The sequence below is a fragment of the Oncorhynchus kisutch genome, linkage group LG17 (genome assembly GCF_002021735.2).
Source record: "Oncorhynchus kisutch isolate 150728-3 linkage group LG17, Okis_V2, whole genome shotgun sequence".
NCBI classification, from domain to species: domain Eukaryota; kingdom Metazoa; phylum Chordata; class Actinopteri; order Salmoniformes; family Salmonidae; genus Oncorhynchus; species Oncorhynchus kisutch.
In genome coordinates this window covers 61,010,362-61,217,759 of record NC_034190.2, presented here as the reverse complement: position 1 = coordinate 61,217,759, position 207,398 = coordinate 61,010,362, and the positions used below count along the sequence as shown (strand labels likewise).

At 41.9% G+C, this 207,398-nt stretch overlaps 5 protein-coding genes across 26 annotated transcripts; 4 read left to right on the top strand and 1 right to left on the bottom strand.

The window, feature by feature from the left end:
* The first annotated feature begins 7,923 nt into the window (after positions 1-7,923).
* ube4b (ubiquitination factor E4B, UFD2 homolog (S. cerevisiae)) lies at positions 7,924-54,735 on the top strand. 4 transcript variants are annotated; one of them, XM_031794231.1, is made up of 29 exons: positions 7,935-8,239; positions 11,034-11,253; positions 13,318-13,453; positions 15,021-15,111; positions 19,615-19,762; positions 20,063-20,288; positions 21,892-22,356; positions 24,501-24,611; positions 26,097-26,238; positions 27,897-27,997; positions 30,122-30,236; positions 30,491-30,574; positions 31,250-31,306; positions 32,106-32,222; positions 35,990-36,088; positions 36,188-36,301; positions 36,574-36,772; positions 39,885-40,023; positions 41,723-41,822; positions 42,153-42,280; positions 42,756-42,854; positions 45,709-45,944; positions 46,216-46,342; positions 48,166-48,310; positions 48,413-48,547; positions 49,244-49,435; positions 50,476-50,650; positions 51,998-52,144; positions 53,119-54,735. In XM_031794231.1, the coding sequence occupies exons 1-29, from the start codon at positions 8,216-8,218 to the stop codon at positions 53,184-53,186; spliced, it is 4,140 nt and encodes a 1,379-aa protein (XP_031650091.1). In that variant the 5' UTR covers positions 7,935-8,215; the 3' UTR covers positions 53,187-54,735. The 4 variants fall into 4 exon arrangements, with proteins under 4 accessions (XP_031650094.1, XP_031650091.1, XP_031650092.1 ...); XM_031794232.1 differs by having other exon boundaries at positions 15,024-15,111; positions 53,119-53,329; XM_031794234.1 differs by lacking the exons at positions 21,892-22,356; positions 24,501-24,611 and having other exon boundaries at positions 7,924-8,239; positions 15,024-15,111; positions 53,119-53,329.
* Positions 54,736-55,987: 1,252 nt separating this feature from the next.
* Positions 55,988-160,478, top strand: kif1b (kinesin family member 1B). 13 transcript variants are annotated; one of them, XM_031794218.1, is made up of 50 exons: positions 56,007-56,309; positions 57,501-57,664; positions 92,699-92,775; positions 93,081-93,260; positions 96,108-96,173; positions 96,752-96,930; positions 99,077-99,188; positions 99,607-99,684; positions 99,946-100,011; positions 100,152-100,169; positions 101,454-101,529; positions 102,023-102,101; positions 102,481-102,623; positions 103,585-103,626; positions 106,552-106,763; positions 109,289-109,368; positions 110,508-110,583; positions 113,280-113,359; positions 113,927-114,033; positions 114,407-114,490; positions 114,737-114,929; positions 115,250-115,322; positions 126,793-126,895; positions 127,177-127,209; positions 127,417-127,565; positions 130,126-130,304; positions 132,702-132,839; positions 133,880-134,134; positions 137,750-137,868; positions 138,419-138,504; positions 138,830-138,959; positions 140,375-140,534; positions 143,405-143,495; positions 143,612-143,730; positions 144,209-144,264; positions 146,431-146,539; positions 146,668-146,734; positions 146,943-147,027; positions 147,362-147,467; positions 150,539-150,653; positions 151,087-151,220; positions 151,615-151,676; positions 152,033-152,178; positions 152,430-152,696; positions 154,449-154,520; positions 154,666-154,787; positions 155,226-155,378; positions 155,713-155,905; positions 156,141-156,259; positions 156,721-160,478. In XM_031794218.1, exons 2-50 carry the CDS (start codon positions 57,559-57,561, stop codon positions 156,761-156,763), a joined length of 5,538 nt encoding a protein of 1,845 aa, XP_031650078.1. In that variant the 5' UTR covers positions 56,007-56,309; positions 57,501-57,558; the 3' UTR covers positions 156,764-160,478. The 13 variants fall into 13 exon arrangements, with proteins under 13 accessions (XP_031650085.1, XP_031650090.1, XP_031650078.1 ...); XM_031794219.1 differs by lacking the exon at positions 100,152-100,169; XM_031794223.1 differs by lacking the exon at positions 103,585-103,626 and having other exon boundaries at positions 56,008-56,309; positions 106,630-106,763.
* A 6,610-nt stretch (positions 160,479-167,088) lies between these two features.
* Positions 167,089-178,169, top strand: pgd (phosphogluconate dehydrogenase). The gene is made up of 13 exons (XM_020506411.2): positions 167,089-167,228; positions 167,867-167,942; positions 168,163-168,342; positions 168,711-168,776; positions 168,871-168,989; positions 169,232-169,301; positions 169,406-169,540; positions 169,824-170,013; positions 173,338-173,468; positions 175,303-175,436; positions 176,301-176,400; positions 177,011-177,133; positions 177,611-178,169. Exons 1-13 carry the CDS (start codon positions 167,221-167,223, stop codon positions 177,728-177,730), a joined length of 1,452 nt encoding a protein of 483 aa, XP_020362000.1. The 5' UTR covers positions 167,089-167,220; the 3' UTR covers positions 177,731-178,169.
* Positions 178,170-182,700: 4,531 nt separating this feature from the next.
* Positions 182,701-184,560, top strand: sst6.2 (somatostatin 6.2). The gene is made up of 2 exons (XM_020507343.2): positions 182,701-183,588; positions 184,263-184,560. Exons 1-2 carry the CDS (start codon positions 183,478-183,480, stop codon positions 184,449-184,451), a joined length of 300 nt encoding a protein of 99 aa, XP_020362932.1. The 5' UTR covers positions 182,701-183,477; the 3' UTR covers positions 184,452-184,560.
* An 8,659-nt stretch (positions 184,561-193,219) lies between these two features.
* Positions 193,220-197,711, bottom strand: tardbpa (TAR DNA binding protein a). Of its 7 annotated transcripts, none has more exons than XR_002257614.2 (7): positions 196,937-197,701; positions 196,453-196,616; positions 196,212-196,352; positions 195,923-196,093; positions 195,719-195,803; positions 194,765-194,911; positions 193,220-194,045 (listed from the first exon to the last, which is right to left on the bottom strand). XR_002257614.2 is itself a non-coding variant. In XM_031794217.1 (6 exons), exons 1-6 carry the CDS (start codon positions 197,175-197,177, stop codon positions 194,817-194,819), a joined length of 912 nt encoding a protein of 303 aa, XP_031650077.1. In that variant the 5' UTR covers positions 197,178-197,694; the 3' UTR covers positions 194,109-194,816. The 7 variants fall into 7 exon arrangements, 3 of the variants coding, with proteins under 3 accessions (XP_020361997.1, XP_031650076.1, XP_031650077.1); XR_004203671.1 differs by having other exon boundaries at positions 196,197-196,352; positions 196,937-197,695; XR_004203670.1 differs by having other exon boundaries at positions 194,765-195,803.
* Positions 197,712-207,398: the final 9,687 nt, after the last annotated feature.

The window sequence follows — 207,398 nt, the reverse complement described above, 5'->3', positions numbered from 1 at the left end:
ATCCTCAAAAGGTTCTACAGCTGCACCATCGAGAGCATGGGCAACTGGTTGGGCAACTGCTCGGCCTCCGACTGCAAGGCACTATAAAAGGTAGTGCGAACGGCCCAGTACATCACTGGGGTCAAGCTTCCTGCCATCCAGGACCTCTATGCCAGGCGGTGTCAGAGGAAGGCCCTAAAAATGGTCAAAAACTCCAGCCACCGTAGTCATAGACTGTTCTCTCTGCTACCAGTTCCACTGCATGTTTTAATTGTTCCCCTCTAATCGGGGACTGATTTAGACCTGGGGACAACAGGTGTGTGCAATTAATTATCAGGTAGAAAAAAAACAGCAGGCTCTGGGCCTCGTAGGGTAAGAGTTGAGTACTCCTGGTCTATAATATGGATGTTAAGAAAATTATATTCCACATTCCACATATCAGTCAGTAACTGGATAACACTTCTGCCATATTACCAGCACACAAAATTAAATTGTGTTCTTTGTGGTCCTCTGTTCTGTTTTGCCATGAATCAAGGTAGGGAGCTGAGAATAATCTAAACACAACTGGATTTGATTTTCCCAAAGTCATTAGCAATGCTGCAAAAGTCTGTTTTAAGAGAAATTCTAAAGACTTCAAATCAGATTTTATCGGTCACATACACATATTTAGCAATGTTATTGTGGGTGTCGGGACATGCTTGTGTTCCTAGCTCCAACCGACTTGCCACAAACTTGTGAATAAAATATCAAGCATAGACTGTATAATATGGAACATGCATTTTACATTATGAAAAATAGAAATGTGAAAATGTATCACTGGCAATTAGTTGACTCCATAAATCATACAGCCTTTATGATACTCTTATAATACTCTCTTTTCACTGCATTTTGAGCATGAGCTCATGTGTAGCCTATCATCAAAAGGGTTGAAAAGCAGCAGCCTAAGGTTTCAGTGTCTATGTTTTAGTGTAGATTTACACATTCTCTGAAGATGTTCTTCTGAAGAAGAAGCAGCAGTCTTCATCGACCTGGCCAAGGCTTTAGACTCTGTCAATCACCACATTCTTATCGGCAGATTCAACAGCCTTGGTTTCTCAAATGACTGCCTCGCCTGGTTCACCAACTACTTCTTAGACCGAGTTCAGTGTGTCAAATCGGAGGGCCTGTTGTCCGGACCTCTGGCAGTCTCTATGGGGGTACCACAGGGTTCAATTCTCGGGCCGACTCTTTTCTCTGTATATGTCGGTCTTGCTTGCGGGTGATTCCCTGATCCAACTACGCAGACGACACCATTCTGTATACATCTGGCCCTTCTTTGGACACTGTGTTAACTAACCTCCAAATGAGCTTCAATGCCATACAACACTCTTTCCGTGGCCTCTAACTGCTCTTAAATGCTACTAAAACCAAATGCATGCTTTTCAACCGTTTGCTACCCACCCTACCGACTAGCATCACTACTCTGGACGGTTCTGACTGAGAATATGTGGACAACTACAAATACCTAGGTGTCTGGCTAGACTGTAAACTCTCCTTCCAGACTCATATTAAACATCTCCAATCCAAAATGAAATCCAGAATCGGCTTCCTATTTCGCAACAAAGCCTTCTTCACTCACGCCGCCAAACATATCCTCGTAAAACTGACTACCTTACCGATCTTCGACTTCGGCGATGTCACTTACAAAATAGCTTCCAATACTCTACTCAGCAAACTGGATGCTTTCTATCACATTGCCATCCGTTTTGTCACCAAAGCCCCTTACACGGAACCCAAACCGGCTGCGCTCGTGCGACATTGTGCATAAATGTATTTTGTCCCCCTACACCAAACGCGATCATGGCACGCAGGTTAAAATATCAAAAACTCTGAACCAATGACAATTTGGGGATAGGTCAAAAGCATGAAACATTTATGGCAATTAAGCTAGTTAGCTTGCACTTGCTAGCTAATTTGTCCTATTTAGCTAGCTTGCTGTTGCTAGCTAATTTGTCCTGGGATATAAACATTAGGTTGTTATTTTACCTGAAATGCACAAGGTACTCTACTCTGACAATTAATCCACACATAAAACGGTCAACAGAATAGTTTCTAGTCATCTCTCCTCCTTCCAGACTTTTTCATCGTTGAACTTATATGGTGATTGGCATGTAAATGTTCATAGTATTACCACGACAACCGGCAACACAGTTCACCTTTCAATCACCCACGTGGGTATAACCAATGAGGAGATGGCATGTGGGTACCTGCTTCTATAAACCAATGAGGAGATGGGAGAGGCAGGACTTGCAGCGCGATCTGCGTCAGAAATAGAAAGGACTTCTATTTTAGCCCTTGGCAACGCGGACGCTCGTGAGCAGTGTGGGTGCAATATTTTCACTGCTTTAGCACACTCTGCCAACCCGGATGTTCTAGCTGTGTCTGAATCCTGGCTTAGGAAGACCACCAAAAATTCAGAAATTTTAATTCCAAACTACAACATTTTCAGACAAGATAGAACTGCCAAAGGGGGCGGTGTTGCAATCTACTGCAAATATAGCCTGCAGAGTTCTGTCCTATCCAGGTCTGTACCCAAACAATTTGAACTTCTACTTTTAAAAATCCACCTCTCTAAAAACAAGTCTCTCACCGTTGCCGCCTGCTATAGACCACCCTCTGCTCCCAGCTGTGCTCTGGACACCATATGTGAACTGATTGCCCCCCATCTATCTTCAGAGTTCGTGCTGCTAGGCGACCTAAACTGGAACATGCTTAACACCCCAGCCATCCTACAATCTAAACTTGATGCCCTCAATCTCACACAAATTATCAATGAACCTACCAGGTACCTCCCCAAAGCCTTAAACACGGGCACCCTCATAGATATCATCCTAACCAACTTCCCCTCTAAATACACCTCTGCTGTCTTCAACCAAGATCTCAGCGATCACTGCCTCATTGCCTGCATCCGTAATGGGTCAGCGGCCAAACGACCTCCACTCATCACTGTAAAACGCTCCCTGAAACACTTCTGCGAGCAGGCCTTTCTAATCGACCTGGCCGGGGTATCCTGGAAGGATATTGATCTCATCCCGTCAGTAGAGGATGCCTGGTTATTTTAAAAAAATGCCTTCCTAACCATCTTAAATAAACATGCCCCATTCAAGAAATTTAGAACCAGGAACAGATATAGCCCTTGGTTCTCCCCAGACCTGACTGCCCTTAACCAACACAAAAACATCCTATGGCGTTCTGCATTAGCATCGAACAGCCCCCGTGATATGCAGCTGTTCAGGGAAGCTAGAAACCATTATACACAGGCAGTTAGAAAAGCCAAGTCTAGCTTTTTCAAGCAGAAATTTGCTTCCTGCAACACTAACTCAAAAAAGTTCTGGGACACTGTAAAGTCCATGGAGAATAAGAACACCTCCTCCCAGCTGCCCACTGCACTGAAGATAGGAAACACTGTCACCACTGATAAATCCACCATTATTGAGAATTTCAATAAGCATTTTTCTACGGCTGGCCAAGCTTTCCACCTGGCTACTCCTACCCCGGACAACAGCACTGCACCCCCAACAGCAACTCGCCCAAGCCTTCCCCATTTCTCCTTCTCCCAAATCCATTCAGCTGATGTTCTGAAAGAGCTGCAAAATCTGGACCCCTACAAATCAGCCGGGCTAGACAATCTGGACCCTTTCTTTCTAAAATTATCTGCCGAAATTGTTGCCACCCCTATTACTAGCCGGTTCAACCTCTCTTTCGTGTCGTCTGAGATTCCCAAAGATTGGAAAGCAGCTGCGGTCATCCCCCTCTTCAAAGGGGGGACACTCTTGACCCAAACTGCTACAGACCTATATCTATCCTACCGTGCCTTTCTAAGGTCTTCGAAAGCCAAGTCAACAAACAGATTACCGACCATTTCGAATCTCACCATACCTTCTCTGCTATGCAATCTGGTTTCAGAGCTGGTCATGGGTGCACCTCAGCCACGCTCAAGGTCCTAAACGATATCTTAACCGCCATCGATAAGAAACATTACTGTGCAGCCGTATTCATTGATCTGGCCAAGGCTTTCGACTCTGTCAATCACCACATCCTCATCGGCAGACTCGAGAGCCTTGGTTTCTCAAATGATTGCCTCGCCTGGTTCACCAACTACTTCTCTGATAGAGTTCAGTGTGTCAAATCGGAGGGTCTGCTGTCCGGACCTCTGGCAGTCTCTATGGGGGTGCCACAGGGTTCAATTCTTGGACCGACTCTCTTCTCTGTATACATCAATGAGGTCGCTCTTGCTGCTGGTGAGTCCATGATCCACCTCTACGCAGACGACACCATTCTGTATACTTCCGGCCCTTCTTTGGACACTGTGTTAACAACCCTCCAGGCAAGCTTCAATGCCATACAACTCTCCTTCCGTGGCCTCCAATTGCTCTTAAATACAAGTAAAACTAAATGCATGCTCTTCAACCGATCGCTACCTGCACCTACCCGCCTGTCCAACATCACTACTCTGGGCGGCTCTGACTTAGAATACGTGGACAACTACAAATACTTAGGTGTCTGGTTAGACTGTAAACTCTCCTTCCAGACCCATATCAAACATCTCCAATCCAAAGTTAAATCTAGAATTGGCTTCCTATTTCGCAACAAAGCATCCTTCACTCATGCTGCCAAACATACCCTTGTAAAACTGACCATCCTACCAATCCTCGACTTTGGCGATGTCATTTACAAAATAGCCTCCAATACCCTACTCAACAAATTGGATGCAGTCTATCACAGTGCAATCCGTTTTATCACCAAAGCCCCATATACTACCCACCATTGCGACCTGTACGCTCTCGTTGGCTGGCCCTCGCTTCATACTCGTCGCCAAACCCACTGGCTCCATGTCATCTACAAGACCCTGCTAGGTAAAGTCCCCCCTTATCTCAGCTCGCTGATCACCATAGCATCTCCCACCTGTAGCACACGCTCCAGCAGGTATATCTCTCTAGTCACCCCCAAAACCAATTCTTTCTTTGGCCGCCTCTCCTTCCAGTTCTCTGCTGCCAATGACTGGAACGAACTACAAAAATCTCTGAAACTGGAAACACTTGTCTCCCTCACTAGCTTTAAGCACCAACTGTCAGAGCAGCTCACAGATTACTGCACCTGTACATAGCCCACCTATAATTTAGCCCAAACAACTACCTCTTTCCCAACTGTATTTAATTTTTATTTATTTATTTATTTTGCTCCTTTGCACCCCATTATTTTTATTTCTACTTTGCACATTCTTCCATTGCAAAACTACCATTCCAGTGTTTTACTTGCTATATTGTATTTACTCCATTTACTCCAAGGCCATCATGGCCTTTTTTGCCTTTACCTCCCTTCTCACCACATTTGCTCACATTGTATATAGACTTGTTTATACTGTATTATTGACTATGTTTGTTTTACTCCATGTGTAACTCTGTGTCGTTGTATCTGTCGAACTGCTTTGCTTTATCTTGGCCAGGTCGCAATTGTAAATGAGAACTTGTTCTCAACTTGCCTACCTGGTTAAATAAAGGTAAATAATTTGAATAACATAGATTTCTAAACTAATTTTTGCAATGCTTGCGGTGTAGTCAGGATATTATACCACTCACCACTGCGACCTGTATGCTCTAGTCGGCTGGCCCTCGCTACATATTCGTCGCCAGACCCACTGGCTTCAGGTCATCTATAAATCTATGCTAGGTAAAGCTCCACCTTATCTCAGCTCAATGGTCACGATAACAACACCCACCCATAGCACACGCTCCAGCAGGTATATCTCACTGGTCATCCCCAAAGCCAACACCCCCTTTGGCCGCCTTTCCTTCAGGTTCTCTGCTGCCAATGACTGGAACGAATTGCAAAAATCACTGAAGCTGGAGACTTATATTTCCCTCACTAACTTTAAACATCAGCTATCTGAGCAGCTAACCGATCGCTGCAGCTGCAAATAGCCCACCTAATCTACCTACCTCATCCCCATACTGTTTTTATGTACTTTTCTGCTCTTTTGCACACCAGCATTTCTACTTGCACATCACCATCTGCTCATCTATCACTCCAGTGTTAATTTGCTAAATTGTAATTACTTTGCTACTATGGCCTATTTATTGCCTTATCTCCTCATGTCATTTGCACACACTGTATATAGACTTACTTTTTTCTGTTGTGTGCTTGTTTATTCCATGTGTAACTCTGTTGTTGTTTGTGTCGCACTGCTTTGCTTTATCTTGGCCAGGTCGCAGTTGAAATGAGAACTTGTTCTCAACTAGCTTAGATGGTTAAATAAAAGTGAAATAAAAACATAAATAAAAAGATGATCAGTGCTTCCTAAAGCAGACATATCTCGGCCAGGACTCTCCAACCGTGTTCCTGGAGAGTTACCGTCCTATAGGTTTTTGCTTCAACCCTAATCTAGTTGATCAAATTCTAATAATTAGCTGGTTGATGAGTTGAATCAGGTCAGATAAAATTGACGTTGGAGCGTAAACCTACAGTAGGGTAGCTCTCTAGGAACAGGGTTGGAGAGCTCTGGTCTAGGTTATGATTTTTTTCTCCAAAACCCCTGTCCCAGTGAACATGTCGAGGATAGGACGAGAATATGATAGTAAAATAGGACTGCGAAGACTGGTTGTTGTATTAGCAGTAGTCAAAGATTTGGCAATAAGAGCCTGTGTTACCAGTAATTATATAATCTAGTTTGTAGATCATGTGGGGATAGGATTCCCACCGGTTGCAAGACCAGATTTGGGATTTGAACTGATGACCGAGGTTGCTGGCCTGCACCTCTGACCGTAGGCTAGCTGCCCCAAAAATATGTAATTAGCTAAATGTAATTTAACCACGATAATAGTATAAAGAAGTTATCACAGTTTGTGTAAACAAGTATTATTTTTACACAAACTACATGACCAAAAGTATGTGTACTTTCTGCTCATCGAACATCTCATTTCAAAATCATGGGCATTAATATGGAGTTGGTCCCTCCTTTGCTGCTAAAATTGCAGAGACTCTTCTGGGAAGGCTTTCCACTAGATGTTGGAACATTTCTGCGGGGAATTGCTTCCATTCAGCCACAAGAGCATTAGTGAGGACAGGCACTAACATTGGCCAATTAGGCCTGGCTCGCAGTTGGTGTTCCAATTCATCCCAAAGGTGTTGGATGGTGTTGAGGTCCGGGCTCTTTGCAGGCCAGTCAACAATCAATTTCTGTATGGACATTACTTTGTGCACAAGGGCATCGTCATGTTGAAACCGGAAACGGCCTTCCCCAAACTGTTGCCACAAAGTTGGAAGGACATAATCGTCTAGAATGTTGTTGTATGCTGTAGCGTTAAGATTTCCCTCAACTGGAACTAAGCTAAGGGGCCTAGCCGGAACCATGAAAAACAGCCCCTGACCATTATTCCTCATCCACCAAACTTTACAGTTGGCTCTATGCAGTCGGGCAGGTAGTGTTCTCCTGGCATCCGCCAAACCCAGATTCTTCCATCGGACTGCCAGATGGTGAAGAGTGATTCATCACTCCATTTAACACATTTCCACTGTTCCAGAGTCCAATGGCGGTGAGCTTTACACCATTCCAGCCGACGCTTTGCATTGCCGATGGTAATCTTAGGTTTGTGTGTGGCTGCTCGGTCATGGAAACCCATTTCATGAAGCTCCCGACGAACAGTTCTTGTGCTGGTGTTGCTTCCAGAGGCAGATGGGAACTCGGTAGTGAGTGTTGCAACCGAGGACAGACGATTGAGCGATCCCGTTCTGTGAGCTTGCATGGCCTACCACTTTGCGGTTGAGGCATTCAGATTGCATGGCTGTTTGCTTGATTTTATACACCTGACAGAAATGGGTGTTGCTGAAGTAGCCGAGTCCACTCATTTGAAGGGTGTCCACATACTTTTGTATATAGTGTAAGACCTCCCGGTATTGGGACCTCCCTTTGTGAAGTGTCAGTCCCCAGTCACGTGACACATGATCCAAAATGGCAACCTTCGTGTTTTGATCATACCTCAGTGGTTTTGATGAATAATACTTTTGTGTTTGTTTCATAATTCGAATAGATACCACTCAATTGAGGAAACGCACGCATCCTCTTTTTTTTAAACTTCGAGGCAATCAAGACAAATTGCTATTTGTTTCACGAGTTAGACTATGCACATTTGGTTCTATTAAACAGATAGCTAGCTGGCTGGCAAAATTAGTAAAGCTAGCTGAAAATAAAGGGAAAACGATGGAGGAGTTGAGTGCCGACGAGGTAAGATAACGACGTAATGTTGCTAAAAACTACTATTCGTTTTTTCCAATTTGTCTCGACAAAAGTCTATGTCGTCGTTGTTAACGTTACCATTTCAAAGGCTAACGTAGCTAGCTAGTCAGTGACACTACAGTAACGCGTTAAGCATAAAGCCGGAGATATAACAGAACGGTAGCTAGCCAACACACCATTTTAACGCTGGCCTTTTCGAGAAGGGTTTGGATACCTTGACGTCAATTTAATGGGTATGTTTTGATACGTTAGTAACGTTACTGACTATTTAGCCCACACTCTGTAACTAGCTAGTTTATTAACTAAAGGCAGGTAGCTACGTTAGCTAGCTAGCTAGGCGACTCAGCATAACACAGCAGGCCACCATGGCATTGTGCAACCAATCAGGGCCCGTTTTCCAAAAAGCCTCTTAACGCTAAATTCATCATTCTAGCCTTCGTAGGAGCATCGTTAAATCTGTTTTCCAAAACTAGCGTTATTAAAACGCTCGTAATCAAACACCTGTCTCACACCACTCGGAGAAAAGCGAAGTGCGTCGTTAGATGCTTTTTTTTTGCCCTCCCGCGTCGCTTTATACACAGAAGAAATCCGCTAAACATATAATCACTTGGTTTATCCTTCTTTCTGTGACTGCCGACAACTAATGAACAAACTTGACTACAAATACAAAGTTGCCAATGTCTTTGCAATTGATACAGACAAGCGACGTATACAGACAGATATGCTTCCAATGAAAGCCGAGATGACTGCATAAAAATATCATTAGTACATTAACGTTATATGCCAACTTCAATCATATGCATTACATTTTCATAGAGTTCTATTTTGCTACTTGTTGGCTACGGTCTAATTTTTCAATATATTTCTTGATGTGTAGCGTAACATGTGCGCAGTTATGTACCAAATAGGTAATTTAGTGCGTTCTGTTATTGGGTAAGCATTAGCAGTGTTGTAGTTTTTCTTGTGTGCATTGTGTATACTCACTACTTAATAATCACCAGGATGCGTATCAAAGTAGTGTAGTGGATGTATACACTATCAATTAATAAGGCTGATGGAACAGATCATAATGTTTTGCTTAAAATGATGATCAACAATTATTTCTTCGCATTTTAAGTGCAGCAATGTGCACACGGTGGTAGGCCTACTCACATATGTTCAATTTGCGCACCACAGATGCAAGCGGTCTCATGGACAGAGATGGAAATATCAATTTTGAAAGAGTGGAGATCTGAAGATACAATAACTATCATGGGTTGCTAATATGACTAGGAGTATGCCTTTGGCTGCTATACAATGAAATAAATATGATTGGGAAACCAATAAAACAGGAGAGCACATAAGAGGAGTCTTTTGTAAAATATTTGCCTCCATGTTTCCATGGTGGGATTTTGCCAATAGGCTAATTTGAAGCAAGATATGCATCATGAAGTAAAACGTCCAGGTTTCAAACGATTAAGGAACAGGAAAAAGATAGATTGAAAGGTTAACGAAGGCCTTTTTCAAAAAACCTTCTCCATTAGATGTTAACTAGCTACAAAGTAGCCTATGCCGACCTGGCAGAACGATATGATTATTTGCATCAATCCATTTGTTTTGTAAACGCCAGCTCATGTGCATTACAGAAACAAGACAACCAAACAGTCTAGGTGTCTGAATTAAAGGGTAACTACACACAAAAAAAATACATCTTAGAATTTTCCCTATCCTCAAAAGTGGTCTCCTGATGTGCTAAAAGCACTGTTTGTGGACTTAGAAAACCACCAAATTGGGTGTCCTATTCAAAAACGGACTGAGCGAAAACCTGAACATTTGAAATATCTGAAACCTGAGAATTTATGACAAAGCCTCATCTATTTCAATAGTAGGCCTATTATTAGCCTACTTGCACAGTACAGCTTGGATTGGCCTGACCTGGAAAAAGAAATACGATTTTGTAATTTTAGGTCATTCAGAGTGTTACTGTTTGTCATAGACTTTTTCACACAGCACGCCATTCCTTCTCCAGGCACCACAACACCGCTGAACATTAAAGTAAGCTGCCTCAATATTTGCAGCCGTAGGTGGTAATATCTGTCTCGGAGCTGATCCGTCTTCAGTACTGTGCAATATTTCTAATGCTACCGAAAGATTTGAATGGAGAAAGCTGATATCACTATTGGCATGCTCCAATGGCGCACTTAGCGACCGTCGTCTCTGCGTGGTGTTTTTGGAAATGCATATTACATCTTTGGCAGCTTTCAGAAAGATGTATTGTTAAAACATTCATTAACCTAAGTTCCATCGCTATTGCGAAACCGGGCCCAAGTCAGTTTAAGATACCGTTAGCTAGCTAGCTTCTAGCTGTCATTTTATTATTCCCAAAGATGTCGGCAATCAACACCTAAATAAATGTTATTGTCTCTGTTTTTTTTATTTTTATGTCTCTGGATGCAGTTTGAAGAAGTTGCAAACTAGTGTTTGCACAATGATTAAGTATATGGTAACTGCTAGCATGCTAGTAGATACCATAGTGCAATGACTGGATGTCTAATGCAAGTTAGTATTGGCTCACAAAACTACCTCCAACTTCCTTCATACTGGATGCAGAGACATAAATATGGTATACATAAGTTCATCTGACTCTGGGGAAGTAGATAAAGGGCTTTAATGCCAAAATCACGATGTATCCCTTTGACCATGATTAATGATCAAATCAGTGTCTCTCATGTTGGTCTGTTATACTGTTAAGTCGACTGAATCATCATTGGTTAACTAGCTAGCTTGCTTCTGTTCATTACAGATCCGCAGAAGGAGACTGGCCAGACTTGCAGGAGGGCAAACATCCCAGCCCAGCACCCCCCTCAGCACTCCCCTGACGTCCCCACAGAGAGAGACCCCCCCTTGGCCCCTTCCTGGGACCTCAGGGGCCACACCCCAGCCCCTACCACCAGCCGCCTCACATTCACTTGGTCTCCATGTCCAGAGTGTCACCCCCGCCACCTCTCCTATTGGCGCATCTGGTATGAGCACATCTTAGACAGCATGTTTAAAGATGACCAAAACATTCAGCAAAGCCTCAATCATTTGTTTGCATTTTTATAGGTTGTTCTGTAGCTAGCTTTCACAAAATCTCCTACATTGGGAGCTAAACAAGTTTTGTCAGATTGCTTGCTGTAAAGGCATTGCTGTAGGCTAATTAGCTACATAGTGAATGAAATAGCACTCAAAAGGCTCAACTCAATACAATTCATTTATCTGCCCTGCATGGATGCATTTCAGCCTCACCATTCAACAACAAAAACACAGGTGGCCATAATTAGGCTATAGGGCAAGTTCAGACATTACTGGCTAGTACACATTTTCATTTATTTGAATGTCACCTTTATTTAACTAGTAAGAAGCATTAGTAGGCTGAAATACTCTGCCTCTTATCCGTGTTGTATTGAGTGAACATGTTTACGTACAAATGAGTATTTTCCACTTAGTCGGTCTTAAAAGAACCAAAGTTCAGAAACTTTGGTAGGCAGTCTGGTTTTAAATAGTTCTAGGACTCTAAGCAGATGCAAAATAGGCACGGTTGGAGTAGACTTATTTGTTAAGTTGATCTTGAGCGGTTTGGAAAACCTGGTAGCCTCGAACAAATAGCGACCAGCTATGGAATCACCATGATCAAACCTGGTCTTGAGCAAAACAAAGTCTCCCAAACCTGCCATCGTGCCCTTTACCAGGAAAGTGCACAGTCACTGTGCCGTTCGTGCACCAGCCTTGGCCTGAGTTCAGCTAAGGGCACAGATGAGAGTGCTAACATTCTCAGCCAGCGGAAGTCAGAGTGGAAAGCAGTGTGGCATTCTATAGGCTATTCCCAGATTGTGGGCTTATTCTTGAACATTACATTCCTACTACCTCTGCAGTTAATGGCCTATTTTAGGATTTTGTTCTGAAGTCCATGGGAGATATAAAGTGTGTCCTCATTTGGCATCGGTGTGAGAAATGCTGCTTTCACAAACGCATACAGTACTCTAGAACGTATACTATTGAGTCATAGATATGGATGAATACAATCTCTCCCCTATTGTTTGTACTGGTTAGCCTACTCTGTCAAAGGAAGCTACCTTAATTACTGACTGATTGCTTTAAAATGAGATTCACAATGTGTAATGATGTTGTTTTCAATTTCAAGTGTTTTTAAAACATTTTTTAAACATGACAGACCCAAATCCTTTAAGTTGCCAAAATGTAAAATTATTTGATATAGGCTTTCAATAAACTAATTTCCAATAATTGTTAAACAGAATACAACATTTGTGGAAATCTATCTCAACATGAATTTAGCTAGCAAATAAAAATGCAATATTGCTTAGCCTACCTTTGCGTAAAATGCTGTTAGTTTACAGCTGTTCATCCCAATTGAACACAACCAAGGTCGTGTTCAGGAGGGTGCAACGAACAGCACTGGCATCAGGCTTCAACAATAACACCCTGTGTCCATGAACTGCTTTGATATCTTTTCCAGCCAGGTAGAAGACATTCATTTTCAACGGAGGCAGTCTGCACCATTGCGCTCCATCTGCCATACTTTGTTTTACATGTCACAGGGGCATGTCTGTTCCACACAATGTATTTCTATCCATCTAAATGATGCCCTGCTGAACAAGGCCCAGGTTTTCCACATTATGTTGAGGGTTCTGTAGTCAGGTGGTAATTCCTGGTCTTTCTTTAGCCATTGGATATGGGCCTTAATCAGCTTTGTCCTTAGCTGTTGAGTAGACAGGCTTTCCAATTCACACACTCACACAGCTGTGTTCAAGTTCATTTCTGGTAGCCTAACTTGGTGAGCTGACAAAAAGTGCGTGTTGCCAATGAACCTACTGTACATATGCAGAGAAAAGCCATGGTGGTCGAGTCAAATATACTGTATTCCTCACACACTGAGCTCTTCAGTTGTGTCCCAAATGCACCCTACTCCCTATGTAGTGTACTACTTTTGACCATGGCCAAGGGTAGTACACTATATAGGGAATATGGTGCCATTTTGTCTCCTCCTGTGTACCTCATTTGTTTTCTTCCTTTCGTACCTGTCCCAGGGGTGACGTACTGCAGTCAGAGCAGCGAGGGAGTGAGCTCCCTCTCCAGCTCTCCCTCTAACAGCCTGGAGACCCAGTCCCAGAGTCTTTCCCGATCCCAGAGCATGGACATTGACACAGCCTCCTGTGAAAAGAGGTGAGCAACTCGGACCGATTCAAAACCGATCCTTAGCCCTGTTTAGAGAGGTTTGGCTAGGAGGTGTAAGCAATATGGAGATTCGAAGGCAAGATGAAGCTATTGCCATGATGTTTATCTACCCCAATTCTCTCAGATCTACAGGACAGGAGTGTTTAGGGGTAAGAGGTCAATTTAGAAGACCACACTGGAAATAGTGGTGAGCGAGTTTGTGAACCCTTTAGGATTTGCTGTATTTCTGCATACTTTTGACCTAAAATGTGATCAAAGTCCTAATAATAAAGTGAACCTAATTAAACAAATAAAACAACCCTTTCATTTCTTTATTGAGCAAATTGATTCAAATTGATTTTGTGCTAGGAATATGGGACCAAATACTACATGTTTGACTAGTTTAATACATTTAATTTAGCTCATTAATGAAGAGGTTCACATACTTTTTCCAACCAATACATTGAATTTAAGATCAATTTGCTCAATAAAGAAATTCATAAGTACAATTGTTTTTGTTATTTGTTAAGCAGGTTCACTTTTATATATTATTAGGACTTAGATGATGAGGATCTGATCACATTTTAGCTCAAACTTCTGTAGAAATGCAGAAAATCCTAAAGGGTTCAAACTTTCTTTAACCGCTGTAAGTCTTCTGACTTTTTTGTGTGTTCATCAATGATTTTATTTATGTTGTCTTTTGAAGTGTGTTTTAAAATGGTCAAATAAACTAAACAAAGTGTAATTCAACATAAGAGAAGAGGCTAGGATGACAGGCATCACATTTCAGCTCTGTTCAATTGTTATGGCCCGGGGTCAGTCTGATCTCATGCTTAGTGTATCCATTCACCCCTTATGAACTCCTTACACAAAGCTTTAATAGATGTCACATGCATCCCTTCATTCCAACTCAAATTAGAAAGTTTAAAGCTAGATACAATGTGTGCAGTGTGTTATACAAAGATATGTGTTAAAGCTGTGCTCCGCGCTAGGTGAAACAGTGCCACTGGCCACCCCAGGCACATTTTGTTTTAGCATCCAGCATTGTATAAAAAAAATACTCTGCTGTTCTATCGCATGTGCAATGGCGTCCGAGCCGTTGTAATATCGCAAATAAACGTGTCAGGTTCACCGATAAAGATTTCAGCTTTAAGGTAAGGGGAATAGCACAAAACATGAAAGCACTTAAATGCACAACAGAGGCGTAAGGATTTTAGCTGTTCTGAATTTACCTTGAATGCTAATTGCACTTCTTAAGAACAAAACCGTGCCGACAAACAGTTAAAAGTGGTGGATGGCCACATAAGCAACGTAAGTGTAAGAGATCAACTGTTCGGTGTCAATGAATGGTGGCGATTCAACATGTAGATTAGTCCGGAAATGAACAGAAAATAACAGACGATGCGCTCGTCATAGGCGATAGGACCGCCACAAGCTGATTTTAACTGTTCATCGCCACAGTGTGTTTTGTCCTTTTTGAGTTGGAGTACTGTTTGTGTGATCTGGTGGAGGGATAAATTGGTTGTCCCTATCTATGTTGCTCCTCTCTCCCTCTGTCTCTGTGCGTGTGGCCCAGCAGCATGTCCCAGGTGGATGTGGACTCGGGGATAGAGAACATGGAGGTGGAGGACAGTGATCGCAGGGAGAAGAGGGACCTGGCTGAAAAGGTAAGCAGAGCTCACATTCCACCCCCTTCCTTACTGTACTTCCTGTACTTTAATCAGTCACTTTGGCTGTGTCTAAAAAGGCACCATCTATTCCCATGCCTGAAGGCTCAAACTGAATTATTCCACTTCTCTTATCATTCTCTACATACTTCAGTCTGAATCTGCCATCATTGAAAGTAATTTGTGGTGGGTGAAAAGTTATGATTGGATCGTGTCTAACCAATCCGTATCAAAGCAAATTATGTACTTTGAATACGGCGCTTCATTCATGTTTGTTATGGCTCTGGCCCAACCCATTGGTTTCTGGGACAAATCAGATGGTCTGAATGTGTTCACATTCTAGAGGGTTTGGGGATGGACTCAAATCCACACTCATTGCAGAGAAGAAACGTTTGTGGGCCTGGAGTGGCATTTGGCCGGAACAAAGAGTCTGGGTAGCCAGGCAATCTATTCCCTATATAGTGCACTACTTTGGACCAGCACTTCGAAGTAGTGCACGATACAGCATAGGGAATGGGGTGCTATTTCAGACACGACCTCTGTCAAGAAAAGGATCTGCCAAATGAATGGAAGTCAATGGAATTGTTGGAGACTTTGTACATCAATACTTTTCACCAAATGAGCAGTGGGTTCATATACTTCAGCGGGTTCATTGTGTACGTGAAAATAAATGTCCTTTTGATACTCCTGTCAATGTAGGAAAAGGAAATAAATGGCTAACTCTCAAAGAAAAATACATCTTCATTTCAGTCATAATAAGTAGGTCATTTTGGATGGTCAGAGAGCCATTTTTGACTTTAATATAAAGACCTTGCTCCTGGCTGATAAAACAACTTTTGAGTTAATTACTTTTATTTCTGTTAAAAAGTCTTGCAATGATCTAATCCCTAAATTCAAAATAGGTAAGGGCATGCTAATTCAGGTAAGGACATGCTAATTCAGGTAAGGGCATGCTAATTCAGGTAAGGGCATGCTAATTCAGGTAAGGGCATGCTAATTCAGGTAAGGGCATGCTAATTCAGGTAAGGGCATTCTAATTTAAATAGGTAAGGGCATGCTAATTTTTTGCCTTGCAATTAGTAATGATTGGAAGGTCTTTCATGGATGATGTAGAATAGATCTCTTTTCTATGGCACAATAGAAACAAATGTCTGCAGTTTTTCGGAACAAAATAACCTAAATGATGACTGGCATTGAAGATTCTTTATCTGTATGCCCAGGTTTGCCTCAGTGATTGCATTATAGAATCCTTCACCACCCATCTCCACATGGCTATTGAACTGAAATACTCTGAACCAATACATTTGTCTATGCCAATGGTCTTTGAAAGCTCTCTGAAAACACCCCTGTCTGCTTACATGGTAGAATCTGTTTCCTCTAACCCTCACCCGAATACTTTTGTATTATGGATTCTACCATCTAGCTAAAGGTGTCTTTGAAAGGGGTGTTGTTGCTTGGCTAATTGGCACCAATAAAGAGCAGCTGGCAGCAGCAGTTATTAGCTCTTAGTTATTGTATAGCCATTGCAACAGAATCAATCCATTTCCAATAGAAAATGGATAGTAAAATAAAGTCACTAATATGGGTATCCTACTGTTTTCACTAATTCAGATCTAAAATCAGCAGTGTAATTTGCTGACAGTGGTAAGGAGGCAAATCCATGGTTACATTTCAGAAAGTATTGGACTATTAAGAGTAAAACAAGGCTGTCCATTGTCCCCATATTTATTATGGCCATTTGAAGTGCTAGCTATTAAAATTAGATTCAACAAGAACATCAAGGTGTTAGAATTCCAGGGGAGAAAAACAAAATTGTTAAATGTATGCTGATGACTTTTATTTTTTAAGTCCACAATCTGGATCCCTGCACAGTCTCATTGAAGATCTTGATAATTGTTCTAGCCTATCTGGACTAAAACCTAAATATGACAAGTGTACCATATTACGTATTTGATCATTTAAAAATATGTTTATTATACCTTGTAGTTTACCAATAAAATGGCCGGATGGTGACATCAGATGGTGACAAGTAGACATACTTGGTATTCACATCTCAAAAAATATAAATTAAGATCTTACGGATCATTGAGACGCTAGCATCTCACCTCGACAACATCCGGTGAATTTGCAGAGTGCGAAATTCAAATGACCAAAATCGTAATATTAAACATTCATGACAATACAAGTGTCATACGTCATTTAAAAGCTTAACTTCTTGTTAATCCAGCCTCTTTGTCAGAATTCAAAAATGCTTTACGGCGCAAGCACACCATGCGATTATCTGAGGACAGCTCACCGCACACAAAAGCATTGCATACATTTCCAACCAAGCAGAGGTGTCACGGAAGTCAGAAATAGCGATAAAATAAATCACTAACCTTTGAAGATCTTCATCGGGTTGCAATCACAAGGGTCCCGGCTACATAACAAATGGTCCTTTTGTTTGATAAAGTCCTTCTTAATATCCCAAAAAAGTCAGTGTCATTGGCCCGCTTGACTCAGTAATCCACCCATTTCCCTCGTTCAAAATGCATACAAATGAATCCCCTAACTTAGCAATAAACTACTTCCAAACACATCAAACAACGTTCCTAATCAATCCTCAGGTACCCTAATATGGAAATAAACAATAAAATGTAAGACTGAGAATACCGGGGACCATTACCGGAGACAAATAATGAAGTATTCACCCTCACCGGAAAGTGCAAAAAACACTACAGCCAAAATAGGAGCCACTTACTAAAACTACAAATTCTAGCGCATTTAAAAAAAAAACAAGCCTGAACCTCTTTCTAAAGACTTGACATCCAGCGGAAGCCCTAGGAACTGCAATCTGGGAGGTCTTCCTTTTATATTCCCGTTGACCGACATAGTAATCAGGGGTAAGCTGATTACTATGTCAGACATTATACTCAGACATTATTTTAACAGTATGGTAACTTAAGAGTGTTTTCTATCCAATACTACCAATTATATGCACATCCTAGCTTCTGGGCCTGAGTAACAGGCAGTTTACTTTGGGCACCTCATTCATCCAAACTTCCGAATACTGTCCCCTAGCCCGAAGAAGTTAACTTACCACAATCAATTTCAATAGGAAGTTGGCAAAAATATATAAGATTCTGCAACCATAGAGAGGTAAATACTTTATGGGAGAATAATATTGATTAACTATGGTGCTATCACAGTTTACTTACTTACAATGGCACTGCCTACTGCAGACGACTCGTTTTTTAAATTCATATGAGCAAAAAATATTTCATTTTAATTTGGAATGCTAAGCCAGAATGAATATGAGTTTGGGGGGCTATTCAACATTAAAGATTTAAACCTCTTACTAAAAGCTTCACTCATAAGTTATTCTTAACCATTTTGGGGTTTTCCAGTAGATTATTACAAAAGGCTCATCCTTTGTTGAAAAATGCCCTTTTTGCCTTCATACAGATTACGACTTCTAATTTCTGACTAATTAAAAATGAAAATTTGTTTAAAGTATTGCCCTTTATTAAACAAGCCATAAAAGCTGGTTACAATTTCAGTTTTATCCCCCAGAAAAGATTGAATAAATATAACAAATGTTATGGTTACTCAAATATACTGATTTAATACATTTAAAAAATCTTTCTGGAAAAAACGTTATGAATAGAAACGGAGTTAGATCACATGTAGCTGTCGGAAATATATGGGGAATGTCTGCTATAGTTTTGGAAAGTCATTTAGGACATTTGTGCATGACACAAGTAATTTTTCCAACAATTGTTTACAGACAGATTATTTCACTTATAATTCACTGAGTTTTAATGACTCCAACCTAAGTGGATGTAAATTTCCGACTTCAACTGTATATGGGGCATACAGCAATCTCAGCTCTGTAGATTTTGCTACGAAGAGACAGAATCAATAGATCATTTATTCTGGTATTGCCCCTTGTTTTTGGTCACAGGTTCAGGAATGGTTAAAAAAATCACAACATGCGCTTAAAATTAACCTTACAAATAGCAGTGTTGGGTGATTTTTGGAAAGCCGTAGTCAGTCAATAATTAATATAATAATACTCGTAGGAAAGGTGTTACTTTTTTAGCACACATTCTGTTGATACAATACGATTAGAAAGTTTAAAGAAGAATGTAAAACATCACAGCACAATAAAAAAATATTTGGCACGTGAAAACCAAACGAGGGTGGTCTATGTAGCAGAAAAGCTGTAAAGAAAAAAAATATATATATATATGTCCTCTGAAAAGTGGTGGATGACAAAAAAAAAAAAAAAAGCAGCAATTCTAGCGTTCATTTTCTCTCAAAATTTGAGTCAAGGCTGCTTTTTTGGGGTGGACCCTCTAATAAAAGCAGGCATTGTGTCCTGAACACCCTGCTTTTACCCAAGGACATTTTTATTTAAATGTTTTGCCGCCTATCGGGACACATGGCCACCTGGCAACCAGTCTCTTGAACGGCAATGACCGTTCTAGTTTGTAATTCTAACTATTGGTGTATCTGTCCCAGGAATCCGCTGAGAACTCAGATGTCTCTGAAGAGCAGGCTCTGCAGCTCATCTGTAAGATCCTACGCGTTTCCTGGAAGGAGCAGGACAGAGACGTCATTTTTCTCCCCTTGCTCGCCGCCGAGTTTCACCAGAGCAGCCTCAAAGACGGTATGGCAAAGATGCATGATATTTCATATGTAGCTATGTTCTTATTGAATTGTACAGCTTTTTGCAAAAGAGTCCTAGATTATGGTTTAGGATTTCCTCATCTGAATGCAATAGCTGAAATTGTTTTTTAAATCTTCTAACCCAATGTTTCTATTGAAATTTGAACAAAATATTTTTATTAAATACAAATCAGTTTGTGTAGTCAGTCTTTTTTTAATCTGTCATGTATACCATTTTAGAATTTGTTTACAAGTCACAAATGAAGTGTGTATTTTATAGGATTTCTCTTTCTCCTCCCAGTCTTCTCTGACTTCAAAGACCTGATTGGCCAGATCCTGATGGAGGTGCTCCTGATGTCTACCCAGTTGCACGTCCACAACCCCTTTGCCAGCCTGACTGCCACGTCTGAGCCAATTGCTGCTGCCAAATCTCTTGACCACCACCTGACGCTGATCCAGCCCTCCAGCCAGGGCAGCAGTCCCATGGCCCCCTGTGCAGGCTCGTTTGGGGCCAGCTCTTTGTCCAGGCAAGTACCCCCCAGTGGCCACACGACTAGCCCCCAGTCCTGGGTACACATAAAGTCGGCAAAAAAAGAAATGTCCTCTCACTTTCAACTGCATTTATTTTCAGCAAACTTAACATGTGTAAATATTTGTATGAACATAAGAAGATTCAACAACTGCGACAAAACCTGAACAAGTTCCACAGACATGTGACTAACACAAATGGAATAATGTGTCCCTGAACAAAGGAGGGGTCAAAATCAAAAGTACCGGTCAGTATCTGGTGTGGCCACCAGCTGCATTAAGTACCGCAGTGCATCTCCTCCTCATGGACTGCACCAGATTTGCCAGTTCTTGCTGTGAGATGTTGACCCACTCTTCCACCAAGGCACCTGCAAGTTCCCGGACATTTCTGGGGGAAATGGCCATTGCCCTCACCCTCCGATCCAACAGGTCCCAGACGTGCTCAATGTGATTGAGATCCGGGCTTTTCGCTGGCCATGGCAGAACACTGACATTCCTGTCTTGCAGGAAATCACGCACAGCAGTATGGTTGGTGGCATTGTCATGCTGAGGGTCATGTCAGGATGAGCCTGCATGAGGGAGGAGGATGTCTATCCTGTAACGCACAGCATTGAGATTGCCTGCAATGACAACAAGCTCAGTCCGATGATGCTGTGACACACCGCCCCAACCATGATGGACCATCCGCCTTCAAATCGATCTCGCTCTGGAGTACTGGCCTCGGTGTAACGCTCATTCCTTCGAAGATAAACGCGAATCCGACCATCACCCCAGGTGAGACAAAACCGCGACTCGTCAACAGGCCTACAAGCCCTCAGTCCAACCTCTCTCAGCCTATTGCGGACAGTCTGAGCACTGATGTGTATTCCTGGTGTAACTCGGGCAGTTGTTGTTGCCATTCTGTACCTGTTCGGATGTACCCATCCTGTGCAGGTGTTGTTACACGTGGTCTGCCACTGCGAGGACAATCAGCTGTCCGTCCTGTCTCCATGTAGCGCTGTCTTAGGCGTCTCACGAATTCACGTTCATGCAGATGAGCAGGGACCCCGGGTATCTTTCTTTTGGTGATTTTCAGAGTCAGTAGAAAGGCCTCGTCAGTGTCCTAAGTTTTCATAACTGTGACCTTAATTGCCTACCCTCTGTAAGCTGTTAGTGTCTTAACGACTGTTCCACAGGTGCATGTTTTATAAATTTGTTATGGTTCATTGAACAAGCATGGGAAACTGTGTTTAAACCCTTTACAATGATCTGTGAAGTTATTTGGATTTTTACGAGTTATATTTGAAAAGACAGGGCCCTGAAAAAGGGACGTTTCTTTTTGGGGGGGGGGGGGTCGGTAGGGTTGTGTCCAAAATGGCATCTATCCAAGGTAGTGTCCAATGGAATTCCTACATTGAAATTGACAGAAATGGAATTGTTCCCTTTTTGTTTGATTTAGGCCTAGTCAATGGGAAGTGTTGTCTCTTTTTAACTGGCACTGTCATGGTATCATTGTCTTTTTTTTATTCAGTTTTATATACCTAGTTACTTGACTATTGATAAGATTGTAAAAGAGGAAGATGTAGCCCATTTGTCAACCCATTTGTTTTGCGATGTTCACAGCCTGTACGGGTGTAGTCCGCACTCGCTGGCTTTGAATGCAGCCAGGATGATCTCTCCACCTCTCCCCACCCCCACCAGCCCATCCCAGCATCCAATGGTAGCCCCAAGTCCCCCTTCCATGGCCTACCCCCCTAGGCTCTCTCTCAACCTCCCTTCCGCCCCTCTGCCTATCTCCCAGCGCTACCGGCCCTACTCTGTCACCTCTCCCTTGGGGATCTCCACCCCCCCTAGCCCCAGACTGGCTAGCCTCCCTGGGCTTTCACGCGGCCCTATCACTGAAGGTCTCCCGGTACCGCCCATCATTCTGGCCCAGGCCCCGGCCCCGCCACTACCAACTAGCCCCCAGTCGGTTCCCCTCCCCTCTACTAGTCCTCATCCGCCCACCTCCATGCCCCTTCCTCTGGTACCCCCCTCACCCAGATCAGCTGCCCGAGGAGCTGCCCTCGCCACCCGGATCCCGTCTAGGTACCTCCTCAACCACGTGTGACAGAGTGACGCGCAACAAGCTACTTACTAAAACATTAACCCTACCTCCAGCCTCAGCTCCATGGCAAAATGTGTAGAATCACAGGAAATTTGCTTTAAAACTGCAACATTTTCTCTCCACTGCATGGCAAAAGTTATATAATTGCAGGAAATTTGCTTTTAAAACAAAATAATTTGCTCCGCACCATTGAGAAATTGGTAGAATTGCAAGAAATTTGCATATAAATTCAAAAAACTCCCTATACTGCCAAGTCGGTGTCATACATTTTTTTGCAGTGCTGATGGGCTGACCGCGCTCATTGACATGCCCTGCGTCATGCCCCCTGTCACGCCCACCATCTAAACCCCTTTTGATCCATAAAAACCCATGCACATTTGGCCTACATGATAATGGGCTACTTATGTAGGCCTATTGCTTGACTTATTATGGACATGCTGTATATGGGTGGTGTTTTGCACATAATTCCTAACTACAAACCAACTCCAATGCCCTGATGATGTTCACAATTTACAGTCATCCTCTTTTAAAATAAAAACATGTATTCTTATAATAATATACAGGTTTGGACACCTACTCATTCAAGGGTTTTTATTTAATTTGACTATTTTCTACATTGTACAATAATAGAGAAGACATCAAAACTATGAAATAACACGTAGAATCATGAAGTAACCAAAAAAGTGTTAAACAAATCAAAATATATTTTATATTTGAGATTCTTCAAAGGAGCCACCCTTTGCCTTGATGACTGCCAAGAGTGTGCAAAGCTTTCTCTCAAACAGCTTCATGAGGTAGTCACCTGGAATGCATTTCAATCAAATGCTTCAGAGTTGAAGAAACAGCCACATCTCAACATCCACTGTTCAGAAGAGACTGCGTGAATCAGGCCTTCATAGTCGAATTGTTGAGAAGAAACCACTACTATAGGACTCAATAAGAAGAAAATACTTGGTTGGGCCAAGAAACACGAACAATGGACATTAGACCGGTGTAAATCTGTTCAAATTTGAGATTTTTGGTTCCAACCGCCGTGTCTTTGTGAGACGCAGAGTAGGTGAGCGGATAATCTCTGCATGTGTGGTTCGCACCGTGAAGCATGGAGGTGTGATGGCGTGGGATTGCTTTGCTAGTGACACTGTCTGTGATTTATTTACCATTCAAGGCACACTTATCCAGCATGGCTATCTCGCCATTCTGCAGTGATACACCGTCCCATCTGGTTTCGACTTAGTGGGACAATCATTTGTTTTTCAACAGGACAATGACCCAACACACCTCCAGGCTGTGTAAGGGGTATTTGACCAAGAAAGAGAGTGATGGAGTGCTGTATCAGATGACCTGGCAATCACCTGACCTCAATCCAATTGAGATGGTTTGGGATGAGTTGGACTTTAGAGTGAAGGAAAAGCAGCCAAGAAGTGCTCAGCATATATGGGAACTTCTTGAAGACTGTTGGAAAAGCATTCCTCATGAAGCTGGTTGAGAGTAATTTTTAACGTGTGTAAAGCTGTAATCAAGGCAAAGGGTGGCTACTTTGAAAAATGTCATAAGATATATTTTGATTTGTTTTACACTTTTTTGGTTTCTACATGCTTCCATATGTGTTATTTCATAGTTTTGTTGTCTTCACTATTATTCCACAATGTTGAAAATAGTAAAAAATAAAGAGAAACCCTTGAATGAGTAGGTGTCAACTTTTGATTGGTTAGTGTGTGTGTGTATATAATTGAGAAATGAGGAGAAAGACCTTTTGCTTGCCAATGCATTGCTTGTCCTGCATGTTTTTTGTGTGAATCTCATAGCTGTGGTACTCTGACAATGTTGTCTGTAGGAGCCTGTGTGTTCTTGGTGTATCTTCAGATAAAATGTATTAATGGACATGTGACAAGGTCAGCACTTGGAGAGTAGTCTGGTGTTTTATTCCACAGTGAATCACAACCAGGGTTCAGCTGAAGTCCGAGGGAAGGTGAACTAGTCACATCACTCCCTTCCTGCATCTTTTCCTCAGTGTTACATCTTCTTTCCCTATCCCATCCGCTCCTATCTATGACCCATGTGTCTCCATCTGTCTCCCCATCCTCCTCCTTTATCCCTTGTTCCTCGTTTCCTCACTCTACGCCAGCCCCCTATCCCTCCTGTTCTTCGCCCTCTCTGATATGTCTCAGGACAGCAGCGAAGAAGAGCCTGAGGATGAGCAGGAGGAAGATTTTACGCAGGTCCAGTTTGGGTCCAGGTATACACCGCTGCACGGCGTGTGTTCAGTAGACTCACCGGCATGCTTCAGCAGTGTGTCGAGCCTAGCCACTAACAGCAGAGTCTGCATTTCACCATTGCCCCCTATTCCTTAAGTAGTGCTCAAATTTTGACCATCAGAAGTAGTGCACTATAAACGGAATATAGTGCCATTTGGGACGCAGACAGCGTTTCTGCTCTTGCAGGAACAGGCTGAGAAACGTAGAGCCTGTAGACCATGGGTGTCAAACTCACTATTATTATTTTACTCAAACCACCCGCGGTCCGTATGTTTGATGCCCTGCTGTAGACTCTGGCAGCTTTATGACCTCAACTGTTGTAGTTGATGCTCAACCTCAGAAGTAAATTTCAGTACAGATCGAGGCAGGGTGCTTATCCTTGTGGTACTGCTAAGAGTCTGAGTTGCAGTTCTGTAAATTGAAAATAAATATTTGCTTGCAAAAATATTGAGAATTCATTATGACTATGCTACCACTGCAGTAGGAGAATGATATCTGGTTCTCAAGCACTATGATCCTTGTAAATCAGCAGCATGAGTTTGGGCCAGGATTGTAGTTTCCCAGTGAATTAGGCCTGTCATGTACTGTAGCTAAGATGTCAAATTTCGCTAGCTAAATTTGTAATATGAGGAAAGGACCCAAAGTGAAGGAGTTTAGACTGTCGACACCAGGTAAATAACCCTTGCAAGTGCGTGTTGAAGGCACTGTTTCACTTTTCTGCAAACAATCTTCAGGTAAAATCCAAAGACGACAACTGGTTTAATTGTGACTTCAGGTGGTTTCTGTTGCTGCGAATGCTGCTTGCTGCAGCCCGGATAAACAATCTGTTAGATTGGTTGAAAACTTGCACTTTCAGTCTCCACTAAAAATCTTTGTTGAGTAGCTTTGTGCAGAAAACTTACCAACAATATTCCTGCGGACTGAGGTTGTGAATCTGCTCACTGGTTACACACTCGTCTGTCTTCGAAAACAGACCACTAACAATGCATTAACTTAGACCCCAGTGAACCCTTGGGTGGGATCTCTGGAGAATCCATTACCTGGGTTGTGTTCATCAGGCATCAATTGCAAAAATGTGACAAACTAAGAGAGCGGGAGCAAGGCACTAGCTGGAGTTGTCCAATAAGAAACAAACTATTTTTTTTCCTTGGCAAAATGTGGCAAAAAGGTTTGCCTTCCCTAATGAACACGGCCCTGCTTCAAACTGCTATTGAGTGAGATTATTGGAAGAATTTTGTCAAATCTTATTTAGAGTTCAGACTCAAGAATTGTTTGTCAATGCCAAAACGCTGCCTTGCTATACTCTCGCTAACGTTTTACAATTTATTTCAGGGGAACTGAAATGGTCGCTTATTTACCACATTTGTGCACAGGGCTTCTTAAGGTGCCCTGGTTCTGCTCTCCTGTCGTCCTGTTACATTTTGACTTTCTCTCCCATTTTTTCCCCCATCCATCTCTCTGTGTAGTCTCGGTGTGTCCGGAGGGGGAATGGCCTGGGAATCCTGCGGCGACCGGTTCACCATCGAAGCGTGCAAGGAGACAGAGATGCTCAACTACCTCATCGAGCGCTTTGACAGTGTGGGCATGGAGGAAAAGAAGGCGCCCAAGGTAAACTGGAAACGCTGTTAAGAAACATGGCGGCCCACCGGAGGTTTGACCCGTATCTACTCATTTGAAATCTTTTAAAAGGGCAGCTAAAACTTTATTCAGAAACACCATTGTAACACAGTGTCCCCAAACAATACTTACCTTTCAGCTATGCTTAGTGTGGCCTCTGGTTGTAACAAATGCTCTGGGAGGAGGCAAAGTCAAATTTGCTATTCGCAACACTTTTTGTGATCATTTATCATTTGTTATTTATAGTAGACAAACTTGAACAAAACACCTTATTGAATTCAAAAAGCCCGACCAAAATACCGCTCACAATAGCTAAGTCTCCATCCAATTGGCGACAGATTTTCATTAGAATATTCAAAAATCTGAGTAAAGATGATGTTTTTTTCACCAAACTGATTTGTTGTGGATAAGTATCTGTGATGGCGCAGTGCACATGAAATGTACCTTTTGTCGCTTAAGTTTTCACATACCGAATACAAATCTGAAGTTCCATGTGTTCTATCACATTTTCAACTCCGATAGTTTTGTAACAAACTTTTGCCTAAAATACCAAATGTGCCTACTCTGATCTTGGCACGTGTGCTCTAGCTAACCGCTCACAGATACAGTGCGGGTATGCTAGTTTACTTGATGAGATTATTATGGTTAAGAGCAAAAATAGTTTTCTTGTCAAACGGCTGTCAAGCATTGTTCATCATGTCACTAGAATAAGACTCAATATTTATTGAAAAGGTGCATCAAGCTCATCACAGTGCACTTTCATCACCCTGTGAAGTTCATATTTTCATCTGTAGCCTAATAAACTGCATATTTTACTGAGTCATAGTGGGAGTACCACACACACCATATCATTATGTGATTCCAAGTTTATTTCAATATGATGGTTATTATATCACTATTTGTGCTTAAAGCTGTTTCCACTACAATTTCTCACTTTCATGATCTTTTCATGGCTGTTAATTTGTGTCATATCTTTACATTAATTTAACTTTAAACAAGGCACACCTGTTAATTGAAATGCATTCCAGGTGACTACCTCATGAATCGGGTTGAGAATCTTGGCATTCGCCAAGCGTGTGCAAAACTGTCAATGCAAAGGGTGTTTACTTTGAAGAATCTAATAAAAAAATATATATTTTGACACTACTTTTGGTTACTACATGATTCCATATGTGTTGTTTTGATGTCTTCACTATTATTGTAGAAAATTGTAAAAATAACACCCTGGAATGAGTAGGTATGCCCAAACAGCTTGATGCCAAGACATTGACAATAAATATATATTGACATAGTAAAATAAATGTGGAGAAAAACTCTCACATTAAACACCAATGTTATTCACTAAGTTGATGGTTTATATCTATGATCATGGTTTACAAGTTTCATTTTATTTTCTGTTTTAAAATGGTCTTATTTAATTATTTTACATGTGATAAGGCCACAGAGGGCCGGAGATAATTAGACACCTGTGATAATCATAAGGTCCCAAAAGGGCCACTAGATGTATTTTCATAGATTACATAAAATCGTTTAACAATACCAAAATTCTGGTAGTTTACTAGTAAACTTTGAATGTTTCCAGTAATATACCCTCCCTTTGCAGCTCTAGTCACCACGCTTAACTTGTTCTTCTCCCTCTGTCTTCTCAGATTTGCAGCCACCCCAGTGTCAGCCAGCTCCTCAGCAACATACGCTCACAGTGTATTTCCCACGCCGTTCTTGTCCTTCAGGGTGCCCTCACGCAGCCCAGGTCTGCCTGACATCTTCCTGTCGCCTCTCACAAAACTGTGGTCCTAATACAGTATTAATCTGTGTACATCAGTGTTTCCCTACCATTGGATAGGAGTGTCTAGATCCCTTAAACTCAACTCTAGACGTTGAATCCAGTTCTACTACTCTTTTTTTTTCATTGTTCCCCTCTAATGGGGGACTGATTTTAGACCTGGGACACCAAGTGTGTGCAATTAATTCAGGTAGAACAGAACCAGCAGGCACCAGACCTTGTTGGGTAAGAGTTTAGTGCCCCTGGTCTAGATGTTTAGTGCTGTTGCCCCATGCCTACATTTTTTGTATTTATTATTTAAATTCATAACAATTAAGTGGTTATTTTTATTTATTTTTTAAGCCCAAATATTCACCCATGGACACATGAAAGAAAGCAGTAATGAACATGTCAATTGACAATTGTGATGCCAGAAAGCCTGAATCTGGCTTTCACCTTGCTTTAAACTAGGGGAAAGACTGGTGTTTTTGTTCTTTTTTTTGTGTGTTCTCGGCACCCCTAGCAGGAGCTACTAATCTATTACCATAGCAACCCTATCACCATAGCAACTCATCTATTTCTCCTGAAGTTCATGTCCTTTTTTATTTTTCCCAATCATTCACACCTTTGCTACCCACACTCTAGCATCTGGTACACCATTAGTGTGTTCGGAAAGTATTCAGACCCCTTGCCTTTTTCCACATTTTATGTTACAGCCTTATTCTAAAATTGATAAAATATATATATTTTTATCAATCTACAAACAAGACCTTATAATGACGTAATGAAAACCGATTTTAAGACATTATTTATTTTTGTATGATTTTGCAAAAATAATGTAGTTGTCCGTAGAGCTCCGAGACAGGATTGTGTCGAGGCACAGCCCTGGGGAAGGGTACCAAAACATTTCTGCAGCATTGAAGGCCCCCAAGAACACAGTGGCCTCCATCTTTCTTAAATGGAATAAGTTTAGAATCACCAAAACTCGATGGTCACTCTGACAGAGCTCCAGAGTTCCTCTGTGGAGATGGGAGAACCTTGCAGAAGGGCAACCATATCTGCAACACTCCATCAATCAGGCCTTTATGGTAGAGTTTCCAGACCGAAGACACTCCTCAGTAAAAGGCACATGACAGCCCACTTGGAGTTCGCCAAAAGGCATCTAAAGGACTGACCATGAGAAACAAGTTTCAAGTTGGAGCTCTTTGGCCTGAATGCCAAGCGTTACATCTGGAGGAAACCTGGCACCATCCCTACGGTGAAGCATGGTGGTGGCAGCATTATGTTATGGGCATGTTTTTCAGTGGCAGGGAATGGGAGACTAGTCGGGATCGAGGGAAAGATGAACGGAGCAAAGTACAGAGACCCTTGATGGAAACCTGCTCAGGACCTCAGGAATGGGGCGAAGGTTCACCATCCAACAGGACAACGACCCTAAGCACACAGCCAAGTCAATGCAGGAGTGACTTCGGGACAAGTCTCAATATCCTTGAGTGGCCCAGCCAGAGCCTGGACTTGAACCCCATCAATCATCTCTGGAGAGACCTGAAAATAGCTGTGCAGCGACGCTCCCCAACCAACCTGCCAGAGTTTGAGAGGATCTGCAGAGAAGAAGATGAGAAACACCACAAATACATGTGTGCCAAGCTTGTGGCGTCATACCCAAGATGGCTGGAGGCTGTAATCGCTGCCAAAGGTGGTTCAACAAAGTACTGAGTGAAGGGTCTGGATATAAATAAATGTTTAATACATTTGCAAAAATTTCAAAACCCATTTTTGCTTTGTCATTATGCGTATTGTGTGTAAATTGAGAGGACTACAATTGAATCAATTTTTGAATAAAGCTGTCACGTAACAACGTGGAAAAAGCTGAGGGACCTGAATACTTTCCGAATGCACTCCTGTATGCACTCTTGACGTTTCGGCTCACTGTTCTCTGTACCTGTTAGTATGCATCCTCTACCACTGCAGAATGCAATAATATTGCCAAAATACAAGTGTGTTCCCTCAAAATACACAATTTGCTTTCAAAATAGAATAGCCAGGTGACCCAGTCCAGATATATTCTGTGTTGTGAGTAAAATCCATCCTCCTCTCCGCTCCTCCACTCAGGAGTCCTCTGCAGCAGTCCCTGCTGGTACCCTACATGCTGTGCCGTAACCTGCCGTATGGCTTTATCCAGGAGCTGGCCCGCATTACCTACCAGGAGGAGGAGGTCTTCAGACAGGTGGGGTAGACCCAGACAGGCAGACTGACTCACAGACAGAAACAGAAATACACCAATGGTTTTATTATTCTGACAATGAAATGGTAAATTCTAAAACATTAGAAAATTTGCTCAAACAGTTTAAAAATAACCTCCATATGAAATGGGAACAAAAGTTATTGTAATAAGTTGTCCTGTACATTTCATCATGTCAAGTTTCAGCTGTATCGACTAACGCCATCCTCAAAATTGCTCACTTGTTGGCTGTATTTCAGATCTTTGTTCCAATCCTTCAAGGGCTGGGTCTGGCTGTGAAAGAATGTTCCTTCGACAGTGACAACTTCAAATTCCCCCTGATGGTAAGGTGGCAACGGAGAAGTAATGTGTGCTTGCGGTGCAGGCTTAGTGTTTGTCCCAAATGGCACCTAATTCCCTACGTAGTGCACTACTTTTGACCAGGATCCCTAGGGCAATTTCTAGGGAGTAGGGTGCCATTCGGGACGTAGTCTTAATGTGGTCTTTTAGATGCTGCCTCGCAGCCAGTGACTGAGCCTGTCTAACTTATAGGGGGGCAGTTCGAGATGTCAAATATATATTGTATTGACTTGAGGCTGAATCTCTGCTAGCGTGATGAGCCTATCAACCTTCAGCGAACCTTTAGGCTCCAACCATAGATATAGATTTACTAGAATGGGTATTTCCCATTTAAAATCAATGTTTCTGTGATTTGGTGGACCGGTGGCCATATTGAGGGTACTCGTGTGTTCCAGACAAATTTGCTTTGGTCTGAGGGGCTTTACCTGTTCTAGGAATTCTATTTTTCTATGGCTACAGCTACTCCAACTAAAGGCTGGGTAACATGATTGGACATTTTTAACTTGTCTTGTCACCCCTGTCATAAGATGACTTTGGGTGTTTGTTTTCTTATACACCAGGGAACCGAAGCCTATGGTCATTTCATGATGTATGTTATTAGGCTATTTCTGATGGCTGTTCATTTAACGTTCACTTACGGCGTGTTTTGTTTTCTACAGGCATTAGCTGAGCTATGTGAAATCAAGTTTGTGAAGACTCACCCCATGTGCAATTTGGTGAGTGTGCTGGAAGAGATGGAGCCATCTTTCCTGTGTCTTTCCTGCTCTATTACTGAGGTGGTGAACAATCCCCTCCAGTGCACCTTGTAGTCCATGGTGTTGATTTGTTCTTCTCCTTTTAAACTGATACCACTGTTAACTTGAGCACACTTAATATGTTGTGAAATCTGTTGTGAATGTATTGTAATGTTAAAACACTTATAACTGCCTTAATGTTGGTACCTCAGGAAGAGTAGCTGTTGCCTTGGCAGCAGCTAATGGGGACCCATAATAAATACAAATACATCAAAACACTTTCACAAGCCTTTCCCCCGATTAGACCAACTACAGACAGTAGATGGAAAAACATTGTTTCCATTTGCACCATAGAAAGAAGTAGTTATTTTTCTAGCACTGGATAAGTTTTAAAAGGCACCCTATTCCCTATATTGTGTACCATTTTTGACTAGGTCCCATAGGGCTTCGGTCAAAAGTAGTGCACTGAACAGGGTACAATTTGGGACGCATCCACTGTCTTATGTGAAGCGTTCTGCTCTAGACTCAGCCGGCCCACTTTACAGAAGCAGGGAAGAATTTGGCTTGGTTATTTTATTTATGACAGGTTTGTCTAGCTCACATTTTTGAGGAATGGGAAGACAACAAGGATGCTTCCTAATTGGACACTATACCCTTTAAAGTGCACTACTTTTCACCAGGTCCCAGTGGTACTGGTGACTTCTTTAAGCAGTTATGGCTTAGTAATTTAATGCTCACCTCATGTATGTGCCTGTCTAAACTAAAGTGTGTGTGTGTCCAGATGACGTCTTTGCCCCTGTGGTGTCCTAAGTCTCTGAGCCCGGGGACTGGCCGAGAAGTCCAGAGACTCTCCTTCCTGGGAGCCTTCTTCAGCCTGTCGGTCTTTGCAGAGGATGACGTGAGTAATAGGAATAGGGTGAAATTACCCCTGGACACTGATTCTGGGTCAGTTTAGCATTTTCCATACTAATGCAATCAGGAATTCAAACAGTGTGAGGGGGGGGGAAGTATCAGTGTAGTGTGTGTTGGTAGAGTCTAGTGAGTTTGCAAGGGAGTCACTGCAAAACAGTTTAAGATGAATAAATAAATAATAAAGGGGGTAAATGTAAATTGTCCGGGTAGCCATTAGAGTAACTGTTCAGAATTTATGGGTGCAGAAGCTGTTTAGGTGCCTTTTGTTCCCAGACTTGGTGCTCCGGTACATGTTGCCGTGCGGTAGCAGAGAGAACAGTCTATGACTTGGATGGCTGGAGTCTGTGACAATTTTTTTTAGGGCCTTCTGCTGACACTGCCTGGTATACCTGGTATACTATCGCTTGGTCTGGGCCGTACGTACTCCCCTCTGTAGCACCTTGCGGTCGTATGCCGAGCAGTTGCCATACCAAGCGATGATGCAGCCAGTCAAGATGCTCTCGATGGTGCAGCTGTAGAACTTTTTGAGGATCTGGGGACCTATGCCAAATCTTTTTAGTCTCCTGAGGGGGAATAGGCTTTGTCGTGCCCTCTTCACGACTGTCTTGGTGTGTTTGGACTAGAGGTCGACCGATTTATGATTTTTCAACACCGATACCGATTATTGGAGGGCCTAAAAAGCCGATACCGATTTAATCGGACGGTTTTTTTTTTTTTTTAAATGTATTTGTAATAATGACAATTACAACAATACTGAATTAACACTTATTTTAACTTAATATATTACATCAATAAAATCAATTTAGCCTCAAGTAGATAATGAGACATGTTCAATTTGGTTTAAATAATGCAAAAGCAAAGTGTTGGAGGAGAACATTAAAAGTGCAATATGTGCTATGTAAGAAAGCTAACGGTTCCTTGCTCAGAACATGAGAACATATGAAAGCTGGTGGTTCCTTTTAACATGAGTCTTAAATATTCCCAGGTAAGAAGTTTTAGGTTGTAGATATTATAGGACTATTTCCCTCTATACCATTTGTATTTCATTAACCTTTGACTATAAAAGTTTAGATCAGTTAAAGAAATTACACAACATGGCACAATCGGGAGCCTGTAAAACGGCCTCCATTCCAACCGGCGCCATTCACTTGATGGTTCTGGAGAATGTTCTACTCTCAAATTCATACAGAGCTATGGATGCAGGAACTAACCATCCATGAGATCAAAATGAGTTTTTGAAGCTATACAGTGTTTGTTTACAATTACATTGTTTACAAACAATGGATTAAAATAAGCTTGTTTGGGCCTCCCGAGTGTGCAGCGGTCTACATCACTACATCGCAGTGCTAAAGGCGTTACTACAGACCCGGGTTCATTCCCGGGCTGTTCCGCAACCGGCTATGGCAGGGAGTCATGTAGGACGGCGCACAATTGGCCCAGCGTCGTATGGGTAGGGTTTGACTGGGAGAGGCTTTACTTGGCTCAACGCGCCCAAGCGACTCCTTGTGGTGGGCCGTGTGTCTGCAGGCTGACCCCGGTCGCCAGTTGAACGGTGTTTCCTCCGACACATTGGTGCGGCTGGCTTCCGGGTTAAGCTGATGGGTATTAAGGAGTGAGGTTAGGTGGGTCATGTTTCGGAGGATGCAGGACTCCACCGTTGCCTTTCCTGAGCCCATTGGGGAGTTGCAGCGATGAGACGAGATCAAAAAAGGGAAAACAAGCTTCTTTTTTTTGAGGGTCTGATAGGGTACGACATTGCAGTTCATGATGCATTTCTTAGTTATATTTTTTTAAGAATCAGTGGCTATACAGTGCGTTTGGAAGGTATTCAGACCCCTTGACTTTTTCCACATTTTAGTATGTTAGAGCCTTATCCTAAAACAGATTCATTTGTTTTTTTTCTCATCAATCTACATACAATACCACATAATGACAAAAAAAACCTGGCTTTTCGACATGTTTGCACATTTACGTAACTAATCAGAACCTTTACTCAGTACTTTGTTGAAGCACCTTTGGCAGAAATTACAGCATTGAGTCTTCTTGGGTATGACACTACAGGCTTGGCACACCTGCATTTGGGCAGTTTCTCCCATTCCTTTTTGCAGATCCTCTTAAGCTCTGTCAGGTTGGATGGGGAGCGGTGCGGCACAGCTATTTTCAGGTCTCTCCAGAGATATTCGATCGGGTTCAAGTCCGGGCTCTGGCTGGGTCACTCAAGGACATTCAGAGACTTGTCCCGAAGACACTGCTGCATTGTCTTGGCTGTGTGCTTAGGGTCGTTGTCCGGTTGGAAGGTGATTCTTCGTTCCCAGTCTGAGTTCCTGAGTGCTCTAGAACAGGTTTTCATCAAGGACCTCTCTGTACTTTGCTCTGTTCATTTTTCCTCAAACCTGACTTGTCTCCCATTCCCTGCTGCTGAAAAACATCCCCACAAGATGCTGCCACCACCATTGCGTCACCGTAGGGATGGTGCCAGGTGTCCTCCAGATGTGATGCTTGGCATTCAGGCCAAAGAGTTCAATCTTGGTTTCATCAGACCAGAGAATCTTGTTTCTCATGGTCCGAGAGTGCCAAAAGGCACCTGAAGGAAACTCCAAGGGGTCTTTCATGTGCCTTTTACTGAGGAGTGTCTTCTGTCTGGAAACTCTACCATAAAGGCCTGATTGGTGGTGTGCTGCAGATATGGTTGCCCTTCTGCAAGGTTCTCCCATCTCCACAGAGGAACTATAGAGCTCTGTCAGTGTCCATCAGGTTCTTGGTCACCTCCCTGTCCAAGGCCATTCTCCCCCGATTGCTAAGTATGGCCGGGCGGTCTTGGTGGTTCCAAACTTCTTCCATTTAAGAATGATGGAGGCAACTGTGTTCTTGGGGACCTTCAATGCTGAAATGTTTAGGTATCATTCCCCAAATCTGTGCCTCGACTCAATCCAGTCTCGGAGCTCTACAGACAATTCCTTCAATCTCATGGCTTGGTTTTTGTTCTGACATGCACTGTCAGCTATGGGACCTTATATAGACAGGAGTGTGCCTTTCCAAATCATATCCAATCAGTTGAATTTACCACAGGTGGACTCCAAGTTGTAGAAACATCTCAAGGATGATCAATGGAAAAAAGATGCACCTGAGCTGAATTTTGAGTCTCATAGCAAAGGGTCTGAATACTTGTGTAAATAGGGTATTTCTGTTTTAATGAATTTGCCAATATTTCTAAAAACCTGTTTTTGCTTTGTCATTATGGAGTATTGTGTGTAGATTGATTGAGGAAAACAATTCATCTGACGTAACAAAATGTGGAATAAGTCAAGGGCTCTGAATACTTTCCAAATGCGCTGTATATCAATATATGTTAACTCCCAAAATGTATGGTCTTTAAGGTTAGATTGTGGGAGGGGAGCTGATCCTAGATCTCTACCTAGAACAAACCACCTTGGTGGTGAGTAATATAACTTGTGTGAATCAATGCAATGTGCCCTTACGGGCTGAAAAGCAAGAGGAATATAGCCCAGCAGCATAGCTTGTCCCTGGGAATTCTTTGATTTTGCAAATTTTGCTGAATGTTAAAATGTTTTTCTGGTGTCACCTAATGTATTGCTGTAGTTTACCTTACAAAATGATACATCAAAAGGACTAAAATATGACTTCAGTGCTTAGCTTTGACAAGTCTATCACATTGCATCCAGAATTATGTTGGCATTAGATTACTTTAACCAGCAAAGAAATTACTTCATTTGTTTGGTCTTTCCCCCTCAGTCCAAAGTTGGTGACAAGTACTTCTCAGGCCCTGCGATCACCACAGAGAACACTCGCGTGGTCAGTCAATCCCTGCAGCACTACCTGGAGTCAGCCCGGGTAAGTCCTGCCCCACTGGGTCTATCATGGCTTGTCATTTGCCCAAGTATACTTCCCTCAATTTGTCATGACAATTATTTTTTTGTATTCTTTTGTCAGGGTGAAATGTTTAAAATCCTCCACAACATCCTACTGAATGGAGAGACAAGAGAGGTAGCTCTCAACTACATGGCAGCTCTGGTCAACCGCAATGTGAAGAAAGCCCAGATGCAGGTAAAGTGATCTTATCCTATATTCATTAATCTAGAAAATGTCTGAATTGAGGGTTTCTAATGCAACCATTTCAAGCTAGAATGTCTAGCCCCAAAGTCTGAATAGACCCAATGCTATTCTAGCACACAATCTCCCCTCTCCCTACCTTTCCTGTTAGAACAGTGAAAGACTATCTGGAAAAGTGGGACTGCCCCACTCCTTAAATAACAAAAAAATAAATTGAGCTTTTCTCTTCCCATTTCTCTTCTCTTTCTCCCCTCATCCTTTCACAGACGGACGACAAGCTGGTGTCCACAGATGGCTTCATGATCAACTTCCTGTCAGTGCTGCAGCAGCTGAGCATGAAGATCAAGCTGGAGACGGTGGACCCCTATTATATCTTCCACCCCCACTGCCGCCTGCATGTCAGCCCCGAGGAGACCCGGCTCAAGGCCACCATGGAAGAGCTCAAGACCTGGCTGGCCGAGATGTGTGAGTGGACACCGTAGATAATATAACAGAGCCTCTGCATTCAAATGGAACAATTTCTCTGCCCTTTATCTATGAGGACACCACCATCAACGTCATAGTATCAACAACAATGACTATAATGAGTAATGTATTATGTTGATCACACCTAGGTTAATGTGGTATTTGTTTTCTTTCAAATGTTTAACCTGGAGTGTCATGAGGATGGGGTTTGCACTTTTGGGACTTCCATTGGTTCTTTTGTGCCAGACAAGCTCAATCATATGCAGTTAAAGTATTTGAAAAAAATGAAGAATTTGTGTGGTTTAGTTGCAATTATCAACTGAACTTCCATAGTGCATTTTTAAAGTTGCTTTGTGTGCGTCCTGACCATATTCACATAGAAATGTTAGTTGTCAATCTATTATTCACATTGAAAGCAAGTCTGATAAGCGGTAGATCTGTTCTATGTGCACTGTTTCTATGCTTCCTCTCCTCAAGTTACAATTTTGTTTACTTTTACCAACCAGGCAATGGCAGAGTGATTTCTACATATTCAGTGTTGCCTCGCCGCTGCTAAATCATTGCCGCCACTCCAAAAAAAATGTGTTTAGCTGTGAGACACTTTTTAAAGGGATAGTGCGAGAGTTTGCCAATCAAGCCCTTTTTCTGCTTACCTAGTCAGATGAACTCATGGATACCATTTTTATGTCTCTGCGTGCAGTTTGTAGTAAGTTTCTAACTAGCATTACCACCAATGCAAGTCTATGAGAAAAGCTAGTGTACCTGTGAAGCTACCTTAAACTTCCTTCAAACTGCATGTAGAGCAGTGTTTCCTCTGGAAAAATGTGTAGCAGTGTGGAAAAGGTCGCAGAGGGGATGGCGTTTTTGAGGTAGGGTGTCATTTTACCACAACTAACCCTTTTTTATTTTTTATTTTTTTTATTTAACCTTTATTTAACCAGGTAGGCTAGTTGAACAAATTCTCATTTGCAACTGCGACCTGGCCAAGATAAAGCATAGCAGTGTGAACAGACAACACAGAGTTACACATGGAGTAAACCATTAACAAGTCAATAACACAGTAGGGAAAAAAAAAGAGTCTATATACATTGTGTGCAAAAGGCGTGAGGAGGTAGGCGAATGATTACAATTTTGCAGATTAACACTGGAGTGATAAATGATCAGATGGTCATGTACAGGTAGAGATATTGGTGTGCAAAAGAGCAGAAAAGTAAATAAATAAAAACAGTATGGGGATGAGGTAGGTAAATTGGGTGGGCTATTTACCGATGGACTATGTACAGCTGCAAAGATCGGTTAGCTGCTCAGATAGCAGATGTTTGAAGTTGGTGAGGGAGATAAAAATCTCCAACTTCAGCGATTTTTGCAATTCGTTCCAGTAACAGGCAGCAGAGAACTGGAACGAAAGGCGGCCAAATGAGGTGTTGGCTTTAGGGATGATCAGTGAGATACACCTGCTGGAGCGCGTGCTACGGATGGGTGTTGCCATCGTGACCAGTGAACTGAGATAAGGCGGAGCTTTACCTAGCATGGACTTGTAGATGACCTGGAGCCAGTTGGTCTGGTGACGAATATGTAGCGAGGGCCAGCCGACTAGAGCATACAAGTCGCAGTGGTGGGTGGTATAAGGTGCTTTAGTGACAAAACGGATGGCACTGTGATAAACTGCATCCAGTTTGCTGAGTAGAGTGTTGGAAGCAATTTTGTAGATGACATCGCCGAAGTCTAGGATCGGTAGGATAGTCAGTTTTACTAGGGTAAGTTTGGCGGCGTGAGTGAAGGAGGCTTTGTTGCGGAATAGAAAGCCGACTCTTGATTTGATTTTCGATTGGAGATGTTTGATACGAGTCTGGAAGGAGAGTTTACAGTCTAGCCAGACACCTAGGTACTTATAGATGTCCACATATTCAAGGTCGGAACCATCCAGGGTGGTGATGCTGGTCAGGCTTGCGGGTGCAGGCAGCGAACGGTTGAAAAGCATGCATTTGGTTTTACTAGCGTTTAAGAGCAGTTGGAGACCACTGAAGGAGTGTTGTATGGCATTGAAGCTCGTTTGGAGGTTAGATAGCACAGTGCCCAAGGACGGGCCGGAAGTATATAGAATGGTGTCGTCTGCGTAGAGGTGGATCAGGGTATCGCCCGCAGCAAGAGCAACATCATTGATATATACAGAGAAAAGAGTCGGCCCGAGGATTGAACCCTGTGGCACCCCCATAGAGACTGCCAGAGGACCGGACAGCATGCCCTCCGATTTGGCACACTGAACTCTGTCTGCAAAGTAATTGGTGAACCAGGCAAGGCAGTCATCCGAAAAACCGAGGCTACTGAGTCTGCCGATAAGAATACGGTGATTGACAGAGTCGAAAGCCTTGGCAAGGTCGATGAAGACTGCTACACAGTACTGTCTTTTATCGATGGCGGTTATGATATCGTTTAGTACCTTGAGCGTGGCTGAGGTGCACCCGTGACCGGCTCGGAAACCAGATTGCACAGCGGAGAAGGTACGGTGGGATTTGAGATGGTCAGTGACCTGTTTGTTGACTTGGCTTTCGAAGACCTTAAACCCTACAATTGTCCCGTGTTACATTTAGCCCCACTCTTCCGTATGCGCTCACAGCGAATTGTGGAGCTGGTAACGTGCTTAACCATCCCGCTGCTAAAAACTACATTGCAACTAATTAGTTACTACTTCTACTGAAGGCTATGATCAACTATTTATAAAAGTCACTCCCTCTACTACACCAGCATACATTTTTCAACACTAACAAACTTTTAAACTTCTTCCACTAGATTCACCATCATATTTCTCCCCCAAAATGATAGCCAAATCTTTTCTGATTCTTTGAGTAAAAGTGTAGTAGTCTGAGTCTGGTTATATGTGATCTAGTAGTTTATCAAAGTAATCAAACCAGATATTTGTATATATTTAAAGTTGACTATATTTCACTAAAGTAAAACGTTTCAAACTTCAACTAATACAAAAATAGTTTTAAAGATCTGAAGGAGGTCACTGTTATTTAATGGAAAATTACCATCTAGTTATTATTAGGATTACCTGCCAAATTGACAAACTGGAAGTGCCATTCACCTACCTGATTGTTTTTGTTGACAGACAACGACCCCTCCAAGTTCTCTGAGCCCAAGTTCCCCACAGAGTGTTTCTTTCTGACACTGCACACCCACCACCTGTCCATCCTACCGGGCTGCCGACGCTACATCCGCAGACTGAGAGCCATCCGCGAGCTCAACAGGTACACTCACACACACACACACACACGAGGACAAGTGGCCACAGCCACTCAAACAACCTGGGACTAGTTGTCATTTTCAGCCCGACAGGGCCCGCCGTTACTTAATAGCAATCTATATTCTCAAAAGCATGTGAGGCTCATGTTCATATTTCACAACCTCTGCAGGCTTTTGGAGTTGCCTATAGCAAAATGATACACCTGATTTAAGCTACGTTATTACATGCTAAATGTTTATGATCAGTGACAGATGAGTAGAAGAATAGATGAGCTACCACCTCCACTTATTTTCCCAGCCAGATATCAATTAACCATATATTCAGAAGGAGATTCAGTCACATTTGATTATCAGGCTTTTGGCCAGGAGTATAGGCTACTATGGAATTGAAGAGTAAAATTCCCTTAAGCTACATAACATTCTAGCAAAATGATCTGATCAGTGCTGATATACACTGATAAAAAACACAATGCCATAGATGTTTTAAGGGAGCGTGCAATTGCCATGCTGATTGCAGGAATGTCCACCAGAGCTGTTGCCAGGCCCACTCATGGTTGTGCCCCTGCCTGGTCATGTGAAATTGATAGATTGGGGCCTAATGAATTTATTTCCTTATGTAACTGTAACACAGTAAAATCTTTGAAATTGTGGCATGCTGTGTTTTTTTTATATTTCTGTTCAAACTAGACTGAAAATGATCATGAGCACTCAGCTCAAGTTAGCTAACAGTTTCCAGCCTAATTGTAACCAAATATAATGGAAAGTCTGTGAAAATTCTGTTATATTTATGTTATCACGATGAGTCCCCACACTTGCCTCAAAGCAGCTTGATGGCGCTGACCCAATCAAAACGGTGCAGAAATAGCAAGTTGGCCACACACGACTATTGCTTTAAATGTATTATAATGGTTAGATATGACTTTTGGAGTTCCAGTAAGAAACCATTTGATACATACCTTCATTTGCATTAGCCTATAACCTATTCCAATATTTAAGTACTCAGTTGATCATAACTAAGGCGAGTTTTCTCATCACATTTTTAAGTCGAGGGCTGTTTCCTCGTCTCCTCACTCCACTGCTGCCCACCTTCACCACATTGTTCTCAATACCAGTTTAAATCAATATGCTGTTTTTGAGAAATACTACATTTTTGGGGGGGTTTGGGCTCATTACATTTCTGTGATGTTGGATCAGGCCTGGGCTTGGGGCTTCAGCTCACCAGGCTTGGGTAAGACCGGACTCCAATTTTCAGACCCAATGACAACTCTACATGGACATCTATATTCTATGGTCCCATCTCAAGAAAGGAGTTTTCAGAGAGATTTGGCTCCCGAGTTCCAAAAAGATATAAGATATTGGCTTTGTTTTTTTTAGTACTTGTAATAAATGTAATGTGGTGGTCTCCAGCCAGTGAAATATCAAAATGTAAATGTGTTCATACATTATTGAGGAGCTCATTGTTACGTTTCACTGGTGATCATTTGCTACATTATTGGCCTATGAGCAGAAATTATTTCATTGTGTTAAGGTGTGTATGTAGTGTGTTAGTGAGTATATGAAGGCTGGATTGTATTCACTAGGCGCTCAACGTTAAGAACATTGACTTAAACGGGGAGCGACAAGCTGAAGTTGCTTGTTTTTGTTATCCGTTGCGAGATGTTTTGAATACTAATGAATGCGACCATGTTTTGTTTGGCATGGCAGGACCGTGGAGGAGCTGAAGAACAGTGAGAGCCAGTGGAAGGACTCTCCGCTGGCCAGCCGACACCGAGAGATGCTAAAGAGATGCAAAACCCAGCTCAAAGTTCGCTAAGACATTTTTCTTAATTATTTTTTAAATCTCCCCCCCACCGTTTTCAGACTGATAGGACTTAATCCACTCTCTCATCTGCTTGTGTTCTGCTTGTCATACGTGATTATGTTTTGGTAAATTTTAAGTGTGTAAACTCGATTTCCTATTCCAATCCCGTGTCGTCATAGTTTGTTTTCCGAATCATCCGTTTTGGTTAATATCTTAGATTTTTTTTTTTACTGAAATTAGTCTTGCGAACAAGAGAATAATTTCAACTCGTGTCATGAGTTAACGACAATATTCACCAGAAACTTTTCTATCTTTGATCTTTGGCCTTGACAGAAACTGGTGCGCTCCAAAGCCTGTGCCGACGCAGGGCTTCTGGATGAGAACCTTTTACGCAGATGTCTGCAGTTCTACAGTATGGTCATTCAGCTCATCCTACGCATGGTGGATCCCGCCTACCCACAGTAAGACACTCTGCCACAACCAGGAACTGTTTTAATGCTGAAATATGAGTTCATAGCCTACTTTATGTCATAATTAAAGGGATGGTGTGAGATTTGAGCAATTATGCTCTTTTTCTACCTAACCAGTCAGATGAATTCATCGATACCATGTTCGTCTCTGCATGCAGTTTGAAGGAAGTTGAAGGTAGTTTTGCGAACCAGTCATTGTCTTAAAGCTAGTTACCAATTATGCTAGCTCTAGTTAGCAACTGCCTTAATACTGCACGCAGACATTAAAATGTTAACCATGGGTAAGTAGAAAAAGGGCTTTGTTGACAAGATCTCTCTCAATCCCTTTAAACTGAGGGATGCAACTTTTTTACTAAACTGATAATTATAATATTTAAATGTTTATTAGATTTATCTTTGTTATTGTTTGTATTGTTTGACATGCATAAAGTGGATCAAAAACTCATATTCCTTCCCTTTGTTGCAGCATGAGTCTACCGCTGAATCCGGAGATTCCCAAAAGCTTTGCTGCTCTGCCGGAGTTTTACATTGAAGATGTGGCCGAGTTCCTGCTTTTCGTTGTGCAGTAAGTTGACAGATCGATTGTAATTGCATAGTACAAGGCCAGACAAATACCCAAGAGTGGGATTGTTGGTGTCCATTTACCCTGTTTTACCTAAAGCAAGTGATTAGTTCCATGTTTTATACATTTCTTGGAGAATTGTTTCTTAAAATGTTAACTTCAAAGGGATGTGGCAAGAGTAGGGCCAAGAGGATTTCCTGACCATGTGACCCGACCTGGAGAAACTCCTGGCTCTCTCCATTCTCTTTCCTTTATTAATAAATACATGAGGAGGACCATCCCCTTCATCCCTGGACAAGCTTCCTCTGAGTTCCTCAATTACTCTCCCCCTTGATTCTTGCGTACGCTCTCCTCGCCTTTTTCTTAAACCGCAATACAGGAGGGGATCCAAGGTCCCTTCCTTCTGACCTTCTCCACCAATGCGTTTTGAGGAGGTGGCGAGCAGAGAGGTAGCGAGAGGAATCAAGGAAAGATTAAATGGTTTTAACAACACCCCTCCCAAATGGCTGGTTACAAAATATGTATAAAAGGGGGTATGCCTGCTGAAAAATTGTACACTGAACAAAAATATAAATGTAATATTCAAGAATTTCACAGTTCATATAGTTGAAATAAATTCATTAGGCCCTAGTCCATGGATTTCACATGACTGGGAATACAGATATGCTTCTGTTGGTCACAGATACCTTTTCAGAAAAGTTAAGGGTGTGGATCAGAAAACCTGCTAGTATCTGGCGTGGCCACCATTTGCCTCATGCAGCGCGACATATCTCCTTCGCATAGAGTTGATCATGCTGTTGATTGTGGCCTGTGGAATGTTGTCCCACTCTTCAATGGCTGTGCAAAGTTGCTGGATATTGGCGGGAACTGGAACATGCTGTTATACACATCGATCCAGAGCATCCCAAACATGCTCAATGGGTGACATGTCTGGTGAGTATGCAGGCCATTGAAGAACTGACATTTTCAGCTTACAGAAATTGTGTACAGATCCTTGCGACATGGGGCCGTGCATCATCATGTTGAAACGTGAGGTGATGGCAGCAGATGAATTTCATCACGGTATCTCTCTGCATTCAAATTGCCATTGATAAAATGCAATTGTGTTTATTGTCCGTAGCTTATGCATGCCCATAACATAAACCCACCGCCACCATGCTCACAATGTTGACATAAGCAAACAGATCGCCCACACGACGCAATATACAATGTCTGCCATCTGCCTGGTACATTTGAGACCGAGATTCATCCGTGAAGAGCACACATCTCCAGCATGCCAGTGGCCATCAAAGTTGAGCATTTGTCCACTGAAGTCGGTTACTATGCCGAACTGCAGTCAGGTCAAGACCCTGGTGAGGATGACGAGCACGCAGATGAGCTTCCCTGAGATGGTTTGTGCAGAAATTCTTCAGTTGTGCAAACCCAGTTTCATCAGCTGTCCGGGTGGCTCATTTCTGACCATCCTGCAGGTGAAGTCCGATGTGGAAGTCCTGGGTTGGTGTGGTGACATATGGACTGCGGTTGTGAGGCCGGTTGGACTCACTGCCAAGTTCTCTAACGTTCAACATTAAATTCTCTGGCAATAGCTCTGGTGAACATTCCTGCAGTTAGCATTCCAATTGCACGCTCCATCAATTTGAGACATCTATAGCATGGTGTTGTGACAGCTTCACGTTTTAAAGTGGCCTTTTATTGTCCAAAGCAGAAGGTGCATCTGTGTAATGATCATGCTGTTTAATCAGCTTATTAATATGCCACACCTGTCAGGTGGATGGATTTTCTTGGCAAAAGAGAAATGCTCACTAACAGGGATGTAAACAAATTTGTGCACCAAATTTGAGAGAAATAAGCATTTTGTGCTTATGGACAATTTCTGGGATCTTTTATTTCAGCTCATGAAACATGGGACCAACACTTTACATGTTGCGTTTTATTTTTGTTCAGTATGTGTGTTCTTTTGCCCATCTTAATCTTTTATTTTTATTGGCCAGTCTGAGATATGGCTCTTTCTTTGCAACTCTGCCTAGAAGGCCAGCATCCCCGAATGCTGGCCTTCACTGTTGACGTTGAAACTGGTGTTTTGCGGGTACTATTTAATGAAGCTGCCAGTTGAGGACTTGTGAGGCGTCTGTTTCTCAAACTAGACACACTAATATACTTGTCCTCTTGCTCTGTTGTGCACTGGGGCCTCCCGCTCCTCTTTCTATTCTGGTTAGAGCCAGTTTGCGCTCTTCTCTGAAGGGAGTAGTACACAGCGTTGTATGAGATCTTCAGTTTCTTGGCGATTTCTCGCATGGAATACCCTTAATTTCTCAGAACAAGAATAGAGTGACGAGTTTCAGAAGAAACTTCTTTGTTTCTGGCCATTTTGAGCCTGTAATCGAACCCACAAATGCTGATGCTCCAGATACTCAACTAGTCTAAAGAAGTCCAGTTGTATTGCTTCTTTAAATCTGCACAACCTTCTTCAGCTGTGCTAACATAATTGCAGAAGAGTTTCTAATGATCAATTAGCCTTTTTAAAATGATTGACTTGGATTAGCTAACACAACGTGCCATTGGAACACCAGAGTGATGGTTGCTGATAATGGACCTTTGTACGCCTATGTAGATATTCCATAAAAAATCTGCCGTTTCCAGCTACAATAGTCATTTACAACATTAACAATGTCTGTATGATCAATTTGGTGTTATTTTAATGGACACAATGTGCTCTTCTTCAAAAAAGCAATGGCAATTCTAAGTGGGGCTGTTTGAATGGGGATAATATAAAATTACATGTATTTTTTGAAAAGGTATCTTCTGTGAAAATGGATCTTGACTGACGGTTTGCCCTCCCCTTTCTATCCTCCGCCAGGTATTCCCCTCAGGTCCTGTATGAGCCCTGCGTCCAGGACATTGTCACTTTTCTGGTGGTGTTCATCTGCAGTCAGAACTACATCCGGAACCCCTACCTGATCGCCAAGCTGGTGGAAGTGCTTTTTGTCACCAACCCGGCGGTGCAGCTGCGCACCCAGCGCTTTTCCGAGATGATGGAGAACCACCCCCTGTCCGTCAAACAGTTGGTCCCGGCCCTCATGAAGTTCTACACAGGTGTTACTACTTGGTGCAGCATTTCGGGAGGGGCAGAACTAGACACATTGCACAATTTTAACACTTTTGCATGAACACAAACTTTTAATTGTGCTGGCTTGGACATTTTCTTCTTTCCAGAATGGTTCCATCAACTATAGTGGGTGTGTAACACACCATCACAGTACGGCTCAACTTGGCTCCACTCAGTAGTGTGCAAAAGTTATTCGAGTGGAGTCAAGTGCACTGATTCTCACATGCAACTGACTCTTGTGTGCCTTCCTTTCCACAGATGTGGAGCACACCGGTGCCACCAGCGAGTTCTACGATAAGTTCACCATCCGCTACCACATCAGCACCATCTTCAAGAGCCTCTGGCAGAACATGGGCCACCACGGCACATTCCTGGAGGAGTTCAAGTAAGTGGGCTAGAATCACAACTTAATAGGTATCGTCAGCTAATAAATACTGTGGTGATAGCCTGGTCTAAAAAGTTGCCCACTGTCCAGTCATGCTGAATGCTACAGTGCCTTGCGAAAGTATTCGGCCCCCTTGAACTTTGCGACCTTTTGACACATTTTAGGCTTCAAACATAAAGATATAAAACTATTTTTTTTGTGAAGAATCAACAACAAGTGGGACACAATCATGAAATGGAACGACATTTATTGGATATTTCAAACTTTTTTTTTAACAAATCAAAAACTGAAAAGTTGGGCATGCAAAATTATTCAGCCCCTTTACTTTCAGTGCAGCAAACTCTGTCCAGAAGTTCAGTGAGGATCTCTGAATGATCCAATGTTGACCTAAATGACTAATGATGATAAATATAATCCACCTGTGTGTAATCAAGTCTCCGTATAAATGCACCTGCACTGTGATAGTCTCAGAGGTCCGTTAAAAGCGCAGAGAGCATCATGAAGAACAAGGAACACACCAGGCAGGTCCGAGATACTGTTGTGAAGAAGTTTAAAGCCAGATATGGATACGAAAAGATTTCCCAAGCTTTAAACATCCCAAGGAGCACTGCAAGCGATAATATTGAAATGGAAGGAGTATCAGACCACTGCAAATCTACCAAGACCTAGCCTTCCCTCTAAACTTTCAGCTCATACAAGGAGAAGACTGATCAGAGATGCAGCCAAGAGGCCCATGATCACTCTGGATGAACTGCAGAGATCTACAGCTGAGGTGGGAGACTCTGTCCATAGGACAACAATCAGTCATATATTGCACAAATCTGGCCTTTATGGAAGAGTGGCAAGAAGAAAGCCATTTCTTAAAGATATCCATAAAAAGTGTTGTTTAAAGTTTGCCACAATCCACCTGGGAGACACACCAAACATGTGGAAGAAGGTGCTCTGGTCAGATGAAACCAAAATTGAACTTTTTGGCAACAATGCAAAACGTTATGTTTGGCGTAAAAGCAACAGCTCATCACCCTGATACACCATCCCCACTGTCAAACATGGTGGTGGCAGCATCATGGTTTGGGCCTGCTTTTCTTCAGCAGGGACAGGGAAGATGGTTAAAATTGATGGGAAGATGGATGGAGCCAAATACAGGACCATTCTGGAAGAACCTGATGGAGTCTGCAAAAGACCTGAGACTGGGACGGAGATTTGTCTTCCAACAAGACAATGATCCAAAACATAAAGCAAAATCTACAATGGAATGGTTCAAAAATAAACATATCCAGGTGTTAGAATGGCCAAGTCAAAGTCCAGACCTGAATCCAATCGAGAATCTGTGGAAAGAACTGAAAACTGCTGTTCACAAATGCTCTCCATCCAACCTCACTGAGCTCGAGCTGTTTTGCAAGGAGGAATGGGAAAACATTTCAGTCCCTCGATGTGCAAAACTGATAGAGACATACCCCAAGCGACTTACAGCTGTAATCGCAGCAAAAGGTGACGCTACAATGTATTAACTTAAGGGGCCTGAATAATTTTGCACACCCAATTTTTCATTTTTTGATTTGTTAAAAAAGTTTGAAATATCCAATAAATGTCGTTCCACTTCATGATTGTGTCCCACTTGTTGTTGATTCTTCACAAAAAAATACAGTTTTATATCTTTATGTTTGAAGCCTGAAATGTGGCAAAAGGTCGCAAAGTTCAAGGGGGCCGAATACTTTCGCAAGGCACTGTACATGTAAAATGTACTCCGACTCAGTTTGTGTGACTTCGACTGGCTTCCAAAGGCCTCCTAGTTAGTGAATCAATCTGTTTATTCCCCTTAGCTCTGGCAAGCAGTTTGTGCGCTACATCAACATGTTGATCAACGACACCACCTTCCTGCTGGATGAGAGCCTGGAGTCCCTAAAGCGCATCCATGAGGTCCAGGAGGAGATGAAGAACAAGGAGCAGTGGGATCTGCTTCCCAGGGTCAGTACGGAATTACCAGGGGGAAAACATGACGCATTACGAAGCGCATATTAACGTGTTACAAAGCGCCTTTATAATTCCTAACGACTCTTTCTCCCTCAGGAGCAGCAGCAGAGCCGCCAGTCCCAGCTGACCCAGGACGAGCGGGTGTCGCGCTCTTACCTGGCACTGGCCACAGAGACTGTTGACATGTTCCATATCCTTACCAAGCAGGTCCAGAAGCCCTTCCTCCGGCCAGTAAGTACCACTCTGACCAGGGATCAAACATATTTTACTCATACTTTCCAGTCTATTTAGGGACAAAAACATAGTTTGGAAATGTTGTATTCAACAAGTATGCGGTTAGAAGGACTTTTACTGGTTGTCAACAGCCCCCACACAGCAGCCAAATAAAACATTGACAATATTTTTTTTTTGCTGGTGTGCTCAAATGGTTTAAAAACGAAGGCCGTGGAGGTGCTCTTTGAAAAGGGTAGTCTATGACTGGCAGAAAAATGGGAATGATGGTAACCACTTAGTAAACTGAAAAATGTATTGTGTGCTTATTTTTACATCAAGGCACTTGTTGATTTGAAAAAGATTCTTAATTTTGAAAAGCCTTCATTTTTAGATAAATATTTAAAAACATGAAAACAAACCACCTCGTTTGTGCTTGGTATCTGACTTCATCCATTTTCTTCAAGAGTGCCATGGTGGGAAAAGTAAGCCTCAGAAAAACAAAATCGAAGTGTTTTATTTAGTTAGTGGTGGTCATCATTCCCTTTTTCTTTTTCTGCCAACAATAGAACATTACTGTGCAGCAGCATGGGAGGGATGGCAAAGTGATACATATTAATGTATAAAGCCTACTTCAACAGTAACCATAAACAACTCATATTCATGGATGCAGACTATTTTTCCTGGTGACCTAACTCGCTGCTCTGTGCATTCCAGGAGCTGGGGCCTCGTCTGGCAGCCATGCTGAACTTTAACCTCCAGCAGCTTTGCGGGCCGAAGTGCCGGGACCTGAAGGTGGAGAACCCAGAGAAGTATGGTTTTGAGCCCAAAAAGCTCCTGGACCAGCTTACTGACATTTACCTGCAACTTGACTGTGCCCGCTTTGCCAAGGCCATCGCCGACGACCAGGTAAACTGTAGTAGTAGCACACCTGGCTTTCAAACTTTTGGGAAATTGGGAAATTGATTCAAACACTTTGTCTGTGCTTGCCTTGTTTAATAAACCAATAGAAAAGTCCCCACACTGCTAACCTCACCCATCTGGCACTCCAGGCAGGCTCAAGCAAATCGTCAAAGTATTTGAAAAGATTAAGTAATTGAACCCAGAGTGGGGAGGGTGGTGAAGTTGGGGAGGGTGGTGAAGTTGGGGAGGGAGGAGGGGTGGTGGTTGGGGAGGGAGGAGGGGTGGTGGTGGTGGAGGGATGGAGGGTAGAGTGGGGAGGGAGAGTAGAGTAGAGTGTGGAGGGAGAGTAGAGTAGAGTGGGGAGGGAGAGTAGAGTAGAGTGGGGAGGGAGAGTAGAGTAGAGTGGGGAGGGAGAGTAGAGTAGAGTGGGGAGGGATCGAGAGTAGAGTGGGGAGGGATCGAGAGTAGAGTGGGGAGGGATCGAGAGTAGAGTGGGGATCGAGAGTAGAGTAGAGTGGGGATCGAGAGTAGAGTAGAGTGGGGATCGAGAGTAGAGTAGAGTGGGGATCGAGAGTAGAGTAGAGTGGGGAGGGAGGGTGGAGGGTAGAGTGGAGGAGTAGAGATGGGAGGGTGGTGGAGAGAGAGAACAATATACTTTTGAGGTTTTTCAATTTGGGTTCATATATAGTGTGCTAATGAAGATACAAAAAAAGGTAACAGAGCAATGTACGATAAGGCGGACTAAGCAAACACGGAATTTGTGTTAAGTACATGGAGGCTGCCATCTCCATGCACCTCTGCTATTTTGTAATCATTTGGTAGAATGACACACTCACATCCCAAAGCCTCCGTGATAATTCCTTCAAAAGGTAATTATATTTACTAGGAACCAAATAGAAGCAAACGGTGCAAAACTGGGCGGGATCTTCCTGAATTTGTCCAATAAGAAACATTTGTTTTTGTTTTTCCATTGCAAAAGTTTTGCTGTGGTGTGTGGTAATAAATACACCCAGGCTTACATGGTGTTCTTTCTCTTCCCTTTCCAGCGGTCGTACAGTCAAGAACTCTTTGAGGAAGTTATTTCCAAGATGACGAAAGCCGGCATCAAGTCTACCATCGCCATTGAAAAATTCAAGCTACTATCGGAGAAGGTGGAGGAGATTGTCGCAAGGAACTCTCAGTCCGAAATGGACTACAGTGACGCACCTGATGAGTTTAAAGGCAAGTGTTCAAACTTTGCAATGTTCAAACTTCACTTTCTAGTGTTTGAAATCTTTATTTATTTTGTTGTTACTAATTGCCCCTGACAGCAGCGGTATGTTCATTTGGATGCAACGTCCCAGTAAGGGGGAGGGGGGGGGGGGTCAATGCAATTACTCTGGGTAGCACTCCGGAACATCTTGCCATGCGATAGCAGAGGGAACAGTCTGACTAGGGTGACTGGAGTCTGACACTTTTTAGGGCCTTCCTCTGACACCGCCTGGTATAGAGGTCCTGGAGAGCCAAAAGCCTGGCCCCAGTGATGTACTGGGCTGTACGCCCTACCCTCTGTAGTACATAGTGGTCAGATGCCACGCATTTGCCATACCAGTCAGCATGCTCTCAACGGTGCACCTGTAGAACTTTTTGAGTATCTGGACATCAGGCTTACCACAGTTGTCGTCGGCAAACTTTCGTGGGCGAACAGAGAGTACTGGAGGGGACTAAGCACGCACCCCTGAGGGGCCCCCGTGTTGAGGATCAGTGTGGCAGATGTGTTGTTGCCATCCCTTACCACCTGGGGGCGGCCCGTCAGGAAGTCCAAGATCGAGTTGCAGAGGAAGGTGTTTAGGCCCATGGTCCTTAGCTTAGTGATGAGCTTTGAGGACACTATGGTGTTGAACACTGAGCTGTAGTCAATGAACAGCATTCTCACTTAGGTGTTAATTTTGTCCAGGTGGGACAGGGCAGTGTGGGGTGCAATTGAGATTGCGTCTTCTGTGGTTCTGAGGTGTGAACTAACTGTCCCGGGTTAAAGAAAACCCTTGTTTTATTTTTAAGTGTGTAACATGTATAAAACCCTCAGACGGCAAACTCAAGATTTCAATATAAGGGAACGGGGGATGCCTAGTCAGTTGTACAACTGATTGCATTCAACTGAAATGTGTCTTACGCATTTAACCCAATCCTTTTGAATCAGATAGGACCCAGCATTTAATTGTAAGCTCATTTAATTGCATGTGTTTCCGAGACGTCAATGCTTTGATTTGAGAATGCAGACACATGCATGGAAATATACTTGCAGAGTGCGTAAAAACACTGTCTGAAGAGAGGAAAGTGTGTCGATTTTTGCTGAATTTAATTAATGTATTTTTCAACACCTCATTCAAACACGACAACATTGTTCTCTCACATCCTGGTAGGAATACTTTTACACAGCTCAAGGCAAATTTCTATATTTTTATTTGTGCATATCACATTTAATATACAAAAAAAAAAATATGTTGCGTAAATGGGAGGGTTACAACGAAGGCAAATAAATACATAATTGAAGATACAAATTACATTTGTTTGTGTTTGTTTCCACAGATCCTCTGATGGACACCCTAATGACAGACCCTGTGATATTGCCCTCTGGGAACATCATGGACCGAGCCATCATCCTCCGCCACCTTCTCAACTCCCCCACTGACCCCTTCAACAGACAGCCGCTCAACGAAAGCATGCTGGAGTCACGTATGTGTGCACACACCAGTATCAAAGTCATATCCACTTAAATTGCAACTCTCTATACTCATAGCCTGCAGTAAGAGATGTTAGTTTGATATGTGAGGAAAAGCAAGTACCCACTTGAAACAAATGTTACTGATGGAAAATTGAGACTTCTAAAGGCTTGGCGAACCAAACGAGTGTGCTCGCATACACCCTTAAAATACCTTTGACTGAAAAACGAGAATACAGTAGTAGTACTGTTCGTTCATCATGTAACACCGTAGCCAGAAAACACTTCCTCAAAATAAGGAATTTAAGATATCTCAATAAATTGTCATAAGTTGATATTTTTTGCAGAGGAGAATGTTTGGTGCAGTATTTCTCAAGTGAAAAATGTGCAAGAAAACTGGTCTTCTATCGTTGAATGACAACAAACACATAATTGAAGAATCCCTACTGTTAACCGATCACGGACAAAAGGGCTTAGACTTCCGATTCCGAACTTTGGCTTGCCTTGAGTGGGAAAAAAATTGCTGAAAAAACCCTTGTTGAAGACCAAAACAAATAAGAACATCACAAAATGTTGTCATAATATATGCACAAGTCGTTTTGGATTGGATGCATTTAAAAAAAAACTTTATTTAACTAGGCAAGTCAAGTAAGAACAAATTCTTATTAACAATGACGGCCTAGGAACAGTGGTTTAACTTCCTTGTTCAGGGGCAGAACGACAGATTTTCACCTTGTCAGCTCGGGGATTCGATCTTGCAACCTTTCGGTTACTCGTCCAACGCTCTGACCACTACTAGGCTACCTGCCGTCCCTTCTCAACTCTCTTGCTTAAAAACATTAATCAATGAATAAAGTGGACCAGCACTCGATAGTTGGAATTGAAGTCTTTCTTTTAGGCAACATGTCCTACTAGCACACTTTATTAACTATATGGGTCCCCATGGGTTTGTGCTCACGTTCTGCTCTGTCATTGTCTTTATTCACAGTCCCTGAACTGAAGGAGAGGATCCAGGCATGGATGAGAGAGAAGCAAGGCCAGGGACGTTTCCTCTAATGACAGCCCAACTTCAACCCCCCACCCCCCACCCCACCCCGCCGTCAGTAAGGGATGTTACCACCATTAATTCACCATGCCTGAAGTAAATACCATCAAGAACGGGGGGAAAACGCAAGAGAAATAAATGAAACCTGATTTTATTTTTCTTCCCTTTATCCTTATTTTCTCGGGTCATCATCTGAAGGCCCTTAGCTCTAAAAAGAAACATAATAAAGTTAAGACTTTTAAAAGGTTTTTGCTCATGACTTTGTGTATATATCTACATATATACGTAACACTGCAAGGATAAGCAGCTGTCACAGGTCTTAGCAGCAGAATGCATTTCTTCATTCATTGTTTATTTTCCCTCGGTTTTGTGACTATGTATACTTTGTTAGATTAATTATTACGTTTCAGCTTAATGAAGGGACGGATGATACATTTAGGATTGGGATACATTTTGGTTGTCTTGGTGGTAAAACTTTAAACAAGACATTGAAAAGAAAGTGGCTGAACTAATTCACAGTATTGTTTATCATAACCATACAGTTTACAGTACAACATGCACACATCTTGTGCCGTTTGCTGACGAGGCTTGGGAAATGAGAATACATATTTAAAAATGTAGCTTGAAATGAACGTGCTAGATTGTCTTGTAGACAAACAAACTAATTGTGGGCTTAATTTGATGAAATTGGTAAGTGAAGCATTAGTTTAAATTATGTATGGTTGGTTAGTTGGTTGTCTCCCTGTTGATGACAGACGAGTGAATACATTTTTGTTTGCATGGCCTACAGTTCAAAACCTCCCAAGCGCCTCATGGCAAACCCTCTTACGATGGAGCAGAACGGTCATAAGACAATATAAAAAATCTTTGTAGCATGAACACCATTGGAAAAATAGCAGGATATAGGAACACATCTCCCACAGCAGGATATAGGAACACATCTCCCACATCGAGGTCTCTCAAAGCTCACTGTTTCTTAATCCTTACCCAGGTTGCTGACTTAAATGCCCAGACCCAATTCGTTCCGTCCATCTCCTCCTTAGCCCTAACCCTTCGAAGTTTGCAGATCTGAAGGGTCTGGAAAGGTATTAACTGTGTTGTGTATATTGCTTTTACTTTATGGATCTGCAAACATCGAAGGGGTAGGAAGTGAATTGGGAGTGGCTAACTGTAACTTAAGGCTCGCACACGTCTCACCAAATGTTGATCTCAATGTTTTTCTATATGTAAAATCAGTTTGCAAATTAGGTTGAGGTGCCAAGTGCTCTCTGCCAGCAAATGCTATTTGTGCGTCTGAGCCCTTAAAGGAAAACTCTACTCAGCAAAATGCATCAACATGACGTGGCAAGTGACACTTTGCTTCTTGATAGTCCAATATCTTAACTTGACTGCTGATATGCTAAACATTTTGGGACTGTATCAACAATTGACTAATGGAACAAAATGCCAATATAGTTTGAGTGGATTTTTCCTTTAACTGTACAGGAATTTGTTTATTTTACCCACATACCTGTTTTGGAATCCAGGACTTTGAATTGAAATAAATGATGATGCACACAGGTTTACAGCTATTGTTGAAATTACTTTTTCAACTGGGATGGGTTATTTAATTAAATTAAGCAAAATTGGTTTATTGATTAATCTATAGAATTGGATCTTCACAATATTACATTTGGATAATATAGATCTATTGAATTCCTATGCGTAACTGTAATGTAATTTGTTTTCCAATTGGAACAAATTAAAAAAGAAGCATGTCAATGCAAATAGGTGTAAAGGTATTAAACTCTTCCTCTACATTCAAATAAGTTTGAGCACAATCATCAAATACTGCTTTATTCCTTTGAATGAAAGTTACCATTAGTTTGGAATCGAGCCATTTATAAACTATGTTCACGCACACTTCCCACGCGCCTGGTTGTCAAATATAAGTAGGAAGGCAGGGTATGTAAACACCTTGATTATTACTACCGGTAATTAACTAGCATTACAGAGTACAGGAGTTGTCCAGCAATTATACATAAATACTATGCAACTACAATAAACAATTATTTAATGAAGTTATAATAGTCAGTCGTTCAGGCATTGAAGGTGTTGGGGAGCCTTACTTTCCAGGCTAAAAAGCTGCAACAAAATGGTTTGCCTGTCTCCGTACTATACTACTGAAGCTATTAGTGTTGTTTCAGTGACATGACCTTTGACATTTTTTTCATTTAATTTTTTAACCAGGTAGGCTAGTTGAGAACAAGTTCTCATTTACAACTGCGACCTGGCCAAGATAAAGCATAACAATGTGAACAGACAGCAACACAGAGGTACACATGGAGTAAACAATAAACAAGTCAATAACACAGAACATGTTTTATTTTTTTATTAAAAATAAAGAGTATATACATTGTGTGCAAAAGGCATGAGGTAGGCAAATAATTACAATTTAGCAGATTAACACTGTTGGAGTTCCTATGTCTGTGGACTGTTAGAATCAGATGGGGCAAAGACGCATGCAATTGATTTATAGTGAAATCATTAGAAAAATCATGAGATACTTAAGTCTGTAGGGAAAGGTCTATCTATGTCTGAAGATTTCTATGAATTACTGTGTAATTACACTTTCTCCTGTTAGGGGGCGCCTATACACTTTGGTCTCTGTCTAGACCTTCGTAGTGCGGTGACAGCGGTACAGGGAGCGGTAAGAAACCCTGCAGTATGGCGTCACGGCCAAATGCAACGGCCCCATCGTATTTCGTGGAGTTCTATTGGCTCCCCAACGCATTGCTCATGCATTAGTCTGATTTCATTGGCTTATCAAGCTGACAATCAGTCTAGTCGAAAGGGAGTTGACGTAATCTTTTCAGTAAATCAAGGTACTCTATCTGTTCTTTTTTTGCTTGTGTGCAGATATACGACCGCTTTTCATCTGAACTGGAAAATAACCTCATCAAGGAAGCAACGAATGCAGTGGAAGCCTGTCTGGTGGAGACTTAAACACTGCTATAATGGGTGTTTTTCATAAAAGTGGGCTTGACCATTTTTTTGCGAGCATACTCTGATGAACAATATTATACTTAATTGTAACGCTTATTTGTTTTCGCTACTTTTCTATGGTGTTCTAGTCTTCGTTTCGATCTTCAAAAGTAAGTTGCCTAAACATTACCTGTTTAATTTCATTCCGTTTTTACTGTGGAGTGAGCGACTTTTTGTTGTTGCTTTTCCTTAAGATTAATTTAGTAATCTGTTGTATTCTGATCGCAAACGTTTAAAATACTTTGTTCTGATTTGATATCAAATAGACTACCTATGCACGATGGTAATTGTTGCAAATGATCCCAAAACGAATATCCTGCGCGTGAAGTCATTATCGCGAACGGCGACATATGGCCATTCAAATCAAATGTCTTTATAACGCCATTTTTATATCCGCAGATGTCAGTGCTTTTACAGAAACCCGTCCTAAAACCAGAAATAGAAGGCAATGCAGATGTAGAAGCACCGTGGCTAGGAAAAACTCCCTAGAAAGGCAGGAACCTAGGATGAAACCCATGTTTGATTTCGTCAGTACGATATCTGCTGGTTTTAGTAATGGGCCTACATTGTTTCACTTAATCTTACAAGCATTTGGTATGTGTTGCCAAATGCTTTGCAACCATTTCTAATGTTTTCCACTAGCCCTTTTCAAATTTCGAAAATATTTTTTCTAAACATTTTTTATGTGTAGCCAGGTCTCTGCGTTTGCATAGACCAAATATGGTAGATAGAATTGCATGGGCGTATGCCTCGGCTAGTAAATGGCTGACTGCAAGGACATTGTGAAAACATCAGATTTCTGCTAGTCGATGCTTTTTCTAGAGATTGTACAAACTAACAATCCTAATGAAATTGTCAGTATGTAGACTAATAGCTATACCTAATAGGCAGTCTACTGTTTTTATTCAGACATTTATGTATGTAGCATATCGGTATAATGTAGCCTCTATGCGATGAGTCGGCCATATTGTAGGCTCCTCTAAACTAGTCTGAGCATTTGGCCTACAAACTGAGATTTATTATTTGACCCTTTAGTGCCCTATACTTGTAATCTGAGAGAAATGCATAATATTTCAGATTTTAATACTCCGAGTGACATCCACTTGAGACCTTCTGTTGTCGTTTCTCCAATTGCTTTGTATTATATTTAAATGTGATGCTATTTAACAGCTTGTCAACATTGTGGCCTTATCACCTATTTTACCCCTAGTATCGAATCTAACAAGTCATCTCTTTATTACTTATGACAACATGCATTGAATTTGTATGTCATTCTAAAGTAATAGTTTTTCTTTCTTCAGGAGATACATTTTTGGAATCCTACTACTGGGTACTGGGTGAAAGTCCTAAACTGCAGCCATGTCTGGGGCGTCTGTGAAAGTCGCTGTCCGAGTTCGTCCCTTTAACTCGAGAGAGACAAGCAAGGAGTCAAAATGCATCATTCAGATGCAAGGCAATTCTACCAGTAAGTAACACACACAAACATACACACATATATGATATCCTCATGATATTTTGGACCACTTGACAGATACAAATCTAGCTTCATGACACATTGGTTTCCACATGCCCAAGCCAGCTCTGTACCTTAGGGGTCTTGGTTGAAAACAGTAGAATGAACAAAGTGAATGCATCAGTGTTGAAAAGAAACAGCCTGAAAAGGGAAGGAAAGCTGTTCTGAGTGAATTCCTCTTTGTAAAGAGATGCATGCCTGAGGAGCCTCAGTGTGAGAAATGCTGAGTTGGTCCATTCTGACACAGTTTGTGTCCCTAATAGAACCTTATTCCCCATATAGTGCACTACTTTTGACCAGATTCCTATGTAGGGAATAGAGTGCCATTTGGGATGCAGTCAGAGCCTGCTCTTTGGGCTTTCTTCCCCCTTTCTATTCATCAATGCATTGTCCCACAGTTGGGACTATTTGATATTGGTAGCAGTGCTTATCACTGGTCTGGAGTGTGTGGTTATGTCATCCCCGAGTTGACGTGGAATACTCCAGAAAACACAAGTTCTACTCCACGCAGCCTTTTGGTGCACCTTCGAGGGCAGACAGTAGAACTGATTTGAGAACATGCCCTTTAATATTAGGTGGACAGTTCATATGTAGAAAAAAGACAAACTATGAAACATCAAAGTGGATGTTCCAGTATATGGAAAAACCAACAGTTATGATATAAAGCAAAACTGTTTTCAAAGAGTAGTTGGACCTCTGTGCTGCTATCAGCTTAACCATAAGCATTCCTGTCATTTAGAAAAGCGCTCTCTACAAGATGTTGAGGTTGAAACAAACAAAATAGCCTTAATTGCTATTCAGTTGCTGTATCAGCAGATGGAATTTGTCCCCATCCAATAGCATATAATGGGAATCAATGATTCAGATGGATGTTGTACAGACATATTTAATGTGCTGCCCAAAGCTAAGGTCCAAGTGACAGCACAGCAATATCACATTTCTGTTAGCACAGAGAAAATGAGGATAACACTATAATGTTGAATATAGAGATGTGCTATTTGGAAAAGGAGATGTCGCTGTCATGTTTTTTCCTCCTTAGTAATTTAGTCATTTTGGATTTATCCAATGTAACAAATCCTTTTGGATGTTTTTAGCCAGTGATTCACCATGTCCACTTGTGACTATTGGTCACCAGTTTTTTTTTTTTTTAAAGGGATAGTTCATTCAAATGCGTCCACATTTTTTTCCTATGTACTGAAAGTGCTCGGTCTTGAAAACTTGACTGGAAATGCAAAATAAAATGGTATTTTATTAACAATGGATTAATTAAAAACAAAATACTAAAATGTACTTTTTGAGTGAACTATAGTTATTCCAAAACCTGTCTTTGAATGGCACATTAAAACCCTCATGAGACAAACGCCATCTCATTCATGTCAGGTAGTTATACGCCTTGTTATAATATTGACCTGGTACTCAGAGCCTGTAACACAACCCTTTTATCAACCTGTTCCATGAACTGGTTTTGATTTGCCTTGAAGTTCAGTTGTCGCCTTTAGTCATTTGTGTTTTTTCAATCACACCAGCTGGTCGTTGATTGCATCCATCAATGCCATACTTGCCTGCACATCCTAAGGACCAAACCTATCCAAAGGAAAGCTTTTAGCAGAATCCTGAATCTTTTACTTCACATCCTGGTGTTTTTTCATTAGGCCAATGACACTTTGAGGTGCCCTGGGTGATTTGTGGTGTGTAGCAGAGATGAGCTGTGCTATGAGTAGCAGAGGGAGGCTGCAGCAGTTTTGCTTCTCTTCCTATCACATGCACAGATTGGAGAACAGTACTCCATTGCAGATGGTATAATGAGAATGCTGTCTTGCCCATGGCAGGCAGGCCCGCATGCATTAATAGTCCAGACTGTCAGCCAATGAGAGAACATGCCCTTTATGCAGGTCACTTCAGTGTTTCCCTAACATTGTATAGGTGAGTTTCCCTACCGCCGCCTAAAAATTTGGATATGGATTCAGTTGAAAAATTGGGTTAACCCCCTAGAGTCGATGTCCGCCCCCCCCACGGAAATCTAATTAGCGTTGGGGGAAAAATCCCCATCAAAATCTGTCTGTTTAAGCTAGAGAGAGCTTTTTTTTTCATGGGCTGTGTCTCAATCTTCCAATGGCAACCTTCCACATCTGCGGTGGAAGGTGGCCGAACTACAGCGGTGTTTGTCAGACCGTGAGACATCCCGAAAACCGTTCTTCTCACAAACGTCTGTAGCGTCCGAACAGTTTGGGCTACACACTAATATGACTCCTCTATGGAAAGGTGAGACTCACAAAAGCATATATATATCGGTTGTTTTGCTCTAATTTAAAAAAAAGTTATATATATATATATTTTTTTTTATGAATGCAAGTATATGTGGAAGTAGTTTAGTGCCAAAACAAATTGGTTAATTATGGGTCAATTAAAAAATATATGTAATTTCCTGATCTTTCTTATCTCTCAGATTTAGGACCGACACTGAACAAACTTCCTTTTGATAGATTTATTTGACTGTTTTTCCATGTATGAATCTGTTATTCAATATGTTTCTTTGTGCTAATAGCATTAAGGCCAAATGCAATTTTATATCAAATATTTATGCCTAAAGGATCCTAAAAATCAAATAGGTAAATGATCCTTGGTATGATGATCTTAAAACATTTCCCTATGTTAGATTAGTAGAACCCCTTTTTTTGCTGTGTGAAGAGCTCTGCCAAAAAGCATTGAATATAGGTTCTCTGCAGTCTTCATTAATATAGTGAACATTTCTGCTTATGCCCTATCCATCAACTGTCGATGTGAGATTTAACCCTTTTAATACTTACAAAGATGTACCTAAGATGCTGTAATTTTATTTATACAATTGTTATAGGGGAAACGCTGAGTTGAGGCTATATAATTATGCTTCTATCACTACCTAATATAATGCGCCCCTTCCCAAAAATCTCGAAAGCCATTACACAGAGGAATGTTCTACCACTGTACACTTTGATGTTTTGGGAAGGTATTTTTCTCATAATTGAAGGCATTCTTTGATCATCTCTGGCGCTGAAGGAATAGAACTGAACAATTGAACAAAGCCTTCCTTCTGTTTACGAGGTTGTACGTGAAGCACAGGTTTTGAAGACTGCAACATGTGTATATGGATGACATGTCATTGTTTAGCTAAGATTAACCTCTTTCCTGCAATGCACCATCAAATTATGTTATTTTACAGAAGTCCCACTTGAAAACATCTGGGCCGTATTCACAAAGTGTTTCAGAGTAGGAGGCAGTGCTGATCTAGGATCAGTTTAGCCTTTTAGATCATAATGAATATGGACAGGGAGGACCTGATCCTAGATCAGCACACCTACACTGAGACGCTAAATACGTGCCCCGATCACCCCTGTCCATTCACTGTTATCTAAAAGGAAAAATCTGATTCTAGATTATCATTCCTACTCTGAGACCTTTATGAATCCAGGCTCTGTTTTCGTATATATATATATATATATCAATGTCCTTCGGTTGTGTTGTATTTCTGCTACCCTTTAGATATAGTTGTAATTTAAATGGGATGGAGAGAGGCCTGATTTACAGTAGGGTGTCTGTCTACGGATAAGCCTGGTCAGCTTGCTGAGAGAAAGCAGCTGTGTTTTTTTTTACTGGGCTGTGATGCTCCCCTTATTGTTGTCATTCTGCTGCCACCCTCCCTCAAGGTGTGTGTTCATTTGTGTCTGTGTCAAGGGCATGTGCCATCACTCTCCCTCTCTACTTTCCTCTGTGATTATACAATGTGCAGGGGATGAATTCAAGGTCACTGCGAGTGGGGTGATACTAAGCAAGGTCTCTTTCAGTGGAGACCTGTGCTCAGACATAACATTGCCAAAGTAATTAGCCGGAAATTTCACAAAATGGGTTGCGGCGCTAGCTAGCTTTGGAACACTATGTGGACAGATCGCATGAGTTTAAAGCCTACCCTTAATGATGAGCCAGATGTGCTGCTCACAATGGTCCATGTGTCTTGTTATGTAAGCCATGTGTTCTATTCCCCCTCCCCCATCACTCATATATGTAGCATGGTGGTTTGCGGCTGTGTCAAAGAAGGTTCACTGCTACACTATCGCAAGGCTAACAGTGTTAGATGACAAATGTACTGTATAACATGGTTGATTGCTGCAGCAAAGAAGGTCTTCTGATATGCTATTGCTAGGCTAACAGTGCGGGCTAGGCTAATGCTAACCTATTAAATGTGCATAACCAGATTCACATGTCTTCAGTGCTTAAAGGGCTACTTTGGGATTTTGGCAATGATGCCCTTTATCTACTTCCCCAGAGTCAGATGAACCGTGAATATTGTTTGTATGTCTCTGTCATATATGAAGGAAGTTAGGGGTAGTTTTGCGAGCCAATAATAACTAGCATTACCCACAGACTTCCAGTCATTGCGCTATCTATGAGCATGCTAGCAATATCCCTATCAAGATGCACTATGCAGAAATCGCTCCACCATTTCTTGGTTGCAAAAATTCGAGAAGTTAACGTCATTTCTTTTTTTTTGTGACAAAACAAAAAAATATAGTGTCTTTGTTCCATCTAAACTGCTGTTAAATATATTTTCAGCTGTTTTGAAGCTGGTGTACAAAACAGAAAATAAAACATGCAAAAACAAAATTTTAAGAACGGGAAGCATAGAAGTGGTGCACATGGAATAGATCTACCGCTTCTTAGACTTGCTTTCAATGAGCGAAAACAGGTTTTTAGAAATGTTGGCAACTTTCTAAAATTTCTAAAAAACATACCTTATTTACATAGGTATTCAGATCCTTTGCTATGAGACTTGAAATTGAGTTCAGGTGCATCCTGTTTCCAGTGATCATCCTTGAGATGTTTATTCAACTTGATTGGAGTCCACCTGTGGGAAATTCAATTGATTCAACATGATTTGGAAAGGCACACACCTGTCTATGTAAGGTCCCACAATTGACAGTGCATGTCAAAGCAAAAACAAAGCAATGAGGTCGACGGAATTGTCCGTAGCGCTCCGAGACTGGATTGAGTCTAGGCACAGATTTGGGGAAGGATACCTAACCATTTCAGCATTGACGGTCCCCAAGAACACCGTTGCCTCCATTATTCTTAAATGGAAGAAGTTCTGAACCACCAAGACTCTTCCTAGAGCTGGCCAAACTGAGCAATCGTGGGAGAAGGGCCTTGGTCAGGAAGGTGAGCAAGAACCTTATGGTTACTCAGAGCTCTAGTGTTCCTTTGTGGAGATGGTTGTCCTTCTGGAAGGTTCTCCCATCTTTGCAGCACACCACCAATCTGCCCTTTATGGTAGTGGCCAGAAGAAAGCCACTCTTCAGTAAAAGGCACATGACAGCCTGCTTGGAGTTTGCCAAAAGGCACCTAAAGACTCTCAGACCATGAGAAACAAGATTGAACTCTTTGACCTGAATGTCAAGCGTCATGTCACTTGGGCTTCCGAGTGGCACAGTGGTCTAAGGCACTGCATCTCAGTGCTAGAGGCGTCACTACAGACACTGGTTTGATTCTAGGCTGTATCACAACCAGCCGTGATTGGAAGAGCAGCACACAATTGGCCCAGTGTCGTTCGGGTTTGGTCGGGGAAGGCTGTCATTGTAAATAAGAATTTGTTCTTAACTGACTTAAAAAATTAAAAAAATTAATGGTAGTGGCAGCATCATGCTGTGGGGATGTTTTTCAGCGGCAGGAACTGGGAGACACTTCAAGATCGAGGAAAAGCTGAACTGGGCAAAGTACAGAGATCCTTGATGAAAACCTGCTCCATAGCACTCAGGACCTCAGACTGGGGTGAAGGTTCACCTTCAAACAGGAGAACGACCCTGAGCACACAGCCAAGACAACGCAGAAGTGGCTTCGGGACAAGGCTCTGAATGTCCTTGAGTGGCCCAGCCAGAACCCGATCGAGCATCTCTGGAAAGAACTGAACATAGCTGTGCAGCGACGCTCCCCATCCATCCTGACCAAGTTCAAGAGGATCTGCAGAGAAGAATGGGAGAAACTCCCCAAATACAGGTGTGCCAAGCTTGAAGCTTCATTCTCAAGAAGACTCAATGCTGTAATCCCTGCCAAAAGTGCTTCAACAAAGTACTGAGTAAAGGGTCTGAATACTTATGTAAATACATTTGCAAAAAAAAATTAGTCTGTTTTTGCTTTGTCATTATGGGGTAGTGTGTGTGTAGATTGAGGGGGGAAATAATTTTAATACATTTTTAGAATAAGGCTGTAACATGACAAAATGTTGAAGAAGTCAAGGTCTGAATACTTTCAGAATGGACTGTATATGCACTCTTCAGGTTTCCGCTCACCGTTCTCTGTACCTGTTAGTGTGCATGCTCTTCCACTGCAGAATGCAAGAATATTGTCAAAGTACTAGTATGTTCCCTCAAAATACACTCCCTATTTACTTTCAAAATAGCATTGGCCAGCTGACTCGTTCCAGGTATGTTGTCTGAGTAAATCCAAATGTGTATATACTATACCAGGTATTCCCAAACTGAGGTACGCGCAACGCTTTCGGGGGTATGCCAAATAAAAATGTGATTCACATAAAAAAAAACTTTTAAATCACTTTTTCAAACAGTCCGTTTATATTTTGTAATGGGGCGAAACATTTGGGTGAGGGTGTTTTTCTCGCCTGAGCAGCCTTGTTTCACTGTCAAAAATAAAATGAAACCATCTAGTGTTCAGCGAAATAACACAATGTCAAATACAGGTAGCCTACTCAAATAATTAACATCCAATCACATTAACTGTTACTCTCTCACGGGAATTCCACTAACGGTCCGTATGTAGCCAAACATAGTGGCTGCTCATTCCGTTAGCTCGAAAACTGTTTAAAAAGGTAAGGCCTGTGTCCATAGAGAGACATACCAGCTCTACTGGTAGTACTGCTCCTACCAGCAGTACTACACCTGCACCTGTTAGCACAAGTTGTTCTGCCTCCAATGCTAGCATCAGTAATTCTACATTTGTTGTTAGCTCAGCTAACATGGCCACTGACAGTTGTAAATCTGATGCAGCCCAAAAGCTACCCCCCTTTCCCGGGAAAGCACCCAACAACAGACAGGGACGTTGAACCATCGAAGAGGCGCAAATATGAGGACGACATTGATTTGAGGTTCACTTATATTGTGTGTAGTGCTTTTCCTCAGCCACAGTGTGTTATGTGCAAATGTACTCTCACAACTCAATGAAACCTTCACTCTTGTGCAGACGTTTAGAAACAAAACATGGCAATTAAAAACATTTGCCAGAGTTTTTTACATTTTTTGGTGAGAATTAAGACTACTTTCAAGTAGTAAGACATGTATAAAAGCAACATATCATTAATAAGAAGGGACTAGAAGCGTCTTCTATGGTGAGCTACCGAGTGGCTAGGACAGGCAAGCCCCATACTATTGTGGGAGGACTTCATTCTTCCTGCTGCCGTGGATATGGCTGGGACAATGCTGGGGGAAAAGGCCCCCAAAAATTATACAGGCAACGCCTTCATCAAACACTGTTTCATGACGCATCAGTGAGATGGCAGATGTTTTGAAAAATTACTGCTTCGCATACAAGCCGGTGAATTATATGCGTTACAGCTGGATGAGTCAACAGACGTGGTGGGCCTGGCACAGCTCCTGGTATATATCCGTTAAGTTTATGGGGGGGGGATCAATTAAGGAAGACATCCTCTTCTACCAAACCAGGACAACAGGAGAGCATATGTTTAAAGTGTCTGGACAGCTTTGTGACATCAAATGGACTTTGGTGGTCAAGATGTGTTAGCATTTGCGCCATCAGTACAGATACCATGACAGGGAGACATAGTGGAATGGTAACGCGCGTGCAAGCAGTTGCTCCCAATGCCACTTGGCTATACTGCAGCATCCACCGAGAGGCTCTTGCTGCCAAGGGAATGCCTGACAGCTTGAAAGACGTTTTGGGCACTACAGTGAAGGTGGTTAACTTTGTTAAAGCAAGGCCCCTGAGAGCCTAAAGTTCTCTTTAGATTACAGCTGTAATCGCAGCAAAAGGTGGCGCTACAAAGTATTAAGGGGGCTGAATAATTTTGCTCGCCCAATTTTTCAGTTTTTGATTTGTTAAAAAAGTTTGAAATATCCAATAAATGTCGTTCCACTTCATGATTGTGTCCCACTTGTTGTTGATTCTTCACAAAAAAATACAGTTTTATATCTTTATGTTTGAAGCCTAAAATGTGGCAAAAGGTCGCAAAGTTCAAGGGGGCCGAATACTTTCGCAAGGCACTGTATATATCAGTAAGCATGCCTGAACTGCCACTTGTTAAATGGTAGAATAAAATGATACAATGCATATTTTCTTCGAAGTACACTCCTAATCTGCTTTCAAAATAGAATAGCCAGGTGACACACTCCAGGTGTGTTGTGAGTAATATACATTATGGTGTGTGTGTGTGTAGACGGGGGAAAAATAAGTATTTAAATCTTTAGAATAAGTCTGTATCGTAACAAAATGTGGAATAAGTCTAGGGGTCTGAAATACTTTCCGAATGCATGGAGGCAATTGACCTGATGAGGGTGTGTGACTTATGGGAACGAGCACCTGAGCCATCATGGGTTCTCATTGAAAACCATTATTGGATATTAGACATCCATTCATACTTCTACATGCTGAATAGGAGAGAGAATTACTGCAGTGGTATTCATGGCTGGGTTTGACAGTAAAAAGTAAAAAAAAAAAAAAATGTATATATTTTTTATTGAGTTAATGTATTTATTGGTTCTCAACTTTGATAAGAGAAATTAATTTAAGGTAATTTCTTGATGTAAAAATCCAATGTCCCTATTTTAATATTTTCATTTGATTTTGGCAGGGGTGAGAATGCTAGAGATTCTGCTGAAAAATTTGGGGTGCCTGTTGAAAAAGTTTGAGTACCGCTGAATCAGAGATTATTCTCAGTTTAAACCTTAGAAGTAGAATGTCTAGAAGGGCATACCCATTCTAGTCAAGGTTCTTTGATCCGTGTACCGGACGGGTGGCCATATTGAGTGTACTGTCAGTGCTATGCTTTGAGCGGCTTTGTCCTTTCTAGTCATTCTTTTTATGGTGTAAGCATCATAGATACCAGCTACGGTGGAAGGTCACAGCATTGGTTCCACCACCATTTCCCTTGCCATGGTCAGCTAAGTGTATGTTCAATTTGACCTTCCAGAAAACCCTTCAGGCATTGACTGGGCTACACCGTCCATCAGTGACACTCAAAGTGTGATAGCTATTCGCTTACCTCGACATCAATCAAAACCCACTCCACATGTATGAATGGGGAAAACTCAGGGTGGTTGATACAACACAAAGGGACGAGGAGGTGTCAAAATTAAGCCCGGGCGAGATTGGCCAAGGGAAGGTCATAGTGCTATTGAGCCTTCTGCAGACGAGGACGATTGACCTGATTAGGATGTGTAATCCTCCAGCTCGCCTGAGGTCGCCAGGTTTGGCAGCAAAATAATCTCCCTCCTCGCAGGTGCACACACACCCACTCAGGGTGTGACATTCCTTGCTTCACCTCTTCTCGTGCACCCTCAGCGGGGTCGTGACCACCGGATGCATCCGGTTTTCAGGGGAAATGGAAAGAGGGCATTAATGCGACTTCTGCTTTTGGATGGTAACAATGGAATACTCCATCATAACCCCTCCACATTTGCTGGATTGGTTGAACAGTTCAGACAACCTCCCCCGCCAGTTTTTCTTTTTTTTCCCTGTCAAGACCAGACAAGAAAGAAAGGCCGCTCAGCTGTTTCTTTTACCCCTGATATGTTAGGTTACATACCACACTGTCATTGTTAGGAATGGGCCTGGGATGGGACACAGCCAGACACACATTTGAGAGCGGTGGATAAATAGACACGCGCACACACACACATGACCAGCTAATGAGAAGCAGACAGACTGTGAGTGTTTCTCAATATGCCTGCTACCGAGCTCCACACTCTCATACTCCGAATGTATTCTCAGAGGACCCTCTCTTGAGTACGTTCTTGTGAGCACCAGAATGTGGAGAACATAATAAAACATTACATTTGAAATGCACCCTACTGTATTGCCTCGAGCTGCACCTCCCCATTCACTGAACCTTCTTCCAGCCAGGACAATGGCAATAATAGACGAAGATATACACAAATCAAACCTTTTACTTCATAATTATCAGCTAGATATGTGAATTGTAATAATATAGCTAGCCAGCTAAAACGAATGTTATGCAAGGTAGAGGTCTTTGGCTATCTGGCTAGCGAACAGTAGTTAGCCCTATTGACTTATTATGGGCTTGTGATTTACGGTATGTCGGCAGGTTAACATGCCAAAATTAACACTGTGTATTATGTTAATGTATCAAGATAACATATTTTAGTCAAGCAACATATGAGATGTGAATAGGAAACATTTCATTCTGAAGTCTTTGTATTTTATCAGACGTCAGCTCAAACAATGTCCGCCATTGATTGACATTTTGTGTCATTTTTTACGTGGTTGCGTCATATTCCTTTGCATACTTCCCGTTGAAGCGTGCATCGATAAATGCTTCAAAATATGTACATATTTGAGAAGCGTTAGTTCACACAGATGGTGTGTGTTCTTGGTTCATACTGTGCTAAGTCTTGAGCATGGTCAGCAGTGCATCATGCACAGGGATAGGTCACTCAACACTTCATCATTCCATCAGTTTTTGCTCTTGACTGCTGACATGCAACAACAAAAAAGGGCTATCACTGTTGATAGAATCACATCTCTTTAAGGTTTACACGTTTACTATATTATTTTGATGATAATGACAGGATTTCTGTGCTATTTGAGTTCTGAAGTGAGTTCCAGAGTGTGTTTTGGTGTAAATCTTTTTATAATTTTTTTTTTGTCCGTGATGTCAGCCATGATGTTTTTCTCCCTGCCTTTTAACCATTGCTGCTCCAGTTTCTGGGAAATCCTTCCTCGCAGACGTTGAGTGAGCAGAAGGAATGCATCACGTCTGCTAAGCAACCATACCTGCCTGTCTGGATCAATAACACATCTTGTGATGGCTGTAGGAAGCCATTACACAGTCTCTGTTAACCCTTTGTTGATCTGAGATACTGTAACACACATGCGCACGCGCACACACACACACACACACACACTTCCTGGCTCTCATTCAGGTATTAAATATCAGTGTTTTGATTTCTGATCATCAGGATATATCTAAGAAGCATTGCCAAGAAATTAACCTTGAAATAGAATCTTTGCTACTTCGCTGTTAGCACTGAATGCTGCTTCATTAACAACTGTTTAGAATAGAGGTCGACCGATTGTGATTTTTCAACGCCGATACCGATTTTATTTGATGACCAAAAAAAGCGGATACCGATTAATCGGCCTATTTATTTTTTTTGCTTTATTTTTTTATATATATATATATATATATTTTTTTTTTTTTGCTTTATTTTTTTTATTTGTAATAATGACAATTACAACAATACTGAATGAACACTTATTTTAACTTAATATAATACATCAATAAAAATCCATTTAGCCTCAAATAAATAATGAAACCTGTTCAATTTGGTTTAAATAAGTGTTGAAGTAAAAGTGCAATATATGCCATGTAATAAACCTAACGTTTAAGTTCCTTGCTCAGAACATATGAAAGCTGGTGGTTCCTTTTAACCTGAATCTTAAATATTCCCAGGTAAGAAGTTTTAGGTTGTAGTTATTATAGGAATTATAGGACTATTTCTCTCCATAAGATTTGTATTTAATAAACCTTTGACTATTGGATGTTCATATAGGCACTTTAGTATTGCCAATGTAACAGTATAGCTTCCGTCCCTCTCGCCCCTACCTGGGCTCGAACCAGGAACACATCGACAACAGCCACCCTCGAAGCAGCGTTACCCATCGCTCCACAAAAGCCGTGGCCCTTGCAGTGCAAGGGGAATAACTACTCCAACTCTCAGAGAGAGTGACGTTTGAAACACTATTAGCGCGCACCCCGCTAACTAGCTAGCCATTTCACATTGGTTACACCAGCCATTAGGCTGATAGGCTTGAAGTCATAAACAGCGCTGTGCTTGCGAGGAGCTGCTAGCAAAACACACGAAAGTGCTGTTTGAATGAATGCTTACGAACTGCTGCCTACCATCGCTCAGTCAGGCTGCTATATCAAATCATAGACTTAATTATAACATAACACACAGCTTTGGTCATTAATATGGTCGACTCCGGAAACTATCATTTCGAAAACAAAACGTTTATTTCGGTGAAATACGGAACCGTTCGATATTTTATCTAACGGGTGGCATCCCTAAGTCTAAATATTCTTGTTACATTGTACAACCTTTAATGTTATGTCATAATTACGTAAAATTCTGGCAAATTAGTTCGCAATGAGCCAGGCTGTCCAAACTGTTGCATATACTGTGACTCTGCGTACAATGAATGCAAGAGAAGTGACACAATTTCACCTGGTTAATATTGCTTGCTAACCTGGATTTCTTTTAGCTAAATATGCAGGTTTAAAAATATATACTTCTGTGTATTGATTTTAAGAAAGGCTTTGGTGTTTATGGTTAGGTACAGTAGTGCAACGATTGTGCTTTTTTTTTTTTCGCAAATGTGCGTTTGTTAAATCATCCCCCAGCGTTGCATTGATTATATGCAACGCAGGACATGCTAGTTAACTACACATGGTTGATGATATTACTAGGTTAACTAGTGATTATGATTGATTGTTTTTTATAAGATAAGTTTAATGCTAGCTAGCAGCTTACCTTGGCTTCTACTGCATTCGCGTAACAGTCAGGCTCCTCGTGGATTGCAATGAGAGGCAGGTGTTTAGAGCGTTGGACTAGTTAACCGTAAGGTTGCAAGGTTGAATCCCTGAGCTGGCAAGGTAAAAATCTGTCGTTCTGCCCCTGAACGAGGCAGTTAACCCACCGTTCCTAGGCCGTCATTGAAAATAAGAATGTGTTAACTGTCTTGCCTAGTTAAATAAAGAAAAATCTGCAAAAATTCTGATTATGAAAACTTGAAAAAATGGCCCTGATTTTAATCGGTCGACCTTTAGTTTGGAAAGTAAAAGTGCAATTGAGAAGAGCATGGCAGCATGCTTATCATAAATAACTGCTTGAACACTTGCTCCCCAGGCAGAGGTCAGAAAGTTTGAGATGATAAACAACTGCTCTCAGTACATTGCTGTTTTAGCTTTCTAGCTGACCTGGCTTGACTTGTTGTGGTATTGCAACTTATAAATTGGTGTTTTTCCCCCAACCACATATCATGTTTAGTTTTGACGGATATGATTTTGAATATGCAGGCTAGTGCCTAATCCCAAATGAACCCCTATCCGCAACGCACTATGCACTTGTGGAGATCCAAGACGATTGGTTTGGTGTAAGCACCTAAAGGTATCCACACTACAAAATCTTTAACTTGTAGTGATGAAGAAACCCGGTTGGAGGACTGTCGAAAATAACTAGAAGGCTAGAGTGCTAGCTAAAATATGATACAAGTACCACCTAGGGACAGGCAACTTTTGATGGGGGTGGGGTGCCACAAAAAAAGTCTGAATTCAACATGCGGGGGCCACAGTGGCTCGTGTATCTGCGTACCCACATGCAGCCAGAGCCAGCCCTAACCTAAATGAATTGCCCCTTAGGGCCGTCTCTGACTGCATGCGAGTATGGATGCCGATACGTGTGCCTGAGGCTGCGGCATTACAGCCAGACCAGCCAGGCCACGAAATATTGTATCTTATTGGCATAGCTTACACCCCAACATTTTTTTACTGAGGCTTACATATTTCTCACCTTTTTACAAAATTATATTTTCCAATATCAAGGTTTTGTGCAACTCCATGTGTTTTTATCTTGGTATCAGTTCCCTCCTGTAATTGAGTCAAGTGTGTGTGTGTGTGTGTGTGTGAGAGAGAGCTGTGTTCCTTCTTGCAGAAGATGATGGATGTGAGGAGCTAGTGGTAGTGGGGGAAGGGTTATCCAGCCATAGTAGCAGCAGCAGAGACAGTGAAAGTCGTCGTGCATGAGCACAGAGCACCAATCACGTGCAGGAGAGCGTGATGCAGCATCACACAGGCGCCCAGATAGAAATGATGGGATTTGTGTTAGCACTGCAGGATTTGAAATGCGAGAGGCCCACACACCGTTGCACTGAAGAGGAAAAGAACAAGTCGAAGAACGAGAGAGGCACAAAAAGATTATATTCACTTTGTCCTCGCCGACTCGACCCCTAGAGGTTGTTGATTTGTTTTTGTCTGCGACCGGCACGTCTCCCGCCCCTCGCCGCTTCGGTGGTGAAAGACTGATGTTGATTGGACACCGCTCCTAGATGTAAGCGTTCTTATTGGCTGTCAGCCACCCGATAAAGCAAATCCACGATCCATTAGCTTTATTAATATGACTGGAGACAAAGGCCAAAGTCCATAATCAGATGGGCGAGCTCTGAAGATTACCCCACAGCCCAAATTCCTCCCCATTTGAATTGAAGATGCAGTTTAGTTTGAGTTAGGAACGGAATGAGGAAAGAGGACTGATGTCCTTACCCTTGTAGGCATGTGTAATGTGACCTATAATAAGAAGTGCATGGCTAAGGGATGCGCTGGTCCAAAACAGAATTGGATATGAATTTGCATCATAGTTTTAGAGGGCTGCAGTGAAGGAGAACCTGGACACACTCATATTCAAAGTGAAGCTCTCTTGTAACGAATGGACATACAGTACACTTTTAGAAAAAGGTGCTGGGCTTCCCGAGTGGCGCAGTGGTCTAAGGCACAGCATCGCAGTGCTAGTTGTGCCACTAGAGATCCTGGTTCGAGTCGAGGCTCTGTCGCAGCCGGCCACGACCGGGAGACCCATTGGCTCAAATCAAATGTATTTATATAGCCCTTTGGAAATCATCTGATATCTCAAAGTTCTGTACAGAAACCCAGCCTAAAACCCCAAACAGCAAGCAATGCAGGTGTAGAAGCACGGTGGCTAGGAAATACTCCCTAGAAAGGCCAAAACCTAGAGAGGAACCAGGATATATGAGGGGTGGCCAGTCCTCTTCTGGCTGTGCCGGGTGGAGATTATAACACAACATGGCCAAGATGTTCAAATGTTCATAAATGACCAGCATGGTCAAATAATAATAATCACAGTAGTTGTCGAGAGTGCAGCAAGTCAGCACCTCAGGAGTAAATGTCATTTGGCTTTTCATAGCCGATCATTAAGAGTATCTCTTATACCCCCGGACAGGGCCAAACAGGAAGGATATAACCCCACCCACTTTGCCAAAGCACAGCCCCCACACCACTAGAGGGATATCTTCAACCACCAACTTATCATCCTGAGACAAGGCTGAGTATAGCCCACAAAGATCCCCGCCACGGCACAACCCAAGGGGGGGGCGCCAACCCAGACAAGAAGATCACGTCATTGACTCAACGCACTTAAGTGACGCACCCCTCCTAGGGACGGCATGAAAGAGCACCAGTAAGCCAGTGACTCAGCCCCTGTAATAGGGTTAGAGACAGAGAATCCCAGTGGAAAAAAGGGAACCGGCAAGGCAGAGACAGCAAGGGCGGTTCGTTGCTCCAGAGCCTTTCCGTTCACCTTCACACTCCTGGGCCAGACTACACTCAATCATATGACCCACTGGAAAGATGAGTCTTCAGTAAAGACTTAAAAGGTTGAGACCGAGTTTGCTTCTCTGACATGGGTAGGCAGACCGTTCCATAAAAATGTAGCTCTATAGGAGAAAGGCCTGCCTTCAGCTTAGAAATTCTAGGGACAATTAGGAGTCCTGCATCTTGTGACCGTAGCGTACGTTTAGGTATGTACGGCAGGACCAAATCAGAGAGATAGGAGCAAGCCCATGTAATGCTTTGTAGGTTAGCAGTAAAACCTTGAAATCAGCCCTTGCCTTAACAGGAAGCCAGTGTAGGGAGGCTAGCATTGGAGTAATATGATCACATTTTTGGTTCTAGTCAGGATTCTAGCAGCCGCATTTAGCACCAACTGAAGTTTATTTAGCGCTTTATCCGGGTAGCCGGAAAGTAGAGCATTGCAGAAATCTAACCTAGAAGTAACAAAAGCATGGATTAATTTTTCTGCATCGTCTTTGGACAGAAAGTTTCTGAATTTTGCAATGTTACGTAGATGGAAAAAAGCTGTCCTTGAAATGGTCTTGATATGTTCTTCAAAAGAGAGATCAGGGTCCAGAGTAACGCCGAGGTCCTTCAGTTTTATTTGAGACAACTGTACAACCATCAAGCTTAATTGTCAGATTCAATAGAAGATCTCTTTGTTTCTTGGGACCTAGAACAAGCATCTCTGTTTTGTCTGTGTTTAAAAGTAGAAAGTTTGCAGCCATCCACTTCCTTATGTCTGAAACACAGGCTTCTAGCGAGGGCAATTTTGGGGCTTCACCATGTTTCATTGAAATGTACAGCTGTGTGTCATCCGCATAGCAGTGAAAGTTAACATTATGTTTCGAATGACATCCCAAAGAGGTAAAATATATAGTGAAAACAATAGTGGTCCTAAAACGGAACCTTGAGGAACACCGAAATTTACAATTGACGACAAACCATTCACAGAGAAACTGATATGCTTCTACACCTGCTTCTACACCTGCATTGCTTGCTGTTTGGGGTTTTAGGCTGGGTTTCTGTACAGCACTTTGAGATATCAGCTGATGTACGAAGGTACACGCCCAATTTTTCAGTTTTTGATTTGTTAAAAAAGTTTGAAATATCCAATAAATGTCATTCCACTTCATGATTGTGTCCCACTTGTTGTTGATTCTTCACAAAAAAATACAGTTTTATATCTTTATGTTTGAAGCCTGAAATGTGGCAAAAGGTCGCAAAGTTCAAGGGGGCCGAATACTTTCGCAAGGCACTGTATTTTCTGTATACCAGGGAGCTAGTTTCTTGGGGTGCAACTGCATCTAGGGTATTGCGCAAGGTTAAATTGAGTTCCTCAGTTAGGTGGTTAACTTATGTTTGTCCTTTGGTAGGCAGAGGGAGTCTGGAAGGTCGTCAAGGAATCTTTGTGTTGTCTGAGAATTTATAGCACGACTTTTGATGCTCCTTGGTTGGGGTCTGAGCAGATTATTTGTTGCAATTGCAAACGTAATAAAATGGTGGTCCGATAGTCCAGGATTATGAGGAAAAACATTAAGATCCACAACATTTGTTCCATGGGACAAAACTTGGTCCAGAGTATGACTGACAGTGAGTCGATGATGGCTCTGAAAGCCTTTTGGAGTGGGTCTGTGGACTTTTCCATGTGAATATTAGTCACCAAAATTTGCTATGAGTACAAGGTCCGATAGGATTTCAGGGAGCTCAGTGAGTTGTGCTGTATATGGCCCAGGAGGACTGTAAACAGTAGCTATAAATAGTGATTGAGTAGGCTGCATAGATTTCATGACTAAAAGCTCAAATACGAAAACGTATTCTTTTTTTTTTTGTAAATTGAAATACGTAAATGTTAGCAACACCTCCGCCTTTGCGGCATGTGCAGGGGATATGGTCACTAGTGTAAACAGGAGGTGAGGCCTCATTTAACACAGTAAATTAATCAGGCTTAAGCCATGTTTCAGAGCCCTGTCTATGTTGGTAGATCAGATGAGAGCACCCCACCAGCTAGGATGGAGTCCGTCACTTCTCAGCAGGCCAGGATTGGTCCTGTTTGTGGGTGAGTCCCAGGAAGGCCCAGCGTTGTCCGGGTTAGGGGAGGGTTTGGCTGACAAGGATGTCCTTGTCCCATCGCGCACTTGCGACTCTTGTGGCGGGCGGGGTGCAATGCTGACATGGTCGCCAGGTACACATTTGTGCAGCTGGCTTCCGGGTTAAGCGGGCATTGTGTCAAGAAGCAGTGCGTTTTGGCTGGGTTGTGTTTCGGAGGACGCACGGCTCTTGACCTTAGCCTCTCCCGAGTCCCATCACTGCAACTCCCGTATGGACAAGACTGTAACTACCAATAGGATACCACGAAAAATGGTTAAAAAAATACAATAAAAAGGTGCTGTCTTGAACATAAAAGGGTTATTCAGCTGTCCCTACAGGAGAACCCTTTTTGGTAAAAAAATCGTTTCTACTGGTCTCCCAATTGGCGCAGCGTTCTAAGGTACTGCATTGCACTGTTGCGTCGTCACTATAGCTTAGGGTTTGATCCCAGGCTGTGTCACAACCGGCTGTGACCAGGAGTCCCATAGGGCAGCGCACAATTGGCCCAGCGTTGTCCGGTTTAGGGGAGGGTTTGGCCGGGGGGGCTTTACTTGGCTCATCATGCTCTAGAGACTCCTTGTGGTGGGCCAGGCACCTACAGGCTGACTTCGGCCGTCAGTTGAACAGTGTTTCTTCCTACACATTGGTGCAGCTGGCTTACGGGTTTAGCGAGCAAGTGTAAAGAAGTGCCACTTGTTTTGGAGGACGCATGACTCACCATTCCCGAGCCCGTTGGAATTGCAGCAACGAGATGTTTGTAATCATGAAATTGGGGCGAAAAGTGTTGTTTTTTTTGTTCTTTTTTTACATTTCTAAGAGTTTGTCTGCTTTGAAGAATGTAACAAATTGGTGAAGTGACAACTGGGTGTCTAGCCAGCATGCAGGCATATAGAGTTAACTGCTCCTCTATGGAGAAATATATATTTTACCATTGAGTCCTTCAAATGATTCATATTCAGAAATATGATATTCAATTATTTGGTTTAATGCTGATCCAATGTTCACTTTATTTAATGAAAGGATTTTTTTAGAATAATGTCTGACTAAAACTAGTTTCACCCAAGCCCACATCCATCTTCCCACCTCGATGATGCAATTCAACTGCCTTAATTTTGCTGGACCCCAGGAAGAGTAGCTGCTGCCATGGGGATCCATAATAAATACAAATCAACAGCAGTTAAAAGCAGATAATGGTGTATTTGTTTTGAGGTTGAGTCGCTCTGACTTGCGAGATGTTAGTAGCGTTACTTAAGGCTGGTAAAATGGCTCAACTTTCCCACATTCTCAGCTGAATATGTTTTTTTTGTGAGTTCAGACCATCATTACAGTTCTCTTTGCAGAACTTGTTTCCCTTGTTTCTTTCCCTCCCACAGACTAGGAGCTGAATGCAGAGACTAGTGGGGGAGCTTTGTAGTCCAGGCACGGGCTGCCCATTTGTGGGGACCATGCTTATTTTGTATTATTCATGAGATTGGGGAGAGAGTGATGAGGAAGTGTTGTTTTTGAATCCTTAACTAATAAATGGAATATCTTCCTCCACCTCCCTCCGGTTCTCTTCTCTCCCTGGAACCTCTGCCTTAAAAGAAACTCTGCTAATACCCTCCAGCAAAAAATGTTTTAACCTTTATTTAACTAGGCATGTCAGTTAAGAACAAATTCTTATTTTCAATGACGGCCTAGGAACAGTGGGTTAACTGCCTGTTCAGGGGCAGAACGGCAGATTTGTACGTTGTCAGCTCGGGGGATTGAACTTGCAACCTTCCGGTCACTAGTCCAACGCTCTAACCACTAGGCTACGCTGCACACATGCACACAACGCGCGCATGCAGTTTGTCATTTCCATTGAACACAGAGAGGATTCTGGGAAAATATGTAGTCATCTGACATTAACCTTTACCATCAACCCGTTTATCTTCCCTGCAATTATAGAAACTGAAACTACTGTAGCTTCCCTGTAAAACGTTCTATGCATTATCCAAGCCTTTGCAAAGTGTTGTGATTATGAAGCTTACATAAAGCAAGTCACTTTAGAGTCCGCCTTTTCTCAGAGGAGCTGAAGAAATTCAGGGCACTCCTCTGTAAAATGGGTGCATGTTGTGAGAGCTGAATGTCAGGAACCATGTACCACATTGGCGCTGCTGCCCACAGTGATGTATTGTGGGTGGAGTGTATGATGACTAACCAACCGAAAGCTGTGCAGAGTACAGGGAAAACTAGTATATCTGGGGAAGACATATTTTCACAAAGACCAATAAACAAGTGAGATTGGTTGTGTACATTGAAAAACTGAACCCCAAGTTATATTTATCCATAACCAGAATTACAATTATTTATCTCCATCCTTTTATAGTTCATAATGGCATTGTGATTACTGTCCTGGAATGTATAAGACATTCCCTTAGCTCCAAGGCAATATATGTATGGTAATTTTAGAGATCACTACAGGAATATGAAGAGTACAATTATTATTATTATTTTTTATATATATATTTTTTTATAAATATGAAGAGTACAATTTACCACAATCCCTATATGCCCATATTCAAATTAATTTCAGGAATTGAGCGTATGCTCAAGCAGCATTGAAGGACAGTTTAACCTGTATCAGCTGGAATTCTTTCCAGACAAGGAGCTAATTTTAAAGTGGTATTAGCTTTAGTCGAGGTACAGTGAGTGAACAACACCTCTCTCCTGGAATATCCAGTTCAGTGGTACAGCTTGTGAGAACTCTTTGAAACCATTTTAATTTGACAAATATTTGTCTTTTTTTTTTCAGTACTGAATTTTTCAATGTTAATGTTTTTGACAATACGGCTTAAATAGTTTAAAAAAATGTATTTGACTAGGCAAGTCAGTTTAGAGCAAATTGTTATTTTCAATGACGGCCTAGGAAGAGTAGGTTTGTAGAGATTTGTACCTTGTCTGCTCGGGGATTTGAACTTGCAACCTTTCAGTTACTAGTCCAACGCTCTAACCACTAGGTTACCCTGCCGTACCCGCAAAACACCAGTCTCAATGTCAACAGTGAAAAGGCAACTCCGGGATGCTGACCTTCTAGGCAGAGTTGCAAATAAAAATACATATCTCAGACTGGCCAATAAAAAGAAGATTAAGATGGGCAAAAGAACACACACGGGACAGAGGAACTCTGCGTGAAGGCCAGTATCCCCGAGTCCCCTATTCACTGACGTTGAGACTGGTGTTTTGCGGATACTATTTAATGAAGCTGCCAGTTGAGGACTTGTGAGGCGTCTTTCTAAAACAAGATACTCTAATGTACTTGTCCTCTTGCTCAGTTGTGCACCGGGGCCTCCCACTCTTTCTATTCTGGTTAGGGCCAGTTTGCGCTGTTCTGTGAAGGGAGTAGTACACAGCGTTGTACCAGATCTTCAGTTTCTTGGCAAATTTCTCGCATGGAATAGCCTTCATTTCTCAGAACAAGAATAGACTGACAAGTTTCAGAAGAAATGTATTTTTTCTGGCTATTTTTCTGGTTTTTTGCCAATGTTTGTGCACATTGTATATGAAAACAAACACTGTATAGCCTCATAACATTGTTTTAATCATCATTGGGATATCATGGATGGTCAGTCCTTGCTTCCATAACTGTCTATTAACCTGAGTGGTTACATATCTCCAGGCCCACCCCTCAGCTTTTTACCCAAACAGAGGCGGGGCAACCGTTCTTTTCTTGTTTCATCTGTGGATTTGCCCTTTAAACATCTGCATATTACCAAGATATCAAAGTGTCACCAACTAAAAGGTAAACAATAGGCCTATAGCAAATGCAGCATATGGCATTAATTTTTCACATGTAAACTGCACTTTTCGTAGTGCTCAAAGCATGCCATTCCATGAGCGCCGCATTTATTTATCAACTCGAATCAATGAGCCCAATCAGTCTTCCATGACGACAAAATCATTAACAGAGTATTATGCCTTTCTGTGTGACATCTTTAGGGAGTGCTGAGAGAGGGTGAATTGATATACGGTCAGGTGGGGTTGTCTGTCTAGCTGGAAACCACTGGGAATGAGATCAGGGCCAGCCTAACCTTCGACAGCTGCTCTAGCCCGAGAGTGCTGTCTATTTATACAGAACCAGATGGCAGCTGATGCTTCACATGCCGACAGACTGTCAGTGACAGGAAGGAATGGGGAGATTTCAGCCGCCCAACCTTTCTGACACTCATCTACACTCCTATAGCCCAAGCACCAAACAGCCTCCCGGCCCAGAGACACATTGCTAGCCTAGCATGCCGAGCGACCTAGTGATATTAGCAGCTTACGCAGGCTCGCTGAGGCCAGGATCACAAAGGCTATAGAGAGGCTTCTAGAACTTCAGGCCTGTGAGAGAACATGCAAGGCCAGCAATGTTTCATTCAAAGGTTTTACATAGTTTTGTGACAAGAGGGGAAATGTTGGCCCTAACTGTTCAACTATCTACTCTAGAACAGTGATTACATTGCACAACTTTACAATTAAAACATTAAAGCTAGAATCCTTCAGAGGTACTACATGTAACAATTTAACAATGAACCGTCTCATTGTCAAGTTGTGTGGTCTGTTTAATTGACAAGAGATTTGCTGGCCCCAGCCAATTTGACAACACGAGATGGTCATTCTTTTGTTGACCAAGAAGAACGCAATTTTGTGTGGGCCAAATAACATTTTTGGAGAAAAAATATTGTGAAAAACTATCATTCCACTACTACTGTAGATATATTAAGGACATTTTCTGAAATACAATGCAAAAACACATAGCTCCTTTAATTTGTGATACTGACACGTCCCTTCGGGCTATTACAACAACGAAGTTAGTGTAAACAGTTTTTCCTCACTCGGACATCATTGCACACCTGATAGGATAGCAGAATAGTGGCCCCATGTGGATTTGATCTTTAAAGTAAACCTTAAATTCAACCAGACATTGTGAAAGTGAAATACGTGAAAACTCCACATCAATTTCTAATAATTGAAAATCATCCATAGTAAGCAAATACACATTTCCATATACATTTGCACCTTTGCATATACAAATACACATTTCCATATACATTTGCACCTTTGCATATACAAATACACATTTCCATATACATTTGCACCTTTGCATATACAAATACACATTTCCATATACATTTGCACCTTTGCATATACAAATACACATTTCCATATACATTTGCACCTTTGCATATACAAATACACATTTCCATATACATTTGCACCTTTGCATGACATTATAGAAGATGATAGTTAGGGGGTCCTCTGAAAACATGTGGGAGATTTCAGCTGTTTTCACAGCTCCGAGTGGAACCGTCTCATCCAAAGTGGATATTATTTCCCACGCCTGCAGGTGCACCCCCTCAAGGAGAAGAGGATATTATTTCCCCCTCAGGTCAAGGCTCATTCCAAACACTTCCTGTGTCCTGTGAGGCTACCCAAGGTCTACAGTAACACCCTTACAGTAATGTCAGGAGAGTCTGGCATCTACCGCCCTAAAAATAACAGTTTGAATTATCTTCAAAAGGGCTTAAAAATTCAAGTCTACCAACAGTTAAAGCCCTCGTTTTGACCACACACAATTCATAGGAAAAAATGATGAGTGAGATTTGATCAAACTTTTAAACATCTGGTTTAGACTGATAGGCTCTCTCGTTTAAAGCTTCTTCAGGATTGGTGGGTCCCCTGTGGGACGGTTGAGCTAACATAGGCTAATGCAATTAGCATGAGGTTGTAAGTAACAAGAACATTTCCCAGGACATAGACCTATCTGATATGGGCAGAAAGCTTAAATTCTTGTTAATCTAACAGCACTGTCCAATTTATAGTAGCTATTAGAGTGAAATAATACAATGCTATTGTTTGAGGAGAGTGCACAGTTTTGAACATGAAGTTATTAATAAACTAATTAGGCATAACATTTTGAACAGTAATGCAATGGTTCATTGGATCAGTCTAAAACGTTGCACACACATACAATGCTGCCATCTGGTGGCCAATATCTAAATAGCACTTGGGCTAGAATAATAGATTTTGTCCTTTCTCTGGCATTTCAAAGATGATGGTACAATTTTTTATTTTTTTTAAGTTTTATATTTTTTTAATCATCTTTTACCAGGTCTGTGTTATATTCTCCTACATTCCTTTCACATTTCCACAAACTTCAGTATTTCCTTTCAAATGGTACCAAGTAAATGCATATTCTTGCTACAGGCAGTTAGATTTGGGTGTCAATTTAGGCAAAAATTGGCTGCCACTGATTTTTAAAAACAATGATTGATAGGCAGCTTAAACTTCTTGAATTGAAACATTTATTGGGTTCAACTACACATTTAGATATGTGAACAGCCATCCACAACAACCACAATCTGTAAGGTGCAAATAGCTAAATGAGAGAGTAGAAATGTGATTCACATCAATGCGCTACGTAGATATCAATAAGAAGTGCTATCTGTATCGCTGTAGACTACACTGCTGTCATCCTTACCTCCAAGCGTTTATTCAAGTTGGATAATCTTTGGATGCTGACAGCCGTAGCACATGTTGTGTGTCATCATAGTGGTCACTGACTTGTGGTCAGACTTAAACTTGCGCCCCCCCCCCCAAAAAAAACAAACATCCTTTCTGAATTTAAAAGTAAACCTCAAATTAATCATGTAGTTTTTCATAAGTGTCTGTAGTCTGATTACATTATTTTTGCTGGTAATGGTTTACAGTTACCGATTTTTGGTAATCCCTTACATGTAACGTTACTCCTCAGCCACCCTGTCAATTGTCTACTTGTTGTGGTCCAAATATTTTCGAATCAAACTTTTTTACAACCGCCGTAAAGATAAAGATCATTTGTTTTTCCAGTCTATAAACCTGCAACTCTTGCAGCCTTTTATGCACAGTTTACATAGACGATGAGGGAGAAATGTGCTGTTGCCTGCAGTCACTCAAGCGCCAACAATGCTTCTCCATAGAAGGTTTCCTTTTTATTAAAGTGGCAAAGTAATCATAACGGGGGTACCATAAGGCTATGTGAAAAGGGTCATTGTCGAGGGGAACCGGCCGCATAAAGGCTTGTCATAACAGATGACCTAATGTGTTGTGCAGGCTCTGTCGTCGACAGCAAGTACTGTATTCACTGCATTGTTCTCGTGTCTTCCTGTGTTTTTCTCTCTCCCCTCACCCAGTAAAAGGGAAAGTGATGTGAACGGCATGCAAAGTGGAAATGGAGATTTCTTCAGCGGGGGATTCAATGCCTCCCCCTAGAGTTGCAATAATTACTCTTACGTATTTCAATAAAAAGCAACGTTATTAACATTATAATAGGTTTATACAATGTTGTCGTATTGGATGTTTTGGTTCTCCTTTTGGTGGCTTATGGTCTGAGCTGATGTGTATGAGCAAAGAAATGAGATTTTGGTGGGACTGCAGATCTCAAGTTAAGGTAAACTCTTGGCTGCCTAGTTCTGAAAAAATCCTCCCCACTGGCAAAAATGAAGACGATACAAAACAAAAGGCTATTGTGTCTGTAATCTGTTTGGACCAGACTTTAGTGGTGGTTGTTTTCTTAAAAGAAAGACAATAGCCTACAGGGTTTAAAAGGCTTGGTCCTAGAATGTGCTGTATCCAAGGCGCTAAATCAAATCCCACACATGGCTCGGTCTCTGTTTTGGAGAAGTTGTGAGTCCTGTGTTGTGGCGGAGACACGCTCAGCTGTTTGTCGAGAGCATACGGCAGTTGGTCAGACACTAGTTTGAGCCTGTGGAGTTGAGCTGTGTCCAGTGAGAACTCTACCACCTGTGCGACAAGCAGACCATTGCCAAACCGAGAACAGCACGCTGAGTATGTCGGCAGCAGGCGAGTCAGAATGTGTCCTGTCCTATTCTGTTTCCTCTTTTAAGATGGAGGGATAAGTATCAGTATTTCTCACCCTCTGTTTTAAAACAGACTCAGGGCTGTGACTTTTTACTGGGCCAATCATGGATAAACAGAAACCAAACAGTAACACACACACGTGTGCACTTGACACACAGTATTGGCTGGTGGATATATTCACTGAAAAGTATTCAGGGATTGAACCGTTACCTTACTCTGTCCATATGCACACAGGCCCCAGGGAAACCATAAAAATTCCTCTGCCTTGTGGAAAGGAACGTATGGTAATTACAGTTCTCCACGGTTTATTATTTCAATGAATATCTGGGTCCTTTTTTTTAGGTGTTTTGCTTCAGTTTTGTTCTTAAATATGAATTTATCTAGCGACCTTCGCTCCCTGTAACACTGCGAGCACAGTCAGCGGCCCATTCACTAGTGGGTATTGATCGAGACCAGTAGAAGCTAGCAGGTCCTTGGAGGGTCATCGGAGAGGCAGACGCGTTCAGCCATTTTAGGCCCTGCATCGCCTGGCTGGTAGTCTCAGGTGCCTCTCTGTCACCATCTGGGGCTCAAAGACATGTAGAGCCCAATTACTTGTTGAGCATCCTGTCACAAAATGGCTGCCAGCATCACCAAGCTGGTTGTTAGTGTCTCACTCACACTAAATTGTAGTATCACATCAGGCAAACTATAGGTTCTGGAAGAGGAACTAAGGACCCCCCCGCCCCCCATTGCCTTTCATTGAACCGGGGCACTGAGTTGTGGTTGTGTCCCAAATGGCACCCTACTCCCTATATAGTGCAGTACTGTTGACCTATGGTCCCTGGTCAAAAGTAGTTAACTATGGAATAGGGTGCCTTTTGGGAGGTACCCTGTGAAATGCTTGGCCTCACTCATTCATTGTCACTCCAGCTGTGGTTTGTATGAACTAATGATCTTGATATGAAGAGGATGTTTTGGTGTGTACAGAGTGGAAGAGCCGACGCGAAAGGCTCCACTCCCGTCAAAATCTGTCTACGCCAGAATACAGCGAGAATGGAGGTCTGTGAGAAAGTGTTGGATTTAGTCAATAGATTTGTTTTTGCTAAGGCTTATTTGATCACGTTGTACGTTTTGCAATGTATAAATTGTGACTAATGTACTGAGATAAGTGGACGCACATGGCAACTTTGAGGAAAATATTTTATATTGGTGTTTGTTGGTAGCACTGGTATCGGCCCTCACATTGGCTAGAATGTTCCCATCTCCTCCCACCTGCCTTTCTGCCTTTGCGACAACGACTCCTGTTAGGGAAGTGTGTGTCCCATCCAAATTGTCATGGCTCATTTCCTGTGAGTGGGCCTGAAGGACCCGAGTTCATGCAAAGGTGCCATGGTATGTGCCTGATCTATAAGTCCATTTAGACTCCTTTCCATTTCACATAAATCATGTTTTCATGGCCCAGTGTGAAGGAGAATTTAGCAAGTGAAACATGCAGTACTTTCATTAAAATGATACTGTATTTTATCTTTATATTCTGAAAGACCCTGTTTAGTTATAGTTTTTTAAATGCATAGTTTATGGCTCAGAGACTGTATTCATAAAGCCTTTCAGATTAGGAGTGCTGATCTAGGATCAGACCCTCCCCCCTGATCTGAAAGGCAAAACTGGTTCTAGACTCCTCCTACATTTTATTTGTCACATGCTTCGTAAACAACAGGTGTAGACTAATAGTGTAGTTAGGGATGCACAATATATCAGTGAACATATCACAATCAGCCAACAATGCCAACATCGGCATCGGCCCGATGTCTAGTTTAATGCTGATTTGTTAGAAACCGATGTCAAAGCTACCGTGTATACCTATGTAATGTGACGTAATAATGCCACGTAAAATTTGGCGCAACGCTGCATTCCTAACATAGCCCACACAATGTCTGCTGTGTGGATCGAGCAGTCATTTGAAAGAGTTAAGAAAATATATGCGAGACCAGCTTTAGCTTGGTACCTAGCTAGCACCAATACAACCAGCCTGAAAACAATGACCTGTAGAAACTGCAGTCATTTACATTCTTAACAATGATTTAGGAATTCTTGTAAGTATTAGCTAGGTTGCCACTTGTTGTTCGCCAATTGATATTGTACTTCAGTTCATGAAAATAAATAGCTAGCTAGCTACTTAACCCTGTTGCCCAAAGCTACTGTTATAAGCAGCCAGCTAGCTTCATCTGGCTAGTGAGACTCAACTGGACCGTGTTATCTGTTATGAAGCTAGCCAGTATAAGGATTTGGTACAATTAGTGGAATTTGCGGTTTGCTTTCAAAATAAGTGTTATTGACAGTGATGCAAATGAGTACAAATAGGGGAATTATGCAATACTTTTATTTTGAAGCCTAACCGCAAGTCCACTATTGTGGCTAGCTTCACATAGATGTGTCCGACCACCATTAATCAAATAAGAACTGTCTTATAAATTAGGGTTATTTTAGAAGACACCTAGCTATATAGTTATAGCTACTGAAACAGATGATGTCGTTATTTGACACATCAAATATTGTTATTTGCCGTGTGTCTTTTTTGACCCGCAAAGACCCAAACGGCATTCCATAGAAATCCTGGTTGAGAATGAAACGACTGAACAAATGAACAACGAAACAGCACAGCAAGTAAGTGAAAGAAATAGGTTTTGATTATGTTTTACTGGTGATGGGGACATACGTAAATTCCAACAAAATAACTTTTTGGTCAGTGTGGTGTGTACCTATATTTAACTAGGCAAGTCCGTTAAGAACAAATTCTTATTTACAATGACGACCCAGACGATGGGCCAATTGTGTGCCGCCCTATGGGACTCCCAATGACTGCCGGATGTGATACAGCCTGGATTCGAACCAGGGACTGTAGTGACACCTCTTGCACCGAGATGCATTGCATTAGACCGCTGTGTCTGTGTGTGTGTTAACTATTTAACTGTACTAGAATGCTTAAAAGGCCTCGCTTATCAATATAATTTTTTGGGGGCAAGGCAAATATCGGTATCGGCCAAAAAATTTAATATCGGTGCATCACTAACTGAAATGCTTACTTACGGGTCCTTTACCACCAATGCGGAGTTAAAGATCAAGTAAAAATAGGAACAGTGACACGAGGAATAAATGCACAGTAAATAACGACTAAAAATAACATGGTTATCTACAGGGAGTACCAGTACAGAGTCAATGTGCAGGGATACGAGGTAATTTAGGTAGCTATGTACATGTAGGTAGGGGTGAAGTGCCTAGGCAACAGGATAGATAATAGACTGAGCTGTAGCAGCAGTGTATGTGGTGAGTGTGAAAGATGCTTCATGAATATGGTCCCCGATATTAAGTAGCTTAATGTTGTACTTACAAAGCCTAACACTTTCACTGTGCCTTTTTACATGTTTAGCCAACTATAATGGATTGGAATGCTGAATATACCTCTGTGGAAAAATAATGACATTTTATTGTCCATAAACCTAGATTTACTCTCAAGATAACTTTTTCGCAGAAGGCAAATTGGAATGTTGAGAGGGAGAGAATGAGAGAGAATAAACACGGAAAGCATCCTCCTGTGCCGTGTCAGCAGGGTTGTCATGGCAACCAGAATCCAGTCCTGTACCTGTTGCCATGGTTGAGTGGGGCAGAGACGGTGATGACGTCGTTCATTAGACAGAAGGACATGTCTCCCATTTTAAATTCAGGATTTGATTCAGTGCAGTATTTTGCAACAAAAAAAGAAACCCGTGGGAGCCTATATTTTCCATTCTCTTGATAGGATGTGCGTATTGATGAATATACCGGATATTACTTATTTTTTTCTCCGATCTATCTTCTCAAAGCCAAAGATTTCCTATAACACACACACAACTCGCACACACTGCACGGCGTGATTGATAATCCAACAATGAGACCCGAAGGGCAGGGTAGGTGAGTCATAGTGCATTACATGGAGCATTCTCCCTGTCACACACAACTATGGCTCAGGAGCTGCAGGACATCCAGGTCAAACATTCTCTCCTTTGGACATGTGATGATGTCCACTTTGTGTTGTTGAGAGTAGTGAGGTGTTCAACGCCTGTGGCGTTCTGCATTAGCATCGAATAGCCCCCGGTGTTATGCAACTTTTCAGGGAAGTACAAATATACACAGGCAGTTAGGAAAGCTAAGGCTAGCTTTTTCAAACAGAAATTTGCATCCTGTAGTACAAACTCAAACAGTTCTGGGAAACTGCAAAGTCCATGGAGAGTAACAGCACCTCCTCCCAGCTGCCCACTGCTCTGAGGCTAGGAAACACTGTCACCACCGATAAATCCACTATAATTGAGAATTTCAATAAGCATTTCTCTACGGCTGGCCATGCTTTCCACCTGGCTACCACTACCCGGGTCAACTGCCCGGTACCCTCCACTGCAACCCACCAAAGCCCCCACCATTTCTCCTTCACCCAAATCCAGACAGCTGATGTTCTGAAAAAGCTGCAAAATCTGGACTCCTGCAAATCAGCCGGGCTAGACAATCTGGAACCTCTCTTTCTAAAATGAAATGCCGAAATTGTTGCAACCCCTATTACAAGCCTGTTCAACCTCTCGTGTCGTCTGAGATTCCCAAAGATTGGAAAGCTGCCGCAGTCATCCCCCTCTTCAAAGGGGGTGACACTCTAGACCCAAACTGCTACAGACCTATATCTATCCTACCCTGTCTTTCTAAGGTCTTTGAAAGCCAAGTTAACAGATTACCGACCAATTTTAATCCCACTGTACCTTCTCCGCTATGCAATCTAATTTCAGAGCTTGTCATGGGTGCACCTCAGCCGCGCTCAAGGTCCTAAACGACATCATAACCGTCATCGATAAGAGACGTTACTGTGCAGCCGTATTCATCGACCTGGCCAAGGCTTTCGACTCTGTCAATCACCACATTCTTATTGGCAGACTTCACAGCCTTGGTTTCTCAAACGATTGCCTCGCCTGGTTTACCAACTACTTCTCAGAGTTCAGTGTGTCAAATCTGGGGGCCTGTTGTCCGGACCTCTGGCAATCTCTATGAGGGTGCCACAGGGTTAAATTCTCGGGCCGACTCTTTTCTCTGTATATATCAACGATGTCGCTCTTGCTGCGGGTGATTCCTTGATCCACCTCTACGCAGACGACACCATTCTGTATCCATCTGGCCCTTTTTTGGACACTGTGTTAACTAACCTTCAGACGAGCTTCAATGCCATACAACTCTCCTTCCGTGGCCTCCAACTGTTCTTAAATGCAAGTAAAACTAAATGCATGCTATTCAATTGATCGCTGCCGGCTCGTCCAGCATCACTACTCTGGATGGCTCTGACTTAGAATACGTGGACAACTACAAATACCTAGGTGTCTGGTTAGACTGTAAACTCTCCTTCCAGACTCACATTAAGCATCTCCAATCCAAAATTAAATCTAGAATCAGCTTCCTAAACCGCAACAAAGCATCCTTCACTCATGCTGCCAAACATACCCTCGTAAAACTGACCATCTTCGGCGATTTCATCTATAAAATACCCCCAACACTCTACTCAGCAAACTGGATGCAGTCTATCACAGTGCCATCCGTTTTGTCACCAAAGCCCCATACACTACCCACCAATGCAAACTGTGCGCTCTCGTTAGTTGGCCCTCACTTCATACTTGTCGCCAAACCCACTGGCTTCAGGTCATCTACAAGTCTCTGCTAGGTAAAGCCCCGCCTTATCTCAGCTCACTGGTCACCATAGCAGCACCCACTCGAAGTACGCGCTCCAGCAGGTATATTTCACTGGTCACCCCCAAAGCCAATTCCTCCTTTGGTCACCTTTCCTTCCAGTTCTCTGCTGCCAATGACTGGAACGATCTGCAACAATCACTGAAGCTGGAGACTCGCATCTCCCTCACTAGCTTTAAGCACCAGCTGTCAGAGCAGCTCACAGTTCACTGCACCTGTACATAGCCCATCTGTAAACAGCCCATCTATCTACCTCATCTCCATACTGTAATTATTTTTCTTGCTCCTTTGCACCCCAGTATCTCTACTTGCACATTCATCTTCTGCACATCTACAATTCCAGTGTTTAAATGCTATGTTGTAATTACTTTGCCACCATGGCCTATTTATTGCTTAACTCCCTTACCTCATTTGCACTCACTGTATATAGACTTTTTGTTTTCTTTTGTTCGACTGTATTATTGACTGTGTTTTGTTAATTCCATGTGTAACTCTGTATGTGTCGAATTGTTATGCTTTATCTTGGCCAGGTCGCAGTTGCAAATCAGAACTTGTTCTCAACTAACCTACCTGGCTAAATAAAGGTGAAATAAAATTAAAATAAACGTTAATCCGGAGTAGTTGAGAAGTGTGGATCATTATTTAAATGTTTTTCAGAATATAGAGTCCCTGTGTCCTGCTGCCAGCTTCACATAGATGATGTCACCTTAGCCCCACCCCCAAAGAAAAGCGCATACAGTGAAGAATTATGATTTAAAGTTACATGTGCGTAGTTGTCGTTGCTCACCAGAACTGGGGAAGACTTATAGGCTACCTCTGCTGTCTATATTGATGAGTACTTTCTGACAGTTGAAACAGTCAACAGGTTCCCATCTCAGTATGCTTGTGAAGTTGTTCTTCTTCCAACACACTTCTCTCCCTCCTTTTTCTTTTTTGAAATTCTGGCCCTATTGGAGTGACGCATGGCTAAGGCCAGATGTATACGAGGGAACTATGTTCTACTGCGATAGAGGGGCAGGGATGGGGAGAGGGAGGGAGGGAGGGAGTGGGCAGAGGCGCTGTGGCAGGGTGCGTCGTGAGCATGAATCGCCTCCAAGAGGAAATAAAAGAACATGCGTTCTCTCCTCTAATGCAGGCTGTAGTGAGTGAGCCATCTTCCTCACTGACGCGGATGTCAGCCAGGCCTGTCTTTGCCACAGATTCTGTGGGCTGCTTTCCAGGACACAGATTAAGCCTAGTCCAGGACTAAGAAGCATGCTCACTTGCTAAGTGGAGAATCCCATTGAAAGTCCTTTTTAGTCCAAGATGAGGTATATAATCTGTGTCTGGGATACTGGTCTAGTGTGTCCCATTCCCAATGATGATAGCTCCCCACAATAATACCCAACTTTCCTCATCTCTTCTCCTTGACTGCCAACTGGAATAGAATTTAATGACGTGCACCCAGACGGGTGTAATAAAACTAAAAGGGCCGAAGCCCTCTGTCTTTTGACTTGTTGGAGTGGCGCCCTGTGCCCCAGTAAGGCTACATGCTGCACGCTAGACCAGGAACAGATGTGAGAGTGAGCATTGGCTAGCCTTGGCTAGCGCTTGTCACTGTCCTCATGCCCGAACCTGGAGCTGGGAGCCTCTCTTGGCCCAGACTCATCTGTGTCCAAATGGCACCATATTCCCTATGAGCCCTGGTCAAAAGTAGTGCACTATAAAGGGAATAGGGTACCATTTGGGATCCAGCCATCATCAGCCTGTTTTTACTGCTGAGTGGGCGGCGTGGCATTGGAACAGAGCGGCTGCAGTCCCCCTCATTAATAGCCCATGTGGGTTGTTCCAGGAAAGGGGTAATAAGGGGTATCTGTAATGTAAATCCTGTACATTTCAATTTCCTCCCTCTGGGCTCTGGTTTCCCATTGGATTCGGGTCAAAGGTGAGATCGGGCTTAATTTAGCCCCCTCTCCTCGGTGCCCAAAAAGAAAGGGGACCTGTGACCTAGATGATTAGCGAGGCTATAATTAAACTCTTACCTGCATGATTTTGGTACGGCCCTTAAGAGTCTAATATAGGCTACGGAGGCCTAAATCAAGCAAGGTATGCTCGTTGACTATGCAAAGTTGGAGTTCGCCTCTCTCTCTTTTGAGGAGACACACTGACATTCTGTCGCCATGTGACATGATATGCAATCTCCTCCCTCCTCCATATCACTGCATTATTGATCAGTGCACCACCATCTTCTCCACACACACACACACATACTGCAGGGGATTTCTCAGTGTGCAGAGGCCTCTTAAGTACCCTTGTCTGAAGTAGCTATACCCAGCTTTAATTGGTCCATTGACTATGAATGCCATAGGCTAACACTGGACCTCATTACTGTAACGACTGGGCTCTGGTCAAAGGTAGTGCACTATATAGGGAGTAGGCTGCTATTTGGATCACAAACTGTCTTTGGAATGATGTGATCCTTCAATATAGCTAGCTGGGTTTTTCCCCCAGTCATCTGGCCTGCTGGCGTCGGTTGCTGTTGCCACTCTATTTGGTTCGTTGCTAGGCCCCGAGCGCACTCGTCACATTAGTCAGTATCCATTTTTCCGTTTGCCCTGCCCTCCAATCCCCTGCCCTCCCCTCCCTGACCCACCATTTGGACAACGGAGGTATGCGTTGTCTGGCTAGCCTCAGCTAAATCCCCTGGATTGGCCCGAAGTCCGGCCAATTTGCGCACAATCTGTCAAGGGACTTCAAGCAACAACTGGGTCGCTAATATCTTCAAATATCCCCTACAGTATATTCCTCTGGGACTCCCCACTCTACTCTCCTCCCTCCCCTCCGTGAGGGGCTTAGCTTTCTGTTGGTGTGGAAAGCTTGGATGTCTGTACTGGTGGGACTAGGAGTGCTTCCCAAATGGCATCCTATTCCCTACATAGTGCACTACTTTTCACCAGGTGCCTGGTCAAAGGCAGTGGACTATGTAGGGAATAGGATACCATTTGGGAGGCAGCCTAGTTGGCGTGCTTGACATGCCAGCTAGGCTGGGCAGAGGAGAAATGTTGTCATCATTGTCATCCCGTATACATTGACACGTCAGGTGACGGATTAGTGAAACACATTGCTAGCTTTGCTGTGATGTGTAGAGACAGAGGATGTTAATGTATTGCCATTCCCACTGTATGCAAACATGTATTAGTATCTACGCTGATTCATTAACAGGAACTTTACAGATGCATGATATCTCAACCACAAAGAAATAGGCTAATATAGTTGCACATGTCTTGCAGTAGATATCTACCATGTTTTGATTTTTATTTTATTTGCCGCTATCTCATTTGGATTATTTGAAGGTGTTATTTTGTAAAGGGGTAAAGATTTATTACAGAAATGCTAGTATTTTGTGTCTATTACATACTTTATAAAAATATAACTGTCCTGCTTGTATGTCTCTGAGTGTAGACAGTATTTATTCCAAGGCAACAAAAATGCATAATTTTTTACAAATACAGTAAACTCCAAATAGTTGAAATAGCCCAAACCCTCCATCGTGCATGCAATACTTTTGCACTTGAAGTTGAAATAAAATAAATTGGATGTGGTCAAACTTATCACACTCTTACACAGTAAAAGTTATCAGCCTTGTGATTTAATGTTTTTTTTCTCCTCCCCAACAGTTATATCCAACCCCAAGAACCCAAAGGACCCAGCAAAGTCCTTCAGCTTTGACCACTCCTACTGGTCCCACACTACGGTGAGTTTGCTTTCCTCTTGCCTTTGTGCTGCTCTTATCCATGGCCTCAAATGGCTGCCAAATGGCATACTGTTGAATTGAAACACACCATGAACTGTAGTGTAGTTCAACATAAACATGCATTTGAGTGTGGTCCTCAGTTGGTAGAGCATGGCACTTGCAACACCAAGGGTTGTGGGTTCTATTCCTGCTGGGGCAACCCAAATGAAAATAATGTATGTATGTATGTATGCATGACTATAAGTCCCTTTAGATGAAAGTGTCTGCTAAAGTACATATATTAGGTTTCTCTTTCTCTCTTACAGCCAGAGGACCCCACCTTTGCCTCACAGAGCCTTGTGTACAATGACCTTGGCAAGGAGATGCTGCAGCATGCCTTTGATGGCTACAACGTCTGCATCTTTGCCTACGGCCAGACCGGAGCTGGCAAGTCCTACACAATGATGGGCAGGCAGGAGGAAGGACAGGAGGGAATCATTCCCCTGGTATGCTCCTCAAATATCCATCCTCCTTAGCTCACTTGAATAACTGTGGAAAGTTCAATGTTCCAATAACATTTTCACTTGAGCGCAGTTGCCTCCTTGATCACAGACTACCATTGTGGGTGCCATAGAACAGATTCAAGAAATGTCTAAAACAAATTACATTTATTCTGTTACATTTGTGTACTTCAGGCTGGATCAGTGGTTCCCAAACTTTTTATAGTCCCGTACCCCTTCAAACATTCAACCTCCAGCTGCGTACCCCCTCTAGCACCAGGGTTAGCGCACTCTCAAATGTTGTATTTTGCCATCATTGTAAGCCTGCCACACACACACACACTATACAATACATTTATTAAACATAAGAATGAGTGTGAGTTTTTGTCACAACCAGCCTCGTTGGGAAGTGACAAAGAGCTCTTATAGGACCAGGGTACAAATAATAATATAATAATAATAATAATCTTTCTCTTTATTTAGCTATCTTACATACATAAAATCTTATTTGTTCATCAAAAGTTGTGATTAACTCACCACAGGTTAATGAGAAGGGTGTGCTTGAAGGATGCACATAACTCTGCAATGTTGGGTTGTATTGGAGAGAGTCTCTCACTCTTAAATCATTTTCCATTTTAGTTTTTATGCTAGTGAGGGCTGAGAATCCATTCTCACATAGGTACGTGGATGCAAAGGGCATCAGTGTCTTAACAGCGCGTTTTGCCAAGGCAGGATAATCTGAGCGCAGCCCTATCCCAAAAATCTGTCAGTGGCTTCTGATTTAAATGACATTTTCACAGAACCGCTTGTTGCAATTTCGATGAGGCTCTCTTGTTCAGATATCGGTAAGTGGACTGGAGGCAGGCATGAAAGGGATAACAAATACAGTTGTTTGTGTCATCTGTTTCTGGAAAGTACCTGCGTAATTGTGCACCCAGTTCACTCAGGTGCTTCGCTATATCACATTTGACATTGTTCGTAAGCTTGAGTTAATTTGCACAAAAAAAATTATACAATGATGGAAAGACCTGTGTGTTGTCCTTGTTAACGCAGACAGAAAAGCGCTCCAGCTTCTTAATCATAGCCTTAATTTTGTTCCGCACATTGAATATAGTTGCGGAAAGTCCCTGTAATCCTAGATTCAGATCATTCAGGCGAGAAACATCACCCAGATCGCCAGTCATGTGAGAAACTCGTCATCATGCAAGCGGTCAGACAAGTGAAAATTATGCTCAGTAAAGAGAACTTTAGGCTCGTCTCTCAATTGAAAAAAAAAAAAAAACACGTGTCAATACTTTGCCCCTTGATAACCAGCGCACCTCTGTATGTTGTAAAAGCATTACATGGTCGCTGCCCATATCATTGCATAATGCAGAAAATACACGAGAGTTCAGGGGCCTTGCTTTAACAAAGTTAACCACCTTCACTGTGGTGTCCAAAACGTCTTTCAAGCTGTCAGGCATTCCCTTGGCAGCAAGAGCCTCTCGGTGGATGCTGCAGTATACCCAAGTGGCGTCGGGAGCAACTGCTTGCACGCGTGTTACCACTCCACTATGTCTCCCTGTCATAGCATTTGCTCCATCAGTACAGATACCATTAAATTGACTTTGGTGGTCAAGATGTGATGTCACAAAGCTGTCCAGACACTTTAAAAATATCCTCTCCTGTTGTCCTGGTTTCCAGTGGTTTGCAGAAGAGGATGTCTTCCTTAATTGACCCCCCATATACTTAACGGACATTTACCAGGAGCTGTGCCAGGCCCACCACGTCTGTTGACTCATCCAGCTGTAACGCATATAATTCACTGGCTTGTATGCGAAGCAGTGATTGTTTCAAAACATCTCCTGCCATGTCACTGATGCATCGTGAAACAGTGTTTGATGGAGGCGTAGTGTGTGTAATTTTCTGGGGCCTTTTCCCCCAGCATTGTCCCAGCCATATCTGCGGCAGTAGGAAGAATGAAGTCCTCCACAATAGTATGGGGCTTGGCTGTCCTAGCCACTCAGTAGCTCACCATATAAGATGCTTCTAGACCCTTCTTATTATTGATATCTGTTGCTTTTATACATGTCTTACTACTTGAAAGTCGTCTTTATTCTCGCTCAATTTTTTTTTTTCTCGCTTATTTTTCTAATTGTCATGTTTAGTTTCTAAACGTCTGCGCAAGAGTGAAGGTTTCCCGCGAGAGAGTAACAGTTAATGTGATTGGATGTTAATTATTTGACTAGGCTACCTGTATTTGATATTGTTGTTATTTCACTGAACACTAGATTTAATTGTATTTTTGGCAGTGAAGCGAGGCTGCTCAGGCGAGGGGGGAAAAACCTCACCCAAATGTATAGCCCCGCTGGAAAATATACATGTACTGTTTGAAAATGTGAAGGAATTATATATATAAAAAAATGTGAATCACATTGTATTTGGCATACCCCAGACAACATTGCTTACCCCAGTTTGGGAATACCTGGCCTAGATCATGTCCTTAGTTCTATTCATATTCTTAGTTATACGAGAACGAGCAATTGTATTGTCCCATTTTATTTCAACCATATTTGGAAGTTTCATGTGACCATTCACATTGATTGGATACCTGATTATTCAATACCGCCCATCCCAAAGAGATTGGAAGGGCTTTGGCTCACAAACAAGCAACCGGTTCTCTCATTGCCAACCTCTTGTATGCATTCCACCTCTCTGCCGGCAGCACTTACTGCATTAAGACATTTCTCCCCTGGTTTTGGCATCTAACCGTCAAGCTATTTGTGTTATCTATCTATTGATCTGCATCTCCTCTGTCTTCCTCTTTTAAATGCTCCTAAATGGCAATAACACATTTCTTCCTCTGCCTCTTAGCTCTGTGAAGAACTCTTTGAGAAAATCAATGACAACAACAAAGACGAGATCTCATTCTCAGTGGAGGTGAGTCCCAGACAGCATTAGGGGCTAAATTCCCCCCCCCCCCCGAACACTCTTTCTTTCTGTTCCTTCTCCCCTTACCTCAGCCCCTCCTCACTCCTCTTTCTGATGTAGGCCTACCCTCCCAAATTGTAGCCCTGCAGTGACTACCTTGCTCTTATATCCAGAGCAACCTAAAATATAGTGGTTACCCTAGCAATGCTTTACTAGCAACGCATATTAGCTCAATCTTCCGTGTACTCAATGCGTAAGCAAATTCAAGTCTTTGAAATGGAACACCAAGTGATCCATATTGAGCGAATACTGTGACTTCTGCATTACAAAAAGTAGCATTCCAACACTATAAATGGCATTACTACTGATTGAAAACCCTCTTCTTGACTGTCAAATATGATTATGGTAAAGTTGCCCCTAGATGTTGATATGGGGTGAGTTTAGGATTGGGGGAGTTGATCCTGGATCTGTATGTAGTGGAAAATTCATCCCGTAGTGTTGCTGTATGTTTCTGATGTCAAGGCTTCACTGTAGCTTTAGTCAGCCATAGCCAATAGATACTCAATCTGTAATTCAATCACTTCTAGGTCAGCTACATGGAGATCTACTGCGAGCGGGTGCGGGACTTGCTCAACCCGAAGAACAAAGGGAACCTGCGTGTGCGAGAGCACCCCCTGCTGGGGCCCTACGTGGAGGACTTGTCCAAGCTGGCAGTCACCTCCTACAACGACATCAACGACCTCATGGACGCCGGCAACAAGGCTAGGTCAGCGTCAGGACGAGACCTACCCAGGGGCTTTATCTCAGATGGCACCCTATTCCCTATGTAGTGCACTACTTTTGACCAAAAAAGTAGGCCCTAAATAGGGAATAGGGTGTAATTAGGGATGCACAGAGGAGTGCGGGTGGAGGGAGGTTATTGTACATAAATGCACACAAATGATCATATAATTTAAGAATCGAATAACAAACTATTCTTAAAAATGCATTTGCTTAAAGTCATACTTTTCAGTGAGTTTATTATCCTGTTTTAAGCTGAGTAGTAGTGGAGTCCATGTGGTTGACTGAATTGTTGTTAAAGTAGTAGCTTGGTCACTGTTCCCAAACTCTCAGGCAGGTATCTCTTCTTTTGGGACAGAGAGTGTGTGTGTACACATGCGTGTCACGGGAGTATGCATTCTCGTGTGGAAGTGAACCTTGCTTTAATTTTCTGCTATTGACTCGGAGAGCTTTTGTCTGGAACGTGGGTTGTAAAGCCCATATCTCCTTAGTGTATATCCCACATGTTTGTTAGGGTTGGGTGGTATCCAGATTTTCATATCATCATACCATTCTTCTCTCATCCTGTGATTTACAGTATTACCGGCTTAGTACCCAAGGGGGCACCAAAAATTGCAAAATAGCCCATTGGGCTTCTATCACCAGGACGCTAGCAATATGAGCACGGGTAATAGTGAATTCAATGGAGGTTGCTAGCTAGATATGCTAACAAGTGCAAAAGAAAAACAAATTGCGAAGACAGGCAATCCAGATCATGAAGTTAAATGCGTTTGTGTGTGGGAGCTACCGAATATTTTTTGAGTTTGGACATTTACAAGGGAATGTGAACGAGAGACATTGTGCAAATGAACAAAGTTTTTTGACCCATTGTTGTCTGAAGAAAGAACAGTACTGGCTATGGAGCAGCATGTGTACAAGCTGTGTCTGTGGAGTCTGGAGTCGTTAGTGCAACGGGCCTGCCTGCTCTACTTGGAGAAGAGGGGGAGAGGAGAATGAAGAGGAAAAAAACACAAGGAAATCAAGATCGCTGTGGCAGCTGTACAGATTTCTCAAACATGACAGAAAGCTAACACTGATGCCTCGTCACCTTATTAATTCAGCCACTTAGATAACTAGCAACTATATCTTGCTGCGTTTTGTAAACGCAAATCTAAAATGCTTCTTATTGTAATTTCTGCTGGGCATTAGACTAATTTTATGCTTCAGTTGCACTTCTCCACTCAGATTGGAATTCACGAACGGGCATTCTATTAGCAGACAGCACTCTGACTGATGTGTAGCTACTTTTCTCTGGTACTTTTCGGTTTAGCCTACTATTCACAATTAAAGTGCAAGATTAACTTTAAGCCAAACATTAGAAAGAATGTAGCCATCTACATTTCCTATGATACTCTTTTGGAATATGATGGCCATGCATTGTTTTTGCAAAAAATACCTTGCTTTTTAATTGTAAGCTCATTTATTTGTTTAGCTGCCAACCAAATAGCATTCGACTTCTGTTGTCATCTGATTAAAATGAAGGTATTTTCTGCCGAATGTGTTGCGCTTATGTATTTTCTGTGAAGGAAAACTTTATTACGCCTCTGAGCAAAAAAACACTTGACTTTCAATAGAAAACGCGTGCGTCCCTTGTCAATACACAGCTGGACTCACCTGCTCCTGCTTTCTCCGGTTGTGCTATTTACAAGCGCTTGACTGGCTCAACTGTTCTGGGTAATTATGGTAAGTTTCATGAAGAATGGAACCTGCTTTATCTCCTAATAAGTTGACTGCAGTTAGTTACTTAAAGTAGTTAAAAAATATTAACATTTATTGAAAAAAGTCTAATTGTTTCGACGGTATTCAAAAACCATCCCGTGGCCATTTCCAATTACCCGATATACGGTATACTGCCCAAGCCATGATGTTTTTTTGATATTTTATTGTAATTATGAGAAATGCAGAAGTACTGAATGTATTGTACAAAAGTCTTTCCTTGAAGGACAATACTCTGAGCACTCAATACCGGGCACAAAACGTGCCCATATACGTCTTACATCAACATTCAAACCATTTCAATAAACTTTGGATAGCAGTACGACGGGTTTCACATCTTTCCATTTGATGCAACTAATGTGGCAACTCTGTTACAGGACGGTGGCAGCCACCAACATGAACGAGACCAGCAGCAGATCCCACGCTGTCTTCACCATCGTCTTCACACAGAGGAAGTACGACAGTGAGACAGACCTCTCCACAGAAAAGGTGAGAGGAATGGGATCCCAAATTGACCTCTCCACATTTCCTGTGATTATGATGGAGATACAAAGGAGCCACTGTCAGGATACACACAATGTCTATTGTAGTGTGATACTATCAGATTTCTGTGTGGAAGTCGCTCTTCAGTTGACTTGACAACAGTATATGTTTAGGTATTAATTGGTTTAGAATTGCAACAGTTTTTTTGGTTATTAATATTGTATTTGTGTATGCAGTTTGTTATGAACTAGTTGTATTGGGTAAACTATTTAGCTATACCTGCAATTTCCATGATTAGGATATTATTTTTCCTGTTTATTTTGAATGTAATTGAAGAAAATAATTACGTGAGGCAATGGATATATTGTTTCTGATGGTGTGTGTGTTAGTCTTAAACTAATTGTTCCCATCTAACCCGTTCCAGGTCAGCAAAATCAGTCTGGTGGACTTGGCAGGAAGTGAGCGAGCTGACTCTACTGGAGCCAAAGGCACCAGGCTAAAGGTAGGAAGGACCCTTGTGGCTCAGTTGGTAGAGAATGGCACTTGCAATGTCAGAATTGTGAATTCGATCCCCGCTAGGGCCACCCATATCAAAAAATGTATGCATGCATGACTAAGTCGCATTGGATAAAAGCATCTGCAACATTTTATTGTTATTATGGATTTAGGCCACTCTTAAGCAACATACCACAAATACACCAAGTAGCTATGGATTTAAGGGTCTAATTAAATTGATATTTGCTATGTGGCTTGTCTTTATTAGGAGGGAGCCAACATCAACAAATCTTTGACCACATTAGGGAAGGTCATCTCTGCCCTGGCTGAGGTGGTGAGTACTGTCTCTCTCTCCTCTATCTCCCCCTCCCTCGCTCTCCCTCTGTCATCCTCTTACTCATGAGGAAGGCATGTTGTAACTTGGTCTGCTCTTCTGTTCTTTCCCTCTTCCCCTGGTGTTACTTGCATACCCAGGATTACACTACCAGCAAGGTAACCCTTTGTGTGTTCAGTCATTTCAAACCACTGATTCCTCCAAAAAGAGACTGGTTATGGCAATATTTTGTCTCAGTGCTAAGGTGTCATTTTGTCACCTGACCCTTTTTCTCCATTGACTCATCACCTTTATTTTATCTGCAATGGACCCGGACTATCTGCATGGACCCTATCTTGCACTGACTCTATGCCCACTCATAAGACTATGTATACACACTCACACACACTACACTGACACTCACACAACACACACACACACACGCCAGACACACGCATACCGACACAACACACACACACTTTCACATACACACGCATACCGACACAACACACACACACTTTCACATACACACGCATACAGACACAACACACACATACGCACACATGTATTTTCACACTCATCATATTCTGCTGCTTCTCTTTTTGTTATTTTACTCTAATGATACACTGAGTGTACAAAACATTAGGAACACCTTCCTAATATTGAGTTGCACCCATCTCCCCCGTTTGCTCTCAGAACCACCTCAATTCTAAACCAATTCATTGGGGAATGGACTCTACAAGCTGCTGAAAGAATTCCACAGAGATACTGGCTGACGTTGACACACATGCTTCCCACAGTTGTCAAGTTGACTTGATGTATTTTGGGTGATGGACCATTCTTGATACACATGGAAAACTGTTGAGCGTGAAAAACCCAGCAGCGTTGCGTTTCTTGGCACTAACCGGTGCGCCTGGCACCTACTACCAGACCCCGTTCAAAGGCACCTAAATATTTTGTCTTGCCCGTTCACCCTCTGAATGGCACACATACACAATCCATTGCTCAATTGTCTCGAGGCTTAAAAATCCTTCTTTATCCTGTTTCCTCACCATCTACACTGATTGAAGTGATATCAATAAGGGATCATAGCTTTCACCTGGTCAGACAGTCATGAAAGAGCAGGTGTTCTTAATGTTTTGTACACTCAGTGATTCCCCTGATGCCTAGTCGCTTTACCCAGCCTTCATGTACATATCTACCTCGTACCCCTGCACAGTGGTCTGGTCCTGGTACTCCCTGTATATAAGCTCCATTATTGTGTATTTTATTCCTCTTGTGTTACTACTTTTAGTTGTGAAGAGCTCGTAAGCAAACATTTCACAGTAAAGTCTAAACCCGTTGTATTCAGCGCGTCTCTCTTACATTGGTATTCACCTCTTTCCATCTTACATTGGGAAACTAACATCCATCCATCCATTTGTTTGTTCATCACCCTCTAACATTGGTTTTGTTTGACACAGAGCAAGAAGAAGAAGAAGACTGACTTTATCCCGTACAGAGACTCGGTTCTGACATGGCTGCTTAGGGAGAACCTAGGTAAGAATAAATAAATGCCAACTGTTGAACTGCATTATATGAGAAATACATAATCTAGTGACCATAATGTATGTAAACCATTAAGTGAATGGCATATGCCTGTCAGTCAAGATGAAAACCTGTGTATACTGTAACATGATGAAAAAATATTACTCTACGCCTTTTCTTTCTTTTTTAACTGCAAACTGTATTTCAACATGGGTAGACAATTAGAAGTCTCATTGGGCATACTTGTGTGTGTGTGTATCCAAAATGCACATTCACCTGTCATTGGGAGCACATTTCCAATGTATCAGCTCAGTCTAAGAATAAACTGTATAGCAATGAGTATCCACAATAACACTGTAGAGTTAAGCTATCCCAAAGCAGAGTTAAGCTTTTTTGATGCTTTCACAGGAATTACCTTGTATGCACCTTGTCATGTAAATTATTTTGTACGTAATTTGTGACAAGGGAATTCATTTGTTCCTATCTCTTTCTCTCACTCACTCAGGTGGAAACTCCAGAACAGCCATGGTAGCCGCTCTCAGTCCTGCAGATATCAACTATGATGAAACCCTCAGCACACTTCGGTAGGGCTCACCTCTTTGAAACAACACAAAATGCAATATTACTGTAACATTTTGTTCCTATTTAGATATTTTACTGTATGGTTTGTGCAATGCAGAGTGAGATTTGGTGGGGCTAAATACATAAGTAGTTATTATAATCATTGTCTTAAGTCAGATTTTTCAGGAGACAATGAGCGTATTTGAGTTGGCTATCTGTAATGCATTGTGGTTAAATAGTGTCTGACTGAACTACATAGTAATGAGTAGTTATTTATGAAGCAAGTGATTTGTAGGTCAGTCAGTTGGCAGTTGCCTTCAACATCAGCTACAATGACGAACAAGCCCAATTCTACATCAATATGATTTGTAGTAAATGTGTTTTGCTTACTTCCTTTGTTAGTTACGCTGACCGGGCCAAGCAGATCAAGTGCAATGCCGTCATCAACGAGGACCCCAACAACAAGCTTGTGCGTGAGCTGAAGGACGAGGTGACACGGCTGAAGGACCTGCTCCGCGCCCAGGGCCTGGGAGACATCCTGGACAGTGAGTGTGCCACATCACAATGCCACCTTCAGTCACAAAGTCTACATTTCGGACGAGCATTTCGGCCTTCTTAGGTTGCTCGAAATCTCTTTTCTCCCGAAGTGTGCACTTGTTCACTTGCCTTCATGGATTTGAAAGGATATGATATATGGAAAGTCTTTCTAGACCAGTCGAATGCTTTATAATGTGTGGGGAGTAGTGAGCGAATGCACACTTCAGAAGGAAGGAGAGACTATTGGGATGTAGTCTTGTTCTCAGTGGGCCAACACAAGCTGGCAACATCCCCTCTCTCTCTCTTCTTCACTCTGATCTCCTTTCTCTAATTCATCTTCTTTGTATCTGTTGTGTTACCTGTACACTACTGCCTGTTCTCTACATGCCAAACTAGATGTAGCATGACATTGAAATCATACCTGTCGTGTCATTGTTTTATCTCTTATATGGCGAGGCATGATTATTGTTTTGCGATAAATAAGCACACAATATATGTTAGATATTGATTTCTTGAAGTTAAGACATTCAAAAACATAAATGTTGGGCTCCCGAGTGGCGTCCGGGTATGGCCGGTGTAGGCCGTCATTATAAATAAGAATTTGTTCTAAAATAAAGGTTAAATAAAATAACTTTTAAAAAAAATAGACTGTTGATTGGTACACGCTAAATCCCCAATAAATGCATCTTAGATGGTAGTTAATGGCAATGGTTTATGTTCATATTACAATAGCTACACATACATGTATAGAGAGAGGGTAGAGACATAACATGTAATCTCATTAATGTGTGACAATGAATAATCCACCGTTTTAATGTCTACTGCATGTTCAATGGCATGTCATCTCATCCTCATCAAGCAGTCCCCTTTCCTTCTGCCCAGTCAGAAATGTCTTTAATCTTTGCCTCCCAGTTAACTTCGTCTACTAGTCTCACCTCTGATCCTTATCTTCTTCCTGCTGCCCCTCAGTTGAGCCTATGGGTGATGATTGCCCTGGAAGTGGAAGCAAATGTGTGTATATTTGTGGTGGGGTTCACTCTCGCCCTCACTCGCTCTCGCCCCTTTTGCTACTGATAGCTAACCATTGCTGTTGCACCCACCCTTTTCCTGAAAACAACCCTCCTGGTTTTGCATGTAAATGCAAAAGATAAGCCTAATATTATGGATTCTCAGACGTGCAAGGGTTTTGATTACATGCTATTTGGGACAGGTTAGAATGCCATTAGGTTAGCATGCTTTTGCGCTTGCTATTTGTTTTGAATGATGGGGGTGAGGCAGAATTATTAGCAGGCTCAAATCCAAATACACACACAAGTATGTGGACACCCCTTCAAATTTGTGGATTTGGATATTTCGGCCACACCCGTCACTGACAGACATTGGTAGTAGAATGGCCCGTACTGAAGAGCTCAGTGACTTTCAACATGGCACTGTCATAAGATCACCATGCGCAATGCCAAGCGTCGGCTGGAGTGGCGTAAAGCTCCAATGCATAGTGCCAACTGTGACGTTTGGTAGAGGAGGAATAATTGTCTGGGGCTGTTTTTAATGGTTCAGGCTTGGCCCTTTAGTTCCAGTGTAGGGAAATCTTAACGCTACAGCATACAATGACATTCTAGACGATTCTCTGCTTCTGACTTTGTGCCAAAAGTTTGGGGAATGCCCTTTCCAGTTTCAGCATGACAATGCCCTCGTGTACAAAGCGAGGTCCATACCGAAAGTTTGTCAAGATCGGTGTAGAAGAGCTTGACTGGCCTGCACAGAGCCCTGACCTCAACCCCACCGAACACCTTCAGGATGAATTGGAACCAGTGGAGGCTGCTAAGGGGAAGACGGCTCATAATAATGGGTGGAATGGAGTCAATGGAATAGTGTCAAACACATGGAAACCATGTATTTGACGTGTTTGATACCATTCCATTGACTTCATTCAATGGGTGGCAGGTAGCCTAGTGGTTAGAGCGTTGGATCAGTAACCGAAATGTTGCAAGATCGAATCCCCCAGGTGACGAGGTAAAAATCTGTCATTCTGCCCCTGAAGGCAGTTAACCCACTGTTCCTAGGCCATCATCATTCTTAATTGACTTGCCTTTTTAAATAAAGGTAAAAAAAACATTCCAGCCATTATTATGAGCCATCCTCCCTAAAGCAGCCTCCACTGATTGGAACACCGACTGAGAGCCAGTGCCTAACCTCACTAATGCTCTTGTGGCTGAATGGAAGCAAGTCCCTGCAGCAATGTTCCAACATCTAGTGGAAAGCCTTCCCAGAAGAGTGGAGGCTGTTATAGCAGCAAAAGGGGGACCAACTCCATATTAATCTCCATGATTTTGGAATGATATGTTCGACGAGCAGGTGTCCACATACTTTTGGTCATGTGTTGTATATCCCAACCAAGGCACTAGACAATAGACAATATCGTGCTTTAACTTCTAATGCCATCTTAATAACTTGTCTGTCTTTTCCCCCCACCCACATCATTACTTACCATTTGGGTCCTTAACCCATCTTTGAAAACCTATTTTTTTGCCGATGAAGCTTGTTGTTTTACTAATTATCCATTGCAGGTGACAATGTTCAAGACATTAGAATGCTACTAAGTTCTCAAATTGAAGCTTTGAGCTACAGGAGGAAAGGTGCATGCTCTCATTTCTATGTAGCCGATTAGATGTGTGTTATCTAGACGTTTGCTGTGTTTCGACGGAATTCAGCCCTCTTGTAGCGAGCATATGCTTTATTTTAGCTGTATTCCCCAAACTCCTTACCCTTTCCCCCTCTCCTGTCCTTTGGCTGCTCCACATGGCCATTATACGCTCTGGTAAAAATTGAAGTGTATGTGCTCCGTACCATCTGCATTATGACATTGCAAAAATTGCCAGCATTGGAGCATAACGAAATAGATGGTAATGCGCTGCTGCTCGGTGGCCATTTTTACCAAGTATTTTTACCACATTTTCTGTCATTCAAATTCAATTTTTAGTCAATATGTGGAGGTTTCAGTCTGTCATAAGAGACCCTGTCTTCCTGTGAGGTTTAGAGGGCAGTCACCTGAAACGCCCTTGAGGCCATTTTGTAGAGAGGAGCTGGCTGACATTTAGACAGACGGCTCTGTCTGTCAGTGTGTGTGTGTGTGTGTGTGTGCGCGCGGGTGTGTTTTCACTTGTTCTTGTTTGTGGGGTAAGTTGAAGTGACTCTCACTGCAGTCTGAACTTTGGCAGCATGTGTCTCCATCTATATCACTTCCAAACAGTCATCCCGCCCCCCTCCTCCCTGGCACTCTGGCTGCCTATAACCCCCCTCCTCCCTGGACCTCTGGCTGCCTATAACCCCCCCCCCCTCCTCCTCCAGTTGGTACATGTTAGCAGTTTTCACACCAATATATATTTTGGCGTTAAAGAAACAAAGTTTCTGTTTATGTGCAATACATTACCATTATGACATATCCTACTTAGTTATCTGTCACTGATTGAAGTTGGTAGGTGCATTTGAAAAGCGTATGGCCATTCAAATTGAATTCCCAATTGTAATGATAGATGGAGGGATCTGTTCATTGGCCACAGCAATATGTGTCCTTTTAAGATTATAAGTCCTGCAAATTCCCTGACAAAAAAATGTTGTGGCCATCAAAAATAATGAACAATTCGATTTGTCATTTTGCGAGACGTTGAATGGAATGGTTTACCGATTTCAACAAAAACAACGTCCTTTAACTTTTTAACCAACTGGGGAGAAAACTGCTGCTCTGTGTAACTGACCATTGTGCTGGTTGTCTGTCTTTTATCCTTTTGATGTGCAATGTGCGTCTTACACTGGTCTTTCCTCCTTTGTCCTTCTGTCTCCCTCTCTCTCTCTTCCCCATATTCTCCTTTTCCTGTCATTTTTGTGACCCTCCTCCCTTTCCTGGGACCCTGCCTCTCTCTCCTCTTGTTGACTCAGACCTGAAAGACATACACAACAATAAGCATAGATACTTGCTAGCCTCAGAGAACCAACGCCCTGGCCATTTCTCCACAGCCCCTATCGGCTCCCTGACAGCCTCGCCGTCCTCTGGCTCGCTCTGCAGCCTAGTTGGCCCACAGTCGGTCACCAGTATCCAGGAGCGCATCATGTCCACCCCGGGAGGGGAAGAGGCCATCGAGAGACTCAAGGTACAGTATCCCCCCCAACCCCAGTACTAGCTACACTGAACAAAAATATAAACACAATATGCAACAATTGAAAATATTTTTATTTATTTTTATTTCACCTTTATTTAACCAGGTAGGCTAGTTGAGAACAAGTTCTCATTTGCAACTGCGACCTGGCCAAGATAAAGCATAGCAGTGTGAACAGACAACACAGAGTTACACATGGAGTAAACAATAAACTAGTCAATAACATAGTAGAGAGAAAAAAATTATCTATATACATTGTGTGCAAAAGGCATGAGGAGGTAGGCAATAAATAGGCCATAGGAGTGAATAATTTCAATTTAGCAGATTAACACTGGAGTGATAAATGATCAGATGCACATGTGCAGGTAGAGATACTGGTGTACAAAAGAGCAGAAAATAAAATAAAAACAGTATGGGGCTGGGGTAGGTAAATTGGGTGGGCTATATACCGATGGACTATTTTACTGAGTTAGAGTTCATGTTATGAAATTAGTCAATTTAAATAGATTAATTAGGTCCTAATCTATGTATTTCACATGACTGGGAATACAAATGTGCATCTGTTGGTCATAGATACCTTTTTTAAATAAAAAGTTAGAAGCGTGGATCAGAAAACCAGTCAGTATCTGGTGTTTTCCGCATGCATTTTCCGCATGCAGACATCTCCTTCGCATAGAGTTGATCAGGCTGTTGATTGTGGCCTGTGGATTGTTGTCCCCGCTCTTCAATGGCTCTGGTCTGCGGTTGTGAGGCTGGTTGGACGTACTGCCAAATTCTCTAAAACGATGTTTGAGGCGGCTAATGGTAGAGAAATCAATTCTCTGGCAACAACTCTGGTGGACATTCCTGCAGTCAACATGCCAATTGCTCGCTCCCTTAAAACTTGAGACATTTGTGGCATTGTTGTGTGACACAACTTCACATTTTTGTGGCCTTATGTTGTCCCCAGCACAAGGTCCACCTGTGTAATGATCATGCTGTTTAATCAGCTTCTTGATATGCCACACCTGTCAGGTGGATGGATTATCTCGTAAAGAGGTGTTGTAAACAAATTTGTGCACAAAATTTGAAATATGCTTTTTGTGCGTTTTGTAACATTTATGGGATCTTTTATTTCAGCTCATGAAACATGGAACCAACACTTTACATGTTGCATTTTTATATTTTTTACATTTAAATTCCATAATTAAATGGCATTGAAATGGATGAGACCCCTAAACTATGTAAGGACATAAACAGTGGAACTAAACCAATATAGTCCCTAACATTTCCCACTTTTGTGAAAAGTGAAAAGATAGGAAGTCCAGAATTTCCCCATGTTCTTTGTCTGTTTCCTCAAATGGAAGTCCTCTGAAGATGTAAGAAACATGCATGGAGGGATTTAACATTAGTGTGAAAACTCAGCTTGGAAAAGTGCAGCAATTTTTGTTAAACAATGGATCTGTCCATTTGCTGTCAAGACCCTTTTGGAAAAGCGGCCCTCTTACTAATATCTTCCTCTCAAGCTATCAGTTTCAGCTGTTCTTTTATATCTTCCCTTGGCTTTCCCTCTCTCAGCCTCGTTCGCTGCTGATGAGGGAGCACATAGGATGGCAACATACAGCCATTACGAGCTGCAGTTTCCATGGCTACCGTGGTGCCAGTCTGTCATCCAATGACGTCGGGCGCCGACGCAGATGGGGAGGAAATAGGACCAAAATAGATCTGGTCTTCGTGGCCATTAAGCGTAAAAAGCGTCAGAAAATATCCTGAGTGCACACTGTGTGCTCATATTAGCACAGTGAAATAAATTGGTCATCAGGATCATATGTCTGCTCCTAGTCTGACATTCAACTGATAATAGAACTTAGTGTTGCCATGTGTCTTTGGGAGATTCATCTATCATAAGCATTGTGTAACTGAATATATTTAGCTGATTTCACGTGCCTCCCTCAAACAAAACATTTTGTAAAAGATGTTCATAATCTGCTGAATCTCCTTCCAGTGGCCCATCCATGAGCCGTATATGCGTCCCAAATGGCACTCTATTCCTTTTAGTGCACAACCTTTTCATTTGGGCCTTGGTCAAAACTAGTGCACTCTCAGGGAATAGGGTGCCTTTTGGGACGCAGGCATGGACTTTTTTATTTTGAGCCAAGGGACAGTGTCTGTATCCAGAACAACAGATGGTAGGGGTGTTAACCCTTGACAAAGGATGGAGTTGAATTTATTGGCTAATGGCCATACTTCCTGCTTTTAGAGCCAGATGGTCATGAGCAAGCCAGTGGTGCTAGTAGGGATGAACAAGGAGAGAATAACACAATGGCAGGACTAGGGAGCACATGACATTCCCAGGTTTTGGGTGTTTTGGCTTGACCCCCAGTTAAGTCTTGATATTCTCACCATAAGATTTTGTGTGAGTAAAGGTCTTCATGATATAGAACCTAATAAGGAGGTGATTTGTATCATATTAGATGAACTGAATAATAACAGTATGCTTCATGTATTCTTTTTCTTGCGACTCCCCAATCTGTCCTCAGGAATCTGAGAAAATCATTGCTGAGCTCAATGAGACCTGGGAGGAGAAGCTTCGGAAGACTGAGGCAATACGAATGGAGAGGTCAGTGGAGGGTCAAAGCCCTATGATGCCTTTTTGTTCGTCTGTCCTTTCAAATGAGACACTTTCAGTGAAAGGCTGTATCCCGATTCTCCACCCTTCTTCTGAAATGTGCCTTTTCTGTCTGTCTCCCTCTCACCTTATCCATCTGTCACACTCTCCTTTCAGTGTGCTTCTTTATTCCTTTCTTTCTTTCCTCTGAAAATAGAAGCATGTTTAAGGGACAGGAAGGAAGACAGAATATATACAAATTTGCTCATCCACTGATGTATGTCAGGAGGAGACAATTGTTTGGTTTGTATTTCATTGCGTGACAACTTTAGTTGATAGAATGCTATCACAAAGCGTAATCATTGTAAAGATGAACACGAGCACCCAAACACTTAATGACCTATACTGAGGACGTACCCAATACACATTCCTATATGTCTCTATGTATTGTGTGATCAGTATGCATCTTCCTGCAAGTGCCGCATTCTATCTCTTTAAAGTAACACAAATTAAAATTTCTAGCGACAATTTATTGCATGGTGGTGATAACGTTTTCAGTTCAGATTATACTGTAAAGAATGTAACAAGCCCCACCACCAATGTAATAAGGGACACATGGACATGTTTCTAACGTCACTCTCTCCTCTAGGGAAGATGTGTTTCTAACGTCACTCTCTCCTCTAGGGAAGATGTGTTTCTAACGTCACTCTCTCCTCTAGGGAAGATGTGTTTCTAACGTCACTCTCTCCTCTAGGGAAGATGTGTTTCTAACGTCACTCTCTCCTCTAGGGAAGATGTGTTTCTAACGTCACTCTCTCCTCTAGGGAAGATGTGTTTCTAACGTCACTCTCTCCTCTAGGGAAGATGTGTTTCTATCGTCACTCTCTCCTCTAGGGAAGATGTGTTTCTATCGTCACTCTCTCCTCTAGGGAAGATGTGTTTCTATCGTCACTCTCTCCTCTAGGGAAGATGTGTTTCTAACGTCACTCTCTCCTCTAGGGAAGATGTGTTTCTAACGTCACTCTCTCCTCTAGGGAAGATGTGTTTCTAACGTCACTCTCTCCTCTAGGGAAGATGTGTTTCTAACGTCACTCTCTCCTCTAGGGAAGATGTGTTTCTAACGTCACTCTCCACTCTCTCCTCTCCTCTAGGGAAGCCCTGCTGGCAGAGATGGGCGTGGCTATCCGTGAGGATGGCGGCACTCTCGGGGTCTTCTCTCCTAAAAAGGTAAAAGGATATGTGCCATACCGGGGCATTATGAAAGCAGTAGTTTTTTTAACTTGCTACACCAGCGTGAGCAGAGCGCAAGCCACTCCATCTAGTGTTCTTGGTTTGAGCCGCGAGTCAAATTCTTAAAAATAGAACCAGAGCGCTGCTTATGCCCATGTTTCATTGAAATCAATGGGGGCGTCTCGCGCTCTGCAAAAGTTACGTCTAGTGTAGCAGGCAGTGTCAATTCCAGTTATTTCAGGAAGTGTACTGAAATTCCAATTATTTTCAATTACGAAAATTTTGAATTTAGTTTACTTTCTGAATTTACTGGAATTTTAATGGAATTGACCCCAACCCAGCAGCAGACCTGTTAGACATTTCAGGATAGAGATTACCATCTATTTAACACACAGCGATACTGGCGTGTCCGATATCTGTCTTGCCTACTACTTACTAAAACTACTTACTGTGTAATAATCGTACTCCATGTTGTTTAGAGCGTACTGTTTAGTAAAAAATTAATGCAGTAAGCAACAAATATCAACATACTAGGCTCACCCATCCTGAGAATGCATCATTTCAAGTGCAATTGCGTTGATTCCCGCTATTTGTTAATTTGGGTACAGCGCATCCCCTTGTCTCATTATCAGCTGTTGTCAAACACATGTGAGTGTAGAAAGACTGTTCTCTTCCTCAACAGTATGCAGCCAATTCTACTAGGTGAAAGGCCGAAATGAGTATAGCATCCTGGCATTTAAAGCATACCGGAGTTTCGAAGTTTAACATACTATAAAACTTTAAATTGTCTGCATACATAAAATGCCTAATATTTAGAATGCAAGTATGGGTGTTCGGCCACTGTCTCTAGTACTACACTACCGTTTTCCCATTGTTGCTTCTTTCCATTTCTGTGTCATTTCTTTCCAGAGCCATCCCTCAGCTCTCACTTGCTCTTCCATACATTCCTTTATTTTCATTATTGTTTTTCCCCCATTCCCTTCTTATCTGCTTCCTCCATATGGTAATGTTTAGATGGGCCCTGAAAGGCCCAAGTCCTTGTTTGACGAGGACTTTGATTGTTTTTCAACTAAACAGGTTTGTGAAATCAAATCTACATATTGATTTCTACCGCTCCCCCGCTAGATAATCCAAATGATAGCCCCTGACACACCCCGTAGAGAGTGACCCAGGTTTAGCATTTGTAGAGCTTAGTAATGAATCAAAATGGCTGTGGCCTTGTATCCTCCTCAGCAAGATCACACATGTACTGCTATTGTATTCGAGCATTATTTGATTTGAAGAGAAGTATTATTTATTGATCTACACCACGGTGATGTATTTGTGTAATAACCTTGAAAACCGCTTTCTAGAATGTGGCCATAGTATTGCTAGTAGAGTTTACTAGCATCTGTCATACTGTATCAATGGTCTGTTTACAAGGTTGTAGAACATTCAGGTAGAAATGTATTGTATAGAACAGTTATGATTGTCTGTCATGAGTCATGTAGAATAGGGAATGGTCGGCTCTGTTCGTTCCATTTCACTGAAAGAATCCACCCATGATAGATGCTCATACAGCCACAGCCTTAACATGAGAAGGTCCATTCAGTCTGTTAGCTCTTTGCATGGGGAAGCCTTCTGTGCCTGACAGACATGTTGAAATCACAGCCCTATCCACGTCATCTCTGTGAAGAGGACTAAATTGTCAGTCGTCCAGGCCTCACTCAATCCGTCAGCTCCTCAAACCGATTGACGCTATAGAGACAGACGGGGCTTATTGAGTAATGGTTGAAGAATCTGACTGTACACCTCTGCACTCCCCTCTCCCTCCTACCACCATCTCCCCCGCACAGGCAGGCAGCTTTCACAAGTCAGGAATGAAAAGAACAACAAGTGCTCTCGTCAGTGGAGTCACGATTGAGAGGGAGATTAGATTAGTCATCTCTGCCACATCGGCTGTAACGAACGCGACTGCCCATTGAAGCAAATTCATTTGATATCAGAAAATCCCCTCTTATGACTTTGAAGCTCCCCCTTCTCCTAGGACTTTAAACCCTCCTTCACTGCTAGTTTTGTTTTCCTTCATTTCACTAATTTCTTTCCTCCGTCCACTTTCTCTCATTTTCACCTGCTGCCTCTCCATTGGTTAGCTTTTCGTAGAGAGACCTTGTGAGGCCTTGTATGCTGACTTGCTTGCTAATGGGGTATTTTCCCCCAAGAAGGTTGGTGGCTCAGTGATGCTTACTGTAGCATTGATGTGTTTCTAGTGGTGTCTATTAGACAAAGGTTCAAATAGTTGTCATTTTCTTTCAAAAACAAGCTCAATAACTACGCTTGATTGAGCTTGCCTGGCACAATGTACTAGGCCTAAAAGTGAAAATTCCTCACATCCAGCAATTCAGGCAGGCACATTCAAACGCATCAAAATGATTTGAAAGAAGACAAGAAAAAAACTTTTGAGCCCAGGTCTGGTGTATATCGTGAAACTAGACTTTAGAACTCGTGAGTATGTTATTGACATTGTCTTTTTCATTCCACTTTCATAAAGGGGTATTAATTAATTAATTTGTATCAATCATGCAGATGTGACCTTAATATACCTATGAAATGTGATTTCCTGAATTTTTCTGATTCACACGTATTACTGGTGCAAGTACTGTATGTGAACAGTGTCTTACTCTTGAACTCCACTCAACTCTCCGTCTCACTAGACCCCTCACCTGGTCAACCTGAACGAGGACCCACTGATGTCAGAATGTCTGCTGTATTACATCAAAGACGGAATCACAAGGTAACTCAGCGGAACACAGTAGGGAGAAGTTGCCCCATAGACACTGATCTTGGGTCACTTTTGCATTTTTTCCGATCAATGGTTAAGGTGTTTGGGAGGGGAAGCTGATCCTAGGATAAACTTCACCCCGGAGCCAGAGGAGCACTGACGCTTCACAGTGGAATGCTGTGTAGAAGCTACTGCAAAACATTTTAATCAAAGATTTTTTTGTTCTCGCACATCTAACTTTTCCAGTTCCCCCCCTCCCTATGTTTGGCCTGAAAGATGGCATGTCATCTGCCTTTGGTCACCAGCGTATTTGATTTGTCTCGAGTCAAATCCCTTACCTCTGGCTCTCCTTTCCCACACAGTAGTCTTCCTATAAAGTATTAAGTTACCTCAGTACCTGAGGTGACAATAATGAGTAACAGGAGCCTAGATGAAACGACATGAAGCACCTCAGAGGAGGTAAAACCCTGTTGAAAGCAAACATTTTAAGCCATAGCTTTTGGTTGTCACCTGCTAGTTAAAATGGTTGCCTGCTCTGACACTCAGTCACAAAATGTCCTCCCTCACTTGTGCCGACAGGGTGGGCCAGGCGGACACTGAGAGACGGCAGGACATCGTTCTGAGCGGAGCCCACATCAAAGAGGAGCACTGCATCTTCCGCAGTGAGCGGAACGCCAATGGAGACGGTGAGAGAAACCACGTGGGGCTTTGTCACTGTGAATCAGTGAAGCGTCGTGCTGCCAAGTGTCTGCATGGGCTCAAGTGTGGCTGCATGAGGAGGTTTAGAAAATGTTTGTGGCCAGAAGATGGACATTACACCTCAGTTTCAGTAAATTCTTCTGGCAAATGATATTTCTGTATGTTTACAAATGGTTGTCTGCTAAAATAAATAAACACCCTGGATCGCTGAAGCACCTTGTAAAGAAGAGGCCGCCATTTCCTCACCAGGCCCAACCAATACCACTGGGCAGAGTCAGGCATTCATATTAGAAGCATTATTCAGATTTGTTGGTATAGGGATTAATACTGTTCGCTGTATTGATGTTTTTTTGTCTCCAGTGGTTGTCCTGATGGTGCCTTGTGAGGGATCGGAGACCTATGTCAACGGCAAGCGAGTTGGAGCGTCAGTGCAGCTTCGCTCAGGTGTGTATTCCCCACAGCTGCATATGCAGTTGTATTTCATGAAGCGTTTTCAGGAATGTTCTCTCTTCATTTGCATGTAAAGTGAAGGATCTTCACATTGACATCTTCTCCACTGATAGAAATAGACTGGAGAAGGTGTTGACGTGAATTGCCATTCAATGACAGGAATTCCTGAATCTCTTACTACTTGGCTTTTGAGCTCAATGCCTGTTTTGTTTCGACCTTGCGCACTCCCTCTTGTCACAGGAAACCGTATCATCATGGGAAAGAACCATGTGTTTCGGTTCAACCATCCGGAGCAGGCGAGGGCCGAGAAGGAGGAGAAAGAGAAGGAGACCCCAACAGCAGAGACCCCAGTAGAGCCAGTGGACTGGACCTTTGCCCAGAGAGAGCTACTGGAGAAGCAGGGCATCGACATGAAGCAAGAGATGGAGAAAAGGTATGTACAGGACCGAATACAGTCATGTTGATCTCATGGACTGTCAGTCCTGGCATACTTAGCTTAGTCTATGACTTTGAGTGATTACGTTTCCTTAACTAGCCCCATCCCTTGTATTTGTACCAAACCACGTGGCAGAACTGCCGTTGAGCTGAAACGCAGAGACAGGATTGTGTCTTTAGAAGGGGGGACTTTGAGAGGTGGATAGCTTCCACTCACTGAGAGTTTGAGGCCTATACTTTGTTCAATGGCGAAGCATGTTTTTGAATAATTGTGTATACATACAATAGGATTTAATTTGTGTGTTTCATTCATTCTAGATTGACTGAGATGGAGATCTTGTACAAAAAAGAGAAAGAGGAGGCGGACCAACTTCTGGAACAGCAGAGACTGGTGAGCCTTGAAACATTTAGCAAATTAACTTCTCTATAACCTGTAGATTAATTCAGTTTTTTTTGTGGGGGGGCCACAAAATACCTGAGTTTTGTTTTTGTGTTGAGATTAAATGAAATGTGCTACAGGATACAAAGTTATAGCATGGTTTTCCTATAATAACCTTGTGGATAGTTCATTTTGATAGCTAGTTTTGTCATTAGACATTATTTTCCCTGTTTGATCTGTTGAAGTCTGACTAGCACTAATTTCTCACTGCTGACACCTTTTGAGACACTTCTATTGTATGTGCGTGTGTGTGTGAGTGAAGAAGAGAAGCACTTACTTTTACTTAGCATGTCTGTTCCTCTTGCATGGGAGTGTGATTCCACTATCTGGTCTGAGATAGGGAAGAGCAAAGCCTTTGCCCCTTGACTTCTGATTTCGACCAACTTGCTGAAACAATTTGATTCAGAGAGAATTATATTGCAAAGCATTTTTCCCTGTTCCAAATCCTTATTTTCACTCTTGTGTCTTCTAGGTTTGAACTGAACCTTGCAAAACAGAATTTTTGTAAATTAATTGTTGGCTTTGTATTTTTTATTATGACCTCAATTCAAATGAATTTAATTAATCAAGTACCAACTCATTGGCTCAACAAAATTACAGTACAATTGCCAGTGATCTAGCTTTGGTAACGCTTTACTGCTTTTGCATGGTTCATGTTTTGTAGCATGTTTTCTTCACTTCCTTTCCCAGGCTAAGTTGCAGAGATATACAGTTAAACTGGTCAACGATGTGGCTACTGTGGAATGTCTTGGTTTAGACTTCTATTCTAGTTTTTTGCTGTTTTGTGTTGAGTTTCTATGCTCTTCAATGCAGTTGCCGATATGTACAATGCATTGTGATAACCAAGAGTCCTGCTGTAGTACTTTTTGAAGGCTAGCGACAATGTGGTTTCTCATTGACTTCTTTTGTCACTTCCTTATGCTAGCCTCACCTGTGCCTTTTGTAAAGCACACTGAGGACATATCTCAACTGAATTATCAGTGCTCGGGTTTTAATCAACGAATCACTAAAAATACTTTAATTCTCTGGTGGTTTGATGAGCATAACTACAGACGTATGATATTCAGACTCCTACTGCATACACGTATTTGTACACCTATTTCCAACCAATGTCTCTAGTCGCAGATACAGTCATCAACTTCCTGTTCTCTCTGGTTGTGATCTGTAATGTACTTTGTCTACCAAAATGAGAAACTGCATTTTCTTCCAACTAACGTCTTCCGTGAAGTGGATGCATTAACACTTAACCTCACTTCTGTCTGTCCTCTCTACTGGCTTTCCAATAAAACTGCAAGACTACTTTTGTCCTCTCAACCACTGCTAACACTAGAGCAACTCTAAAACCAACTCTAAATCTTCTTTCACGTGGACCTCGAATGGGGAAAGGCTACCAAAATGTGTCTGCCTTTTTTTTGCATGCCTTTGTAGCATGTTTGGGATCCCGCTTTCAAGTGCCCATATCGTCAATTATGAAGAGGAAATAGAACACAACAAATCAGATCAACACCTGTCCCCCTTTTTCTGTTCATATTCTGTATCTAATCATGATAGTCATGCTTTACGTTTACTTTTAATATCAATATGCAACATTGGGAATGATATTGGCCTACCTGATCGTACATTTTCTAAGTACAATTTTGTAGATAATGTATGAAATATTTCCCCATTTCAAAATATGAGAGCTCTCCGCAGAGGTTACTCCTGATGGTAACATCTGCAAAAGAGTGTTGTTCCAGCACTAGAACATGCATAAGAAAGTTACATCCAAGAAATAAGCAAAGCATTCTATATAAATCCATATAATTTTACACTAACGAGCACAATTTTATAGGATTCTTCTGAATTCACTTATTAGCCTGAGGCCAGAACCAATGCGCAAACCAAGGTCTTAGATCTATAAAAAGAAAGTCAATGGAAGCCACTGTCAGTATTAGGTTTTTGTTTAAGCTGGTTTGTCCCTGAATTTGATGAATGATTTCTTCCTAGACTTATTTTTCTGGGCATGGAAAGTGCATGTCCTCAATTTGTCATACATCTTGTATAATTATGATGTATGCGAAAGTTTGAGGGTGTTTTTAATCTGACCAAAAAGTATATTGTTTTACACTGAAAATGGTTAGAAAAACATATGCAGATGTAGAAAATGAGTAATTTATATAAATTTAAATCCTACCCAAAAACACCCCGTGGCAATAGAAGTTCCCATGTTGCATATTCATACTTGTATCCTTTCCTTTTTTTAAAAGCCATCCTTCCTCTTTTTTGATTTCCCATTTTAATTTCTTCATTTTGTTGGGAACCTCTTTGGTTTGTTTCCTGTTTTTGTTTTTTCAAGGATGGCGACTCTGATAGTGGCGATGACTCAGATAAGAGGTCTTGTGAGGAAAGCTGGAGACTGATCACCTCCCTGAGGGAAAAGCTGCCTCCTAGCAAGCTGCAGTCCATAGTCAGAAAGTGTGGCTTGCCCAGCAGTGGGAAGCGTCGGGAGCCTGTGAAAATGTACCAGGTTCCCCAGCACCGACGCATCACCAAGGATGCCAAGTGGGTCACCATCTCGGACCTGAAGATCCAGGCAGTGAAGGAGATCTGCTACGAGGTGGCCCTCAACGACTTCCGCCACACACGCCAGGAGATAGAGGCCCTGGCCATCGTCAAGATGAAGGAGCTGTGCGCCGCCTACGGCAAGAAGGACCCCAACGAGCGGGACTCGTGGCGGGCTGTGGCCAGGGACGTGTGGGACACGGTCGGGGTAGGCGACGAACGCATCGAGGATGTTCTCACCAACGGTAATGGGGGAAGAGGCGGAGGGGGAGCAGGTGTGGTGGCTGACCCCATGGATGACCTCAAGGTGCACATTGACAAGCTGGAGGACATTCTGCATGAGGTGAAGAAGCAGAACAACATGAAGGATGTGGAAATCCGTGCCCTCAGGAACAAGATGGTCAAGATGGAGAAAGTCCTGCCACTCATCACCCCAGAGTGTCAGACTTCCAGCCCGCCTACCACCAGCCCCCCTGCTAGCGCCCCCAGAACCCCTAGTCCTCGAGAGGGCCGACCCCTGGTGCAGGCCGAAGGGGAGGAGGGCGAACTGCAAACTGCGGGTGACGACTCCACCCTCCGCCGGGGCCATATGCGCTGGATGCGGCAGGAGCAGGTGCGCCTGAAGAGTCTCCAGCAGCAGGAGATCACCAAGCAGCTTCGCCGGCAGAGCGGCCCCCACCGCTTCATCCCGCCGGAGGACCGCAAGCTCCGCTTCCCGTTCCGAAGCAATCCCACGCACCGCAACTCCTGGAGTCCCGGCACCCACATCATCATCACCGACGAGCGGGTCATTGAGCTGAAGGTGCCAAAAGAGGCCTTTGAAGAGGAGGAGGGGGGGGGTCAGGTGCAGGCTGAGGAGGGGGGAGAGCCCGGAGAGAGAATGGCGACTCCTGTTATTCAAGCAACCTACCCCCAACAGCCGAGCCCATCCCCGCAGCCACGCAGATGTAAAGACTTGGAGCAGGGCCCAAGCCAAGGCCAGGGCCAGAGACAAAGCCATAGAAACCACCAGCATCAGCAGTCCCATGAACGAAGCCGCAGCAACTCCTTCAACCACCGCCGAAATTCTGGTTCTATGGACCGCCGAAACTATGGTTCCATGGACCGCCGATCCTCCGGCTCCATGGAGTCCTTGCAGTACTCTGATAAGTGCAGGAAGCAGCAGCAGGCCTTCTATCAACCCCGGCACCACTACCAAAACCAACAGGCCCAACAACCCCAACCACACCACCAACAGCCCTGCCACTACAACAGCATGCCCTATGGCGCCAACACCAACTTCACTAGTTACCAGAAATATCCACAAACTGACCAAGTCAACCATCAAAGCAATTTTCAGGCACCACCTCGAATGCGCAGGCAAATGTCTGCTCCTAATCTGAAGGATCTGAAGGCTAGCCGAGAGACGACAGTGTGAGATGGGGCTAGTGGGAATGAGGAATTCTGTACTTTGGTAGACAAACACATTACAGATCACAAAACCTCAGAATAATTGTCCACAGTGAGACAAACAGCTAGAACTGTTACTCTTTTTGCACTTGAACGGTGTGTTGGTTGATCCAAATTTCAATGGTATGTGTATAACGAAAGCACAATTGACCATTTCAATTGCATAATCTATCTATGCCCTTCCTCCTGTATCCGTTGTGCTGCACTGGTTGCTATTTCAACATATGCAAATGAGGAGAGCTGTTGTAAGGAATCAAAGCCAACACAAGATAATGGGACAATTTAAATAATGATAAATCATCATACATTTTTTATTTGTTCAGACAAATTATTTTCATGGTTGATCATCTGCGTTTTACACTGTTTGCAGTTTTAGTTTCGGTTTATAATGAATGTTATTTTAGCTATTATAAAGATTAACCCTTGGCTAGGGAAAACAGGGTTGTTTCTAAATCCTTAGTTCAAACCCTTTACCTTGGTGTCTACAAAGTGCCCAACATTTACAGTCAAACAGTATTTACTCTGTTCTTTACGAAACCCAACTCCAGGAAAAATAACAAACATTCTCACCCTTTTATTTAATTTGGTACACTAACCGGATCTGCCAAGTGTACATTTACAATGTTTGTTATATCATTTCAGGACAGTAAGTGTTCTATCATAATTTACCATGTCACATTTCAAAGGTTTTTACATTGACCTGTTGTTATTATCGATATGAAAGTTAGCAGCTAATTAAGCTACACATCAAAGTGACTGTGTAATACAATATAATCTGTATGTAAATTAGATGATGCATTCATTGTGAATTAATTTACTGTGCACAACCAACACTTGACTGCCTTTTGAAAATGAATGAAGACTGTTCGAATGGAATCAAAGAAGTGCCTTAATGATTCACTAACACGTCATTAACATTGCTCTGCATTTACAATCTGGTATCAAAGACCTTCATTGGCTCGGTCTCCCTATAACTTTTTGATTCAGTTTTAGCACTTGCCTACAGAACGCATACTAAATGAATACCTTAAATGTCCCTATACTTGTAACCACTAGTGCTGAAAATGTACCAAATTAACGAGATTGGGGAGACAATGCCTTATTATTCCTTTTGGCCACCATGAGTAAAACAATGTAAGCCTCTTGTCTTCATAGTTAGTGTAAATGAAAGGAAACAGGTATTTTTACTTAAGATATGCGACTGCCACCGTACATTGTATTTACAAAACTCAATTGCACTTCCTTAAGTCATGAAGAAGTTGTACTCTCAATCGTATTACAAAAAAGTGAGAGAATATGGACAGATCTGTCTAAAGCACCGTTTTCTTTTGTACTCTATTGTTTGAGTTGTAGATGTTGATTTAATGAGATCTAGCGGAACATCGTTCTGTTAAGACCAACTGCCACACATTGAGTTTAAAAGCTAGGGTCTTGCTTTTCCCACGGGATGTCTTCTATGTACAGTACTAAAACCGGCTGTGTCCCAAATGGCACTCTATTTCCTCCTTAGTGCACAACTTTTGATCATTGGAGTCTGTTCAAAAGTAGTGCACTATGTAGGGAATAGGGTGCCATTCGGGAAAGCGCCTGTGGATTCTGGGTAATGTATTAGATTGCCATTTATTTATCTCTGGTTCAGTGACTCAGACCCACAAAATGCAGCTTCTTAGGGAGAGGATGTCCAACCAAGGGTTACCATGGTTTCAAAAGACTCACCCTCAACTTGGGAGTAACAGAAAGAATGAAAGTCTTTGCATATTGCATATTTCAGGAGAAGCGTCCATGTCCAATTGGATTTGACCCAAACATGTGATTTCATAAATTGTGGACTAGTAAATTTGTAAATCTCACTTTCTACTGTTGTAAATACATGACACATTGAATGCCATTTCCATCTGTAAAGAATGGATTATGTACACATCTTGTTCGGTTTCCCACACATTCATTCTTAAGGATTAGTTTAGCGATTAGAACACCGCCCTGAAACAATTTATCTGATACCATGCATTTATCTCTATCAATTACACTGTGTAAACGCTGTTAACAGACTTCAAATGAGATAATTATTGCCTCATGAGTTTGCCACTGATGCTGTTAGTCGACTCTTCACTTCTGAGTGATTTAAGTATTCTTATCTCCTATACCTTAATAGCTTACTTCGCTGCCTATCCCTGAAGAGAACCTTGTGATTTCCAAATGCAATGGCCAACGCCGATCTCTACATGACTTTCTTTAAAGAAAACATTTAATTCAGGATGCTTAGAGATTTGTGATATCCATTGGCCTATCTGAGCTACAGTATGTTATTGATAACTGTAGATAACAGAATAATATAAAGTTCTCAAAATACTATTTACTCTACCTTTGTGTGTAACGCAAACCAAATGGCAAAAATCTATAGGACATTTTCTTCAACCATTTGCTTTCTTCACATTTAAAAAGTGCTCTTGCTTCTATGACTATTTTGCATGTCTTCAAGTCAATGTTCCAATAAATAATGTTATTTAACGCATGCATCCGGTGCTGACAGCTTCTCAAAATATTACCTGGAGAGCTGGAAAAGTAGTCAATGAAATGGACAATGTACAGCTATATTGTTCTTTTGAAATATATGTTATGTTAGTGTCTGGTCAGTGTTGTTAGTCGATCTGAATATGATATGAAGTGCCTCGATATGGCTGTGTATCAAGTTGTTGTCACGTAAAAGGCTAGTACTTTGTGCAAAAAATATTGGAATTTCATTGTTCACAGGTTTTATCAAGGATATAATACATACGTTTGTGTTGCTGGAGATCTATTTTCGAAGTATGACTGAAATAAAATGTTACAAATGCAGTTACAGATGCAGGCCTTTGCTTGGTGTTCAACTTTGTTTACTTAAAATAATCTTACTGGTTTCCCCCCCAAAAATCTAACATTTCTCAAAGGCCAAGCAGCCTCGTGTGAATTGATATTGAACATTTGGCTGTACGTTAAATAAGATCTGAGGGAGGGATCTCATGATACTCCGTATCAGCATACTATTAAGTATCATGGCATGAAAACAAAGCATGAAGAGGATTGAAATTGCTGAGGAATACAGTTCTACTGTTGGAAACAAGCAGCCTGAGGTTGTCATCCACACACTAGCTAGATTTCCATCCAGTTTGCGACAGATTCTCATGTGAATATTTTAAAATCAGTATAAAGAAAAGATGCCATTTTTTTCCCACCAAACGGACTTGTTACCGAAACAAATCAGTGCGTGATTTAAGTAGTGCCCACAAAATGTACTTTTTCGCTTAAATTTACATGTGCCGATTAAAAATTAAATGCGTTTACATCCCATTTTCAACTGATCGTTTTGTTGCAAACTGTTGAGTTAAATAGCAAATGTGCCTACTCTGATTTTGGTTAGTGCACTCCAGCTACAGTTCGCAGTGTGGGTAGACTGTGCCGCCAGGTATGCTAGTCTACATGACGAGATTATTATGGATACGAGCGAGAGTAGCATCCATAATCATTTCACCAGAATAAGACCATCTATTTATTGGAAAACTGCACTTTCACCACCCTGTGCAGTTCATTATTGATTTAATCTGTAGCCTAATAAACTGCATGGTTTCCCGATTCGTAGTGGGAAGACCACACACAATATCATCACGTGACACCAGGTTTACTTAAATATGAGGGTTGTTATATCAATATTTGCGCATAAAGGCGTTTCCACCGCCATTTCTCACATATGACCTTTTACCGACACAAAAAGATTCCACCATGTCGAACGAACACATGATCTGGCTGTATTTATAAAATTGTTCCCGAAACTTCCAGTTTCCATAACAGCTGTTGTGATTTTATTTTGTACGGTATGACTTTACTTGCATAAAAACTGTGGGTGGAAACATGGTTACTGTTATATAAAGCACATTCTATATGACCATATACTACTGTATGTTCCGTCTTGTTTGTGTTTTCGAGTATCAGAAAAACATTTATCTTAATCTAATGACCTCGGTAGTTCATAAATGAATGTCCACAACAGTTATCCATTTCTTGAACGAAATGGTTAATTGACCCAGAACTCAAACAGGCTACTGTTAAGACGTAGTTTACGCCAAATAAATCAACAACCAGTATCTTAACTCACTGCACTGTAAGAGTAGAGTAGTCATGATTTAGGCATACACAGTTCAGGCTCCAGTACTTGAATTGATGAAGGCTGATTTAAAAAAAAATGTAACTGTGGTTTATGTTTAGAATTCAAATTGCATAGCATGATACATCACACAAAGGACTACACATTGTCTTCATAATTAGAATACTATGTGTTAGCCATGCCCTGCGATTACCACAAAATAGTGCTTTTGGGTTTGTTTTTACAAAATACACTAAGTAGGTGCAGTCTAAAATAATGATATTCAAAAAAAGTTTTTCCCAAAGAAAGTTCATTCATTCTATTACTCATCCAAAACTACCTCTATTTGGTTGAGGTTGGGTGTTTGTGGAGGCCAGGTCATCTGATCCAGCACTCCATCTCTCGCCTTCGATAGAAATAGCCCTTACACTGCCTGGAGGTGTTTTGGGTCATTGTCCTCTTGAAAAACAGATGATAGTCCCACTAAGCACAAACCAGATGGAATGGCGTATTGCTGCAGAATGCTGTGGTAGCCATGCTGGTTAAGTGTGCCTTGAATTCTAAATAAAGCACAGACAGTGTCACCAGCAAAGCACCCCCACACCATCACACCTCCTCCATGCTTCACGTTGGGAACCACACAAGCATCCGTTCACCTACTGTGTCTCACAAAGACATGAAGGTTGGAACCAAAAATCTCAAATTTGGACTCATCAGACCAAAGGAAGTATTTCTATCGGTTACTTGAACTCTGTGACGCATTTATTTGGGCTGAAATTTCAGAAGCTCGTAACTCAAATGAACTTATCCTCTGCAGCAGCGGTAACTCTGGGTCTTCCTTTCCTGTGGCGGTCCTCATGAGAGCCAGTTTCATCATAGTGCTTGATGGTTTTTGCGACTGCACATGAAGAAACTTTAAAAGTTCTTGACATTTTCCAGATTGACTGACCTTCATGTCTTAAAGTAATGGAGTGTCATTTCTCTTTGCTTATTTGAGCTGTTCTTGCCATAATATGAACTTGGTCTTTCACCAAATAGGGCTATCTTCTGTATACCCTCCCTATTTTGTCACAAGACAACTAATTGGCTCAAATGCATTAAGAAGGAAGAAATTCCACAAATGAACTTTTAACTAGGCACACCTGCTAATTGAAATTCATTCCAGGTGTCTACCTCATGAAGCTGGTTGAGAGAATGCAAAGTGTGCAAAGCTGTCATCAAGGGTAGGGTAGCTACTTTGAAGAATCTCAAATGCATAAAATATATTTGGATTTGTACAATTCTTTATAGTTTACATGATTCCATGTGTTATTTCATAGGTTTAATGTCTTCAATTATTCTACAATGTAGAAAATAGTAAAACATTTCAACAATGTAGAAAATAGTAAAACATTTCATTAAAACCCTTGAATGAGTAGGTGTGTCCAAACTTTTGACTGGTAGTGTGTGTGTGTGTACAGACGCCTCACGTCTGTACACTATTCATTAAATAGTACCCGCAAAACACCAGTCTCCTTGTCAACAGTGAAGAGGCGACTCTGGGATGCTGGCCTTCTAGGCAGAGTTGCAAAGAAAAAGCCATATCTCAGACTGGGAAATAAAAAGAAAAGATTAAGATGGGAAAAAGAACACAGACACTGGACAGAGGAACTCTGCCTAGAAGGCCAGCATCCCGGAGTCGCCTCTTCACTGTTGACGTTGAGACTGGTGTTTTGCGGGTACTATTTAATGAAGCTTCCAGTTGAGGACTTGTGAGGCGTCTGTTTCTCAAACTAGACTCTAATGTACTTGTCCTCTTGCTCAGTTGAGCACCGGGGCCTCCCACTCCTCTTTCTATTCTGGTTAGGGCCAGTTTGCGCTGTTCTGTCAAGGGAGTAGCACACAGCATTGTACCAGATCTTCAGTTTTTTGGCAATTTCTCGCATGGAATAGCCTTCTTTTCTCATAACAAGAATAGACTGACGAGTTTCATAAAGTGCTTTGTTTCTGGCCATTTTAAGCCTGTTATCGAACACACAAATGCTGATGCTCCAGATACTCAACTAGTCTAAAGAAGTCCAGTTGTATTGCTTCCTTAATCAGAACAACAGTTTTCAGCTGTGCTAACATAATTGCAAAAGTTTTCGAAGGTTTTCTAATAATCAATTAGCCCTTTTAAAATGATAAACTTGGATTAGCTAACACAATGTGCCATTGGAACACAGGAGTGATGATTGCTGATAATGGGCCTCTGTACACCTATGTAGATATTCCATTAAAAATCAGCCGTTCCCAGTCATTTACAACATTAACAATGTCTACACTGTATTTCTGATCAATTTCATGTTTTTCGATGGACAAAAAATGTGCTTTCTAAGTGACCCCAAACTTTGAACGTGTGTGTGTGTGTGTGTGTGTGTGCATGTGTATATATATATATATTTCTATATCTATATATATCTTCCTAGTATCAAGGAAACAAAACATTTAACTCTGCCTTAATGTTGGAAACAAACACATTTATGTTTTCATCCAGAGACACTTACATTTATTTTCCATGCTGTAGCACGCAAAATATTACGTAGAGCAGGTTTTTAAAGGACAGAGTTTGGGCTTCATGTTTTCATTACTTTCATTACAGTATAACATCCAACATTGAGTCTGTTTCTGCCTATTGGTGGGTAGTGCAGAGGGTGTGTGTGTGTGTGATATGAAAGGTGACATTGTTCCCCAGAAGACACTGAACAAAAAGCATGATGTCATCGGGACAACTGTCTCCTGCATGAACGACACCCCTCATTGGATGACACTAGACTCCGTTTCAACCAACTTCTCCAAACTACCAACCTCTTAGATACTTTAATGAATCAGTTTGAGTGCCAAATGAATGTTATTTTAATTGTCACTTTGTGTTAGCATTACAGTTGCTAGGTTAGACGGTGAAATGGTTATGAAGATGAAATGTATCTCATGAAAATCGACGGTGTGTGACTCAAAAGCTTACCCCTCTCATCCCTTTTCCCCATTAGCCTGGTTCACACGAAGGGCTAAACCAAGCAGACTAGGACTGAGCTGGCCTGGTTAGGTATCAACCATGGTTGCTGGAAAATATAATGCGAAAGGGAAACATCTGAGCCAGCATAGTTTGTTTGGTCCTATAGGGTGAATCAGGCAACCATCTATATTGATCCCCGCAAGACATGCTAGCTCTGTCATGGTTGTGGTGTTGTTGTTAATGATGGTGGTGGGGGTTTGGCCCACCTTCTGTCCTCCCGTCCTGTCTGTCCATTGGCTGACGGGCGGTGTCCGTTCTCTCCTCTCTGCCGTGCTGTGCAGGTCTATGAGAGCAAGTTGCAGGAACTTCAGAAACAGGTGGAGACCTGTTCACTGGCTGTGGAGACGCCCGATGAAGAGGAAGATGAAGAGGAAGAAGAGGAGGGTGCGTTCTTTCAATCATGGAATAGAACAAGGAATAGAATTTCGCTACTGTTCATGAACCAGGGACCATATTCATCAAGCATCTCAGAGTAGGAGTGCTGATCTAGGAAGAGGTCTCTCCTGTCCATGTGATCTTGTGCATTTGAACTCTGAGATGCTTCTTGAATACAGGCCCAAAAAGCCATTTCAATTAGTTAAATTGAACTTTTTTAATGTGGCCCTGTACTGCACCTGTGTTCTTTTCATGAGCAAAATGTGTGTTGTCATGTTGACTGCCCATAGAAATCACCCACTCATCAGAAAAGATTGATCAAGGTAACTGAACTCCAAGTAAAACAGTCTTATGACTAATGATGAAACATTCCAGTCTTCCTAACCAGCACAACCACATACATTTACTAGTGTCCAAAACAACCCCCCAACATTGAACCCATGAAAAATACTTAACGTGTGTGTCTGTGTGTCTCTTGTGTGGAGTTGAATATATTTGCCACTCTTTGACAATGTCCCCTATCCCTGCAGTGCCCTGGACACAGCATGAGTTTGAGCTAGCGCAGTGGGCCTTCAGAAAATGGCGGTACCATCAGTTCACGTCGCTCCGCGACCAGCTGTGGGGCAATGCGGTCTACCTGAAGGAGGCCAATGCCATCAGTGTCGAACTAAAGAAGAAGGTAACTATTGTCACAGTATACATTCCAATTCAGTTTAAAAACCCAATTTAAACTCTTAATAATAATATTGAATATTGAGAAATATTATTATTTTCTGAACAAAATTCTATCAAATTTGGTCCGGTTCCTGAAACGCATGTCCATTGGTGGCTGGGAGATGTTCGCATACACACCTAGTTTCAAAATAGCTGAGGCAATGGCTGCATAGCAATAGTTTTAAGTAGCTTCCTCTCCCTGTCTCCTCTCTGTCCTCTGCATTTATGTGAAAACGCAGGACAGGTGAAAGTGGTAGATGAGTGCAGATCCGCTGAGCACAATGTCAATGTACACCATAGAAATATAATTACTAGAATGGGGATCCCAATTCAAGTCAATGTCATATTTACAGTACCAGTCAAGTTTGGACACACCTACTCATTCAGGGGGTTTTCTACATTGTAGAATAATAGTGAAGACATCAAAACTATGAAATAACACATAGAATAATGTAGTAACCAAAAAAGGGTTAAACAAATCAAAATACATTTTAGATTCTTCGAAGTGGCCACCCTTTTCTTTGTTACAGCTTTGCACACTCTTGGCATTCTCTCAACCAGCTTCACCTGGAATGCTTTTCTAACAGTCTTGAAGGAGTTCCCACATATGCTGAGCACTTATTGGCTGATTTTCCTTCACTCTGCGTCCAACTCATCCCAAACCGTCTCAATTAGGTTGAGGTCGGACGATTGTGGAGGCCAGGTCATCCGATGCAGCACTTATTGGTCAAATAGCCCTTACACAGCCTGGAGGTGTGTGTTGGGTCATTGTCCTGTTGGAAAAACAAATGATAGTCCCACTAAGCGTAAACCAGATGGATGGAGTATCGCTGCAGAATGCTGTTGTAGCCATGCTGGTTAAGTGTCCCTTTAATTCTAAATAAAGCACAGACAGGGTCACCAGCAAAGCACACCATCACACCACCACCTCCTCCATGCTTCACGGTGGGAACCACACATGCGGAGATCATCCGTTCACCTATTCTCCGTCTCACATAGACACGGTGGTTGGAACAAAAAATCTCACATTTGGACTCATCAGATCAAAAGCCAGATTTCCACTGGTCTAATATCCATTGCTCGTGTTTCTTGGCCCAAGCAAGTCTCGTCGTCTTATTGGTGTCCTTTAGTAGTGGTTACTTTGCAGCAATTCGACCATGAAGGCATGATTAACGCAGTCTCCCCTGAACAGTTGATGTTGTGTCTGTATTAACTCTGATGCATTTATTTGGGCTACAATCTGAGGTGCAGTTAACTCTAATGAACTTATTCTCCGCAGCAGAGGTAACTCTGGGTCTTCCTTTCCTGTGGCAGTCCTCATGAGAGCCAGTTTCATCATCGCACTTGATAGTTTTTGCAACTGCATTTGAATATTCTTTCAAACTTCTTGACAACTTGATTGACCTTCATGTCTTAAAGTAATGATGGACTATAATTTCTCTTTGCTTATTTGAGCTGTTCTTGCCATAATATGGACTTGGTATTTTACCAAATAGGGCTATCTTCTGTATACCAACCCTACCTTGTCACAACACAACCGATTGGCTCAAACACATTAAGAAGGAAAGAAATTCCACAAATTAACTTTTAACTTGGCACACCTGTTAATTTAAATGCATTCCAGGTGACTTCCTGATGAAGCTGGTTGAGAGAATGCCAAGTGTGTGCAAAGCTGTCATCAAGGCAAAGGGTGGCTACTTTTAAGAATCTCAAATATACAATAGATTTTGATATAACACTTTTTTGGTTACTACATCATTCCATATGTGTTATTTCATGGTGTTGATATCTTCACTATTATCCTACAATGTATAACATTTTATAAATATTGAGGTGTTCTAAAACTTGTGACTGGTACTGTACGTGAGATGATGTCACAGGGAAGGACACCACAATGTTTCAAATCAGCAGCGTTTTTTCACGTTTTATGATTATCAATCGCAACAATTACAGTCCATGAAGAGGATAGTAGGAGAAAATGCTGAATTACAACCCTTCAAATTATGGATGTTGATCTTTGAGATGGTATGCGTCCCAAATGGACCCTATTCCTTTTATCGTGCACTACTGTTGACCAGAGCTCCTTGGTCAAAAGAAAAGCACAATAAAAGGAAATAGGGTGCCAGTTGGGACGCAAATATGGAATCTGAGAAGCCTGCGGTCACCGTACTGTTGCCGGGCTGTATGGCGAGTCCCAAATGGCTCCCTATATAGTGCACTACTTTTGACCCCTAGTAAGTGAACTATATAGGGAATTGGGTACCATTTTGGGGGGGGGACATCCTGATCTAGAGGAGCTTGTCATTTCAATTCTGAGTATAGACATGTCAGGTTGTAGGAGCAGGCTGGTGGAGGGGGAAAGGACTTTCAGGTTTCCTACTGCTCTTTATTTATCACAAGCTTCTACTCTCCTATTATTTATGCCCTTTGGCATTCTTTTCTTTTCTTGAACATATTACCTCTGGTAGGACTCCACCCCCGCCTTCCTTTTTGACCTCTCCTTCTCCACCTCGCCCATCTTTCAGGTGCAGTTCCAGTTCGTATTGCTGACGGACACCCTGTACTCACCACTTCCCCCGGAGCTTTCGCCCCCCGAGCTGGAGAAGGAGCGCGACTCACGCCCGTTCCCTCGCACCGTGGTGGCTGTTGAGATACAGGACCTGAAGAATGGCGCCACGCACTACTGGTCTCTGGAGAAGCTCAAGTAAGACCCTAGGTCATGTTCATTAGGGCACACTGTAGCAAAATCGTTTTGCAACAGAAAATTAAAATGAGTGTTTCTTATTGGGCAATTCCAGGTAGTCCCTCCATTTTCTTCCATTTAGTCCCTAATGAACACAAACAACCCTGGTCTCCTAAAGTAGTAAATTAGTTGATTCTGTGGTCAATCCTGGGTCAGCTACAGTCATTTTATCAAAGGGGGTTGAAATTCAGTTTAAAAACTGGAAGTTGCCCATTACTTTGGATGTTAAGATGATCAATTACACAGGTTTCAATTCACTTCCTGCATTGAGTTGATTTGGATTCATATGGTATTGCCACAGCTTACCTTGATTTTCATGACCACTTATGATATCTGTGATGCCATCCCTCTTTGCATTCTTAAGGGAGGTGTATGATAAAGGGTACAGGGCCTATATTCACAACGCTCGCTGATCTAGGATCAAGTCACACCTGTCCATAAACTATTCATTGGTATCTAAAACGCAAAAGTGATCCTAGATCAGCACTCCAGTTATATTGGTGCTGTATCTGATAAACTAGTGTATGTGCATTGATTTTAACCTGACTCAATTGATCTCAAAACCCACGATTATAAATGTGAAAATAACCCGCATAATGTTTTTGCATATGAAATTAGTCTTTGCATTTGTCAGCGATCATTGTCCCATAGTATGTATTAGAGATACCAAACTGCAAAAAATGAATCCCTTTTTAAATAAGAATATAAACTTTTTTAAATGTTCTCCTTGGGTTTGTACACAACTTGTTACGCACATATTTAGGGTCTCCTGTATTCAAGGCCCTGAGTTGAGTTGGCTCTAAAACGTTTGCCTCCATTTTTGATTGCAGAATAATTAACCCATATTTTTTACTTGACGATTATATCTGGTACTATCCCCAAGGTTTGGAAGGTGGCCCATGTACTACCCCTTCACAAAGGTGGTGACTCTTTGTGACCTAAATAACTATCGCACTATTACAAAACGTTCTTGCCGAGCTAAAATCCTTGATTAATTCTCAGCTAAGGTCTTATCTTTGAAATGTATCAGTCAAATTTTAGACCAGGTCACAGCGTCTCTGCTGCTTCACTTGTTATAAATGATGTAGCAAATTGTAAGGCAACATTGTGCTGCCCTTTTCATTAACCTGTCAAAGGCCTTCGATACTGTGGATCACTCTACTAATTCAAAGGTAGTCCATTGGTAAAAGATCTGGCTGACAATCAGCACACAATAGAGCAGGACACAATAGAGCACATAAAAATAACTTTAAGCATATGTACTTTGGATGGTGCCCACATTGATCGTGTCCTGACCTACAAATATCTGATCATCTGGATAGACGAAAAGCTGTCTTTTAAAAAGCATATTGAAGAGTTCGTTTTGAAGTTAAGAATTGCCTCTCGAGTGGTGCAGTAGTCTAAGGCACTGTATCGCAGTGTTTGAGGCGTCACAACAGACCCAGGTTCGATCCCGGACTGTGACGCAGCCGGCCACAACCGGGAGACCCATGAGGCGGCGCCCAGTGTCGTTCGGGGAGGGTTTGGCCGGCCGGGATGTCCTTGTCCCTTCGCGCTCTAGCAACTCCTGTGGCGTGCCGGGCGCATGCACTCTGACACGGTCGCCAGTTAGAGTTTTTTTTTTTCCCCCGACACATTGGTGCAGCTGGCTTCTGGGTTAAGCGAGCAGTGTCAAGAAGCTGTGCGGCTTGGCAGGGTCGTGTTTCGGAGGACGCATGGCTCTCAACCTTTGCCTCTCCTGAGTCCGTATGGGAGTTGCAGCGATGGGACACGACTAAATACTAATTGGATATCACGAAATTGGGGAGAAAAAGGGGTTAAAATCTAAAATAAAGAAGCTGAGAATTCAAAATGGCCTTCTATAGAAGAAAGCTGAGACTATGGCGACATGTTCTATATATGAACGCAGCTGCCACGTCATTAAAGCCGTTGGATGCATTTTACCATAGCGCTCTTCGTTTTATTACTGGCGACTAGTTTAGTACACGACTGCATTCTCTACCAGAAGGTTGTTTGGCCCTCTGATGTAACCTAAGTCAATATTTATTAGATGGATTGGGTGAAAGAGACCTTGGTCTTAACATGACTCGCTGACAAAATAACGGTTAATAAGAATAATAATGAACTGTTCACACTACTTGGCTAAGCAGAACTGAGCCAAGCTTTACCGCGTTGGCCTGTTTTCACATTCGTATACCATAGTTGCTGGTGTGGACAGTGCTGGAAAGGAAAAGGTGGAGAGAAAATATCCACGGCAGTTCAGTACTGTTCAGGTTGGCACAATAGGGTGATGGGAAAACGGTATCAGTGGAATGAAGCGAAACTGTGGTCTAAGTGGAACTCTGATGTGATTTGCAGGCAGAGGCTGGACCAGATGAGAGAGATGTACGACCGCGCCGGGGAAATGGCTTCTTCCAATCAGGACGACAACGAGGGGGCTTTGACTGGAAATGACCCCTTCTATGACCGCTTTCATTGGTTCAAATTGGTGGGGAGGTACGTACGACACAACACTGGCTAAAACAATTCCTTTGTTAAATTTTTCTTGTTAGGCTTCTATTTGTCACTTCTGCTTTCTTTGGTTGAGTATTTTCGATGTAAAAGAGTTGCTTTATGGAGTTGAAAAGCAAAGCGGTTGGTTTTGTTATGTGGACGGATACCCTCAGCTGTTTTGAGGAGCTTTCATGAATCATTCATGAAATGGAATCCATTTACACTTCTGCGATTCCATTATTCATTTTTATGTCTGTGCTGTTGGATTGTTTCATTTTCTGTCCTTATAGCCTCATGTTTTAATTATTTCACATCTTTCAATAAGCACGTTTCATTTATGTTTTATGTTGATAGCGTACATTCTGTGCCCTTATGATATTTTTTTTGTTTTTTTGGACCCTTTCAACATTTCACTTTTCATTTGTTATTTTCATTTGGTGATTTTATTTATTTTTCTTTAATTTTATCAATGTCATTTCATGTATACAGTATGTCCTTGTTTTGTTACTAACCACTATGTCTACGCCTTATGTTTTTGTACAAAAACAATTGTAACAATTCTGTTTGTTTCCTGTGATGTAGTGTTTCAGTTAAATAAGACTAGTACTAGTCGTAAAGTTAACACTAGACTACTAACAAATGTAAGTAAGCTTTTGTTCTTATAATTCAAATGCTGTTTCTCTTGTTAACATAACTTTATCAATATGGACAGTGTCAACAATATACATTTTAGCAATTTTAGCAATTTGCTCTGATCCAGAGCAAATTACAGTAGTTACTGAATACATGTAACTTTTTCATACTGGTCTCAAACCCACAACCCTGGCGTTGCTAGCGACGTTCTCTACCAAATGAGACCAGTGTATCCCTCTTCAACTGTGCACCATGACAGACTTTAACCTTCAACTCAGTCTTTCACATTACAGTACAATCTACTCAAGCCAAACTATAACTCTCTCCATTGTTAACTTCACTTGGCTGCTTGCCTCCCTGCATCCCATCACCCTCCCGGCCCTCCCCTTGTACCCTTCCCTCCCCCTTAGCTCCCCCATCTTCCATGGCTGCGTCAACGAGCAGCGGCTGGCCGACCGCACGCCCTCACCCACCTTCTCCACGGCCGACTCAGACATCACAGAGCTGGCGGACGAGCGACAGAGCGAGATGTCGGACTACTTGGATGACGAGGCGTTCGTTGACGACACCAGCTCAGACGCTGGCACCGAGGAGGGCTCGGATATCTTCAGCGACGGCCAGGATCCCTTCTACGACCGCTCCCCCTGGTTCATACTGGTGGGAAGGTTGGTGACCACCCATGATGATGATGATGATGATGATGATCTGAACCACCATGTCAGTCATTTTGTGACCGTGTCACGTGACATTTACACAGGCTCTGGAAGAGGGGGTGGGGGAGAAGAGTGCTGGCTCATTTCACTCAGGGGCAAATACTAACTTAAACTTAAATTCAATGTTCACTTAGTCCACATACAGTGAGCTCCAAGTATTGGAACAGTACATATTTTGTTAGTTTTGGCTCTGTACTCCAGCACTTTGGATTTGAAATGATACAATGACTTACAGACGCACAAATATCATACTCCCCCAAAAATGCTAACCTTCCGTTATTGAGAGGTTTGCATGTCTTGGGGGTATAATATTTGTGCATCTGTACATTTCTTACTCATCATTATTCACTATTCATTCAGTATTATCCGTAGTCATGGTAACGTCCACATTAATGTAGAAGGGTTCATGGCACATATTATATTCTTATTTATCATAAAAGTGACTCAAATGGCACAGTACATTATTTACCATTAATTTCTATTGGGCACAAAATAATCTGGAACACAACCAAAACAAACAGCAAATGCATCCAACACATTTGGAGTCACAAGCTTGATGCAGTCTTTGCGTGTTATGAGTATGGGATCAAATACTTTTATATTTGTATCAAAGTAGTAAAAAGTTAAGTGAATAAGTCCCAATAATTTTGTTCCCCTAAAATGGGGTGACTATGTACAAAAAGTATTGTAATTTCTAAACGGTTCACCCTCAAATTAAATCTGACATTCTGCACTTTAACGTCATTGTATCATTTCCAATCCAAAGTGCTGGAGTACAGAGCCAAAACCACAAATGTGTCACTGTCCCAATACTTTTGGAGCTCACTATAAGTAGAGTTTTCACTTAGTCATGCATTGATTCCCCATAAGGGGAGGTGTGTGATAGTTAGCACTGTGAAGCGTAGCTTTGGAGGTACTAAAGGCGTCTCTTCATTATTTGGGTACCATATACGATTATAGGGCTGATGATATAATTGAAACGTATTCCCACCCATCAAAATTATCTTGTGTGCTGAGTAGTCCACTTACACCTCAAACTGTTGGGTTTTTTCAAATGTCTCATTCATTGAATTGAGTGCTCTGAACTAAGTGTTTGAGGTTTCATTTTTTTTCAGGCCATGGAGGTTTTAGTCTGACACAACCTATAAAGCATAGAAACAAGTTATCACTTATTCATACTGTGAGTCTCTAACATCCCCTCAGTGTCAATGATGCAAGGATATCTGAGACATGTCTCCTCAGTTGCATCCCAAATGGCATCCTATTCCCTATAAAGTGCACTACTGTCTTTATTTCTGTTTTTTTTTTAAGTAGTGTGTAGGGAATAGGGTGCCATTTGGGACCTAACCCTTTTCTATGTATTGCATTCTGCAAGATGGTAGACTGAAAAGAAGCATAATGTTTCACACTGCTATGGAGCAGTGTCTTATTTGTAAGGCCTCATTTAGAATCAAGGCAAGCAGAGTAGAATATTCTAGAATTAGAATAGAGCCAGCACCGTCATCCTCCAGGCATGTTGTTTCATCTGTAGATATAGAATGTCATTCTATGACATTCTATTTCTATGGCTTAATACCGCTCCGCTCCAGATGCCACCATTTTCTGCTCCCGGGTGAAGTTTCCACTATGTACAGATCTAGGATTAGCTTTCCCTCCCCCAATCCTCATTAGCGGAGAAAAAGCTAAACTGACCCAGTATACAGTAGGGGCCACTTCACCCTACAACTCATCTGTTTTTGTGGTATCTGTAGTGGTTAATTCATTGTCTATTTGTTTTGGTGTTTATTTTTCATTACCTTATTTTATTATTTTTTATTTGAATTGTATTTTGCTTTGCTTTCTTTTCAATGTCCATAGTCATATTTGTTAACAGCATACAGTACCAGTCAGAAGTTTGGACACACCTACTCATTGAAGGGTTTTTCTTTATTCTTTACTATTTGCTACATTGTAGAATAATAATAGTGAAGACATTGTTTTGATGTCTGCACTATTATTCTACAATGTAGCAAATAGTAAAGAATAAAGAAAAACCCTTCAATGAGTAGGTGTGTCCAAACTTCTGACTGGTACTGTATGTGTGATGCAATGATATCAATTATTCATATAATAACAATGATGACGTTAATAATTGTAGGAGTGGAGGTGATACTGATTTGAAATTCACATTAATGATATCAAGTAAATAACCTTAGTGGTAAAAAAAAATACTACACATGTATTTATAGTACATCTGAATAAACTAAGTTTGTATTTCAGATGTCATAGCCACCGCATCTAGTTTGTCTGCATCCCAAATGGCACCCTGTTCTCTATATAGTGTACTACTTTTGACCAGTGCCCATAGGGATCAAAATTAGTGCGCTATGTAGGCAACAGAGTGCCATTTGGGATCCAGACTCGGAGTCAGACGGCAGATCGATGCAGGCCCAGCCAGTCTGTCCTGTTAACAGCCCTACCTGCGTCATCATGACTAAAGATATTTGAGATATATTTCTCCTCTCTCCTTCGCCTCAGCATTGAGTTCTCCTGCACAGGGAGGGGGAGAGTTAGGGCAACGGGGGCGCTGCAAATCAACCCCCACAAAGCAACAACACGTCAATGTGTGACTAAAGCCCGTCGACATAACAAGCGAGTCGGCTCTGACTGCTGCATTTCAATTTAGCTAGTATTGCTGTTTTACCATTCAACAACATGGCTGAAAGAGATTGTTTTTATTTTTGCTGCAATATCAGTTGTCTATCATTTTAGCAGTTTGTCTATTTTTGTGTTTGTCTATTCTGAAATATCTCTTAATTTGTGATAGAATGCATTTCTGAGTTTACCATAAGGTCGCATCCCAAATGGCACCCCTTTTCCCTATACAATGCCCTACTTTTGACAAGGTCCCATAGTCACTACTTGTGACCAGAGCCCTATGTAGTAAATAGGGTGCCATTTGGAAATGACCTCAATCACTTCAGTGATCATCTGATGATTGTAACTAAAAGTGTGCCTCGCCCTGGCACAAATGTCAATTGAGTCATAGTGATTGGCTATTGGCTCATTAGATCTCATATTACACCCCTTCCATGTGACTAGGATGTATTGTCATGACGCAGATGGCTCAAGCTTAACTTCTTTAGGGCCTTCTCTACTGTCATTGAGTTATGGTCAAACTCATTTAAATACCTATTAATTCATTAAGGGTTCAACCCTAACTTCCGCTTCAGTAAAATTTTCACTTAGTTTCGTTTCTTGACCAGTGGATGTTAGGAATGCCTCTAAAAGACACTTGAAGAGCTAGCTACATAAGGACTCCATAACATTGTATATTTATAACCCATAGATACAGCACTCATAAGCAGTATATGATTTACTGATGCAGTATGTTATGTGCTATGAACTTCTTATGAACCCTTTAACTAAATGTTACCGCATTCAAATTAAGAAAGTAATGAAATATCTGCGTCACCTTTTTTATTGACAAATATAAATTCATTTGACCAAGCCTTGAGGCAAAAGCAGACCCCAATAGGGGCTTGTAGGGTCAGATCCTCACCTCTCTCCCCCCTCCTTCCCTCATAGAGCCTTTGTGTACCTGAGCAACCTGCTCTACCCCGTGCCCCTGGTCCATCGTGTCGCCATAGTGACGGAGAAGGGCGATGTGCGTGGTTTCCTGCGTGTCGGTGTCCAAGCCATCGCTGGTACGTACTGCTCCATCTCTCTCTATTTCTCTCTACACACACCCTCTTTGACAAGATTCATACCTGGGCCTGTATTCACAAAGCGTCTCAGAGGAGGAGTGCTGGTCTAGGATTAGGTCCCCCTGTCCATTATCTAAATGGCAAACTTGTCCTAGATCAGCACTCCTACTCTGAGACTCATTGTGATTAGTATTAGTATCTTATATACTGTCACATAATTGTCCAATCCTGCTCCTTGAGTATGTATCCAGGTAGAATGTAACAATGTGTGTACAGAATGCGACAAGGCACCCTAATCACAGACCACATTCACTAAAACCACAACAAAACAATTGTATACAAGAAAATACCAGATCTAACTCTACAATGACTCAGAATGACTTTAAGAAATGTTGAAAGGCCCTCGGTTTTCTTGCGACCTGAGAGAGAATTCCCAGAGTCGACTGCTTTGTGCTCTTTGAAGAGACGAGTCTGCTCTTGTCAACACACCACGTTAATAACTGGGGCTGACGAATGCGATGACAATGACTTTTAAAACGTGTCTTTGTAGCTGACGAGGAGGCCCCAGACTACGGGTCAGGAGTGAGACAGTCGGGAACTGCCAAGATATCCTTTGACGACGAGTACTTCAAAAAGGTAAGGCCACGTCAGACAAACTCTTTTTTTATTTTTTTATTATTATTATTCTTTTTTTTATAGCCGATTTCCCGAACACAGATTGAGCCTAGTCCTGTTCAATGGGGATTCTCCATTGAAAGTGCTTTTTAGTCTAGGACTAGGCTAAATCTTGTCTACATTCCATACACCTCCCAATAAACGTGTCTTTTAATCAGCAACATTTTCTGTGTTTTTTTTCTTCTTCAAATGTTCACTATCAAAGCAGCTATATGCTAATATCTCACTCTCTCTGTCTTTATCTCGCTCTCTTTCTCTCTCTCTCTCCCTCCCTCCCTCCCATCAGAATGACTTTCCTTCCACAGTCATGACCTGCTCTGGCCTGTCTCTGGAGGAGCTGCGCTTCGTGGAGGGCCAGGGTCAGAGTTCAGAGATCATCACCCCCTCAGAGGAGCAGAACAGAATCAATGACATGGGTAAGGAAGGAGAGACCGGCGCAGCTCCAAGACCCTCTCCTCTCATTCGTATTAGGCCTACATCTCGCCGGCCAATGGCTTGAATTGAGTGGGAATTAATCATGGCAGACAGTGTTGTCTCTAAATTATTTTCCAGGTAGGGCTCTGCAAAGGCACCCAAATTAGCATCCAGGGCCTCTTAAACCAAAATGTTCAACCGGGGGAGGGTGAACGGCGTCCCTCCTACAATGATGGGGGAAACGCTGGTGGCAGATATTCTTATTGAAGGTGGAGGATGAATTGAAATAGGTTGATACAAGAGTTGGAAATGGCCTTCAGTCATAAAAATCAAATAGATTTAAATTACTAAAGGTCACGAGGCAGCAGGTAGCCTAGTGGTTAGAGCGTTGGGCCAGTAACCGCAAGGTTGCTAGATCGAATCCCTGAGCTGACTAGCTAAAAATCTGTCTTCCTGCCCCTGAACATGGCAGTTAACCCACTGTTCCTAGGCTGTCATTGTAAGTAAAAATGTGTTCTTAACTGACTTGCCTAGTTAAATAAAAAATAAAATGTTTTTGGCTAATGTGAAACTCTGGGTGTAAAGTGACATCTGGTTGGTGCAGTCATATCTAGTTTCCCTGTGAAGGAATTTACAATAGTCCACATAAGCCATTTGATAGAAAAACATAATAAACTTTGACCATAAACCTTCCTTTCATTGTGCACTTTATTGAGCTGTTGAACTGTAAGTAAAGGAGGAGAGGGAGAGAGAAAAATATGGAGGGAAGTAGAGAGAGTTGGTCTAGCAGTTAAAGCCGCTGTCTCTGGCACATGTATGGTCCCCCTGCCTGCGTTGAATAGAATCCTGGCCCTACCAGCCTTCTCACCTCTGCATCTACCCACATCCCCCTTCCCGTTATACCTGTCTCTATCAATAAAACACTAAAATCCTGGCCTCCCGAGTGGTACTGCGGTTTAAGGCACTGCATCGCATTGCTTGAGGCGTCACTACAGCCCCTGGTTCGATCCCAGGCTGTGTCACAGTAGGCCGTGATCGGGAGACCCATGAGGCGGCACACAATTGTCCCAACGTCGTATGGGTTAGGGGAGTGTTTGGCCGGCCGGGATGTCCTTGTCCCATTGCGTTCTAGCGACTCCAGTTGGACGGCGTTTCCTCCGACAGATTGGTGCGGATGGCTTACAGGTTAAGCGAGCAGTGTGTCAAGAAACATGGCTCTCGATCTTCGCCTCTCCCGAGTCCATAGGGGATTTGTAGCGATGGGACAAGACTGTAACTACCAATTGGATATAATGAAATTGGGGGAAAAGTAAATGTATGAAAATTGAGGATAACACACTATTTTGCATTGTGTTCATCCTGGTATGTACCTGTCCGCAGCATGTTCTAACCCTTTGCTGTGGGTGTTTTGTGACAGACCTGAAGCTGGTTCAGGGGAACTTGGTTGACCCTAAGCTTAGTCGAGAAGAAGGACTGGCCGGCCAACTGGAGGTGGGCAGTATCTTTACCTTCCGTGTGACCGTGCTCCAAGCCAGCGGCATTCTCCCAGAGTATGCCGACATCTTCTGCCAGTTCAAGTGAGTTGATCGGCTGTCATCAGATCTGTCCTCAGATCAACCTCACAGGCTACGGAGCACACGCACACCGCTGCCATACTGATCTAGGATCAGGGCTGTTGTCAAAGTGTGTGTGTGTGTGTGTGTGTAACCATTCAAAAGTTTGGGGCCACTTAGAAATGTCCTTGTTTGTCCATTTAAAATAACATCAAATTGATCAGGAATACAGTATAGACATTGTTAATGTTGTAAATGACTATTGCAGCTGGAAACGGCAGATTTTTTATGGAATATCTACATAGGTGTACAGAGGCCCATTATCAGCAACCATCACTCCGGTGTTCCAATGGCACGTTGTGTTAGCTAATCCAAGTTTATAATTTTAAAAGGCTAATTGATCATTAGTAAACCCTTTTGCAATTATGTTAGCACAGCTGAAAACTGTTTTTCTAATTAAAGAAGCAATAAAACTGGCCACATTTAGACTAGTTGAGTATCTGGAGCATCAGCATTTGTGGGTTCAATTACAGGCTCAAAATGTCCAGAAACAAAGAACTTTCTTCTGAAACTCATCAGTCTAATCTTGTTCTGAGAAATAAAAAATATTCCCTTCACAGAACAGTGCAAACTGGCCCTAACCAGAATAGAAAGAGGACTGGGAGACCCTGGTGCACAACTGAGCAAGAGGACAAGTACATTAGAGTGTCTAGTTTGAGGAACACAGATGCCTCACAAGTCCTCAACTGGCAGCTTCATTAAATAGTACCCACAAAACACCAGTCTCAATGTCAACAGTGAAGAGGCAACTCCGGGATGCTGGCCTTCTAGGCAAGAGTTGCAAAGAAAAAAACATATCTCAGACTGGCCAATAAAAAGAAAAGATTAAGATGGGCAGAAGTACACCGACACTGGACAGAGGAACTCTGCCGAGAAGGCCAGCATCCCGGAGTTGCCTCTTCACTGTTGAAGAGCGCTGTTCTGTGAAGGAAGTAGTGCACAGCGTTGTACAAGATCTTAAGTTTCTTGGAAGTTTCTCGAATGGAATAGCCTTCATTTCTGAGGACAACAGACTGTCAAGTCTGAGTCAATTGGAGGTGTACCTGTGGATATATTTCAAGGCCTACCTTCAAACTCAGTGCCTCTTTGCTTGACATCATGGGGAAATCAAAAGTGATCAGCCAAGACCTCAGAAAATTGTAGACCTCCACAGGTCTGGGTCATCCTTGGGAGCAATTTCCAAATGCCTGAAGGTACCACGTTCATCTGTACCAACAATGGTATGCAAGTATAAACACCACGGTACCACGCTGCCGTCATACTGCATTCTGTCTCCTAGAGATGAATGTACTTTGGTGTGAAAAGTACAAATCAATCCCAGAACAACTCAAAGGACCCTGGGAAGATGCTGGAGGAAAACGGGTACAAAAGTATCTATATCCTCAGTAAAACAAGTCCTATATCGACATAACCTTAAAGGCTGCTCAGCAAGGAAGAAGCCACTGCTCCAAAACCGCCATAAAAAGCCAGACTACGTTTTGCAACTGCACATGGGGACAAAGATCGTACTTTTTGGAGAAATGTCCTCTGGTCTGATGAAACAAAAATAGAACTGTTTGGCAATAATGACCATTGTTATGTTTGGAGGAAAAAGGGGGACGCTTGCAAGCCGAAGAACACCATCCCAACCGTGAAGCACAGGGGTGGCAGCATCATGTTGTGGGGTGCTTTCCTGCAGGAGGGACTGGTGCACTTAAAAAAAAAATAGATGGCATCATGAGGATGGAAAATTATGTGGATATATTGAAGCAACATCTCAAGACATCAGTCAGGAAGTTCAAGCTTGGTTGCAAATGGGTCTTCCAAATGGACAATGACCCCAAGCATACTTCCAAAGTTGTGGCAAAATGGCTTAAGGTCAACAAAGTCAAGGAATTGGAGTGGACATCACAAAGCCCTGACCTCAATCCTATAGAAAATGTGTGGGCAGACCTGAAAAAGCACGTGCGAGCAAGGAGGCCAACAAAGCGGACTCCGTTACACCAGCTCTGTCATGAGGAATGGGACAAAATTCACCGAACTTATTGTGGGAAGCTTGTGGAAGGTTCCTGAAATGTTTGACCAAAGTTTAACAATTTAAAGGCAATGCTAACAAATACTAATTGAGTGTATGTAAACTTCTGACCCACTGGGAATGTGATGAAATAAATGAAAGCTGAAATAAATCATGCTCTCTACTATTATTCTGACATTCCACATTCTTAAAATAAGTGGTGATCCTAACTGACCTAAGACATGGAATTTTTACTAAGATTAAATGTCAGGAATTGTGAAACTGAATTTGTAAGTATTTGGGTAAGGTGTATGTAAACTTCTGGCTTCAACTGTAGATATTCCATAAAATCAGCTGATTCCAGCTACAATAGTAATTTACAACATTAACAATGTCTCCACTGTATTTCTGATCAATTTGGTGTTATTTTAATGGACACAAAATGTGCTTTTCTTTCAAAAACAAGGACATTTCTAAGTGACCCAAAACTTTTGAAGTGTGCGTGTGTGTGTGTGGAACAGAAGTACTGATGACACTTAAGGTCGACAGGTATAAGGGTTTAATACTCGTTATAAGCATGTATGAGCCTTTATGATGTCTTATTATATGTTATAAGGCTTATGTGATATGTAACAAATTCCAAATGGCTGTTATTTAGTCAGGATTGTTATGAGAGGATGGTAATAAGACCTTATAAGGGTAGGGTGTTAAACACAAGTCATAACAACAGCATCAGGAATCATACCTGTCGGCTTTCATTTGTGTAGACCTTTTAGTAACAGTTTACCTATGTACAGTATTATTATTTGTAATAATTAAGCATCATCTGTTGGCTCCTCAGTTTCCTCCATCGTCACGACGAAGCCTTCTCCACAGAGCCTCTGAAGAACAGTGGGAAAGGAACTCCTCTGGGCTTCTATCACGTCCAGAATGTGAGTGCATGCACAACGCACGCTCACGTACACGCCACACAAACGTCTCACATACACAAAGGTATAGAAACATGACCCAAAGCTGACTCATTTTCCCATTCCCTCCTGTTGTGTAGATTTCAGTGGAGGTGACTGAGTCGTTCATTGAGTACATCAAAACCAAGCCCATCGTGTTTGAGGTGTTTGGTCACTACCAGCAGCACCCTCTGCACCTGCACGGTCAGGACCTCATAAGGTAGGTTGAATGGTCACCTGCACACATACAGTATGCTCCAGGGTGAGGTTTTCCCTAGATACAGATCCAAGATCAGCATCCCCTCCAATCATATAGGAGAAAATGCTAAAATGATCCAGGATCTAGGTGCTACATAATGCCACACCCCCACATACCTTTATTAATGATGAATTGGTAATGATGGGTTGTCTAGTAGTAAAGTAAAGCCAACACTCTCAACTGTCAATTTGTTAACAAGGTCTTTTGCTACTGTAGTACCACATAATTTTATTCCAGACCAGCACACCATGATTTGTTGTCTATCTAATTAACATTAGCCAGAATGTCTTAAGGCTCACATCCAACACATTAAAAACATCACATTAAAAGCTCAAGTAATGACATCAAACAAAAACATACAAAAAGCAATTAAATTTAAACTAAATGTGTCGTCAATATAATTCAATACTAAATGTGTAGTCTTTTTGTTTGTTTGTAGTCCTCCTCAGGCTGCCAGGAAGTACTACCCTATTCCAATGCCCCTGTCTAAGCCAGGTAAGGATTCTTCATTTACCACATCGACAGTATCGTGGACAGCATTGCAGAAAATCTTGCAACCCCTTTATCCAATAAATTTTTTGGAATCGCCACCACACTGTATATCCAGTCACAACTGCATGTCTCATATCTTCCCCCCTTTCTTTCCTTTTTTTTGGCATTTTGTTTTCTGACCCATTTCCTTGTCACTACTCACCCACACCCTCTATGTCCTTCCCGTTCGACTAAATCTATATCCATATCTCTTTCCCAAACTCTCTTCCACTCACCCACATTTTTCTTACTCCCTCTCTCTTCCATTCACCCACCCCTACGCCATATGACCTACCCCCCCCACACCCCGTCTCAGACCACGCCCGTAAAATAGAGTTGATTCGTTACCTGATGACTGGCTCCGTGCCCGGCCAGGTGCTGGACACGCTGTCCGAGCATGCCAATGCCCTAGCATCCACGGCAGTGGCCAGCCTGGAGGACGGGGCTGACCAGCTCTCTCACTTCCCTTTCCTTCCCATGCCCACCAGCCCCGTGCTGACTGTACCCAGGCACCATGGTTGGTACAGCGGACATTAGAACCGTGAGAGTAGTAGCAGCAGTATGCGCTGTACTATTAGCCTGGTCCCAGATCTGTTTGTTCTGCATCAACAACGACCATATATACACACAAACAGATGTGGAATCAGGCTACTCTACTGTAGCCCTGTGCTGTGCTTTTGTTTTGCTTTGTCTTCTGGCTGTAGTTGGCATAGGCCGGTGTGGCGCATCCTAGTTTTGTCTGGCCCAATTCTAGTCCTAGTCCCCTCCACTGTCTCTCACATACCAACCAGCCACATACCTTTTAGGGCTGGGAATTACTATGGACCTCACAATATGATATCATCACCATACTTAAAGAACCAAAAGTTTGGACACATCTCATTCCAGGGTTATTTATTTGTAGTGTTTTCTACATAGTAACATAATAGTGAAGACATCAACACTATGAAATACACATATAGAATCCTGTAGTAACCAAAAAAGTGATTAACACATCAAACTATATTTGAGATTTTTCATTATAGCCACACTTTTCCTTAATTACAGCTTTGCACACTCTTAGCATTCTCTCTCAACATATTGCTCACTGTGTGTCTGCTGCAGAGAGATGAGACGGCATGAGAATACAGGCCTAAAGCCATTTGGGCTCCAGTTCCATTACCTAAACACACACAAACAGAAATATTTCCTTTTAACAATATCTGGTATTGTTGAGTGAATAGTTGAATAGCAAATCTCTATCTGCTGTAGAAAAATAATGTTGAAAGCGAAAGAGGTTAAATCAAATGTTATTAGTCACATGCGCCGAAATACAGCAGGTGTAGGTAGACCTTACAGTGAAATGCTTACTTACGAGCCCCTAACCAACAATGCAGTTTTAAAAAATACGGATAAGAAATAAAGTAACAAGTAATTCAAGAGCAGCAGTGAAATAACAATAGCGAGACTATATACAGGGCGGGACCGGTACAGAGTCGATGTGCGGCGGCACCAGTTAGTTGAGGTAATATTTGCATGTAGGTGGAGTTATAATCAGGATGTGGCAGTTTGATAACTCAGCAGGATATACAGCTTCTAATGTGTAATCTGTCATATAGCCTCCCCACGTCCCCTAGTGTAGCGCTATAGAATTGAGAGTATTTGTGATTTGCTTTTGGACAGGCTGTGTTGTAGTGTCACTCCTTGATAGTATTTAAATGGAGATTGCAGTGTTCCCGGCTTAATTAAATTGTAGTGGATTTAGAATTGGACAGTTGTTTTGTACCTTGTGAAATAAGCCCTTTGAGTACAGTAAGGAGTATTGATTAGTGAATGTTTACAGGCTTATAATAACACATTAGCGTGTTACAGGAGTATCCGCATGTCATCATCACTATCTATTTAACCATTGTTTACGTACGCCACAGCTCCCAAGAAAAATCTGAGTGTGTAATAGTAGGACACGTACTGTACATGATGATTATCATCCCCTGTTCATTTTTCCAAGAATTGCAGAATTCATGTTTCTCTCGAGGTTATTTCAGCAGCCACCTCTGTTACCACATGCTATTTAGATTGTCTAATGGGTTTGTGTGCGCGTGTCTCACTCGCTCTCTGTCTGTCTCGGTCTCTGTGTGCGTTTCCCCCCAGTACCAGCCACCAAGCTCAACACCATCAGCAAGTCCAACCTGGGCCAGTGTGTGAGCAAGTACGACCTGCTGGTGTGGTTCGAGATCAGCGAGCTGGAGCCTACCGGAGAGTGAGTGTCCAAGTCTGCGCGCACTCACGGTCGCATGCACACGAGCATACACGCATGCGGACGCATGCACATACAAACACAGGGGTTTGGCTGTTCGACTTAGATTTGTCCCTGGCTTCTTTCCGTAGGTACATACCAGCTGTGGTGGATCACAGTGGAGGACTGCCCTGCCATGGAACCTACCTACTGCATCAGGTACAGTACAGTGACCCCACAGGGCCCATATTCATAAAGCATCTCAATCTCAGAGTAGAAGTGCTGATCTGGAATCAGTTTAGCCTTTTTGATCATAATTCATAATATTACATGATTTGACTGTTTATGATGGTATTGTTGTTGATATTGACACGTTCAGTCATTGTGTCTGGGCTACTGGGATACTGACTGTTTGCTTGTGCTGCAGGGGATTCAGCGCCGGATCACCGTCACCCTCATCCACGAGAAGGGCAGTGAGCTCCACTGGAAGGACGTGCGTGAGCTGGTTGTCGGTGAGTGCTTCAAAATAAAGGAAAATCCAACTGAATTCATTAATTTTATTTGAGAAATGTAAAATACATATGGATTTGCCTCCGCTATGTTAGCACAAAAATACACAACTGGCCTACCCAAGGTCATTGGTTCCAGACAAGATAATTGAAAAGCGGCAACTATTTTAAATTGTCTAAATAAACAAAGAAAAGCTATTACATTTTTTTTGAATTAGTCACTTCATGAACTGACTGATTTTAATTAAATTTGACTCGAACCCCAGTGTCTGGCGACGTTACCGGAGAGACAGGGCTTCATCATCATGAGAACATCCTGTGTTGCTTGCTTCCTCAGGTCGGATCAGGAACAAGCCAGAGGTGGACGACTCGGCAGCAGATGCCGTCCTGTCCCTCAACATCATCTCGGCCAAAAATATCAAATCATCTCACAATGCTAACAGGTACGCAAGTACTGCCCTACCAAGCAAAAAGGCAGTAACTGCTCATTTGGTCTAAAATGAGTCCATGTCATTTTTGCTATATTAAATACATGCTTAATCATGTGGACAAGTATCCTGCCTGTATTGTGTTTTGGAGAAATTGGGGGTCATGTTAGCAGTAACTGCGTAAAGTTACTGTGAAACCAAGGTCAATAAAAGCCTTTTTTCTCAGTTCCATGCTATGGTGCAACACTGCCCTACCAAGCCTTTTTGCTTGGTAGGGCAGTGTGGCACCATCAAATTGCGTTAGCTCCCCAATCTAATGCCTAGGTTTTAGCTCATCGTGTGCAGGAGGGTGCAGGGATACAGGCATAGAAGATAATCATACAGTATAAGAATATTATGTCTTTGGATGGATTTTATGACTAGGGTTGGTTTTCTAGATACTTCTTAGTCCAGGAGTAGGCTTCATCTGTATGTTCAATGGAGTTTCTCAAGTAAAAGTGCCTTTGTAATCCAAAACTAGACTCTGTGTCCGGGAAACCGGACTATAGTGTATTTTATTTAGTAGTCTAAGAATTCTAATTATATATGATTATCTTTGTTGTACTGTATAGTGAAATATGGTAATGATATTGAATTGGCATGCATGTTGTCTGTGAAAAGTAGAAACAAAATACCAGTTTTGTTATTCATAATAGAATCGTCACTGCCTTTCAAGGTTACCTTTCCTGGCTAGAAGAGACAGGAAAAATGGCCCATTTCAGTGTTGTGTGTGTGTGTGTATAAGCTCTGACATTGGATGTATGTACACAGACATCATTGCATGTGGGCAATCACATTCATTTCCAGTGCTAACATTTTGCTCTCTTTTTTTGATTTACTCCATTGTTTGTGTTGCTTGACTCTCTCTGCTTTCTCTTTTCTTTTCTCCTGCTGCGGCTGGACTCTTGATTTTGCTCAGGCTTTGTCTTGATAAGGATATTGCTAGGTACCAGCAACCAAGGAACATAAAGTGTCTTCTCTGAAATAAGCTTTATGGCTCTCTTTGGCTTTTTATAGACATTGGGGCGGATCCTACCCTGCAATTAAGTCATAATTGTCACTTAGTCATGCATGGATTTCAATGGGAAGTTAGGATTTGCCCCTTAGCCTGTAGTAATAACTCTTAATTTGTGTTCTCTTGTCTTACACCTTTTGATACCACTCCCATTGGTTAATATCCTTCTAGCCAGTACAAACGTATTAGCTTGGAATTGTTCTTTTCTACAGCTCTTTGATTGCGCTCATTTGTCATTTCATCACATTGTGAAACGAGGACAGTTTCATCCTTTTTTCATTCTATTATCACGGCTCTCATAGACTATTATTCACGCTTTTGTTAACTGAGGCTTTTCTGACTTTGGAAAATGTCACACTGCTAATTCCCTTTGTCTTGCACAAAAGCAATAGGAATCTAAAGACGAATTACTGTAAAACATGCTATCCTATGGCTTAGTGGGGACTTTTCGGAATCACTCCATATGCAAGTTTAGCTACTAGCTATTAAACGTCCTTGTAGCATGCTCTACTAATCTATTACACCTGCGTAGCGTCTGTCAGCCATCGTGGGTCCTTGAGGGATGAGGGCAGGGTCAGGCGAGCTAAAGGTTATGTAGTGCCCCCTGGTGGTTAGTAGAGAATTTGTACATGAGTAATGAAAAATACACCTTCCGCTACTTTCATTGGAAACCATTGGTCTGTTGCTCATTGACGGACACTAACAAAGTCAATGGATCAAAATGTATATTCCCCGCGGGGGAAAACAAGTAAAAAACATAACACAGTCGTCACAAACAGGTAGGCGCAGCACAGATTTACATTGACGTTTTAGTCATTTAGCAGTTATCTTATTCAGGGCGTCTTGCAATCAGAGCCATTCGTTTTTTTATCAACCGCACAATCGGACTGTGAAGATTGTGACATTTCAAGAGTACAACACAATGGAATGAACCCTTCCGTATATGAGGTGTCCTCACTCCCAAATGTGTATGCATCCCAAATGACACCCTATTCCCTGTTTAGTGCACTACTTTTGACCATACTTAATTTCCCCTCATAAGAATTCAAATGACCCTTATCTATAAAAAGCTTAAGCACTCAAAGCTCTTGACAAGCTTTTCACACTTGCTTTGTAGTGTGACACCTGCTCAAAGCGTGCGTGCTGTTCAGGTCTCACCTCCGTGTGTTTCCTCACTCCTAGTTGTCACCAGGACCGCGTGTGTAGCAGTGCTTTCCCTTCCACAACCATAGTTCAGGGATTCATTGGTGTGTCATATAATGCTTAGAATCCAGTATTATCCCCTCTTCAATTCGTCCATTTTAATACAGCTTTATTTCCCCTCAGAAACAGTTAGAAAAAGCAAGTTAGGTTACAAATGTTAACATTTGTACCGTATCTCTGGGCTCTATTTTCTACTCTAGTATATGTTTTGGTAACAGTTGGGGAGAGAGCAGTAGATAACATTTACTTCAGTTACTCCCCATGGCTACTTATTAACTTAGTTACAGCTAGGCTACTTCCTATAATATGTGTCTGGTTGTGTCCACATGCCATACAGACCTTTGTCTATTACAAAATGATGTTCTGGTAGCATTTGCAAAGTCTTTCAAAATACTACTAGCAAATATCATAGCAATAGTTGATGTGCAATATGGTTACCTAAATTGACCCCAACCCCAGTGATTTTTCTCTAACCTTGAGTGAGTAGATTACGCTGCTACATCAGGCTATATTATGAACTGTTGGTTGCTTACTCTCACACCACTATTGTGATATAAAGGAGAGAACCTTGGCAGAACCACAACCAGCCTCATTGTGACACTGAACAGCCATTTTAGAAATGTCCCACACAGTTGAAATGATCCACCAGGGTGCGGCCAAAATGGCAGCTATACAGTGCACTACTTTTAGCCACAGACACCCTATTGCCTATAATACACTGCTTCTAGTGCACAAAAGTAGTGTGCTTGACAGGAAATAGGTTGTCATTTCAGACATGGCCTCAGTCTGTAAACGTGGAGATTACTGACCTCTCATCTTTTCCTCTCAGGACCTTCTACAGATTCGAGGCTGTGTGGGACAGCTCTCTGCACAACTCCCTTCTGCTCAACCGAGTCACTCCCTACGGAGAGAAGATCTTCATGACCCTGTCTGCATACCTGGAGGTCAGCCCTGTCTGCCATCTTGATTTTACTGTATCCACCAACCTAGGGAATCCTGTCTCAATAATGAATTGGTATTGTGTATTAATAAAACATAATCTACCGTCTCTAGGCCTACTGCTTAGGATTTAGGGATTTTATTTGCAGATGACAATTATCATCAATGAAACACGTTAAATGATATCTATAATTGATAAATGTCAAGGACACTTGTAGGTAAATCAAACTTATAAACATGAACTGCTATTATACAGATATTCTTATTCGGCCATACTTAAAAGGGCTGCATACATGTAAATAAGAATGTATTGTGAATAATGATGTATAACAGCCCCATAAGCACTATATACAGTAGTGTTACAGTATCCACTCATTTACAGTGCTCTGCACTCAGGAGCTTGAGCGCTAACATGCTAACCGTTTCTCCACTCCACAGCTCGACCACTGCATTCAGCCTGCCATTATTACCAAAGACATCTGCATGGTCTTCTACTCCCGAGACGCCAAGATCTCCCCTCCCCGCTCCCTGAGGAACCTCTTTGGAAGCGGCTACTCCAAGACACCTGACTGGTAAGGCATCTGACAGTCATGTTGTGTCCACCTTCTATATGACTCGTAGACAGCTGTCAGATATCTAAGTTGACAAATAAGCAGCTGTCAGCCATTTTGTGTACACCCTTTATGACTCCAGTAGAGGCTGCTGAGGGGAGGACAGCTCATAATAATGGCTGGAACGGAGCAAATAGAATGGCATCAAATACCATTCCAACAATTCTGCTCCAGCCATTACCACTAGCCTGTCCTCCCCAATTAAGGTGCCACCAACCTCCTGTGTATGACTAATACACAGCTGTCGGTTATCTATGTTGACAAATAATCAGCTATCAGCCATTTTGTATTCAGCCTTAAGATACGACCTTGATGAACAACACCCTAATATAACCTCTTGTGTTCCGTATTACAGCAACAGAGTGACTGGCATCTATGAGCTGAGCTTGTGCAAGATGTCTGACACAGGAAGCCCAGGTTAGTGTAATCTCTCTCTCGAAACACTGTTGGTATTGGGATAAAAGCACTGTTGGCCTTATCTATGAACCAAACTTAATAGCAGAGGATAGCTAAAATATACCCCCCAACATACTCCTCTCCACTCCCCTGTTCTCTATAGTGCTTGTGTGTGCTTGGTATAAGTCCAGACAAACAGTTGTGTATTGATATAACAGCCACCCTCGGAGGTAGTGACGTTTCAACCTTCTTATGTCTTAACCAGAGCTGGTTTAAATTCATGACAGGATCCAAGTCTGCATGCTCTCTCTCTAGCTCTTTGTATCTCTCCCCCCTTCCACTATATACTGAGAAGTGCATGTTTGTTTGCTACTCAGGTATGCAGCGGCGGAGGAGGAAGATTCTGGACACTTCTGTGGCCTACGTCCGGGGAGAGGAGAACCTGGCTGGCTGGAGGCCCAGAGGAGACAGCCTCATCTTGGAGCACCAATGGGAGCTGGAGAAAATGGAGCAGCTGCATGAGGTGACTGAGCACTTTGAGAGTGTTGAGGGCAAAGGGAAGCCTGAAATGGCAACAACTAAAAAATCCTATGTAGTGCACTACTTTAGACCAGAGCCCTATTCCCTATATAATGGCTTATTTTTGCTAGAGCCTTATGTCCTGTATCATGAATTATACGTTTGACCAAAGCCCTCTTCCCTGTATAGTGCACAATTTGGATCAAATTAATTTCAAACTCTCTCTTGCTTCGTTCCTTTTCCTTCCCCCTCCAGGTGGAGAAGACGCGTCATCTGCTGCTGCTGAGAGAGAAGCTGGTGGAGACTGCTCCAGCTACAGGCCCTGGGGGGCCCACCAGCAAGTCCCTGAGCGAGTCACTGTCGCCTAGCATGAGCAGCGGCACCCTGAGCACCTCCACCTCCATCTCCTCCCAGATCTCCAGCACCACCTTCGAGAGTGCAATCACACCCAGCGAGAGCAGTGGCTACGACTCCGCTGACATCGAGAGCCTGGTGGACCGCGAGAAGGAGCTGGCCACCAAGGTGAGGAGGGAGGGAGGGAGGAAGGAGATGGGGAAACAAATAATTTTATAAATGGGCTGAAACTGGGAGGGATTAACCTGAACTTGTCCAATAAGAAACACTTGTTTTCAGTAGGTACGGTTTGCACAAATAAATACACCCCAGGGTTATATTCATTAGGGCATGCAAGGAAAATGTTTTAAAGGAAAATGGAAATGACAGTTTCTTAAGTCCAAGTAGTCTCTCTGTTTCAGTCCATTTTCTTTTGTTTGATGCCTAATGAATATGACCCTGTTTTAATGGTTTACAAACTGTACCTGCTAAAGTTGTACTGCACATGGTCCCCAACAAAGGAATGGGGTGGGGTGTTCCAGAAAGCAGGGTCAATGAGTTGGCCAGCTGACTGACCTAAATCCTAAATCATTTGGAAAGTATTCAGACCCCTGGACTTTTTCAACATTTTGTTACGTTGCAGCCTTTTTATAAAATTGATTAATTTGTGTTTTTCCCTTATCAAACTATACAGAATACCCCACAATGCCACAGCAAAAACAGATTTTTTTGAAAATGTATTAAAAATAAAAAACGGTATTCAGACCCTTTACTCAGTACTTTGAGTACTTTGAGGCATCTTTGGCAGCAATTACAGCCTTGAGTCTTCTTGGGTATGACGCTACAAGCTTGGCACACCTGTATTTGGGTGTATTTGCCCTCAAGCTCTGTCAGGTTGGATGGGGAGCGTCACTGCACAGCTATGTTCAGGTCTTCACAGATATGTTCGATCAGGTTCAAGTCTGGGCTCTGGCTGGGCCACTCAAGGACATTCCGAGACTTGTCCCAAAGCCAATCCTGCATTGTCTTGGCTGTGTGCTTAGGGTTGTTCTCCTGTTGGAAGGTGAACTTTCACCCCAGTCTGAGGTCCTGAGCGCTCTGGAGCAGGTTTTCATCAAGGATATCTCTGTACTTTGCTCCGTTCATCTTTCCGTTAATCCTGACTAGTCTCCTAATCCATGCCTCTGAAAAACATCCCCACAACATGATGCTGCCACCACCATGTTTCACCGTAGGGATGGTGCCAGGTTTCCTCCAGATGTGATGCTTGGCATTCAGGCCATAGAGTTCAATCTTGGTTTCATCAGACCAGAGAATCTTGAAAAGGCTGTAATGTGCCTTTTACTGAGGATTGGCTTCCATCTGGCCACTCTACCATGAAGGCCTGCTGATTGGTGGAGTGCTGCAGTGATGGTTGTCCTTCTGGAAGGTTCTCCCATCTTCACAGAGGAACTCTGGAGCTCTGTCAGTGACCACGGGGTTCTTCGTCACCTCCCTGACCAAGGACCTTCTCCGCCGATTGCTCAGTTTGGCCGGGCGGCCGGCTCTAGGAAGAGTCTCGGTGGTTCCAAACTTATTCCATTTAAGAATGCTGGAGGCCACTGTGTTCTTGGGGATCTTCAATGCTGCAGACATTTTTTGGTACCCTTCACCAGATCTGTGTCTTGACACAATCCTGTCTCGGAGCTCTATAAACAATTCCTTCGACCTCATGGCTTGGTTTTCGCTCTGACATGCACTGTCAACTGTGGGAGCCCACTGGTTTGTTGTGAATTTGAGCCCAGCACTGGAATAACTCATAGTAGAAAACTGTATTGTCCCTCAAGGGGAAATTGGTTTTGCAGCAGAATAATATCCATAAAGTCAACAACAAACATTTCACAACGAATAGAACACAATGTACACAACATAACATTCACCATATTATCTGTTGTCCTGTAGTGCCTCCGCCTTCTGACCCACACTTTCAACAGTGAATACAACCAGGTGTGCAACAGCATCAGTGACTGCAAGGTGAGATACAGTAGAGGTGGATCGATAACAAGCTGCAATGCCTTAACAGAACAACATGACATTGTCTGCCAACTAAATTTCACCAAATCAGTGTGGTTACTACTGTCTTAATCTCCCCTTCCTTGTTTCTGCTCTCTCGCTCAAGCTGTCAGACATCTCCCCCATGGGCCGTGACCCGTCGGTGACCAGCTTCAGCAGTGCCACCCTCACCCCCTCCTCCACCTGCCCCTCTCTGGCTGACTCCCGCTGTAGCTCCGTGGATCAGAAGTAAGACTCTATTATAGTAGACTCCATTATAGTAGAATCCATTAGACTATAGTAGAATACATATAGTAGAATCCAATAGACTATAGTAGAATACATATAGTGGACTCCATTTGAAATGAACACACCTCTCCCATTCTAAATGACATCCAGTATTGACCACTCCATATAAACCAATAACACTTGAGCTTCACAAACCTGGTATACACTTTTGTGCATAATTGAGGGAGTGGAACTTTAAGCCTCCTATATACTGTTACAACCATTTAAAACAGTCATAAGAAATAGGCTAAATATTCATGTCCGAGCCACAGGTTTGTATACTATATTCTGGGACACACCCTACAGTTAAAATGTTTCTGAAGTGCTTCTAAATATGTGATTAGTTTTGAATATTTAATTCTTAGTAACATCAGACTGACGCTCTTCATTGTTTCCCAGGACCCCAGAGGCCAATTCTCGCGCCTCCAGCCCCTCCTGCTCGGACTATGAGAACTTCCCCATGGTGCCCACCCTGGAGACGTCTTATCTGGCTCGAGCCGGCAAAAACGAGTTCCTCAACCTGGTGCCCGACATCGAGGAGATGAGACCTGGGTAACTGCTATCTCCTTGTCCCCCTTGTATTAGCAGTGGGGATGATGATGACGATCACTTAATTGTTTTTTTAATCATATGGCATGCCAGTATGCATATACACACAGATAGACAGCACGTCACAAACGTTCCAAAGATGATGCATTAGACACACAGGCATACAGTATTCACGCAGACAACCATATAGCATAATGCAATACATTTACATAGAGTATAGGTTTGGTGAGTGGCTAGACTAACTCCTATTGTTAACCCTGCATGTTCGAGTGGTTGTCATAGTTTCATAGCTAAAACCCAATGAATCGAACTGAGCCCCTGTTCTCTCCCACCACAGGTCTGTGGTGTCCAAGAAGGGTTTCCTGAGCTTCATGGAGCCGCGGTCCAACTCGTGGGTGAAGCACTTTGTGGTGGTGCGCCGGCCTTACGTGTTTATCTACAACAACGACAAGGACCCGGTGGAAAGGGGAGTGCTCAACCTGTCCACTGCCCAGGTGGAGTACAGCGAGGACCAGCAGGCCATGCTCAAGGTGGGCCCACATGCACGTGCGCACACAAACACAAGCGACTTTCACCTGTTTGGCATGTACAGGCATTTTGATGGGTCAACACTATACCCACGCACAATGTGGAGTTTTAAGAGTAGAACAGGATTGATACGAGCTCTTCGGGTTGAACAACAATGGCACATAATGCCCTTACATGTGTAAATGGCTTGCCACAAGGGTAACTAGCTTCCTCGTGTGCTGTTTGAATCCTCTCTAGACACCCAACACATTCGCTGTGTGCACAAAGCACAGAGGGATCCTGCTCCAGGCCAACAATGACAAAGACATGAACGACTGGCTATACGCCTTCAACCCGCTTCTAGCAGGAACAATAAGGTACTGTACACATTCCCCTAACTAGAAATACAACATTGTCAGCTATTTAGGACCCGTTTCCTTGTACCCAGTTCATGCTTAGTCCTGGAGTAAAAAACATTCTCAATGGAGAATGTCCATAGAAAGTGCATTTAAGTCTAGGCTTGATTTGGGTTCAAGAAACCAGCCCTTAGTGATTTAAGCATTACCATTGAATAGAACCCATAGAAGACTACTGAGAGTACTGATGTTGATAAGGCTCTGATGCTACCCATAGAGAAATGATTTCATTTTCTATGATTGTTTATTTTGATATACCTTTGCCTGTAAGGTGAAGCTTATTGCTTTAGTGTACGTTTACAACATTTTTCCAGTGCTCTAATCTACTGGTTTTTTTTTAGCCCAGCCCCCAACTTGGTGGGATATATACGTTATATATGTTGTTTTTTGCTTACGGTTGTTGTTTTTCCTTCAACTCACAGGTCCAAGTTGGCGAGAAGGCGCTCTGGTCTGCTGAAGAACTGATAGAGTTCGTCTGTGTGCAGGAAAACATGGCTCCTATTCTTCAGACTAGCCTTGGAACACATACCAAGTGTTAACACTTATTAACCATTGTGATTCTTGACGGTTTTCTCTTGTACGTAGACTTGTGGCTTAAGTCTCCTCTCAAGCAACTAAAAGTTTAAGTTCCTGAAAATCTGCTTACCCCCTATCCAACCCTCCAACACCCCCAACTCTCCCCCTTCTCTATTTCCCTCTCCCAGCCTCTCGTGTTTTCGTTTGGGATTCGTTTTCGTGTTTTGTTTCGCTTTGTCGTCATTACCCTTCCCTGACCCCTCTAACTAGTAGCATGTCGTAATAGTCTACTTGTATGTGCACGATTCTTCAGAAACAGGTTCTGACCACTCTCTTTAAGTTTACTAATCGTCTGTAAAGATTGTCTTTATATCAGTGTTAGCTGTCTATCAAGAATATTTTATTTTACGCGCCCGCATGACAACAGCAGCATTCCTCAGGAGAAGACCAGGTTTGCTTATTCTACACACCAAAAATATCACATATGACAGTTAAAAAACTACTGGGAAACAAAAAAAATGAGGAACTACATGAGAAATATCAGTTTACGCTCTCCAACAGAAAGCACCGCTGGTTCAAGAACTATTGCTGCTAGTGAAAACAGGTTTTCAGTCTATGAGACTTTGCATTGGGCCTCTGCCCCTCAGTATAATCTAGCCCTCATACACCACCCCCCACTCCCCTGAATTTTTGTGTGAAATACCGAACGGGAAAACAACTGTTGGTAAAGATTGCCATTTTCAGTTAGACATTATTGCAGCATTGGAGAAACGCTATTGTTATCCACGTGGTATCCATGTCCTACTGTTTTGACCTCTGTATACACAAATCAACCCCAAATTTAAGCATTGCTGTCTGTCTACCTGCAAGGACTTTCAAAGCAATTTGGCGTATAGGAGAATGACATTAGAAATACAACTAGCAAAATAAACACGATTCAGTAATGAAAATATTAAATTGAACTATTCCCATGAAAATACATTACTGAACACCCCTCTACTCTTTTGCCAGTTCAGCTGTCCTTGATATCTCAGTCATTGAATAGATAGATAAATAGAGCAGGAATATACCAAGTCACCGATAGAGGGAGGACAGTACTGTGAGGAGAATGTCATTTGTACATAATGTTCCAGGATCCTTGTGCTAGTCACCTCTCATTAAGGATTTAAAAGACATTCCTCTTAGAATGTGTTAGTCTTACTCTTAGTGCTTTTCCTACACTGCTCTATTTAGGTTCATGGCTAGTCGGCTCACATAGCCACACTGGACCTCAGCATTTATTCAGTGTTTTATCATCGCATCCTTGTGTAACAACTAAAGACATAACACAGTGCAAATGAAAGGAACCAAGGGAACTCAGTAGGGTTGAATAGCCTTGACCCCCTTGGTAGTTATTTGGTGAAGGTTGTAGTGTGTTGCCTTGCAGAAATAGACCAGATGATAGCCTGTATCTGGTCCATTCACTCATGAAAACCATCAGGTACTGTGTTTCTTCGGGTGAATTGGTGAACAAACAGGGTGGGGCGGATTTCCCACAGAATCCCATATTTTGCTTTTGTTATTCTTTCTTGAATCTAAACCTCATTAACTCCGCTAACTACTCATAAGTTATTTTTTTTATTAGCACTGTTGATTATTTTATACTATGCGGTCATTCCATAATGGATTTTGATATGAAATAATGGAAAAAATGCGAACGAAGTGAAGTTTTATCCAGCTATGTTTTAACATTATTTTGCACATTTACATATAACTAATAACTATAGCAAGACTATAGAGCAGACCAGACATATTCAAGCCAAGATTGATTGAATCTTAGCACCGGCAGTAAATACGAGGTCTTTTAACGTAAGTATTGGTAAGAAAGTGACAAGGTTGATGGGTTACCACCCAGCTAACACAGAACGTTTCACAACCTAAAAAAAAAAGTTCCCGTAATATTCTGGGAACCAAAATGTGTTAGCTGGACAGTGTGCATGATGATGTGTTGATGAGTATCTCTGAGACTGCTAATGTTTACTAACTATAGACCACTGTCTGGGATCAAAGGGATAGAATATGCTCTGATGCTTTTTCTGATATTATTTATGAAAATATTTGCTCTGCTCGTCACAATAGGTCAACTGCGGCCACACGTTTTAGGTCCCTCAAAATTATGAAGTGACATTAAAATGGGGGCTCTGTCTCTACATTTGGTTGCTTTGTACTGTACGTATGTAAAGAATGGAATATTCAGAGGGCTATGAGATGGCTCTGGCCAACCAACCAGTAGTTCCTTTTGCTCTCGGCACACTGCAAAGATAAGTTGAAGTTTGAGTGTGTAGAGACAGTGACAAATGTGGACAAGCCTCTGTGTTTGGGGCTTCATAAAGTTATTTGCTAAAATTAAGACATCATTTTTCAGTTTGGAAATTCATCGACAACATTTTCTCAGAATAGATGAAAATCGCTGAAAGACATTCTGCCCTCAGGTCAACCAACCTATAGCAGGGCAGATAGAAAAACCTTTGGCTCGTTGTTGAATTGTTACTTTAAGAGCTGCAGAAATGGTTCTCCATGTCAGGGTATCCTTACTGAAAAATGATTAGTTGTAGGAGGACAAGCTTTCCTCAACCTCCAAGATGACAGAGCAGCCTCTATGCACTGATCAAAAGCAAAGTTTACCTCCCATTAACTTCACTGTATTGAATAATGACATGTATGAGCTAATATTAACATATTGATATGATTACCTGTCAAAGCAAAGATTTCCACTTGGCAACTAATCTATATGATAGATATTATTATGGATTGTTTCATCTGTATTTATCGTTTTGCAATGTATATATTAGTTTGCAGCTCTTTGCACAGAATAATAAAAGGTATAACTAACTGATCAAATAAAGTCTGCTCAATTTCAGTTGTTTCACTACAAATGAACCAAATGATGGCGTGCAGCATTTGCAAGCTGAGGCAGTTTGAAGAGAAAGTTGAATGTACTATCAGGATGTTGCTGTGTATTATTTCCATTTATCAAAAAGGAACTAAAATGTAACCCATTTTAGCCCAGTTGTAGGGAGATGGGTCACTTTAGTGCTTCCTTTTAGAAAGTAGTCTGAAATAAGTTTGGTTTTGAACTTAAACCATATTAGTGATAGCTAGCCATCTAGAATGTTGCAGTTGCGCTTTTTGTTATTTCTTGTTTGTTTTTCTAATATCAGGGAGTATATTAAGAAGTAGCTATTGTTGTTAGGCATCCAAAATTACAGTAAACCATTGTTTCTCAAGATGTCTTCACCTCAACGCTTTCCCATGCTGCCTTTAAAACAAAACTAGCCATGATATTTTGCATCTTCCCCACTGACCCCAGTCAGAAGACTTATTTGTTTTTAACTGACATTCCTTCTGATTTGTTCACAAAAATGACAAACCACGACAATATCACTGTACATTATTTGTCAGATTGGCTTCATTTTCATACTTATTTTGTAAATATCTGTGTTGTATGGGGCTTGAATTAAAATGTAAATATGTTTCCTGTATTTGTAATAATCATAATCCATTCGCTGTATAGCCTAGATGTGTCATGCAGATGTCCTAATTCTGTGTATGGTAATCTTGCACCATTGAGCTGTTTAGTGAATGAGGTAACAATAAAAGTACAACCCGTGCATAAGCAGAATAAATTCAATCTGTTCGTCTCATCCTTTATCATGCTACTGACTGGGGTCATTTTGATCCCAGAGGCCTATTTTTAATCCTATTTAAAAGGTTGTTTATTCAACGTGTTTTTCATGACTTTGTCAATCAACTTGATTAATCTCACTCATTATTTAGTGTTTCTGTGTCAATATGGTCTTAATCAAATACAAATCCTTTGGGGTAATTTTAACCCCAGCCAAAACAGTATCCTGTCTATATTAATTTGATAAATATGACCTTTTATTTGAATCTGGGTTTCTCTAGTGACCTAATACCAAGTTATCCATACCATCAGAGGGTGAATGGGATCTGTAGGCCTATCAGCGATCTTTGTCCAGATACACGGATCTGCAGAGTTACAGCCCCTTATTTAGAGTACCAGCCAATGATTATAACTGTCCTATACCAGGTATGACTGAACAAAATCTAAATTACCTCGGATTAATAGTTAGTTATTTAGCACTATTTGGACTGAAATTATAATGGAATAATTAAGGTTCCAATCCCAGCACTTGCTATCAAAACATCTCTGTGGTATGAGAACTTGGTACAAATGCAATACAGAAGCCTGATGCACAGGTTGTATTTACACAGGCAGCCCAATTCTGATATTTTTCCCACTAACATCAACTTTTCACATCAGATAAGCTTTTTCAGAGCTGATCTGATTGGTTAAAAGACAAATTACAGAAAAAAAATATCAGACTTGATCTGCCTGTGTAAATCAAAAACAGTTTGTCACCTGTCACGAAGAGCACATGTTCAATTTCATAAACATGTTTCCCTATCTTAAGATGTTAAATCAAATGAAAACTATATTAAGTGCCAAAAAAAAGTAACATGGTTGAAGATTTAATCTTAAATCAGCCATAAATCCCCTCTTAACAGGGGAATGAAAGCCTCTTCTGTGCAACAGGAAGTAGCAATTGAATGCAGCTTCACAAAAGAAAATGACAATGCTCAAACATTTCTAGCCTGTCTATCTATGGGTAACAGGGTTGAAGTGTTATGCTTGACACACTCAGTTTCCCACCAGAAAAAGGCCAAAAAGAGTAGAACCACCTCACATGCGTTTACACTGATTTGACTTAGATGTTCAATTTGTCTTATGAAATATATATTTTTTAAAGGAATCGATTCACCATATTAAAACGATAGTTCAGTTCACTTAACAGGGTTGACCTTAATGAGGGACAGACTTAAATGAATCACTAATCACATGAAATGACTTTGTCAGAGCAACAAAATAATTATGGTGAAACTTGGAGAAATTGTTGGATTAAATGGTTTGAAATCTTCCAAGAAGTGACACCGGGTTGGAGGTACATGTCAAAATGCTGAATATTGGCACTTTAGCAAGCCTTTATTCACAATTATTTTATATATATATATATATATATATATATATATATATATTGAATTCTCCATGTGATCTATAAAGGGAAATTCAGTTAATATAACAGGCTTTTATATTTCAGTTTTGGTACACAATTTCAACTTAAAGTATTAAAAAGACCTACAATAAACACAAAAATAAACGCAATGTGTAACGTGTTGGTCCCATGTTTCATGATCTGAAATAAAAGATCCCAGAAATGTTACATACGGACAAAAAGCTTGTTTCTTTTTTTTTTTATTGCACAAATGTCTTTATATCCCTGGTAGTGAGCATTTCGCCTTTGCCAAGATAATCCATCATGATCATTATACAGGTGTACCTTGTGCTGGGGAGAATAAAAGGCCACTCTAAAATGTGCAGTTTTGTCACACAACATAATGCCACAAATATCTCAAGTTTTGAGGGAGCATGCAATTGGCATACTGACTGCAGGAATGTCCACCAGAGCTGTTGCCAGAGAATTGAATGTTAATTGCTCGACCACACGCCTCCAACATTGTTTTGGAGAACCGGCCTCACAACCACAGACCATGTGTATGGCGTTGTGTGGGTGAGCGGTTTGCTGATGTTGTGAACAGAGTACTCCATGGTGGCTGTGGGGTTCTGGTATGGGCAGGCCGTAACAAGAGTCTGAGGCCCATTTTTTTAAGGTATCTGTGACCAACAGATGCATACAGTTGAAGTCAGAACTTTACATACACCTCAGCCAAATAAACTCAGCAAAAAAATCAAATGTATTTATATAGCCCTTCTTACATCAGCTGATATCTCAAAGTGCTGTACAGAAACCCAGCCTAAAACCCCAAACAGCAAGCAATGCAGGTGTAGAAGCACGGTGGCTAGGAAAAACTCCCTAGAAAGGCCAAATCCTAGGAAGAAACCTAGAGAGGAACCAGGCTATGAGGGGTGGCCAGTCCTCTTCTGGCTGTGCCGGGTGGAGATTATAACAGAACATGGCCAAGATGTTCAAATGTTCATAAATGACCAGCATGGTCAAATAATAATAATCACAGTAGTTGTCGAGGGTGCATCAAGTCAGCACCTCAGGAGTAAATGTCAATTGGTTTTTCATAGCCGATCATTAAGAGTATCTCTACCGCTCCTGCTGTCTCCAGAGAGTTGAAAACAGCAGGTCTGGGACAGGTAGCACGTCCGGTGAACAGGTCAGGGTTCCATAGCCGCAGGCAGAACAGTTGAAACTGGAGCAGCAGCACAGCCAGGTGGACTGGGGACAGCAAGGAGTCATCATGCCAGGTAGTCCTGAGGCATGGTCCTAGGGCTCAGGTCCTCAGAGAGAGAGAGAAAGAAAAAGAGAATTAGAGAGAGCATACTTAAATTCACTTCAGATATAACAAACTGACCCTAGCCCCCCGACACAAACTACTGCAGCATAAATACTGGAGGCTGAGACAGGAGGGGTCAGGAGACACTGTGGCCCCATCCGATGATACCCCCGGACAGGGCCAAACAGGAAGTATATAACCCCACCCACTTTGCCAAAGCATAGCCCCCACACCACTAAAACTAAACATCCTCTCACTGTCAACTGCATTTATTTTTAGCAAACTTAACATGTGTAAATATTTGTATGAACAAAACAAGATTCAACAACTGAGAAATAAACTGAACAAGTTACACAGATGTCACTAACAGAAATTGAATAATGTGTCCCTGAACAAAGGGGGGGTCAAAAGCAACAACCAGTATCTGGTGTCTCCACCAGCTGCATTTAGTACTGCAGTGCATATCCTCCTCATAGACTGCACCAAATGTGCCAGTTCTTTCTGTGAGATGTTACCCCACTCTTCCACCAAGGCACCTGCAAGTTCCCAGACATTTCTGAGGGGAATGGCCATAGCCCTCACCCTCCGATCCAACAGGTCCCAGACGTGCTCAATGGGATTGAGATCTGGGCTCTTCACTGGCCATGGCAGAACACTGACATTCCTGTCTTGCAGGAAATCACGCACATAATGAGCAGTATGGCTGGTGGCATTGTCATGCTGGATGGTCATGTCAGGATGATCCTGCAGGAAGGGTACCACATGAGGGAGGAGGATGTCTTCCCTGTAACGCAGAGCATTGAGATTGCCTGCAATGACAACAAGCTCAGTCCGATGATCCTGTGACAAACCGCCCCGACCATGATGGAACCTCCACCTCCAAATCGATCCTGCTCCAGAGTATAGGCCTTGGTGTAACAATCATTCCCTTGATGATGAACTCGAATCCGACCATCACCCCTGGTGAGACAAAACCGCGACTTGTCAGTGAAGAGCACTTTTTGCCAGTCCTGTCTGGTCCAGCGACGGTGGGTTTGTGCCCATAGGCAACGTTGTTGCCGGTGAGGACCTGCCTTACATCAGGCCTACAAGCCCTCAGTCCAGCCTATTGCGAACAGTCTGAGCACTGATGGAGGGATTGTGTGTTCCTGGTGTAACTCGGGCAGTTGTTGTTGCTATCCTGTACCTGTCCCGCAGGTGTGATGTTCGCATGTACTGATCCTGTGCAGGTGTTGTTACACGTGAGCAGAGATCCTGGGCATCTTTCTTTAGGTGTTTTTCAGAGTCAGTAGAAAGGCCTCTTTTGTGTCCTAAGTTTTCATAACTGTGAACTTAATTGCCTCCCGTCTTTAAGCTGTTAGTGTCTTAACGATCGTTCCACAGGTGCATGTTCATTAATTGTTTATGGTTCATTGAACAAGCATGGGAAACCGTGTATAAACCCTTTACAATGAGGATCTGTTGAGTTATTTGGATTTTTAAGAATTATCTTGGAAAGACAGGGTCCTGAAAAAGGGAAGTTTCTTTTTTTGCTGAGTTTACATTTAAACTCAGTTTTTCACAATTCCTGACATTTAATCCTAGTAACAATTCCCTGTCTTAAGTCAGTTAGGATCACCACTTTATTTTAAGAATGTGAAATATCAGAATAATAGTAGAGAGAATTATTTATTTCAGCTTTTATTTCTTTCATCACATTCCCAGTAGGTCAGAAGTTTACATACACTCAATAAGTATTTGGTAGCATTGCCTTTAAATTGTTTAACTTGGGTCAAACATTTTGGGTAGCCTACCACAAGATTCCCACAATAGGTTGGGTGAATTTTGGCCCATTCCTCCTGACAGAGCTGGTGTACTTGAGTCAGGTTTGTAGGCCTCCTTGCTCACACACGCTTTTTCAGTTCTTCCCACAAATATTCTATAGGATTGAGGTCAGAGCTTTGTGATGGCCACTCCAATACCTTGACTTTGTTGTCCTTAAGCCATTTTACCACAACTTTGGAAGTATGCTTGGATTCATTGTCCATTTGGAAGACCCATTTGCGATCAAGCTTTAACTTCCTGACTGATGTCTTGAGATGTTGCTTCAATATATCCACATAATTGTCCTTGCTCGTGATGCCATCTATTTTGTGAAGTGCACCATTCCCTCCAGCAGCAAAGCACCCCCACAACATGATTCTGCCACCCCCGTGCTTCACGGTTGGGATGACGTTCTTCGGCTTGCAAGCTTCCCCCTTTTTCCCCCATACATAACGATGGTCATTACAGCCAAAAAGTTATATTTCTGTTTCATCAGACCAGAGGACATTTCTCCAAAAAGTATGATCTTTGTCCCCATGTGCAGTTGCAAACCGTAGTCTGTCTTTTTTATGGCGGTTTCGGAGCAGTGGCTTCTTCCTTGCTGAGCGGCCTTTCAGGTTATGTCGAAATTGTACTCGTTTTACTGTGGATATAGATACTTTTGTACCTGTTTCCTCCAGCAACTTCACAAAGTCCTTTGCTGTTGTTCTGGGATTGATTTGTACTTTTCGCACCAAAGTACTTTCATCTCTAGGAGACAGAACGCGTCTCCTTCCTGAGCGGTATGACGGCTGCGTGGTCCAATGGTGTTCATACTTGCGTACTATTGTTTGTACAGATGAACGTGGTACCTTCAGGCATTTGGAAATTGCTCCTAAGGATGAACCAGACTTTTGGAGGTCTACAATTTTCTTTCTGAGGTCTTGGCTGATTGCTTTTGCTTTTCCCATGATGTCAAACAAAGAGGCACTGAGTTTGAAGGTAGGCCTTGAAATACATCCACAGGTACACCTCCAATTGACTCAAATGATGTCAATTAGCCTATCAGAAGCTTCTAAAGCCATGACATTTTCTGTAATTTTCCAAGCTATTTAAAGGCAACTTAGTCACTGTCAATTTAGTGTATGTAAACTTCTAATCCACTGGGATTGTGATACAGTGAATTATAAGTGAAATAATATGTCTGTTAACAATTTTTGGAAACTTACTTGTGTCATGCACACAGTAGATGTCCTAACCAACTTACCAAAACTATAGTTTGTTAACAAGAAAGTTGTGGAGTGGTTGAAACACAAGTTTTTATGACTCCAACCTAAGTGTATGTTAACTTCCGACTTCAACTGTATCTGCATTCCCAGTCATGTGAAATCCATAGATTAGGGCCTAATGAATTTATTTTTATTGACTGATTTCCTCATATGAACTGTAACTCAGTCAAATCTTTTAAATTGTTCCATTTTGCGTTTATATTTTTGTTCAGTATATTTTCCCCTCTTTGATTTGTTCAAATCAGTGAAACGATCTCAAATGAAGGTGCAGATGGGGACATTTCTTTCATGAAGAAATACTTTTTTGCCACCTATTTCCTGTTAACGTTTCCTTATATTCCTCAAGTTTCCCAGCTCTCCTGCTCTTTTTTTTTTTTTAGGAAGAATGAGTTTCATATTCAATTTCTGACACCACACCACATCATGTGGTGGTAGTTCTGCATGATAAACTACAATAATAGTTGTGTACAGGTCCAGCAGTATCATTTTTACATGTCGTGCTGAAAATATTGTCCTCAAAGGAGAGAAGTGAAGATTGGGTCAGGCAACAAATATAACTTTAATAGTAATGTATAACATTATTTGGAATTAAACTCAAAGTGCGTTTGGAAAAAGGTTGTTAGATTGTTTTTATGTTTTTATTGGGGTCAAACATTGTGGAGCCAAATGATTAGATTTCAATGTTGTCTTGTCGTGGTGAAATTTGTGGGAGTGTAACAAAGTTATAAGAGTGACAGGGGGTTTAAACCAATGAAATATTTGATATCTCTGCTCAGTTTTTCTCCACGAATGAGAACTCGAGAACAATGTGGCTTGAGCTCTTTGACGTCATCTCACATAGGCGATCCTTTGGTCTGGTTGAATTTGAGGTTTCCTCTTAAAATTGAGAACGAGGAAGTACTGTGGAAATCTCAAGAAAGTCCATTGGCTGTGTGTGTTACTTGAAGACGGATTATTTTCCTTACCAGAAACATGGCAGAGTGAGTATTGCACATCAATGCATTATCGTCTCTGAGAACTGAATTAATATTCTTTCAAACAGCTGGCGATGGATAAACTATCTATTTTTGCTAGCTCACTCCACTTTTTATTTCATTCACTTTAGCTAGCAAGCTAGTTAGCTATCCAATACCACCCAGCAGTGTAATATGGCTAGCTAACGTTGCATGCCTGGCATTAAAAGGGCAGTCTGGCTTAATCTACTAACTAGCCTAGTTAGCCACCTAGCCACAGAAACCTCTCTGTTTTTACTCTTTGATTTAACTAAGTGATTTGACAATGCACGCGACACATCGACATAGGTCTAGTAAAATAACATTAAAATGTATCCTCAACCTTGAATAGTAAATGACATGGTAATCTTGTATAGTTAAGTGAATCCAGGCTATTTAATTAACTCTTTCCTACATGATAATTTCAATCAACTTTATATAGACATGGCTTTAAAATATGCTACCTAACGTTGTAGAATTGATTCAGAGTAGGCACTAACATTACAATATTGGACAGGCTCGTGTTTCTTGCTTGAGAGGGCACCCTCTCGTTTGTTCAGTCTCTATCCAGATGCCCCAACTAACAGATACCAGGACTCTTGACTAATATGATTTTCTTTCCACAGAGCAGATATTGCGTTGATTGGTTTGGCCGTCATGGGCCAAAACATCATCCTGAATATGAATGATCATGGCTTTGTGGTAAGTCTCATATTACAGTTTATTATACAGTTACATACCCCCTAAATAGTCTGCAACATAAGTGGTAGGCCTAAACTTTTTACAGTACATTGTCTTTCCCTTGCCTAAATTGTCCATCGTAGGGTTTCAAAATTCTGGTAACTTTCCCAAACTTCCCAGATTTCCCCAGGATTTCTGAAAAACCTGGGAATTGTATTAATCTAACCTATTCTTTCCATAGGTCTGTGCATACAACCGCACTGTCTCCAAAGTGCATGATTTTCTGGCCAATGAGGCTAAAGGCACCAAGATAATAGGAGCTGAGTCCTTGGAGGACATGGTGGCCAAGCTGAAGAAGCCAAGGAGGATTGTGATGCTGGTCAAAGCCGGCCAGGCGGTGGACGACTTCATCGACAAGCTGGTCAGTGGCACAAACTGAAAAATGGGATAGAAATGATGGGTCATGCTGTGGCTGTCAAATGTATCAAGGCTTTTTCAGTTCACCAAATCAGGTAATGGCTGGCTTGGATGCATTTGGGGTATTGAAATGCCACAAAGAAAAAATGTAGAACTAGTGAAATTTAGTCCCACGGTTTAAAATCTCCGGTAGCTTTCCCAAAACTTTCCCAAAATTAGGAGGGAAAAAGCAGGAAATCCGTAATCCTTCAAACAAATTTTGAAAATTTACAAATTTGCAACCATACAGACCCTAATGTGGCTCATTTGGTTGTGCATGGCACTTGCATTAAAGTAGATTGCCCCCTTCAACCAGTCCATTTTCCTTCACAGGTCCCTCTTCTTGAGGCTGGTGACATTATCATTGATGGTGGCAATTCAGAATACAGAGACACAACAGTAAGTTTATCAGAAACACCCATTTCAAAGCTATGGTAGTGTCATTGTCAAGAGTGTGGTCTCATGGTAGTGTCGACTGTGTGTGTGTGTCTAGCGGCGCTGTAAGAGTCTGAAGGAGAAGAACCTGTTGTTTGTCGGCAGTGGAGTCAGTGGAGGAGAAGAGGGGGCTCGCTATGGACCCTCACTGATGCCAGGGGGACACAAAGAGGCCTGGTGAGTTTTTGGGACTCTACCCTTCCCTCTGCTATGGAGGGGTTGGGATTGATGGTTGATTATGACTGTGTCCCAAATAGCACCGGAGTACAGACTATAATGAGGAGGAGTAGTGATCATCTGTGAGAAAATTGTCTTAATCATACTGTATTTTTAAGCTTTCCCATATTGTTCCGTGTGTCCACAATCAATGATTTAATTATTATGAACTGTTAAAATGTGATAGTTTTTTACTCCTACAGGCCACATATTAAAGAGATTTTCCAAAGCATCGCTGCCAAGGTGGGGACAGGAGAGCCGTGCTGTGACTGGGTGAGCGGAATTTATTTTTCATGTCCACAGGATTTGGCACAAAATTGCACAACTTTCCCTCTTCCCTGGCTCTACATGTCATTTGAAATGTGCTGTTTTGACAGGTTGGTGATGAGGGTGCAGGCCACTTTGTGAAGATGGTCCATAATGGTATTGAGTATGGGGACATGCAACTGATCTGCGAGGCGTACCACCTCATGAAGGATGTTCTGGGTATGGACCACGACGTGATGGCACAGGTGAGCCATTCAAAATGAATCAAAGTTTATTTAAATTATAAACCATTCCAGACACCCCTGATGACTTTCTGCTTTTGACTCCTCCGCCAGTCATGTAATACATATGTCTTTTAGAAAAGAGGCTGAATGTCTTAGGACCGTAACTTTAATAGCATAAACCTCGCCATGAAATGGTCTCCATAGTAGCTAACTATAACAGCTGTTGATACTGTATGATGTCATGATGTATCTTAGTTGATTATTCTATTTGTCAGGTTCACTTCTGCTCTTGGGTCTCCCTTAGGCTTTTGAAGACTGGAACAAAACGGAGTTGGACTCCTTCCTTATCGAGATCACAGCTGGCATCCTCAAGTTCAGAGACACCGACGGCACTCACCTGCTGCCTAAGATCCGGGATGCCGCCGGGCAGAAAGGCACAGGGAAGTGGACGGCTATTTCGGCTCTCGAGTACGGCACACCAGTCACCCTGATCGGTAAGAGAGAAACGGACAATAGTCATGAAGTCTCCATTTGGAAATTAATCGTCCGCAGTGACGTTTCTCTCTGAGGCTAAAAGTTTAATTGCCACTGATTTTGACTAACATTTGGAGTCAAATCAAACTTGTTTTGTGTGTATGCTCTCCTTTGGTGTAGTCTACACCTTGTCGGCAAAGTGGTTATTTTCTTTTTTGGACACGGTTTATTTTCAGTTGTACCACTCTTTATTAACTTCTTGGCGCACCCATCCCGTTAGCGGGATCATTTTCGTCAACATCCGCTGAATTGCAGAGCGCCAAATTAAATTACTAAAAATATTTAATTTTCATGAAATCACAAGTGCAATATAGCAAAACACAGCGTAGCTTGTTATTAATCCACCTGGCGTGTCAGATTTCAAAAAAGCTTTACAGCTGAAGCAAACCAAGCGTTTATGTAAGGACATCTCTCTCAGCAGACAAAACATTACAAACAGCTAGCAGCAAAGTAGATTGGTCATGAAAGTCAGAAAAGCAAGAAAATGAATCGCTAGCATTGATGATCTTCGGATGTTTGCACTCACTAGACTCCCAGTTACACAATAAATGTTCCATAAAGATTATTTTACAATCCAAACACCTCCATTTGGTTGGCACGTTATGTTCAGAAATCCACAGGCTCTAGCGGTCACGACGGGGCAGACAAATTCCAAATAGTATCTGTAAAGTTCGTAGAAACATATCAAACGTTTTTTATAATCAATCCTCAGGTTGTATTTACAATAAATAATCGATAATATTTCAACCGGACCTTAGCTTTTTCAATTGGCGAGAGAGAGAAAATGTCTGCTCCAAGCTGTTGCGCATGCAAAACTCTGCTGGCACCCAACCATCCACTAACATGATGTGATCGTTCCCGCTCATTTTTCAGAATAAAAGGCTGAAACTATGTCTAAAGACTGTTCACACCATGTGGAAGCCATAGGGAAAGGAATCTGGTTGCTATTCCTTTAAATGGAGGGAAGGCATGCAATGGAACAGGGAGCTTTCAAAATAAGAGGCACTTCCTAGTTGGATTGTCCTCAGGTTTTCACCTGCAATATCAGTTCTGCTATACTCAGACAATATTTTGACAGTTTTGGAAACTTTAGTGTGTTTTCTATCCTAATTACATTAATATTCTGGGCCTGAGAAATAGGCAGTTTCATTTGGCTACGTTTTTCATCCAAACATCAAAATACTGCCCCCTACACTCACACTCAACAGGTTAACCTGGGGCAGTTAACAGCCTGGCCAAGAGACTTGTATCCCAGCAATGTTGGCGTAGTCATGATACAGGGTTGTGTTCATTAGGGCAAAGGAAAATGAAACAAGCATTTGTTATTCAATAAGTTCAGATAGTACCTCCCTGTTTCACTCTGTTTCAGAACATTGGCTTCCATTTTGTGCATACTGAATAATGTTTATTTATTGAACCTTTATTTAACGAGGCAAGTCAGTTAAGAAGAAATTCTTATATACAATGACGGCCTACCCCGGCCAAACCTGGACGACGCTGGCCCAATTGTGCTCCGCCCTATGGAACTCCCAATCACAGCTGGATGCGATACTGCCTGGATTCTAACCAGGAACTGTAGTGACGCCCCTTGCAGTGATACCCAGCCCACAAACTACTTAGTACTCTTGTAGTGGTTTGTCTAAGAGCTGCTAATGTTTAGCCACATTAACTGACCCCCACAGTAGTGGCCCAGTCTTTGTTCAGCTGAACGTGATCAATGAAGTGTCTGCAGCCTCCCTAAGAAGATTGGAGGCTTTTCTAGTCACACCACCTCATTTCAAGTGACATAAGGGGGATTTTCAGTCTGCTGCTGCTGCGATGGGCAGCGTCTCCTAAAGGTAGCATCAGGTGGTGTGGTTATTCCAGGACAAAGCTGCCTCCAGCTAAAGACTAAAGTAGTGGAGAGATACATCTCCTAAGTGATATTATCAAACTGGTTTACACTTGAGTTGACAACCAAGTCATAGGCCTGTTATTCAGTCTTACTCACAATTTGAAAATGGAACCACAAGATTGCTATAGAAAGGGCTACTTTTTTCTGCAACAGAAAAGGAAGACTTTATATTTTTTTTGCGGTGTGTTATTGGTATTTAATGTTGTCCCTGTATCATCAGTACAGGGAGCTCCTGTGTGAATGATTAGCGGAGAGAACAAAAGGGCTCATTGTGAAAGCAGAGAACTGGTGTGGGTGGCCATGGGCCAGGGAGAGAGTGGACACACCATACAGGCAGGCTTGGGGGGTGGATTTCAGCTCTCAATAGGGTTGCGTTCAATGCAGAGTCGGGCGCTTCGTTTAGCCTTACTCATTGTGACATCTTTTTTCTCTTCTCTTCCCCCACTTGCCATTGCATTGCATCACTGTGGCAATATTTAGCAAGTCATGCTTACCCAACGTATTTTTTCATCATGTGGTGGGAAGTTGTTCCTTTTTTTGAATGTGGCAAGCCCTGCTTTTACAATAGAATGATGGTTACTAACGCTGAGTCATAGGGTACCTTTGTGTTGTGGGCGGCATTGTGTTAACTTTGTCGGGTAGGAACTGTGCCAGCTGTAGGCTTGTCATTATGTTTGGGATTAGTATTAAACTTGATGATGATTAAGGTATAAACGGGATGCCTATTCGATCAAAGATATAGAAGGGCAGAAGTTTGGTGGTAAATATTGGAGTTGTCTGTCAGTGTCTAGCTTACAGCGTGTACAATACAATCCCTTAATGTCTAATTCATGAAGGAAGGAGAAACCCGCACTCACCTTTTCCTTCAAATATATGCCTTTTGAACCCGCTACCCGAAGACCTTTTGTCACTACAAACATTTGAGCTGAGCATGCCAATTTCAGCTAGGCTATCAATTACTGGGTCTGTTTACTGGGTCATTTCTCACGAAACTAGAACAAAGAAAATACCAGGATTTGGGAGATTTTCATGATATGTAATTCATAGTAGGGTGTTTTACATTTCAAGAAAATCCCCTAAATCTTCTGTTTTCTTTGTTCTAATTTTGTGAGGAATCACCATACGAGGACTCATAGGGTGATTGCATTTAATAGAAATGAAAAGGGAGAACATGTTTTGAGGTAGACCTTGACCACCTACTTGATCTTGTCCAATTTCCTATTGAAAGCATTTTCCACATTTTGTGCCCAATGACCGCGACCCGGTTTGTGACCAAATGTGTTGCTCTGTAAAGAAGCTGACTCTCTGCCTCTCGCTCGCTCTCTGCCGCTTGCTCTCATGCCTCTCGTGCTCTACCTCATCGCTCTCTCTCTCATCCTCCCTCTCACAGGCGAGGCTGTCTTTGCCAGATGTCTGTCGGCCCTGAAGGACGAGAGAGTGGAGGCCAGCAGGAGCCTGGCCGGGCCCCAGGGAGCCAAGTTCAACGGGGACAAGGCCTCGTTCCTTGAGGACATCAGAAAGGTAGCCAGGCTACAGATGTCTGGGTTTCTGGGGCAATGCTGTAAAAACAAGAGTTCATCCACATATCACTATTAAAGCGCTTGTCATGTTTTCTCACCAATAGCTGAGGAAAATCACATGTTTTATTTGTAATCAGCCAAACAGAGTATTTTGAACATGTTGACTCATGCTCCCGAGTGGTGCAGCAGTCTAAGAGCTCAGTGCAAGAGGCATCACTACAGTTCCTGGTTTGAATCCAGGCTGTATTCCATCTGGCCGTGATTGGGAGTCCCATAGGGCGGCCCACAATTGGCCCAGCGTTGTCCGGGTTTGGCGGGGTAGGCAAAACAAAAAATGCTATAGCTAATTGGCTTCCTCAGTTATAGACTCCAATCAAGTTGTAGAAACATGGTGGCGCAGTGGTTAAGTGCGCTGTACTGCAGCGCCAGCTGTGCCACCAGAGACCCTGGGTTCGCGCCCAGGCTATGTCGTAACCGGCCGCGACGCACAATTGGCCTAGCGTCGTCCGGGTTAGGGAGGGCTTAGCCGGTAGGGATGTCCTTGTCTCATCGCACCAGCGACTTCTGTGGCGGTCCGGGCGCAGTGCACGCCAACCAAGGTTGCCAGGTGCACAGTGTTTCCTCCGACACATTGGTGCGGCTGGCTTCTGAGTTGGATGCGCGCTGTGCTAATTAAAAATATATATATATATATATATTTCACCTTTATTTAACCAGGTAGGCTAGTTGAGAACAAGTTCTCATTTGCAACTGCGACCTGGCCAAGATAAAGCATAGCAGTGTGAGCAGACAACAGAGTTACACATGGAGTAAACAATTAACAAGTCAATAACACAGTAGAAACCAAAGGGGGAGTCTATATACAATGTGTGCAAAAGGCATGAGGAGGTAGGCAAATAATTACAATTTTGCAGATTAACACTGGAGTGATGAATGATCAGATGGTCATGTACAGGTAGAGATATTGGTGTGCAAAAGAGCAGAAAAGTAAATAAATAAAAACAGTATGGGGATGAGGTAGGTGAAAAAGGGTGGGCTATTTACCAATAGACTATGTACAGCTGCAGCAATCGGTTAGCTGCTCAGATAGCAGATGTTTGAAGTTGGTGAGGGAGATAAAAGTCTCCAACTTCAGCGATTTTTGCAATTCGTTCCAGTCACAGGCAGCAGAGTACTGGAACGAAAGGCGGCCAAATGAGGTGTTGGCTTTAGGGATGATCAGTGAGATACACCTGCTGGAGCGCGTGCTACGGATGGGTGTTGCCATCGTGACCAGTGAGCTGAGATAAGGCGGAGCTTTACCTAGCATGGACTTGTAGATGACCTGGAGCCAGTGGGTCTGGCGACGAATATGTAGCGAGGGCCAGCCGACTAGAGCATACAAGTCGCAGTGGTGGGTGGTATAAGGTGCTTTAGTGACAAAACGGATGGCACTGTGATAGACTGCATCCAGTTTGCTGAGTAGAGTGTTGGAAGCCATTTTGTAGATGACATCGCCGAAGTCGAGGATCGGTAGGATAGTCAGACATGCAAATCCCATACTTTAATCTTGAAATATAAATGTGACTTTATTCTCAATTTTGACTTTATTCTCTAAATATTGCCACTTATTCTTGAAATATTGCCACTAAGTGCTATTGTTCAAAAAATATATATTATAAATATAATATATATACATACAAAAATATGATCCAAGTACCACCACTCGTCAAGTAAATGTTATTATTTTTTATTTTTTGAACTCTTCCGTAAATTAATCATGGATATGGGAACAGAATTTCTCTGCTAATTATCAGTTACTTCAAGCAAATGGTTTTGTCTTGTGTCCTGTTCAGGCCCTCTATGCCTCCAAGATAATCTCGTATGCCCAGGGCTTCATGCTGCTCAGACAGGCGGCCAAAGAGTTTGGCTGGTCCCTAAACTATGGCGCCATTGCCCTGATGTGGAGGGGAGGCTGCATCATCCGAAGGTAAGACCTAACATACCATCATCATTAAAAGGCTGTCAGAGCTCCATTTACGAACGTGTGGCCACAGTGTGAAGCCATTTGTTTTATTCTTGCTGCCACAGAGTGTTGTAAGGCAGGGTTGACGAAGCCACAAGGAATGTAAGATAAGATTTCCTGGAAAATCGGAGTGGGACAAGAATGAGGAAATGTCTCTCCTAATCAGGGTTGCAGTCAGTAAAAAAAGAAACTTTTGAAATAACTAGCTTCTCAATTTCAGTGTTTTGTAAAGTCATTTAATAATGGATGCCCTTTTGTAAATTATTGAATTGGAATGTCAGTTTACATCCTGAATTGACTCAATTTGATATCACCCTAACTCTGGTGTCAAGTCATATTTGTTTTATTCTTGCTGCCACAGAGTATTGTAGTGCAGCCAGCTGAACACAATGAACAAGAGAAGGATTCCTGGAGAATCAGAGCCATACAAGAATGAGAAAATGTTGGTCTTAATGCGCAATGTGGGAAAGATGTTGCATAAACCTTGAGCAAACAGAAACCATTCATCATAATGTCTCTCAGCCCTGTGCCAAACTACACCCGACATTACTTTTCAAAGTGCAATGTGTTTTAACTGAGAATATGGTCTTGGTCAGTAGGGCAGAGCCGTCTAAAGTAGATCGGTCCTTACACTCCTGTCTGAAATGGTTTTATCCTTTTTCAGGGATAATAAAACAGTGACCCTGGGTCATGTACATTAGTACACACTGTAGCAAAATGTTTGGCACCAGAAAATGAAAATAAACGGTCTTGTAGTCCCTCCCTGTTTGTCTGTTTTGTTTGGTGAGTAATGATGCCAGTATCTCTCTCACCATCTCTTTTCTCCAGTGTTTTCCTGGGGAAGATCAAAGAGGCCTTTGACAGGGATGCTGAGCTGCAGAATCTGCTGTTGGATACCTTCTTCAGTAATGCCGTACAGGACTGCCAGGTACAGTAAAGGAGAGTAGGGTTAATTTGCTCTAAAATGCTGAACTTGGGTCATTTGTAGCATTTTCCCCCCCATAAGGGTTAAGTTTAGGATTGGTGGAGGGGAAGCTGATCCTCAATCTGTACCTAGGGGAGTAGGAAGTGATGAAAGAAAGCCCACCCCTTTGTGGCCACGTTAGCAACACACACTCACGGCTGTTTCCTCTTTGAAAATGACTCTATATTGATACATACCATTTCCCAGCCCACAAAAGGAGAATATGATGGGGCTGTTAGTTATTGGGGGAAATGTGTTTTTGTAATATAGATGACATGTCATGGGCTTCTTATTCATACTGCATTTTAATTGCAGTGTTGTACATGGTATGGCCCAAGACAGGGCAACATTTACAAAGTTATACTGTATTTGGTCTCTGCGTTTTAAATAAATAAACCCCTTGTAGCTATCTAATTATGTGGTTATAAGTGTTCATGTCATATTGCTTTGCAATGATCTTGTCTAATAAACTTGAAATAACTGTATTCACCATGATGTTCCCAAATCCCAGAGGGTTAGAGATTATTCTGTGTGCTTTTGCTCATGCGTGTGCTTGTCTTTGTCATGGCTGTAGGACTCGTGGCGCCGGGCGGTCAGCATTGGAGTGCAGCAGGGGATCCCTATGCCTTGTTTCACCACCGCCTTGTCCTTCTACGACGGCTACAGACACGACATGCTCCCGGCTAACCTCCTCCAGGTAACAACACATTGGATGCCATGGTGGAAGCGTCTCCTCTTACCATGCTTAAGGAGCAACTCAGTGACACAACACACCACTCTCTTCAGGGCACAAAGCTCCCCCTACAAGAACATATGTCAAAGTGAAAGAGATTAAAACGGTCTTGTCACGTGTGGATGTTAGCTAAGGGTAGTGTGTGTTTGGATGCAGGGGGAGGCGGGTGGACTTTAAGACCCTAAGACGGTGATGTAACTACCATATTTAAATGGATACTGCAGCATTTAGGCCCACCCATATGCCCAGCTAACAAGGAAATGTTTTACAAAGTTGTGAAAACGTTGCAGAACATTACAAAAACGTTATGTGCCAGCCGGGCTGTTCTGGCGCTCTCGCAGAAGAGTGGGCATCTTGCATCGCTTTATTGGCAAACATATAGAAGGAATAAAACAACATTTTACTGAGGCAACTCTTATCTCTGTGTGTTTGTCACTTTAGGCCCAGAGGGACTACTTTGGAGCACACACGTATGAACTTCTGTCAAACCCTGGCAAGTACATCCACACCAACTGGACAGGCCACGGTGGCAACGTTTCCTCTTCCTCTTACAACGCTTAAGGAGCAACGCTGTCTCAGACAGACGCAGATGGGCAGAGACGGAAGGCCAGAGATTTATGTTAGATGTTACTTCTCTAAAACCAAGCATCAATATTTAAAGACCCCTTCCTTCAATCAGACATATTGTATCTTAAGATTCTTAAAAGGGGTTCAGATGTACTATTAGTTTTATTTATGATGAAGTGGGAAAAGTAATCATTGTATGTGTATGTCAACACTTCCCCTATGAGGTTGGTAGTGCAGTGCTTAGTACTGGGCCCATTGCCACAGACGCGACTTCCCTCTTTGTTGCGTAAGGGTTTCGCCCCCAAAATTTACACCACAAGCTGTCGGCTAGTTTCTCCAATCATGTCCGACCCAGAGTTCTCACAGTTGACACTGGATTAAGGTTAACCATGGTACTGTATTAGGCTAAATAAAGATTTAAATCCCTTTTTAATTAGCTTTTGTGGTCCTTACACTCCAGCCTCGAGCGGAAAACAGGATTCAGGTTTTGCTCTGTTTATAACTGCCCAGGGTTACATTGGGCAGAATGAGGCGTCAACTGCGGCGATGGCCCATGGTACAGTAATAAACTTTGATAAAATGACCCTGTTAAATCAGTGAGAGCATCTCTCTTTCATGAAATCCATTGAAGCCTTTGCTTACCAAATTAGCACAATTCAAACTAATTGAACAATCTTTTGTTTATTTGTAGCCTGTGTAATTTCAAGCAATTTCCAGTAGGTGGCCCTAAAACACTTGTCCCTGTGGTTCCTGGATATCAATCATGAAAACACAGATTGACTATTAGACTCATATAGTCTGAAATGTGGCTTGGAAATTATTTAGTGGTTTAGTCAAGTCCATCTTGTCAGTGCAGGTTTGTTTTTACTTTGAGAAGGTGTTGAAGGGTTTTGGATTCTAAGGTTACTGAACTTTTTCAAATGATTGATAATGAATCATCAAATTTGTTTACAACTTTACAGTATGGAACACTTGAGTGGAAAAAGCTAAATCACATTTGTGGAGAGAGCGGAGTTGGTGTCTCACCTATTGGCGAAGGCAATATAGTTCACGTGTTGTTCAGATCTCAATTCACTCTGCTCAGATCTTCTCAGTGTCTTTGGCTTATAAGTGAGAAACGCTACATCTCAAGCAGGCACACAGTTTGTTCTTCCTTTAATATCAGCTGTAGCACTCACCTGTTGAAATCCGTAGGGCAATTCAAAGCTCATTTGCCAGTGCACCAGATACACCTGTAGCTTTGGTCTTTGACGCCTTTGTTTTAGGCCTTAAGTACCCCTCATTCAGCTTCTCTAGCCATCCACAGTCACTTATTTTGGGCAGTTAGGTTCTTCCAAGAATACCTTCATTGGCCCCCATTTTAGCAATTGGCTCCTGCTTAACACTGGCACTGGCCGTATCTGCCATGTTTCTTTCAACTATCTAATCTTTTCAGATCAAGATAAAGGGTTTTGGAAAAGTGCATAGGAAATGTAGCCTGGTCCACCAAAATGTAAGATCAGGATGGTCGAACGAGGCTATAAGAAAGGAGTCCACTGTCGAGTATTGACATTCAGTATGGAAGATGTACTGCCATTGTCAATCCTTTTGATGGTTAAAGGAGCCTTTATCTCTGTAGGCTTGCTGTAAATACATTCTGGTGTTCCTGTTTAGTTGACTTAACTTCTTACATGACAAACAAAGCGACAGTGTTTTTGCTATGTAGGCCTACAGATTACAGTTATCATAAAAAGACAACCTGGCTCTTCCATTCTCAAAGTTAGGATCGTCATCACCACTCAACCCATTTAGCATAGCTTTGCTATTTGGATTCAGCATTCAGACTTTGTTAATGATACTCTTCTCCTTTTTAAATAAATATTTGTCTGGGTTGATCCTTTGTTTATGCCCACGGCTGAATTAATCCATCGGAAAAAGGAACATCGACAATTAGGGGCTTGCTGAGGAGGGAAGTGTTCTAAATGACTTCATGTTGGGTTGTATTAAAACGTATGAGGCTATTATAGCTCTTTGATGGCAGTGCAGCTGGGTGATGGTGCCGAGTCATCCTTCAGACAGTCAGTCCCAGATGGCACCCTATTGAGTACATTACGTTTGACCAGGGCTGTAAGTAGTGCACTGTAAGGAATAGGGTGCCGTTTGGGATGTAATCTGTTCAATAATGCATTATACAGTTGTGTTGAGGAAGACACGAGAAGAACCCATATTCCCAAAAACTTGAATCAAATTGAGTCCTGCAGCATACCACCTTCTTGTGGTTTTTGTATTACACATATTGTTGGGGAATGTATAGGCCTGCAATTCCTTCCAATCTGAGAAAGAGGAATGGGTGAACGCTATATAGGGTTTAGGCCAGGATTAATTCAGATCAGCGTTAACCCTTGTTAGCCACATACATAGCTTTTCATTGCTTTTGTTGAGGTGGTGTCAGAGGTGCGTTTAGAGCTGTCAAATCAGGCTGGTCTCAGACTAGACGTAACATAGTCAACGTAAATCCATGGCATTCATGTTACATTTGGTATGGTTACATTAGAAAGAAGGTTCCTTAAGGCAAAAACAAAAGTAGGGTGGTTGGTCAGGGTGGGTGTATAATGTGTACATCTAACAACTCAAAGGTTGCGTGTTCAAATCTCATTACAGACAACTTGGATATTTTAGCTAATTAGCAACTTTGAAACTAATTTTTAGCTACTTTGCAACTACATAGAATGCTAGCTAACCCTTCCCCTAACCTCAACCCTTTAACCAAACTCCTAATCTTAACCCCTAACCTAGCTAACGTTAGCGACAACAAATTGTAATTCGTAACATATCATACGAAATGGATGATGGACATCCACAAATTAATACATACCAAACATAACATGTACTAATTTGAGTGTGACGGATTTTCATTTACAATGTTACGTATACCCGAGTCCAGGTTGGTCAAATTGGTGAGCAGCTGCTCCTGTCGTCATTGTCACGAAACCACAACCGTCCTATCCCACCCACGTTAGAAGTTCAGAAGGCTATATATAAATAATGACACTAATTTAAAACCATTAAACGAAAAAAAAAGGGATTCATATCAGCCTAATCAACATGCCAGTGTTCGAACTTTGTAACGCGGCTGCATGGGATTTTTACTGATGCGTCTTGGTGCATCCAATGGCAATGTCGTTGATAGGTAATGCCAGGAGCCACTTGTGGATTTGACAGCTCGAACGCAGTTAATAGGGCTATGTGCAATCCATAGCGCTGAAGATCCCGCTACAGCGCAATTGAAATGTAAAGGGAATTTCCAATTGAGCCGACATACGTTACCAAAGAATGCCGTAAGCCTAGATTCAATCAGATCAGCATTAACCCGCAGTAAACGACAATTCTATAGTATATCATTGTTTTTCATTAAGGTGATGTCGGAGGTGCAACTGGAGCTGTCATATCATTGAGCAGCTGTTCCACATTGCGGACGTTTAGTGTTGCAGCGTGATACATTTTTTTCAAGCGAATGTTCCTGTTCTTGCATTAGCGGAGAACACATTAACCGTAAACACTGTATATTTCGGCTCAATTGGAAATTACCTTTACAAAATAAAACATTGGTTTCTTTACCCTCTAAGTCTATAGACAAGCTATGACAGAAATTCATGCTTCGGTTTAGTCTCCTTGGTACTGTTTCCACATGCTTTTATTTTATTTTACCCTTATTTTACCAGGTAAATTGACTGAGAACACATTCTAATTTACAGCAACGACCTGGGAAATAGTTACAGGGAAGAGGAGGATAAGTGAGCCAATTGTAAACTGGGGATGATTAGGTCAACCGGTCGCTGCCTGCACCTGCATGCCCGACTAGCATCACCACCCTGGATGGTTCCGACCTAGAATATGTGGACGTCTATAAGTACCTAGGTGTCTGGCTAGACTGCAAACTCTCCTTCCAGACTCATATCAAACATCTCCAATCGAAAATCAAATCAAGAGTCGGCTTTCTATTCCGCAACAAAGCCTCCTTCACTCAAGCCGCCAAGCTTACCCTAGTAAAACTGACTATCCTACCGATCCTCGACTTCGGCGATGTCATCTACAAAATGGCTTCCAACACTCTACTCAGCAAACTGGATGCAGTCTATCACAGTGCCATCCGTTTTGTCACTAAAGCACCTTATACTACCCACCACTGCGACTTGTATGCTCTAGTCGGCTGGCCCTCGCTACATATTCGTCGCCAGACCCACTGGCTCCAGGTCATCTACAAGTCTATGCTAGGTAAAGCTCCGCCTTATCTCAGCTCACTGGTCACGATGGCAACACCCATCCGTAGCACGCGCTCCAGCAGGTGTATCTCACTGATCATCCCTAAAGCCAACACCTCATTTGGCCGCCTTTCGTTCCAGTACTCTGCTGCCTGTGACTGGAACGAATTGCAAAAATCGCTGAAGTTGGAGACTTTTATCTCCCTCACCAACTTCAAACATCAGCTATCTGAGCAGCTAACCGATCGCTGCAGCTGTACATAGTCTATTGGTAAATAGCCCACCCTTTTCACCTACCTCATCCCCTTACTGTTTTTATTTATTTACTTTTCTGCTCTTCTGCACACCAATATCTCTACCTGTACATGACCATCTGATCTTTTATCACTCCAGTGTTAATCTGCAAAATTGTAATTATTTGCCTACCTCCTCATGCCTTTTGCACACATTGTATATAGACCCCCCCTTCGTTTTCTACTGTGTTATTGACTTGTTAATTGTTTACTCCATGTGTAACTCTTTGTTGTATGCTCACACTGCTATGCTTTATCTTGGCCAGGTCGCAGTTGCAAATGAGAACTTGTTCTCAACTAGCCTACCTGGTTAAATAAAGGTGAAATGAAAAAAAAAAAAAATGAGTGCCAGATTGGGAATTTAGCCAGGACACCGGAGTTAACACCCCTACTCTTACCGGCCATGATTGGGAGTCCCATAGGACGGAACACAATTGGCCCAACGTCGTCCGATGTTGGCCGTCATTGTATAAACGAATTTGTTCTTAACTGACTTGCCTAGTTAAATAAAGAATAACCATAAACTAGCAGCACCTGGACCATTAACCAGCAGCACCTGGTCTCCCAACCAGGACCAACCCTGCTTAGCTTCAGAAGCAAGCCAGCAGTGGGATGCAGGGTGGTATGCTGCTGGCTTACCATCCTAATGTTTTAGCATTTGTGGCACCTTTCAAGGCACGGGGCCAATGATTTGGACATGGTGTACAAAAAATGCAAATATCTGTCCCATGGCTCTAATGGGATTTGTGCCACAAATGCTAAAACGCTGGCATGTTGAAATGGTGCCAGGGGAAACTAAACCAAACCATGGATTGCTTTAGCATACAGATTGATTAGAGCCCTTAGTTTTGAGATCCTTTCCTAACTTTCATCACACTTTTGTTATTTTGTCCTTACCATTTATTTTTACAATTATGGAACACATGGCAAATTGATACTTAATCAGTACATAATTACTTAGAGGAGAATATGCTACAAGTTGTGGGGGAGGGAGGCTTTTAAAGGAAATTACATCCACTTAATTGTGATGTCTAATTCAGAGAACATACTGTATGTTTTTTTTAATGTACTACAGCGTATTAACAGGAAATGGGATCATTTTGGTAATTACTCATGTCTGCGTCAAACACCCCTGTTTGTGTGTGTGTGTGGGGGTCTATAAAAATGTGGCTTGTGCCACGAGACCTGCAGCAGCTTCAAGAAAGTGATGATCATGAGGGTGCTGGTGAGTTTAGTACCCTTCGTCCTCATGGTGTGGTGTGGACAGGAGACAACGGCACTTCCCATAGAGGATAACCTAGGATTGCAGCACAACCGGGTGAGTTGATAATAATCACTCCTTATTAAACTCAATAGCGTGTTTGAAGGTTTGGTATGAAAATGTTAGTTTCTACATATGTCAATTTAGACTTTTGGGGACAGCTCATAGTTTTGTGGTACAGTTCTAAAGTTGAGCTATGACACCACACTTGATGTTGCATGTTCGTTGTGTTGTAATATCAAGCATGAACCATGAATTGCAACCACAAATGCCGATATTCAGGTCAACTACAGATAGTTGTTACTGGATACACGCTTAAAGTCGGTTTGAGTCACAGAGCAACGTGTCCTGGCTGGTAGTAGTTGACACGTGATTTAGGCCTCTATTCAATCTGTAACGCTGAAGCATTAGATTCCGTGATAGAAATATAAAGGTAATTTCAGATTGAGCCAACATATTCCGCGTTTACGGTGAATACAGTCTCCGCTAAAGTGGAAACATTGCCGTTAAATTCCAATCACGCTGTTATGCTAAAGTCCCGCGATGTGGATTGATTAGAGCCCTTAGAAACCTTTCTGACAGCAAACCTGGCTGAGAGGAAGTCATCCATTGGATGCAACCTAACAAGGACTTAATGAAGTGTCAACTCCCTCCATCCAGGATCATGCTGTGCAAATCAAATTCACCTATATAATTTAATAATACATGACAAAAAATTTATTTTGGTCCAGGAGTTGACCGTGGAGCAGAGGGACCTGTTGAAGACATTGTCGGGGCTGAATGAGCTGACGTCCAAGTATATGTATCTGGATCAACAGCTCCACAGAGAGCTGCAGGACAGATCTCTCAGAGCTCAAGTTCCTGCCAAAGTGAGATTCCCCTGTAAGAAGTTATTTTGGAAGACCTTCTCATCCTGCTAGCAAAGGCACTGGCAGACAGCTGCTGGCAGTCACAGTCCACACCCTGGTCTCTTAGCCGCATTGCATGAGCAATACTCAAATTACTATGAATAAAATGCAACTAAAGAAAAACGAATTCTGATTGATGACTCTGATTGATGACTAGAATGTAGGGCAGGCAAGTGGTATTATCTTACTATTGCAGTGGTCTTTCTTTATTATTTTTCTTTTCAGGGAATGTTTGAGGTGTAGAATTACAAGTCCTTGCTATTAACTGTTTTGCATGGATTTAACATGGTTTATTGTTACTGTGTCAGCAAAAGACAACACTATGAAGCCTTCATACTGTCATTACTATTAACATCAACTGAATTACAATGAGAAAAGGCTGCAGCCTAGATAATTGCTTACCTCACATTTTGGCTTCTTGTCTTGCCTAGACGGTGCCTTCGGAAAGTATTCAGACCCCTTGACTTGTTCCACATTTTCTTACGTTACAACTTTATTCTAAAATTGATTGAAATATTTTTTGTCCTCATCAATCTATACACAATACCCCATAATTACTTTTATTTTATTTAAACATTTTGCTCATTATAAAAATGAAATATCACATTAACATAAGTATTCAGACCCTTTACTTTGTTGAAGAACCTTTGGCAGTGATTACAGCATCACATCTTCTTGGGTATGACGCTACAAGCTTGCCACACCTGTATTTGGGGAGTTTCTCCCATTCTTCTCTGCAATCTTCTCAAGCTCTGTCAGGTTGGATGGGGAGCGTTGCTGCACACCTATTTTCAGGTCTCTCCAGAGATGTTAGATCGGGTTCAAGTCCGGGCTCTGGCTTGTCCCGAATTCACTCCTGCATTGTCTTGGCTGTGTGCTTAGGGTTGTTGTCCTGTTGGAAGGTGAACGTTCACCCCAGTCAGACCCTGAGGAGTGCTGTGGAGCAGGTTTTCATCAAGGATCTCTGTACTTTGCTCTGTTCATCTTTGCCTCGATCCTGACTAGTCTCTCAGTCCCTGCTGCTGAAAAACATACTCACAGCATGATGCTGCCACCACCATACTTCACCATAGGGATGATGTCAGGTTTCCTCCAGACATGACGCTTGGCATTCAGGCCAAAGAGTTCCATCTTGGTTTCATCAGACCAGATAATCTTGTTTCTCATGGTTTGAGTCTTTAGGTGACTTTGGCAAACTCCAAGTGGTCTATCATGCCTTTTACTGAGGAGTGGCTTCCGTCTGGCCACTCCGCCATAAAGGCCTGATTGGTGGAGTGCTGCAGAGATGGTTGTCCTTCTGGAAGGTTCTCCCATCTCCACAGAGGAACTCTAGAGCTCTGTCTGAGTGACCATCGGGTTCTCGGTCACCTTCCTGACCGAGGCCCTTCTCCCCCGATTGCTCAGTTTGGCCGGGCGGCCAGCTCTAGGAATAGTCTTGGTGGTTCCAAACTTCTCCCATTTAAGAATGATGGAGGCCACTGTGTTCTTGGGGACTTTCAATGCTGCAGAAATTATTTGTACCCTTTCCCAGATCTGTGCCTCGACACAATCCTGTCTCGGAGCGCTACGGACAAGTCCTTCGACCTCATGGCTTTTTTTTGCTCTGACCTGCACTGTCAACTGTGGGTCCTTATGTAGACAGGTGCCTTTCCAAATCATGTCCAATCAATTGAATTTACCACAGGTGGACTCCAATCAAGTTGTAGAATCTCAAGGATGATCAATGAAAACAGGATGCACCTGAGCTCAATTTCGAGTGTCATAGCAAAGGGTCTTGAATACTTGTAATTTTTTTATTTTATATATACATTTCTAAAAACCTGTTTTCACTTTGTCATAATGGTGTATTGTGTGTAGATTGATGAGTATTTTTATTTAATACATTTTAAAATGAGTCTAACGTAACAAAATGTGGAAAATGTCAAGGGGTTTGAATACTTTCAGAAGGCACTGTATATGGGTCATTTGCATTTTGTAACTCATGAAACCACACTATCCTTAGTTTTACACTAACAATATTTTGCTCATGGTGTGCCCCTTTCTGTCCCATAATTCTGTCCATTTACCATACCTGTTTGACTCAAAAGCACTCCAAGGCAAAAGAAACCGCTTCAAACAATGGGCAGCATTCATGCATGTGATCTAACAGATCACGAGCAAAGAGGTCAAGTTTGAATGTCTACTGAATTACACCATAGTATCTTGTTTATCATACAGCCTGTCCAATGGATGGCCCCTAGTTATTTTATAGATGTCCACACAGAAAAATATACATCTTAATTTCATTAACCTCATGCCTCCAGCACTCATATTTAGCCTGAAATCATCATCCCTGAGATCAGTTAGAAGATTGAATCCAACATGTCATGTCAGCAGCATGACAATCAAGCCCAGCATACAACCCACTAGACCAGTCCACCAGCTCTGGCGAGTTTAATGGAACGTAATTCCCGTTGTTTGCACTTCTCCCTCTATGCATATTATGACCCTGAATTTAAGCATGCTAATACCATGCTATTTGTTTGGGGTGGAGATTAAAGACATTTAAATGTGGTGTGTGTCTACAGATACACGGTATTCTGACCTTGATTTAATTCCCTAATAATTCCATCACATTTACGTGATGAAACAATGGATAAGGAACATATTTTTATATATATAGAGAGAGAATGGTGTTATTTACATATCTATCGATATATATATATTATTTCTTTCATCACATTCCCAGTGGGTCAGAAGTTTACATACACTCAATAAGTATTTGGTAGCATTGCCTTTAAATTGTTTAACTTGGGTCAAATGTTTCAGGTAGCCTTCCACAAGCTTCCCACAATAAGTTGGGTGAATTGTGGCCCATTCCTCCTGACAGAGCTGGTGTAACTGAGTCAGGTTTGTAGGCCTACTTGCTCGCACGCACTTTTTCAGTTCTGCCCACACATTTTCTTTGAGGCCAGGGCAAAGTCCAATACCTTGACTTTGTTGTCCTTAATCCATTTTGCCTCAACTTTGGAAGCATGTTTGGGGTCATTGTCCATTTGGAAGACCCCTCAGACCAGAGGACATTTCTCCAAAAAGTGCAATTTTTGTCCCCATGTGCAGTTGCAAACCATAGTCTGGCTTTTTTTATGGCTGTTTTGGAGCAGTGGCTTCTTCCTCGCTGAGTAGCCTTTCAGTTTATGTCGATTATAGGACTCATTTTACTGTGGATATAGATACTTTTGTACCTGTTTCCTCCAGCATCTTCCCAAGGTCCTTTGCTGTTGTTCTGGGATTGATTTGCACTTTTCACACCAAAGTATGTTCATCTATAGGAGACAGAATGCGTCTCCTTCCTGAGCGATATGACGGCTGTGTGGTCCCATGGTGTTTATACTTGAATACTTTTGTTGGTACAGATGAACGTGGTACCTTGAGGTATTTGGAAATTCCTCCCAAGGATGAACCAGACTTGTGGAGGTCTACAGTTTTCTTTCCGAGGTCTTGGCTGATTTTTCTTAATTTTCCTATGATGTCAAGCAAAGAGGCACTGAGTTTGAAGGTAGGCCTTGAAATACATCCACAGGTACACCTCCAATTGACTCAAATTATGTCAATTAGCCTATCAGAAGCTTCTAAAGCCATGACATAATTTTCTGGAATTTTCCAAGATATTTAAGGGCACAGTCAAATTAGAGTATGTAAACTTCTGACCCACTGGAATTGTGATACAGTGAATTATAAGTGAAATAATCTGTCTGTAAACAATTGTTGGAAAATTGACTTGTATCATGCACAAAGTAGATGTCCTAACCGACTTGCCAAAACTATAGTTTGTTAACAAGAAATTTGTGGAGTGATTGAAAAACGAGTTTTAATGATTCCAACCTATGTGTATATAAACTTCTGATTTCAACTGTACAATCATTACCTTAATAAAATACAAGATGAGTATATTTAATCTACCAATTGGTGCTGAAAAAGAGACAAATATGCGTGTATTTAGGCCTACATGGCTTTCTTTAATTGATCCCTAATATTCTGAACGTTCTCTCCATATAGTCTAGTGAGCCTGTCGAGAAAATTTTACTGAAAGATACACCAAATTTAAAGGGATGGCTTTAGATAAATGTACTAAAAACATGATTGAATGAAAACTCCATGAGTGGGAGGGTTTTCAGCAGTTGAATTAGTGTCAGTGCTATTCGGCTTCCTTGGGACATCCCTATCACAAACCCTAACCTTAACCCCTACTTTAAACCATTTTACATTTCAACTTCAATGGGGTAGGGACGTCCCAAGACTCCCTGTATGAGTCTGTATTACCAACATGTTTCAAGCAGACCACAATACTCCCTGTGCCCAAGAACACTAAGGTAACCTGCCTAAAGGACTACTGACCTGTAGCACTCAAGTCTGTAGCCATGAAGTGCTTTGAAAGGCTGGTCGTGGCTCACATCAACACCATTATCCCAGAAGCCCTAGACCCACTCCAATTTGCACACCACCCCAACAGATCCACAGATGATGCAATCTCTATTGCACTCCACACTGCCCTTTCACACCTGGACAAAGGGAACATCTACAGTTGAAGTTGGAAGTGTACATACACCTTAGCCAAATACATTTAAACTCATTTTTCACCATTTCTGACATTTAATCCCAGTAAAAAATCCCTGTTTTAGGTGAGTTAGGATCACCACTTTATTTTAAGAAAGTGAAATGTCAGAATAATAGAGAATGATTCATTTCAGATTTTACTCCTTCAATCAAATTCCCAGTGGGTCAGAAGTTTACATACACTCAATTAGTATTTGGTAGCATTGCCTTTTAAATTGTTTAACTTGGGTCAAATGTTTCAGGTAGCATTCTACAAGCTGGGTGAAATTTGGCCCACTCTTCCTGACAGAGCTGGTGTAACTGAGTCAGGTTTGTAGGCCTCCTTGCTCACACATGCTTTTTCAGTTCTGCCCACACATTTTCCATAGGATTGAGGTCAGAGCTTTGTGATGGCCACTCCAATACCTTGACTTTGTTGTCCGTAAGCCACTTTGCCACAACTTTGGAAGTATGCTTGGGGTCATTGTCCATTTGGAAGGCCCATTTGCAACCAAGCTTTAACCTCCTGACTGATGTCTTGAGATGTTATTTCAATATATCCACATATTTTTCTTGCCTCATGATGCCATCTATTTTGTGAAGTGCACCAGTCCCTCCTGCAGAAAAGCACCCCCACAACATTATGATGCCACCCCCGTCCTTCACGGTTGGAATGACGTTCTTCGGGTTGCAAGCTTCCCCCTTTTCCCTCCAAACATAACGATGGTCATTATGGCCAAACGGTTCTATTTTAATTTCATCAGGTCAGAGGACATTTCTCCAGAAAGTGCCATTTTTGTCCCCATGTGCAGTTGCAAACCATAGTCTGGCTTTTTTTGCTGTTTTGGAACAGTGGCTTCATCCTTGCTGAGTGACCTTTCAGGTTATGTCGATTATAGGACTCGTTTTACTGTGGATATATAGATACTTTTGTACCTGTTTCCTCCAGCATCTTCACAAGGTCCTTTGCTGTTGTTCTGAGATTGATTTGCACTTTTCACACCAACGTACGTTCATCTATAGGAGACAGAACGCGTCTCCTTCCTGAGCAGTATGACGGCTGTGTGGTTACATGGTGTTTATACCTGCGTACTATTGTTTGTACAGATGAACATGGTACCTTCAGGTGTTTGGAAATTGCTCCCAAGGATGAACCAGACGTGTAGAGGTCTACAATTATCTTTCTGAGGTCTTGGCTGATTGCTTTTGATTTTCCCATGATGTCAAGCACAGAGGCACTGAGTTTGAAGGTAGGCCTTGAAATACATCCACAGGTACACCTCCAATTGACTCAAATGATGTCAATTAGCCTATCAGAAGCTTCTAAAGCCATGCCATAATTTTCTGGAATTTTCCAAGCTGTTTAAAGGCACAGTCGACTTAGTGTATGTAAACTTCTGCCCCACTGGAATTGTGATACAGTGAATTATAAGTGAAATAATCTCTGTAAACAATTGTTGGAAAAATGACTTGGGTCATGCACAAAGTAGATGTCCTATCCGACTTGCCAAAACTATAGTTTGTTAACAAGAAATTTGTGGAGTGGTTGAAAAACAAGTTTTAATGACTCCAACCTAAGTGTATGTAAACTTCCGACTTCAACTGTATGTGAGAATGCTCTTCATTGACTACAGCTCAGCGTTCAACACCATAGTGCCCTCAAAGCTCATCACTAAGCTAAGGACCCTGGGACTAACACCTCCCACGACAACTGGATCCTGGACTTCCTGACGGGCTGCCCCCAGGTGGTAAGGGTAGGTAACAACACATCTGCCATGCTGATCCTCAACACGGGGGCGTGCTCAGTCCCCTCCTGTACTCCCTGTTCACTCATGACTGCACAGCTAGGCACGACTCCAACACCATCCGATCACACAGCAGTGGTAGGCCAGATCACTGACAACAATGAGACAGCCTATAGGGAGGTCGGAGACCTGACCGTGTGGTGCAAGGACAACAACCTCTCCCTCAACGTGATCAAGACAAAGGAGATGATTGTGGACTACAGGAAAAGGAGGACCGAGCATGCCCCCATTCTTATCAACGGGGCTGCAGTGGAGCAGGTTGAGAACTTCAAGTTCCTTGGCGTCCACATCATCAACAAGCTGACATGGTCCAAGCACACCAAGACAGTCGTGAAGAGGGCACGACAAAACATATTCCCGATCAGGAGAATGAAAAGATTTGATATGGGTCCTCAGATACTCAAAACGTTATACAGCTGCACCATCGAGAGCATCCTGACGGGCATCACTGCCTGGTATGGCAACTGCTCAGCCACTGACCGCAAGGCACTACAGAGGGTAGTGCGTAGGGCCCAGTACATCACTGGGGCCAAGAATCTTGCCATCCAGGACCTCTATAGCAGGCGGTGTCAGAGAAAGGCCCTAAAAATTGTCAGAGACTCCTGCCACCCTAGTCATAGGCTATTCTCTCTGCTACCGCATAGCAAGCGGTACCGGAGCGCCAAATCTATGTCCAAGTGGCTTCTAAACAACTTCTACCCCCAAGTCATAACACTCCTGAACATCTAATCAAATGGCCACCCAGACTATTTGCATTGCACCCCCCCCCCTCTTTTACTCTGTTATTATCTATGCAGTCACTTTAATAACTCTACCAACATGTACATATCTCAATTACCTCGACTAACTGGTGCCCCCGCACATTGACTCTGTACCGGTACCCCCTGTATATAGCCTCGCTATTGTTATTTTACTGCTGCTCTTTAATTATTTGTTACTTTTATTTATTTGTAGGTATTTTTAACTGCATTGTTAGTTAAGGGCTTGTAAGCATTTCACTGTAAGGTTAAATACCTGTTGTATTCGGCGCATGTGACAAAATTTTATTTGGTAAATATCTCAGGATGAGGCTGGAGAAATGTAACCACTTTAAAATTCAAGGACTGACCATCCATGAGATCAAAATGAGTCTTAACCATGGGCTCTATTCAATCCGTAGCGCTAAAGATCCGATTTATAGCACTACTGACAAATAAAGGCATTGTTTCCGCAGTTGCGGAGACCGCATTCCCGGCTTGATTGGAAATTAACTATACATTTTGGCACGGATCTTCTGCAATATGGATTGAATCCAACCCTATGTAAAAGGTCAAATAGGGGGTGCTTATTTTTGTCCTGTTTCACACATGTACAAGTGTGTGGTATGAAACGGCAATGTGTTTTTTGCATATCCCACTCCCCCGAGACGACCTCAGAGTGGGGTCACGGCCAGGGATCAGCCATTATTGATGGCGACCCTGGAGCAATTAGGGGTAAGTGCCTTGCTCGAGAGCAGATCAACAGATTTTTCACCTAGTCGGCTCGGGGATTCAAACTTTAGGTTACTGGCCCAACTTTCTAAAGCTGTTCCTGGAGTGCTACCCTCATGTAAGTTTTTGTCCCGAACCCAGTTGTAAATAATTAAATTGTTTATCAATCAGCTAATTATTAGAATCAGGTGCGCTAGATTAGGGTTAGAATGAAAACCTACAGCAGGGTTTCCCAAACTCCCACCAATCATCAAGCTCTGATTATTTGGAACAGCTGTGTAGTGCTAGGGCAACAACCAAAACATACACCCAGGGAGGGCCCCAGGACCAAGTTTGGGAAACCCTGACCTACAGGACAGTAGCTCTCCAGGAACCAGGTTGGACATTTGAACTAAGCTCAGGAGGCATTTATAAATTGTATACTTCACAAATCAATGGGTATAGATCATGAATTTAATAGTCAAAATGTATGTAGCAAGTGCAGATTGACCCTTTAAATCAACACTGCCTTTAGCTGACATTTTGCTGTCAATTAGTTTACATATTTGAATGATTTATGCAAATTCTAAAGTTCTTAAATCTATTAAATGAATGACTCAGATGCCACATGAAAAGTTGTGGGCCAGACTTTGTTACAATTTGCTACCACCTGGAGGTTGAAATGTTATTAGCCATATCAAAGACAGTCAATTGGGTATGAGCCAGTTAATAAGCAAATTGCACCCATTCTAAATGAGATTGGAGGATGACAGCCAGGCAATTGTCTAAATTCAACAAATTACAGAGTTGATCTATAAAAGATGTTGCCTTAGGGCTGCCACACTGACTCAAATTTAAGAGATTGTGAACTTTGCAACAATTTCTGACTCTACACCAAATATGGTGCTGGCTGCTAAAAGACAACCTTGTCTAAACAGAGAAATACAACAAATTATTACAAATGTAAAACTTTATTTTACACTTCAGTGAACTAAAAATAAGAGTTCCATATCTGTACACAAGTGACACAATTCGTGAGGGGTATACTACAAAGTAGGTTCAATTAGTTAGCCAGCTAAATTTGATAAAGAACCAGAAGCTAAACATATGTTTTTGGTTGTTGAGTCAATTAGAACATGCCCAAAAATTTGTGAAATATATAGTCAAGTTAGCTGGCTAACTCATTGAACCTGCTGCTGGCGAGTTCAATAATTTTCCAAATATCTAAAACCCTGTAAAAAACTGAGTGGAGTCACTCCCCTTTACAGCCTTAAAGTAATTTGAAGGTCCCATAAATCCAACAAAAAAATTGTACATTTCGAACCACATGAAAAAGAGATCAACGGAATACTTTAACTTAAATCTTTACAATAACCGATGGCTGTATTGGGACAAAGCATAAATGAATGACAAAAGGAATCTTTCAAAAGTAAGATTTAAAGAGTCGGGTCATTCTTTAAAAAATAAAAGACTCAACAAAAACATGGTCACTAAATAGCAGGTAATTTGTTACATAAATTAAATGTTGGCTTTGCTTTTAAAATGTACTTGTTTGAAGGTATAAAACTAAATACCTCTGCCCAATTTGAGAATGGTCTGTTATAAATTTCAGTGGGGTGATCCAAGGGGTCTTGTTAGTGAGGTGAAGAAGTCCCTTTCCAGGCATAAGGCATTCTGCAGCCCCCAACCAACAGTGCAAACTCCAGTCTTCAGCTTCCCGAAAATTGACTTCACTCTGGGGTTCAGATGTAAACCTGGGCCAGCCGTGTCCAAGGTCCCTATACATGCGAATTAAAGTGTTGGCAGTACAATTAATGTTAAGTAAAAATAAAAAGTCACTGTAAGGTAGGCAAAATACCTAGTCAAATTTTATTTGAGAATTCCCTTTGATTCACAAAACATATAAAATGCATTCAAAAACACTTCAACAAACTTTCAATAGGGACTCGTCAAACGCTCGCCACTGCACCCTCTTAAGACACACGAGTTCACTTGCACATCACTCCTCCAAGCTCCCCCAGTGCTCTCAACACAGAATCACCAACAGGTCACATTTTCACACAAAGGGGTAGGTAGGAACAAGAAGAAAATAAAGCACACAGCATTCACATCAAATCAGACAGCAAGAAAGGATACAAATATCCATAGCACTAAACATTCCACTGTATTTAAGATTAAGTTTGATAGAAATATTAGAGAAAGGAGACTTTGGGGATCTCAATATGCGATAAATGTCCTTTTGATGGTCATATGGAACACACTCGTACTTGCTTCTTCCTTTCACACTCGCACAAAGCCACAGGTTATTCTTAACTCTCGCAGACATCTGGCCCTTTAGCATCGCACAACCAGTCCTCTTCACACTTGCTTTCTTTACCGTTCGCTCACTCAGTCTCACTCTTTGGCCACCACCAATCGCATTGTTCTCAAAAGCGATACAAAAAGCAGACAAGATTTGTATATCCATGAAGAGGGGAGAAAAAAAGGCAACACCCACCGTCTAACACAGTATATGCAGAGTGAAGCTGTGTCTTTTGATGGCAAAGCATTTACACATGGGAAGAGGGGTACCGATACTGAGTTCGGTCGAACATTGCTGCCAACGAGGGGCTTCTTCCCGGGAAATTCGAAAACAGTTGGTTAACTGTTGAAGAGATTTTCATGAAGGCGTTTCCATAAAATGGTAAACAAAGATACAATCAACTGCATACAGAGATTAAACATCAAATCCAATTCCATATACACGTGGTTGGGGGGGGGGGGGGGGGCTGTCGTGATACTCAAATATCTACTTAGCATGCAGTCATCTGATGTCTTTTACAAAATAACTTTTTCTCAAGAAAAAAAAAAAAAAAACTACGTGTAGTAGTTTACCACTAACTATACACTTCAACCACTCGCACTCATTTCCTACAGAATTAGTCACACACACAATTAATGTCTTCTTAACAAAACAAAATGACAAAAAAGGCAATAGTTTTAAATAGCAGAGACATGTGATATGACTAACTCTTTCTTGCCCCTCAAAATACTTACCAGATTATTCTAGAAATAAGACTTTCAATCAAAGCTCTCTACATTCCCCAACCTGATGACTTTGACTCCATAGTGCCAAAGCCAGAGCTGAACCCACTGCCAGAGGCAGAGTTAGTGCCTGCAGCCCACCCAAGACTAGCTGCGCTGGGGTTGCTGTAACTGGTGCTGCTAGAACTATAGACTTGGCTTTGATCTCCAGTGGCACTTGTCTGCCCGGCAATGGCAGTGCCTGCCACATTGGTCTGACCCTGCTGGTTAGCCAGCATACTTTGCAGAGCGGCAGCCATCATGGCTGGGTTAAGGCTAAAGCCCCCAAAATTCACCCCGCTACTGCCACTGCTCGGTAGCCCTCCACGACCACCGCCATAGCCCTGACCCCCGAACCCACCAGCCCCACGATCCATCATTTGCCTACTATTATTGTGCTTAGGCTCGGCGTTGGAGATGTGCACGCTGACACCCTTGATGATCAGGTCTTCTCCGCACAATGCTGAGGCAACCTAGAGAGACGGGGACGGGTGGAGGAGATGATTCAACACGCAAACCAACCAGAGTGTAATCTGCGTACCACGTCAAGTCTTGACCCAACAGGTTGAGGAATGGCCATAGGAAAACATACCTGGTCATCTGAGAAAGTGACAAAGGCAAACGCCCGGAAGGGTTTAGGAATGAAGACGTCGGTGACCTCGCCATACTGCATGAAGAACTGCCGGAGCTCATCAGTGGTAATGTCCTCTGTGCAGCGGCCAACAAAGATTTTACAGTTGCGCATGGGCTCATCAGGCCCTGCCTAACATGAAAATAAAAGAGAAAGCACTTGAGTATTTTACCTGCACAGGGAATAGAACAAAATGGAGACTTAAGGAAAAGATTCAAATGAGAGTACTCCTTACATATTGATTAAATACCTTAGAGTTTGGTAGTTTGCAGTCACACCATCTTCCATCAATCATGTGTCGCTGAGAAATCACTTTGGATTGAGTCTCATACTCAGTGAACCGAACAAAGCCAAACCCTTTTGAGTTCCCAGTCTTGACATCTCTTTTGACCTGCAGAGAGTTAGAGAGTGAAAAGTATGATTATTGGACATGTATGGTTACCTTTATGACATACATCAACCATTAAAGCAAATCTTGATAAGTGTGTTACCTGCACCATGATGACTTCTCCAAAAGTGGCAAAGTAGTCTTTCAAATCTTGCTCTGATGTTTTCCATGGCAACCCAAGGATAATGAGGTCTGATGTTCTATCAATACCTCTCTTCATTTTTACAGCAGAGGCGGCATCCATTTCATCCATCTTCCTTTTGTTATCTGACACAGGAATACAAAATGTAAGATACAGCGATAAGACAAAATCAAAAGGCAGTCAAGAAGAAGAATTGGTCATTAGCCTAAACACGAGCAAAATAGCTAGCTTGGCAATATAAATGTTAAGTAGTACTGAAATAGTCTAGTTAACTAAGGCCAATAAACTTTTCGTGCACCAACTTTAGTTAATGGGTAACTCCCTAAATGAGGCTGCATAGCTACTGTTACAAGTAAGGTTACTAGCTAGTTACGCATGACTGTGCACACTGTACAGTCAGTCAAACGTAGCTAGCTAGTACTGGTAGTTAGTTAGTATACCTTACCTTTTGGATAGTTGACGACGTACACCAGACTACCCCAGTCATTCTCAGGTGCATGCAAGATGCCCTCAACTAGACGGACGCCTCGCATGCACTGAGACGCAGGGCTCCTGTAACGTAGGCCGCACGCTCCGGGAAACTGGGCTGCTACTGTTGACAGCAAAACAGTGCCATCATCCTCAGATGGGATCTCCATTGGCTCTTCGTTTTCATCCTCTCCCACGCGAATGTACAACTCTGCCATGGTCTCTAAATTAGATTAGCAAGTAACGTAAACTAGCTAGCTACTGGCTAATTCACGTTCACAAAGCTGATGGCGCACGCGGGGTTGTCAATTGTTAGCTAGCAAGCCAGTTGGCCTAGCAATATTCCAAAACGCTTCTAATCTAGCTATCTTAATAAAATGACAAAGACACAAGTTATAATTTATACGTTCACGGGCCATGCGTCTATTTTGAAGAAAAAAACTAGATTTGGCGTCTGAGAGCTGAGAGGGCCCTCTTTTAACGGGCTAAAAAACAACGCACACTTGCAAAATGACGGGCTAGCAGCAGGATCTTGCCCGCATACGATACAAAAATATTGGACTCAACTTCTTTACTAGTTCAAAGAACGAGGTCGACCCGGTTCTTGAATTAAATTATAAAACCAGCATAACTACACCTCAAATTTGTGAGACGAAAATATTATATGAAAGTCGTCAGCTAATCTCCTTTACCTTCAAACTTCTAAAATGTCCGCTTTGCTGGTACACAAATTATGACGTCAGTTTCGTACGGTAACAAAGGAACCTTCAAAATAAAAGCCCACATTTCAACCAGTTTTGCCCACTGGGTAGATTATTAGGTCATTAGTTAGTTAGGGCCCGGAAGGAGAGACAGAGTCTCAAGCCCTCTATTCTCATTCTGTGGACCCACACCTCCATGTACTCTGAGAAACATTCCACATCTCCCTCTGAAAATACATTTAATTTCAGTGGGTTGGTTCTAGTGTTGCAGGCTACCTGTAATTTACCAAAGTTACCAGAATCTTTGGTCATTTTGGTCATTTATACTTGAATAACTTTTTAAAAAACGTATTAATATAGTATACATTTTTTGTATGGCTTGTGACAGCATCCACACTTTAGATGTTGTAAGAATTATTTCTGATTTATAATTATTATTATTTATAGTTATTATTATTCCTCTTCACCGTTTAAACTAGAAACGCTGTTCAAACTTTAAAAAGTGTAGACTGGTCTGGAATAGTATGCTTGCATAAAACTTTGTCTCATGGGATTTCCTCAGCATTCTAAAGGTCACATTGTGACATCATAACACCCAACATTCTATTCTATTCACTGTAAAAAAAAAAATGTACCTTTGACACAAATTAGCTACTTTGAATACTTTCCCAACAATTTAGACAAAAATTTAGAGCATATGAAATCTGCCTCTACTTCTCTGCTATTCAATTCTGAAACGACAACAAAAAATCACAGCTGTTTTAATAAACCCATTAACTACTTTTCATCTCAAGTTTTACAACCAACTGAAATTTTACTTACCAAGCACTTTAGCCAAAAACCAAGAGATAATGACATATTGGTCTAGTTCTCTTCTATTCAAATCTGGAATCAGAACAGAATTATCTTCTACCAATCAAAAATGACAGCTGTTTTAGTTCCGCATCAACTACTTTTCGTCTACACTTTTACAAAACAACTGAAATGTTGACCACTTACCCAGCACTTTAGACAAAAACTTAAATGGTATGACATCTTGGTCTACTTCTCTGCTATTTAAATCTGGAATCAGAACAGAACCATCTACTACCAATCAAGAGATTGTTTTAAAACAGATCAGCTGTTTTAGTAACCACATCACCTAATTTACCACTGCCATGAATTAACTGCCATAGAACTTTTCAGAACTTACAAATTATAACAATGGGGGATCACATAAGACTTATTATGCCACACAGTACTGTTTGTTTACATATAGTTAGTTATCTTTTACCTTAAGTACTGGTCTGTAGTCTGCCTTGCACAGTAGTAAACCCCCATCCAGCTGGCGGCGCTGATGTGCAATTCTTTGCTCGCCACCCCAAGTAATTTAAAACAATATGTTGATTAGAACACCGAAGTAGGGTTGAAGAATACTTTGTTTTGATTTCAAACATTCTTTGTGTGGAGTAAAGAAAGATATAATGACTTACACAACACATTCACAAACACATTCACATCTTATTAGACCGAAAATGTCCATTCATCCATATTCCATAACTTTGCATCTTTGCATCCACCATCATGTTTCTCTCCCTAAATGATAGCCCACAATTTTTCTAATTCCTTATGAGTAATTATTAGAGTTTGTATATACTGTAGTTTTCTAGTAGGAGAGTGTATACAAGTGTAGTAGGCTTATTTGTGATGAAATATGTGATCCAACTGCCCCACACTCCAAAGTAATAAGGTTGATATAGTAGTCTATCAAAGTAATCAGATCAGCTATTTTAACATATTTAACTTTGACAATATTTCACTTCTTACTTAAGTAAAACATTTTAAACTTCTTACACGACCACAAAAACACTTTGTGAAGTCACAAAAATATTTGTCATGGAAAATTACCATCTAGTTTATATCTGTGTCCAAGAGTTTCAAGTGGCTAGATCATATGGTTCAAGAGAAAATAGCCTAAGCATCTAATCAACAATGGCATTGTTAGGTGTGCTTTCTGAAAGCAAAGCACAACTTTAAAAACTGTTCATACTTCTTATTATTCCGCTGGAACCTCTAGTTTCAAAACTGTAAAAGCTACCAACACTAAAACCAGGAGCAGGCTGGCACTGGTCAGTGTACTTAGAGAATGTTGGTACTACTACTAATAATAATAATAGTTTTCACACTACAACTATATTTGCATAAATCTCAATGCATTACAATGGCAATAGACTTGAATGGGAAAATGCTGTTCCCTCTGGCTCCCCCACAATTTGTATCTGATTGTAATCAATGGCCATTTTTATGGTGCTTATAAGCAAATGCAAGAAGGAATTTGTGATTTTTAAAATATATATAGAGTACCAGTTAAAAGTTTGGACACACCTACTAATTCAAGGGTTTTTATTTAATTTTACTATTTTCTGCTTTGCCTTGATGACAGCTTTGAACACTCTTGGCGCTCTCTCAACCAGCTTCATGAGGAAGGCTTTTCCAACAGTATTGAAGGAGTTCCCACATATGCTGAGCACTTGTTGGCTGCTTTTCATTCACTCTGCAGTCCAACTCATCCCAAACCATCTCAATTGGGTTGAGGTCGGGTGATTGTGGCCAGGTCATCTGATGCAGCTCACCATCACTCTACTTCTTGGTCAAATAGCCCTTACACAGCCTGGATGTGTGTTTTGTCTGTCTGCGTCACGATCGTCTTAAGAAGCGGACCAAAGCGCAGCGTGGTGTGAATGCATCATTTTAATGGATGATGAAAACACAAAGTAAACTGACCAAAACAATAAATGAACAACGACCGTGACGCTATATACAAAATGTGCTGACACAAACACTACACATAGACAATCACCCACAACCCACACTGACAAAACAGGCTACCTAAATATGGTTCCCAATCAGAGACAACGACTAACACCTGCCTCTGATTGAGAACCATATCAGGCCAAACACAGAAACAGACAAACTAGACATACAACATAGAATGCCCACTCAGATCACACCCTGACCAAACAAAACCTATAAACATACAAAGCAAACTATGGTCAGGGCGTGACAGTCTACCCCTGAACAAGGTAGTTAACCCACTGTTTCTAGGCCGTCATTGAAAATAAGAATTTGTTCTTAACTGACTTGCCTAGTTAAATAAAGGTACAATTAAAAATAAAATATACCACGGGTGTCAGTCAATCAGCATTCAGGGATTGAACCACCCACTTTATAAACATATATGTTTAAAATAAACAAATAAACAATTAAGACCACTTGAAAACTACAATGTACAGACTGGTATATTCACAATATTGGTCTGTAGAATCTATATATGGTGTCATTTCATGGGGGACTGGATAATCAAAAGTGTTGCTGGGCTTTTACTCCACCCATTCCATTGCCCTCAATGCAATACACTGTATATGAATTCAGAGGAAGCTGGTGGGAGGATCTATAGGAGAATGGCTCATTGTAAAGATTTAACCATGTGTTTGATACGGTTCCATTTATTCCATTCCAGTCATTACAACGAACCCATCCTCCAATAGGTCTCCCCTCTAGCCTCCACTGTATGAATTACATATTGGCTATTAGAGAAAAAACAATTATTACAATTATTGATGTACAAGTGAGATTGGGAGTACTAAGTAGGGTCTAAAGACTCCTTAGCACACAGCCAACACAACACAAGTCTCTGAATGTCCTTGAGTGGCCCAGCCAGAGCCGGGACTTGAACCCGATCAAACATCTCTGGAGAGACCTGAAAATAGCTGTGCAGCGACGCTCCCCATCCAACTTGACAGAGTTTGAGATGATCTGCAGAAGAATAAGGGGGAAACTCCCAAAGTACAGCTGTGCCAAGCTTGTAGCATCATACCCAAGAAGATGCAAGGCTGTAATTGCTCCCAAAGGTCCTTTAACAAAGTACTGTGTAAGGGGTCTGAATACTTATGTAAATGTGATATTTCAGTGTATTTTATTTTGATACATTTGCTAAAAATCTAAAAACCGGTTTTTGATTTGTCATTATGGGGTAATGTGTGTAGATTGATGAGGAAAAAAACTATTTCATCCATTTTAAAATAAGGCTGTGGTAAAAGGGGTCTGAATACTTTCCGAATACACTGTATATCAAATCAAATTAATTGTTATTTGTCACACGCTCCGAATACAACAGGTGTAGACCTTACCGTGAAATGCTTACTTACAAGCCCTTAATCAACAATGCAGTTCTAGAAAAAGAATATTAAGAAAATATTTATTAAATAAACTAATGTAATTTTTTAAATAAAAAGTAACACAATAAAATAATAATAACGAGGCTATATAGAGCGGGTACTTGTACCGAGTCAATGTGCGCCGGTACATGTTAGTCGAGGTAAATGGTGTTATTTCATCGGGGACTTAGAAACTTCCTTGTTTTCCATGAAAACATACATGAAATGAGTTGCAAAATGAATAGGAAATATAGTCAAGATGTTGACAAGGGTATAAATAATTTTTAGCAATTACAGCCTTGCAGACCTTTGGCATTCTAGTTGTAAATTTGTTGAGGTAATCTAAATGGATCTCACCCCATGCTTCCTGAAGCACCTCCCACAAGTTGGATTGGCATGATGGACACTTCCTTACTTACCATACGGTCAAGCTGCGTCCACAACAGCTCAATAGGGTTGAGATCCGGTTACTGTGCTGGCCACTCCATTATAGACAGGATCCAAGCTGACTGCTTCTTCCCTAAATAGTTCTTGCATAGTTTGGAGCTGTGGTTTGGGTCCTTATACTGTCGTAGGAGGAAATTGGCTACAATTAAGCACCGTCCACAGGATATGGCATGGCATTGCAAAATGGAGTGAGAACCTTCTTTCTTCAAGATCCATTTTACACTGCACAAATCTTCCACTTTACCACCACCAAAGCAACCCCAGACCATCACATTGCCTCCACCATGCTTGACAGATGACGTTAAGCACTCCTCCAGCATCTTTTCATTTATTCTGTGTCTCACAAATGTTCTTCTTTGTCATCCGATCACCTCAAACTTAAATTTGTCTGTCCATAATACTTTTTTTCAATATTCCTCTTTCCAGTTTCTGTGTTCTTTTGCCCATCTTAATCTTTTCTTTTTAATGGCCAGTCTGAGATATGTATTTTTATTTGCAACTCTGCCTAGAAGGCCAGCATCCAGGAGTCACATCTTCACTTGACGTTGAGACAGGTGTTTTGTGGGTACTATTTAATGAAGCTGCCAGTTGAGGACTTGTGAGGCGTCTGTTTCTCAAACTAGACACTCTAATGTACTTGTCATCTTGCTCAGTTGTGCACCGGGGCCTCCCACTCCTCTTTTTATTCTGGTTAGAGCCAATTTGCGCTGTTCTGTGACGGGAGTAGTACACAGTGTTGTACCAGATCTTCAGTTTCTTGGCAATTTCTCGCATGGAATGGCCATTATTTCTCAGAACAAGAATAGACTGATGAGTTTCAGAAGAAATGTCTTTGTTTCTGGCCATTTTGAGTCTGTAATCGAACCCATAAATTCTGATGCTCCAGATACTCAACTAGTCAAAAGAAGGCCAGTTTTATTCCTTCTTTAAACAGCACAACATAATTGCAAAAGGGTTTTCTGATGATCAATTATCCGTTTAAAACGATAAACTTGACAATGGAACACAGGAGTGATGGTTGCTGATAATGGGCCTCTGTACGCCTATGAATATTCTATAAATAATCTGCTGTTTCCAGCTACAATAGTCATTTACAACATTAACAATGTCTACACTGTATTTCGGATCACTTTGATGTTACTTTAATGGACAAAAAAAGCTTTTCTTTCATAAACAAGGACATTTCTAAGTTCCGCCAAACTTTTGAACAGTACTGGCTTCTAGAGAAAAAACTATTCATTATGCCGATGTAAAAGTGGGGTTTGGTTAGTACTGGATAAAACGAGGTTAGTACTGGATAAAACGACGTGTTGCTGGGCTTTTACTCCACCCACTCCATTGCCCTCAATGCAATACACTGTATGTGAATTACATATTGGCTTATAGAGAAACAACTATTATGTGCTGATGTAAAAGCAGGGTTGGGAGTTCTCAGTAGGGTCTGTAGAATCTATATATTGTGTTATTTCATGGGGTACTAGATAATACGGAGTGTCGATAGGCTTTTACTCCAACCATTCAATTGGAAAATCTGTATCGATGTCAGTTGCATTTTTCTATTTGATATTGATATCATACATATGTTAGCTAGCTGGCTATGGCTATCCAACCGTTGAACTCTTCCAAGTCAAGGCAAGCTTTTTTTAACTGCTAAACTGCTTGCTGACTGTACACTATACTGCATGATTGTAGCGAGTTTACTAATGCGTTAGTTTTAGTAGCTGTGTTGACTATGACGTTACTAACATTGTTAGCTAATATGTTGACAGTGATGTAGGCTGTGTGTAGCGATTAGCGGTTATAATATGAAGGTTTGGCTTGGAAAGGTTTCTTTGGTCACAGACAACTGATGTGTTGTGCACTGAAGTCCACAAGCGAAGGGAAAAGGTGAGAGGAGGAGAGCGCGTAGGTGCGAGAAGGAATTATACAATGAGCAAAATGTTCATGCTGTTTGTATGTGGCTGCTATGAAAGTGAACTGTGTTTGCGTGTCATCAGGGGTGTATTCATTTAGCCGATTCTGTTAAAAAAAGTTTCTTAAATGGAAGCAAACTAAATGTGGATAAACATACCTGAATTTGTTCAATAGAAACTCTTGTTTACAACTGTTGGATTAATGTTTACACGCTAGATCAGCTAGATGCAGTCATGAGTGTGAATGGCGGTATTGAATGTGTCACTGTGTCACCTTGATTACTATACATTTTTCTCTCGACCTGTGAACCCACATTATAAACTTTCATTCGTAGGCTAGGTTGTAGCAACCTCATGATGGGTATAGGTAAAATTTGAGTGTCATGTAGTAGCCTAAACCTATCGATGTAACATTGAGCTGGGTGAATGGAATATGAATGACAGTCATCCAATTTGCTGTAATTGTCACGTTCTGACCTTAGTTCCTTTATTATGTCTTTGTGTTAGTTTGGTCAGGGCGTGAGTTGGCGTGAGTAGTCTATGTTCTTTTTTCTATGTTGTATTTCTGTGTTTGGCCTGGTATGGTTCTCAATCAGAGGCAGCTGTCGATCGTTGTCTCTGATTGAGAATCATACTTAGGTAGCCTGTTTTCCCCATTTTTGGTTGTGGGTGATTATTTTCTGTTGTCTGTGTTTTCCACACGGAACTGTTTCATTTTCATTTTGTGTAGTGTTCAGTTTTAATAAAAAATATGACGAACACTTACCACGCTGCGTATTGGATTTGATCCTTCCTACTCCTCCTCAGAAGAGGAGGACGAAAATCGTGACAGTAATAGAAATAAGGCCATGCTCATCAAAAATATTATCGTCCTCCCTTACGTTAAACGTCACCAACCACCACTGCTCCCATATACGCTACATTTATCAATAGATGCAGTGTAGATTATGTTCCTTTTATGCGAAATTTACTCCGTCGCCAAATGAATTTGAGAGAATTGTCCACTTTATTCATGAATCATGCCTTTGCCTATACTTTATTGAGATTATGATCACAAATATAAACATATTGCTTAACTTTGTACATGCTGTTAAGCAATGAGATTTAGTAAAGTAAAGTATCAAAACATCCCTACAGGTGTAGCCCTACTACACCTGGCTTGTCATAATCACTTCGCCCTTTTACATTCTTCAAAGGCCCCAGGTGAATTTTCACACTTGGATATATCTGGTGACTGCTCTGATCCTTTGCTTTCATTTCCCTGGTATTTACTTGTTATATTTCAAGACAAACACAGCTGAGAATGCACTGCACCAATAAAAACCCATGCAACAACAGTTTGCTTACCTCAATCACAAAGTGCCATGGATTGGACTATGCTTGGTGTCATCCTTACTATGTAAGTACTGAAGTTTAAAATTGATACTCACTTTCATTTGTGTTTCTTTTTTGTTTTTAATTACCAATATTTTAGGCTATAACGTTGGCCTAGGTGTAAAGTCGATATAAATTCATCAGAGTCATTCTTTATTAGATTTTATGCCAAAATGGCTACTTGCTGTATGTTAGATAATGTCTTGGCCTGCATGTTTTGTATAATCTGTTTATCTACACAGGAATGCTTGAAGACTTCAAATTAAAGTATTTTCTTTTTTTACAAGAGTGACTATTGATTTATTTGTCAGTAGGACTACCCTATTTGTCTCAACTATTCTGCCTTGTTTTCTGTAGTTGTTTTGTCCTGCCTATCAAAGGGGGTGTCCTGAAAGTTCAGAAAAGAGACTGGATGGGGAACCCACCAGCAACATTAACAGGTATGGTTCATTTATCTATGAAGGGTTTTTCCCTTTCTAAGCTATATTTAGTTTTATGTAAGAATTGTATGTCAGTGTTTGACATTGGACAACTGAGAGGCAGGAAAAATAACTAACTAGGGTTGCAAAGGGAGGGTATATTACTGGAAACCTTCTAAGTTTACCAATAAACTACCAGCATTTTGGTAACTTTCAAGTTTGTATTTGTATTTTATCAGATGACATAGTGACCCTTTTGGGTACTTCAGATTATCACAGGTGTCTGCAATTATCGCTGGCCCTCTGTGTGGCCTTATCATATTTAAAATATGTCAAATAAATATTATTATCAAATAAGATTATTACAAAAATAAAAATAGAATGACAAAGCTGTAAAAAATTATCCTAAATTTAAACCACCAATTTAGTGAATACCATTGGTGTTTAATATGAGGGTTTCAGCATGAAATATCCTTTATTTTTTGTACACACTTATATTTATTTTACTATGTCAATATATATGTCTACGTTGTAACAGTTTTGTCGCCAAACTGGTGTCAGTTGTGAAAAAAGTCAATAGTTGGAAGAGTTGCAAAGTTAATTGAAACCTAGAAAAGTACATTTACTGAAGTAAATGTGGTGTGCTTGGTAGTCTTGAAATATTTATGGTTGTGAAATAGTAGTGGTAGTGATGGCAGTATTAATTATAGGAGTAGTCATGGTAGTAATAGGGTTTTCATAGGCTATGTGTTAGTTATAGTGACCTATTTTGGGTGGTTTGTTGCTGTGGAGTTATTAGAGTGGGTTATAGCAGGCTAGTATAGTGTGCTAGAGTGTGTACTATAGCACATAAGCCATATAATGTGTTTTGAAGCTATCAAATGTATCTGTGGCAGTCCCTTCAGTTTAGAATCCTGAAGCCTGCATTCTGCCATACAACAAGCTTTATAGTTTTGAAAGTACCATGAATTTGAACAAAAAGCTGTGTTTGAAGCTATCGAAGTTGAGTCAGTTTGCATTTGAACTTTGTTTTGTTGCTTGTAGCATAAACACCTCAGTGGCAAATCCAAATGTGGCCTTTGAAGTCTATAGAGCTTTTATGCCTATTTAAAATGGTTGTGAAGTCAGTATAAAGCCCCAGGTAGCTCACTTTCTGAAGTGATTTTTTTTTGACAATCAGATGAAAATATCACGACTGGTTGTGCTCATGCCACATTAAAATGTAATGAATTGTTACTGCTCAATGACGTCTTTACTATTAGGCCCATACATTATTTGAATCAGCTGTGTAGTGCGAAAACCAAAACGTGCACCCCTTGGGGTCCCAAGGACTGAGTTTGGGAAACACTGCACCACTGAAAAGGCACCTAATTGGTGTAACGACCCACG

What these genes read in the sequence shown, in the direction of transcription:
- ube4b (XM_031794231.1), top strand. Translation starts at nt 8,216, where the DNA reads ATGGAGGAGTTGAGTGCCGACGAG. An exon ending in GGTGCCCTCACGCAGCCCAG is followed by an intron (nt 27,998 to 30,121) that starts GTCTGCCTGACA and finishes TCCTCCACTCAG; the next exon opens with GAGTCCTCTGCAGCAGTCCC. An exon ending in GATGCAAAACCCAGCTCAAA is followed by an intron (nt 41,823 to 42,152) that starts GTTCGCTAAGAC and finishes TGGCCTTGACAG; the next exon opens with AAACTGGTGCGCTCCAAAGC.
- kif1b (XM_031794218.1), top strand. Translation starts at nt 57,559, where the DNA reads ATGTCTGGGGCGTCTGTGAAAGTCGCTGTCCGAGTTCGTCCCTTTAAC. An exon ending in CCCTGGAAGTGGAAGCAAAT is followed by an intron (nt 103,627 to 106,551) that starts GTGTGTATATTT and finishes TTGTTGACTCAG; the next exon opens with ACCTGAAAGACATACACAAC. An exon ending in TCATCTCACAATGCTAACAG is followed by an intron (nt 147,468 to 150,538) that starts GTACGCAAGTAC and finishes TTTTCCTCTCAG; the next exon opens with GACCTTCTACAGATTCGAGG.
- pgd (XM_020506411.2), top strand. An exon ending in ACGACTTCATCGACAAGCTG is followed by an intron (nt 168,343 to 168,710) that starts GTCAGTGGCACA and finishes TTTCCTTCACAG; the next exon opens with GTCCCTCTTCTTGAGGCTGG. An exon ending in TCCCGGCTAACCTCCTCCAG is followed by an intron (nt 177,134 to 177,610) that starts GTAACAACACAT and finishes TTGTCACTTTAG; the next exon opens with GCCCAGAGGGACTACTTTGG.
- sst6.2 (XM_020507343.2), top strand. Translation starts at nt 183,478, where the DNA reads ATGATCATGAGGGTGCTGGTGAGTTTAGTACCCTTCGTCCTCATGGTG. An exon ending in TAGGATTGCAGCACAACCGG is followed by an intron (nt 183,589 to 184,262) that starts GTGAGTTGATAA and finishes ATTTTGGTCCAG; the next exon opens with GAGTTGACCGTGGAGCAGAG.
- tardbpa (XM_031794216.1), bottom strand. Translation starts at nt 197,177, where the DNA reads ATGGCAGAGTTGTACATTCGCGTGGGAGAGGATGAAAACGAAGAGCCA. An exon ending in CGTCGTCAACTATCCAAAAG is followed by an intron (nt 196,617 to 196,936) that starts GTAAGGTATACT and finishes TTCCTGTGTCAG; the next exon opens with ATAACAAAAGGAAGATGGAT. An exon ending in TCACTTTCTCAGATGACCAG is followed by an intron (nt 195,804 to 195,922) that starts GTATGTTTTCCT and finishes CCGTCTCTCTAG; the next exon opens with GTTGCCTCAGCATTGTGCGG.